General features: G+C 47.4%; 17 protein-coding genes and 2 long non-coding RNA genes across 46 annotated transcripts in view; 8 read left to right on the top strand and 11 right to left on the bottom strand.

Moving 5' to 3' along the window:
- dact1 (dishevelled-binding antagonist of beta-catenin 1) overlaps positions 1-4,933 on the top strand; it is a 15,804-nt gene extending 10,871 nt beyond the window's left edge. For both annotated transcript variants that reach the window (XM_084914721.1, XM_084914720.1), the window contains exon 4: positions 544-4,933. In XM_084914721.1, coding sequence (XP_084770847.1) covers positions 544-2,552 — 2,009 coding nt within the window. In that variant the 3' untranslated portion in view covers positions 2,553-4,933. The remainder of the gene's footprint in view (positions 1-543) is intronic.
- A 21,783-nt stretch (positions 4,934-26,716) lies between these two features.
- LOC146365307 (uncharacterized) lies at positions 26,717-28,393 on the bottom strand. Its single transcript, XR_014798518.1, has 2 exons — positions 28,074-28,393; positions 26,717-27,418 (listed from the first exon to the last, which is right to left on the bottom strand). It is a non-coding gene; the product is annotated as an uncharacterized LOC146365307 (long non-coding RNA).
- Positions 28,394-30,155: 1,762 nt separating this feature from the next.
- Positions 30,156-38,862, top strand: lgals3b (lectin, galactoside binding soluble 3b). Of its 2 annotated transcripts, none has more exons than XM_084915406.1 (7): positions 30,156-30,180; positions 35,324-35,345; positions 36,892-37,018; positions 37,443-37,621; positions 37,697-37,785; positions 38,314-38,482; positions 38,568-38,862. In XM_084915406.1, the coding sequence occupies exons 2-7, from the start codon at positions 35,340-35,342 to the stop codon at positions 38,724-38,726; spliced, it is 729 nt and encodes a 242-aa protein (XP_084771532.1). In that variant the 5' UTR covers positions 30,156-30,180; positions 35,324-35,339; the 3' UTR covers positions 38,727-38,862. The 2 variants fall into 2 exon arrangements, with proteins under 2 accessions (XP_084771532.1, XP_084771531.1); XM_084915405.1 differs by lacking the exon at positions 30,156-30,180 and adding an exon at positions 33,937-34,032.
- A 5,153-nt stretch (positions 38,863-44,015) lies between these two features.
- On the top strand, positions 44,016-51,492 carry fbxo34 (F-box protein 34). Its single transcript, XM_084915397.1, has 2 exons — positions 44,016-44,126; positions 47,900-51,492. The coding sequence occupies exon 2, from the start codon at positions 47,907-47,909 to the stop codon at positions 49,803-49,805; it is 1,899 nt and encodes a 632-aa protein (XP_084771523.1). The 5' UTR covers positions 44,016-44,126; positions 47,900-47,906; the 3' UTR covers positions 49,806-51,492.
- Positions 44,126-55,659, bottom strand: jmjd7 (jumonji domain containing 7). Of its 2 annotated transcripts, none has more exons than XM_084915404.1 (9): positions 55,556-55,659; positions 54,634-54,787; positions 54,307-54,445; positions 54,110-54,227; positions 53,313-53,369; positions 53,090-53,185; positions 52,936-53,012; positions 52,385-52,544; positions 44,126-45,189 (listed from the first exon to the last, which is right to left on the bottom strand). In XM_084915404.1, the coding sequence occupies exons 1-9, from the start codon at positions 55,602-55,604 to the stop codon at positions 45,119-45,121; spliced, it is 921 nt and encodes a 306-aa protein (XP_084771530.1). In that variant the 5' UTR covers positions 55,605-55,659; the 3' UTR covers positions 44,126-45,118. The 2 variants fall into 2 exon arrangements, with proteins under 2 accessions (XP_084771530.1, XP_084771529.1); XM_084915403.1 differs by lacking the exon at positions 44,126-45,189 and adding an exon at positions 51,870-52,255.
- Positions 55,660-56,171: 512 nt separating this feature from the next.
- Positions 56,172-64,541, top strand: tbpl2 (TATA box binding protein like 2). 3 transcript variants are annotated; one of them, XM_084915401.1, is made up of 8 exons: positions 59,933-60,373; positions 61,937-62,135; positions 62,218-62,434; positions 62,953-63,040; positions 63,116-63,207; positions 63,296-63,463; positions 63,544-63,638; positions 64,218-64,541. In XM_084915401.1, exons 1-8 carry the CDS (start codon positions 60,326-60,328, stop codon positions 64,292-64,294), a joined length of 984 nt encoding a protein of 327 aa, XP_084771527.1. In that variant the 5' UTR covers positions 59,933-60,325; the 3' UTR covers positions 64,295-64,541. The 3 variants fall into 3 exon arrangements, with proteins under 3 accessions (XP_084771528.1, XP_084771526.1, XP_084771527.1); XM_084915402.1 differs by lacking the exons at positions 59,933-60,373; positions 63,544-63,638 and adding an exon at positions 56,172-56,259; XM_084915400.1 differs by lacking the exon at positions 63,544-63,638 and having other exon boundaries at positions 59,932-60,373.
- Positions 64,542-68,741: 4,200 nt separating this feature from the next.
- Positions 68,742-76,414, top strand: atg14 (autophagy related 14). The gene is made up of 11 exons (XM_084915399.1): positions 68,742-69,158; positions 72,474-72,536; positions 72,703-72,745; positions 72,994-73,075; positions 73,149-73,386; positions 73,487-73,713; positions 74,333-74,450; positions 74,552-74,642; positions 74,771-74,856; positions 74,943-75,117; positions 75,357-76,414. The coding sequence occupies exons 1-11, from the start codon at positions 68,908-68,910 to the stop codon at positions 75,477-75,479; spliced, it is 1,497 nt and encodes a 498-aa protein (XP_084771525.1). The 5' UTR covers positions 68,742-68,907; the 3' UTR covers positions 75,480-76,414.
- A 1,604-nt stretch (positions 76,415-78,018) lies between these two features.
- LOC146365301 (uncharacterized) lies at positions 78,019-93,071 on the top strand. 8 transcript variants are annotated; one of them, XM_084915390.1, is made up of 19 exons: positions 78,019-79,239; positions 82,467-82,550; positions 82,633-82,716; positions 83,059-83,121; positions 83,342-83,440; positions 87,874-87,957; positions 88,267-88,341; positions 88,414-88,497; positions 88,575-88,649; positions 90,378-90,440; positions 91,000-91,083; positions 91,161-91,235; positions 91,304-91,366; positions 91,488-91,550; positions 91,776-91,859; positions 91,940-92,002; positions 92,070-92,117; positions 92,193-92,321; positions 92,470-93,071. In XM_084915390.1, the coding sequence occupies exons 1-19, from the start codon at positions 78,909-78,911 to the stop codon at positions 92,748-92,750; spliced, it is 1,932 nt and encodes a 643-aa protein (XP_084771516.1). In that variant the 5' UTR covers positions 78,019-78,908; the 3' UTR covers positions 92,751-93,071. The 8 variants fall into 8 exon arrangements, with proteins under 8 accessions (XP_084771516.1, XP_084771521.1, XP_084771520.1 ...); XM_084915395.1 differs by lacking the exon at positions 87,874-87,957; XM_084915394.1 differs by lacking the exon at positions 88,414-88,497 and having other exon boundaries at positions 78,020-79,239.
- A 42-nt stretch (positions 93,072-93,113) lies between these two features.
- On the bottom strand, positions 93,114-131,564 carry mapkbp1 (mitogen-activated protein kinase binding protein 1). Of its 5 annotated transcripts, none has more exons than XM_084915376.1 (32): positions 131,151-131,563; positions 129,140-129,231; positions 119,110-119,172; positions 118,968-119,025; positions 118,709-118,879; positions 118,485-118,622; positions 118,224-118,406; positions 118,107-118,124; positions 117,462-117,622; positions 116,990-117,188; positions 115,506-115,652; positions 115,227-115,432; positions 115,055-115,146; positions 106,863-106,988; positions 106,694-106,764; positions 106,334-106,455; positions 104,639-104,714; positions 104,454-104,565; positions 104,242-104,305; positions 100,524-100,652; positions 100,183-100,301; positions 100,060-100,091; positions 98,830-98,979; positions 98,638-98,748; positions 98,391-98,521; positions 98,184-98,311; positions 97,914-98,090; positions 97,716-97,797; positions 97,083-97,486; positions 94,093-94,800; positions 93,804-93,889; positions 93,114-93,725 (listed from the first exon to the last, which is right to left on the bottom strand). In XM_084915376.1, the coding sequence occupies exons 1-32, from the start codon at positions 131,262-131,264 to the stop codon at positions 93,495-93,497; spliced, it is 4,701 nt and encodes a 1,566-aa protein (XP_084771502.1). In that variant the 5' UTR covers positions 131,265-131,563; the 3' UTR covers positions 93,114-93,494. The 5 variants fall into 5 exon arrangements, with proteins under 5 accessions (XP_084771502.1, XP_084771503.1, XP_084771506.1 ...); XM_084915377.1 differs by having other exon boundaries at positions 98,830-98,976; XM_084915380.1 differs by having other exon boundaries at positions 98,391-98,494; positions 131,151-131,560.
- Positions 131,565-133,318: 1,754 nt separating this feature from the next.
- Positions 133,319-135,679, bottom strand: LOC146365299 (uncharacterized). Its single transcript, XM_084915514.1, has 3 exons — positions 135,358-135,679; positions 134,738-134,763; positions 133,319-134,633 (listed from the first exon to the last, which is right to left on the bottom strand). The coding sequence occupies exons 1-3, from the start codon at positions 135,677-135,679 to the stop codon at positions 133,887-133,889; spliced, it is 1,095 nt and encodes a 364-aa protein (XP_084771640.1). The 3' UTR covers positions 133,319-133,886.
- Positions 135,680-136,613: 934 nt separating this feature from the next.
- On the bottom strand, positions 136,614-166,402 carry mgaa (MAX dimerization protein MGA a). 3 transcript variants are annotated; one of them, XM_084915373.1, is made up of 26 exons: positions 166,278-166,402; positions 154,986-156,076; positions 151,341-153,051; positions 151,001-151,256; positions 150,796-150,912; positions 150,540-150,662; positions 149,696-150,426; positions 147,708-147,978; positions 147,501-147,628; positions 147,341-147,409; positions 147,142-147,253; positions 146,746-147,065; positions 146,135-146,437; positions 144,911-145,244; positions 144,524-144,811; positions 143,786-144,444; positions 143,572-143,694; positions 143,384-143,495; positions 142,539-142,645; positions 142,021-142,109; positions 141,700-141,802; positions 141,405-141,516; positions 140,928-141,287; positions 139,056-139,205; positions 138,867-138,974; positions 136,614-138,306 (listed from the first exon to the last, which is right to left on the bottom strand). In XM_084915373.1, the coding sequence occupies exons 2-26, from the start codon at positions 156,014-156,016 to the stop codon at positions 137,651-137,653; spliced, it is 8,373 nt and encodes a 2,790-aa protein (XP_084771499.1). In that variant the 5' UTR covers positions 156,017-156,076; positions 166,278-166,402; the 3' UTR covers positions 136,614-137,650. The 3 variants fall into 3 exon arrangements, with proteins under 3 accessions (XP_084771499.1, XP_084771501.1, XP_084771500.1); XM_084915375.1 differs by having other exon boundaries at positions 147,341-147,406; XM_084915374.1 differs by having other exon boundaries at positions 151,341-153,048.
- A 4,631-nt stretch (positions 166,403-171,033) lies between these two features.
- Positions 171,034-184,391, bottom strand: tyro3 (TYRO3 protein tyrosine kinase). 6 transcript variants are annotated; one of them, XM_084915382.1, is made up of 19 exons: positions 184,138-184,391; positions 182,621-182,807; positions 181,080-181,180; positions 180,832-181,002; positions 178,174-178,260; positions 177,967-178,082; positions 177,706-177,895; positions 177,100-177,242; positions 176,882-177,020; positions 176,666-176,789; positions 176,364-176,464; positions 176,161-176,256; positions 175,636-175,716; positions 175,449-175,541; positions 175,248-175,369; positions 175,061-175,170; positions 174,636-174,795; positions 172,567-172,703; positions 171,034-172,432 (listed from the first exon to the last, which is right to left on the bottom strand). In XM_084915382.1, the coding sequence occupies exons 1-19, from the start codon at positions 184,199-184,201 to the stop codon at positions 172,003-172,005; spliced, it is 2,652 nt and encodes an 883-aa protein (XP_084771508.1). In that variant the 5' UTR covers positions 184,202-184,391; the 3' UTR covers positions 171,034-172,002. The 6 variants fall into 6 exon arrangements, with proteins under 6 accessions (XP_084771508.1, XP_084771509.1, XP_084771510.1 ...); XM_084915383.1 differs by having other exon boundaries at positions 182,621-182,804; XM_084915384.1 differs by having other exon boundaries at positions 176,370-176,464; positions 184,138-184,390.
- Positions 184,392-189,221: 4,830 nt separating this feature from the next.
- sec23a (Sec23 homolog A, coat complex II component) lies at positions 189,222-201,354 on the bottom strand. 3 transcript variants are annotated; one of them, XM_084914171.1, is made up of 20 exons: positions 201,235-201,354; positions 199,637-199,906; positions 199,489-199,546; positions 199,325-199,411; positions 199,012-199,248; positions 198,844-198,920; positions 198,612-198,756; positions 198,362-198,520; positions 198,107-198,222; positions 197,864-197,987; positions 197,690-197,770; positions 195,785-195,874; positions 191,610-191,716; positions 191,376-191,529; positions 191,221-191,298; positions 190,974-191,135; positions 190,736-190,822; positions 190,209-190,364; positions 189,941-190,006; positions 189,222-189,855 (listed from the first exon to the last, which is right to left on the bottom strand). In XM_084914171.1, the coding sequence occupies exons 2-20, from the start codon at positions 199,855-199,857 to the stop codon at positions 189,766-189,768; spliced, it is 2,295 nt and encodes a 764-aa protein (XP_084770297.1). In that variant the 5' UTR covers positions 199,858-199,906; positions 201,235-201,354; the 3' UTR covers positions 189,222-189,765. The 3 variants fall into 3 exon arrangements, with proteins under 3 accessions (XP_084770297.1, XP_084770298.1, XP_084770296.1); XM_084914172.1 differs by having other exon boundaries at positions 199,637-199,892; positions 201,235-201,305; XM_084914170.1 differs by having other exon boundaries at positions 199,637-201,292.
- LOC146365296 (histamine H2 receptor) lies at positions 192,776-195,740 on the top strand. The gene is made up of 3 exons (XM_084914177.1): positions 192,776-193,472; positions 194,572-194,725; positions 194,850-195,740. Exons 1-3 carry the CDS (start codon positions 192,776-192,778, stop codon positions 195,028-195,030), a joined length of 1,032 nt encoding a protein of 343 aa, XP_084770303.1. The 3' UTR covers positions 195,031-195,740.
- A 518-nt stretch (positions 201,355-201,872) lies between the features above and the next one.
- On the bottom strand, positions 201,873-207,085 carry srp54 (signal recognition particle 54). The gene is made up of 17 exons (XM_084914173.1): positions 206,958-207,085; positions 205,299-205,388; positions 204,971-205,068; positions 204,810-204,901; positions 204,639-204,723; positions 204,440-204,544; positions 204,282-204,348; positions 204,139-204,196; positions 203,875-204,025; positions 203,605-203,753; positions 203,424-203,524; positions 203,164-203,250; positions 203,013-203,086; positions 202,808-202,916; positions 202,556-202,726; positions 202,329-202,424; positions 201,873-202,202 (listed from the first exon to the last, which is right to left on the bottom strand). The coding sequence occupies exons 3-17, from the start codon at positions 205,046-205,048 to the stop codon at positions 202,111-202,113; spliced, it is 1,515 nt and encodes a 504-aa protein (XP_084770299.1). The 5' UTR covers positions 205,049-205,068; positions 205,299-205,388; positions 206,958-207,085; the 3' UTR covers positions 201,873-202,110.
- Positions 207,086-207,708: 623 nt separating this feature from the next.
- Positions 207,709-210,902, bottom strand: haus2 (HAUS augmin like complex subunit 2). 2 transcript variants are annotated; one of them, XM_084914176.1, is made up of 7 exons: positions 210,730-210,902; positions 210,358-210,444; positions 210,078-210,176; positions 208,853-208,922; positions 208,603-208,735; positions 208,378-208,533; positions 207,709-207,889 (listed from the first exon to the last, which is right to left on the bottom strand). In XM_084914176.1, exons 2-6 carry the CDS (start codon positions 210,442-210,444, stop codon positions 208,386-208,388), a joined length of 537 nt encoding a protein of 178 aa, XP_084770302.1. In that variant the 5' UTR covers positions 210,730-210,902; the 3' UTR covers positions 207,709-207,889; positions 208,378-208,385. The 2 variants fall into 2 exon arrangements, with proteins under 2 accessions (XP_084770302.1, XP_084770301.1); XM_084914175.1 differs by having other exon boundaries at positions 208,425-208,533.
- Positions 210,903-211,053: 151 nt separating this feature from the next.
- On the top strand, positions 211,054-216,755 carry lrrc57 (leucine rich repeat containing 57). The gene is made up of 6 exons (XM_084914174.1): positions 211,054-211,206; positions 213,604-213,864; positions 215,112-215,247; positions 215,499-215,767; positions 216,052-216,237; positions 216,324-216,755. Exons 2-6 carry the CDS (start codon positions 213,781-213,783, stop codon positions 216,363-216,365), a joined length of 717 nt encoding a protein of 238 aa, XP_084770300.1. The 5' UTR covers positions 211,054-211,206; positions 213,604-213,780; the 3' UTR covers positions 216,366-216,755.
- LOC146365291 (uncharacterized) lies at positions 216,596-217,612 on the bottom strand. The gene is made up of 2 exons (XR_014798553.1): positions 217,291-217,612; positions 216,596-217,193 (listed from the first exon to the last, which is right to left on the bottom strand). It is a non-coding gene; the product is annotated as an uncharacterized LOC146365291 (long non-coding RNA).
- A 5,373-nt stretch (positions 217,613-222,985) lies between these two features.
- On the bottom strand, positions 222,986-225,690 carry clec14a (C-type lectin domain containing 14A). 2 transcript variants are annotated; one of them, XM_084915037.1, is made up of 2 exons: positions 225,248-225,690; positions 222,986-224,584 (listed from the first exon to the last, which is right to left on the bottom strand). In XM_084915037.1, the coding sequence occupies exon 2, from the start codon at positions 224,548-224,550 to the stop codon at positions 223,543-223,545; it is 1,008 nt and encodes a 335-aa protein (XP_084771163.1). In that variant the 5' UTR covers positions 224,551-224,584; positions 225,248-225,690; the 3' UTR covers positions 222,986-223,542. The 2 variants fall into 2 exon arrangements, with proteins under 2 accessions (XP_084771163.1, XP_084771164.1); XM_084915038.1 differs by lacking the exon at positions 225,248-225,690 and adding an exon at positions 225,009-225,241.
- Positions 225,691-230,000: the final 4,310 nt, after the last annotated feature.

The following is a 230,000-nucleotide window of genomic DNA, read 5'->3' as shown; positions in this document are numbered from 1 at the left end:
TTCTTCCTGTGGGAGCTCAGAGCTGCTGTGAAGCCGATCGAGCCGCCGGTCGTGTTTGTGTCTGATGTGCGAGCGTGGGTGTTCTCGTTGGCCACGCGAGGTCGGCGGAGCTTTGGCTTTGTTCCCAGACTTCAGCTGCTGAATAAACGGCGTTCTCGGCCGTGAGCCGGCCCACACAGTTACACTGTGTTCAGTCTGATTTCCACTGCAGGGAGAGCAGTGGGTGTGGAGGGTTAGCGTTTCACAGCACACTGTCTCCGCTGAAAGAATGTTCCACTTATTAATGTCCGAGCTTCCACAGCGACCCAAACAGAGTCGTTACCGCAGTCAGCCGAGCATTTCGTCAGAGCAGCGCTGCCTGGAAACGGCCCGCTCTCCCTGAACCTACTGTCAGCTGTTAGCAAACACAGCGGCGTTAAAATAAGCTCACGGTGTTTACGTTTGAAGCTGTGAGGGGAGGCCACGCGCTCGCCATCACACGCGCTCGCCATGTAAACGAACACCCCCGACTGCTCGCTAATGTCGCCTTCTTTCTGTCTGCAGATGAGCTGGCCAGCTGTTTGGAGTGTGACGTCCTGGTTGGAGGGCTTTGTGATGAGTCATCGTCCTCTGGTATGGTCCGCCGCTCGCTCTCAGCTCCAAACCCGCCTACTGTGGATGCAGCCTCGTCCTTTCTTTCCACTGAGCCTCAGTCTAAATACCACTGTGACCTGGTGGCCCGAAACGGCAACGATGTTTATCGCTACCCGAGTCCTCTGCACGCTGTGGTGGTCCAAAGCCCCGCCTTTCTGCAGATGTTGGGTTTTGGAGGTCCCGGCCGAGATGAGGCAGACACCTCAGCTCTTCCCCCCTCTGTTTCAGCCCCCCATGTATCTCAGAGCTCCTCCTGGCCGGCCTCCTCCTCACAGACTCCTTCCCATAAGCGACTGGACAGCTACATCTACAGTCTGCTCCAGAGGAAGGCCCAGCCAATCAGGACCAGCAAACCCAGGACCAGCATCAGCACCGACCCCTCAAAGAGCATCCTCAGGCAGGCTAGTCTGTGTGTGAGGCAGGTGTCCGGCCCTGGCTCTGGTTTTGGGACTCTGAGTGGATCCGAATTTAAAGCCTCGTGGACGGCTAGAGGAACATCGGCAGAGGGAGCTGGGACCTCGTCTCCACAGAGGCAGTGGTCTGTGGACGGGAAACTGGAGGAGCAGGAGACCCAGAGCGTACTGAAGGATGGCGGCTTTGAGGCGATGCACGATGGCTTCAGGAGGGGCAGCGGCGAGTCCGGCTCTCCTCTTCGGTACGACGTACAGAGCAGCTGCTCTGCCAACAACCACGACAGCAGCACCAACAGTCTGAGAAAGAAGAGCAAAGCAGATCTTCCTCACGCCACGCTGTCTGCCAAAACTCTCCCTAAAAACTTCAGGGACCTGGGCAGTCTCAAAGCTAACCCCGCCCCCAAAGAGGTCAAACCGCCATGTTGCCCCCCGGACCAGGAGATGTTCCTGAAATCTGCTCCAGTCATGAAAACACAGTCGAGTACTCCCAGGAATAGTCCAGGAACAGGAAGGTCAGCACTGGAGCTCACCAGTGTGGGGTCCTCCTCCCAGAGTCAGGACGAAGCAGCCGGCGAAGGAGGAAGCTGTCACACGGTTACCAACAGGTATGTCCCCGCCCACCAGCACAGACTCCGCAAGGGCGGCTTCAAGAATGTGAAGGTGAGGAGCTCATCGATGAAGACGAGTCGTGTCTCTGAGCACAGCGAGCCTCCGCCAGAGAGAAGACAGGACAAACTCCGCCACAGGTCCCGCCTCCTGGAAGATGGAGGCTCCGCCCACGTTAAAGTTTCCAAGAGATTTTCTTCCTCAAGAATAAAGCGCCTACCTGCATCCATCCCAGAAGGCCGAGTGCTGGACAGACAGCCCCCATCGGCACTACACGGCGCACGACCGAGCATATCCAAGCACCATCACCATGGAAACCATCACTGCTGCAGTGGTAACCACCACCATCACCACGGACGCGACCAGGTCGTGGTCGTGGCCAAACCAAAGTACAAAAGGAACGATTACCGGCGGTTACGAGCCATGATGGCGGTCCCGTACGACGAGGCGTTTAGACGTGCTCAGCGGCGTCAGAGAAAGGAGTTGCTGAACAGCAGCGTGTACCCGCCCGCCGGAGCGCGGCTGACCAGCCCGTACTCACACACAGCAGGAAGTGACTCCGAGTACTCAGCTGAGTGCGCCTCACTCTTTCACTCCACCATCGTGGACACCAGCGAAGACGAGAGGTCGAACTACACCACAAACTGCTTTGGAGACAGCGAGTCCAGCGAGGAGGAGTGCGTGGAGGAGAGCACCAACACCAGCGATACTGAGGAGAGTGGTGGGGGAGGCATGGGCAGGGGGCGGGGCCAGCTGGGGGGAGCTGGGGTCAGGGCGACGGGGCAGGAAATGATGTCAGCTCAGGCAAAGGCTTTTGTTAAGATTAAGGCATCTCACAACCTGAAGAAGAAGATCCTGCGATTCAGGTCGGGCTCGCTGAAGCTCATGACCACCGTGTAACCTCCCAGACTGGACCGTAGCCACACCTGCCTTACCCACGTGCCTCAGGTGGGCCTGACCCAAACCCAGTTTACCCAGCCCTGACCCGACTCTTTCCAACACTAACCCGGTGGACAGACGCAGGGCGGCGGCACAGTTTGGTTCACCTGGTTTATCTGTTGATCCCCTACAAATAAACCGTTCTGATTGGATCTTTTGTAATTAAAGTACATTTTAGGCAAACACAGTCGAGCTCAGCTCGGTGACCCAGTAAATGTGTTTCTTCCCCTGCTTGTGGTCTTCACTGTTATTTTTAAATGCGACAAACCAGGCCACCTGATTGGAAACCACATCAGCTGCTTACTGGTCCCACTCTTCAGAAATCTAGGGAAGCAACCTGAAGGTCAACACTGGGTGATTCACCTGGACTCTGGGTACAATAGTTCAGGACATCAAAGAAATCAACATCTGTTAAAGTAGGAAATGTATAAACAAGCATAATTTTCTTAAACTTAAAAAAGCATCTTTGAATTTCATCCTTTCACTGTTCTTACAATCCAAAAATCTAAAAACGCTTTGATTGTAAAAGTTTTCTATTTCCAACTTCCCTCAAACGCAGCATGAGATGCTTTGTTTCTGTAATGACGTGAAGGTGTGGTTTGGGTCCAGCCAATCACTTTCCTGTCCTTTCTCTGGTCCAACACGTGACTCGGCTGAACCCGGAACCGCGCTGCTTCAAACGCGTTGAAGGCCGCCTTCGCCACCACCGTCTGGGTCTGGCTTCCCCGATTTGTTCCTTGGTCTGTGCTGAGCAGTGGAGCTGAGTCGTGATAGATTCACTGACAACAGCGTCACTCACTGATTAAACCAGAAATAATTTAGAGCAAATGTGTGGAAACATCCGGTGGCGGCGGTTCGGTCGGACGACATATTTGTCAGAAGCAACCTGGACTCGAGCCTAGTGTCCTCTGATCTGTTCTAGAAGTGGACCTTTAGTCTGGTTCCTCAGAGTTTCTCCAACGTTCCACCAAAAGTCCAAAAACTTGAAGGGACTGATTGTCCAGGGTCTGTCCGGGCAGTCAGAGTTCCTCCGGTTTGTTATGTGTGTCAGGACAAAATAATGAGGAACATAGTGACATTTTTGGGGTTCTCCGACTTCGAGGCATGGACTGTCAGCAGGCTCCTCTTGTAGCTTCACGCTGGGCCTTTTTGCCTTTTTAAAAAAATTGATTGTAACGCAGGAAATTAGTCTAGAACTTTCTGCCGTCAGACTTCTGGACTTTTTGGCTCTTTGAGCTTCATTTGGACCCTGGTTCCCGCAGTGGTTCCAGCCATGGTTCCCGCTGTGGTTCCTGCGGTGGTTCCAGCCGTGGTTCCCGCGGTGGTTCCAGCCGTGGTTCCCGCCGTGGTTCCCGTCGTGGTTCTTCGTCACTGCGGCTCTGTTGGACTCCTTTAAAACCTGGTGTGAGGTTTGAGGAGGTTCTCGCCACAGTAACCTTTTTATTTCCTGCACTTTGAGATGAGCTGTCAGCGGACGGGGCGGCAGCGTAACGCTGGTGTTCTGTTGTTTGTATGTAGCCTTGGTTTGTATTTATTATCACGTGACCTTTGCTGTTGCGCAGCACGCCAAATGCCTGTAAATGCTTCTCTCTTTTTCAGGTCCTGAGATGTTTTTGATGAAATCTATTTAAAGCCTAATATATTTGCTTGGTGCATTGAGAAAAGCCGACACGGTACTGACAGGTTCTGATCTGGGTTTTTATGACTTTATACTCGAGTCTAACTTTTTAACACGAATGTTTCTACTGCATCTGTTTTTTATACTAACAGTTACACAGCAGCGTGTTTACCGAGCTCAGCTGGAAGCAGGAAGTGTTTAAGGATGTAGACACAGAAATGGAAACTCTGTGGTTTTCTCCCGTTTTTATCCTGTAATCAAACTCTGACACGAGTATCAGTGCGTGAGGTCTGTGAACGTCAGTTGGTTGAATGTCAGTTTTCAGCTCTGCTTGCGGACGTGTTTGTGCTAAACGTGTCCTGCAGTGTTTCACGCGATCGCCTCCGTCGTCTCATCTGATTCTGCGATGACAGAACGAAGAGGATTCAAATAAGATATTCGAGAGGTTTCAGTTTCCAGTCCTCTCTTCTCATTGGTCGGGGCCACAGTTTACACGTTCAGGATATAAATAGCTCCTCAGCTTTTAAAAGCCATATAAAGCTCATTAAAGCTGCCATGTGCTGTTCTGCCTTTGTGTTGAGCTATTTGTTTTTTCCTGCACCACCTCCACTCTGTAAATGTTCACATATGCAGCTGGAGACGACTGTTACTGATGTGTGTATAAAACCTGTGTATGCCAACAATGGTGCTTTACCTTCTATGCTTCATTAAATGTGGACTTTCAGCCCGTGTCCTGACTCGGTGTTGCCTCTGACCCGTGAGGGCTTTGTCCCAGCTGTAAGCTCCTGTTTGCTGCTCAGCCTGATCACAAGTGTTTTAAGCTGCGTCACACTTCTGACCTTTGCATTGAACCTTTTTATCGGCACATTTTTCACCGTTCGGTCTGCGGATCGCTGAGCCGGACAGACAACACAGCTTTCTACATCTAGCAACAAATCACAACAACAGTCGCTCTGATGTGCTTTATGAGGCAAAGATGACACAATCAGATGACTCAGGTCCAGATGAGCTAAATCAGGGGCGTCAAACTCAATCGCACAGGGGGCCAAAACTGAAGGCACACTTTAGGTCGCGGGCCAAACAAGATAAACATTTACTGAACACTAAAACAATGTTTTTTAAACATAAATGTGAATAAAAACAGACAGGAATATTATTCCAGATTAAATAAACTTAAAAAAAATAAACTTTTAAATATTTTGCTCTTCATAAAAAGAAATCCTGTCAAAATTATCCAAGTTAGAAATATGAACATGCTGCCAAAACCCCAGAAAAAGTAAATGACAGCAAACACAAGGTTGGAGCCGCATGTAGACGGAGCTGGGCGTTGCTGCAGGAGTGGAGCTAATAAACTGTGCGGGACATTCAGTGTCGTACTTTCCCTGAGTGCATCATTACACTGCAGCTCCATCTGAATCTGCACAGGTGCAGCTCAGCAAAGTGCGCTGACTTGGTTCAACGTTACTTGGCAACAGGGAAAGTGAGGCAGGTTGCACTGGTGCATTTGTGACAGCTTCACTTGAAACGCCTTCACCACATCATACATGTCCATGAACTGACAGGTTTCCTTGCTGAGCTCAAAAACTCTGTTGAGAATTTTTATCCCAACTCAGCCAGCGGACCTCTGTATGAAGGAATGTCGGCAAACTGAACCTATTTCCCACATAAAAGACTGAAATTGACGGTGATTTAAACCTTTAGCTCAGATAAAATGTACGGTTTGCGTCACGGTGATCATTACATGCTCCATTTTTAGGACTTTACCACACAGCCTTTCCTGGTGTGTGATGCAGTGATACGCTGTTAACAGTTCTCCTGCATCTTTACTCGCATCCTGCTGACTAGTCCGCTTTTTTCACCGCACAGCACCGGCGCTCCATCTGTTGTAAGTCCAACAAGTTTGTCCCAGGGCAGTTTCATGTCGGTTACACTTTGACATGCGTTTTAAAAAATGTCTTTTCCTGTCGTTGTCCCGTGCATCGATTTAATGTCCAATATTTCCTCTCCACGGATGAAGCTGGTCAGCTGTGCAATGTCCATCATGTCTGTACTTTCATCCACAGCAAGAGAGTATGCAATAAAGTTTTTGCTTCTTTCACACAACTGTGTTCTTAAATCAATGGCCATCCCACAAACCCGACCAGCAATCGTATTTCTGCTCAGGCTCACATTTGCCTAAATCTGCGTTTTGTCTGGACACAAGACGTCGCACAGCTTCATCCTGCAGCTCTTCAGAGCGGTACCGGGCTGATTTGGCTCCTCTGCTACGATAAAACTTGCTTTCACAGCAGCTTCACTTTGTGATTTTGCTCTGGTGACAAACGTCTGCTGAAATGTCAGATTCTTCTTTAGCTCTTCTACTTACTGTAGTTTCTGCGTTTAGGTTTTTCAGCTTATCCTGACGTTTTGTCTCGTAGTGCCATCTTAAACTAAATTGCTTCATTACAGCCACATTAGCTCCACTAATAAGTCACACGGGTTTACCAGCATGTCTGTAAACATATATTCAGCCTCCCACTGGCGCTGAAAGGCTCTGCTTTCAGAGTCAACTTGTCTCTCCACCATTGTGAGCGGCGAGCTTCGCAATAACAGAAGTTTGACTTGATTGACGCGGGAATGTTCCCAGTTAGCCTAGCCAAGGAGGCTGCAGCGCTGCATTATGGGATCTGTAGTTTGTATATTATTAGCGCCTCATATCGCCGGGCCATGCATAACAATAATAATAACTCTGTATAAAATGATCTCGCGGGCCGGACATAAATGTAGGCCGGGCCAGATGTGGCCCGCGGGCCTTGACTTTGACACGTGAGCTAAAGTAAGAAAAGGTTTGACCAAAAGCTTTTTTGGAAACTCTTGTGATCTCCAGACGTCCTGGAGAGGACGGCAGCGTCTCTGCTTCACGATCACTAAAAACGAACGCGTCTTCAGATATTTAGTCTGTTCAGCACAGAAAGTGTGACGGTAAATGACCTCCGTGCTTCACGTGACGGAGCGTGTGATCCAGCAGCTCTGGACCTCTGGTCAACGAGCTGACGCCGATGCAGCATACGTCGTGGATAACGTCCGGCCTCACAGGCAGGATGCAGCTGTCAGTGTTGGTGGGATATTTTCATCGTTACACTGATGACACTCTGCTTTATGTGTCTGTGCGGCTGACGGCGGCACTGCCAACAGAAGCTGCCTTCAAGGTGGAAACTTGTGAACGGCTAAAAAATAAAGCAGCAAAGCAGCAAACCAGCTGTGATGCTGAACACTGCAGATCTCTAACATGTCTGACTCGGGTCAGAGCCTCAGTTTAATGTGAGTAATGCAATGTTCACACTGTGTGCGATGAAGACTATTCGTGGCCTGCTTTGTTATCGTCCCAGGATGTGCATACGTGGCTTGGTGGGTAATCCTAGTCCTGCTCAGCTAATTGGTGAGCGTGCCGTTTACACAGTGACAAGTTTGTGGCTTCGTGTGCCGGCTAACGTTAAGAAAGTCGGTCGCTGTATTCCCCGACGGGTTGCTGGTGCGGTCGCCTGACGTCAGCATGGAAGACGCTGACGAGTGAAACTGAGAATCGAGACGTGGAAATTTTGCCTTTTGAAACATGTTGGTTGCAGACTTCACCCGGAGACAACCGGCAACCTGTTGCCAACCGGTCGGGGAATGCTGGTATTTTTGTGTCATTTCCTTCCTCAAACTGATCTCTGACCTGTTTCTTTGTAAACGCTGACGTTTTGTTTCTGCAGAATCTCCGGCTGCAGTTGGAGATTCCTCGCAGACACCTGTGAAGCATCAGGTGGACATGAAGACAGCGTCATTGTCCGGGTTTGTTTCATCGCCTTTGATTCTTATGATGCATCCTTGTCTGAACCGTATTTGAAGGCTGTGCAGGATTTCCTCGCTCTCAGGATGCCTCATCAGTCGGTTAAAGAGAAAGCTGCCGTGCCTCTGCCTGACTGTTCCTCACCATGGAGGCTGTAACCGGCTCCGTGTTTTCAGAGCGATGACTAATGGCTGTAATTAGTGCAACCACAAATCTTCGTGCTGTTTTCAGAGAGAGTTCAGAGCGAGTTCAGCTCGTCACATCACACACGCCGGCTCTCCGCCGCATGAATCGGTTATGTAAGCGAGAGCTGAGTGCGTGGATTTAAGAGAAAGTTGAAGAATTTAATCTGCGGCTCTGATCTGATTCTTCTGATGTCGACTCCGGCGCTGTCGTCTGATCTGAGCTTCATTATTCAAACAAACCTTTGTTCTGCTCTCTCTCTCACACACACACACACACACACACACACACACACACACACAGAGTTTCATTTAGATTCAGCTTTATTTACACAGCCGGGTACGAAAGCAGCTCAAAACAAAGAGAGCAAAGCACTCTGGGTAAGTCTGCGTGAGCGTGCACCACATGGTGACAGTGGGAAGAAAGAACTCCATCTTAACAGGAAGAGATCCATGGACTGGACCCGCTGATTTGTGTTTTTGTCATCGCCGTCCTGGTGGTTCGAAACGTGACATGTTGAGTGAGTCGTCGGCATGCTCACTGAGCGTTCGACACAGCGAGGAACCAGAATCCACCGAGGTCTTGTCCTCAGACCTTCAGACACCAGAACAGGTGTGAGTCAATGTTTCAGTTTGGTTTCTTCACGCTCTGCTCTCTGATCCAGGATCAGATGGAGCTCCACACAAACAGGTCTGTGTGTGTGCGTGTGTGTGTGTGCGTGTGTGTGTACACATATGGTTGTCCAGATGGTCTCACAGAGTCTGCATGCTTCAGCTGATTTCCTCTCTGTGACGACGTCGTGTTGCAAACGTCCGTCTGTCTCTCCTCGTGGCGTCATCAGTCTGCAGACTTCCTGCTGGTCCCTCCTCTGAACGTAAAGAGGAGGCGGAGTTTTGTGTGTGTTCTCCTGAGACTCATTTCCATGCAACCGCTGTCCTCAGCGCTTAGTCTATGTGCACACTGAGGCTCTGTTTGACTCTGACGGGATCATCATCCTGCTGCTGCAGACTCTGCACGGGCACACAGCCAGAGACGGAGTCCAGCGGCACTGACTGACTGTGAAAGACTGAGGCCTGTGGGCTTCCAGGTGAGACACAGGAAGGTGAAGCATTTGTATACATTTCATTTAAAAGGTCTAAAAAGCCTGAAGTTGAACGTGTCCGCACATCTCCTGCATGTGTGTGCTGACCTCTGGTTTTGTGTGCAGAGCTGAGTCAGATGCCAGGAAAAATGAAGACGAATGTCCAGACACGTCTGCATTTTCAGGGCAGCGTGCACGTGTTCACACACTGCACGCTGACGGGGCGGGTCGACCTCATTACTGTTATTCTTACCGTGTGTGTGTGTGTGTGTGTGTGTGAGGTCATTACTCATGGCTTTTATCTGATCATTACTGTAATGGGAGTCGACTGCTGAAGACTCAGCTGATAAGAACTGCATTAACGTGCACGCACAGCGAGCACGCTCACACAGTCCAGCTGCAGATTCACGTTAAAGCTGCTTCACGTCATTAAATTAAATCATTAACAAATTAACTATTTAATCACCAGAACCTGCAGTTCCTCTAATGTCCACCGGGGGTTCCGGCGGTCCTCATGGCTCCCATGTTAAAATAAACATGTTTACAGCCTGATACACAAACTGCAGATGGCGTCACGGCGTCACGGGCCCACGATGGTTTTAGAACTCACATTAAGGCTTGAAGTTTGAGTTTTTAGGGGCGTGGCCTCATTGAATGACGGCCGGACGGGGACGTAGGCGGCTGTAGTTCATGTTACATAAAACTGTATACACAAGTCAAATCTACAAAAACACAACTAATCATGTTTAAACTGCAGGAAACAGCTGTGAGAAGGTAAAATGAAACGTTCGGGCGTCTTTTCAAAGGTGCAGCAGAAGCGCTCGCTCTTCCCCTCTGATGCTTTCGCAGGTGAGCAGATTTCGTCTCTTTTGTGTGAAATTACTCGAGCTAATCTGTCCACGTTCCCTCTGGACTCTGGAGAATTTCCCGGGGGAACAATCAGGAAGCACTGATGCTGAAAACAGTGTCCCCAGGATGAACCTATCACGGATCAGTCTGCACCGCAGCTTCACTGACAGCATGAAGAAGACGCTACGCTTTCCAGAGGAGCCTGAATGCACCAGCTCACTTTTTCCCCCTGTTTTTCCATCTGAGCCGCAGGTTTGGCTGCAAGACGACACACACAGACACACAGACACGCACACAGACACACAGACACGCACACACAAACACACACACACACACAGGATCAGGCTGTCGGCTCAGAGGGAACAGAGAAATAAATCATTGCAGTGTTGCTCACAGGAAACACTGAAAATCCTTGAGAGTGCCCTTAAACACACACACGCACGCAGAGAGAGAAACACACACAGAAACACACCCCCTCACAACCATTTGCTCGCCTCCCTCAACACCATCAGATACAGCAAATCCCTGCTGCCCTTCACAGCAGCTGTGTGCGTGTGTGTGTGTGTGTGTCTGTGTGCGTGTGTGTGCGTGTCTGTGTGTGTGTGTGTGTCTGTGTGCGTGTGTGTGTGTGTGCGTGTCTGTGTGTCTGTGTGCGTGTGTGTGTGTGAGTGTGTGTGTCTGTGTGTGTGTGTGTGTGTGTGTGTGAGTGAGTGAGAGAGGATTTATTTGAGTTGGATACCTTGTGGGGGGCATTTAGTTTGGGCCTGATGTTTTCCGGTGCTTGTGGGCTGAGATGGAGTCAGATTCCAGACGATGACATCACACACTTTATATTTCAGGAGCATGTGTCTGATAGAGAGACGCATCCTCAAAGAGTTCAGAGGTGCAGCCTGAGCAGCGAAGGTTGAACCTTCAGACATGCGCTGCAGGTCACATCAGACATTTACCTTCAAAATAAGAGCCCAGAGGCTTTACCCCCACGGCTGCCGAGTGGAGACGGCCACGTTCAAGTTCATGACCTGTGAGTGGGGCCTGCATCCACATCAGGCCGTCCACAGGAACCACAACATCTGAGCAGGAAGGAATCCAGGGCAGAGACCTGAGGCTCGTACAGACGGATCACAGGTATCCGGGTTGGTTAATACGAGCTTGACAAAGTACACAGAGACAAATCAGACCGTGGACTCACAGGAAGTCCTATTGGATGATTGTGACTCGTACACAGCAGCACAGCTTCATGTGTTTCAAAAGTACAGAATAAGAAAGAAATCAAAGTACAAGTACAACAAAACTGCAGTAAAATACTCACTTGTGTCATGCACAAGTGAGTGGATGAATAACAGCACTGTCCTGCAGAGTGTGTGTGTGTGTGTGTGTGTGTGTGTGTGTGTGTGTGTGTGAGAGAGAGAGTCATGCTGGTATTTTAAGTTCTGCTTTGTTTTCATTCAAATTCAGAGTAAAGGTGAAGCTGATTTGACTGAACGCACACGCAGAGCAGCAGGTCTGGCCCCGCCCCCTCAGACTGTGACACGCTCCTCTGACTGCAGGCACACTGCTCATGCTCAGTGCCTCAGGGTCCTTGGAGCCAGGCCTGCCGTTCTATGCAGATGACACACAGGCGTACTTATCATTTCCTCTGATGATGTAAATCTGTTCATATTTAAATCACTTCGACATGATGTGAGTTATGATGATCACATCGGTGATGTTGCCAGAACTGCTTTCTATCACTTCAAAATGTCCGAGGTTACAAATTCTAACGTCACACTGCCTCTGACACAGCTCAGATTACTGTAACGCTGCAGGACTCTCAGCCGGTCGACCTCACAGGTGCATGACATGTGACCACAGTCGTGTGACCACAGTCGTGTGACCACAGTCGTGTGACCACAGTACTGTGACCACAGTCGTGTGACCACAGTCGTGTGACCACACTACCCCGGTGTTGAAGAGTTACCTTTAAATCCTTCTGTTAGTTCAGAAAGCTGTGAGTGGTTCAGCACATCTCACCTCTCAGGCCATCAGCTGCAGTTCTTTGAACTGTTCTGGGGTCAGATCTCAGTGCTCTGTTCTTTGGGACACGCTGGCTGCTGACCTGAGATCAGTTACAGCTGTGCATACGTTCCAGAGGCAGATACAGACCGAGAGAGATAACAAGAAAAAACAAGCTGCACCATGTCTTACGAAGCTGTAACTGAGCAGTCGTGTGAATGTAAATGTCTGATATCACCGAGCAACAGCCTGAGGGAAGAAACTGTCTCCTGTGAGGTAGCGTACAGCAAGGTAACATACGCAGCAAGGAAGGTGTGACAGAGTGGGTGAGAAGAGCATTTGTCCATATTCTCAGTTAACATTCTTGTTTTGATTGAACCATATTTCACATGTCGTCTGCAACAGGCAAACATCTACGATCCCGGGTTTGTTTATGTTTTCCACTTTTACAGATTATATAATATAACATCTTGGTTTAAATCAATTCCTACAAGTTTGTTAAGTTAACATGTTCTTTATTTCAACTGTTAATTTGAATTGTTTAAACTTACCTTAGATCAAAAGATCAAGATGGCGCGGCCACGTCCAGACGCCTTCCTGACCGCTCCGCTCCGACTATCCACTTTTCTTGTTTTTTACTTATTTTTTGCTCTGGTTTACATCCCAAAATCCTCTAGTCTTATAGTATACGACAGCGGATCACTTGTAAACATCGGTGACAAGGTTGCACATCTAATCTTGGACACTTTTAAACCCGACCCTTCCTGGCCGCCAGAGATTCTACGTGGCGCGGAGAACAACAAAGGACGGGCCGCTCATCCAAGGCACAGAACAAAGAAGCGCCGGGGGAACCGTGCTGGCATTAGGAACAGACTGAGACAGCAGGCGCATCGCGCACCACTGCCCAGTATCCTACTGGCCAACGTACAATCCATGGAGAACAAGCTCGATGACCTAAGAGCAAGGGTCACCTTCCAACGTGACATGAGGGACTGCAACATTCTGTGCTTCACGGAGACATGGCTGACCCCCACCGTGCCGGACCGTGCCGTAACTCCGTCGGATTCATTCTTTGTGCTCCGCGCGGACAGAACGGCAGAGTCGAACAAAACCAAAGGTTGAGGAGTGTGTTTCATGGTAAACAGAAAGTGGTGTGATGCCAGGAGCATTTCTACTCTCTCCAGCGGCTGCTCGCCACATCTGGAGTTCCTGAGCATTAAGTGCCGCCCTTTCTATCTGCCCCGTGAATTCACCTCGGTCATCGCCACGGTGGTCTACATCCCACCCCAAGCGGACACAGGTATGGCTTTGTCCGAATTACATGATGTGCTGAGCTCGCTTCAAAACAAGGACCCGGGCGCAGCCCTCATTGTAGCAGGAGACTTTAATAAAGCGAACCTCAGACAAGTCATGCCAAACTTTTACCAGCATGTCTCGTGTCCAACGAGAGGGGATCGAATTTTGGATCACTGCTACACGCCATACAAGCAGGACTACAAAGCTGTCTCACACCCGGCTTTTGGAAAGTCTGACCACAATGCCATCTTCCTCATTCCCCAGTATAAACAAAACATACGGAGGAAAGACGTAACCACGAGGGAGGTAAAACAGTGGACTGCCCAATCAGAAGCTACGCTACAGGACGCACTCAATGACGTCGACTGGCACATGTTCAGAGCATGCGCAGTCGACATCAACGAGTTTACGGAAGTAGCAGTATGCTTCGTCAATATGCTAGCGGAGGAGATTATCCCCACTGCGAGGGTCACCACATTCCCAAACCAGAAACCGTGGATGCACAGATCGATCCGCACTGCAGTAAACGCCAGGACCGCCTCCTACAACACGGGTCTCGCCACTGGCGATATGAGCACCTACAAAGCGGCCTCATACGACGTGCGGCGCGCGGTGAGAGATGCCAAACGCCGGTACCGGGAGCGTGTGGAGTCCCGCTTCCACCAGGGCGACACACGGAGTATGTGGCACGGACTATGCACCATTACGGACTACAAAGCCAGGGACACTGCGCCGATCAACGCCGACTCTGCATTCACCAACGAGCTGAATCAGTTCTACGCCCGTTTCGAGGTTAGCCAGGCGGCTAATGCTATCTACCGCCTGAATACCGAGGACAGTGACGTCATCAGCGAGAGACCGGTGACCAGCATCGCGGAGCATGACGTCCGAGCGGCATTGAGGAGAGTGAACACAAGGAAAGCGGCGGGGCCAGACGGCATCACCGGCCGTCTGCTGCACTGCTGTGCTGACCAGCTAGCAGGTGTGTTCACTTACATCTTCAACGAGTCCCTGGCGAAGTCTGTGGTCCCCACATGCTTCAAAAGATCCACCATCATCCCTGTGCCCAAGAACAGCAAACCCTCATCCCTGAACGATTACCGGCCAGTTGCACTGACCTCGGTAGTAATGAAGGTGTTTGAGAGGCTGCTGAAGAACATCATCTCCTCCTCCATCCCAGACACCACAGATCCGCTGCAGTTCGCCTACCGATCCAACAGATCCACAGAGGATGCCATCGCCCACGTCCTGCACACCACCCTCAGCCACGTGGACAAGAAACAGGGTAACTATGTGCGAATGCTGTTTGTTGATTACAGTTCAGTGTTTAACACAATAGTGCCCTGCAGACTGTTCACAAAGCTCAGGGATCTGGGACTTAACAGCCGTCTATGTGCATGGGTGTTGGACTTCCTCACTGGCAGAACTCAGGTGGTGAGGGTGGGTAGATGCGTCTCTAACAGCATCACCATCAACACAGGAGCACCTCAGGGATGTGTCCTCTCGCCACTGCTCTACTCCCTCTACACTTCAGACTGTGTGGCCACCCATGGCTCCAACACCATTGTGAAGTTTGCTGACGACACAGTGGTGTTGGGTGCCATCTCCAACAACGATGAGGCGGCCTACATGGATGAAGTGAAGAATCTGGCATCATGGTGCCAGGACAACCACCTCCAGCTGAACGTCGGCAAGACCAAGGAGCTGGTGGTGGACTTCAGAAGGGGTCAGCACAGAGACTACAAGCCCATTATCATCAATGGAGCTCCAGTGGAGAGGGTGCAGTCCTTCAAATATCTTGGTGTCCACATCTCCTCAGACCTGACATGGGCTGCCCACATTCAGGTCCAGCCCAAAAAGGCTAGGCAGCGCCTGTATCACCTACGACAACTGAGGAAGTTCAGGGTCTCTCCAAAGATCCTCAGGATTTTCTATACAGGCGCTGTGGAGAGCATCCTCACACAGAACATGACATCGTGGTTTGGGAACAGCTGTGTGAAGGACCAAAAAGCTCTCCAGAGAGTGATTCGTACAGCAGAACGCTGCTGCAGGATCGCTCTCCCCCCGCTTCAGGACACCTACACCAGGAGATGCCGGACTAGAGCAGCGCAGATACTGAAGGACCCGTCCCATCCTGGCAACAAACTGTTCCAACTTCTGCAATCTGGTAGAAGGTTCCGCATCATCCGGGCAAGGACAGAGAGACTCAAGAGGAGCTTCTATCCCCAAGCCATCCGGGCCCTAAACACACACACACCCGCCCTCTCACATCATCTATAATTGACTGAGACAGGACTCTCTTCCAGACACTCTAAACCAAGGCACAATGTACATTCCAAATTCCTTTAATTTTAAATATGTTTATATTGTCTATTCTGTAAAATAGTCAGATGTCTATTCATATTAATGTACAGAATTCACCTGCTTGCTGCTACTACTGCACATTCACCCAATGTATATACTATTTATATATATATATAATGTTCTTCCTCTACCCTCCCCCCCCATATTTGCACATGTCGAGGAGCGTGTCAGGCTACATTTCACTGTGTGTTATACTTGTATAACTATGCATGTGACAAATAAAGAACCTTGAACCTTGAACCCTTACCTACCTGTCTTCCAGAAACAAAAGGAGGAAATGTAGTTTTACTTCCTGCTTTATAGCTTCTGGGTTCATCTGAGGTCACAGGAAGAGACCAAGTGCAGAAGAGGAAGAACTCTTATAATTTAATCAAGTTGATTTTAGAGGGTTTATGGAGAAATAGATTTATTGAATATGTATTGATTACACCACAGAGTTCATGTTGCCAGTAAAGAGGAGTAGCAGAGGTTTGAATATAATCATGTTCATCTTACCTACTGAGTGAAATAGTCCAGAGGAGAAAGTGTTTGGTTAAGTGGACGATTTAAGCAGAAGAACTCAGGTGTTTGAGGAGAAAGGTTCAGGTCAGTGTAGCTGTGTGCAGTTTGACCTTAATTTCCGTTGATTTAAGTTCAGTTATGTTTATTTGACTGAGTTAATTATAGAGTTGAGTTTCTTATTTGTTTCTTTGTAAATATTGTTTGGGTCACAAAATGGTGAATAAATCACTGGCTACACTGGACAGCATCAGTCTCCTGCACTTCTTTGACCGCTTAAGTCAAGTCCTACCACAGAAGGTGATAAGTGGCCAGCATCAGCATACTAGTCAAGTTTCTCTTTATTTCTCCATTCGACCATAAAACAACCAACCTGGTCCCACTTGCTTTGTACAGGACTCGACACACCTGAGCCTCGTTAGGCTCTACCATTGACACAAACAGGTCAAACAAAACAAAGAACAGGAATAAGATTATGCATGAAACTCATTTACTCTGCTAAATGGTTTGAAAAGTAAAACACTGCATGCAATACAACTCAAAAGGCTAATTTAAAGAAAGTAAACAATACTATACAAAATGAAAAACCCTTCATTTGGTTGCACCCAATGAGGCAATCCGTGACCTCATGACCCTATATTAACAGGAAGTACTGGGGCAGCCCCGCCCACACACCTGTTTAAATATAGGACCTGAATAAATGGATGAACATGGTGAGTATAACCAAAGCAACGTGAAGAAACATCATTTAGGAGACTTTTGCCTGTGAACAGAATAAAATTGAAATGACCTGATGGTTTGTAGTGTTTGCTTTAAAAACATGCATGGATGTAACGACTGCTGCCACAGACAAACCCGGGATAGTGTGTTAACCAACGTTACACCAGCAACGTCTAAATCAAAGCATTACGGTCATCTGTAAAATAACAAGCAATAAATTATCAATATGGTCAAAGGACAAGTGGTCAATGACTTCATGCCGCTTTGTCATTCTTCGCAAACGGCGCTCTGTAGCGCCTCCTGAAGGCAGCGGTTTGAACAGCTTATGTTCTGGTTTTTTTGCATGGATCCGACTGAACTACTCTGTACCTCTGCCCTAAATGCAGGGTGAAAGGTCAAATGTCGCATTAATCTGACCTCAGATCTGCTGACATCACAGGAAGTCTGCTGACTGGCCTCTGGCTGCTTTGCAGCCGCTCAGGCTCGAATCATCAATAAATGAAATCAGCTGCTTCACAGCCACGGGGTCAAAGGTCACAGAGGGGTGAGCAGCAGCACTACAGTGTCCTTTGGGATTATTGATTAACTATTAATAAGTGATCACGCCCAAACGACCTGATGACAGTTAATGAGTCACTTTACATTGCGAGAATGGCGACATCAGAGTTTCACTTGTTTATCTTTAGATTTGATTGTGTTTGTTTCTCAAATAAAAGCACAACATTTCAAAATAAAATGATATTTAAATTTTAAAAGCACACAAACGCTTTTACACTGAAAAGTAAAACTTAAAAATAGCATGAAGCAACAGCATACTTTCAAAATAAAGTAATTTTTGGTAATAATAATAGCCCTGCCATAATAATAACTTTATTTATAAAAAGCACTTTCAAATAAAGTGCTGTAAGGTTATTTGAAACTAAAAAGATAAATAAAAGCGATACATAGCAATACAAGTAAAAAAATACTATACAAGTTAAAAACAGTAAGAATTTAAAATCTAAAAGCCACAGAATTAAGACCTGTAGGATAGGGTGAACAAATGTGTCTTCAGCTTAAAAACCTCCAGAGCAGAGCAGCCTGCCGAATACCTTGAGGGAGGTTGTTCCACAGAAACGGGGCACGAAAAATAAAAGCTCTCCAACTGTCTTTTTTCTGTCCCTAGGAACCTTTAGAAGGCCAGAATCCTGAGATCAGAGAGCACGGGGTGGAACATAAAGGTGTAAAATGTCAGAGACGTATGAAGGTGCCGATCCGTTTAAAGCCTTGTAGGTGAGCAGCAGGACCTTAAAATCTGCTCGACCCTGATAAGGTAGCCAATGAAGAGAGTTCAGAACAGGGTAATGTGCTCAAATTTCCCAGTTCTTGTTAAAATGCGAGCAGCTGCATTTTGCACCATCTGTAGACCTCTGAAACTTTTCTTTGGTAGCCCAGAAAGAAGAGCATTGGAATAATCAATGCGGGAAGATACAAATGCATGGACAATGACCATCAACTCTGTCTTATCAGTATTTAGAAATTATCCGATAACCAGCCCTTAATTGCAGATACACAAGATTCTAGTTTAGAGACTTCAGCACAATTTCCAATGGTTAGAGGAACATAAAGCTGCAGGCCATCAGCGTAACAATGAAAGGTTACATTAAAAGAACGTAAAAGAACACCAAGAGGCAGCAGGTACATAGAAAACAGCAATGGTCCAAGTACGGAGCCCTGAGGGACCCCATTCCTCACTGCACAGGTCTCAGAGAGATCATTTTTAAATCTAACAGTCTGAGATCTCCCAGACAGGTAAGATCTCAGACATGATAAAACATTTCCTGTAATTCCAATAAAATGTTCAAGCCTATCCAATAAAATGCAGTGATGCACAGTGTCAAACGCAGCACTTAGATCCAGCAGTGATAAAACTGAAGTGCGATCGTTGTCTGCATTTACCAGCAGATCATTTACCACTTTGACTAAAGCTGTTTCTGTGGAGTGATTTGGTCTAAAAGCAGACTGAAATGGTTCAAACAGATTGTTAGTTGACAGATGCTCAGTGAGCTGCTTAAAAACCACTTTTTCAAAGACCTTAAACAAAAAAGACAGATGAGATGGGTCTGTAGTTTGCAACCATGTCAACATCCAGTCCAGGCTTTTTTTAAGATTGACACTACCGCAGCTGATTTAAAACTTTCAGGGAAGACTCCCGTTGTCAACAAAGTATTTAAGAGAAACAGAATGTAGGGTCCTAATACTGACCACAGTTCCTTTAAATGATTTATTTAATAATAATAATCACTAAATAAATAAATGGTTCAAAACTTTTTCCAAAATAAAACATTTTCTTCATGATTTCTGTATTTAATGGGCTGTAGTGAGGCTTTAAAGCTCATCATCACAGACCTGGACTCGAGTTTCCTCCCGTTTCCATGGAAACCACCTGCACAGCAGGGATGAGTGACAGTCCAGCCGAGAGGTGAGAGAGGCACTTTGATGCTCCGCCCATCACAGTGGAGTAACAACTGTGTGTGTGTGTGTGTGTGTGTGTGTGTGTGTGTGTGTGTGTGTGTGTGTGTGTGAGACAGAAAGAATGAACTCACGCACTGATGGAGGAAAGAGGAGAAAATGAAGAATCGAGGTTAATTATCTGATTGGCTGACAGGCAGCAGAGAGAGCCAATAGGAACGTTTTTAATCTGCAGCAGGCAACACAAAGAAACAGGAAGAGAAAGAAGAAAACTGATCCCAGATCAGCCTGACGGCTCAGACTTGGAGGACACTTCCTCTGCCCCTGTTTCACAAACCAGGTCATCTATTCTGGATGCTGCGAGTGTTTAAGGAGGCACGACAGAAGAGGAATTCCACCTTAAGTTTTCATAATGACCTGCAGCTGCAGAGCTTCAATAAAATCTTTATTATACGGCATCAAATCACAACAACAGTTGCATAAAGGCACTTAACATCATAAGGTGGACCCTACGAGTGACAGTGGGAAGCAAAAACCCTTTTAACAAGAAGAACCAGGCTCTCTCTCTTTGTAGTCCCTGTCAGTACAGTGCGTGTGTGTGTGTAACGACCTCGGCTGATAACACACCTTTAACATGCTGACGAGCCTGTCGGTTCATTGCGTCGTTAATCGGCGCCAGGTTGGAGGGATGCTGCAGAGCTTCAGACCCGCTGCTGTCGTGGCAACAGCACCGGGCTTCCCTCCAACTTGGCGTGCAGGGTTCCTGATGAAAAGAGGCCAATTTCACCCAAAGACCATCAACACCAACCTGTAGCAAACACCACAGAGTCTGTTTCCAGTGCCTAAACCAGCAGGGAAAGTAGTTCCAGCCGTCTGGAACCTCGCGCTCCTGCTGATGAACCTCACACGGTGATTTATTCACAGCTCAGAGGGCCGCTCAGCTGGGCTCACATGTATATCTCTCCTCTTCTTTAGGGAGTCCCAGAGGAGGACTGTCAGAGGTCAGAGGTCACTGAGGGTCAATGAGTCCGGCTCAGACATGATGTCTTCATCCACAGTGAGTAGGAGGATGATGATGATGATGAAGAGCATAGTGTGTGGGCGGAGCAGGAAGGATGTCTGCCAGGCGTGCTCCCAGGTGGTGCTTTGGTCTCATGCATATTAATGAGATACAGGTTATGTGGGCGGAGCCTGGGCCTCGGGAGGCTTCGGCTCAGATCTGCCTCGCTGATGCGTCAGCGTGAGATATCGAGAGTCCGAATCAGGGAGGATCTAAGCTCAGAGAGTCTCAGCTGACCCCCCCAGCCTCGTTACACAACCAGAGGAGACGCTTTAACCCTCCCACCAAGGAGGTGAACCAATCCCTGCGGGAGGAATCGGCCAATCACATGTTAACCTTCACACCAAGCAGAACAGATGAGGATGGACAGAGGAAGCAGGTCGGCTACAAACTTATCAATACAACAGATAATAAATGAGGCTGGAGTCACACAGGAAGTCATGTGACGGACCTGGACTGGGCGATCTACTGATTCTGAGCAGGTCATTTAATGTTCATTTGATTTCAGTAAAAACCCCGAAATTCAAACTAAGTCAGAGTTAAAGAAGATTAAAAATGCAGAGCACGCCTCGGAGTCAGCACGCCTCGGAGTCAGCACGCCCTTTAATGAAGAGAGCCCGAGACGTCACGCTCTGATTGGCTGGAGGACAGCAGGTCACCCTGAGACGTGTGCTCAGTCTTTACACCTGATCAGGTGGCTGTGTGCACCTGACCTGTGAGTGACATCACTTTAAATGAACCCAGTGATGACTGTAATAATAAAGGGCGTCGCTCACAGCTGATGGTGGCGTCGCTCAGGTGGCAGCAGCAGGTCCAGGTGAGCTCTGGTGTTTATTGGGACTCTGGTCCTCTCCCCATCCTCACCGAGCTGCAGTGACGCCTCTGTGATTTACACGCTGCCAGCTCCAAACCTTCAAAATAAGAGGAGGAGCAGTCCGCCCACTGTGATCAGGGAAGCCTTTAACCCTCAGCTTCAACTCAACCTGCCAGGTGTGGAAGGAGAACTTCTTTGACGGTGTGCTCACACCTCCTGTGCCTCGGGGCAGGTGGGTGTGGGCTGTGCTGGCTCAAGCAGCAGTTTCAGTCCTGGGTGGAGACGTCGCTGGTTGCTGGATGATCTTCACTGCTCAGATGAAGTTCCTGCTCTGTTCCATTAGCTTCATTACATCTCCCCTGATTTACCCCCCCGTCACTGCATCGACACCTCAGTGAGATTTACACACAAACATGATGAGGTCAGCTGTTGTAGCTCAGAGGGTCTATATGATGTGGCAGAGGGGGAGGAGCCACAAGGAGACGGTGGCCCCGGGCTCCATCCGATGTGATTTAATGGCCCTGCAGAGACGAGCCCGTGGAGCAGGTTTATCCTCATGTCCCACACACACACACACACACACACACACACACACACACACACACACACACACACGCACACAGATAATATCCCCATAATGCAGATCATTAAAATTTAATATGAAGGCTTGAGGATAAAGATGAAGTGATGAAGACTCAGGCTTCTCCCCCCACTGAGACGCGTGAGCAGGTTTTATATTTTTAACTAAACGAGTTTAATAAAACGAAAACTCAATGAACAGAAGAATTAATATTCAAGAGATTTAAAGCCCAATAACTCTGAGTCACTGTGTGTGTGTGTGTGTGTGTGTGTGTGTGTGTGTGTGTGTGTGTGTGTGCTCAGTCCCTGCAGGGATAATTAAATGTGTATGAGGGTCTGTAGTGTTAAATAAATGCGGATTAAAACACACACACACACACAAAGTCTGACCACAGAGCGTTTAATTAAACCTGTTTCCACCTGAGGGGTCGACGTGGCGTGCTTATTATTCAGACAGGAAGTCTACTCCTCCTCAGTTCCTTCTGTCATTAAAAATGACAAATAAAAGGCTCCAACAGCACAAACACAGTCCAGAGGTCCAGTTCAGGTGAAGCTAGCAGACAGCTAGCAGCTAGAGCCACCTGTGTAACCATGCACCTGTGAGACCACGCCCCTAATAATGCAAACTGTGTTCATGTTAAAGTGTTAATGTGAGGTATGAAAATGTTACAAAGGTAAAATGATTTATAAAGACCAGAACAGATGGTGTGTCAGCAGTAGGGATGGGTACCGGTATCGGTTCTGACATAAACGGTAGTAACCAGACCGAAAAGCAGCGCACATTTCAGTGCTTTATTTCGGTGCTTTTTTTCCTGAGCTGTGATACACTTTGGATTCTAGCCAATCATTTTACCTTTCCAAGGATAGTAGGCGGGTCCAGGTACGTACGTTCTTTTAGAGCAGAGCTACAGATTAAAAATGCCCAGGGCAAAGCGGTCAAAAGTCTGGCTGTACTTCACAGCAAAAGATGCAAACTCAGCAGCCTGCAACAAGTGCTTTAAGGTGATACTGTGATACTGTCAAAGGAGGTAACACCTCGAATCCGATGAAACACCTGGCAACGCATAGCGTTTTTTTAAAAGCCGAGAAATGCACCGTATTTGATAGCTTGCTGCGAGACCTCACACCGGGCACATCTACTGCGGGTGTGGTGCCTGTTATCGGACCCGGAGTTAGCAACATCCCCCAAAAACCCGAAGAGGAGAGTCCTGGCCCCTAGCCCTGCCAGCGTAGCAGAAATGATGAGGATGATGATGACAGCAGCAGCCGTTCTTCTCTGCGTGAGTAGCTTAACGTTGTTTGTGTGTAATTTACGTTGAGTAGGCTAATCACGTTATTACATTAATCATAGCTACATGCGGCTGTCTTCTTCTTCTTCATACTCCCTTCACCCTGGCCAAAAAAGCTAAAATGACCAAAGAAAAAGTGGAAAACAGCTAAACATGAGAGGTTTTTGGACAAAGTTTGTGTTCTTCATTCTTTAAGCACCGGTTCGAGCACCGTCTAAACACCAGCAACGTTTCAAAAGTACCGGTTTGGTACAGGTATCGGATAAAACCTAAACGATACCCATCCCTAGTCAGCAGTGGCGGTCCTAGCCTGTTTGGCTTTGACAGACAGGATTGTACATTAACACAGAACTTTTGTCGGAACCACACTGAATTTCACAAGAGAAACACACACACAGATATGAAGAGAGAGAGTAAACCTACCAAACAGCCATCATAATTCATCATACAATAAGAACAGGTCAAATCAACAACTGACAATGACTAATTAATATTAAAATCTGTAACATAATGTATTGTTTGGAGTTTAGTCTGTTACTGTTACTATTTTTACCATTTCTTTTTGGAGCAACTGTAACCCACATAATTTCCTTAGGGATTAATAAAGTATTCTGATTCTGATTGTTCCAGGATGACCTGCCATTATCCAATCACACATCTGCTTACCTGCATCTTTTGTTTCTCCTCCTCTTCTTTTCTCTTTTTTCTAATCTGAGCACCTGATGGCTTTGAACCCAGGATTCAAATCATGAACACATGATGGGCTTGGATTTACAACATTATGAATGAAATGTGCTCTATTTGGAAGCAGCCGCCCCCCCCCCCTCCCCTTTCCACGGCTTGTGTGTGAGACTTTAAATCATCAAAATATAAATTTTAAATTGTTATTGATCACTTTACCCCGAGTCCCAAAGTGCATATTTATTTTCTTACTCTTCTTATATTTATTGTTTGTTTACTTGCACTGCTGTAACTGGAGCCTCGTCGTCTCGTCTCTATATACTGGACTGTATGTAGCGGAGATGACAATAAAGTTTACTTTGACTTCAGCAGCGAGCATGCGCACTGAGGAAAAACATCGGTGCAAATTATAAGTCTGTATCATGATGTCTGGTGTTTTCGTGTTTGTTGGTTTGTTTTTATTTTGTTTTATTTTGCGAGTTGGTTATTAGACGCTGCTCCAGCCACCAGAGACTCCCCCGCTGCCCCGCCCTCTCCTCCCTGTGCCGCAAGCAGCAGGCGCACCTCGCAAACGGAGGGCGCCCTTACTCCCAGCAAATGGGCGATAGAAAACCGATCGATGCCTATGACATTCCCAGTATGCGCTGGCTGACGTCGTGCAGCATGAGTACAAGCATTTTTTTTTTTTTTTTTTGCCGATGCCCGTGATGCCGCCCCCCACCACGATGCTAGTGGTTTTAGATACAGGCGACACGCCTGTATCTAAAACCACTACTGTGTGTCAGGCTGTAAACATGTTTATATGGGACGGTCTCACTGCTGCCTCTGCTGGACGGGAGAGGAACTGCAGCTTTGGCTCCAGAGTAGGGCTGGGTATCGTCACTGATTTCTAGAATCGATTCGATTTGAATCTGGGAAATTTTGCCTCAGTCAGAAATATTATAATTCTGATCATGCATCAGTACATTTCCATATTTTTATATCTATAAAAACTAGGCAGACACAGTCACGGTTCTGGGCCATTTTGACCCAGCATTTTGAGTTTCTTAGGTTTTCGTTTATTTTTGCATTATGGATTGTTTTCTGATCCTCTTGTGCTTTGTTGATTATTATTAGAATTCTATGTTTCTGTTTATTCGTGTTTAGGGATTAGTTCTTAGGGCTTGTGTCTCATGTTTAGTGTAGGTTCAGTTCTGTGTCTAGTCTGCGTCTTTGTGTGGTGGTTTCTTGTTTCCTGTTTTATTGTGAAAGTCTGTGTCTCATGTGAGTGTATTCAGTTTTGCCTCCCTTGTCTCGTCAATTACTTCCAGCTGTGTCCCCCACATGTGTGTACTCTCCCCGCGTTCCTCTGTGTGTATTTAAGTCGTGTCTTCTTATGTTGTAGTTGCTGGTCTGTCTGTGAGTCTACTGCGTGTTTTCCCTGCTATCAACCATCATCTACGTTCCTTCATGTTCAGGTTTGCAGTTTTGTAGTTTAGTTTTTCCCCCAGTATAGTTTAGCTTTTGTTCCGTTCTGTCATTGTTCACCCCGTGATGTATATTTTCAATAAACCACCTTCACATATCAGCAAGTGTCTGCATTTGGATCATCCTTTATTTTTCCCCACACGGCTCATCCCGCTCGCCATGACACTGTTGAAATTTTGTGAGGTTTAACCTGAGATTCTGGCAAAATAAAATTATATTTAAAAATCGATTCAGGATTTTAATTAATTGATTTTACGTTATCCAAGCTAGATTTCAATCGATAAATCGATATAACCCAGCCCTGCTCCCCAGTGAGGCTGAATTGAGGCGTCCTTTCACAGACGTGCAACCCTCTGAAGCCCGTTCATGTGCTGCTCAGTAACAGTTTGTCTACTCGCTCCGACGTACTTTCATATGAGCAGTGTTGGTCAAGTTGCTTGAAAAAAGTAATTAGTACGGTGGCCCTGAGAGGCCAAATGGACTGCAACTTCAGAAAACACTTGCAAAAAGAAAAATGCTGCAAAAAGAAAAACGCTGCAAAAGCACACAAAGCACAACGGAAATAGGAAAAAAGACAACGGAAATGTTTCTGGCGAGACAATAACCGGACGGACCAGTTGCACGAACCAAAACATGTATGTATGGCTGTATCCCAATTCAGGGACTGTTTCCCAATTCAGGGTCTGCAGCGTTAAAGTACGCAGCCTTAACGGTCCTCAAGGGCCGCACTCAAAGACCGCTGAAGCCGGAAGTGTGAGGCTTGTAGGCTTGTGAGATGGGACGGTCTAGCCTCCGTTGCGCTGCCCAGGTTGCCTAGCAACCATGATACTAACAGCTGGAAACGTTTCATACAGCTTTGTTTGACAGAAATGAAGGAGAACATATTTTGTACATTTGTTTCTACATGAGCTCTGTGTGATTTGATAAGTATCTGAGGCTGAGACCACAGGACTGTAAAACATGATTTTTGGGCTTCATTTCTGTACTGAACAGTCATTTAAGATTAGCTAGTAAATAACAATTAGCTAATGTTGTTCATGAGACTAAAGTCATCTCACTTTGGTAATGTAAATATAATATGGCCAATATTATATTAATCATTATTAGTTATTACAGCAGTGAACATGAACTCTGTGCCAAACACTGAGCTTCAGTAAAGATTCAAGTTGCATTTATTTATATTTCCTATCACCTTAAAGCTTCACTTAAAGACAAGTATCTGTGACAGTGTATATATAGATGTATTATATATAAGAGACAAATATTGTTCTTTTAATATGTTGGCATTACTAAATTTGCCTCAATATGTGTGGAAAAAGCAAATGTACGAGCTGTGATAACTGTTTCTGATAAAATGAAGAGTAGACTGATATATTAAATATTCCTTTATTGGGTGAGAAAATCAGACCATGTCATAACTGCTTTAAGTCATACAGAATAGATATCAGAGCCTTAAACAGGCTGACTTCTGTTAAATGGGTCAAACTGGGCAGAAAACATCCAAACGCATAACATCCTTATAGAATATGATGTAACGCTATAGATCAACTTACCTCAGAATATATAAAGCATATAAACAATTACAGCAATATGATGCAACAAACACAGCAGTGCTACTAATCCAAAATACGCAAAGCTTCATAGAACTGAAACAAACATTTATTTTTAGCTCCATTCTGCTGCTGATACATACTTTAGGTTTCTGAATATTAAACTTGTTGCTGCCTTTCATAGTGTGTAACTTGAAGGCCCTGAGTACTTTCTCCCACACTGAAAACACTGGAATGATAAAATTATTTGAACATTACCTAATAAGACTGATTCAGGACAGACAATTAGTGATTCTAAACTTTTCTAGCAGTCCTTCACAAACAGGGAACAGTCTGTCTATTCTCTCCATCTGTCAGCTGCTGCTGGCTCTTCCTCCTCCTCTTCCTCACACACTGCTGAGTTTGTCCTGGTGGATCATCAGGGATGCAAAGCCTCACAGATGATGTGCAGCAGTGGGTCCCTCAGTCTGTCCTCACTCTGGACACTTGCAGTTGTCACACATGGAAATCAAATGTATGATAAGCTGCAGGATTCAAACACAAGTGTAACTTATAAATAAATGTTCATACTTTTATTACACAATCAGAGAGAAAGAAACAGAGAGAGAGAGTGAAGGACAGACAGACAGGTGACAGTCTCAGGTGTATACACTGCTACAAACAGGAGGATTTAGTGTTTGTGTTATTACGAGTGCTAAACAAGAAGAGTTCCCAGATGGTACAGTGGACACATGTGTGACTCCTGTGATTAAAGCATCTTTCTTTCAGCTTAACGAGTGAACCGTCAGCTCGTTCAAACACACGTTAAAGTCCGTTTGGCTCGACACCACCGAACAGAGGCAGCAATATAACATAGCTAACATTAACAGTGCAGTGAATCCTGCTTGTGCCGTGATATTCAGGACTGCAAACCGAGCAGCATCACTGACTTTCAGCTTGTTGTGTTTGTGGATATATGACTGACTTTAATTATCCACAAAATCATCAGATTCTCTGTAAGATTAAGGTCGACTATCTAACGGCGTATAAAGTAAAGGCTTTAAAACAAAGTAAATGCTGAAAGTACAAACATCGCTAATGTCACATAACTTTGCCGGCATGTGGCCAACAGTAATGTTTTAATGTTCCTCATTATTAAACATTTGCACATAAATAAGTGACATAATATTCAGAACTTACTTTTGAAAGTTTACTCTTTGGCCGCTCCACTTCTTTGAAGTGTCTCCCAGTCCCAGTGCACTTGTTAGCATGTTTTGGTTCGTGCAACTGGTCCGTCCGGTTATTGTCTCCCCAGAAACATTTCCGTTGTCTTTTTTCCTATTTCCGTTGTGCTTTGTGTGCTTTTGCAGCGTTTTTCTTTTTGCAGCGTTTTTCTTTTTGCAGCGTTTTTCTTTTTGCAGCGTTTTTCTTTTTGCAAGTGTTTTTCTTTTTGCAGCATTTTTCTTTTTGCAGCATTTTTCTTTTTGCAAGTGTTTTCTGAAGTTGCAGTCCATTTGGCCTCTCAGGGCCACCGTAAAATTAGTTACTAATTAGTGATTACTTATTTTCAAATGTAATTAGTTACTTCATTACTTAGTTACTTTTTAAAACTTGATACACAACCTGAATACGTAATAACGTCATAGATCTTTCAGCCCAGTTCTATTTTTCTGCATAATCCATCATATAAAATGTAATCAAATGAAAAAGTCTTTTTAAAATTGTTTTAATCGATTTAATCTTTTAACTTTATGCTTCAAGCACAAATTAAATTATTTCAACTGTCTTTGACGGGAGGAAATGTTTAACATTTAAACCGATGTTCTGCATATTCCAGCGTATAAAATAAAATCACGTTTTGTGTTTGCACTCTTTCAAATAGATGCAAGTAAAACACAGCAGAAAATGAATAAAATCAAAGACTCAGCAGCTCTTAAATCTACTGTGAGCTGTTGAGCAGGAGTGGGGCGGGTGGAGGTTTGCCCACAGCGGTCATGTCAGTGGGAGGATCCGGGGGTTTCTCTGCGAATGTCACGTTCCCGTGGCAGCGTGCTCACTGCTCGCTCAGATTTGAAGTTTCATTTATCGCTGTAGAAGTTTTCTTCCCACGCAGAGGGAACAGTAGACGCTCATGTTTCTGTCACTTTTCACAGAATCCAACTCAAAGTAATGTGATTACTTCCACCCTTTAAACGCTACATGATCGTACTCTCTCCATCACGCCATATGATCCATTGTTGATCTGCACACGTCTGTTACCACGGACGCCGCACGCTCGTACGTCACTCATGAGACACTCTGACAAACAAAATCACGGTTTAGTAACGCAGTAACGCTGCATGCTTATGGGAAAGTAACAGTAATCTAATTACTTTTTTGCAATAGTAATCCTTTAGTTTACTGGTTACTTGAAAAAAGTAATCGGATTACAGTAACGTGTTACTTACCATCTCTGCACATGACCAATAGAAACGAGGCGCTGAGTTCAAACACACGGCGTGTGTCCCAGTTTGGTGAACTGGTTTACATGCATGTATGGGGACCTCCAACAGCTGTCCGGACCTCGGGGGAAAACAGTGTTTGCTGTTTATGAGTGAGCGATACTTATTAAACATCACAAAGTGTCGTAGAGGACATAACGTCAGAGAGACACAGAGCGCAGCGGCCTGATGTGAACAGACTTTTACGCGTCAGCGGGAAATCACGTCATAACCGAAAGACCGGAAACGCAGATTATTCTGTGTTCAGCAGCTGATATGTTTGATGTCAACTTGGAAAATAAATGATTGGAAAACTTTTTTCTGCTTTATCGTGAATAATTTCTGTGTTTTTGTTCTTCAGTCTGGTTTCCTCGCAGTAAAGACTGAGACCAACGTAACGACTGTGATGAAGATCTCATCCTCCTCTGAGCGCTGACGGCTTTAGACCAGATCAGATCTGCGTTCAGCTCTTTGGGCCTGCGGTATTTAACACATCCACCCCCTCCAGCAGGGCGGGGGCAGGATCCCCGTTTACGCCACATGATTCTTTACAGTGATGTTTCCTTGCACGGCTGATTTTGATGCTGTTGTTTTTCAGGCCCTGTGAGGTCGCGCTGACCCATCATCAGTACATCTCACTGTTCTTTCATTCCAAGGTGAACAACTGTCGGACGTTCACGCGTGAGACACCGACGAGGAACTCATTAACAGACACTTCCTGCTAATTACCGGATAAGCTGCAGGCCTGGGCCCGGGGCCTCGCTGTGAGGAGGTTTATCTGCGGCTCCTCGCTGCAGGTTTCTGCGTGTCTGAGCCACAAACCGCAGGTGTGTGTGCAGGTACACCTCCGCTCTCTCCACACTGACCCGTCCGTTACCAAGTGCAGCGTTTCACACCACGGCGGGTTTCTTCAGGTCTTTTCATGAACTTTCAGAAATTGTAATGATTTAATAAAAACAGAGTTTTGGCTTAAAGGTAATTTTACGTTTCTGACTGAGCCCAGATTAATGACGTAACTCTGCGTAAGGATGAACAAGCTTTCCATCATTGGCTGCTAGCTGTTAGCGTTAGCGACGGCTAACTTTATATTGATAAGAAAATGAGAAACAGGAATAAGAGGACTCGCTCAGGGTCAGTCCTTCATCGCTGATGTTTGACAGCTAACACTTAGTTTGCAGACGACGTAATAATAAACAATAATAAACTTTATTGTCATGGCAACCTCGATATTCTTTAAGGATGAAATACAAAAATAATCAAACTACGGTGGGAGGGGCTTAAATACCGTTTATTATGTGAGTGCGATGATAAGACGAGCATCATCATCATAAACAGTCTGTAACCTAAATCATCTCACTCACACACACACACACACACACACACACAGTGTTTGTCTATTTGGGTCTCTGCTCTCCTGCTGAACTGGTTTTGTGTTGGGGTCAGCAGCTCAGATGGGATTATCCCAGTCTGCAGGCAGTACACACACACACACACGTTTCACTACTTTTACTTTAAGAAAACGGAACCGCAAATGCAAACATGACCTCACCGTCAGGCTGAGCTGATTTCTGGATATTCCCGTCATAGTCGTGTGTTTATTGTGTTTCGTGTCCCTCTGTGAGTGGTTCCAGTTATAGTTCTGTGTTGCTATGAACTGTTCTTGTCTTTAATGAAAGTTTTTCCACTTGATGTGTCACGTGTTCAGTTTATGTTGCTCTCATAACCAGTGAGATGATTTAACATCACTGAAGCTCTTTAAAGAAAACCAGAGGGAGGAAGTAGGTGTTAAAGGGTGAAGTCTGATGGAAATCAGCTGCTTTAACCTTGAAAATAAACCAGAGCTTCAGCTTTTGGTTTTATTATGAAAAACCAGGACAGGAAATGTGGTGTTATGACTCTGCAGATCCACAGCTCCCCCTGCTGTCGTTCAGCTGCTGTGACAAAGCCTGCTGCTTCATCTCTCTCTCTCACTCTCTCACACACACACACACACACACACACACACACACACACACACACACAGTGAATAAATCCATTTGAACTTGTCACAGATGTGTTCTCATTCTGTGTATCTTGAACTCTAACATCATCGTTAAATATCATTAACTAAAAAAACAACCTTTTATATTGTAAAGACCCAACAATAATACTGAGAAACCCCAACAATCACATGACCCCCTATGAGCAAGCACTTTGGCGACAGTGGGAAGGAAAAACTCCCTTTTAACAGGAAGAAACCTCCGGCAGAACCAGGCTCAGGGAGGGGCGGGGCCATCTGCTGTGATTGGTTGGGGTGAGAGAAGGAAGACAGGATAAAGACATGCTGTGGAAGAGAGACAGAGATTAATAACAGGTATGATTCAGTGCAGAGAGGTCTGTTAACACACAGTGAGTGAAGAAGAAACACTCAGTGCATCATGGGAATCCCCCGGCAGCCTACGTCTATTGCAGCATAACTAAGGGAGGATTCAGGGTCACCTGGTCCAGCCCTAACTATATGCTTTGTGTATGTAGATTAGGGATCATTAAAAGATTTATGAGACCAAAATAATCCATCAGTCCGACATGAACAATAGGAGAAGGATGTGAAGGACGGTCAGTGAGACAAAGATCGGGGACCAGGTTCACTCGACTTTCTTTTTCCCTGCTCGTGTCCGACCTCCTGCAGTGACTCTGTGTGCCACCAGAGGGCCCTGCCCCACAGTGGGAGAGCCCCACAGGTGGTTAGTGTGGTGGAGATGGGTGCATGTGGGCATGTGGCGCACGCTGTGACTCAGACGGCGCAGCAGTAATGGTCGGCAGTAAGCAGGTCACTTCCTGCTGATACTGCTCCACCAGGAAGTGGACACAAGGACGCAGATTCTGTGCTGTGTGTGCACTGACAACTATTTAATGGTTCGTTTTGAACACACCCCTGGTTTAAAAAAAAAAGTGCACTTTGCGGTTCAAATGTGGCGGGGGCGTCCCTGCAGGTGTTCAACGACGTGTTTGTGGTGCTGCTGGAGGATTACCTGAGTGCTTCAGACATGCAGTCACTCCACCACACCTGCTCTGTGCTCGGTGTCAGGTATGTGTAGGTGTGGTGAGACCCATGTCTCTTTAACATTACAATAAGAAAGGAGACGTGTTTGAGGCGAGGATGAAGAAGATCAACAGAAGGACGGCTTTGATCCTCACTGCTTCCACAGGAGTGTGAGGTGCGGCCAGGTGCATTTACTGACTGATCATCAGTGTGAGCGCCTCGATGAAAGCTGACGTCTTTCCAGTTTGCAGGTCTGGAGCATTCGGCCGTGTTAAACCAATGACGCAGTCTTCCAAAGAGTGGGCGTCCTGGAAAATTCACCCCAAGGTCAGAACCCTGAGCTCCATCTCACTCTCTACTGTTGTGACCTTTGACCCTGTACAGTCAGAAACAGGTGGAAGCAGTACGGCCAGTTTGTAAAGCACCAGGACAAAGAGCCTCCTGTGCTCTGTCAGACGAGACCAAGGAGCAGATATTCTTCATGCACAGCAGCACGTTTGGAGGAAATGTGCAGTTTCTCCTGTCTGTTGTTTATTCCTGCACACCTGGTACAGAGCACCCATAATTACTTTGTACAATAACAATAAAGGGCTGCTCTATTCTGACCAAACACACTGACAGCAGCTGTGAGCACGGTGGAGGAGGGACGATGAACTCCAAACTGTCCCAGAGTCAGTGTGAGGACGTCTGTCCCACAGATAAAGCTGGAACCAAACTGGGTCATCAGCAGGACAAAGATCCAACAGAACGGCTGAAAAAGGAAAGAATGGAGCTGCTGCAGAGCTCAGAGAGCTGTGCATGAACGAGTGCTGCAGACCTCAACGACCAAAGCTCGTCCAGACGCAGACCGATCACTGCTGCTGAGTCACAGAGTGACCAGCTCGTCATCCCACCGGCGCTGTGCCGTCAAACCGAGTGTTTCTTTCACACGTGAAGCACATCTGTCGTCCTCTGTGGGTCGTACCCTCCACAGCAGGGTCAACACCCGTTTACTTCAATCCCACTTAAACTTAAATCACTAATTACAACAAAAAAGTAATCTGAGTATTCCAACAGCCCGCTGTAATCTGTATCATGTTCGACTCTCTGGTCCACCAAGTGGAAAAAAACAAACAGCCATGTCACGAGGCGGGCGGGAACTTCCAGGAATCAGGGTTGGGAAGCTCACCTGATCCTGGGAAAGAGCAAAGGAATGTTATTACCGCCACATGGAATGTTTCTGTGTGTGCAGTAACCATGTGACACGCTGCAGTTTCTTCTTATTTGTTTCTGCTTTTATCCTTTTGTAACATCTCTAACGTCCCCTTTGTGCTGCTGTAACCAGTGAATATTGTCTAAAACAATCGTGTTCTGTGTAGTGAGGGTGTGGTCTGATTGGCTCTTCAGGTTTCCTGGTAACATAAAAACAGACCAATCAAACCTGCAAAGACCATCATCAATAACTATGTGCTAAATCCGTCTGTCAGCAAACAACAGCAGGGTTCAAAATAAAAACACACCCAGCTGTGTGTGTGTGCGTGTGTGTGTGCGGTGTGCGCGCGCGTGTGTGTGTGCGGTGTGGGTGTGGTCTGCATGCAGGAGCAGGGCGAGGCTCAGGACTTAAAGCGCGTCTCCTGTTTCAGAGTCTGTGTGATCGGCAGCGCTCAGGTGAACTCAGGTAGGTCTCCTTCCCGTCCTCGTGCTCTCTGCCTGCAGGTTGGACTCGGTTCGGCGTCTCTTCCTCTGATGCTTGAATCAAAGCACGCAGACAAACAGGAAGCTGCCGAGACCCCCGATTCGGTTCGTTGTTCAGAAGAAGGGGAAGTTGCTGAACTGTGAGGTTTCGTGTCTGTTACTCAGGGAGCTTTGACTGTGAGTGCTTTCATTCAAACTTTATTTACACCGAGCAGCGCACAGAGGAACAGACGCCTGTTTGACTCGAGCTCAGGAGCAGCGGAGAGGTCTGCTGACAGCCGTGTGATCCTGGGCGGCGTCTGCTCCTGCTGCAGGCGCCATGTTTGTTTGTTTAGCATGAGAACGTTGCTCCACCCCCCAGCAGCAGGAAACCACAGGAACATCTGGAAAACATTCAGAGGGCACTTCTGCACAGTCTGATTTTGCAGTTTCACACCTCGCTGACAGAGTCCTGCAGGGATCTGCGTCTCCTGCTGGAATCGAACCAGCAACCTTTTGATACCAAGTGACAGCATAGACTAATACATCGATACCAACACACAGAAAGCATTTAACTTCCAGATGACTTCAGAGAACGTAAACTGGGTGATGTGGTTCTGTTCCCAGTTTGAGACCAGGAGGAGACAAGATCATGTGACATGCTGCTCTGCTAGCTGTGGCGCCCCCTTGTGACTAACGCAGCAGCTGCTTTTCACTGATTTCTGATCATGTCGTATTTCTTTTGCCTCTCCGATTGCGCTGATGGCCGAGGTTTCTACGACAGTCACCGGGGAAACAGACCCACCAGTGTTGGCTGGCTCATAAACGGATGTTTACTGCATGCGGCTGGTCTGTTTCTCAGCTCACTGAGCTCAGCGGCCAGTTTACCGGCTCACGCTGCCCTCTGCAGGGAGCATTCAGAAGCACACTCTGAGGTCAGCTGGCTATGTTTAAACAAGTTTAAATTTGAAGGTTTGTTAGTTTGTCTGTTTCTGGGATCCATGTAAACGACACGAACACGGTTCAAAGGTCGAGTTCAGGGACTCCAAACGAGCTGCAGCTGAGCCTTAAAGGGCCAAATCCCCAAAAACCAAAACCTGAGTGTAGCGCCTGCTGTGAGCGCGAGCAGAGAGGAGAGGATGGTGATGAGGGCGGCGTTTTTTGCAGTTTGTGTATCACTTTCAGCTTTTTGTCATGTTGTTTGCGCTCCGTGTCAGGACTCGCACCACCACACCCTCAGACCTCATTTTCTTCTTCTTCTGGTTTTAATGCTTCTTCCTGTCTGTGTGTTTCAGGTTGCAGAAGAGCAGAATGGACGTGAGTCACTTTCTTCTCTTTCATCTTCCCTCACAAACTTTCACCTGGATGTTTCCTGATGTGCAGCTTTCAGCTTTTATCGATGCTTCGGTTATTCTGATGTGACATTAGGTGGAACGTGCAGCACGGTCCTGTTAATGTGGTCACGAGGCAGCAGCTGATTATCTAAACGAAAAACTCAAACTTGTGTGTGTGTGTCCGTGCGTGTTCCTGTCTAGCTATCTTTGTGAGGACCGATACCTGCATACTACTATACTTGTGAGAACCAACAGGCACTTGTGACACATACAACCCGGTCCTCACATGTTTGAAGCCTTTTTGAGGCTCAAAATGTGGTTTTAGTGTCAGGGTTACAATTAGGTTATGGTACGGGTCAGGGTCAGGCATTCATCTTTAATGGTTAGGGTGGGGGCTCGGGAAAGCATTATGTCAATGAAGGTCCTCACTAAGATAGCTGAACGGGGTTGTGTGTGTGTGAGTCTGTGTGTGTGTGTGTGTGTGTGTGTGTGTGTGTGTGTGTGAGTCTGTGTGTGTGTGTGAGAACAGGGCGTTATTATTCCTTCTTTAGAGCCAGTTCATACAGAACATTCCAGAAGAGTCTGTCACTGAACACACCCTCAGTGTGAACCGTGGTGCGTTCAGTTGCACTCAGTACTTCAGACGGCCACTTCGGGCCTGAAGGTCAGACAGCGTCTCTGAAACGTGTCCCTCTGGCGTCGCGGGCGCTGCTGCGGTGAGGTGAAGCTGGACCACTGACGTGGGGTCGTAGCAAAGCTTTGGCAGCGTCTCAGCTTGTGTTTCAGACACGTTGTCTCTGTGGCGGACTGAAGAACAGTCACTGTTTCATATGTTTTACAAACTTTTATTGTGAAGTGTTGACTCTTCCTGTTCATAACCTCTGCAGCCCTCGGTGGAATTCATCCTCGACTTCTTCTCCCAGTGATCCCAGAGCAGTTTGACAAAGTCCAGCATTTTCCAGCACAGGCTTCTTCCTGTTAAAATGCAGTTTTTCCTTCCCGGTGTCACCTAGCACCTGCTCATAGTGTGGTTGTTGAAGTTACTTCCTACTGTTTTCGGGTCTTTACTGTTTAAAGCACCGGGAGGAGACTGTTGGCAGAGGCAGACTCTGTGGTCAGTCGATCGGCTCAGACCTGTGAGGCAGGATTTGGCTCAGAAGCTGCAGAAGTGATGAAGAAGAAGGCTGAAGAGTGCAAATCCTGACTCTGTGGACATTTAGACTAAAAGTTTTTGAAACTGAAATGATTTCCCTCTCACAGAAACAGGTGAAACAATAACGGCATGAAATGAAAAACACCCCATTAATAACACTTTCGTGACCTCAGTCCTTGTCTGACGGTGCACTGCTATGAATTATGGGATGGAACGACCTCCTTTCCTCTCATAGAGGATGCTCCAACGTCCCCTCTGCTAAAGGAGGCAATGAAGGAAGCACCTTAGCCCTGCGTGTTTCAGAGACTGTGCTCAGTCAGAAACCGTCCCGAGGACAAAACGAGCTCAGGGTTTCTTTGCTTCTGGGTGTCTGCAGCTCTCAGACGCTCTTGATGGTGGCACCACCCAGTCAGCAGGAGGAGGAGGTCTCTGGCCCGGTGGTGGAAACAACCAAGCAGGAGGAGGTCTCTGGCCCGGACAGCCCAATGCACCCGCGTGGCCAGGTAAGAGGTTTGAAAATCTTCTGACGGTGAGTTTCACACCTTTCACTCTGCACATGGTTGAAATGACAATGAAGCCACCTGACTTGACTTGATCAACCCAAGCACAAGCCCAACCCTCCGCTGTAGAGAAATGAGACTTTTACTGACCTCTGACAGTCACGTCTCTGAAGGGACTTCAGTCTTCACGAGGCCTCATTAATAAAGCAGCCTCTTTACATCCACCAGGTCACCTTCTACCTGTCTAAGGTTAGGGTGGGGTGTCACCTGTCAAACAGTCTCCTACAGTTATTTTGCCATTGCCGTTCGCAGCTTCCATCTGGGTTTATGTGTGGACGTTAGCCTGTGGTGCCCAGGTGGATGTTGGCAGGTTAAATAAACAGGTGAATGTTTGTGGAAATGACTTTTGCCTCCACTGAAACCTCAGGTCAGCCCAACCAGCCCACCTGGCCCGGAGGTTCCACTGGTCCAGCCTGGCCTGGAGGTCAGCCTGCTAACCCTACCTGGCCCCAAGGCCCCAGCCAGCCCAGCGGACCTTGGGGTCCAGGTCCAGGCCCTTCACCTGGACCTGGACCCACTCCTCCTGTTGCACCCCAGCAGAATCTGGTGAGCCAAACAGAGACGGAAACAGAGGACAGGCAGAAGGACAGATGTAGTAAACAGCTGTTTTCTTCTTGACAGACGGTTCCCTTCAATCTGCCTCTGCCTCAAGGAGTATACGACAAGCTGCTGATCACCATCGCTGGAACTATCAAACCCAACGCTGACAAGTCAGTATGAATGCTGTGATGTCACATAGTGACGAGAGAGCAGAGGTCAGACTAAAGAAGCGAGCGGGCGGGTGTAGAGCAGAGTAAACAGGAAGCGCAGAGCGATAAACTGGCAGTGGTTAAATCCAGTCATTACTGAGTAACAGTAATGAAAGCGGGGCAGTAGGAGAAGACAGTGAGCTGTTATCCGTAGTAACGCACTCATGTCACCTCATTGGACAAACTTTAGGTGTAATCACACAAAACCTTCATGTTTGCTGTGAACACATGATTACAAAACAACGAGAGATGCGAGGACAGCTGGTGTCTCATTCACCTGAAGAAGGATGAGCGAGGTCAGGCATCAGCTGCACTTTCATTTGTTTGCATTCGTTCGCTTGTTTCAGTGAAGCAAAATCAGACTTGAGTCGCTTAACGCCACATTAACATCGGCCAAAAAGAGAAACGATTGATCCAGATAATCAGATCCTGATGGAGGAGAAGCTCTAACAGAGTCAGTAATTCACTGAGGTCTCTGTGATTCATCAGGATCACGGTGGACCTGGCCACAGCTCGTGACATCGCCTTCCACTTCAACCCTCGCTTCAACGAGGGAGGCAAGAAGGCGATTATCAGAAACAGCTGCATCGGTGAAAAGTGGGGCAAAGAGGAGAGGGAGCTGCAGCACTTCCCGTTTGTGCCGGGGCAGAATTTTGAGGTCAGACAGCTTCAAAAAAATCCTCAGTTTGATTTCTGTGAGGCGGAGATGACGCCAACGACAGTCTGTCATGTTTCTCTTCCAGATCAAGATCCTGTGCACCAACACGGAGTTAAAGGTGGCCGTCAACAACTCTCACATGCTGGACTTCAAGCATCGTATCACCAACCTGAGAGACATCAAGAGACTCAGCATCTACTACGACCTCACGCTGTCCAGGGTCAACTTGGAGATGTTGCCCTGAGACAGGCTGCTGACCCAGCAGAGATCAGTCAGGAGGAAATTATCAGTGAATGTTTGAAGGTGATCATCAGTAGATGCTTTGATTCTTCCACATGTTTCTGTTCAGGTGTCTAATGAATAAAGACTTCATATTCTGGGTTTTATGCTTATTTCTGTGTGCTTGAAAATGATGAGCCTAGTTGAACCACGACAAACTCTTCAAACAGGAGTTTTAAAACAGCTGGGGTCATCTGCAGAGGAGTGAGTGAGCGTTACCAGAGACCGTCTTATGGCCTCTGACAGCAGAGATGTCAGTGCAGCATTTAATGCAGCTTCAAACAGAGGCTACAACTCAGCGTTGGTGTTACAGGAAAAGCACTGGAGTGGCTGAATCTTCCAGTTTATAGGGACGAGGATCAGGGCCACTGAAAAAAAAAGCGTGGACGTATTTTTTTAAAATCAGAATTCTGAGAAAAAAGTCTGAGTTCTGACACTTTTTTGTTTCCTCCTCTTGCTTAAGTTTGTTCACGTAAACAAGGAATGTTTTTTACACATAACAGCTATTCACGAAGCTCCACGGGGTTATGTTCTGGGAACAACACTTTTAGAAAACACTGCATATTTTTCATTGCTGTGCAGATGATACCCAGTTTTATTTATCACATGACAGAAACGCTCAGCCTGCAGTTCCTCTAATGTCCAGCAGGGGCTCCAGCGGTGAGTCGTCCCTACAGATTCCCATGTTAAAATAAACATGTTTACAGCCTAATGTAAGAAACTGGTCCAGAGAAGTTTCCCCTTCATAACAACTACAGAGAGGAAGAATGGCATCGTGGCTTCAGAGCCTGGCAGCTTAGTGACAAGCAAAGGTTTTGGATTCACATTTAAATAAATTCATTTTCCTTCCATCCATTTACTTCAGCTTATCCAATTCAGGGGGCCTGGAGCCCATCCTCGACCCCATAAGGTGAGAAGCGGGGTTCGCCATGGGTATTCACATTCACACCTACCAGCAGTGTGGAACTGACTGTTGGGGGTAGCCGGAGAGAAGCCGTGCAGACACGTGGGAAAACATGCAAACTCCAAAGAAAGAAATCTATGACGGACTGTCAGAGCTACATTCAGGAACAAATGTGTCCCTAGTTCTCCTACATACACTCGAAAAAAATAGAATTACTTTAAAGTTAGCGTGTCAGCACAGCCAGTAGCTCTGAGGAAGAGTTTACCTGAGTCATTTACAGAGGTGGCAAGAGTACAGACTCTCTTTACTTCTAATACATAAAGATTTTTTTAATGTTTTTATGGATGATGCACTGATTGGAGACCGCTTTTAATAATAATAACGGATTGCATTTATATAGCGCTTTTCAGGGCCCTCAAAGCCAAAAAGTAGGCGGTAGGTGAAGTGTCTTGCCCAAGGACACAACGAGTGAGACTGTCCGAGTCGGGGCTCGAACAACCTTCCGGTTACAAGACGAACTGCCAACTCTTTGAGCCACGATCGCTCTCGTACCTGCAGCAATGACAATAAAGACATTCTGATTCTGATCAAAAATACTCCAGTAAAAGTACTGAAGCAACTTTTTCACTGAAGTAAAAGTGAAAAAGTACTGCTCTGAAGTATACTCAGCGTAGGAAAGTAACAAGTAGGTCCTTGAAGGACAATTCTACAGTTACAAAGGAAACTGAACCTCGTGCTGTATGAAACAACATTAGTACATGAAAATACAAATATTAATCCAATGTAATTCTGTGTGAACTCAGTTTGAATCTGTTATGTAGGAAACCCGCACTGACAGAGAATTAAAAAATAACAAGTTTCTGTTGTCAAGATTACACAGTGTGACTTCCCTCCACACCTAAACAGACTGTGCACAGTCACAGTGGACTGTGGATTCAGTGGGTGGGGAACCCGAAGATCAGTGTAATGATTCCGTGTGGGGAAAACAATCAAACTAACGATCATTTCTACTGAGAGCTGCAGAGGATTGTGTTGGTGTGCAGGCTGTGATCAGCTGACCTGCTGCCTCTGTGGATGTACACCTTTAGTCTTTCGGGTGAACTCCGTGGCTTTTCAGTCTCAACACGTAAAGTGTAAAGCACGGTCCGTTCTTGTGAGGTGCTTAGCACAGACCTGGAACCCTGCTCGGATTCAAACCCGGGACCTTCTTGCCTTCGTGCCGTTGAGCCATCATCGTCCATACTGATGAAGCGTGTCGGCCCTCTGGGTGTCGCTAAAACCGAACCTACATGTTGTTGATGCTCAGGACTGCTACGTCATGACGCACAGCCGCAGGTTGACGTGCGCGTGCTCGATCGGGAGCTTTACTATGTAGTTAGGTGAGGAGCGCGCACCTCCGTGCTGTGTTTAAGCGTTAAACAGTTTAAAAGTGGGTCCACGCACCGGCGAAGCGAAGGCACCGACAGCAGCTGGGCTACGGACAGTCAGGACACCCCGGACCGGAGGACTGCATCGTCTGTGGTCGCTGCCAGCGGAGCTCCCCAGTGGACGGGCTCAGCTTCCTCCTTCAGGTCAGTGCGACCCGCGGCCTCTTCTCTCCGAGAGTCCGCGGCTCGGGGTCGCTGCTGGGTGTCGGTGTGGGGTGGAAACGATCCGATCTCCACCCGCAGCGTCTCCTCAAACTTCCTCCGTGCCCTCTGGAGTGCGACGTGCCGCTACGTCCTCCTCTGCTCCCCGCTAGTTAGCTGCAGACGCTAGCTAGTTAGCCAGGTGTTTAATGAGAGCGAGCGGCTGCAGCTAGTAGCATGCTAACTAGCGCTGCGGCAGCGAAGTTTGTTTTCGTGTAGCTCGGTTGTTTGTTTGTAAACAGCGCGCGGGACACTTTGTTTACCGAGTGTTGCTGCGGGTGTGGCGGAGCTCCAAGCCGCTCCCAGCTGGGTTACCGATTAATGTTCGCCGTTAGCAGGGCGGAGGCCCAGGAGGGTGGGAAGTTTACAGGCTGTTAGCTGCTAGCTGTTAGCCTCGGAGTGCAGACTCAGCAGCTGGCGGTCGGTTTGGCCCGGGTCTGTCCCGGTCTGATCTGAGACTGAGCTCCCACAGGGTCTAATGCCCTCATGATGATTATAAAATCACTTTAGAAACACACATTTCTCTAAACTCTGTCACACCCTGAGATGAGTCAGAGCCCACAAACACTCTGTGTGTGTGTGGACGTTATCAGCTGGTGTCTCTGTCTTCAGCCCGTGGAGATCACAGCATGTGAGTGAACACAGTTTTTGTGATACTCGCTCCTCTTCAGGATCCTCGGGGTCTTCACAGGACTTTGAGCCTCTGCTGGAGAAGCCATCAGGACCTTGTTCCTCAGCAGCTCCCTCCTCTGCTTGTGTTATACCTGACCACTCATATAACCTGTTAATGTGGTGCTTTCTTGGCTGTAAATGGACTTTAGTCTCAGGGGTGTCCTGGTTAAATAAATAGAAGAATCAGTGGCCTGAAACACAGACCTCTGTGATTCGTACAGAATGTTTTAGGCTCCTGATCAGTGACTCAGCACTAAAGATACTAATGATTAATCACTGATCTAAAGAAGCTTTTAATTTGAAGGCTCAGGACAGATCTGCAGTGTGACACAATTTATTTGGATTCTAATCAACTTTTTGTAGAGATGTCATACAGATTATTATCATGAATGTTACAAATGTAAATGAGGTCACGTGCCTGAGCGCTCCTGCTCACCCTGAAGGGAACAGGCGTCGGACGGGCTGGGACACAGTTAGGACGCCACTCGGTGGACGGCAGCATGTCTTAGAGATGAAACCATAGGCAGATGTTGGTGTTTGTTTATCTTTACCTTCGCCGGTGTCAGATCAGACCTGACGGCCTCAGGCTGCTGGATCAGTGTTCCATCAGGGGAAGGTGGAATATAAAAAAACTTCAGTATCATCGTAAAATCCCCAAACAATCAATAATCTCCTGTTAACACAGTAAATAATGAGGCCTGCAGTGCTCCAGCATAAGCTCGCTGTCTGTTCTTTAATCAGAGTCAGCATCTGGCTCATTAACAAAGCTTTGAAATGATCCCTGTTTAGACTGCCTCGGCTCGTGTATTGATCCTGATCAGGATCCATGTCTCTGATTGGTTCACGTCAAACAAAAGAGAAGGAAGCTGCAGATCCAGCAGCAGGAGGTGGTTTCAGGAGAGGGAGGAGGGAAATGCCTCCACTCCACCCCAACCCCCGCTCGGGCTCCTCGGTGTGTGTGTGGTTAATCAATCAGCTGATCGGTAATCATTTCTTATCATAATCTTTGACGCTTGAAGGAACAGAGTCAAGAAAGAAAAAGAACAAAGTGTACTTTATTGATCCCCGTGGGGAAGTTCCTCTCTGCATTTAGCCCATTCACTCAGTGAAGCAGTGGGCAGCCATTGGGCGCCCGGGGAGCAGTGTGTAGAGACGGTACCTCGCTCAGGGGTGCCTCAGGGTAGCTGTTCAGGGGAATCGAACCCCCGACCTTCCGATCATGGGCCCACCACTCTACCTACTGAGCTATCCCTGCTGTCCTTTTTTTACGTGTTGAGCAGAAAAGGGTGAAAACGTGAGGCTACAGGACACCTGCAGTCCTGTCACACCTGTGCAGGTGAGCAGGTCCATGTCATTCAGGTTTCTCCTGAACTCTTCCTGTTGTGGGAGCAGGAAGCACCTGCAGATCGTCTCAGCTGGGAGACGTGGTGGGAATTAATCAGCTGTGAAGCTGTGAGGAGAAATGGCTGGTCACTAAACTGTCAGCTTTTATTTTGAAATATTTACAGTTTCCTGCTTCAACAGCACAAACACACACCAGTGCGCACTCTTGTGTTTGTGCGCCTGTGTGTGTGCTGAACACACTGTGACCGGCTCCTTATATAGACAGAGAGGACAGAGCTGGCAGCTGATTGGCTGTCAGGTATCATGAGCTGGTGTCTCACTATAGACGCAAGCTGCAGGTTTGTCTGATGTACGGCGAGCTTTACTGGAGGCTGTGAGCTCGCTGCCGCTCCGCGTGTCGTAAACTGACTTCTGGCCCTGCTGGTTCACTCCCAGTCCTCCCAGTCTGAGTCTGCATGTCTGGTCCAGCTGTTGTAGAACATGTTTTCATTTCATTTTGAAGATATTGAAGTTTATGAAACTGCTTACGGTGTGAGGATTATACACCTGGGCCGTGGCCTCAGGTGTGTGTGTGTGAGTCACTGATGTGTTGGTGTGTGCTTGTTTTTTCCTGCAGGGTGTGTGTGTGCGGTCACATCCTGACTCCTTTGGAGACCTTGGCGCAGGAGAAACAGCGCCTGGTTTAGCTTCCTGTGTGGGAGGAGTCAAGGCGAACGTCTGAGAAATGTGAAGCTGAAGGATCAGCGGAGCTGTCACTCAAACCAGTACCACGCCCCCCCCCAGCACCTCCACCGGCCAATCAGCACACAGAGTGGAGGTAAACACAGTTAGCATTGTGTGAAAGTGACGCAGAGAAACACATGAATACAACTCCCAAGATGCTGTGCTACAGATCAGAGCTCCGGGTTCTGATTCTGGATCAGTTTGTTCACATCACCACCTCGGCAGCCATCTTGAAACACCACTGGGCGGCTGTTTTGAATCTAAAGAGCTGACCGGGACATGAATACCTCAGAAACGCTGCTGATGACACAGCTGTGCCTCATCCCTCGCTGCATGTGTGTGACCTCTGACCTCCGTGTGCTCCCAGCGTGTTTTATACCTGGCTCTGATTGGCCGCCCTGCTACGGTTTGTGTAATCCTAATTGTTCTCAGGCGCAGTGCCGACGGCCTGGAAACCAAACTCCTCTCGCTCAGAAACCTTAGCTCGTCTCGCTGTGGATCCGCGTCTGATTGGATGAGAGCCGACTTCACTGCTACTGTGTTCAAACGGGCTTTTTGTTTCTGAGCACGGTTGTGTAACTGTGACGTGTTCGTACAAACACACCTTTTTCACGGGTTACATCATCACTGAGGTCATCCTGCAAACCCAGAGCTCTGAGTGCGTCCTGCCTCTGTAAGCGTCACGAGGTTGTATAAGCTCTGTGCACGCGGGACACTTCACACGGAGCTGTCTGCACGGCCCGGCTGTATTTGCAGGGTTTATCCAAGCCAACTTTATTTATAATGGGCTTTAAAACAGCTTTTATCTGCTGGGAAAGCTGTTCTCATGGCGATGCTGCTGCAGTATTAAAATCCTGCTTTAAATTTATGAATGCGGGCGTTGTCTCGTCACCTGTGCGGGTTCAGTTCAGAGATGAGTCCAGCTGAGGGGTTCAGACATGTCCTACTGGGAGGACGCGCTGGACACATAACGTCTCTCAGCTGGCCTGGGAATACCTCGGTGTTCCCTCAGATGAGCCGGAGGAAGACTGTTCTCCCAGAAAGAACCTGACATGGCCGTCGGGGAGCAGGAAGGTCATTCTTCACTCACAGCTGTAAACGTGATGGCGCTCCTTTAATCTGTCTGGTCTCACCAAGGTTATTATCGTTAACGAAAACTAGAAGTGAAAAAACATTTTCGTTAACGGAAATAAAAACAAAAAAAGGAAAACGAACTAAAATTAACTGAATTTATAGCAAAAATGTGTTTAGTTTTCATTGATGTGTGCGTGTCATACAAGAGTCAAGGGTGAAAATGAAGTTTAGTTTCCAGATTTATTTCTTGCTGTGTCTCATTATGCCAGCAGGTGGCAGTACGTTAGTCGAGTCGTCTGTGTCGCTGCTCCGTCCTCGCGCAGAATCATGTCAGGAAAAGTCGGGAGAAAGCGCCAGAGTCCAATTTGGGATTACTTTGAATATGACTGTGTTTTGGATAAAGCAAGTGTCTTGTAGTGGAAAGAGACAAATTATGAGGGACATTTCTCAAGGGAAAAAATCCCACAAACCTTAAAGTGCACTTGAAAAGCTCACACAAGAAGGCTAAGCTAGCTTACCTTGAGAAGGTAAGGGAGCACACTCAACCCTCATCCCCAGAAACAGAAGCTAACCCCAGGCAAGGCAGCGTGATGCATCCCGAGACAACAGGACGGGGATATCTACATAACTGTGTGAGTCAATTGCCTTCAAAAAGTTTATCAATTCACTTGAACCAAAATTACGAACACCCGGTGCTGCAAAAGTTAATAGTCTCATTGGGGCCAAGATATACATTTTATAGTTGCCTGGTATCAATGGTTGTTCATCTGCCTTTATTTATTTATTTATTTATTTATTTATTTATTTATTTAAAGGACCCATAGGTGGGAATGTGAGTTGTCTGTCTCTGCGTGTTAGCCCTGCGACAGACAGGCGACCTGTGCAGGGTGCAGGGTATGGTAGCTGGAATAGCAACATACCCAAGGATGAGCAGAAGAGCATGACTGATATGATGAAACTGGGATTTTGTTACACTTAATTATTGCAAACAAAACTAAAACTATAACTGAAACTAATCACAACTAAACTGAAACTAAGGATTTTCAAAAAAATAAAAACTAAACTAAACTAGCAAACAATTGGTAAAAACTAATTAAAACTGATATAAAATTGAAAATCTGAAGTCAAAACTAAATAAAAATAAAAACTAATGAAAATTGCAAAACTATTAAAACCCTGCATCTCACCCTGAACAGCTGAGACGCAGGCTGACAGGGAGCTCTGCCGGTCATGTGACTGTTGGTCAGGTGACATGGCTTCACTGAAAACTAGTAATGATCAGCGCCGGGTGAGATTGACTTTATTTATCCCAAATGTTCAATAAACACAAAAAATGAAATGAACGGAATAAAATCACTGAAAAAGAAAAAATCCTCATTAAATTAACTTCCTAAGACCCGAACTCTTCCACGGCAGCATTTTTAATTTCTCTTTGATATTTGGGCTCATTGGGACCTGATGAATGTAAAAACAAAGAATTACAAGATTTTTTTTACCTGATTTTTGTTTCTAAGAAAAATGAGAGCCACATATGAGGATATTCGTTTAAAAATTTGATAGAAGAGTAGCAGTATAATGTCCTCGTAAGTGGATCTCAGGCCCTTGTAGAGCAAAATTGAGTATTTTAGTCTAATTAACCCAAAATGTGATGTCCACATATGTGGACGCAGGTCCTAGGAGGTTAAATAAAGTCCCTGTGAAGTAAAATGACTCATTAAACACATTCAGACAAAATTAGAGTCAAAGTTTCTCACTCTGTCTGTGTGTGTGCGCACACAGATTGTTTTATCCTCTCCAATCAATAACCGATCATTAACATAATCAGTGTCCTGAACACGTCGCTCACATGCGAGTCCATGCGACTGATAGCTGAGAGCATGAAGCTGTCGAGGTTTCCTCCACATCTGTGCGGGCGTGTCTGCGGGCTCGGGCCCAGCCGAGCGCTGAGGTAATGCTGCTGCACCGAGCCTTCGTCATGATGTCATCCACCACCCAAAACGTTAAAAACACGTGTTTCTGCACATGCTCGGTACATGTGGTCAAGAAACATGAGGAGGGCAGGTGAAGAAGTGAAGAACAAACGAATCCAAATGATCCGGTTTAAACCTGCAGTTCCTGTGACGCCCACAGTGAGGCAGTGTGCACATCAAAGGGAGCTGAACATGTTGGTTTTTGGTCTCTGCAGCTGACTCCCCCCCCCCCCCCCCCCCCCCCCCCCTCCATATCAGCTGCCCCAGCTGCCCCCCCACCACCAAACATAACGCAGCAAGCTTTTCTTATTCGCTTGAAGGAGGAGAGTTACAGCAGCCCCCGGTGGGCGTGAGAGGAGCTGCAGTCTGTCAGGGCGCTGACCATAAACGCACTTATGAGTTTGTTCATTACTGAGGCGAAAAGGTGCCGCCTTCACCTGAGTAACAGGAAGTCCATGGGCCTCCTCCACGTCCCAGTTTTACGAGCAGAGGCAAAGTGTTCCAGTAAAACCAGTGTGGCCCTCCCTCTGACTAATAAGGCGTTCTTCATGAGGAGGAGAGGAAGCCTGACCTCAGATCAGCTCTGACGTGATCTCGTGTTGAAATGTTTACACCACGATCGGGTGATGAAATATCTCAGAATCACCTCGGAGAGAGTCTGACCTGCTCTGATCTGAGACACACCCACAGGAAACACCTCTAACTGACTTTTATTTTGAAAATCTGAATGCCAAACATGTCGATAATTTCCTGGGGTCTTTTATTTTGATAAGTCAATATCTCGGTTGGGTTTTAATCATATGACCTCTCTGTCTCCCCACAGGACCATCATGCACCTGAAGTCTTACCCGAAGCTCGTTCGTTCAGAGCTGCGTCTCGATGCGTCCGGCGTTCAGACGGGGACGCAGCGGAGCAGTCTGTTCGTGAGCCAGCAGGGGGGGCTGCTCAGGACGTACACTGGTGACCATGGCAGCAGCAGCCGCTTCCCATTCAGTGTAATCTCCACCAACACGCTGCGATGCCCAGCAAACGCCATCACAAGCAGCATGACGTCGCTCTGCCTCAAGACGCAGTCCGGCACCACCCTGCAGCACCTTCCACTGCTGCCGCCAGGCTGTGAGAACAACACGCCCAAACTGTTCCAGACTGCCGCTGAGGATGCCGACACACCGCTGGATGTCTGGACCGTCATCAAACCCGGACACGTCCGTGAGAAGATCGCCATCTTTGTTTCAGAGAGGGGACGAGAAGATAGCGCCGGAGGTGGTGAGTGTGCTGCGAACAGCAGGGACAGGGCGCCGGCACCATGCACCAACTACAGCGTTGGGGCGGGGTTGTCACGAGCTGTGAAGGCAAAGGGCAGCTGGGATGAAAACTGTACCGCCAAACGGCGCCGCCGGTCCGGAAATACCCAAAACCTTCAGCAAGACCAGAGAGCTTGTGACCTCAGACCTGCTCCGCAGTGCCCGGACTCCAGTCAGCAGTGTGGTGGCGAACTGGGGACAGCAGAGGAGGCGGACCCGAAAGTGTCAGTGGTGGACATGGTGGCGTTTCTGGAGCAGAGAGCGAGTGAGCAGCAGCTGGACTCCAAACCTGTGCTCGCTCTCCAGAGGAGCTGCACCACCATCATGCTCTCCAGAGCCCCGCCCACCAAGCTCAGGGACGGCTCGGAGCACAGGGGGGAGGAGCCAGAAAGCGTCCGAGTGTCAGATATGGTGGCAAGACTAGAGTCTGAGTGTCTTAGGCGGCGGGCAGAGGGCAACCTGTCACGTAGCAACAGCCTGCGGAGGACAGCGGGGCGTGTGCTGCTCGCCGCTGCCACAGGTCACAGCTCCACCCCCAGCCAGCCTGCGTCACCATCACCTGCAGCTCAGTGTCTGAGCAGGGAACCAGTCGGCTGTCTTCCGGCCTCAGCTTTGACCACGCCCCTTTCAGGTGAGCTGGTCAAGTCGGAGGAGGCTGCAGGTGTGGAGAGGGAGCGCACTGTAACAGAGACTCACCTTAAGGCCCCGCCCTCTGAGTCTGAGGAGGAGGAGCCTGTGCCTGGCTTATTGTTTTTGTCTCCAACACCTGAGAAATGCGAAGACTCCACCCCCTCCCCCACACACTCCCCCATGCCATGCCACAGAGCCACCTATGTGCTTCAACCTTTTAAGCCCTCCCCCTGCAGTACTGACAGCCAATCAGAGAAGACTAGGAGGAGAGGAACTGAGGATGCTGGCATAGTTGGCAACCCTGCCTCGGCGCCTCTGGTGTGGCGTGCGTCGGTGTCACAGGACTTCCTTGAGAAGCGTCAGCGGCTGCAGCAGCTGCTGGAGCCGCAGCCGTACCTGACGGCGCTGCCGCACCACCTGCTCGTCAAGATCTTCCTACTGCTGCCGACGCAGAGCCTTGCCGCGCTCAAGTGCGCCTGCAGTTACTTCAAGTTCATCATCGAGAACTACGGCGTGCGGCCCGCTGACTCGCTGTGGGTGTCAGACCCCCGTTACCGTGACGACCCCTGCAAGCAGTGCAAGAAGCGTTACAGGCGCGGCGATGTGTCGCTGTGCCGCTGGCACCACAAGCCGTACTGCCAGGCGCTGCCGTACGGCCCAGGGTACTGGATGTGTTGCCATGGCGCCCGCAGGGACACGCCCGGCTGCAATGTGGGTCTCCATGACAACCGCTGGGTCCCGGCGTTCCACAGCATTAATGTGCCCATCTACCGCAGGAGTAACCATGACGACTGATTGTGAGTGTGTGACGGGCAGAGGCTGTTTGTGCTCTTTGTGTGTGATGTCAGCAGCGTCCAATCAGAACACTTTCACGCAGGATACCACGCCCACAAATCAAAAAGCCATGGAACTTTAAGCTGGATGATGTTTAGGTTAAAGATCTGGGCGAGAGGGCGGGGCGAGAGGGCGTGGCTTGAGTCTGACAAACAGCTGCTGCAGCCATGATGCAATGGCAGGCCGGTGCTCCGGCAGACGCAGTGACTGATTCTGATTATTGATTGCTGATCGATTAGATGTTTGAGCGTCTCCCTGCGTCTGACGGAGCGCTGGCCTCGCGGCGCCCCCTGCTGCTCACCCCTCCCCCCACAGCCTCCATGCTCTGATCTGCAGATCGATATCGCTCACTGATCAGTGATCAGGTTTGGAGGAGGAGTCTCAGCCAGGACTCTTCCTCACTGGCTGGTTCCTGATCATCGTATTGATGAGGCTGAGTTATCGATAATATTTATTCAAATTCAGCCTTTATTCATTTAGTTTTACAAACAGGAGCCGTATCTTCAAAATAATGCTGCGAGCCGTCTGACTTCCACTGTGATGTCACGTCCTTAATTAGAGCTAATTTGCATCTCAGAGGGATTGATTGGTCAAAAGGCCTGAAATCCTGAACTTTATTGATCACGATCACCGACAGAAAAAAAACTTCCTAACCGTGGGTTTCCTTCAACTTTTAATTTGAAAACAGAAGTTAAGTAAACTGCTTCATGTTTTTGCAGAGATGTATGACCCGATAATTAGATCTTTTTTTTTTTTTTTTACACAGGAAGGGGTGGGTCTAACTGGTTAGCAACAGCTGAACTTTCAAAATAAGGGCACACAGAGTTGTCTGATAGCAGCATCAAAGCGATGAAAAGTAAAAATATGACTCAGCAGCTGTCCGTCTGAGCAGCGTCTGGTGGGACCAGAGCAGGTGGTCATCACGCGTCTCGCCCCCTTGTCCCGTTTCCTGTCGTCAGAAACTTATAAATATATATTTCTTAAAACAGATGAAACTTTATTAGTCGGACGTCTGTAACCATGACGGAAATCCACCTGACACCTCCACGTCTGCACCAATCAGGATGGCTAAACTTTCCCTCCACCTCCCTCCCTCAGGGGCGGAGCCTAAAACAGCTGCATGGTCAATGTTCCCTCTGAGGTCATGCGCCAGTTTTTAAAGAAACTTTGTTTTATCACAGTAGAAGAAGTTTATTGATCATCATTATGTCTGATTGATTGGCCCAGCTGATCAATCAGCTGTTCAGGAATAATTGTGGGCGGGTCCTTGTTTTGACTTGTTTAAAATAAAATTTGGCTTCCTGAACTTTCTGCAGGTTTATCTGACCCTGTTATCCTCTTACTGATCGATCAGCTGATTGGCTTATTGATTAAGCTTCATCTTTTTGATTCTGAGATGCAGAGGTTCCTGATGATCACCTGACTGATGGAGGCTGAGAGATGGGTGAGTGGGTGGAGCTTCAGGGGTCGACGACCTCTCTGTGCACCTTGTTTGTTTACATTTGAGTGTTTGTTTCCTGTGCGATCAGCTGATTGATAATCATTGATGAATCGAGGCCTTGAGCGTGGAGTCGGTGATTGAGAGTTTTAGAGTGTGTCGTTTGTCTGCTCCGTTTTTCTGTGCTTTAATAAAGAGCTTTTTTCATTGTTTCCTGTCTGTGTCGGTCCTTCCTCCCAATGCACGCACGGCGGCAAAAGCACCATCAGCCCCCAGGGGCGCAGCGGGACAGGAAGTAGGTGGCAGATGGAGATGTAGAAACAAAGTACCTCCTACAGGAAGAACAAGGTTGTTTCTGTTTCAGGACATTAAAGTTTCTTTATTTGTTTTCTATTTTATTCTTTTTATCGCCATTTAGTTTTCAGGGGGAGGGGAATTTATTTTTGCCTTTGCTGTCGGGGCCGCGGTTTCTACAACGCTGCCAATTCGTGTGTCACTAGCGGGAATGAGCTCGTTAACTTCTCGACCTTCGCAGGCAGCGGCCGTTCAGGGAAAGAAACTGTCAGTAATTCAAACGTTAAACTCACAAAGAGAAAGTTTGACTTTTATTTTTATTGATCCGCAGCTCGTTCAAAGGCACTAACAGGAAGTGGAATCAATCCACTCCAGGTGAACGTTATTGATGAAGTTTTCAGTGACAGAACAATAAAGTTTATTGTTCTCAAAGTGAATAAAGAATCGTGGGAAACCATGGCTGGGCTGCTGATGACGACTCCAACGATGAAGGAGAGGAGCTTTAGTCAAATGTATTTTCTGACCAACTTTGACCTACAAACACCACAGAAACAAAACTTCACTGGCCATGTGGCACTGTCGCTGTGATGTCACGTGGACCTTGTGACCTCACACAGAGCCTCCAGCAGTTGAAAGTAGTTGTATTTGATGTCGTAGTCCATGTCATACCAGAAGTTCACTGCAGACAAAACGGGAGCGGACGCGTTTAGTGTGAACGCCTCAGTGAGATTATCTGATCGATTATCTGCTCGTGTCTGTCCATTATTGATCAAAGTAAAGTTAAACACAGCGTGGTACGTTCAGGTACCTGCGATGCAGCCGTGTGACTGCTGTACGTGGTGGAACCACAGCGACGGCAAGTACAGCATCTCTCCGGCCTTCACGCTGCAGTGGAGCGGCCGCGCCCGCCGGTACTGCGGGTACCGCTCCAGGTCAGGGTTCAGTGGGTCCAGAGGGATCCACGGGACCTGGGAGGGGGAGTCATGGAGGTGTGTGTGGTTTGAAATGAGGTGATGAGACTTCGGCTGCGTCCACACTAGCCCGGATAGATTTGAAAACGTGGTTTTCGTCTGAAAACGCTCCGCGTCCACACTTTCAGTCGTTTTCACAGGGTTGTGAAAACACTTACGTTCCAGTCCTGCACAAAACTGAGTGAGAATTAAAGGAGCTGAAGAAAAGCTATGCAGCATGTACAAACTGATTTTAGAAAGTCTGCGTTGTGTCCAACTACGACGGGACAGCTCCGTCGTGTTTTCAAAACGCTGCGTCTCGGTGTGGCCAAAACTGAGAGAAAACGTTGCGTTTTCAAACGAAGACGCATTAGTGTGGACGTAGCCTTACAAGAAAACCTGAACGCACCATCTCTGAGTCACTCTGATCGATGACCTCGAACTCGCCGTCAGCTCTCTGATGGTAAACGGCTGGTTGGAACAAACCTGCGGAGATAGTTACCATGGTTACTACAGGTGGATGGTTATTGCTGTAGAGAAGACTTGGTGGTTGCCATGGTTACCATAGGGGATGAAAGGGCGGTCTGTGGGCGGCATCAAGACAAAGTGTTTCTCTCCAGAGACGACGCAGTAAAGATTCTCGTAGTGATCTTTGTGCACTGAAACACAGGAACACGCATCAGCATCACCACGCCGCAACACGTGTGTGTGTGTGTGTGTGTGTGTGTGTGTGTGTGTGTGTGTGTGTGTGTGTGTGTGTGTGTGAGATCAAGGCGTGGGTCTCACTGGAGGTGATGGCGTTCGCCTCTCCGAGCCAAAAGTTCACAGCGTCCGGCAACTTTCCTGAAAGGAGAAAACAGTAGGGTAACAGTCAGATCAGCTGGTGGTCAAACTGGGGTGGGTCCCCCTCTGGGTCACACAGTTACTGCGGCAGGGACGACAGGAGGAGAAACATGGAGGGCAGTGTGTTATTCAAAAGCGGGGAGGGGGGTCCTTCCCTACCATGATGATTTATTTTCCTCTGTAATAAAAACAGCAGCTGCTGGATCTGCTCTGCTGAGCTTTTTGATTTAGTAATTGATTTTAATTTCATTCAATAATTATTGTTATATCATAATAATTCGATTTCTTAGTGAAGGTTACAAATGATCTTCTTATGGCCTCTGACAGTGAACTCATCTCTGTGCTTGTCCTGCTAGACCTCAGTGCAGCGTTCGATACTGTATTAGAGCGTATTGCAGTATTAGAGCGATTAGAACATGCTGTAGGTATTACAGGTACTGTGCTGCAGTGGTTTGTATCATATCTATCTAATAGACTCCAGTTTGTACATGTAAATGGAGAGTCCTCTTCACACACTGAGATTAATTATGGAGTTCGGCTGGACCTGTTTTCTCCCCAAAGGTGGAGATGGAGAGACCAGTTGACAGGAAACGCACTGAAACTGCTTCCTGTGAAGATCACCGTCATCACGCTCACAGACTGGATTGTGATGCTCTCGACTTCCTGTGATGTTTGTGGATTCTGCAAATCTGTGAGAGACACTCTGATTGGTCAACATCGCGGACAGACTAACAGCTCACCGAGTGCCGTGCTCATCCAGGCAATGTGTGGCTGTACGTCAGCAGTGAGCTCGGGCAGCTCCTGCAGCAGGTTGGAGCACTGCTTCTGGACATAAAAGACTCCGCCCCCTTTGTCCACCTGCACATTCAATCAAGACAACTTTATTAGTAAGGTGGCATTCATGCAGGGCCATTCAGACAGCAGCGTGCAGTCTCACCTTCCCCTCGATGATGTCAAGAACAGAGGAGAAGCTCATCTGTCTCTCTTCAGGCATCACGAATCGATCTCCATTTACCGCGTCGGCGTAGCCATTTGGAGTCACTGCCACGCTTATGACCTTTGACCCCACCTTCTCCCTGCAGAGAAGAAAACGATCATGTGACATCTACACCTGACGAGGACAGCTGAGCGCCTTGGAGCCTGAAAATGATGATGCACGAGCGCCACAGGATATCTCTCTCTTATCTGGATGAACTAATCCTGACTTCATTTATTAGGAGCTGACCTGTTACCATAGTGACAGGGGTGGGCGGAGCTTGCTTACCTCAGATAGTCAGGGCTCCACTTGGACAGGGCTGGCCAGTGGCTGAAGGCGTTGCGGATGATGCAGGGCTTGTTTGGAGCGATCCAGTCACGGTGGAACTGCAGCGGCTCAGGTGGCCCGTCCAGGTAGGGCACCGATTGGTTCAGGTACAGATCTGAAAAGTAATCAGTGATCAGCAATGCTGATTGATAAGCAAACACCTGAGATACATGGGTGGGTGGGGCACTGATGTCAGCATCGGTCATTCATATTATAATCACGTGAGCTTATTTCCTGTTTGCTCGGTAAAACTACATGATCACACCTCTAATGACAGTCTGGAGAACTCTAAAGCCCCGCCCACACTCCACGTGGTTGGTCACGATATTCCAGGTTCACAAGCCGACACAGACCAGTAAGGACAGCAAGGGTCACCACGGTGACATTTAAGCTGAAACCATGGAAACGAATGAAAAACACATCTTACCCACCCACTCAGCAAAGTCTGCCCTGCAAAAGGAGGCCCCACCCCCTCAGTCCAAAGTCACTGCCCTCCATTTTTAATCATCCAGACCTCATTCGCTGACCTCTGACCTCTGCACAGCCTCTCAGCAGTGGAAGGATCTGCATGTTGTCAGGTGTGTTTAAGAGACCAACGGCATCACGTGACAGGAAGCAGACGGCCAGGTTAGTTATTAATCTGCTGATGGGTGGGTCTGGATAGACAGTGTGTAGTTTTATGACCCCTCCCCTCACAGCAGGGTAGGTGTGTCACATGTGTAATTCAACCAAACAGGTAAACATCAAACATTCAGCCCGATGACGAGCATGCGCCGTGAGCCGCTCTGAGTCGGATCTACTTTCTGTGGCAAAAGAAATAGTCCCAGAGCCGAAGCTGTCACCTATCTGTGATCAATGCTCGGATCGGTGCTGTGAGCCTCACCGTGAGCCTCCTGTGAACACTCGGCCAGTCGATTCCTCACTGCTTCCATCCTGCAGCTGACTGATTAAAACATCAGTCGATCGATGATCAACTCCTCCCCTCAGCAGCGACAATAACTGTCTCTATCGATACGTTTATCATCAATACTGCTGATCGCTTATTTCCAAGCAGCGTGCTGCCATGCTGATTTGTTTACTTCCGGTGAGCATGCGCAGAGATTGAGGGTTCCTGCGCTGTTTGACGTGAGAGCAGGATTCCCCCTGCTGGCGGGAGGAGGGACTGCAGCAGCACATAAGCAGTTATTGATCCAGAGCGCCGATAAATCCGCTGATCGTGATCCAGATAATAATCAGGCATAAAATATTCAGTCCCAGCTGCTGCTCCGTGGCTCAGGCTGAGGCTCGCTGCCTGAGACACTTTATTGTCAGGTGGGAGCAGTAGCGGTTTCTGTTAGGGGCCACATGGGCATTTGCCCAGGGCGGCATCACGGGCATCGGCCAAAAAAAACTGCTCGTACTGATGCTGCCCCGACGTCATGCCAGCGAATTTTGGGAATGGCACCGATCGGTGTTCTTACGGCCATTTGCTGGGAGTAAGGGCGCCCTCCGTTTGCGAGGAGCGCCCGCTGCAGGGAGGAGAGGGCGAGGCGGTGGGGGGTTCTCTGGGTGGCTGGAGCAGCGCCTAATAACCAACTCGCAAAATAAGTAAGTACAATTTTATTTATATAGCACCTTTCAAGATAAAAATCAACCAAAAGCAAGTTTAAAAAAATGAGTTTTTAGCTGTTTTTTAAAAGCGACCACTGAGTCCACAGATCTCAAGCTCAAAGGGAGATAGTTCCACAGTCTGGGGGCCACAGTTACAAAAGTCGCCTTTTGTTTTCAGCCTCCTGTGTTGGACAACCAGCAAGCCCTGGTCACATGACCTCAGGGACCTGCTGGGAATGTATGGATGTAAAAGTTCACTGATATGTGTTGGTGCTTGTCCATGCAGAGCCCTGAAAGTCAAGATCAAAACCTTAAAGTGGATTCTGAATTTAACGGGGAGCCAGTGCAGCTGGATCAGCAGGGGTGTGACATGGGAGGACTTGGAGGACGTGATCAGAAGCTTTGCAGCAGCGTTCTGAACGACTTACAGATGCTCTAAAGGGGCTTTACATAAACAAGTAAACAAAGAATTACAATAATCCAGACGAGATGAAACAAATGCATGAATGACAACTTCCAATTCGGAGCGCGATACAATAGGACTCAGCAATGTTTCTCAAGTGATAAAAACAGGAGCGAACCAGAGATTTAACATGAGCGTCCAAAGTCAGAGCTGAGTCAATACTAACACCAAGGTTCCTGATAGAAGGTTTAGCAAATGTAGCAAGTGGACCCAAGTTTTCCATAACACTAGGTACAAAATTTTTAGGAGCACAAACAAGGACTTCAGTCTTCTCCTCATTTAGTTGAAGAAAGTTTCCAGCCATCCATAATGGAGTCTATGCAAAATCTGTAGCTTGGAAACATCTTGGTGCTTAAAGGAGATATATAACCAGTGTTGAGTAAGTTACTTTAAATTAGTAACTTAGTTACATTACTAGTTTCTTCTATCAAAAGTAACTCGGTTACTTCAAGTTACTCGTTACTTTCAAGTAACTAGTTACTAGGGAAAGTAACTTTGGTTTTACTCAGAATTCTCTTGTTAATGTGTTGCCTCCGTAACTGGATACCCAGCCAGACTGCCAGTCTTCTAGCTTGCTTACATGTTAGCACTATCCTGCCACAACTGCACTGTGCCACCTACCAACAGAAAGGAAAAGATAATGTGCATATTTCCACAAGAGAAATCCCACGCCTGGACCGTCGTTGACCGCCGCCATGATTCTAGCCTACGTCACAGCGTCATGTGCGCTTTTTACATCCAACACAAAAACTGCAGTCGTGGTGCTTTGATTGTACTCAGAACTCGGAAATTCTGCCTTCTGAATAGGAAGATGTAGGCAACACCAGACTGCAGATGAGCTGCATACAGAGCTGGACTGGGACAAAAAATAGTCCCGGGCGTTTTGACTAGAGACCGGCTGCCATTGTAGGAAAAATCATAAAGCCTTTGAATGAAAACAAACGCTGTTGTGACAGTGATGTACACTGTTCTGATGGTATATATGTATCAATCTATCAATCGTTTGTTGTAAGATTCAGATAATTATTTGTGAAAAGCTAGACATTTTAAATGAGAATAAGAAAGAAAAGTATATCTTTGTGCCCCCCTCTCCCTGTTAATGCCCTACCTGCCCCCTGGCAACACTTTGCTAGACCCGCCCCTGCACAGTTACCAGCTGTCAGCTACATAGAAAAGGATCCTGGTGTTATTTGTCTCTCAGAAACAGTTCATAACTTCCCTTCAACTCATTCATGTCACCTAAAAGGTAAACCTGTTTCTCCATCACCTGTTCAGCTCTGATGATTCAGTAAGGACATCTCCTGGTTTCATCTTCATGTTTCCGTCTCACCACATATCCAAACCGACATCATGACCAGCAGCTTTACAGCTGTGGCTCCAGCAAACATCAGCTGATACTAGAAATTAATATTAAATAAATTCTAACAACAGCTGATCAAGCTTAAACGTGCTGCTGTTGTTTACCGCGACATCCGCTGGTTTCCTCTTTCTGGCGCAAGAAAAGCCGATCAGCTGATCATTGATCAGTTTCATGATTGAAGTAGAAACAGGAGAGGGAGGGGAGAGAATGAGAGAAGAAGAGGCAGCTGTGCAGCAAAGACACAGAATAACTCCAGCTTTGTGTCTTTTTCATTGTAGCTGAAGTCCGGGACAAACTGTTCCTTTTCAGCTCAACACGAAACACGTAATATTTTCTCTGAATACGAGATGATTCTGTTTTTTACGGGACGGTTGGAAACTCTACTGACTAACCTTATGAATAAAATAAAGTTCAACATCAGTAACATCATAGCACCCACCCAGCTGTATAGACACTCCGTCATGCTAGCTAGCACACAGTACGAGTTATTGTGACTGTAAAAAGTCAGCACAACGAAAATAAACTCCACCTAAACTTGGTTTATATCTGACCCAGATAGACTGCAGGTCATAACTTCTTACCTGAAGTTTAGTTCACCTGACACTCGGACCGGCGGCTGCCTCGAGTCTCTCCTCCTCCTGCCTCCGCTTTCCCTCCTCCACCTGCTGGCCTCCACCACTTGCTAATGTTACTGAATCTATGGAAGCTCCGCGATGCCACCGCACGAAGTAACGAATAACGAGCCTATCTAAATCCCAGTAACGAGTAACGCGTTCCTGGTTTTGGCATAATAACTAGTTACCATGCTTGTTACCACAATAATAACGTAGTTATTACTTAATAACGCATTAGTCTCAACACTGTATATAACTGAATATCATCTGCATAGCAGTGATATGAAATGTCCTTAAAAGTCCTCAATAAGTGCTGAAGAGGAAGTAAATACAGCAAGAACAATAAAGGCCCCAAAACTGAACCTTGTGGCACACCATAGGCAAGAAAAGTAGAAGAGGAACTGTAGAGGCAGCCACAGAAAAGGATCGTTCATGCAAATAGGATTCAAACCAGTCCAAATATAAAACAAAATAAAAACAAACCAACAAACATGAAAACACCAGACATCATGATGCAGACTTATAATTTGCACCGATGTTTATTTGAAATTCGCCCTCGGTGCACCTGCTCGCTGCTGAAGTCAAAGTAAACTTTATTGTCATCTCCGCTACAGACAGTCCAGTATATAGAGAGACGACGAGGCTCCAGTTACAGCAGTGCAAGTAAACAAACAATAAATATAAGAAGAGTAAGAAAATAAATATACACTTTGGGACTCGGGGTAAAGGGATGAATAACAATTTAAAATTTATAATTTACAGTTTGATGATTTAAAGTCTCACACACAATGATGGGTGTTCATACTGGAGTGCAAAATTAAACCAATGTAAGATGGACAAGAAAAGTTCAAAGCCATCAGGTGCTCAGTTTAGAAAAAAGAGAAAAGAAGAGGAGGAGAAACGAGCAAAGATGCAGGGAAGCAGATGTGTGATTGGATAATGGCAGGTCATCCTGAACCAATCAGAATCAGAATACTTTATTAACCCCTAAGGAAATTATGTGTTACAGTTGCTCCAAAAAGAAATGGTAAAAATAGTAACAGTAACAGACTAAACTCCAAACAATACATTATGTTACAGATTTTACACATTTAAGCAATAGCAGAGATCACTCAATTATAAATATCAAGGACTAACAGAGGGGATTATAAATGAATATCAAGAAATTTGAGGGTTTCGGGGGGGTGGGGGGGGGGGCTAGGACTGCCACTGGGTGGGAGCATGTGCACGACCCCCAGCAGAGTAGTGAAACACCATGTGATCTTCTTTAAAACTTTATTCAAAAATGAAGTGAAATATGCATCACTGTCGGGGGCGTCTTCTCTTTTTTTCTGCTTCATCAGAAAAATCAGTGGAGAAGCAGAAAAGTGAGAGGAAACAAAGGAAGTTTGTGTGTGAGGCTCCACCCCCCACAGGTGAAAATTAACGTGATAATTTAAAATGTAAAGTATGACAGACAGGAGCAGCCTGTGAGTGCTGTTATCCTGGGAGCTGAGCCTGTTTGAGTCTGAGCAGCAAACAGGAAGCTGTCAGCCGCTGAGTGCCTGATTGGACGCACCTGTGCTGAGATCAGGTCTGGATCAGGCTGTCAATGGTTACCTGGATCAGGTCAAATGCTGTGGCATCATGGACGAGTCGGCTTTGGAGCGTTACTTTGAAGACTCCATTGCAAATGTGAGTGTGAGAAAGAGGTGATGTCAGCAGGTGTGGGTGAGTCTGGACTCTCTCTGGTCTTCAGTCCTCCCCCTGAGCCTCTAAAAAAGTTTGTTCTGCTCATTAAAACAGAAAATGTGCAGTGAAAGCCAGAGTAGTCCGATCTTCAGCGTACATCTGTAAAAACGAAAGCCATGAAACATGAAGTAAACCAGCAGTCGAGTGTAGATTTGGTACTGAAGGCCAGCTCTGGGTCCTCTGAGCTTCTGTACTGAATGACTGTTTCCCGTCTGTGCTCGTTCGGCTCACATCTCAGATCTGTGAAAAGTGTGAATGTGTGTTCAAACTCCTGCAGACAGTCCTGAACTGAGAGGAAGAACGTCACCTTTAAGTGCAAACCCATTCAAACTGAACAGGAGCTGCACAACTATCAAAAAACTAGTGCGAGTCATCTGAGAACAAATCAGTAAATGTAATCATTAGGGATGGGTATCGTTTAGGTTTTATCCGATACCGGTGCCAAACTGGTACTTTTGAAACGGTGCCGGTGCTTAAACGGTGCTTAAAGAATGGAGAACACAAAATTGGTCCAAAAACCTCTCATGTTCAGCTGTTTTTGTGTAAAAAGATAACAATGTTAGCCTTTTCTGCAGCTATAGGGCATATATGGTATCGCTCTTGGCTGGAAGCAGTGCTTAAACAATGGAAAAAAACCTCTTTGTCCAAAAACCTCTCATGTTTAGCTGTTTTCCACTTTTTCTTTGGTCATTTTAGCCTTTTTGGCCAGGGTGAAGGGAGTATCTGCCATCAAACAAGAAGACAGCCTCATGTAACTATGATGATGTTTGCTAGTTCACCTTACATGCATTAATGTAATAACGTGGTTAGCCTACTCAACGTAAATTACACACGAACAACATTAAGCTACTCACGCAGAGAAGAACGGCTGCTGCTGCCATCATCATCCTCATCATTTCTGCTACACTGGCAGGGCTACGGCCACACCCGCAGTAGATGTGCACGGTGTGAGGTCTCGCAGCAAGCTATCAAATACGGTGCATTTCTCGGCTTTAAAAAAAAAACCGCTATGCGTTGCCAGGTGTTTCATCGGATTTGAGGTGTTACCTCCTTTGCACAGTATCACAGTATCACCTTAAAGCACTTGTTGCAGGCTGCTGAGTTTGCATCTTTTGCTGTGAAGTACAGCCAGACTTTGACCGCTTCGCCTTGGGCATTTTTAATCTGTAGCTCTGCTCTAAAAGAACGTACGTACCTGGACCCGCCTACTATCCTCGGAAACGTAAAATTATTGGCTAGAATCTAAAGTGTATCACAGCTCAGGAAAAGAAAGCACCAAAATAAAGCACCGAAATGTGCGCTGCTTTTCGGTCTGGTTACTACCGTTTATGTCAGAACCGGTGCCATCATGGCACCGGATACCGGTACCCATCCCTAGTAATCATTAATGAAACTGGTGGTAATTAAATAAGAGATGAACCTGGAGAAAATGACAGATGGTACAGGTGGCATTACTCAAACACAAATGTATAATCAAACTCTTATTCAGGCTTCTTTCTCCTGTAGGACTCTGGCTTTATGCTGGGGGAGGGGCTTGGTCTTCAAAGCCCTGCCCTCATTTCACAGGACCCCTCCCAATTGGCACAGGACCCCGCCTACCCATCAGAGAAGTCTGGAGTGAGCGGTGAGGCCGGTGACGAGCTTGACCTCAGTTTCCTTCCCGATGAGCTTAGCACACAGGAGGAACCGAGCCATGACGTATCAGGTATGACATCAGCAGACAGTGGGCGTGTATGACCTAGCAGCCAGTGACATTAGCGTCTCACCTGCACGCCATGTTATTCCAGGAGAGGAAGGCGGGTCTGCAGCTCTGGACGTGTCTCAGGACAGCGGTGTTGGTGTGGACCACAACTCCCAGGAATCCACAACCACCGAGGGCACACAGGAGGTGTCCGCATCAGGAGCGGGGACCAGGGCCTCCCCCTTCTATCCCATGACCCCCATGACCCCTATGACCCCCGTGACCCCTGTGACAGAGAGGTCAGGAATCATCCCGCAGTTACAGTAAGTCACTGCTGAACAACACGTTCTTCATCTGGTGTTCTCATACAGTATTAAAACTCCCCATAATCCCAGCACCTCGGAAGGCTTCCAGGAGACAGCCAATCAGAACTGAGGGTGACCTGCAGACGTGCGCTGTGTTTTTCTTTCCAGTGACGCGGTCAAAAAAGCAGAATTTGAAAACCAGTTGTGCAATAATACAATCTGGATCAGACGGGTGTGGCTGTGATGTCACTAATCCACACCTGGATTAATTAATGACAACTGGAAGAGAAAAACAGTCATTGAGGTTAAAGCTCATGACAGTAAAGTCCTGAGTACAGCAGGAAGTGAAGAAATAACTGCTGTGACTGAGCACCGAGGCGTCGCCCACAGGTGAAACGCCGCCCCCTGGTGGTGATGATAACAAAAAGTGCCTTTAAACTCATCTTGCTCGCAGGCGTCCAAACTGTCGTGTGAGTGGCGGGTTTCAGACACGGGGCACAGGTTAACCTTCACTTCCTGCTTTGCTTCCTGTGCAGGAACATCGTCTCCACGGTGAATCTGGGCTGTCCGCTGGATCTGAAGTTCATCGCCCTGCAAGCCAGAAACGCCGAGTACAACCCAAAGGTACTGACATCGCTGAAAATTCTGATCTGAATCCCACGCCATCCAGCGGGGTTCATCGCTCTCGTGTCATTTCAGCGCTTCGCTGCGGTCATCATGAGGATCCGCGAGCCACGAACAACAGCTCTGATCTTCAGCTCTGGGAAGATGGTGTGCACAGGAGCCAAGAGGTCAGTCCATCACGCAGATGGTTCAGGTGTGAGCAGCATGCTGTGTTAAAGCGTAATCTCCCTCACGTCTGTGTCTGAGCACGTGCAGTGAGGAGCAGTCGCGCCTGGCGGCCCGGAAATACGCCCGGGTGGTGCAGAAACTCGGTTTCCCCGCCCGCTTCCTGGAGTTCAAGATCCAGAACATGGTGGCCAGCTGTGACGTGTGCTTCCCCATCAGACTGGAAGGACTGGTTCTGACCCACCAGCAGTTCAGCAGGTAAGAAGCGCACCTGATCCCTGTGGTGTTTAACCTTGATTTAAAGCGCTCCTCAGACCGGCGCTGCGTTCCCTCCACAGTTACGAGCCGGAGCTGTTTCCGGGACTTATCTACCGGATGGTGAAGCCTCGAATCGTCCTGCTCATCTTTGTGTCGGGGAAGGTGGTTCTGACGGGTAATCGCCTCCACACGTCCGAGTTCATCAGCACAGACACAAACTGAAGCTTCAACACGGGGACTGATCTGTCACCAGATTACAGACAAAACTCTTCTTCGTATGAAATCATTATCAAGTCTGTCGTTCAACACAGGTCTGCAAACAGGCCTTTCATTTAGAAAATGACTGCAGTCACATGATCTTAAAGGGCACCAGCTCACCTTCACGGGCGAGGTGCGTGGCCACAAAGTAGCGGCCGGGGTTCAAGTCCGACCTGTGCTCTGTGTTCACTGTCTCTATCCAAAACGATCCTATTTAAAGAAAATGATATGATCTTGAAAATATCTTTGAACTACAAAGTAAACTGGAAAATCTGTCGTGTCTTTAATTTGTTGCTAAATCCAAAATGTGGATCTGATCTTAAGAAACGACTTCCTGCAAAAAAAACTGTAGAAACATGACTAAATGATGATGTAACACCGGCTGCTTTCTATCCATGCTGTATTTTATTTTGAAAATGTCTCAGAAATGTGACTCTTATAATCATGAAATGGGACCGAATGACACCGTGCTAATCACCGAGCTGTTGCCTTCCAGGAGCCAAAGAGCGAGCCGAGATCTACGAAGCGTTCGAGAACATTTATCCGATCCTGAAGGGCTTCAGGAAGCAGTGAGAGCGGCACTTCCTGTTCCTGTGTACATATCTGATTCGATATTTGGGCTGAATATGTTTTACTTTGAGTCGCACTGCAGAGTTATGGGATGGGATTTGTTTTAGAGTCTGTGCTCAAGAGTTCACCATCCTGAGAATCTGTTTTCTAAGAGAGTCATGTGACGTCAGTGTTTTCATACACACATTTCCACAGAGTGAATAAATGTGGAGACATCAGCTGTTGAAAATAAAGGTTTCTGTGTACGTTGTACGGCCTTTAAAACCATCTTTACTGAGCGGTTGAAGCTGGAGCGCAGGAACAGTTTGGAAGAAGGTGTCGCTCAAAACCCCAAATTTAATACTGAGCTTTTCACACCTGAGCTTCGGTAATTGTGGGAAACACACCAGATACAAACCTCCAACAAAAAGACAGTCTCATCTGGATTACATTATTCCAACAAACTGCTCTTCATAGCCTTTCAGACGGCTTTCAAACTTTTATTCTGAAAAACATTACAGCGGTTTTATTCTGAATGGCAGGCCTTCACCTGACTGATCAGACATTCAGAGACGGCCTTTCTTTTTGTGAACTGGGCTCAGGTTTGAGTCTTTGACGATCCTGGACAAACACGCAGCAGCAACAAACCCTCAGTCTCACGCTGACAGTTCATTGGCCCACCTGTAGCTGTGAGGACGGCGTGCACTGCTGTGGTATCGTTTCATCTGTCTGTCATCTGTAAACTAAACCCCACAGATGAATAACTTTGTAGGTCACATGATGTGGCTGAACTAAAACCTGATTGGATCGTAACCTGCACTGTAGACTTGAGGCACGAGTTACCTCGGCCAGGAGCTCATCAGCTCACGCAACCTTTCCCCGTCAGCCTGGAAACGATCGGAGATGATGGTTCGCTTCTGTCCTTCCACGTTTCACTCGTGATTTTGTTTGCTCGATGAACACCAATAATTGGATCCTTCTAATTTCCCACAGTCACAGCACATGTCGCCCCACCGGTTTTTTTTAAGACATCTGAGAGTGCTCCTCTCTGAGATCCTCACCTGTTCACTGAAGCTGACTTTTTTGTGAGTTAATTGTTGTTATGATGAAACTGAGTTTGGGAGCTTTTCGGCTGTTCCCAGTTACGATAAGAAAAACTTTATTAGTCCCACACGCGGGAAATTTTTTTGTCACAGCAAAAAGTGGACAGTGCAAAGTTATATAGCAAAAATTAGAGAACATTGGAATACAATAAGAACTAGAAAAATTTGCATTTCCTGCGAAAATGCAGTGTGGATGCTTTAAAGCTGAAGCTGTCTGCAAAAACTAGCTGAAAAGGCTGAAAAGTTGCAGAAATTGTAAAAACTTTGCAGAAGCAAAGGAACTTTGCTAAAATGGAATAACTCAGCAGAACTGCAATATCTTAGAGGAAACATAATACTTGGCAGAAATGCAATAGCATAGCAGAACTTAGCAGAAATATTGTAACTTACCAGAAACATGATAACTTCTCAAAAATACAAGAATTTAGGAGAAATAGTATAAGATAACAGAAAGAATATATTTAGCCAAAAATACTTAAACATTACAGAAACACTATGATTTAGAAAAATAGTACAACAGAGCAGAAATACTGTGATTTACCAGAGACACTGTGATGAACTATGAATATTATAATTTTAAATTAATACTATGTTTTAGCACAAATACTCTGGTTTAGCACAAATAGTATAACATAGCAGAAATACAATTATATAGCAGAAATGCTATATTTAGAAAGAAAAATATAATATAGTAGAAATACTTTGATTTAGCTTAAATACTACAATATAGCATAATAACAATGATTTAGAAGAAATACTATGATTGAGCAGAATAGCAATAACTGAAGTAGAAATATTGGAAAAGTAAAATGGCAAGATGAAAAAAAAAACAACATGGTTAAGTTCCCTCAAAACTAATTGTTGTTCACCTGTGAAAAAAAAATAAAGAAATAAAAATAAATTAAAAAACAAGAAGGAACAGCCAACAGATACACATAAAATCAAATATGTATACACAAATGCACAGAGAGAGAGACACACAGAGGGTCTATGCCAGTCAACCAGTCTGAATATATTATATGTTTTTCCAACAATGAGATGCTGCCCTAAAGTGGGTCTCTCTCTCTCTCTCTCTCTCTGTTACACACACACACACACACACACACACACACACACACACACACAGGGTGAGAGAAGTAAGTTTCTAGCTCAGTCAAGCAGCTTGGAAGCTGCTGAATTTGAATCCACCAATCAGAGAGCCTGTGCACTTTTTCCCACCAAAACAGGTGCAGGCAGCACAGAGAGAGACAGGATTTTTGCAGTCTATTTCTTATAGTGACGACTCCCCTCAAACAAATGACCATAATTTCCTAACCGTAGGGGCTAGAACGGTCATTCTTACACCGTTTTGTTCAGAAGAGATGGGGGAATCTTCCAGTGTTGACAATTTATCATTAAAATATGAATTATTAAAGATATTTGACTTCTAATGCACCATAACTGAGTAGAGGCGAAGCAAAAACTGCCTTGACCTGCCCTCAAACAACGCTTTGTAACTCTAAATCTATTTGGAGTATCGATATCATTCTTTCACCGTAAGAGACAGCAGGCTTTGGTGAACAGTTATGGAAATTTTCAGGTCTCTGTGGAAATCCATCAAAAAGATATGACAAGAGAAAAAAGTGGTTCATTTCCAGAGTTTGAAATCTGAAGAAATCTGAGCGAAGGACGAATTTCCTACCCTCAAACAAGTCTAACTCATTTCAGAACGGTAATAGATGAGAAAATAATTCTTGAATTGTGAGTGTCAGGAGTGTCTGAAGATATACTGGGACAAGCCTTATGTCTTAACTTCACTTCGTTAAGGAGATATGACGATTCGAATATGCCTCTCATTACAGAAATCAAGCGGTGATTTTGAACAAGCTCTCCATTGACTTTCTATGGAGAGTTTTGCGACTTTGTGTTGGTCTGAGGAGATTTGCCAAAATTCTATAAATCCCACAACAATGATAGTGACATTTTCGGAAAGCCAGCAAAAATACCTACGTTTTGATGTATAATTTGTGGAAGTTGAGTGAAAATTGAGCAAGTAGCAAGAAGTTGTTGGGACATGAAGAGAAGACTGCAAAACCTTCAGTGGCACACTGGAAGCCAAGTGCATAGCAACCATAACAACGCATGTATTTTGTGAAAAATCACAATTTTGCAACTGAAAACTTTAAGAGGCATAAAAGTAAAACGGTAAAAGATTTGAAAAAGCTGATTTATACCTGAATAGCCCAATAATTTGAGAACATTTTAAAGTTTGAATGGTTGTTCTACGTGAAAATGTGAGGAAGTAGTTAAGTTTCAAAAACAAGCAAATTTTAGCAGAATTGCAGAAGTTTCCCATTCATTTCAATGGGACAAATTAAGCTTAATATTTTAAAAAGTATAATAGTGAAAAATACCAAAAGACATAGCACACATTAGCAGAAATAGCAGAATAGTTTAAAATTTGAACGGTGAAAATCGGCTGAAAATTGTGGAAGTAGTTAAGTGCCAAAAAGTGTACGGAAGTCCCAAGAGGAACTCAATAGTGTGGATGCTTAAAGCATCCACACAATAATATACTGTACACAACTGTACAGAATAGAATAAAATATACAATAGGATAAAAATAAATAAATTCAAATGCTTTATACAACTGAGTAAAAATGCAATTTTGTCAGAAAAGCAGAAAAGAGTATTGCACTTAGTGTTAATGCACATGTGTGGATGTGTTTGATCAGTTGGAGTCTTTGTTGTGGAGTCTGACAGCAGTGGGGAGGAAAGACCTGCGTAATCTCTCCGTCCCACACCGTGGGTGCTGCAGCCACTGAAGGAGCTGCTCAGTGCTGTCAGAGTCTCCTGCATGGGCTGGGAGATGTTGTCCAACAGGGATGACAGCTTAGCCGCCGTTCTCCTGTCACTCACCACCTCCACTGGGTCCAGAGGGCATCCTAGCACAGAGCTGGCCCTGATCAGCCTGTTCAGTCTCTTCCTGTCCCAGGCAGAGATGCTGCCGCCCCAGCAGACCACACCGTAAAAGATGGCTGAGTCATAGAAATTGTTAAACCTATTAATCCCTGCAATAATGACCTAGTAATGACCCAATGGGAGGCTCGTGTTTAAATCTCCGTGGGGGCTGCAGAGTTCATGAAAACTTCACAGAATAAATGGACTGATTCTTATGCAGCACTCGGTGCTTTCTACAATATCCACACTCCGATGGAGCATCAGAGAGTGACCCGGGGTTCGTATCCTGTATAAGGATACTTGGCATGCAGACTGGGGAAGCCAGGAATCGAACCACCAACCCTCCGATCACCTGATGAGTCGTTCACGTTGAGCTCTGTGAACAGAATTACTTTTAACAACCTCCCATGTTTTTATGGTGACGTATGCCTGAACCCGCCCACCCGTGACGCCATCAGATAAACAAACCCGTCACGCTGTGAGAGGAAAGAGGAAGTGGCGGTCTGTCCTCGGGTTACAGCTGTGCGTTGGCTCTAAACTATGAGACGTTAGCGGCAGGCCGACCTTCGCGGAGCCGCAGACAGCGCAGCTAGCATGGCGTCCTCCGCCGGCCCGGCCCGGCCCGCTCCAGCCTCTGCGGCCCGGCCGTCACTGCGCCCTCCACTGCCGGCCTCGGCCCACTCCGCGCAGGGCTGCGTTATGCTGGAGTCCGTGGACGACGCGGAGGGGCTGTACGTGGCCGTGGAGCGCTGCCCTCTGTGCAGCACCTCCCGCCGCAGGCTTACCTGCGCTCGCTGCGTGCAGGCCGGAGACTTTGTGTACTTCGACGGCAGGAACACAGAGAGGTAAACACCGGCGCCGAATTCCACCGACGCACGCTCAAAGTTTCCCGTTCCTACGTTCCTCTGCGGACACGCAGCACCGGGGAGCTGCTCAGTTTCGCCTGAGGATAACCGGAGCTGTCGGTGCCGTTCGGCGTCGTTGTGAGCACCGACTGCGTCTTAAAAACGCTTTTCACGGCTTTCTTTGTGTCTGACTGCTCTGTTGGTGGGGACATTAGCCGAAGCATGGAGCCCAAATAACACTGCTGTGGTGAAACAGGTGTTTCAGCTAAACCGAAGCGCGATTATTATTAAAATCAGAAACTCTTCTTTATTTTCTCAAACGTCAGAAGTTACGGTGTAATGACCGGAGGTGTGACACGCTAATACTCCAGAGTCGCACCGTCTCGTCTTTAAAAAGGTGTAAACTAACCTGAAAACGGCGCTTAGCATTAGCAATTAACAGTGGTTAGCTAAGTAACTTTCAGGTAGCCTGTTAGCTCAGCTCGGTTAGCCTTTGTATCACCATCTGTTACTGTTAGCTCAGCTAGATTAGCCTCGGTTAGCCTTTTTAAGCTTTATTTGGCCGGTTAGCTCAGTTTTGTAAGTCTGCTAGGTCTCAGGTTATCGTGTGTTGACCTGCTCTGGTATTGTTAGCCTGGTGGCTAGCTGCTGTGTTACAGAGTGCAGGGCTCGCAAAATTTCAAAATCCCTGGTAGCCCTTCGGGCAGGGACTCTTCAGTTTTTGGTAGCCCAAAATAAATTTAAGTAGCCCGAATAAAAAGAGAGCGATTTTTTGATTGATGTTTTGTTTCCTGTTTTGTTTCCGTTACAATATTATACTTTAATGTATAATATTGTAACGGAAACAAAACATTAATCAAAAAATTGTTGAAACACAAATTACAACATTGTATAAAAATTACAATCATCAACTCAAATACTTGGTTCTAATTGAACAGAAATTTCTATGAACTTGTAAGAACTGTGTAGGACATGAATCAGTCTGTGTCAGATCCTGAATTTGAAATTTCCACTGAAGTCACGGGTAAGAGGCAAGTGGAACCAAGATCGAGGCCATTTGCTTTGTGAAGTTTGCAAAGACTGCTAAATTGTGCCTGTGGTAGTTCACTCTTTGCAACATAGTACGCTGTTCTAAACTGATTTTCAGGTTTATTTTTAGTATGTTATTTGCAATTGGTGTTTGTTCTGGGAAAGATATTGCAGACTGAGCAATAATGCATTTCTTGCATTTCTCCTGGGTTCTAATGGGGGCTTTCTTAAAATGACTGGTCCCAGTAACAAAGGCGCTTGTCGACTCAGAAATCGAGGGAAAACCAACAACACACCCGGCAGAACATTATGTTATTTACACGGGTGCACATAAGTGGTCCGCAGGTGCGCATTCGCTGTCAAAATAAAAGACGCGCACCAGATAAGAAGTTGCAACGCGCGTTTGCGTCCATATAAAAGGCAGTGTTTTTGTCCGCTAGAGTGGGATTTTCACGGCACATTCTGCACCACATCTCTGTGTGTTCATTATTTGTTTGAAGCCAGCTCACCTCTTGCAACCACTTTTCCGAGAATACGTGCTTCTTTTGTGGTTCGGACTCCTTCTGACATTTCTTTGGAGGTGGAGGAAAACCAAAGTAATTGCTTGAAGGAGCTTCTTCGACATCTTTAAGAGTTCTAAACAAATGTCTGTCCTCCTCCAGAAAATCTTATGTACGCAAACACGCGTTGCAACTTCTTATCTTGTGCGCGTTTTTTATTTTGACAGCGAATTGACAATAAACTGGACTGGGCTAAAAACACCACAGCACTTTACAGAAAGGGCCAGAGTCGTCTCTATTTTTTGAGGCGACTGAGGTCCTTCAACATCTGCCAGAAAATGCTCAGGATTTTCTACGAGTCTGTTGTGGCCAGTGCGATCCTCTATGCTGTTGCATGCTGGGGGAGCAGGCTGAGGGTCGCAGATGCCAACAGACTCGATAAACTGATCCGTAAGGCCAGTAATGTTGTGGGGATGGAGCTGGACTCCCTCAAGGTGGTGTCGGAGAGGCGGATGCTGTCCAAGATAAAGACAATGTTGGATAACACCTTCCACCCACTCCATGACATGCTGGTCAGTCACAGGAGCACGCTCAGTGAGAGACTGAGATTACCCATAACGCACCACTGAACGACACAGGAAATCATTCCTGCCTGTGGCTCCCTGTACAACTCCTCCACCCAACACACTGTTTACTGCTACAGCTACACATGTGTCTTTTTCAGCTATTTATTCATAAGTGACTTTATGTGCATATATATATATATATATATATATATATATATATATATATATATATATATATATATATATATATTAGTGCTATTCTAAGTTAGCGTGTTGTCTGTCTTGTTAATGTTTGTTTATAATGGAGCACTGTAACAAAAAATAATTTCCCCCAGGGATCAATAAAGTATTCTGATTCTGAATGCGCACCTGCGGACCACTTATGTGCAGCCCTGGTTATTTAGCTTGTCATATTGCAGCCACAGAAATTCTTTTGTCCATGAAACCATAAAGCTGCACTTTCTTTTTGCCTTATAGTCTGATTTGTCATAACTTTTCCGTTTTGTGGTAAGCTTTTCTTTGGCTGTCACTTCTTCACCCTGACCTGTCTTATTTGGCTCAGCAGAACTAAAATATATATCCTGCTGCTTTTACACACGCACTCAAATAACGCTCAGCGATTCTCTGCGCGATCAACCTCTCACATGTTTAAGCTGCGGGAGATTTCACTTGTCATGTTTGCATAGTAAGCTAACGATTGATACGACGATGTCAGAGGAATTGGTGCGCAAATTATCGTCACTCACCAATCAGTGCTGTCGCTCTCTATACACAGTTCACGCGATTGCAAAGTGAAAGCAAAAAACAAGCGCAAATTCAAACGCGATTTCAATATGTCACATATTGACAGTGGCTCACCGATGCCAATGACATAATTACCCAGCTACATTTCCGAAAGAATGCAAAAGCATTGACATATATTTTTCCTTCCTACGATAGGCCGACGGGCAGGGCAGAGATAGATTTTGGTAGCCCGACTGGAAAAATCTTTTTTGCGAGCCCTGGAGTGAGGTCATATGCTCCGGTTAGACGTTTCCCAGGCTGGAGTCAGTGAGATGACCTCAGGCCCCCCCGCTCTTTGTTACTGCAGCTGTTGCAGAGGTGTGCTGGGTTCAATCAGACTGTCGGATTCTGCTGGCTTCTGGTTCTGAAACTGTAAAATCCTCTCAGGTGTGAGGCTTTATCTACTGCAGGTGAACTCGTCTGCTGTTTGTCTGCAGGTACACTGAGAAGCTTGAGAGGCTGAAGAAGCTGAAGGGGGAGAAGGAGCAGCTGCAGCAGAGGTAAAACCTGCTGCTCACAGGTACAGGTGATGTCACAAACGGCTGTGGACTGAGGGAGGGCGAGTGAAGCTGTTTGAGGCAGCACCTGTGCAGGTGTTGCAGATGTTTGTGTGTTTTTGTTAACAGCAGCTGTGGAAATAACCTGTGACATCTTCTGTCCTCACAGCGTTGTGCAGGCCATGAACAGGAAGCTGCTGGCTGACGAGATGGTGAGTTCACAGCTGCACAGGTGTGCGTTCAGGCACGTGGCTGCCTCCTTATCGCTCCTCTGCTCTGTAATGTTACCTTCAGTGAGCTCACCTGCAGTTTTTAATGCGCTGTAGCTCCTCCCATCCTCTCCGAGAGCACGTCAGGTGCATCTGTGCGGCACCTCTGACCTCCAAACATTCAGATTAAAGTTCAAATCTGATTAAAAGCCAGTTCGGAAGAAATTGATGTATCTGTGTGTCGTCCTCAGAAATGGAAGATCATGTCGTGTAAGATGAAGGTGGAGCAGCTAAAGGAGGCGGTTGCCTGGGGTAACGAGGAGGCGAGGCACGGTGAGTGTCAGCAGGTTTAAAACTGACACGGTTCGTGAGCTGTCGCGTGACCCGTTTCCCCCTCCTGCCGCAGATAACGAGCGCCTCTCCAGGTGTCAGGAGGACGTCCAGCGGCTGCAGCGCCGGGCCGTTCGCCACGGTGAGAAACGCGACAAGATTGAGCGCCACAACCGGCGCCTCGGTGAGCTGATGGAGAAACGCAGTCGAGACCTGCAGAGCCGACTGAGCCAGCTCGCCGCACTGCGGCGGGAGCACATCCGCGACCTCACCACCCACATCTTCCCCATGCAGGAGGAGAAACTGGGCAGCAGGTAGGGGGTGGAGCCTTCTAAGTTTCAGGAACACCTCTGATGGGACTGATGGAGCAAACGTGTTGTCATCCCGCTCTCTGCCCCTACGTGTATCCATTAGAGACCCCGCGGACGTCCTGGCCGAGTGCGACCCGCTGACCTTGAGCACGGTGAGCGAGCTGGCCGAGGCCCGGAGGACCACCTACCTGTCGGGACGCTGGATCTGGGACGACCAGAACGGAGAGACAAGCATCAGCATCACGGGGCCCCCTGTGGCCCTGCCCAGCAACGGAGACTGCTCCGCTTACTACAGCTGGGTGGAGGAGAAGAGCACCAATCAGGGCCCAGGTGAAGAGTGAGGAGGCGGAGCTTTAGTGGTCTTACTGATAACTGATCTCATTTTTTCCCTGAGTTCAGATTTCTTCTCAGAAGTTTGTTCTTGTATTTATCTGAAGTTGTTGTTGTTGTTGTTGTTATTATTATTATGATGGATTGCATTTATATAGCACTTTTCGAGACCCTCAAAGCGCTTTACAATTCCACTATTCATTCACTCTCACATTCACACACTGGTGGAGGCAAGCTACAGTTGTAGCCACAGCTGCCCTGGAGCAGACTGACAGAAGCGAGGCTGCCATATCGCGCCATCGGCCCTTCTGGCCCACACCAGCAGGCGGTAGGTGAAGTGTCTTGCCCAAGGACACAACGACCGAGACTGTCCGAACCGGCAACCTTCCGATTACAAGACAAACTCCCAACTCTTGAGCCACGATCGCCCAATAATAATAATAATAATGATGGTTATTATAACTCGTCTGTTTTTATTTTATTTTAAAATTATTTTAAAATACTTCATTTACATTTAATTTTTTTAATAATGAGTATTTTTATGTGGGTGCTCAGAAAACTTTCGTTTGAAAAGGTTTCAGGTGACCCTGTCCTGACCTTTGACCTCCTTTTGCCGCAGAGCTGGACCACATTAACCCGGCTCACACCATCAGCGCCGCCCTCTGCTACACCACGCAGCTCGTCACCATCCTGTCCCACATGCTGGACGTCAACCTGCCCAAGAAGCTCTGCAACAGGTGGGAACGTTTGAAAAGTGGCGCCACTCAGCGGTAGGTCGATTTCGCCGATGTCGCGGCGTCCATCTTTAATCTTCGCTCTGTGCTGTTTGTTTTCTCAGCGAGTTCTGCGGAGACAATCTGAGCCGCTACCGCTTCACCCGAGCTCTGAGCAAGCTCAACACCAACGTGCTCCACCTGTGCTTCTCTCAGGTGAGACTCGCACGCTGTTTGTTTGTCCATCTTCTGTGTCGAGGGGACTCTGAGACGCAGCAGGACTGATTCTGATTCATTGATCCGTCTCTGTGTTCCCGCCTCTCACCCCGTTTCTCTGTGTTCAGCACGTTGACAGCGAGAAGCTCCACCTCCATCACACCCTGAGGAACATCGTGTTTCTGGTTGCCCCTGACAACGACAGCCTGGGCAGGTGAGGGGGTGAAGTGTTTGATTTCAGGAAAACGTGGGTGCGATCTGCTGATTGAGGGTGACGCAGTGTTTACCCGTGTGCTTCAGGACGGGTCCGTTCGAGGTGTGCGCCGACCTGGAGGAGTCCATGGAGTTCGTGGAGCCGGAGGCGGAGGGGCCGGCGGAGGAGAGCGGAGACGAAGCGGTGACGGACGACGAGACAGACCTGGGGACGGACTGGGAGACGGTGCCCAGCCCGCGGTTCTGTGATATCCCCTCACAGGTAAACACACCTGAGCACGTTTGTGCCGAGCTGCTCGATCATTTAGATCCGTAACCGTTATTATCGATCGGTTGTTAACTCGGCGTGAAGGACGACTCGCGCTTAGAGCAGCAGCGGGCGGGGGCGCCTGAGGGGAGGAGTCACTGTGACCTCCATAGCTCAGACATCAGTGCAGAGGAGTTACGGGGCTCCGCCTCGTGACCTCTAACCTCTCCTCTTCCTCCTCTGTCCTCCTGCAGTCCATGGATCTTTCCCAGAGTGCCCTGCAGGTCTCGCAGCCCGCCGCCAACACCGGAGGGATGATCTCGTCTGCCGCCGCCTCCGTCAGCTCCTGGCTCAGAACCTACACCGGCCAGCGCTGACCCTGCGGAATCCCAGGGCTTGTTTGGATCTCAGGGGTCAGAGGTCACCATCATCGCTTCAGACTCTGCAAATAGAAACGTGCTGTTTGAGGAGCTGAGAGGTCCTGCTGACGCGTCACTGCTGATTTGATTGGTTTAACTTTTTTTCTCCTACTGTGAGGTCGTATCGCGGAGCCGCTCAGTCTCTGATTGGACGAGGTTGTTACAGTCTGGAGGGGCGGAGCTCTTTTGCAATAAAATCTCTGCAGTAAGCTCCACGCACAGGCGTGGCTCAGTCTCCAGCGTGTCGGCGTCACGGTGACCTGACGTGTCCTTTGTGACCTTTAAGGTCGTGATGAGAAACTGGAAGCGCTCGCGTTCAGCAGACTGCAGGATGCCACGAGGTCAATATGCGCTCTGATTGGAGGATTGTGCTCCGGCGCCGAGGCCGCTCCAAGCCTGACTCATTTTTATGAAAACACTATTTTCAGGTTTTCTTGTACATTTTCAGCCTCATTCAAAAAAAAAAGTTTCTTCCTGTGGGCGGAGCGTGCATCATTGTCTCTTCTGATTGGCTCCAGTTTAGAAAATCGAGCTGCCATCACAGAGCAGCTGGAATCAAACCTTCGGCCGACGCCGACCTTTGACCTGCTGCTCCTTTCTGACTGGACAGAGAACAGCTGTCTGTGATTGAATCCTGAAAAGCAGTTGCTCTGTAACGTACACCCTGATTGGGCGAGGAGGTAACACTGCTATCGTCTCGCTGCTTGAAGGTGTGGGTGAGCTCGCTCTGATCGATGGGAGTCAGCTGACCGAGCCGCCTCGCGCTTTTTCGCTGAGCTGGTGACTCTGAAGTGGGATTGATGATGATGGCGGTTTATGGACGAACATGTTTTATTTGAAGTGTTTCAGTTTGTGTGACGTTTGAAATAAAATCCTGTTTTCTGCTTTTTGAATCTGAAGTTGAGTTTTTAATAGAGTGTGCGTGCGTTGACCTTTAACCTCATGGGCCACAGGAGGTGCTGACATCCACATGCTGTACAGGCAGCTTCACCTGTGCCTGCAGGTGGATTGAAGCACAGGTGAGTGTACACCTGTAATAGCCGTGTGTGTGAGGACTCACAGCATCTCCACAGTAACCGCACGATTCACGCCACGGCGTGCTGTGTTGATAGATTTAAAGACTTCACCCGCTGATGCTGGCGGGACGTCAGTGTCTGCTGTTTGTGCTCTGCAGGTGTGAACACCTGAGCTCAGGCTGTCTGATTGGACAGCTCCAGCTGATGGGTCTGTTTATTAGGCTGTCATAGCAAGCACAAGGTGAGTGCGGACAGGTGATGATTTCACACGACTGAGCAGTTCCGGTGATGTCACACGGATCCCCGGCTGCATAGTGTTCGTGGCACAGGTCGGACCAGGCGAGCAGCACGGTTGGTGGAAAAACAAAATTGGTCCAACAAAGCTTATTACAGTCAAAGTTAATGAAAATGTTTCGGGATGTGTGCAGAAACAATAAAGATCAGTTTATATTCGGTCCTGAGGATTATCAGAGGGCCAGTCAGCATCGTCTCCACCAGCATGCACAGCGTGTTCCCGTAACATGAGACGAGTCCTGCTGTGTTGCAGCTGGGATGTGTCCCTCCCTCTGGGTCTGCCCTGTGCCCCGCTCATGTTCCAGGGTGGTGCCGTTCATTCATCCAACAGGCATTCGTCACATCTGCAGGTTTACTTCACTGCATGCTGCTCACGCCCACCTGCAGGATCGTGAAGCCTCCTACCTGTACAGAGTGACTGTAATGAGTGCAACCATCCGTTACCACGGTCCTCCTGACCCACCTGGGCTTCCTTCAGGTGTGCTTGTAGTGAAGGTTTACATGTGTTCGTTTTCTTTCGTTGTGAGTGTACTAAACAGTTCTTATTTTATTTCTAGCCAGTATCAGATGAATCTGACCCCAGATCTGCTTTCTGTGTCCCTGAGAGCACCATGCAGCCTTCAGTCTCAGCAGGTGTAAGTACAAACTAAGCTGTTATCTGTTCACCTAAACCTTATTTAAACTACACTTCAACTGACCCCTGCTCTCTCCTCTGATTGCCTCTCTCTCATTCTCTTTTTGATGGCGAGCTCTTTTGTCTGTATTCAGTTACACTCTTACTGATGTGGATGAATCCCTGAGCAGCGACAGATCAGGTTTTAACATGATTCCTGTCAGCTGCGCTTTATTTTGCAAATCACACAACATGCATACACCTGAGCTGAGCTGCGATTTTGAGTTGTAGAAGCCACCGTCGTTCGGACGCTAGGTTAAAGTTATTCTGGTTACCCGCCCTCGGGTTAATGTTATTCTGGTTACCCGCCCTCAGGTTAAACGTTATTCCGGTTACCAGCCCTCGGGTTCAACGTTATTCCGCTTACCTGCCCTCGGGTTCAACGTTATTCCGCTTACCCGCCCTCGGGTTAAACGTTACTCCGGTTACCTGCCCTCGGGTTAAACGTTACTCCGGTTACCTGCCCTCGGGTTAAACGTTACTCCGGTTACCCGGCCTCGGGTTAAACGTTATTCTGCTTACCCGCCCTCGGGTTCAACGTTATTCCGGTTACCCGCCCTCGGGTTAATGTTATTCCGCTTACCAGCCCTCGGGTTAATGTTATTCCGCTTACCCGCCCTCGGGTTAATGTTATTCCGCTTACCCGCCCTCGGGTTAATGTTATTCCGCTTACCAGCCCTCAGGTTCAACTTTATTCCGGTTACCCGCCCTCGGGTTAATGTTATTCCGCTTACCCACCCTCAGGTTAAACGTTATTCCGGTTAAAGCCCTCCGGTTCAACTTTATTCCGCTTACCCGCCCTCAGGTTCAACGTTATTCCGGTTACCAGCCCTCAGGTTCAACTTTATTCCGGTTACCTGGCCTCGGGTTAAATGTTATTCCGCTTACCCGCCCTCAGGTTCAACATTACTCCGGTTACCCGCCCTGGTACCGTCGCGTTATTACGGCTCAGTGAGCAGTTATTGCAGCTGTCAGCTGTTTTCTGACTCGCAGGAGGACGTGAGAGCGTAGCTGTTGAAACAGTGCTCGGATTCATAAAGGCTGAAGGTGAACCACAGTTCTTTCTTTCACACTTGGAATTCTTTGCATGATTATCTGGGTTGGAGCATGTGGGAAGCCGTGACTGAGAAAGGTCTGAAAAGCCTTTTTATTCTGAGACCAATGATTACTGGATGCCGAGTGAGTGCAAGCAGCCTTTCTTCTTTGGGTAAGCTGCTTATGGAGTGCAGGGTTCAGGAGGAAGCGGGTGAAGCTGCTCTGCTTTCGCTCTTGTTATTCTTGTTAATAACACCCACTTTTACAAACTGCAGTTTTGTGTTTTCTGCTTGTTTGTCTTGAATCGTGTTTGTGGGGAGACTCCACCCCCTCGCCCTTGTGCTGAAGGATTTCTGCAGGTGGAGGACAATGGCGAGAAGGTCTGCTGCTCTGTTTCTGCTGTTCTGCTGCTCTGTCAGTCGGGGCCAGTCGGAGGCTTCTGTCCCCCCGCCGGCGGTCATCTCCCAGGCCCTCCCCATCCTCTGGGATGAACTGCGAGGGCTGAAGGAGCTGGTGCTGAGCCTGAAGGCGGAGGAGGTGGGCCGGCGTCAGATCCTGAGGAGGGTGGAGAGCTGGCTGAGGGATGGAGAGGTGCAGGCTGAGCAGCAGAGACGGAGCCTGGAGGGACTGAAGGAGGAAGCGCTCCGACAGGCGGAGGAGCTGAGGGGGAGGGTGGAGGAGCTGGAGGAGCAGAGCAAAGGTGAGGCCTCCTCCGTCACATCAAGTGTCATAGCTGCTCCTCAGACTGAGAGGTGGTGTAGTGAGTTTAGCTGGTGTAGCACAGGTGAGTCCTGCTGTCCTCAGGTACGCAAAAAATATCAAACTGTTTTGAGCCTAAACAGAAACAGACGGAACCTGTTCGTGTATTAATCACTAGAGGCTGTCGCATAACAAGAGGCAGAAGAGGCAAAGCTGGAGCTGTAGGTTGAGAGCTTCGTGTTAGAGCGGGGGGTCGAAGTTAATAAAGCTTACGAAGTATTTTTAAGAACATTTAACACGTTACTTGATAAAAACTGTCCAGTAATTGAAATCAACTATGCAGGAAGACCACGGAGGACTAAAGGACTACAAAATACCAGCAAAACAAAGAATCCCCTATATCGAGCATTCATAAAAAAGACAACCATGGAAACTGAAAGGAAGTATAAAACTTACAGAAATAAATGAACTAATATAATGAGATCCTGTAAAAGAGTATTTGATAAAAAGGTTGGAACACAATGAAGATAACACAAGAGATATCTGGAACGCATTAAACAGTGTAATCAAAGATGGATCAGGGAATAACGATGGGTACTTTATAGAGGGACAAGAAGTATTAATAACATGGAAGAGATAGTAAATGGCTTTAATGAATTCTTCGTAAACATGGGGCCAAAACTGGCAGAAGAAATAAAGGTTGATGGGACACTGGTGAAAATACTGAAAGCAATAGAAGCTCAATGTTTTTAAGAGCAGTGGAAGAGAAAGAGATTCATGACATAGAGAACAAAACCAGTACAGACTGGAATGATATTGATATGGTAACAGTAAAGATTGATGGTGTTGTGAAACCATTAAAATATATATTCAACTTGTCGTTTCAAACAGCAGTTTTGCTAAAGTTATTCCCATTTACAAAACCGGTGAAAGGCATCACTTTACAAACTATAGACCAGTGTCAATACTCTCCCAGTGCTCTAAGATACTGGAAAAACTCTTCATAAAAAGATTTGACAGTTTTGTGGAAAAACATGAATTACTGACAGATAGTGAGTATGGGTTCAGATCAACAGGTCAACAGCTTTGGCACTGATAGATTTAATGGAAGAGATAACAGAATGTGTGGATAATAAGAGGTACGCACTCGTTTTCTTACATCTAAAGAAGGTGTTTGATGCTGTTAATCATGAAATTCTAATAAAGAAAATGGAAATGTACGGGTTTAGGGGAGTGGTTTTGGACTGGGTAAAAAGCTATGTAGGGAATAGGCAACAATATGTACAAATAAATGAATATAAATCTAATTTGATGGATATAGCTTGTGGAGTACCTCATGGTTCAGTACTGGGTCCAAAAATGTTTATTATGTACTTAAATGATATCTGCAGAGTATCGCAGATTTTAAAGGTTGTAATATTTGCAGATGACACAAATATACTGTGTTCAGGTGTGGAGTTGCCACAGGTTTTGGAGATGATCACACAGGAATTAACGATATTAAAGAAGTGGGTTGATATAAATAAATTATCATTGAATCTCGATAAAACCAGATTTATGTTGTTTGGAAACCAAAAGAAAAACATCAAAGTAGAAATATGTGTTGACAATGTATATTTAGAAAGAGTAAATGAAATAAAATGTTTTGGGGTGATCATTGACCACGAGCTGGAAGCCACACAGCACTGATGTTCGGGGGAAACTGAAACGGGGCCGTCACGGGGAAAGCAAAGCACATGTTGGATCAGAAAGCCCTGCACATGTAATACTCTGCTTTACTACTGCTGTATATGAGCTACTGTGTCGAGGTCTGGGGAAACATACAAAAGTAACACACAAACAATAACTATAATACAGAAAAGGGCCATTAGATTAATAAATAATGTGGGGTACAGGGACCATACAAATGCACTCTTTGTCAAAATGCAAGCTTTTAAATTCCAAGACTTGGTGAAGCTTAAAACAGCACAAATAATACATAACGTAAGAAATAAATTGCTTCCAAAAGAAATCTGTAAATGGTTCATAGAAAGAGACGGTGGGTATAACTTAAGAGGGAAGTGGGATTTAAAAATACAAAGTGCTAGAACAACAAACAATGTCTATCTCAATTGCAGGAGTTAAATTATGGAACAGACTAACTGAAGAAATAAAAGAAAGTAAAAACATAAAACAGTTTAAAGTAAAATATAAAAACCTAATTTTAAATGAGTACAAGAATGAAGAAAACGGGGTTAACCCAGGACTGTGATGTTGCTGGTAATGGTGTTGTGGTTCTTTTTGGTTTTTTGTTTGTTTGTTTGTTTGTTTGTTTGATTTTTCCATAACTTGTGAATCTGCAAATTTACACATTCTGTCTTTTTCATATGAAAGAAACTGTACTGTGGTGGGGCTTGATTATTTCTTGTTTTAATTTCTGTATGTTTGGTTTGTTTTGCTTTACTTTTGTTTCATATGTTGTTTGTTTAATTTAAGACTAAAAGAAAATTAAATGAATGACAGGTAAAACTTGAGGGGGTGGGGACAAATAAGTAAATACTTCTGCTCCTTTTCAAACAAATAATGGAATGATATTTTGTAATGATTGTGAAAGCATGTTTGAAATGTTTGAAATAAAAATGAACTGACCTGAACTCCGGGCCTCGAGGGCCGGTGTCCTGCAGGTTTTAGATCTCACCCTGGGTCAACACACCTGAATCACATGATTAGTTCATTCCCAGGCCTCTGGAGAACTTCAGGACATGATGAGGAGGTCATTTAAAAATTTGAATTGGACACATCTAAACCTGCAGGATGCCGGCCCTCGAGGCCTGGAGTTGGACACCTGTGCGTTAGAGGGACTGAAGCCTGCATGCAAAAGCTCTGCAGGATAAACAGGTTAGTTTGTACTGCGATGGTTTAAAGTAAAGAACAGTGTGTGACTGGTGCACAGTCTAATACAAAGATAGCATGAACAGCAGACTGTCAGTGTAGAGGATGGACAACTCACAAAACATCTGCTCACATCTGGTTAAATCCAGGTGTGTACATCTGCTGGAGCTCTCAGCATTTCCAACAGTATCTGTACTTCTACTTAAGTACAGAACGTGAGTACTTATGCCATCTCGTCTGGGTCTGGTCAGAGTCCCGTTCTGGATCCAGGACCGAACCTGACCCGGGTTCGGTCCTGGATCAGGTTCTTCGGCCACTGAGTCCGAGGTGGTTCTGATGTCCTGTGTCGTCCCTCAGCTCGAGCCGCCGACGTGTCGACACTTCAGTCCAGGCTGAACAGCAGCGAGCGCTCGACGGACGACCTGAAGAAGAAGAACTCGGGTGAGTCCCGGACCCTCGTCGTCACCTGAGCAGCGGCTCGCAGGTTTGTGGACCTTACACTGGGTTACTGCTGTGTCTGCAGCTCTGGCGGCGGAGCTGCCGTTCCTGCAGACGAGACTGAGGGCGAGCGAGAGCACCGTGGAGCAGCTGAGGAGGAAGAACGCAGGTCATCATCATCATCATCAAGCACTCACTGTTTGGTGACTTAGTTCTAATTTCATAGATTTACCAACTTTTCTTTGAAGCAGGAAGTCCCACTGACGGTATTTAAAGATGGACAGAAAGGGTGTACATCTTTTATATACAGTCTGTGGCTGTGAGCCAGACTTATGAAGAAAAACAGGAAGTTGTGTTTCTGACTGGTGACGCTGTGTGCCCACTGGGGGGCACTGCTCACACTGACATTCAGTTGTACTTCCTCAGAAAAATTTCAGACTAAAAGTGTCCACCATTTTATTTTGTCGAGCAGTTGTATGTAAACTTCCTGTGTGTGTTTGCTTGTTTTCAGTGTTGGCGGCCAGACTGTGTAACGCAGAGAGTCTGATGGAGGAGCTGAGGCGGCAGATCTCAGGTCAGATTCGCTTCCTGTCCTGCTGACTCGAGTGTCGGCTTGAACGTAAAAAATCACCTTTAAAAAGCTCCCGTCTGAGATTTTTAAAGGTGATTTTTATAATTGATGCTGAATGTTTAAACCATCACCACCTGGGGGGCGCTGTTGTTGTTTTCCGACTAAAATTTCATTTTGTCCCCGCCCACCTGAGCCTTTAATGTTGCATGTCGACACTTTGCAGAGTTTCCGGCCTCCAACGCCTCGTCTCTGACGCCTGACATGTTGGAGCTGGAGGCTCGACTGGGCGCCCGTCTGGAGCAGCTGAGCGCTGACGCTGAAGGTGAGTCCGCTGATTGATCAGCTGTTCATGTGCCGAGTGACGCTGCCGGGTGGGCGTGTTGTTTGTTGCAGCTCTGCGGGGTGGACTGAAGTCGCTGCAGCAGCTCAGCTCCTCACCAGGTGCAGCATCCGTTCGTCCTGCAGGGCATGATTTCGGATCAGAGTTCAGAGAGATTTCATTTTCATTTCATTCAACTTTATTGATCCCGGAGGAAACCGGGTTAAGGTGTCGGCGTTCTAGCGCCATCTTACCCTTCAGACCGTACATTACACAAACATCACATGGAGAAGACCGGTCGGAGAGGAAGAATGATGGAAATACACAATATGAGGAAAGACGAGGAGAAAAACGAACTCAGACTGAGCTCCTGAAGGGAGAACAGGAAAAGCTCCTCAATTGTTGTTCCAGTTTCAGCCTCGGAGCTTCCAGCTGGTGGATGAAGCTCGTGATTGTTTGGGTTTAGGGCGAACAACTGCGTGTCCATCACTGGTCCCAATTCAGTGTTAGTCACACAGCGCAGAATCACAACAACGGTCGCCTCACTTTTGATTCCCACTGAGCAAGAATTTGCAGGCTAGTTTAGGACACATTATTTCACAGTGAACCTCTCTGTCAAACTTTGCTGCCACACCGCCCCCTCGGCCTGTGCTTCGAGGTTTCTGGTAGTTAGAATGACTCGGGGGTGTTGATTCATTTAAACTAACATAATCATCCTGCTGCAACCAGGTTTCTGTGAGGCAGAGTAAATCGATTTGTTCATCAATTATTAAGTCATGTACTAACAGAGACTTGGAGGAGAGAGACCTAATATTTAATAATCCACATTTCACTGTTTTACTCTTTGGTTCAGATGTGGATACTGTATTGTTCTTTCTTTGTGATTTTTTTATGTTTAAGTTGTTTGTTGCTGGTTTTTAGTTTGTTTTTTGTCTGTTTGGGAGCTGACACAGTCTCTATGGAGATGGGTTTTTGGCGGGTAGCAGGAGGAGAGAAGCTGCAGAGAGGTGTGTAAGACTGCAGCTCTGCTTCCTGGTCCCAACTCTGGATAGTCATATTTTGGGGGGGGTTGGTGTTGTCCTTGGGTCATTTTTGTCCTCTAAAGAAATCTTTTGCTATCAAAAATGTGTTGTTGTTTTTTTATTAATTTAATGGTCTGAAAATAACAGAAGTTATTCATTACTATACTATGCATGATTGGACTTAAGTTTTAAGTAATTTGATTTGTTTATGGGGTTTTTATTGGATTTTATAACACCTGTGGTCCTCGTGGACAAAAATGACCCCAAAGTACAAAGTGTTGCAAAGGACCGTATTTTCACAACATACTGCTTTCAACATCTTTGATCTTGGATCACTGATGTGTGGGGTCAAGCACTGGTCATAACAACCACAACAACAACAGGCAGCACAATGAGGAGGCAGGTGCTCTATATTCAATGAAATTTTATTTATACAGCGCCGAATCACAACAACAGTCGCATCAAGGTGTTTCGTATTGTAAGGTAGACCCTACAATAATACATACACAGAAAGTAGCTCACAAGCCTCCATTGCGCTGGAGATTTGCATACTTTGATGAGCATACTGTTTTTTACCATGTTGTGCAAAGCAATGACCAGTAGAACAAAGCACATATTGTCCTCTAGTATAATGAGGAGGGAGAATCAATGTTCAGGAAGATCCAGGGTTAGAAGATATAGAAAATATTGTCAATATTTAGAGCACATGCTACCCTTTCTCTGAAAAAGCACATCACCCACCCACAGAAGTGGAAGAAGACTATGAAGTGAAGAAAAGTGATGAAGAATCTGAACTATGTTCAAGTAGGTTCTCAGGCATCCAGCACATGGTAGTCTGAGGAGCTTGGAAAGAAAGTGACTGGGCTTCTTGAAGTTTCTTGAATTTTCAGAATGTGAAACTGAAACAGAAGATGTGTCAGAGGACTGCACATCATCCATTTCAATGATGATGAAGACAAAGAATCAAGCAGGAAAGAGTCAGCTGAGACAGAGGAATATTTGCAGTAATGTGAGGAAACACTGATCTGGTCTTCTATCCTTCCCAATGACAGACGATGCCTGACTCTCTCATGTGCCACAGAGAAAGACGATCTACCACAGTCCAAGCACATACGCCAGGTCCCATACTCCTTCAGTGGCTTTGCTACTCGAGCACTGAAAGCATTATACACAGTGTATTCTGCTTTTATTCTGCTTTTTAACGTTCACATGCCAATAGATGCATCAGAGACCAAGTTGGGGTTCAGTAACTTTCCCAAGGACACCTTGGTAAGAACTTCAGACTAGATCACACAGAGACTGAACCAACAACCATCCAATTAGCAGATGACCTGCTCTGCAGCCAACTCAATGACAAACAAGGAGGGACAACGAGAGAAGAAGAAAAATGGATCGAATGCAGCTGTAGGCATATGTGGGTGTGTTGATTCTTACTGCTGTGCATCCAGTAGAGTCGCTATGGCCAGTTTATGACATCCTGAGTCTGGTAGAGAAGTTTTAAAGGTGACACAAGATTAATCATAGAAGCACAAAAAGGATATAATTTCTTGATAAAGACACAATAGATGATCATTGTTCATGACACAAACGTGCTCCCATTTGAGATGTATGGAACAAGTGGGTGTTTCTCCTGCTGTGATGTAAGATCCTGGTACTGATGTGACTGTATGAGCACCAAGTCCCCTTCAGAGGACTCTGTCCCCTCCAACAGAACATCCAAGTAAACCAGGGAACTATGAGATAAAAACATGGGCAGCATGTGATGCAGGTCCAGCTGTACATGGAACATGCTAGTGCACGATGGCAAACCGTCTGTCCTGCAGTCAGGACACGCGAGTTGTCCCTAACATTGCAGAAGGTTTCCTGTAACAACTTGTTTACTGTATATGCCCCTTGGCCTGCAACTGCAGAAAGAAAGCTGTCCATGATGGGACCAGTGCAGAGGAATGAACCTGAGCTTCCTCCTGCACTTGGGTCAAATATGGACACGCCTTTGTCCTCATGAAAGTTTGCCTTCACTCAGACCCATGCCCTGGTGTTCCTACCATGCCAAAATATAGAAAACTGTCAGGTAATGAGTTGGAATAAAGTTGAATAAAACCTTGAAACACAGAGATGGATGATATTTTATACTTGTTGCTTTATAAACAGTCAAAGCAAACGGGGTCATTTTTGAGCCCAGAGGACAACAGATGTGATTATTTGCTGCCAGTAAAAAACTTGAAGTAGTTTAAAAACAGCTTTCTAAATTAACTTTGACATAAACCGTCTGTGATCATCTGTTAAAGCAACCGACTCTGGTTGTGAAACAATAATCACAATAACTGATGATTTCATTTATTTTTTACCCAAAAACAAAGAAAAAATTCATTTTTGAGGTTTTTATCAGACTTAAATTTGAAATGGAATAAAAAAATGTGTCAAAATGTTTGAATTAAGTTTTAATTAAAAGTGGGGGAAAATCCACTTATATTAATTAAGTATCAATCAAACCAGATGGGGACATTTTTGACCCCTGAGGACCACAGGTGTGTGGAAATCGGGAGGACATTATGAGGGTGAATAAATGTGTCCAAAGTGGGATGGAGCAGCTCTCATAATCCTATCAATTCTAGCTCTCCCGTTGCAGAGTCGTGAGCTTCTCCATGATTTTATCCAGACTGCGTTCAGTTAACACAATGTGTGTGCTCGTGGGATTTTGAGCAGCTGTAACGGGTTTTCATTATTCGTCGATACGCCAGGGCCGAGCAGCTCCAATCAGCAGGAAGCCCGTTATCACAGCACCGAATAGGTCGATGTCTTCAATGTCCTCCTCTGAGAGTGTTGGCAGGCACACGATGCGCCGGTGTCGTGCCAATCCGGCAGCGCACGTTCCTGCAGGAGGATCGGGCTCCCCGCGCCCAGGTTTCTCATCGAGAGGGTGTCAGTAGTGTTTAGAGACCAGCTGATCAAATCCATAATTCCGTGTTATTCTTAGAACGGCGGAGAGTCTCCGAGACGAGATGAGACGAAGATAAGGGAGAGGAGACCGGGGAAGATGCGACCGCCTCCGCCAAGAGCCAGGAGAGGAGATTAGAAAAACAAAATTAAGTTAATTCTCACCGTCGTGTGCATGAAACCGAGACGGAAGTACGCCGTGAGATTTATAGTCTGATGCAGCGAGACGCACAGAGAAACGAACGCCACGTGTTTATGTTACTGCGAGGAAGAAAACACGTTCACGGTGAGCGTCCCTGCGAGTGCTCGCCGGGCCAGTTTCCTTCACACACTTCTTCCTGCGTTGTCCCGGGAACAGACGCGTCCCACGGTGTACGTTTTCTATCAAACATGAACGTGTCCGTAGATTACTGTTGAAGCCGTTCGTCACCAAACACGTTTCACCGACCGTCCATCGTTTCTGTTCTCACATTTCAGTGGAGTCGGCGGACGTTTCGGCGCTCGGCCGCAGGCTGAGTGACGCTGAACGCCGCTTGGGTGAGCTGCACACACAAACCTCAGGTGAGTCGGTCCACAGGTGTGAGTTACCTGCAGCAGGTGCAGCTGACCTCAGAGCTCACCTTTCCAGATGTTCACCAACCTGTTTGTTTCATCGGTGTTGGCTGGATCCAGATGTTGTGTCCAATGATCAGATCTGTCTGCTGTAACACGATAACCTGCGTCCGTGTCGACTGGAGAGCGTGTCCCTCGGACAGCTGCTGAAGACGTGTGAAGGACACGCGCTCCAGTCCTGTGTTCATAAACGAGCTCTGATCCAGTAAAGCAGGCGAAGAGTTTCTGCATAACTGGGATCGTCTTCTCTCCTCTCAGCTGTCGCAGCCTCGTGGGAAGAAAACCTGTCGGCTGTGAAGAGTCAGGTGCAGCAGCTGGAGCTGACCGGCACAGGTAAGTCAGGTGATCTGAGGGTGCAACATGTGACAGCATGCAGCTGCTCTCAGTTTCCTGTGCTGTTTCCAGCTCAGACCGACTCAGTGAAGCAGCTGCAGCTTAAACTAAACTCCACAGAGCATCAGATCCACGAGCTGCAGACTGAAACATCAGGTAAATGAATGAAATCTCCGGTGAAATGAGGCGTATGTGTGTGAGGGCCCTTTGTTTGTCTACTGTTCACGTTTCAGATCAAAGCTCCAAACTGACGAAGCTGCAGACAAACGTGAACGCGAGCGCGAGCCTGCAGGGCGACCTGAACACAGGTACAGCTGTCAGAGAGCACGCAGTGAGAATCACTCTGAGCACGCTCACAGCTGCTGTTTCTGTTTAGAGATGTTCACCAGGCTGAGAGACAAACAGCTGGAACAGCTACTGTCTGAGCACACAGGTAACACACTCTGACTTTGACTTCATCCTGAACCGAGCTGGTTCTCAGAGGAACTCTTCATGGCTCCGTCACACTACAGTAAAAACATTTGGTGCTGCCCACGTCGCATTTCACTAAGTGGCTGTAAACTGGTCAGCCTGAGGTCGAGTGCTCAGCCTCGGTGCGAGCACTTTGCCTCACAAGGTGACTGCACAGGGCGGAGCCAACAACCGTGGTTTGACTGGGACTGACACGGTCATCATCACACTGGTGAAGGTTATTTCCAGTTCATCTCAGTCTGTGCGGAATATTGCAACTCTTAGCGCTTCTTGATGCACCAAGATGGCAGCTGACTGCGAGTGGTCGCATATTTGAAGCACTTCAAAGGAAACGAGATCCCAAGTTCACTGCACATGGCCGCAGTACTGCAAACACCGTTTCCTGCCTGGTCTGGTGATATCGTCTTATTCATATTCATCCAACATCTGCCTTTGTGTACTGACGAAAACTCACATTTAGATTTAGCTGTTCGAACTTCACTGTAGGATTTGTGTTTGCATAGATAAAGCGCGCGCGCGTGTGTGCGTGTGCCTGCGTGTGTGTGTGTGTGTGTGCGTGCGCGCGTCAGCATGATCTGGTGAAAGCTGCTTGGCCTGACCATGTTTCACTCTATTACCTGCTGGGGTGCAGAAGGACGAAGCATCCTCCTGGAACAGTAAAGTCTGCCCAGAAACAGCCCGGCTGGGCGCTGTAACTGAAAAGATACAGAGAGTTTGTGCGATGTTATTAAAGGGACGCTGCAACGCTCAGAAGAGTTTTCTCCAAGCACGACATCCCAGTGTACTTCAGACACACACTCGGACACACACTGGTTCAACACAAACTCAGCAACGTAGCTGTGCGGAGCTCAGACCTACACTGGAGCCACCAAACAGCCACAACACAGAAGAGCCACCTCCACGGGACAAGACTCAGCTGTCCATCTGCATCTAAAGGTCAAAGGTCACTCTTTCGAGGATGCCAATGTTCACATGTTGGACAGAGAGGACAGACTGTTTGAAAGAGGAGTGAAAGAAGCATCTATGTCCACTGTGAACAACCGTCTTTGAATGGAGGGTGGGGCTTACGACACCATCTGTCTGCCATCTATAATCCAGTCTGAGATCCTTCCCAGACGCCTTAACGCCCACTCACACCCTGACCTCAGGAAATCACATGATAGGGTGGGGCCAGGTCTCACCCGGGCTGATTGTGACCCACACCTGTTTTCACACCTTGGTTTGTGTGATTAGGTAGAGGATCAATAGTTGGTCCACGACCCTCTCGGGGACTCTCCACCATTTGACCCTAGGACTGAAGAAGCTTTTTGGATGAAACGTCTTCAATCAACTTAAAGAAGTCCAGACGCTTCTGCTTCAGAGCTGCTTCGATCACACTGATCAACAACGATTTTGAACAAGTTGCTATTTTGATCAGTTTAAAGTTTAATGGGATACTTTAGTCATGTGTGCCCACATCTGACTGTAAACCTTCATACAGCCAGAGCAGAGAGAAACATTCAGTGATGTAAGGATCTAACAAGGTTCCCTGAAGAACCATCAACCGTGTTTACTTTACTTTCCAGAGATTATGAACCAACTGAGAGATGGTGAGAAACGGCTGGAACAGCTGAAGGCTGAGCACACAGGTAACACACGAAGCTTTCAGACGGTCATGTTGTACAAATGCTCATGCGATACATGAACGTTACATCCACACAAACAGAGTGAATTGTTGCAAATTTATGTAGCAAACACTGAATTTTGGAGCTGAAACTGAAGAAAATTTTAATGTTTCCCTGGAAACTTCATCAGCTTCAGTAATGAATAAATATTTATTTTGAAAATCCTCTGATTTACCGTCGGTGTAAACAGTGAGTTTGGACGCTGACAGAATGATGAGATAAAACAAACTGCTCCTCCCAGTGCTTTGATTGGTCGACACTGACAAAAATGATTGTGTGGTGTTGACGATTCAGACTGAGATGAAAACTGAGCATGTTCATCACTCTGTGGACACGTACGTGCTGATGATTGTTGCAGCATCTGTCTCCGTTTCAGTTTAACAACATTCAGGCCAGACACACTCGGGATCATCTCCCAGGACAGAGATCGGAGTGTCGTCTGCGTCTAAACAGAGACTAACCTGTCATTCACACTCGATGTGTCGCTGTGAGACCTGTAATGTGTTTCCTGTGCTGTTTCCAGCTCAGACCGACTCAGTGAAGCAGCTGCAGCTTAAACTAAACTCCACAGAGCATCAGATCCACGAGCTGCAGACTGAAACATCAGGTAAATGAATGAAATCTCCGGTGAAATGAGGCGTATGTGTGTGAGGGCCCTTTGTTTGTCTACTGTTCACGTTTCAGATCAAAGCTCCAAACTGACGAAGCTGCAGACAAACGTGAACGCGAGCGCGAGCCTGCAGGGCGACCTGAACACAGGTACAGCTGTCAGAGAGCACGCAGTGAGAATCGCTCTGAGCACGCTCACAGCTGCTGTTTCTGTTTAGAGATGTTCACCAGGCTGAGACGTGGAGACAAACAGCTGGAACAGCTACTGTCTGAGCACACAGGTAACACACGAAGGTTAACGTCACACCTTTGTACCAACTGTAGACATTTTAAAGCAAAGTGGAAACTGAGAACCTGTTTAGAAATTCTGTGTGAACGATGACAAAGTGGTTTGTTGTGCAGCCGTGGAGGTCAGATTGAGATCCTCTGAGACACAGCTGGAACATCTGGAGACTCGTTCTGCAGGTACCGTCATCAGCTCCTACCTGAGGTTTCAAGAGTCGCTCATTAAAGCTCTGTCAGACATGAAGTGACACTGAGGTGACGCGTAGCACGCTTCACACCACTGTTTATTGTTGTTGTTGCTTAGCTTGCAGAGCAGATGTTTACAGCTGAGACCTTTGTGAAGACGCAGATGAAGGTCAGGGTCTCGTTTGTTCTGCAGGTCATTAAAATAAAAACTGTTTTCAGGCCGTGACATCGAGCTGTCGGCCACGAAGCTCAGACTGAACGTCACCGAGCGGCAGGTGGACGAGCTGACGACACAAAACACAGGTGACCTCTGTTACGTCGCTGGACTGTTGGGAGGTCTGATGGCGTTTATCCGAGTTCACCGTGTGACGCTCTGTTTTCAGTGCGAGCCGCTGAGCTGGAGTCTGTTTCGGACCAACTGACGGCGGCACAGAGACGCGCTGATGGTAACGAACGACCTCGATGCTTTCTGCGTCCGATTAACTTGAATCACATCTGACTCTTCTCTCTCAGAGCTGCAGGTCAGGCTGAACCAGCTGAGCGCCTCGTCCGAGGAAGCAGGTCAGCCACGCCTGCGGCACTTTAAACGTCCTCACCAGCCAGCTGTGGGTTAAACATCACATCTGTCTCTTCCAGGTGAGCTCAGGGTGGCGTTTTCAGCCGGTCTGACCGATTCGGGGTCAGTGGGACCGTTTGATGAAGAAACAACTCTGATCTTCTCCAAAATCATCACCAACGTCGGCGAAGCCTACAACCAGACAGCAGGTAGAGCGTGCCGCCCACAGGACGCTGAAATATTCAGCTCCACGCAACAAATGTTTGACTGCAGAATTATATTAATATTGTCAAAGGTGGAGGGGGTGGAGCTCCTCTCTGAGGTGCTCGTCTGATTAACACCTGTGCTGGTCCTCAGGTGTTTTCACGGCTCCTGTCAGCGGACTGTACGTCTTCAGCTTCACGGCAGCAGATTACCTGAAAGGCTACATGGGCCTGTACCTGTACAAGAACAACCAGCCGATCGTCTTCAGCCTCGACCTGAACGACCACGGCGGCTACGCCTCCACGAGCAACGCCGTGTGTCTGCAGCTAGAGGAGGGCGACCGGGTGCACCTCGGCCTGCCGGCCAGCTACCGCCTCTATGACGACTCGCGAAACTTCAGCGTGTTCTCCGGCTTCCTGCTGTTCCACCTGTGATGGCGACGTCCTGGGATGCACCCAGATTATCCAACCTTTGTACGGCAGAGCGAACAGGAAGTGGGATGAAAGAGGCCACGCCCTTAATAACGCAAACTTTACTCTTTAATATAACGTAAAGCGGAGGAAATGATGCTGTAAACAGGTTTAACGAGTCTCACTGCTGCCTCGCTGGTCGGCTGAGGAACTGCAGCTGCTTCTGCTCCAGTGATCATTTCATGCAAAAGTCTCAGGAGGAGCGTGACTTTAGCCCCGCCCCTGTGAATGTAGCAGTCAGTGAAATAGCGTTCTCGTCGATCGATCAATAAAGTTTTAACAGACCTGCTGATTCTTGTTTGTTCTGCAGTAAAGTCGGAGATCACAGCGAGTCTGAAACTTTTATTAAACGTGACAAAAAAACATGAAAACGTTTCAAACTACAAATTTATCCCCACAAACACCCGAAGACATCAAAATGCACGACCGCGGTAAAAGCAGGGCTTCAAAACGTGCCGGTCGGCGTGAGGCGAGGGGGCGGAGTCAGTAGTGTAACAGCTCATCATCACAATAAATACAAAGTCGTAGCATCAGATCACAAAGTGTGGTATTGCTCAGTCTAACGGCGATCAATAATCCGATCGCTCCTTCAGACTGACGGCCGCTGGGAAGTTCGAGGGACGACAAACGTCTTTGATAAAAACGAAGAAGATCATTGCATCAGTTTAAAAACAAAATGGCTTCAGATCCTTCCGGAGGGGGCGGGGCTCAGGTGCTGCTGTTGATCCTCCTGTGAACCGCCTGCAGGAGTAGCAGTGAGTACTCCTCCAGAAGCGCCGCCGTCTTCACCTCCCCCACACCTCCCAGCCCCCCCTCCGCTGCCAGCATGCCGAGCGGCAGGGCGTCGAGCTCCGCCTTCATCGCCTGGAAGGCCTCTGATAGGACGCGGGACATCTGGTGCTGGTCGGGGGCGGACTCATCTGAGGAGGAGCCACTCACCTTGAAGAAGAGGAGGAGAGGTGAATACTGCTGTGACCATCAAACATAGACGTAAGGTGGGCGGAGTCTGTTACTCACTCTCCTGTACAGGTGCGTCGCTTTCTTAAAGCAGCTCTGCAGCTCACTGGTCAGAGCCCTGCAGCTCTCCACACTGATTGGCTCGTCTGCATAAAGAGAGAAAGCAGCAGGTGAGGTCACTCAGCGTCGTTTTTATTTATTTAAAAACAGACTGTAAACAATGATGCGATGAAAGCAGAGACGACAGAAACGTCTCACCCGTCACACAGGAGAGGAAGGGTGAGGAGGAGGAGGAGCCAAAGAGATGACAGGATGAAGGGATGAAGAGGAGGAGGGTTAGAGTCCAAACCTGCGTCATCCATCTGCCCGGCGCCGCCGTCTGTAGGAGCATGAGGCCCCGCTTCTTGTCGTGCGGGAGTCAGGGGGGAGACGGATACCGGAGGAGGCTGCGAGGAGGATGCCGTTGAGAAAGGGGGAAGGGAGGGTTTGTCAGGGAGCGGCCTGCTGCTACTGGAGACGCGAGCCTGGAGACAGCGGGTGGGTGGGGGCATCTGGTTACCATGGTTCCCCAGAAACGAGGAGCAAGACGAAGAGACGACAACTGGGACCACAGCTGCGTGAGGGGGCGTGGCCAGAGTAACAGAGGGAACCACGGCGACAACAGGAGGTGGAGTCTCTTTGATTTGAGATGAAGGAGTTGGTGATGTCACTGCCAGGTCGTCAGTGGGTTCGGGGACGTTAAGGCCATCTCCCATGGAGACAGAGCGGGACATCTTAGCCATGGAGCTGGCGGTGGGGCTCATGTAGGAGCGCGGCCCCGATGCAGTCAGGGAGGATGACGAAGACTTCCTCGGGGTGGTGGCGGCCAGAGCGGCAGCAGTTTCCTGTGATGGGGACCTCGGAGAGGCAGGGCTTGGTCTCTGAAGGGGAGGTGCCGTAGATGGGGGGCGTCTGGGGGTGCTGGGAAGGGTGACGGGACGCTCAGGGGGAAGGAGCAGCTGAGGGGGCACCTCCTCTCTGAAGGGACGAGAGATCATCTGGGAGATGGCGGAGTCACCTGATGATGAGAGAGACAAAACATGTAAACTGAGAGTAACACTGAGACCGTTTCCCCCGTGGCCCTCCGTGTTTTTAATCTCCAGTGTGTGAACTGACTCTAACGAATAGTCGAGACCTTCTCTGATTGGTTCAACAGTCGGAGTAGCTAACGAGTTGGAGTGACAACACAGAAACTGACATCACACAGCAAGCTAACGTTAGCTAACACTAGCCATAAGCCAGCCGGTTTAGAGTAAAAGATCCCGCAGACTGAAATGTTGCTGATATACAAATATTTCAAAACTTGACTCAGAGGAAATAGTGTGAAACAAGCTGTGAGCCATCTTTGCAGTAACATCTTATCCTGAGAGCACAAGATCAAAGCTGATCTGCTGACTTAACTGGACACTTTCAAATTCATCAGGTAACGTCATGAACTGCCACCAAATTTATGCAGTGTGTTAAATTCTTGCCAGCTAACGTGAGCTGCTTGTTAACGCATAAATCAGGGGCGTCAAACTCAATCGCACAGGGGGCCAAAACTCAAGGCACACTTCAGGTCGCGGGCCAAAGAAGAAACATTTATTGAACACTAAAACAATGTTTTTTAAACACAAATGTGAATAAAAACAGACAGGAATATTATTCCAGATTAAATAATCTTAAAAAAACCTTTAACTTTAAATATCCTGTCAAAATTATCCAAGTTAGAAATATGAACATGCTGCCAAAAACCCAGAAAAAATAAATGAAAGAAAACACAAGGTTGGAGCCGCATGTAGACGGAGCTGGGCGTTGCTGCAGGAGTGGAGCTGTTTGTCATCCCCTATGTAGCCGGTGTATCAGAGAAACTCAGGAGAGTTTTCTCCAAGCATCCTGGTGCATTTCAGATCCAGCAACACGCTCAGACAGAAACTGGTTCACCCGACAGACAAAACTCCAAAACACAGACTTAACAATGTGGTGTTTGCTGTACAGTGCAGCGAGGAATGCCCAGACCTCTACATTGGAGAGACCAAACAGCCACTTCACAAGCGCATGGCACAACACAGAAGAGCCACCTCCACAGGACAAGACTCAGCAGTCCATCTGCATCTAAAGGTCAAAGGTCACTCTTTGAGGATGCCAATGTTCACATTTTGGACAGAGAGGACAGATGGTTTGAAAGAGGAGTGAAAGAAGCATCTAAGTCCACTGTGAGCGACCATCTTTGAACAGAGGCGGGGGTTTACGACACCAACTGTCTGCCATCTATAATCCAGTTTTGAGTTCCCTCCCCAGACACCTGAACGCCCACTCCCATCCTGGGCCATCTGACCTCAGGAAATCACATGATAAGGTGGGGCCAGATTTCACAATGAGCTCACCCGAAACTCTGGCTGATTGGGACCCACACCCAGTTTCACACCTGTGATTAGGTAGAGGATCATCAGGGGGTCCTTTTGTCCCTCTGTGGGGGGAAACTCCCACAGGGTTTAAATCTGGGACTCGCCACCATTTGACCTTAGAACTGAAGAAGCTTCTCTGATGAGAGGTGAAATGTCTTCAAGTAACTTAAAGAAGTCCAGACGCTTTTCTTTGCAAGCTCCTTAGACTACGATGACCTGGATGACTGAGAACCTTCACAGACAGCTTATCCTGACGTTTTGTCTCGTAGTGCCGTCTTGAATTAAATTCCTTCATTACAGCCACATTAGCTCCACTAATAAGACACACGGCTTTACCAGCATGTCTGTAAACATATATTCAGCCTCCCACTGGCGCTGAAAGGCTCTGCTTTCAGAGTCAACTTTTCTCTCCACCATTGTGAGCGGCGAGCTTCAATAACAGAAGTTTGACTTGATTGACGGAATGTTCCCAGTTAGCCTAGCCAAGGAGGCTGCAGCGCTGCATTATGGGATCTGTAGTTTGTATATTATTAGCGCCTCATATCGCCGGGCCATGCATAACAATAATAATAACTCTGTATAAAATGATCTCGCGGACATAAATGTACGCCGGGCCAGATGTGGCCCGCGGGCCTTGACTTTGACACATGTGGCATAAATGAAGCTAACAGAGCCACAGTGCTAACTTATATCAAACAGCGTTGGTTTTACTGGCTCAAATCAAAGACGTAACATTTAATTTCTACAGTCACAGCCAACGTGGGTGTGGTTAGCCTGCTAGCTTTAATTTAGCTTCTTTATGTCCAGGTGAGCGCTCATACTCAGGTGTACAGTGTATGCAGCTGCTTGGGGGTCCACAGTCTCTCTTGGTTCTTGTGCTGATTACCTGTTTGTGTGGTGAGCTGAGTGTTACCTGTGTCAGTCAGCAGGCTGTGGACTGACTGAGCCTTTCGAAGTCCACCAGAGTTCAGATGGGAGGCGGCAGCCCGGGCTGTCGCTCCCTGGTTCCTCCTGCACTCCACTGCAGTTTGGGCCTTCTTCTTGAGCAGGGAGAGTCGGTGGACCTGCTGGGTCGAGGGGGTCTCCTCCTCTAGGATGCGGAGCTGGTTTGAACCATGAGGAGGCTGGGCTTGGTCCTGAAATGAGGTGGCCTGAGCCTGGTTCTGTTTTTGGGTTTGGTCCTGGGTCCACGGCACCTTCCCATCCTGCCTCTGGCTCTCTTCCATCAGAGGTCGGACCTCGGAGACCAGCGGACGAGTCTTTGGCTCCCCCGCGCCAGCCCCCGAGGTCCGAGATGGGAGAGGAAGCACGGTCCGGCTGAGAGAGAGAGAGAAAAGAAAAGGTCTGAGTGATCCACCACACGTGTGCGTGGAGACCCCACAGCGTCAGTGTTCAGGCCACACTGTGTCTACAACAAAGATTCTCCTGTCCCACAGCTGAGCTGCACGTCTGCATTCAGGAAGCTGTTATCGTTTTTTCAATAAAGTTTGGTTTGAATGGACCTGTGTGTGTCTAATTATTGATCTGTGTGTGACGGTGATCCTACCTTGTGGCTGTGCTTTGGGTGAGGAACCTGGACGAGATGCTCAGACTCTCACTGGAGCTGTGAGACGCTCTGCTCGGACTTCCTGTCAACACACAGGTCAAATGTTCAGGTGTAGGCGAGTCTGCTGTGATTCAAATCCTGTCGCTTAGGACTGGGAGGAAAAATGCTGAACTCAGTTGCTAAGCTCTGCCGCCGTACCTGAGGCAGAAAGGTCAGCGAGCGTCACAAAGTGCTCCTTCAGGAACGCCTCCTGGTCGGGAGTCTGGGGTACGGGTTTCCTGCACTCCCCGCCACCTGCTCCTCTGTCTTCCTCGTCCTCCACCTCCAGCTCAGAGGAGTTTCCGTCCATGCTGAGAAGCTCTGTGGGCTCCGAGTCTGATGGGCAGAAGAAGAAGAGGGTTGGGCTGATAAAGACAGGTGAGAGGAAGCAGCAGCGAGGCGGCTCACAGACAGGTGAGTGCATCTCACCGTATCCTGCAGGTCTGCTGGGACTCGACAGTCTGGAGCTGAATCCCAGCGAGCAGCCGCTGTCGGGACTCGGTTTGTCCGGCCGTGCACCTTCAGCAGCAGGACACGCCTCCTTCACCTGGAACTCACTGACAGCAGGGGGAGGGGCTTATTTGCTGGTAAAAGTTAACGTCATCTGTGAATTCTCAGGACAGGAAGCAATCCTACCTGCCTGCCAGGCTCACTCTGTCCTCCCATTGGTCCGGATACAGCACTGGGTTCTCTCTGTCTGCGCTCTGATTGGACAGGAGGATAAACTCTGGTCTGTGTACCTGTACGTACAGGATGACATCACATATCTGAGCAAGGTTCAGCTCACAGTGTCCTCCCTCGCTGTGCCCCTCCCTCGCTGCGCCCCTCCCAGGTCACAGTGAGAGACACCCCTGTCTCTCACTGTGACCTGACATACACAAACCTGCAGGCTGATGGTGCTCCCAAGCTCCTGATTGGTCCTGTGAAGCTCCTCCGCACCTTGACCCTTCCTCATCTTGCTGCAGTGGGAGTGGCTAACATCAAGTGGGCGTGTCTTCACAGAATAAACAGGACCATTAATGCTAGTTAATCACTTGCGGGTGTTCTTTTGAATAGTGTCTCTGAGTGTCCTGACCTCCGCCTGCTCCTCCTGCTTGTTGGGGCAGAATGAGTCCAGCAGTCTCAGGTCCAACATTGACTTCACCATCAGAACCCCGTCAGCGTCGCACATCCTCCTGGACCAGCGCCGGCGAGGGAGTCGCGCCCCAGATAAGCCCCCATCCTGCTGAGTCACAAACAGAAGCCCTTCAAATATCTGCTTGGTTACATCATCAGATCATTTTTTAAATATTAGTTCAGTTCTCAAACCCAGCAGCTGTCTGTTGTACATTTGAGCGTTCGTTCTAACGTCACACCTGTTGTTACATACGTACTATGTTTATTAGAGGAGCTTAAGCTTGTTTCTGTCATAGAACTTATTAGACATAAATATGTAAACGCAAATTTTGCCGATGAGCTTAAGATACTTTTTTTAAAAGTATCTTTTTATCTGAAGTCGGATTTAACGAGGTGGAGCTTTGGGCCTAATGAACAGGATAGAATCAATAACAATCTACCACGCCTGCTTTATCTTTTCCAAACTCTCCCCACTGAAATCCCGAAACAACAATTCGTGGAATGGGACAAGATAGTTTCCTGCTATTTATGGTTGGGGAAAAAACCCAGTACAGTACACTACAATTACCAAAGGACAGGGGCGGTCCATATTTACCATTTCTGAAGGACTGTTATTATTCTGCCCGGCTACGGCCATGAGTTTGTTTATGTGATTCTTTGTTTAAATCTCGGTGGAAAGACACAGAAGAACGAGCTACTAATGGCCCTCCAATCCAAGCCATCGTAGCAGATGGTAAACTAAAGTCGCGTTTGAAACATCCTGATGATCCCTGGATAAAATCAACTTTTAAGATCTGGAAGGAGGTGTGCCGAGAGAACAAGCTTAACAAGGCAGAATTGATGCTAAGATGGTTTGCTTTTGGTACAGGGTTCCCGCCCAACCAGGGTGACATCATCATAATAATAAATTAGAAATACAACTGGGAACTATTACTTACATCTTACTACAGTTTTGAGAAATTGAAATTCTGTTGGCTATTTGTATGTTGTAAAGTTCCTTCTGTAAATTCTTTGTACAAGATCACCAATAAAAACTACAAATATATAAAAAAAAACAACAACTCTCTCTCACGAGGACGGACTCGCTAGAGCGCCCCCTTCAGGCAAAAACCATTTAATGAGCTGTTTCATCCCAACAATGAAACAGAATGAAATAATCAGTTAAAGGTCAAAGGTCACATGCACCAACCTTCCTGCTGCTGTACACCTCAACAGACGCCTCTGAGGGGAAGAAACAAGAAACGTTGTCAGTGCAAGTTAAAGGTCACCTGACCTCTGACGAATCCATCGAGTCATTCAGTTTCTAACACACCTGTTTCCTGTTGCACATTTCCTGCTGTGTCCGAGTATGGACAGCCAAGCTCCTCCCCCTCCTCCTCCTCCTTGTCACTGTCAGACAACATGGTGACCACAGGAGTCGTTGACGCCTCCCTGCCGCACAAACACTTAAGTTCAAGTCAGCACGCAGAGCCGCGACCATGTGACCTCACACCAGGATTCAGGACAGAGGTCACAGAGGTCAAGCTCACTGCAGGTCATTTTATTTTAAATCAGGCTGACTGTGGGTCAGTTTTTTTGTTTTCATGGATGCGTTTGATCGCAGAGTTTGGTTTGTTTTCTTCAGGTGAGTCTGAACATCATCATCACGTTTACCTGAGCATCACGGCTCTCTGCTGAGGTGCACTCTGGGAACTGGGATTGCTGCAGGGGGGTCTAAGGTCAGCGAGACGCTGCCTCATCCTGATGGTGAGCTCTGGACTCAGACGCCACACGAAGATACAGCTACACACACACACACACACACACACACACACACACACACACACACACACACACACACACACACACACACATGTGTATTTATATCCTTGTGGGGACACCTCATTGACATAATGCTTTCCCTAGCCGCTTACCCTGACCCTGACCCTAAACATAACCATAACCTAATTGTGACCTTTTTTCAACCATTTTTGTTCTGTTAATGGAATGAAACTTCCCACAGGTGTGTATTTTTTTCAGATTTTTTTAATTTTCAACATCAGCTCCTTAATAATGTCAATAATATTCACTATACACCAAATTGTTCCTCTTGACTCAATCGTGGCCATTTTTGTCCAATTGAAACCCATTATAACCACCTTTTTTGATTCCTTGTTATTGGCAGTACTATATCATGTGATTTAGGTCAAATTGCTTTCATTCTGAACTCAACACATGAAAATTGCAGTTTTTAATGTTTTTTACCAAATTACATCATTTACCCATTTTTGGCCAATCAAGCGATTTCGTGTAATATTCAGAGTTTCTAGTAGCAGCCTTTGATGGCTTACCACACTCCAATGGACCAGAATAATGAAACAATTTTGACATAGGTTTGATCTTAAGGATCTAATAGTTTGTGTTTGTGCATGACATTGCAGCACAAACATGTATTTGCAAGATAGACTGGAATAAATAATGATGCATCAAACATTACATAGCTTTACATTACATTGAGCTTTGAGGTTCCCAGTCAAACTTAGCTTTGAGGCACATCTTAAAAGCACTTTTACTCTTGTATTTTTCATAAAAAGAGACCATACCCAAAATATTAACTCTAGAAACAAAAAGAAAAAAAAAACCCCAATCACAGGACATTTTGCAGAGTTCAAACCTGCAGCAAACAAACAACAACAAACACTGTTTGTAAACGTGTCCTGGAGTTTATGCAGGTGCAGAAAGAGCTACTGCTGTAAGTAAGCCTAACAGCTTCCAGATCATTTATTCTGGCAATATGGCAAGAAGGTCATTACTGCTTCAAGCACTGTCTGTATGATCTGGTCAGAGAGCAAGGACAGCAAGCAGTCCTCTGCCCTTGAAGAAAAGACATCTGCCCAAGATGAAGAAACTTCCTCTCCAGAAGATGAGGGGTCAATCTCCAAAGAAGCTGACTGCATCACCACTGATGAAGAGTACTAGCCAGTGCCTGAATCCTCTTCTTTGGGGGAGGATTGGGGTTGGGGGCATGGAGGTGGAGGCCGAGCATCTGATGGAAAAGAACATAGGAACATTTTCTGAGACCGAGGAGCCGGTGACTGAGTGGATCCCTCGTGAAAGGAAAACCATGTGGGTCCCACCACTGAAGAGAGACTGCTCTACAATCCAGTACCCACTGGTATCAAACCAGGGCTCACCCTGTATGCAGTTTCCTGCATTAGCAGCCTGAGATCTACTTTTGACTTTTTTATAAGAAAGAGATCTTTTAGCTGCTGTGCACCCTTACAAAGCTGCACAGGAGGCGAAGGTGTGAGGATTGGAGGATTATAGATGAAGTGGAGATGTGAGCCTAAACCAGAATAAAGCAATACATAGCATGTTGGATGACAACACTGGAAGTTCTCAGGAAGTAAAAAAGGCATGGGGTTCAGACTCCAACTGACGGAGGAGCTCCGAGGACAACGTCTTTCCTTCGGGCACCTTGGCAGAGGAACTCCTCAGATGAAAACTGGCACAGGGGAAACAACCCAGAGTTGCAACAGAGGAAGATTTTGTTGTCTGTCTTTGGCTTCACCAAAACTACGACGGTGATATCCCACATGCCAAAGCAACGGAGGAATGTGCTTCATTTGACAGCAACACACAGGGAACCAGCAGTCAGTGATGGGGAATAAAGGATGCCTGAAAGCAAGAAGCAATCCTGGACTACAATAGGCACAAATATTGCTTGGATAACTTAAGAGGGTGTTGGCACCTCGAGTTGTAGAAGGAAAACTAACTGATGGCTGATGGCTCTTTTCTCCAATCTCCTGGATGTCTTGGGAAACGATGTCTTTGTCCCGCCGGAAACAACTTCACTGAAGTGGGGGAGTCCTCTACAACCTACAAATGAAGAGTGATCCTGGGAGAGCTGGGACACATGCTGGTGACCTCAACAACTGCAAGACACCCTTGTCCCTGGTTCTCAGCCACTTCTGCCATTGATCTCAAGATACAGTAGTCTGACCCAGAGTGTGACCCGCACCCCACCAACGAAATGAGAAGAAGGTGCAAAAGGCGCACCTCCAGGATTGGAACAGCAGCCCCTTGCACCAGGTGTAGAAAGTGTGCCTACAAAAACCACTCTAATGTGGTTAGCACATCCTGCTGCTAATGAGGATGCACACAGAAGCACACACTGGAATATAAAGTTCAATCATTTTATTGGTCATTTCAGTGGTTATTTGGTCATTAAACTGCCTTTCTGGCCACTAACACACCATGTGTGATTTTCTTTTTGGCCATTCAACCCCCCCCCAAAAAAAGTAAAAATAAATCATTGTTACTGTTACTGACCTGCAATGATGATAAAAAAAAATATTAGGTTTCATCATTCATATGCTAAAAATGTGAACTTTATTACTATTTTTACTATAATAATACATAACCTGACTGGTATTCAAAGGGTATAATATCTGAATTTGAATTATATTTTGGTTTTAAAAAATCAAGTCAATGAAAGTAGAAAAATGTTTTAATATATATTAATTTTATAGCATTTTGTAAACGTAAACAGGGGGTGGACATTTTTGGCCACGAACAAGCTGAGAGGGAGTTTTTTTGTTTTTCTGTCACTGCACAAAAAAACAAAGATGCATAAAACTCATTGATACTTTTAATTATTGCTACGCATCTAACCTCCACCATGGTTAGAAAATAAATCAGTTTGCATGTATTATTTAGAAAAAAAGGGGGATTTTATGCTTTTATCCTTATTTAATTCATTACAATTATGTGATTTAACTGGCATTTAAAGGGTTAAAATTCTGAATTTGAATAAAATTTAGATTATCATGAACAGCACTGATGCTAATCTAAAAATTCAAGTCAAAAAAAGTGGAATTTTTTCTTAATATATATGAATTTTATAGCATTTTGTAAACGTAAACAAGGGGTGGCCATTTTTGGCCATGAACAAGCTGAGAGGGAGTTTTTATGTTTTTGCTCTCCCTGCACAAAAATAACAATGCATTATAATCAATGTTGATGTGAATCAATTACACACCCCAGACTCTACTATTAATAACGCAAGAAATTTCAGTAGCAATGCAATTATATAAAATTGTGAGATTTGAGGTTGTCTTCCAGCTAGTGCAGTGGACAAACAAACTGGTGTTTAAAGGGTTAAAAAGTAATAACTATTTTATATTTATGACAAGAACTGAAGTTACTTAAAAGCTTTATGCAGAAAAAATGGCAAAAAAACATAAAAATAATAAAAATTACAGACCTAATCTGTTGGTGGCCACTTTTGGCCACGAACAAGCTGAAAGGGTCGTGATTTTGAACAAACCCAGAGGGTTAATAAAGGTGTGGAGGGTTGTGGGTCGGTGCGGGGGGTTCAGGTGAGGCGTACCTGTCTCCTGACACGGTGATCAGGTGTCTGCAGTCATTGCTGAACTTTAACCCCGTTATGATCTCTGGAACAGGAAGAAAAAGGGCCCGATTTGAAATAACTTTACTGGAATCACAGCCGTGTGTAAAAGCTGTGGTTTTAAATAAAGCTTTGAAAGAACTGACTCTGCTGTCAGCGGTCATTAATCGTGTCTGTAACTGACGGCGACTGACCCGAGTGTCCGAACATGGTGGCCACGCACTCTCCTGAGTACAGGTCGAAGATGCCAATGTTCTTGTCTGAGCAGGAGGTGGCGATGAAGAGCCCCGAAGGGTCTATCTGCACCTGAGGACGCAGGAGGTTATTGTATGTCCCTGTTCCCATGGAAACATCATCATGGTACCCACACCTTTCTGACCTTAATGAGCGTCCCGTCTTCGCCCTGAGAGCCTTTGTAGAGCTTCTTCTGTTTCCCGTTACTGATGTTAAAGATCCTGCAGGGTGAGACACAGCACGCCGCCATCATCATCATCGTCAGCAGTATTTACAGACAAACTAAAAAAATTGATCCACAGACAGGAAGTGAGGGGATGAAGCGACCGGAGACCAGCTGCCACAGACCTCACCAGAAAAATAAAACTACTTCCTGGATGTAATGACACTTACAGCCATAAGGTGGCAGCAACGCACCTTAAAGCAGGAAGGAAGCTGCCGGAAGTTTGCATGGCAGTGAATGGGAGCGCCAGTAAAGGTTTAAATCCAAACAAACATGTGATACACCCGTGTGTATTTGTACACGTTCATGTGTTTACATCCACAACGTGCAGGTAGGTTCAGAAAACCAGCTCGAAGCTGAGAAACGCTTCCGTTTGGAGCTGCAGAAGGTTGAACAAGTCAACTCTGAACTAATCCCATCAAAACCATTCACAGGAACAGGAAACACCAGTGCTGCTTACTGGCCAATCACATTGATAAAGCTGTAACCAGCAGGGGGCAGCATGACTCGTCGGATCGTCCCCACTGATAGATAATCAATACATGAAGCCTTTCCCCCAAAAGTGGGGCTTTTAATGTGAAAGTCATTTGGTTTCTGCTTCTCTGGGTTTGCTGCTTTTAATGTGAAATACTTTGGAAGGTGCTGTAAACATACAGAAGGAAGAGAGAACCCAGAGAGGAGGAGGAGGTTAATCCTGCTACTCCCACTGGCTGCTGGGTAATCTGACTGATCTGAGCTAAAGGTGGATTAAAGGCTGTATCCCAATTCAGGGTCTGCAGCCTTAAAGGCCGCATTTTAAGGCCGATTACGTCACAGCGACGCGACGAAGGGTGTCCCAATTCGAAGGCTGCTCGAAATGCGGCCCTCAAATGCGTCCTTCATTTCCCTGAATTTTAAGGACGTGGCGGTGTAGACTTCGTGGCCCAACATATCCCAGAATGCATAGCGCGGCGGTGGGTGTGGATAATTTTGCCGAAAAAAAATGGCGGATGTGGGGCGGCCGACGAGTAAACTTTAAGTAAGTACTGAATATTATGTCACTTATTTATGTGCAAATGTTTAATAACAAAGAACATGAAAACATTACTGTTGGCCACATGTTGGCAAAGTTATGTGACATTAGTGACATTTGTACTAACTTGGTTTTAAAGCCTTTACTTTAAAATATACGCTGTTCAATAGCTGACCTTAATCTTACAGAGAATTAGCAAAGCTCATGTAGAAACAAACAAACAAATGAACAGAAGATATCTCTACTTTTCTGTCAAACAAAGCTGTATGACACGTTTCCAGCTGTTAGTATCATGGTTGCTAGGCAACCTGGGCAGCGCAACGGAGGCTAGACCGTCCCATTTCACAAGCCTCGCACTTCCGGCCTTAGCGGTCTTTAAGTACGCGGCCCTTGAGGATCGTTGAGGCTGCGTACTTTAAGGCTGCAGTACCTGAATTGGGATACAGCCAAAGTCCAGGCTCATCCAGCGTCTCATTGGCTGATTGCTAGTCACTTTTCAGTTCCAGCTTTGAAACGGCTTCTGCTGATCACTGACTGGACGCCTGCAGGCAGACTGCATCATGGGAGTTGTAGTTGGTCAGAACCTTTCATCGGTCGGACGTTACCTGATGCTGCGGTCCTGACAGCCCACCGCTGCGTACGTCCCAGTCGGCTCGACATCCATGTCGTACAGCGTCGTCTTCCTGACGGCGTGATGCGTCCGCGTGAACTCCAATCCCTCCCCTGTCTGAGGAGGAGCAGAGAGAAGAGGAAGCACCACATGACCACGAAGTACCAGAAGGAGTTTTTTTACATCACTTCACCTGGAAACACGTGAACGAAAACTGCATTCAACTGTGCGAGAACTGACCTCGGATCAGTGACGGAGCCACGAGCGCGACACTCAGCAGTACTATTACTCCGCTACAGGTACTATTAATATGTTCAGAAGTACTAATGTGTACTCACACGGGCCTCGGTCTCACCTGCTGAGCCGTGCGAAAGTAGACGCTCTTATCGGCGCCGCAGCTGATCATCCTCACCTTCCCCTCATTGGCTGACAGACAGGAAGAAGAACGTCACAGGTTAGACGCTAGCAGCAAACTTACAGCAGCAAGGGGTAGAGGGTAAAAGAGGTCAAAGGTCAGATAGTACCAGCAAATCTGACGGCAGTGATGGAGGACGAGTGCTCATCCAGAGTCTGAACCAGGCTGTAATCTCTGCCCACATCCAGGACGTGGATCAGACGGTCCCGGCCGGCCGTGGCTAATAACTGGAGACCTAAGAGAGACGCGTAAACATGGTTGGACAAACGTTCTCTTTAAACGCCCTGAAGTGTCACAACGGTGAACGGTCTGATCGGCGTAACGCCTACAAGACAAAGCTGAGGGAAACGCTGGCCCTTCATCGCTAACCTGCGCTTCTCCTTGTCTGACATCACATCACACGAGCCAATAGGAAGTCTGAGTGAACATTTCCACGCTGATATTTATCTCGGTGTTAAAAGGACCTGCTGTAATCAGCTGACTCAAAGCACAAAAGAGCCCCGCCCCCTCCCCCAATGCCTCTCTGCAGTCAAAAATAGAGTCCCCACAAACCGCAAAGGCGGGTGCACGCACACACACACACACACACGCACACAGCTGTGGCTTCATCTGTGTGACTCCAATAATCCAATGAACCTCTGGAGGAGGATGAAAACATGTCTGAAGGCCAGCACGGCGCTGCTATGGCGTTATTTTTGTGCCACTATTCTGAGTGCACGTAAAAAAAGTTTGCAGGTGCAAGTGTTGCATTTTGAGGAGAAATTTATTTTGAGTGAAGAAAAGAATTTGAGTGAACAAAATTCATTGCTGCGTGCAAAAAATGTATTTCAGTGTTTGCTGTTATCCACACACACACACACACACACAGCAGATATTAGAAGTTTACACAGAAACGTTCTCGCATGAAAATATCTTAAAAGTTTATTTTGTGACCCAGACAGAGTAATATTTCAAACTCCGCCCCTCTGTGTTCCTCTGCCGCTGCCTCGTTTGAGTTTTGGACGAAATGGATTCTGGGATATTGCATTTCGTCCTTTCGAGCTGATTGGAGACCAGAACAGCCAATCAGATTTTTTTGCATCCAAGTCTGTGATTGACTGGTTTTGTGGCACAAATATAACGGTGTAGAGAAAGAGTTGAGCGCGCACGGGCAGAAATGTTGAGAGCGCGAGCGACACATTGTGAGCGAGCGCAAATGCAAAAACTGAGCGAGAGGGGCTGCTGTTGTGTGTGTGTGTGTGTGTGTGTGTGTGTGTGTGTGTGTGTGTGTGTGTGTGTGGATAATAGCAAACACTGAAATACATTTTTTGCACGCAGGAATGAATTTTGTTCACTCAAATTCAGCTTTTCTTCGCTCAAAATAAATTTCTCCTCAAAATGCAACACTTGCACCTGCAAACTTTTTTTTACATGTGCTCAGAATAGTGGCACAAAAATAACGCATATGCTGCGGCCCAGCCACCACTGCACCGCGTTAGCGTCTGCTTTTAGCCGCTCGCGATGGTAAAGTCAGTTATAACGAGCACCGTGTGGGTGTAAATCATGGAAGCACACGGCTGACTTTAACTACATTAGCTTATGTCAGCAGCTCTTCTCACAGATAAAACTCTCCCACTCTCTTTATAACTTTAGAGCGTCCTTTCACACAAAACAGAAAATGGTGTAAAACCAAAGACACAGCAAAATGACCTCACTTTTACACGTCCTGAAAATAAGGGCCAATTTACAGAAACACAAGTACTTTTATTTTGAAAATCTGAGGTCAGTCTTGCTAGTTGGATGTTGCAGTTCCCTTTCAGTCGATTCACTCGGTACAACACATAAGTATGGGATATCACGCCCTCGCGTGTCCTGGCTGAAGAAACCTTTAATCACGCCTTTAAGGCAGATGACGTGTGATGACACGCGCACGGCCCCGCCTGCACATATAGCCGCTGTCATCACAGTCATCCCTCAGTTCTTACGCTCTTCACCTCGCTGAGAACACCTCTGCTGAGTTGGGCTAGCTAGCTGCTGCTAGTTAGCTCCGTTGTCTGCCGACTTGAACTTAGCTTAACTGCCCCTGTTGGTGTTAGCTTCCACCACGCAGTTGGTGTGTAGGCTGCCCGCGGAGCGCTAATTTCAAGTTTTCCCGTGCAGCGTTTTGCTTTGTGTTTTGGAATGGACTCCAAACCGAAGCGAGCAAAGCAGAAATCTTCTGTTCGCCCCTGTCCTCAGGGATGCGGTTTCTCTTTGCACGACAGCGACCAGCACGATGCCTGCCCTGTCTGCCTGGGGATCGTCCATGCTAGGAGAGCGTTGACGGAGCCCGAAGCCTGTGCGTTTTGTCGCCAGCTCCGGCGCTCGACCCTGGAAAGACGGGTGACGTTTGTGGAAAAAGTGCTGGGACGCTTGGCTGTCGCACGGCATGACCCTCTCCTTTCCGAGTCTGGAGCCCCGGCTTCATCCGAGTCCGAAGACGAGGATTTTCCGGTCGATGTCCCCGCAATTAGCTGGGCTGACCACATGGAATATGTTGACGGGTTAGCCGATGACGAGCCGGAACCAAGCAGGAGCGCTGACGGGCTTCAGCCTGGGTTGAAGCCCGCCAGCGCTCCCCAGGACGACGATGACGTGCTGGACATCGGCCTGGACATCCATGGTTTGTCGGAGGATGAGCAGGAGAGCTCATTGTCGGCCCAATGTACCGCCGCTGCTGCGCCGGTCGGCCACGATGACACCTCTCTTTTCTCCCTGTTTCGCCGTGCTGCTGAGAAGCTGCAGGTGGACTGGCCCTCTCCTCCGCCAGCTCAGAAGCCGTCGCGGTTCGCGGGGTTTTTCCTCCCACCGGAGCCCGCAACGGCCAAAAGCTGCCCTCCCATGTTCCCAGACTTTCTCTGCGAGCTAACAGCATCATGGGACAAACCTCTGTCTACCCGCGTCACGGTGCCCGGCTATGGACAGTACATGGAATTGGACGGCGCCGAGGGGGCTGGCTTAGCTAACCCACCCCCTATGGAGCCGTCTCTGGCTGCTTATCTGGCCCCGTCCCATAACCATGGTGTCGGCGGCCCCGCAACTCTGCCGTCCAAGCACTGCAGATTCTCTGCTTCGCAGCTGGAGAAGATTTATAGAGCTCAGGCCGGCACTGCTCGTGTCATGAGCTCCACCATGCTCCAGACGTACCAGGCAATGTGCCTGGCGGAGCTCGGATCGCTGGTTCCTGATGACAGCCCGCTGGCACCTCTTCTTAACGAGGTCAGAGTCGCCACAGATTACATCCTCCATGCGTCTCGCTGTGCAGCACTCTCCCTGGGCAGAGGGATGGCTTCGACAGTAGTGGCGCAGAGGCACCTGTGGCTGACCCTCTCTGATGTCCCGGATAGGGACAGAGCTGTATATCTGGACGCACCAGTGTCTGCGGCTGGGTTATTCGGACATTCACTTGAAGCCATTCAGGCTAGATTCGATCTGAGGAAGAAGCAGACGGAAGCTCTGCGTGACATCATCCCCAGACGTCAGCCCAAGCCCAAGCCCGCAGCTAGCTCTCACAGGCTCGCCGCTCCTCTGCCGACTGGCAAGAGACCGGCGCCCACTGCTGAAGTGGGTGTGCCGCCAGCGAGAGCACATCCTCCGGCCCGAGCTCCACGCCAGTCGGCCTGGGGCAAAGGCCCACCCTCGGGCCCCCGGCGGGACCCGACGCCCAGGAGGAAGAAGCCTCAGCCCTCCTAGCTGTGGTTTCGAGTGGAGAGGGGGTCCAGCAGCAGGGAGACGCTGTTTTTACCCCTCTGTTGCCGCACAAGAGGTGCCGCTTAAGTTCTGTTCAGGTTGTCAGCCCCAGAAGGCGCTGCACTTTCCTAACACTGTCTCCCAAGCACAAAACCCCTGCACACAAAATGCCTCAGGTAACTCCCTGTTCAGGTGTGTTAAATGTTCAGGTGACCACATCGAGTGTTCCTGCTGTTTTTCATTGTTGTGCCCCAGAAAAGGTGCCTCCAACAAAATGTATAAATGTACATGTTTCCATGTTACAATCAATAAAGAGTGTTGTTTATTCTCAAACAATCACAAATGCTCAGCCTGCAGGCAGAATGAGCCAGGTCAGGCAGGTGATGCAGTCCGCTGCAGACACACTGGGGGGCGACAACGCCCCGCCGACGGTGCTGCAGGTCAGCCGGCTGGCTGCTCACTTCCCTCAGTGGCGCGCTTGCGCCCCCTCTCCGTGGGTGCTGCGAACCGTTGCCATGGGTTACCGGTTGCAGTTCCGGGTCAAGCCGCCCCGTTTCCAAAGAGTCGTAAACACGACTGTCAACACCGAGGCAGCCATGATACTCAGAGAGGAAATAAAGGCGCTATTGCAGAAAAGGGCAATACGAGTGGTCCCCGCTTCGGAGACAGACAAAGGTTGGTACAGCCGTTATTTTGTTGTTCCGAAAAAAGGGGGAGGGCTTCGTCCCATCCTCGACCTGCGAGTCTTGAACACGTACCTACGAACGTACAGGTTCAAGATGCTAACACTCAGACAGCTCTTGAATGCGGTCGGCCCGGGAGATTGGTTTGCAACAATCGATCTAACAGATGCTTATTTTCATGTGGTTATACACCTGAAACACAGGCAATTTCTGAGGTTTGCATTCGAGGGCGTAGCCTACGAATACCTAGTGCTGCCGTTCGGGCTGTCGCTCGCTCCTCGCACCTTTACGAAATGTGCCGAGGCAGCGCTAGCGCCCCTCAGAGAGAGAGGAATCCGCATCTTAGCCTACCTAGACGACTGGGCTCTCGTAGCTTGCTCCAGAGAGCAGGCGGAGACACAGCTGTCGCTGGTTCTGTCACACATTCAGACACTGGGGTTCTCTGTGAACTTTCAAAAGAGCTCGCTAATCCCGAGTCAGCAGATTACTTTTCTCGGTTTGGAAATATGCTCGCTTTCCAGCCGCGCACGTTTGTCGGAGCACAGAGTGGCCGCGTTTCATCGCTGCCTTGCTCAGTTTCAGCTGGGACGCAGACTGCGTTTCCAGACGATATTAAGCTTGTTGGGCATGATGGCATCTATGATCGCCGTAGTGCCACTTGGACTGTTAAAAATGAGAGCGTTTCAACGCTGGACTCTCTCTCACCGTTTGTGTGCATCGCTTCACCTCCGGAGGAGGCTGACGGTAACCGCGTCTTGCATGCTAGCTCTCCGTCCTTGGAGGGAGCCCGGGCTGCTGCATCAGGGCTCTCGGATTGGGAGGGTGTTGTTTTGCAAGGTGGCGTCCACAGATGCTTCCCTAAGAGGGTGGGGAGCGCTGTGCGAGGGTGCATCAGTGAGAGGGATCTGGTCCGCAGCCCAGCGCCAGCTGCACATCAACCACTTAGAGCTGTTAGCAGTGTTCTTAGCTCTAAAGCATTTTCGTCCAGTCCTGGAGGGCCAGCATGTCTTAGTCAGGACGGACAATTCAACAGTGGTGTCTTACATAAACAGGCAGGGAGGAACACGCTCTCTTCCCCTGTTGAACCTGTCTCGCTCTCTGCTGTTATGGTGCAGTGTTCATTTTCTGTCTCTAAGAGCCACCCATGTCCCGGGCCACCTGAACCTGGGGCCGGACCTTCTCTCCAGGGGGGGTCCTCTGGTGAGAGAATGGAGGTTACACCCTTTAATAGTGGCTCAGATTTGGGACCTATTTGGCAAGGCGCAAATAGATCTTTTTGCTTCCAGGGTAAATACTCACTGCCCCCTGTTCTTCTCCATAATCGACCACGATGCACCCTTGGGCTTGGACGCACTAGCGCACCAATGGCCAGACGTGCTCCTGTATGCATTTCCCCCAGTGGAAATGATATCTCCAGTTCTAGAGAGAGTGCGTCGGCATTCCCTCTCTCTGATTCTAGTGGCCCCTTGGTGGCCCACAAGGTCGTGGTATGCAGAGATAATCAGCCTGCTAGCAGCGAGTCCTTGGCAGCTTCCTCTCCGCAGGGATCTCCTCTCTCAGGCGGGAGGAGAAGTGTTTCATCCGCGCCCAGATCTGTGGCGCCTTCATGCTTACCTGCTGAGAGGTTAAACTTGATTGCTAAGGGTTTGCCACCTAGTGTGATAGCGACAATTCAGAGCGCTAGGGCCTCATCTACTAGAGGCTTGTACGCTTACAAATGGCGAGCCTTCGAGCAATGGTGCCAGGACCGCCACACTCTCCCATTTCAGTGCTCTATTGTGTTTTGACATTCCTGCAGGAGCTGCTGGATAAGGGCCTTTCATTTTCGACAATTAAGGTTTATTTGGCAGCTATATCTGCTTGTCATATTGGCTTTGACGGGGTGACACTAGGTGCGCATCCCCTCGCCATACGTTTTCTGAAAGGAGTTCGCCGGCTGAGGCCCGTGCTTAAGTCCAGTGTCCCTGCTTGGGACTTGTCTTTGGTGCTGGAGGCCCTTTGTAGCCCCCCATTTGAACCAATTGAGTCTGTGGATATGAAATTTCTTTCATATAAGACTGCATTACTTCTCGCTTTGGCTTCTGCAAAGCGAGTGGGTGACCTTCATGCGCTCTCTGTGCATCCCTCCTGCACACAGTTCTCTTCTGATGGCCACAAGGTCGTATTGCGTCCAAATGCTGCCTATTTTCCCAAGATCATGCCTGCATCTTCTAGCTCAATGGAGTTTGAGTTGCTGAGTTTTTGCTCCCCTCCTTTTGCATCTGAGGAGCAGAGGAGGATGCATTCTCTTTGTCCAGTGCGTGTGCTACGCACCTACATTGAGCGCACTCAGAATGTGCGTTTATGTGACCAGCTGTTTGTCTGCTTCGCTAATCCAAATAGAGGTAGAGCTCTGTCGAAACAGAGGCTGTCCCACTGGATTATAGAAGCTATCTCACTGGCATACGGCACCAGTGGTCTTGCTTTGCCCCACGGGGTGAGAGCTCATTCCACCAGGGGGATGGCAACCTCATGGGCTCTTTTTAAAGGGGTGCCTGTAGCTGATATTTGTGCGGCAGCTAGTTGGGCATCACCGCACACTTTTGTGCGGTTTTATCGGTTGGACGTTACAACCCCTTCGGTGGCTCATGCTGTCCTTTCTGCTGGGTCTACCACTCACTAAGGATGTGGTGGTCCGATTCCGGTTCGGTGGCTGCTCTGTGGGGCGTGTATATATGTCCCATACTTATGTGTTGTACCGAGTGAATCGACTGAAAGGGAACGAATAGTTATGTCTATAACTTCTGTTCCCTGAAGGAGAGGAACGAGGTACAACACAAGGTGGCCCCACTGAGCAGTTTGGCTCGGTGAAGAGCGGCTATCAAACTGAGGGATGACTGTGATGACAGCGGCTATATGTGCAGGCGGGGCCGTGCGCGTGTCATCACACGTCATCTGCCTTAAAGGCGTGATTAAAGGTTTCTTCAGCCAGGACACGCGAGGGCGTGATATCCCATACTTATGTGTTGTACCTCGTTCCTCTCCTTCAGGGAACAGAAGTTATAGACATAACTATTCGGTTTATGTGGTGGAACACAGGAAATTCTCTCTGCGGGGACACCAACGGTCCAGAATGACTGAAAACCACAGACGGAGCCGGCTGTAAGTCAGAAAGGAACGCTCACAACCACAGAAACACATAATTACACACATACCAATTTAACAAGCTCCAGTGACATCACTTCCTGTAGAGAGATGTCGACTCAGCAAAAAGGACGAGCTTTTTGTTTTCCAAGAGGAAGAGAAACAAAGGACCTCGAGTCAGAGGACAACTAATCTGTAAGACTGACCTCTGACCTTCAAAATCAAGTCAAACCAGCAGGGGGAGGGGCAGGGATAATGTCAGGTATCGTAAACGTCTACGTTTCCTCCCTTTAAGGCAGGGGTGTCCATCTCCATCTCCAGGCCTCGAGTGCCGGTGTCCTGCAGACACGTCCCTGATTCACCACAGCTGATTTAAATGGCTGAATGACCTCGTGTCCAGAGGCTGGACTCAGGTGTGTTGACCCAGGGTGAGATCTAAAACCTGCAGGACACCGGCCCTCGAGGCCTGGAGTTGGAACCCCTTCTTTAAGGGGTCCTTTCAGTAATCGTTGTCTGTACATTCAAGGCTTCATTAGCATGAGGAGAACATTTTTCACAATAAAGCTATGAATAAAACCCATTTCAAAATAAGAGCGGTGATGGAATATTTTAGTTTTCTATCAGGGAATAAAAACGGATGTTGGGTTTATAGCACAGCGTTAGTTTCACAGAGTGAAAATATCTTTAAAGTATTTATATCTTTTCTTTAGGATATATTTAAACTGTCTTTGAGGAACTGTTTCAGCGCTGCGTTGTGTTCCCGCACTGGTCTGGGATGGTTTCTCACCTGTGTCCGGTTTGGAGAACTCGAGGCAGAGGATGTCGGAGTCGTGAGCCTGAACGTTCAGAATTTCCTCCATGCCGTCTAGGTCGTGGATCCTAAAACACACCGACGTCACACCAACGTCACACCAACGCACACGCACCATTTCCGTGGCGACCTGCCCACCTCCACTCACCTGAGGATCCCTGTGCGATCTCCAGAGGCCAGGTGATGTCCATCGGGGCTGACTCTCAGGGTCCTAATGCCCGCCCTGCTCTGGTCCACCTGCTGCCCCTCCATCACCGATGACCCCGCCTTCTCTGTACCCGCAGCAATGCTGACGCTCTCCGTGTCCAGGAGGCCAGTTACGTTGTCGTCCACGTACACGACCTTCTGCAGGTCCTGCGGGGACAGAGGCCATAGCTCAGTGTAGCACAGGTGTAGGTGTACGATGTGCAGGTGTGTGCTGTCCTACGTTGCTCAGGATGTTCCTGTGGAGGGCGCTGTGCCCGTCAATGCTCCACAGTCGGATGGTGTTATCTGAGGAGCAGGACAGGAAGGAGCCGCGGGGAAGGCACGTTTTACCACCTCCTCCTTTTTCTCCTCCACCCTCGGGGTACACCTGCACAACAGTTACAGGTGAGACACAGGTTAGCAGACTTTGTACGCACAGTAATCCAGAGTTTGGATTACTGTCCAAACTCTGGGTCCTGCTGTTGGGTGGAGGCGGCACAGCTGGAGGCAGAGTAATCCTCGCCTGGTGGATGATTTACTCACAGAGCTCAGAGTGTGGTTGGAGAGTAAAATTTTACCGAGGTTAGAGCTCACACCTGTGCAGCACACCTGTACCCGTTTCCCCTCAGACGCTGAGCTTCACGACACACGTCTATAAACTTTAACCTGTCGGGAGGGCGTGACCGAGGCCAGGCTGCGCTCTGTTTGTGACGTAGCACACTCGTTAGCTTTGTTTGGCATTATGAGCACGTCCGACACAAAACTACACAACGAGTAGCCGAGTCTGAGCTGCTGACGGTCTGAGAACCATCATCATCATCATCATCAACTTTATTTATAAAGCACTTTAAAACAACCACAGCTGACACAAAGTGCTGTACATTGGAACTGTAAAATAAAATTACATGAGATATAAATAAAAAACAAATAAAAGAAGAGTGAAATCATTAATTAAATAACTACTTCAATTAAAAGAGAAACTAAGTCTCACTGAGGTTAAAAGCCAAGGAATAAAAGTGGGTTTTAAGACGTGATTTAAAAGTGGACAGTGAAGGGGCCTCTCTAACGTGCACGGGCAAATTATTCCATAATTTTGGAGCCACAATAGAGAAGGCCCTGTCCCCTCTGAGCTTCCTCCTGGATCTCGGTACCTCCAGGAGCAGCTGGTCAGCTGACCTGAAAGACCGACAGGGTATGTGGGGATGAAGAAGCTCAGAGAGGTAAGGTGGGGCAAGACTGCAGGCATTTAAAAACAAACATAAGAATTTTAAAATTAACTCTAAAAGACACAGGCAGCCAGTGCAGAGAGGCTAGCACGGGGGTTATATGCTCTCTTTTTCGAGTTCCTGTTAGGAGTCGTGCAGCCGCATTTTGAACCGGCTGCAGACGTGAGAGTAATGACTGACTGACCCCCACATAAAGTGAGTTACAGTAGTCCAGGCGGGAAGAAATAAAAGCATGGATCACTGTTTCAAGGTGCTGCCTCGAAAGAAAAGATTTTACTCTTGCCAGTCGCCTTAAATGATAAAAACTGGACTTCACCACTGCTCTGATTTGGTTGTCCAATTTAAAATCACTGTCCAACTTAAAACCAAGGTCAGTAACAACAGATTTAACCACACAAAATATCCTCACAAACACAGACATCGATGACACACTGTTACGCCCCCACGGTTTCAATGTATGAGCAAGGCCCCATAACATCAGTAAAACCAGCATACTGACCTCCAGGCTCCACACACAGGATGAGTGATAGAGGGCGGAGTAAAGTTTTCCCGCCTTGCGGGGGTCACGGAGATCGCGGATGTCCCAAACATAAACGCTGTGGTCGTTGTAGACACATGACAGCCAGCGATTGGCGGGGTCGTAGGTCACTGCCACGGTGTCCGGGTAACGAGACTCCGGCCTGCAGGAGAACAGCTGACTGACGAGGACAAAGAGGAAGAACAATGAGAGCTGCGGTTTCCATGGAAACTGTTTCCACGATCAGCTGAGCTCTAAGTAAAAACCAGGTTTCCTGTTCTGTGTTTACACAAAGATGTGCAGACTGGCGACATGTGACCTCTGACACGTGTTTGTCAGCTAAACATGGCGACGGCGTTCTCAGTGACGACTACTACGGGCTAACGTGCACTATAGTGGGGCTACATACCGACTACAGTAAGCTGTAGTAAAATAAGGTACAGGTGTGTGTTACCTGGCTTCCACCATACTGGCGACATCAACGCCAAGACAGTGTGGGCGGGGCAGGGTGCACAGGAAGTGCAGGTTGGCGGGGCTGAAGGCTCGAACCGTCCCATCGGAGCAGCCACAGAAGATGAAGTCATCAGTGACGCACAGACAGGTGGCCTGAGACGTCTGAGGACACACGGACAGGTAAGTACACGCACCTCCACCTGAGCTGTGACAGAATGCAGTAATACTGCAGTACTAATGCTAAAGTGCTGATACTACTGCAGTGCAGGACGGTGCTGCGATGGAGAGGGTGACGTGCCAGAGTGGGCGTGGTGATGTTACAGCCATGAGGTAGTTAAACGTGGACCTGGTTTGAAATTGACCAATGAGGGTGAGATGAAGGGAGTGGGTGTGTCTGATCTTTGTCACCAGAAACGTTTTTTTGCTGTAAAAATCGCTCCTCGCCGTTCAGCCGCCACGGCGCCGTGTCAGAGAGGATCGATAGCAAATGAACATTGTGACTAATAATGATGTCACACAGTCAGCTGCTGTGGTGGGAGGAGCTGTGGTGAAGGGCAGAGTTTGAAATGAAACAACGTAAACACGTTTGGTGGCGGCGTGTGTGTGGGATGTATTCGCGGCGGGCTGAGGTGGGATGAGGACTTACGGCGACAGAGTCGACCCTCTGCACAGGAAGCAGAGGAGGAAGCAGAGCGTTAGAGCAGAAACAGTGACATCACGCGACCACTGTGTAGACGCCTGCTATCAGGCCGCACGCACTCACCCTTAACTCCACCCACTTGTCGAGGAGCCGCCGGTCGTTGAACTCGCACAGCAGGCCGGAGGAGGTGATGCAGAAGGTGGAGGCGGCTTGTCTGCCCCGCCCACACGCCACATCACTGAAGAAGTTATTCCTCAGCTCGCCGAGCAGTCCCGAGCGCCCGAGCAAGGGCACGGTGGCGTTCACCTGCAGACACAGAAACCATCAGTAACCGCACAGGAAGTCCCAGCCGATCAATCTTTAGGTGGGCGGTCACGCGGGAACCTTGCAGGTCTTGGCGTGGTCCAGGTACCAGAACTTGACGTGTCGGTTTCCAGCGGTAACGAAGTAGGAGCTGTCATCCGAGAAGGAGACGGCGGTCACTTTGCTGGACACCTTATTGGACGCCACGACTACGTTTTTCTGAAACGGACAGACAGCAGCAGGTGAGCACGAAGACCTTTTCTCAGGTGGCATCTCTCAGGTGCACTCGGCCACGCCTCCGTCACCTTCCAGTTCCATACGTTGACCACCATGTCGTGCTGGTAGCCCACGCTGACAATGTACTTCCCATTTGGAGAGAACGCCACGCACGCAATGCCATATTTATGTTCCTGCAGCTCGCACACCTGAATGCACTCTGATACCTCCCAGACCCGGACCGCCGGCATGTGACCACTCTGAGGAAGACAAGAAGGAAAAAAAATAAGCATCATCTCTCACCTGAGGCACCAGGTGAACACCTGAGCGCTGTCGTGGCATGCTCACCTCTCCTGTGACCACATACTTCCCGTCCGGCGAAAATGCCAGCGTCGTGATTGCCTTCCTGTAACAGGAAACGGTCTTTATTCCATGTTTTCCTTACAGAAGCAGACAAGAAGTGTGATCTGATTGGCTGCTGGAGTCTTACCTGGAGCTGTTGAAGATGTGATGCTGTTTGTTCTTCCGTGGATTCAGCAGCACGACCACACACCTGCAATCACACGGCCAGATAACATGATCAAAACACTCATTCACAGGAAGTAGGGCTGCCACAAACGATTATTTTGATAGTCGACTAGTCACCGATTAATTTTGCGATTAGTCGACTAATCAGATCATCATCCATTGGACGTAAAACTACAGCTTATTGCACCAGCAGCATCTGCTCTTATATAACTATCATTAACTTACAGCTTTAAGTGTTTAAGGTGCTAACTAAAAATAAAGACAAGATGATAGTTTATTAAATTTTAATGAAATTTGCAGATTGTTTAGGTGAAGTTTAATAAACTCAGCCGTCTGCTCCTTGATATCTAACATATAACGGGACACCGGAGTAAATTCTGGAGCATCTCACACTTCTGATAATCAGCTGTCTGCCTGACGTTTATTCAGCTGTGTAAAAACTATAACTTTGATCTTAGCCAAACCGATTTACTCAGGAACAAATAAAATACTAAAAAAAAGCCAAACAAAGACGGAGGTGGGTTTGAAGCCGGGAGCCCGGTGTTCTCACGGCTCTAGTGAGCCTTGCCCCGGCTAGCTATCGAGCTAGTGGGTAACAGACGTCTCTGAAAACGTCGGAGCGCTTTTGAAAATATGTGGTGTCTTGATAAACTGAGCAGATATTTGAGGTTTACACAGCTACATTCTCGCCTGAAAATATGTTAAACGTTTATTTTGTGACCCAGAAAGAATAATAAGAGTAATATTAAAACTAACTAGCTGCCGCCATTGTTGGAAACTGAGCAGGGCTGCGCTATGAATTCTGGGACAGAGTTACTTCTTCTTCTTCGGGGTTTAACGGCAGCTGGCATCCTTGTACATACAGTGCTGCCATCTTCTGTTTCAGTCCGTTATTACACTCTTAAATCCTACTACTTATTCCTGCGTCTTTTGTGATCTTACAAAGCTTCAAACGATGCGTTGACTATTAAATTAGTCGTCGACGATTTTGATAGTCGACGTAATCGTGACTAGTCGACTAATCGTGGCAGCCCTAACAGGAAGGCAGAGAAAGTTGTCTGGTTTCCAAAATAAAAGACTTGGGACGGTTTTCCTTCAATAGGATGGAGGAAAATGTCCATCCTATCCGGTTGTTAAGTGGTGACGTGACGAATCCTACTTCCGGGCCTAAAGTAGTCTGCGTTTAATATGGCTTTTGTGTTGTTAACATGTTTAATGTTTTGTATTTTCTTCTATTTAATCTCAAAAAGCTCCTAAAAAAGTCAGTGATCACTGTTGACCTCCCTCGGCTTTTATTACCGCTAATCATTTATTTAAGCTCAGCTTTTAAAACCTTAGGATGTAACTACAGCCCAGCCCATGCAGCAATATATGAATGACTAACCTCGTATTGTGGATGGATTATCTCAGTTGTTCTACAGCATCCTGCCATGCGATTACATTTGTTCCTGACCACCGAGAACACTCACGTTAACTTTTATTGAGTGGAAAAAAAGTTAGCGTGTTTATATTATGCTAACATAGCTGTGTCGCTAGCGATCACGTAGCACATCATTATATACCAGCTAGCCAAACTTCAGTAACCCTACAAACGTCACTGCTGTTTAGTTTTCTGTCTTTATTTATGTTGGAAGTGATAACAGAGCTGTACGTTTTAATTTGTTTCCAAAACCCCGCAGTCAGGACATGCTATATTGTATTTAGATAGAAGCTAGCGAGCTAACTTCCTGCTAACTTCTAACTCCGTTAAAATGTCATAAATTCTGTTTTCATGGATGCCTGGATGTTAAACTCAATTGTTACACCTGGTAGAGCAGAACGCTGATCATTTTATTACAGATGAAAGACTTTAGACAGTTTTTCAACTCTCAGTAATACCATAGTGATCGTTTGATATATGGACCTGCAGCGGAGTTTAGGCCCAGACACGGCTAGTGACGTCAGACTTAATGACCGGATTGCCCGAGGATGGGGCAATAGGATGGACTATTGAAACCAGCCCACTGAAGGGACAATGTCATTATGCAAATGTCCTGTTTATAAGATTGGGGAAACCTGCAGTCAGCTGAGACTGAAGAAGTCACCTGGATGAGTGACGAAACGTTTCTCCCACTGAAAACATCCAGATGAACAGAATCAACTTTTGGAGATGGAGGAAAATCTCACCGTTTCAAAATAAAAGCTTTCAGTTAGCTATTGGCTGTTACCAACATGCCTTAAATATGTGAATTTTGCAAAACAAAAGGTCAGACTTAATTTTATAAAATAAACAGGATGCTCAGCAATGCCAGGTTTTCAAAGTAAAAACCTCCCAAGTTTCCCCACTTCAAGCGTTAGCAGGAAGCTGCAGACAGAGTCAGGCATGAGCAACAATCCCACCTTGATTCTGTTTCTACAGCAAAATTCACCAAGAAGAAGGAGCAGAGCATTCTGGGAGATTAAGGCTGTATCCCAATTCAGGGTCTGCAGCCTTAGAGGCTGCATTTTAAGGCCGATTACGTCACAGTGGCGCGCCGAAGGCTGTCCCGATTCAAAGGCTGCTCGAAATGCGGCCCTCAAATGCGTCCTTCATTTCCCTGAATTTTAAGGCTGTGGCAGTGTAGACTTCGTGGTCCCATATATCCCACAATTCATAGCGCGGCAGTCGGTGTGGATAATTCTGCCGCAAAATACGGCAGAAGCGGAGCGGCCGAAGAGTAAACTGTGAAAAGTAAGTACTGAATATTATGTCACTTATTTATGTGCAAATGTTTAATAATGAGGAACATTAAAACATTACTGTTGGCCACATGTCGGCAAAGTTATGTGACATTAGTGATGTTTGTACTTTCAGCTTTTACTTGCTTTTAAAGCCTTTAAAATATAATAATACAATAGTCGACTTTAATTTTACAGAGAATGTGATGATTTTATGGATAATTAAAGTCAGTCATATATCCACAAACACAACAAGCTGAAAGTCAGTGATGCTGCTCTGTTTGCAGTCCTGAATATCACGGCACAAGCAGGATTCACTGCACTGTTAATGTTAGCTGTGTTATATTGCTGCCTCTGTTCGGTGGTGTCGAGCCAAACGGACTTTAACGTGTGTTTGAACGAGCTGACGGTTCACTCGTTAAGCTGAAAGAAAGATGCTTTAATCACAGGAGTCACACATGTGTCCACTGCACCATCTGGGAACTCTTCTTGTTTAGCACTCGTAATAACACAAACACTAAATCCTCCTTCTCTTGTGCTGTTGTGTAGCAGTGTATACACCTGAGACTGTCACCTGTCTGTTTGTCCTGCACTCTCTCTCTGTTTCTTTCTCTCTGATTGTGGAATAAAAGTATGAACATGTATTTATAAGTTACACTTGTGTTTGAATCCTGCAGCTTATCACACATTTGATTTCCATGTGTGACGACTGCAAGTGTCCAGAGTGAGGACAGACTGAGGGATCCACTGCTGCACATCATCTGTGAGGCTTTGCACCCCTGATGATCCACCAGGACAAACTCAGCAGTGTGTGAGGAAGAGGAGGAGGAAGAGCCAGCAGCAGCTGACAGATGGAGAGAATAGACAGACTGTTCCCTGTTTGTGAAGGACTGCTAGAAAAGTTTAGAATCACTAATTGTCTGTCCTGAATCAGTCTTATTAGGTAATGTTCAAATAATGTTATCATCCCAGTGTTTTCAGTGTGGGAGAAAGTACTCAGGGCCTTCAAGTTACACACTATGAAAGGCAGCAACAAGTTTAATGTTCAGAAACCTAAAGTATGTATCATATTCTATAAGGATGTTATGTGTTTGTAGACTTTCTGCCCAGTTTGACCCATTTAGCAGAAGTCAGTCTGTTTAAGGCTCTGATATCTATTCTGTATGACTTGGTCTGATTTTCTCACCCAATAAAGGAATATTTCATATATCAGTCTACTCTTCATTCTATCAGACACAGTTATCACAGCTCGTACATTTTGCTTTTTACACATATATGTAAGCATTGAGCCAAATTTAGTAATGCCAACATACTGAAAGAACAACATTTGTCTCTTATATATAATACATCTATATATACACTGTCAAAGATACTTGAGTGTCTTTGAGTGAAGATTTAAGGTGATAGGAAATATAAATGACTTCAACTTGAATCTTTACTGAAGCTCAGTATTTGACACAGAGTTCACTCACATGTGCTGTACCAGTGAACCTGCACATGTGATGTGACAATAGAAGTGATTTGATTTGAGAGTTCAAACTCACTGCTGTAATAACTAATAATGATTAGTATAATAACTATAATATTGGCCATATTATATTTACACTGACTTTAGTCTCATGAACAACATGAACTATTTGTTATTTACTAGCTAATCTTATATGACTGTTCAGTACAGAAATGAAGCCCAACAATCATGTTTTACAGTCCTGTGGTCTCAGCCTCAGATAGTTATTAAATCACACAAAGCTCGTGTAGAAACAAACAAACGAACAAAATATGTTCTCCTTCATTTCTGTCAACCACACGTTTCCAGCTATCATGGTTGCTAGGCAACCTGGGCAGCCTCAGCGGTCTTTGAGTACGCGGTTCTTGAGGACCGTTGAGGCTGCAGACCCTGAATTGGGAAACAGCCAATGATCCTGAGGAGACTACTACAACCTGTGAACAGGTAGCCATGGAAACCACACCTGCTGTAAACAGGTTTGTTTCCTGTCAGCTGATGAACAGAGATGGTCAGCGTGCTGCAGTAAGTGGGCGGTGCCAGTCCTGAGACACCTGTGCAGGTGTTTCCTCCCTGTGACTATCTCAGACCATTGTTTATGTCAACCCCCCCGCCGTGGTTCTCTTTATGTTCATGTTAAATAAATGAGACTCAGTGCCCCCCCCCCCCGCACCTGTGGTTACTCAGAAGCATCCACACACTTTGCCGTGCACGGTTACCTGCAACAGCAGGTTTGATTCTCCTCCCCTCACTCACGCCCGCTCTGTCAGCCGTCTGAGCTTCTGTCTGCGTTCACTGAAAACACTTTTGTCTGTGCGGTTTGTGTTCAGGGCACACCTGTGTGAAGAGCTCACATGTGAAAAGCTCTTCTTCTGATTGGATGGTACCTGTGTGGGAGCGGTTGCCCACAGCTCGCACACAGGACGGTGTCAGCGTGGCTTCAGAGAAGGTTTAAAGATGGCGGTCAGACCTGCTGACTCACACTCACACACACACTCTGTAAATGAAACTCGTGGATGTGGGTCACACACCTGCAGTCACACTGCAGAGCACTCAATTCTCCCACAGGACATGAAGGCAGCGTGGACCTGCCTGACCTCCCCTGTAAAACAGAGCAGCTCTAATGTGCGTCTGTTTGGTGACTGTGTGCGTCCGAGCTCAACCTTCATCCAGCAGATCCACAGAGACCCCATCAGGACCTCATGCTTCCAAACACGTCACCCGTGTTTATAAAAAGCTCCATGTTCACCTAAACTTGACCCTGAAGAGGTCACCAGGGTGCAGCGGATGTCAGCGGCAGGTAGAGTCACTGTGGAACCCACAGAGAGCCAATGAGCACGTGCAGACGGCTGCTCTGAAACAGACCTGAGATCAACGAGTGAGCTGTAACACAGAGCCAGGAGAGCTCACACACACACAGCTAGATGACTCACACACACACTCACACAGGGATTATACATGTGTCTGTCTGTGTGTGAGTCTGTGTGTGTGTGTGTGTGAGATCAGCTGTGAAGCCTGCGGCAGATTAAAGGAGCAGCCACGAACAACTACCCGCTGACGCCTTATTGGTCGGATCAGTTCATCAAAGCAAAACAGCTTTGTTGCTGAGGCGGATCCGGACCTGCCAGTGTGTGTGTGTGTGTGTGTGTGTGTGTGTGTGTGTGTGTGTGTGTGCAGATAAACATGTCGTGCTGCTGACTGTTCGTCTGGAAGCCGCTGAATCAGCAGCCAGTTACAGTCTTCCTCACACACACACACACACACAAAGTCGACTGCGCCTCCTTCACAGATAGAGGAGGACATAAAGCCAGTTAAACCGCAGTGAAGCTGCTGCAGTTCTCAGTGTGGCCTGATGGTGGCAGCGCTTGATGCGGCAGAGACCGTTTATTTAGTTTATCGTCATGGAAACATGTAGGAGGTTCACGGGAGATGCTAATGGACATTTTTTAGCCTTCGTGTACTCGTTAGCTGTGTAGCTGTGTAGCTGTTAGCCGCGGCAGCGTGGCCACGCCCACACACAGCAGCAAGCAACTGGGTTTAATCAGTAGACGTACGTGGGCGAGCAACAGCTTCGTAGGGATGTGTGCGTCTAATCGACTAGACGAGCAGGTGTTGCTGTTGTCATTTGATCTTGTGGTTTACATTTTCATCCAATGACAGTAAATAGTTGCATTTTAATGTTACGCAGCCACCTGCCACCAGATGGCGCAGCGATGGTGAGAAACGCCATAAATCCGTTAATCTGGCCTCATTTTTTTATGTTCTAAATTCTTATTTCTTGTTTTTATTTTGCTGCTGGAACAAATGAACTTCCCTAAGCAGAGACAATAATATTTCTATTTTATTTCTATCTTACTCAGCAGTTGTTTCTTTTAAGGGCGAGAGAGTGCCATCACAGAAACAGGCTTCTAAAAGGGGTGGATGGTTCTCCCTCAGCGACAGCTGGGCGGGGCCCCGAGTAGAGGTGCTGCTCCATCACACCAAAAGGAGCCAAAGGAAGTGGCCTCATCGGTGAGGTGTTCCAGCCAGGTGTGTCCATGGAGGAGGCCGCAGCGTGGACCTGGGACACGCTGGAGTATCGGCTGGCTCGAGAACAGCTGGACGTTTCCTTGGATGGAGGGAGGTTCATAACGCACGGCACAGTTCAGTCGCAGTTTCAGTTGGTTAGCGATATTTTAATAACACGTGAGCATCGTTTGTATAACGTGTTGTCCTCTCCATCTGTTTGGAGCATATCGTGTGACGTGATGTGAGGTACCGCACAGCGTGATTGGTTATTGGAGAGCATGGTTAACGGTTTCAGACATCTTTGTTTACCTTTTGTTCACTCCAAACGATTGTAACGCAGTCCACTGCAGTAAGGCAGTACATTCTGCAGTAAGGCAGTACATTATGCAGTAACGCAGTACAAGCTGCAGTAACGCAGTACATTCTGCAGTAACGCAGTAATTTCTGCAGTAACACAGTACAAGCTGCAGTAACGCAGTACATTCTGTAGTAACACAGTACAAGCTGCAGTAACGCAGTACATTCTGTAGTAACACAGTACAAGCTGCAGTAACGCAGTACATTCTGCAGTAATGCAGTAATTTCTGCAGTAACACAGTACATTCTGCAGTAACGCAGTACATTCTGCAGTAACGCAGTAATTTCTGCAGTAACGCAGTACATTCTGCAGTAACGCAGTAATTTCTGCAGTAACGCAGTAATTTCTGCAGTAACACAGTACAAGCTGCAGTAACGCAGTACATTCTGCAGTAACGCAGTACTGTGGATGCAGAGAATCAGACTGCGTGTTCTTCTTCTGTAGTGCCGCCGGCCTTCATGCACTCCCTCACATTAACCCATATTCACGCCGCCGCTGCACTGACCCACTTCCTGTCACTGTGTTTAAACGGCTTTTCGTCAGCCGTGACCTGAAAGCGCAGCTCCACACAAACGGACCAATCAGCAGCCCCTCCTCCCGTGCCTGCGGCTGATTGCACAGCATAAAATCCTGGAAACTGGACGCCTTCCCAGGCCCCCCTGGTGACATTCCCATCATTCCTCTGGACTCCGACTCACAGAGCACCGTGACCTCTGACCTGTGATTGTTCTCATAAAGGAAGTTTTTCTGGGTTCTTTTGTGACTAAAATGCGTCTCTGTTCTGTTTCACACTTTTCCTGACGGCGTCGCCGCTGCTCAGCTCCACCCACTTGTACAGGCTCATCGCCGTCCGCCGAGGCCTTCTGATCGTGGTTTCAGACATACGTCTAAATCCTAAAATGAGTTAGTGTGCATGTCATCGGCTAAGTCACAGATTGAGATGAGACTTCCCACTATCCAATCACACGCTGAGACTGTTGTTTCTGGGATAGGCTCCACCCCCCGAGAAGGATCTGGATGAACACGTTAACCTTACTGCAGTTTACTGAGTGCAGATAAACATGTGAGCTCGTTTCAGTGTGAACGCTGTGTCTGCTTCTAAGATCTGCCATCTATAACAACAAGCAATAATGATGATGATGATGATAAAAGTGTTTTCAGAGCTCTCCGCTCACACTGACCGCCTCCTTTAGTCTGTTCGTGTCTCAGCAGCTGTTAAACGTGTGTTAATGACCTCACTGCGCTAGTGGATCGTTTCACCTGAGGATCGTCTGGATCATCTCAAACTGACTGTTTCTTCTGTGTGTCTGCTCACGCCGTGGTAACGACTCAAGAGCCTAGCTGATGCTGCAGCATCAGGCCTCTTCCTGTTATTACACACTTCCTGTGCAGTGGATCTTCCTCGGGGCGCAGGTTAAGCATGCCCACCCCAAGAATTTGGCTATCGGGAAAATGTTGGAGTCGAGGATGCTATCCTCCACCTGTTTCACCTCGATAAGAAAGCAGCACAGTCAGGATCCTCCTCCTGGACCCTGCAGGGTGACCCGGACTGGCAGCTGCCTCACACAGAGACCAGGACATCCAGTCTGGGCGGAAGGACTGCTGCACCGCAGGGCAGTACATCCAAACAGGAGTCCGGGCTGGAGAAGCTGGACTCATGCTGCTGAACATCATGGACGATGTCAGCCACCCTCTGCACGCTGTCAGATATTTACGTTCTAGAATTGATGCTCTTATTGAAATATCAGCATTTTAGTAATTTGGGGTGAATTTGTATTTAATTGTTAACAGGAACACAGCAGAAAGTAACTTATTTATTGTGAAAAATACTTCTTCCACCTGTCACAGTGATATGCAACATAAGGCTGCATAGATGTGCCACGGCTCACCTGAGCTGACTCACCCATTTGATAATATGTGATCGTAAGCAGCCGAGGTGGTTTGTGGCACATGTGGCAGGAAAAGTAAATCATGACACAGAACATGAAGAGTTTATGACAGGTGCTGCTGGGGCGGAGTCCTGTGGAGTTGCAGGCAGGTGGCGTGCAGCACTGTGGATGAATTTTGGAAAATGATTCCGGTCTAGGCTTCAGTGTTTGCGCCTGTGTTTAAATGACGGGAATTCCTGCATCCTTAATCTTCGTGAATAAATATGTTTATGAAATAAAATCGTGCTACAAAAATGAGCTGAAGGAGTTTAGCTTGGAGTGATATGTGTCCCTGAGATTTAGACTCAGCCACTGTAGGCTTCCTGAGTAAGACAGACAGATAATAACATCCATCTTCTTCCGTTTATCCAGGGCCAGGAGGCGGAGGCAGCACCATCCGTCACTCGTAAACGTGACTCCTGCACCTGGAGCAGGAGCAACGGAAACGACGTGCATCTGCGTTTCTCAGCTGTCGTGTTATTTTCAGTCACATTTGTTTTTTGATGGCTGACTGAATATTTTCAAATGTAGATTTTTACATCATGTTTGATAAACGTTCATAAATATGCAATAAGAATAAGCAGTGTGATGCTTGTATTTATTATGAAGGAGTCATTTGAAACACACCAGTAACACCAGCTGGAGGAACAGCCTAACAGCCTGATCAGGCTGGCTCCTCCTCCTCCTCCTTTGTACCCCGAGACAGCCAACTGTACAACTCGGAGAGACGTGGAGGAGAGGCAGGAGGGGTGGAGGATGGACGACATCAACCCGGTAAAAAAACACACGTGAACCGTTTTCCTGAGGGGACCTCTCCGAGGGCTTAAAGCGCTATTCTATTCTTTTCTATTGTATATGACCTCATCTTCGTCAGATCAGCTATCGCCATGACTACCATCATCATATCATTTCATCATCATCAGCTGTGACAGAAAAAAACCCAAATTTGGCATAACTAAAGTCACCGTTTTCCCATCAGCCCTCAGTGCTCTCTCACCCTGCTGGATACGCCACCAGTCCACTCCGGGGGTCACAGGCCAGCGCTCGGTTCCCCGGTGCTGTGATTCCCAGAACCTTCTCCAAGGTCACCTGAAGGGCAAAGGCCAGAACGTGACAGGTTAACTCCTGCGAATGTGTTCGTGTTGATCTTTCTTTCACAGGAGTGACAGCGCCGCGAGCGGCAGGCCCCACCTGCTGATTTAAACACTACAGCTCACATGATGCTTTGAGACACACACAAAGCTGTTTCTGTTCACAACAAAAGCAGCACTGCTCTGCAGAGAGCCTTCAGTGATCAGATTATTGATCAGATCACTGATCACTGACAGACTGAAATCAGGCAGGTCAGAGGTCAGAGAGGAGCGCCAGCGTCAACGCACAGAGACAGAGTCCCTCTCTCTCACACACACACACATTTACTTCTGCCTCCATGCTGCCAGAAAATGTCCTGCTGCTCAGTGTGACTGCTGAGCGGCCAGATGCTAAACTAACAGCACAGAGAGACTGTGTGTGTGTGTGTGTGTGTGTGTGTGTGTGTGTGTGTGTGTGTGTGTGTGTGTGTCCTCCTCACATGACTCCCCTCCCCCTGCACCAAACTCTATTCATGATTTCACAGTTTTTGGCCCTCTCAGCTCAGCACGAACGCTTTCCTCCAAACCGTCCAATCAGATTAAAGGAAACCACAAGGATGAATCATCAGGCGAGTCTGCAGGACGCCGCTCGCCGGGCAAGTAGCAAGTGATTTTCTTTGCCTCTGAATGGCGATTCAGGAGAAACTACTCGGGAACAGTGAGGCGCTGCGTCAGTCGTCTGAGACGTGACGAGCTTGCCGACAGGAAAGGCTCGCATCCGAGTGGCTCAAAGGTGCCAGGGTCTTTCGGTTTGAGCTCATATTGTTTTAATGTGTAATTTCAGTTTATCTACAACTGCTCCTCATTCCTGCCTGTGCTCAGAAACTTTTAGTCTTCCATTAAACGCCATCGATGTGCGTGCATCCATCCAGTAAACTTTACTGCTAACACTAATAAGCCTCTGAAAGGGCCGCTGAGCTCAGCCTGGACACCACTGCATTAACACGACATGATTCTAATGTGAAGCCCCAAACTGGGCTGCAATGTCCCCATAACAAAGATCGTCTCCAAGGAGCACAAACAGCCTCACTGCTGAGTCTCTGCTCTCCATTTCAATGGGGACAAACAGCAAAGTCCCCACAATGCAGATGTGTGAACAAGAATGCGTTCCCACAACATGACCAGAACAGGTGGGGTGTGTCCCGGTAAATCAGCAGGCACACAAAGGAATGTGGGAAGTGAAGCTGCTAACAGATGAAGGGGCCCCCGCAGGCAATAGACCAGCTGGACGGGACAGACAGGTTCTCACTATGCGAGTGTCCGTGTCAGTCGAGTCCAGGACCTCCTCTGAGACGAGACGTGCGGAGGTTATCCAGGTTCAAAGACCAGCTGAGATCTGCAAACTGAGACTGGTTTTACTGGCTTTAAAATACAGCAGCGCACAAGTCTACAGCACACATCTTGTGATTCAGGATGGTTTGGTGCACAAAAATGCTTTCAGACAGCAAGGACCATATTTACAAAGGAGCAGGAGGAGGAGGAGGCACTTTAAACCAAAGACGGCTCCATACAGTGAGAACAAAGTGAGGACATCTGCAGAAACCGAGAGCCTGTTTAGCACAGTGTTTGGCATCTGAGAACAAAATGAGGACCAGTCAAAGGTCTTTATGAGGACCATGAGAGGAAAGGTCATCAGGGAGGGTCCTTATTTTCCATACAGACCAGTTCAGGTGTGTGTTTTGCACCGATAACAGCAATGATGAGAAAATAAAAATGTTGAATTTTAAACAATCAATTTTAAATATTCAATAAAAACAGACGACAGTAAATGTCAGTTAGAATAAGCTCTAGTTATCAGTTAGAAACAATTTAAACAATAAAACCACCAGACTCCAGCAGAAACACAATAGGTTCCGTGTGTGTGTCAGTCGCGCGCACCTTGTCGCTGAGCTCGCGCCTGTGCCGCGCGCTGGTGCCGCTCCGCCGCAGTTTGATGGACGGGGAGCGCAGCAGGCTCCTGATGCGGCTGCGGATCGTTCCGTCCGCGGCCATCGCGCCGTTAGCCGCCGGCTAGCTGCGGCTCTCAGCGGCTGCTCTGCGCCGCCATGCCTTCAGAGCCGGGCCGGACCGGGTGTTCCGTGAGCACGGTCCTGGTTCGGTTCTGCGCTGGTCTGGGCCACCGTTCCGCATCGTAGTCCTCCGCCGCAGCGAGGAAACGGGACGACCGGGACCGGACTGAGCCGAGCGGCGATCCGTTAGTGTCAACGCCGCACGCGACACCCGCACTTCCGGTCAAACCTTTCAAAACAAACCTCGTTCTCTCACATAATGGACTACTAGCACAATCACTTCCGCGTTCTATGTAGTCCTGCCCCAGTGCTTCCGGTGTGGTTAAACCATGGCTACGTTCTACACTCGCTGCCTACAAGAGCTCCCAAAATTGAACATCATTGATGTTCATCGGATTTGCAGAGTGACGACTACCCCCGCCAGCAAATTAGATAAAGGATTCAAGTTATATGCTGCATCATATGTATGCAACTACGAAGGTAAGAAAAAGTAAATTAACGACAAAGAAACGCTAGCTAGCGTCAAATGCAAACACTACGTTACTCCGCTATGTCCTTCATTTGATGTCAATTCTCTATATTACATGTTTTATTAAACGGTATTTTATGTCGTCCGAAACTATAGTTGAGGTTTTCTTAACTAATGTCACTTTTGTTGTTAGACACTGTTATAATAGCGTTAGGTAGTTGGCTAACTAAGGAGGTAGTTAACTACCTAATGCTACTCTTGCTAAGTGTAAAATATATATGTTTAAGACGTGCTGACATGAGTAATACAGAAATAATGCTAATGGTACTTCAGTGTCCAATAAAGACAGGTTGTCAGGGGAGGTCTGTGTGAGAGCCCTGTGCTACAGGTCAATGAGGAAGAGTGAGGCACCACACAGACTAAGTGTAGGCAGGAAGCTGTGTAAAGTTGTTAATCCCCGTTCAGTGGGGTTCAGTTCATTTAAGCATTAGTTAAGTTCATTCCTAAAGGCCCATCAACTTGAATGTTTTCCTTGTCTCCCTGCTTTATCACTCCTAATTTGACTAGTCAGATAGTTAAATCAACGTGTGTTTGGGTGATCAGAAACATTTGACACCAAGTTAATACTGCAAATATACACAATCAGAGTTATTACAGTTATCAAGGATGGTTAAGTTGTTTTATTAGGGAGAGAAAGAAACACTGCAGGGTAAGCCTGTAGGGGTCAGTAACCATAACACTGAACTATGTTCCTGTTCGGCTCTTCCATGAAGATGTTACATTTTTAAATTTTTGTTCTTTCTTCTTAGGTTAAGCTTCTGGATTCATTGCTGGTGATACTGACACATAGTCAGTGCTCCTGTGTGGCAGGCGCTGTTATGTGCAATCACACAGTGGCACTGCTCTTCCAAACAGCACACTACTCACAACTCACCCTGTGCATAGCTGCACGGAATCTGAACAGCAATGGCACAAGCCACGGACAGTGGTAATTTAAATGAGGTTAAAGTTTTTGAATTAGTCCATGTTTACATATGAACAACAACACCATCCATAGTAAATGTGTCTTCTGTTAGGGTGTGAAGCCAGGACCCATCAACTCCATGATCTTCACTAAGCCGGTACCAAATAGGATGGCCCAGACTGGAGTACGGTAATTAGATTTGTAAAATTTGGTTTCATGTGTTACAAATGTATGTTGCTATTTGTTCATACATACATGTGTCAGAATAGGTATTAATTTACATACAACATTACACTTTCTGAAGACGGCTAACTCAGTCATGTACATATACATCCCAGTCTCTAACTTATGCACCACTGTTTTACACCTTTTAGTTTAGTTGTTGTTCAACTGCTCATCAGTGGGATGCAGTGGTGTGACTTTGTTGTGTGGGCACAAGAGGACTACCTAGTGCAAAGAATGTACATGGATACAGATGTGCACAATGCAATCAGAGAAAAGGCAGACTATTTCTTTTTTTACATATATATGCCAAGATACCTGTGTTTGAAAAAAATGAACAGTGAAAACATAGCAAAAAGAAAAACAGATCCTTCAGGCTGGCTGGAACAAAATAACTGATGTTTTATTTGCAATGTATTTCATGAATTATTTTGTTGTTACATGTTACTTTTATGTGAAATCAATAAACTGTTATTTAGGCAATGGCATCAATTTCATTTTTTAAAAACACACATTAAAACATTGAATTTGTGTAGAACTTATTTACATAGTATTTAAAACTCCATGCCTAGCATACTGATATGCATTTAGACAATAACACAACTGAATGAAGAAAATGACAAATGGTATTTTTGGTGTTACAAAAGCACAATGTCACTTATGATTTTAAAACAATTTAGTGATTTACTTTATAATTTTGATAAACAATTTTGTTGAATCTGAATAGTAATATAGTAGTATAATTAAACAGTATTATTAACATTCAACATTTGCAATGAATTTGAATTATCAATAACTGAAACTCAACTATCAGCACTCAAGTACCAGTTCTGTAATCAAGTATTGTCAGCTGAGAAGGAAGAAATGCAACTGTAGTGGCCTCAGCTGCAGGTCATTTTCCATAAGTTACTTGTACTGGCACTGGTGTCTTGGGAAAAATCCATCTTGTCTCACTTAACCCATTTTTTAACTAATGCTGTGTTCTGGTAATTTGACAGCATACATGCTACTGCAAACAGTTGGTTGATATTGTAAACATGTGACATGGTAATGATGCTATCAAAAAGTTTGTTCTGTTTTATCCTCCTAATGACTCGCTCCACATGCACCCTGAGTCTGGCTATGGCCTGCGTCTCCTTAACCCGGTATGCTGGCTTCTGCTTAGATAGAAAAGGTGGGCAGTACACTTTGCATTTACAACAATCGGTGATTAGGAAGCCCTTATCTACCATCACTGCCATGTCTTCAGTCAACTTCTCAGCAATGCCTGATTGTTTGAATAGTTCCTTGTCACTAACCGAACCAGCATACAGATTAGAGATGAATGTCACTGGACCATGTGGAGCTATGCCAACCAGGGCTTTCATCGTACAGTGGGATTTGTACGAAGAGTACATTTCACTTTGGAGAAGTGGTGAGGATGGTGTCTGACACCTCAGCTCTGTACAGTCAAGGATCATCTGGGTGTCTGAGAAATCTTTGAATTCCTCAGGGAGGTAAGCTTGCACTTCTTCACATGTAAGCCAAATGCATTGAGACCCCAGTGCAGTGGCAAGAAAATTTGTCCATGTTGCAATAATGCGGCTCACTGTGGACTGGTGTATGTTAAATCGGTGTGCCAGGTCCCTCTCCTTCAAACCAACTGACAGGAAAACCAGGAAAAGAAAAAACTCGTCAATTGGCTGTAGCAGCTGCCTCTGGAAGGTGAAAACAAAAGGGAAAATGTTACTCCTTAAGCTATGAACTAGTAAAATTATGCTTTTCTTGGCTAAATGTTTTGTAATGGTTATGCATACCATACTGTACCATGGGGTAAACAATGAGGTGCTGTAGTACACAGGTGTATGTATGTAAAGGATACTGAGTCTAGCATACATACACCTGTGTATGTATGCTATTGTACATTATGTAATGTTATTGTACATAAATACAATAACATTACACCTCTAGTTCTAACTACCAACAAACCCATAACCTACCGTTGATGTTCATGCAGGTGTCAACACTTCTTCGTTCTGATTGGCAGCTGACTTGGCTCTTGAAACCCGGATCATTTTATAGATGCAAGGCTCAATCAAAAACCAAAATGCCATCAAATGATCATAGCTTGGAAATCTATTCACGAGAGAGACATACATCGTGTCAATCATTAATTAACATCCAACATTGGCATAAAAATAATGTAAACTGTGACAAATATGCTAATGGTATGCTGGATAAAATAGTCTGATTAAGAGTCTATTTGGTGTTGTATTTTACCTGTAGCATTAGGATATCGTTTAAATACTAAAGCATCTACATGAAACATACAATCAGCAGAGAAAAAGTAAATATCTATTTTGTTTTCATTAAGACTGGAAACACTTGAAATTTAACCTTGGTATATTTTAAACAGTTAGCTTGAATAGAACTTAGGTGTACCTGGTATAGTGTCGGAGCCAGCAAAACGCTGTAACCCAAATTCTCGCTGGACACGTAACTCCTGTATTTCCTTTCTCAGAGTCTCCACGTCTGTGGACAGGTCTTCTGCAGCTGATGCAGATATGTCCAATGCAGACGGCTCAGGGACTGAGCAGTAGTCATGATCTCTTGTAAGACTGTGCTCTTCTTGATCGTCAGGAGGAACTAGTTCAGGGCGTCGCTCCGTTCTCTCCCAAACACTACGCCGCGGTGGTTCAACTTTATAGCCATTCCACTCAAAAAAGTGTTGGTACAGCACCTTTAATAAGCCGCCTTCGACCATCGAGGGTTGTTGGCTCTATGAGTTGATCACTGGCAAAGTGTCTGCAGCAGACCCTGGTGTGAGAGGTAATCGTGAAATGATCCTGGCATATGTTTACCAGCCATTGTCTTCTCAAGTCGGAATGGGTCGGAAAGCCATGAAAACTTAGTATGCCGTTAAATTTGGCTGAAGCCGAACAAAGTGGGACACAGCAATGTTCGGAGTATTTCTTGTCCTGTTTTTGAAAATGTTCTGTTTTAAATACTTTCCTTTTTATACTCATTCTGAAGCGACATTAGCATAGCTACCGACAGATAAACACACATACCGGAAACGCCCAAGCGGTAGTATTTGGAAACGGAAATACGTCACATGCCCTAGTGCAAGTAGTCCATTTAGACGCTACAGTCCAATCACAGCTGTTATCATTAGCTCATTTAGCTTGGACATTACTTCAGATTTAACACAGCAATGCCTCAAAATCAAGATTTACTGATCACTTACTTTTATTGACATGAAACAAGATTTTTCTTTCGAAAGTTGTTTTTTTCTTTAGATGCGATGCTTTTACTTTGACAGTCATCTTCCGGTGTCGCGTGTCAGAAGTCGGATGACGCGTCTTCACTGTTAGCGCAGAGCATAAGCGCCTCTCAGCGGCACCGGACACTAACCGCAGCTTCTTTTTTTTTCTATATTAGCCATAACTTACCTGTAATGACGCCATAAAAATCGATGGTGAGCCAAAATAAATCAAACACTTTAAATCAGAAACTCAAAACAACTGTCATCTGGATAGAAACTTTTTTTTTTACTGAATATTTATTTTTCCTCGTTTGCTGGATGATGTGTTCAGGTACTCTGAATCAGACAACTCAGCTTTAACTAGAAAGTTTCAGGTGAGAAACTCATCAAACACACCTGGGAACCTTTTGTTGAATAAAAGTAGGATGCAGACTCAAATATTTAACTTTTATTGGTACCTGTTTTCCTTCCAGCTGTTAGGACAGCTGAGGTAAACATGTAGAAAAAGTCATTAAGAAAAAGAAAAGGTAAGTCCCCTGTGATGACTGCGTTTTTCCTGCAAAACATGAAGAAACTGAAACATTCCACCATGGTGAGACACGGAGTTCCTTTAAATAAAAAAATAAAAGCAGGAAACAATAGCTGGACCTTCAGAATAAAGTTGGAGGCGAGTAGCCCGAATGCGCTCTCTTTGTGACGTGGACGCCACTCTCAGACATGAACTTGCAACCTGTGAAGGTGTCTCTCGGCTCACCTGGCACTGATACAAACAGGAAGACATTTGAACGCAACATCAGAACATTCTGTGGGGACAGCGCTTCTTCCTCAGCACGCCATCAAGTTTCTCTGAATGCAGCCACTGAAAACAGGATGCTACAGTAACTCTTTCAAAGACAGATGTGACAGGTTCAACAGACATTTTTAAAAACTGAAATCCCCACTATCTTGGCTGCGTGGAAGAGGGGCGGGTCTGACCATGAAACCGCTCACTCACTGGATAATACAGCGACTGACGAGTCATTAGCCAATGAGCAATCAACAAAACACCACAGCTGATCCTCCATTTTGAAAGACATGATTGAGATACATGAACTCAGCATGAAGCGTGTACAGAAGTCAGAGGTCAGAGCAGCGTCGTGCTGCAGACTTCTATAGGACAGAACTGCAGTGTTGTCCCCTGGTAGCTGTCAGGTAGAACGCAGGTTTAAGGCACTTCCATATTTTTCAGAAGCAGCGTCTGCGTTTTTCCGGTCAGCGCGTCGGAAAACCAGGACACCGTCGCCCTGTTCCAAACCAATCAATACCTGAATACTGATCCTTAGTAATCCATAAACGATAACTGATTGTTACCATGGAAGCGCCACAATCAGTCTACGCTTTTCTTTTCTTTCCTCCAAATGTGCCGACTCCCATCAGGACCCAACCAGGAAGGTGCAGCTGCTGTGACATCATTATTTCTGCGGTGTGATGTCAGCTGGGGGCGTTTCCTCTTAATCCCAGAGGAACCAGCCTCGGCATCGGCCTCCAGGCCACGCCCCTGTGCCCTTGCCCCTCTTCTCCCCCTGCCACTGTGCCCTCTCTTTCCCTGTTGCCTGGGCTTGCCACTTTGGCTCCGCCCACCTTCATCTGCAGCAGAGGGGGCGGGGCCAGCACACCTCCTTTAGGACTGCCTGGAGTGGTCAACATCGTTTCTGTATTGAGGTTAGGCCCAACCCCATCTGTGTCAGAGTCTGAGTCCAGCTGCAGCATCCAGGGGCTGTGGGTGTGTCCCTCCTCGTCAGCTCCATCCACCGCTGCAGCGTCCTGGTTCTTTTCCACCTGCTGATTAAGGAAGACAAACTCATCGAGGAGCGACGGCAGGCTCTTGTTCTCGCCCGCGCTCTCAGGCTCCGCCTCTCTCTCCTCTGTTTGGCTGTCAGAGCCGCAATACGACCGGGATGCAGGTCTGACCTCACCGAGGGGTGGAGTGTGGTCCTGGTGTATGATTCGATCTGAGGACTCAGATGATGCATCGCAGACCTCTAGAGGAGGAGCCGGAAGACCAGGGAGCAGCTGATGGGTTGGAGGCGGAGCCTGCTGTTGTGTGTTGGTCTGAATGAGTTTCAGCACCCCGCTGAGGCTGGAGCCTGGAAGAGTAAACAGATGATCAGCTGATCGGCCAATCAACCAATCATATGCCGTCACAATAACAACGTTTTTGTATTTCTCGGAGGGTTTTTTGGTTTAATTTGTCCATCTGACAGATGCTAATGAGTCCGACCCGGAAGGAGGAGGAGCTTACCAATGCTGTGTGAATGTGGGTGGAGCTTAGAGAGAGAGAGAAAAAAGTGTGAGCTAGGCGCAGAGCGAAAGGGCAGCGGTTCACGGTAAGCTGTCCTGCTTCCTGTTACGAGATATTCGGAGCGAAGCGTTGCGGTCTGTACGCGGCGTCACGGCAAGATCCGAGCTATTGGACAGGTCGCCGCTATCGTCCTCTTAGCGCCGCTGCTGAGTGATTCAAGGTGAATTTTTCACACTCGTGTTTAAAACCTGCGTGACTGAACTTCTCTTCACGCCGTCTTTCACAGATACGAACAGGCGGCGCCAGCACAACCCCTCATTAGACGCACCTGCTGTATAGATGATATCCGAGAATGTTTGTTTGGCCTCGAGGACAAATAAAACCGAGGCGGAGAGTGTTGGTTACCTGTCAGGTTGGTGACGGCGAGGGGCCTGGCCGGTGGGCAGAGCAGTGGGGTGAGATGGATCTGCTGACTGGTCAGAGTGGGAATGTTTAGGGTGACTGAGGCCAAGCCTACAGACAAAACAGAAACATCTGAGTTTCTAAATAAAAGCACAGCCAACCAGAGAGCGTTCAGGCTCCACGTGTCAGTACCTGGAGACGGCGCCGGCTGCAGCACCATTGAACCCGCTCTCACGGCATTCAGGGTCAGGACTGGTTGCCTGGGTAACGGTGCCCCGACCACAGAGAGAAGATCAGCTGGAACGAGACTCTGAAAGGACGACGGGTCACCTGGAGGATTACCTGGGCGAACAGGTGAAACAGGAAGTTTAATCTGAAAACTTAAAAAACAAACTAATTAGTTTTGATCTGCAACGATCTGTCGAGTCTTTGCTTCAATTCTTCGTTTACTGCACGGTGACCTCATCACCCGGGTCACTCACACAGACTCTCCACTGGGGGCGTTCCTCTTGTCTGCTCCTGCACAGCCGGCGTGCAGCACCCATAATTTTGTTGTACATGTACAACGACAATAAAGGCCTATTCTATTCTATTATATTGAATAGATCAGCCGACAGCAGCCGCCCTGTTTACATGGAGTCAGCACCCCCGGATGAGACTCACCTTTTCTTAATGCAGCCGTTCACACCGAACGCATAACGCAGGACGAATTTATGGTACCGTATTTACCGCACTATAAGGCGCAGGTAAAAGCCTTGAATCTTCACAAAAATCGACAGTATGAATTTTGGTTTGTGCTTACTGACCTCGAACCGATTTTATGGCTACACGATGCTCAAAAATCTGTCAAAAAAATAAATAAAAATGTAGTGCCACTTCTCGGAGCATTACGGTTACCGTTGCCAGGAGCCTCGCAGAGTAATACGTACTGTGCTTCAACTCAACATTACTGTGTTGTGTGTGTACGACGACTTCAAAATGGCACCCGCGAAGAGACACGCTTATGAAGCGGATTTTAAACTCCGAGCAATCAGAGTAGAAAATGGAAATAGAGCAGCTGCGAGACGATTCGGCATTAATGAGTCGATGGTGCGCAAGTGGAGGAAGCAAGAAGATGACCTAAAACAAGTAAAGAGGAGTTTCTGAGGGAACACGGCGCGATGGCCGCAGTTAGAGGACAAAACTGAACAGTGGGTTATTGGACAGAGAACAAATGGTAAATGGTCTGTATTTGTGTAGCACTTTACTTGGTCCCTAAGGACCCCAAAGCGCTTTACAGTCACACTCACAGCAGGTAGAAGTGTCTCTACAGTCTCTACACACTCAAGGCAACAGCGGTTTGTCTTAATGCGCCTTATAGTGCGGAAAATACGAACCCAGCTCGATTTTTCTGATGTTTCAGATAAACAGATCCGACCAATCACATCACTGCATTTGGCAGCGTGCTCATAGCTCAAATCGCACACTTGTCCTGAATATGCAATGAAATCATAAAATAGCGTTTTACGTCAGACACGCAGCTGAGCGCTGATGTCGTCCCAGCTCAAACTGCCCGCCTGACATCCTGACACGTGCATGAGCGCGGCCGGACAATAAACCGTTCTCCTGACAACGGACAAACCCACAAACTGTTTCTTACTCGTCGCTTCGTGTCAGCAGCTCGTTGTTTTCCAGTCGGTGTGTTGAGGACGAACGCTCAGCGTTTATGTAGGCTACGCTTCAGATCCGTAAAATCTCACGTTGTTTTTTAACGCACCACGTTCAGCGTTTAAACGTGAAACAAGATGAAAACACTGTTTACTAAATTACGTTACTATTTAAAAATATAAAAATAGAAGCTTTTTCCACAAACCAATCACAATGACAGGAGCGACATCAGGTCGGACACAGAAGCCTGCCTCCTGTTACCTGACCTTTGACTGTATCTTACATTATTAATTTTTCACTTAAGAAAACATTTCCTTTAAAAACTTAAACCTGAGTATTTCACAAACACAATCACAGACATTTGCATTACTCAGTGGAATAATCATTTCATTAGGAGCTCGCAGGTCTTGGTCTCACCTTCTGCGGCCTTTGTGATCACAGATGGAGGCGGAGCCTGAGTCTTACTGCGAGACAGGATGTTCGGAATAGTCCTTGAACGCTTCGTGTCCACAGGTGCATTGTGGGCCGATGACACTTGGACAGGTGTAGGAGTGGGTGGGGCAGAAACAGAAGTAGGAGGGGCATCTGTGGACTTCTGTTGGGCTGCTGTTGTCGCGATAATGTTGTCGACCTCGTCACCTGCTCCACACGCATCGCTGCCTGCAGGTGGAGGAGCAGAAGTCCCGCCCCCTGCTGTGACCTGATTGGGTACTTGCCGCCTCTCCTGCTCGGATGAAAACTGCTGCAGCTTCCTCAGGATCCTCCGCTCGCTCTTACCTGCAGCCAAACACACCAACGGGTTAGAGCTCCGCCTCCAGAGGAGCAGGCAGGTCTCCTGTGGGTTTCGAGGCCTTCTCTGAGTTTTCAGCTTCACACGATGAACCTACGCCTCACCTGTTCTGCTGCAGATGTCCCTGACGTGTCCGTCCCTCTGCTGCGTCAGACTCGTCCTCAGACTCTCCAGGTCCTCCATCTCCGACTGCAGCGCCTCGATCTCGTGTCGAGCCTCGAACACAGAAAAGCACAGAAAACGTCAGGCTCGTCTTCATCAGCGGGGCGTCGACAGCCCCTCCCCTCTGCGTTTAAATCGCAGTGATCAGCGAGAAACTGAAGGAAACCCGGGAGGTTCCTGATCAGAGGAGGAGGAGCTAAGAGCGCCTCTGATGATTTACAGGTGTTTCCTGGTTACCTGCTCCAGCAGTAGCTCCTGAGGAGAGTCTGAGCTGCTCGTGGCCGATCTGAGAGCTGCGAGGAGGGCAGAGCCGGCGCGAGGAGCTGTCACCTCCTTCAGCCTGAAAACATGAAGAGACACTTTAAACACGGGCTCTGCCCACTAACCTACAGTTCCTTTGACCTCCACCAGGTGAGCAGTTACAACTTCCACCACCGTGGGGCAGCGTCCTCACAGTGGTTGTTGTTTCATATTTGGTTTTAGCCCCGCCCCCCTTTTCTCTGCTGTAGTTCTTTTTGGAGTCAGGTGACCCCCGGAGAGCCGAGGGAAGGTTCTTACTCTGAGCTCCTCCTCTTCCTCGCCAGCCAACTGTTCGCTGCCACCGTCTCCATGGCAACGCCCCAACCTTCATCATCTTCTTGCTCCACCTGGCACAAACACAGACGCCTTGGGTGAGGCACGGCCGGACGGGCTTCAAGGTCAACCGATCAATAATCAAAGCTCTTTGTAACCACAGTCTGACAGTTAATCCCACCTGACGCTTGTTTTTGAAATCTTCATTCGTTTCCTCATCTTCATTTTAAATCTCATCAAACTCTTTGAACTTCATTCTGAACTTTTCTTTACCTGATCAGGGTCACATTTAATCCCAGGGTTTTTAATCCTAGTCTCACTTCCTGCTACTTCTTGCTTTTTCATATAAATTAAGTTCGCTTCTCTCAGTCTCGTCTCCGTTTTCCCATAAATTATTCCCTGTAAAGCTGTGCTTTTATTTTGAAACAATAAACACTTAGGGAGCTTCCTGTGGTCAGGAATGAGGAGTGAGTTAAAGATGAATTTCCATGATGGTTTCTTACATCGCTGTCCGTGACAACCACTCGTTCTTCATCTGATGAGATAACTGTCGGCTCATCCAAAACTTCTGGCGCCGCCGCCATCACTGCTGCTGTTGGTTTGATCGGATCTAAATAAGAAGCAGACACACGAGTCAGAGACGCGTCCTCAAACAGGAAGTCATCGCATGCCTGTCTCGCAGTTTCTCAGTAGAGTTTAAAAAACACGCGCTGGAGGCGACGTCCGCCTGCTCGCTGTCAGAAACGCTCCGGGACGATCAGAGAACCGAACGACTACTCGCCAGAGTACAGAGCAGCTTTACGGTTCACCAAGCCACAGATTCATCGCCGCCATCATCATCGTCGGCATCATCACAGCATCGTTGTGTCAGCTTCCTGACTGTGTCAGAGGCGTCCTGTAGCGCCGCCCTGAGGACCCGTCTGACACCTGAATACATAAACACTTTGATAACACACGATGCTAAATCTGTCACGTGGTCGTGTTAACCGCAGTTTTATTGATCATGTGTGGATTTTACAGGTGAGAGCGCGCACACTGTCAGCATCACATCCTTCGTCAGTCATTAGGCGACGCCCCCAGCAATTTCCAAGTCCAGCGGCTGTCAGCTGACCTCTGGCGCACATTGCTGATGGGGCGTACTAAACTATTCATTCATTATTGGGACGCAGCGGTTGATTAATCTTCACATGATTGGCTGTAGAGCACGTCCTGGTCACGCCCCCTAAGCTCTATAATTCCTGCGTGAACATGACATCGCTCTGTCTCGTGTCCTGCTCGGTGCTGACGTTCCCAATAACCAGGCCACTGTCAGGGTCACATGACCCACCTGAGTCTTTCTGCCTCTCACCTGCTGACGGCGCAACGCTCCACAGGTACTCATCCCGCCTCCTCCTCAGCCTCCTCTTCTTCCTCTTCAGCTGTGACTCCTTCCTCCTCAGCTCCTGGATCACCTCCACCGCCTGCAAGCAGACAGCACCACTCGTTACCCTCCAACCCACCTATCCACCGACCAATCAGGAGCGTTCATTTACTGACCGTCTTCAGCGTCGAGACCTTTGACGTCTTCTCCCCCGACTGTCCCACCGTCCTCCTCAGACGCTCCAACAGCTCACGCAGCCGCACCCGACGCAGCCGCTCCAACGCCGTGTGGAGGAGGCGCTGCAGCACACACACACACACAGACACATCTGTGAGCAGGAAGCGTGTGAGTTCTTCTTCATGTGTGTGTATTTCCTTTTCGCCTTCCTACCGTGTTGTTGGCGAGCGGCGCCCTCTCGTCGTCGCTCTCTGACTCTCTGAAGTCTGACGAGTTTTCCGTCTCGCTGCTTGACGTCACCTCTACCGACTGTGTCTCCATGGTAACATGTGGCTTCTCATCCACGCAGATGATGTCCAGCTCCACCGGGTCCTGAGCCGCCTCAGGTTCAGGACCTGGCGGTGGCGCGGGCATGACCTTCGACCCTAACGAAAGCGGGGATGTGGGATTGCCCTCTGAGGGTATCTGGATGGTGGGCGAGATTTGAGGTGGTGTACATTTGAAGATCAGCCCCCCTGCTCCCGCGGCGACCACAGATGCCGTTGCGGCTTCGACACCCTTCTCGGCGCCATGAGGCACGGGGGCTTTGAGCGACAGGAGCTTCACTGGGGTCATGGGGGGGTTGGAGGGGTGTGTCTGCAGCAGGGTGAAGGAGCCCGGCACCGTTAGCACCTTGGTCGGGGTCTTGGGCGGGGCTTTGGCACAAGTGACGATGATGGGGTCCAGGCTGGAGTCGGCAGGGAGGATCTTAAAGGTACAGGTGCCCTTCTGAGACAAGAAGCCAGAGCTCAGGGACGGCGAGGAGGGCAGAGGCGGAGCCTGGGGTCTGACTGTGTGGGCCGCAGGGGAGAGGAGCGAGGAGGAGGAAGGACCTGCAGGGACAGAATCACAATCAAGATTTTAGTTTAACCTCAGATACGCCCCGCCCATCCCCAAGGTCTGCAGACTCACCTGTCTGTGCAGGCGAAGTGGGCGTGACCGCCCTCAGCTGGCTGACGGGGACCAGCTTGACCAGTTTGCCGTCGGGTCGGCGGTAAAACTGGACGCCAGAAACCATCTGGACCGGCTTCAGGAGCATCCTCTGAGACCCGGGGGCGGGGCCCGGAGGACGAGGGGCCACGACAGGAACCGTCCCAGGAGAAGGCGGGACCTTAATCAGCACTACCTGAGGGGCTTTAGGGGTCGCTGTGCCTGGAGATGGATTAACAGGTGGCGCTGGCGAGCTGCTGGGCAGAGACTCTGAGCACAGACGGATTCATCAATACTTTTATTGATCGATCAGGCAGAATCAGAGATTATTTATCGATCAAAGGCAGACTACCACACGGAAACGCTCACCTGTGATGGAGGTCAGGAGGGTGAGCGGTGGGACCGCTCTGGGTGGGGTCACAGAAGAGGAAGCAGTGGTGGTGACAGTGGGAGAGGCTGTAGTGGCCGCTGCGCTTGTGGTGGTCGCAGCGAGGTCAGAGACCACAGAGGAAGCTGAGGAGACGGCAAGAGGCGTCGGCCCCGACCACCGAGCAGAGGTGGAGGAGGGGGGTCGCAGAGATGGCTGCTGCTGACGGGATGAGCTCACCCGTCCCGTCAGGTAGGCCGCCAGCCGGTTGGCCGGGTGGAGCGCCCCCATCCTCCCCAGCTGGATCTTAGCCAGAGGGTATAGCTTCCCGTTCACCTGCAGGACGACACGGAGGGAGAGTCAGGTGAGTGGCAAGCGGCAGGTTAATCGTGATGCTGGTGACGTTCTGCCCAGTTCACAGGTCAGCAAACACAGATAGAAATTAAGGGTGACATCGTGACGAGCGTGTGAAGAAGCTCAGCTCATTCTTTTTTTTCCCGCCTGTCCCGTTTGGTTCTTTTGTCATCAGAATTTTTGTCTAAGGGCGAATAAAGATGCCCAACGGATCTACGTTACCAGATGGACCATCCCAGCTTTGCCGTAATGGTCTATTTGATTCACCTTTTATTGTTTATTTTATTTATTTTCACTTGCTAAATATGGGACAGACTTGACTGGGGAAAAGAAAGAAAAACAGCGGGGCAGCGGGATGGGGATAAAGGGCAAAAAACAAAAACAAACAAACAGACAAAAATCCATCTATCAATCACCTGGATCACCTGTTGAGAAAGAAAAAAGAGAAAACAAGCAGAAGAAAACGAGAGCAATACAATAAACAACATCACGATGATATATGTGAATATAACAGTAAATACTAAATATTAAACATTATTGTGCAGCACGTAAGATCGACAGCACACAGTGTGCTTTGAGGTAGGAGCCAAAAAGGGTGTAGTTTGTGTGTGTGAGCACCCGTGTGTACACCTGTGAGCATGGACGCGCTTGTTTTTAAAAGGTTCCTTCATGTAATGATCTGTTAGAGGGTGTGGGGGGGCCACAGCCCTGTCCTCCAGGGCATGAAGCAGGTATGGAGGAGATCAAAACTCCAGACATCCAGAGGCCCCCAGGACACAAGAGACCAAGGAAGACCAACAGAGGGGCAGCCGCGCCACCATCTCAGAAAGAGCTGAGGACAGCCCCAGACGAGGGGCTCAGCTCATTCTTACCTGGATTGGCTGGTCCGTTCCTCCCGGCACTTTCCTATTGGCTGAGAGGAAGCCGGCGGGCGAGATTCCCGTCAGGAAAGGCAGAGCCATGTTGACCTTCGCCTCTGACGTCACTTCCTGTCCACTGCTCTCTGTCCAATCGTCCACCTGTTGATCCGTGAAGCCATCCTCCTCTGTGATGTCACCTTCCTCCACCTCCCTCTGCCAGTCCTCCACAGGCTCCGCCTCCTGCATTCTGTGCTCCTTCTTCATGTTACGTTCCTTCAGAGGCTCCACCTTCCTGCCCACCCGTGCTGCATCCACCTGAAAGACATGAGGTGTAATCAACCATCACACGTCAGGCGAGTTTATCACTGTGACACACACGTAACCATGGTTACAGGCGTTGCGGTCATTTTCTGGATGACAGGAAATGGTGACCACATAAACTAAAGCTCATTTGTTTCACAGGTGAACGCAGCTGTGATTGGTGGAAACAGCCCAGCAGCTAACCAATCAGCTGGCAGGACTGTTTCTGAAACTCAGACTCAATCAATCAGATCCATTTCTACCAGCTTTATGACTAATCAATGAAAATGCACCATTACAGAGGAGGCTGCGACGGCACCCACCTGTCTGCGCGGCGCTGTCGATTTCCTCGGCTTCAGCGCGGATCTGGATATCTTGACGTGGTACTGGATGCAGCGCTCGGCGCCGCTGCCTTCCACAGACTGGCCGGTGGGATGGATGAGGAAGTTCTTGATCCAGAATGGGCGGTCTAGCCGGTTCTGAGCCATCGCCTCGCACAGCTCCATCAGCACGAGGGTCCGGTCGGCCTCGCTCTTCCACTTAAAGTCGGCCCTGATGAAGAGACGCTTTGACGGCTTCGGGGTCGGCTCAGCAGGAGGACTCGGAGGAGGCTCGGAGGGAGTCGGAGCCTGAGGGGCTTCACCTGCAGAGGAAACCTCCATGAAAGGACAGAAAACACGGCAGCAGGGGCTGATGGGAGAGCAGCAGCATGAACGCACCTGCAGGAGGCTTAGAGGTCTTCTTCAGCTTTTTCACCTTGTGGGGCTTCGGCCGATCAGGTCGGACGGTGCCTTTGGTTGCCTCCCGGTGGACAGACGGTGTCGGTTTCACCTGGCAATGAATCAGGTAATGGCACAAATCACAGCAGAACAAACATTTACAGTAGGAGCCTCGTTCCCTCAGGAACTGCCGGCTTACCTTCTGTTTCCGGATCTTTCTGGAGTATCCTCGGACTCTGGCGCAGCTGCGGTGATCTTCTCGGACCTTCTGGAAACAAAGAAATGAGCAGTTTATGCAGCGGATAAATGTGCGGAACGGCCTTTAAAGTGCTGCGGTCCATGTTTAAACAGGTCCTTACCGCAGGGCGGGTCTGTGGAGCTGCCTCAGGCATGCGCACCGGCTCTGGATCCGAGCGCCCGGGATCCCTCCTCCACAGAGTCCGGACCCGCTCGGCAGGCTGGGAGACGCTGTCCGCCTCCTTCAGAACTGCGACATGACCACGGGGTTATTATTTTTATTTATCTATGCTTCTCTGACGCTTAAACCGTGAACCGCAGAGACTCACCGTAAGCCATCTTCATCCTCCTCTTCTTCTTGCTGCTCCCGTGGTGTGAGGACGGGCTGGAGTCGGACCCGTCCAGGTTCTTGAGGAGGACCACCTTCTGTTTGAGGCAGCTGCAGCCGAACATGCATGCTGGCCGGCCGCAGTGGCTGATCCTGGAGTCGCGGGAAAGGCCGAGGCAGACGCAGCCCAGCCGGCAGAACTCATTCAGACACGGCGGCGCTCGTCTGCGGCTCAGCTGGATTGGCGCCGTCGGGTTCTCGCTCACGAAACCCTGAAGAAAAACATCAGACCTGTTTATTCTAAACGTGTGTGAAAATCTGCCCACTTCCTCATGATCGTTTCGCATTCGTCTTTTTCTTGCTTGTGTTGCACTGATTTCCTGTCACATGACATCTGTGCTTCCTGTTGATAGCAGCGTCACACAGTCAACACGTCTACTTTAGTTTTTGACCTTTAAATAAACGCAGATAACCCAGAGTTTGTTTTAGGCTCGGCACGAGAGCGCCGCACCACTGCTCACCACAGCATCGAATCATCCAAGTTACGGTTTATTAAAATAATCAAATTACAGCATTTACATTTGACTACTTTTAATTAACTGCTTTAGCCCACTGACAATGAGAATGTAAAACAAAAATGTAGTCACTGACATGTGTAGCATGTCAACACTATTGGAAGTAAAAATAACTTGAACTCCAATTTTGAAAACACAACTTTTTTTTTAATAAAGCTCTGACTTGTATTATGAGTCTGTGGTCTGGGAGAGAGTCTGTAACCCTGTCTGCAAAATACAGGATATAATGACCAATGTTGGGCAATTAATTATATAGTTACTTCTTCAAAAAAGTAACTGAGTTTTGCAAACAACAAAGTTTTTTGCAGCTGTTTACCTAAAAATGCAGCCAAGGTGTTTTTTTAAATAAACATCTCAAACTATTTACAGAACAGCTGTTCTGCATCAAATCTGATGCCACACAAATTATTTGTGCCGCTCCAAAAAATAATTCTGTCCACTATGAGATGAAGGAGAACAACAGCCTGATACCTGCAGGCCTGACAGCAGCAGATGTATCACTGCTGTAACACCTGTAACATTCAGCAGTCGCCTCATTGTTCTGACACACACAACAAAACTATTGACTACACTACACACTAAGTACACACTAAGTACACACTAACTTTAGACCCCAAACACGCTAAACATCGCAAATCTCTCACATCTCAAACACGCCGTCACTCCTAAAACTTCCCCCTCCCTAAACTACTAAGTGCCATGTTGACATATCATTTTTTGATTGGCCGACATGGTACATTTTTGCACCAATAGGAAACGGGAGGGTAGGAGGAGTTTGGGTTTTGTTTTTGCTCACAGGCGGAGAGTGTTTTCCAGCGTTTTCCTTATAAAACGCCGTTTTTACCGTTTCTTCCAGCAGTAAATATAAACAACGACAGTATTCAGGAAGAAAACCAAACATTGCAGATATTTTATCATAACTCTGGTTTTACGTGGCCGATCAACACAATTTAAAAACTGGTATATACGAATGTGAATCGCATCATTGGCTGGACTTTGGGATAAGGTGGCATCGTTCTGATCCCATACGGGAGCAGACAGTCACTGACTAACACTGAAGAACAGAATTGTTAACGTATTAATTTTAATTTCAATTCAGGTGAGATTTTTTTCCTGTGCGCAGAGACCTGCCAGCTTAGAGGGAATATTGGTTGTAACCTTGTAATAGTGTCTAATTATCTTTAACAGTCTGTGATTATTAACAGTGTGTGGTTGTTATTACTGGTCTGTAATAAACACCTGTTAGTTTGCCCTTCACATCATTTAAACTCACACAGCACAAAGTTTCTGCAGTATTTTCCAAAGACAACATTAAAATTATCCTTTATTTATCACAAAAACAAACAGCTGTTTTACACTGAGCTGCACTTTCACCCCCGCCCTCTAGGAGATGCTGCAGCCAATGAATGCTCACCGTCTGAGTGAAGAGGGACGTGAGGGCGATGGCGGCCCTCTCCGTAGTGATGCTGGTCCGGCGCAGGCCTTCCCACGCGGCACCGTCTTCCAGGACCTTCTGTTTTTGCAGAGCACGGGTCATCGGCTGGCGCCGACTCCTGCTGCCGTCCTCGCTCTGCCCGCCCCCCAGCTCAGAGTCCGACTCCAGCGGGGCCAGGTCCCTGGACATAACTGATGGGGGCACTGTGGCCCTAGAGGGACTGAGGGTCTGAGATGAGGTCCTGGGTTTGAGCCTCCTCCGCCTCTTGATGGGGTTTGAATCTGGGCGTGATGGAGGCGCTGAGGGGGCGTGGCCCGCGGGCTGCTGGGGTTCCAGTTGACTGAGTTCAGGACCCAGAGCAGCTGCAGGTTCTGGTCTGAGTTTGCTCTGTTTACAACCTTTCTGCTTCCTCTCACCCCTCCGGCCTGGTTTAGGCTCTTTGAAGCGGGGCCTCTTGGAGGGGGGAATGAACCCAGATATGAGGTCAGAGGAGGCGGGGTCGGCGGTCTGCTTCTTCAGGACGTGGTCCAGGGTCCGGACGTAGCTGGTGCTCCTGGTGGGCAGCTCGTACACCAGTGGCTCCACCGGCGGCTGGGAGAAGCTGGCGGCACGCTCGTCGATCAGCTTCCCCTCGCTCTCCAGATACTCGTCCAGCATGTCGCTGCAGAACGCCGACAGGTTCTTCTTCTGCGGCTCTGAACTCGAACCAGCTGCAGGATTCAACACAAACCAGTCAGACCAGCACATGGCCCAGCGCGGCCGGAGCCGAGCTGAAATACAACAAAACTATAACCAGCTGTGAGCGCATGGCGTAGAAAAGCACCTTCAGGTCTGCAGGCTGAAGGTGTGGGCGGAGTCTCAGACAACGTGAACTTCGCTCTCCAACCTTTAATCTGAGTGACGTCTGTGGTTTTTCCTGTTCGGGACACAAATGCAGCAGAAACACCTGAAACAGAAGAGAACACAGGCAGAGCTGTTACCTGTAAACGGACTCGCAGGTGTTCTGCTCAGGCTGGGTGTTCAGGCACAGGTGAGTCCAGGTGAGTCAGGACACTTTGCTTGTTTGTGCTCATGCTCACCTTGAGACGTTGACAGCGGCTCCATGCTGGTGCCTGGCAGGGGGAAGGGCAGGCAGACTCCCAGGTACTGTAGGTCAATGGCCAGAGACGGGTCCAGCAGGTTCATCTTCAGACCGACTTTCACAGAGAAGAACAAAAAGAGCAGTCAGAGACAGAACAGAGAGCTTCTACCTGCTGCCTGCAAACAGGAACCAGGTGATCGTACCTTCCTGCAGCACAGGGTGGATGACCTGCCTGTGCTTCATGAGCTTCAAGTCTCTCAGCAGAATCTTCTGGAAGGAAGCGATCATCTCTGCCAGACCCTCCGCTTTGGGTTTGGATGGGTTTAAGTCGGAGCTTTGTTCATCGCTTATGTCCAACCGGTCACCGCCCTCAGGTGAGTCTGCAGTTCTTTGACCGTCAGGTGTGGGCCGTGGAGCCGGCCTGTCGGAGGAGTCGGCCAGGTGGAGCTTAAGAGCCTCCTGAAACAGGGGCTGTGTGTTAACCCTTAGTATGCATGCTGTATTATGGTGGTTTATGATCAGTTATCTATCCAACAACGTTACCTTTGAAGTGAAAGAGATGAATAACTGCTCCTCCACTTCCTCCAGGTTCGGCTGCATGCTCCTGTAGGCGGAGTCGTCCACCTCCTGCTCCACCTCGCTCTTGCCAAGCCTTCGCTGCCGAACCTCCTTCTTCTTTCGCTTGCAGGGTTTTCTGGCTGGGAGCGGATGGACCTGCTGAGAAGGTTCATGTGTTTCTGTCACAGGTAAGCAGGGAACAGCCGCCGCCTCAGTGTTCGAAAACTCCACCCCCATCCCGAGGTCGACGTCAGTGGACAAAAACTGCACGAGGTCAGCGAGTGAAGGCGTGGGAGAGAGTCCGTCGGCGTCTATTGACGAGAAGGTTGGCGACAGAGGCAGTTGAAGGGCGAGTGGGGATAGCTCTGCGGGGAAGGGCAGCGACTGTTCGCTCTCTGGGAAAGATGCCGGAGGATCAGGAGCAGGCATGGAGGTGTTTGGACTCTGTGGTTCAGGGTCCTCAGGTAAAGTCTGCGGAGGAGGCTGAAATGTTGTGAATGATGTGTCTACGAAGGACTCGGGTGGAGGTAACACTGTATGCCATTTAAACACAGACGGGTCTTCGGTGTCCTGCGAGTCTTCAGGAGGTCCTGCTGCATCATGTGCTTCAGAGGCCGCCGAGTCGAGCTCTAAAGCGATCGAGGCCGGCAGGTGAGGTAAAGGTTCTGGAGAACTCGCAGGAGACATCGGCTCATAGCCGAAGGACGAACACTCTGGGTCAGGAAGCGAAGACCTCAGGGTGGGGGAGTCTAAAGGTGGTGTCGATGATTCAGGTGGTGTTTGTGGTGAGTTCGGGGAACATAACACTGTGTGGAGGGGCGGGGGGGCAGTAGGAGGCAGTGAAGAGGTAGTAAGAGACGCCCCGAGGGTGCAGAATGGCTGGTTTAAGCCGGGTAACACTTGGGTACTGTCAGGGCCTCTCGGCTCTGGGCCCGGGCTTTCGGAAACGCGAGCCGAGCGGTCGTCAGTTCTTGGACCCAGCAGATGTGCAGCAGCAGCTGGACCGGGCTGCTGAGGAGACACTGTTTGTCCAGAGACATTAAAAACCATGTCAGCTAGAGGATCTGTACATCCGGAGGTCGTGAGGTCGGGCTTCAGGCTGCCGAGATCCTTGGAGGGATATGCTGCACCGGCGGTACCTTCCCAAAGCGGATGTGCAAAAGAAGCAGCAGAACTGGCCAATACGGACAGGCGCTCAGGAGGAGCTGCCGGGGCCAGAGAGTCCGGTTTGTTCTTTGTCTTTTTAGAGTGCTGCCTCAGAAAGAGAGCGAGCGCCGGCAGAGGCAGCCGAGCCGGCCGCTTGTGCTGCTTTGTGGCCGTCTCTGTTGTAGCGTCTGGGTTAGGTCGGTGCTCCAAGTCCTCAGAGGAGTTCTGGGATACTTCTGGAGCAGCACGACCACAACCAGGACCACCCCTCCCAACACCATCGTTACAGTTTAGTGAATTCAGCGACTGCCCGTCGTCCTTAATGGTCCCTCTTATTTCACATTTCCTTGGAGGTGCTTTAACAGATGTACTGTCTTTAAGGGCTTCTCGTCCTTTAGCTTTTACACTCGAGTTCTTAGTGTTGGTTTGCTCTGCTCTGAGAGAGGCGCTGTGATTGATGCCGAGCTGCTCCAGGTTGCATCTCTGCAGTGAAACGTGAGCTTCACGAATCAGCTCCGAGAACAACTTCTGAGCTGGACGTGAGACGCTGCTGAGGCAAAGCAAACGAAAACATTGGATTAGTGACATCGGTGTTATTTATGAGGTCAATCAAAACCTGCAGCATTAAACTTGTTGAGAGGACTGTTTACAATCAAGCTTCATACATGGAGCTAAAATTAGCCCGTTTCCTCCTGTGCAAAGGGGTTTGGGATCTCTGGTTTTCTGTGATGTTGTATTTGTCAAACTTTAAAAAAAAAAAAAAAAAAATCAAGTAAAGGCTTCGGAGCACTGTTTCTTCTTTTTTTAAGCATTTAAAAATCCCTTAACAATCTTATTTTCATGGTTTTATTCACTTTTACTCATGCAGAACGGTTCTCCAGGGAATAGAAGAACCGCAAACTGACCCACCACCTCAGCCTTTATGATTCTCCTGCAGTGTAACGATGTCACAAACATCTCCTCCAACTTCAGTTTTGAATGCACCAAACAACCACCATCATGGAGGCTGTGACACGTCTGATTTGCCGTTAACCGCTGTGTTAGCTGATTGGCTGATGGTGAAGAGGAGAACTCGACATCAAGTGGACAGAACCTGCCAGGTAGTCTCTGAGTTCCTTGGCTGGAACACGGACAAAGGTGTGGTTAGCACCTGGTTGCAGACCTAGATCTACAACCAGGTCTGCAGGTCACACAGCAACTCAAGTTTCCAGATAAATGTTCAGTCATTTATCCAGGGGAAGAATTCCAGGGAGAGCTCGGTTCTACACGTCCTAACAATCATTGCATTGAGTTTTTCCTTTCCAGTCACCTTTCTCACTCACTGTGTGTTAACAGACCTCTCTGCATTGAATCATATCTGTTATTAATCGCTGTCTCTCTTCCACAGCATGTCTTTTATCCTGTCTTCTTTCTCTCACACCAACCAATCACAGCAGATGGCCCCGCCCCTCCCTGAGCCTGGTTCTGTCGGAGGTTTCTTCCTGTTTAAAGGGAGTTTTTCCTTCCCACTGTCGCCAAAGTGCTGCTCATAGGGGGTCATATGATTGTTGGGTTTTTCTCTGTATGTATTATTATAGGTTCTACTGTACAATATAAAGCACCTTGAGGCGGCTGCTGTTGTGATTTGGTGCTGTATAAATAAAATTGAATTGAATTAACAGATATTCAGTCATGTGTGACTGCTTCTATGATACCCACAGACTGCCAGGAGCAAAACAAACCAAAAACCATCCCATAATTCAGCAGCGTGAGATGGAAAAACGCTAAAGTACTGGGTGCGAACACCTGCTGGGCTTCACGAACCAGAGCTGAACATTTACAGCAAGTAACTGGGACCATCACAGACTGCTTTGTGCTGTCGTTATGGAACAGAAGAAAATAAGTGTGTTCAAGGTAAGACACTAAAGATCAGGAAACGGCGTGTAACGCTTTCCTGAATATTCTGATGGACAATCAGAACAAGACGCCCTTGGTCCAGTGGGGAACCAAAGTGCCCCTAAACTGCTCCCATTGAAGAACTTTTACTTTCTAGTTTCTCTGGCCCTTTTAGTTCTAAACATGTGTAACTACAGCATCTCTCCACCAATTTAAAATCTCTGCAAACAGTTTTTCAGTTTTCAGCAGGAATCAAAGGTGGAGATCCATCAAACATTTATTCATGTCACCATCGATTCGTAGCTTGTGCATGAAACTAAAGCTTGATGTGTAGCTCACACAGGTGGCTGAGGTGGACAGCAGCAGTTGGGCTGGTGGTGGGTTTCTCAGAGGTAATCCACTCTCTTCAGATGGTACCTAACAGACCCACCCCAGCTGCTGTGGCACACAGAGATATTTCTCTGGAGGTGCTCGTCAGTGGAAGAACGGTTACGACACACCGACGGTTAACATGAGTCTTAACACAGGAAGTCCGCTGGCTGACTGGAAACACGTCTTTCTTACACACCTGATACTCAGTACAGAGAAACTGAAGAATCAAAGTCTTACCCCAAAATCTGCCCGGGGGCCATGGCAGCAGGCGGATCTCTGTTTGTAGTGGAACTGTCTTTGAGGTCTCCGGGCACTGAAGGTTTGGACTCCACTGCTTTGGAGGCTCGAGGTTTGTGGTTTGCCAGCAAAGACCTCAGGCTCTCCTTCACAGGAAACTGCTCAGCAAATCCTCCTTGTTTATGGAACGGATCCCCAGAGTTCGCTTTTAGTTTTCCTCCCCATGATCCAGACCCGTCCTCCTTCAGTCCCTTAGTGAACGGGTTGTAGTCGACCTTCAGCTGAACAAACCGAGCGTTCTGATAGGCTGTGACCGCCATGAATTCAGTCTGGGGGAATGAGAAAGTAATGACACCGGGATCACTCAGTTTTATGTCTTTAGCAGCTTTGTCTGTCTGGACCACGTGCAGTCGCGGTAGGTAGCGGTGCATCGGATGCAGAATAGTGTTCCCGTCTCGGTCTGAGATGTTGTTCGTGAGCTTCATCCTGTAAAAGGACACCGGACTCTGCATCCAGTGTTGGCCCGTCGCCGGGGACTCTAGATGAGCAAAAGGCTGACTCTTTGCATGCCGTGTTCCTTTACCAGCAGCTTGCCAGTTCTTGCCGGTCCATCTGTAGTGACTGTTGTCTAACGGCTGGACGTCCATCATCAGAGTGTACCTCCTGGATGGCTGCAGGCCGGAGATGCGGAAGCGGCAGTAGGGGAACATCCTGCTGCCTTGTTCGGTCAGAATCATCTCTGTTCCACATCTGAAGAACACGTTCCACATGCTATGGTTCTCCAGGGTCACTGTGATGCCCCCGCAGGTGTTCTCCGGTGGCAGAGTGTCCGACTGAGGCTTTACGCTGGCGGGATGTTTCTGCTCAGTGCCCCTCCTGACGGCCTGCTCCACCCCGCCTTCGCTCGCCTTCCCGGGTTTCGGGGTGACGCACCATGACAAAGGGGGGCTGTTGGCAGCGGTTGCTGTTGCAGGGGTGGTCGCCCTTTCCTGATGGAACACCATGTTTTTCTGCTTCTTCTTAGAAGCCATGAACAGGTCCAACGAGGATCCTGGAGTTTATTCATCTGCACGACAGGTCAGGACAGCATCCTGAAAACAAGAAGCACAGAGTCAATAACAGCTGCACAAGATGCTCAAACAGAGTCCGGTGATGTGTTAAAACATCATCCGACAGTTTCGTTAATGCCTGAATTCTCCACACAGAACCACAGGATGCACCAGGATCACAAAGCTGAGCTGTGAGGACCGTGAGCCCTGGAGAGGATATCAAAGACACCCTCACACAGACTTTAGCTCCTGAGGACCCGGCCTTCGCGGTCTACGTGGGCCGTGTCCTCAGAAGGTCGGGTAGGGCGGAAGTAAACGGCTGTGAAATGGGACAGTCTAGGCTTCAGATTTGCGTCACCGCTGTCTCGGTGGAGTTTAATAAACTCGGCCATCTGCTCCTTGCTGTCTAAAATATAACAGGACGCTGGAGTAAACTCGACCATCTCACACTTCTGTTTAATCAGTTTTCTGTTTGACGTTTATTCAGCTGTGTGAAAACTAGAGATGGCACGATACCACTTTTTAATGTCCGATACCGATATCATAAATTTTGGTATCTGCCGATACCGATATGAATCCGATATAGTGTTTTTTAATCAATAAAACTGTGTTTTTTAATATCTTGCTGCATTTTGTATAAGTTCATACTCAAGTTTAAATAAACAACAACACTAAAGTTATTCTGTTATACCTGTATGTAAAAAGTACAACAAAATATTTCATAGTTCAGCAACACTGATCAATCTAATAACCTTAAACCTACTCCAACCTCCCTATTCTGGTATTTTAAAGAGTACTTAGCAGAAATATTAAGCAACCTAACCAATAGGATTGCAAACTCCCAGCAAAAAAAAAAAAGGAACCACCCCCCACCCTCATGATGCTTAATCGACGTAATCAACTTTAATTTGATGCAGTGTGGAAAAAAAAATGCACAGAAATCAATTATTTTTCAAGAATAATTAAATAGATTCAACATCTTTCTTCAACAGAACTGCACAGATGGTTTCCACAGGAAAAAGTACTATAGCTTACTAGGGTATATTAGACTTAACAGTTACTATATACAGTAATGGACTTCTATACATTTTACATCAGATTAAAACTTTGGGTGTAAGATTCAGATAATTATTTATTAAAAGCTCGACATTTTAAATGAGAATAAGAAAGAAAAGTATGTCTTTGTGCCCCCTTTTCCCTGTTCATGCCCTATCGGCCCCCCTGGCTAAACTTTGCTAGATCCGCCCCTGCACAGTTACCAGCCGTCAGCTGCGTAGAAAAAGATCCTGGTGTAGAAAGTAATATTAAATAAATTCTAACAACAGCTTATCAAGCTTAAACGTGCTGCTGTTGTTCAGCCGCTGGTTTCCTCTTTCTGGTGCAAAGAGAGACGGAGTCGCGACAGAAAAGCCGATCAGCTGATCATTGATCAGTTTCATGATTGAAGTAGCAGCAGGAGAGGGAGAGAGAGGCAGTCGCTCCATATATCGGTTAAGCTTAACGTTGGAATGCTTTACCAACATTCAGAGATAAACTTACACACTTGCTTTACTTCTCTCTGGGATTACTTCAGAGATGAAATGCTGGTTTGGTAGTGAGGCTACAAATACATGTGAGCACACTGCTCCGACACGCTACGGTTATGAGCCGAGTTACGGCGTGTTGCAAGTTTTGTGAGGTGCTTTTCTGATATTTAATGGATCGGATTACATTTTTTATTTCTCTCCGATATCCGATCCAGTAATTTACGTCAGTATCGGACCGATACCGATACGTAATATCGGATCGGTCCATCTCTAGTGAAAACTAGAACTTAATCTCAGCCAAACCGATTTACTGAGGAACAAATAAAACACTGAAAAAAACCAAACAATAACATTTTTAAGTTATCAGAGTGACTTATATACAGTGTTGGGTAAGTTACTTTTGAAAGACTATGTTACGTCGTTACTTTCAAAGTAACTAGTTACTAAATAACTTTGGTTTTACTCAGAATTCTACGGTGGCTCTGAGAGGCCAAACGGACTGCAACTTCAGAAAACACTTGCAAAAAGAAAAATGCTGCAAAAAGAAAAACGCTGCAAAAGCACACACAACACAATGGAAATGTTTCTGGGGAGACAATAACCGGACGGACCAGTTGCACGAACCAAAACATGTATGTATGGCTGTATCCCAATTCAGGGTCTGCAGCCTTAAAGTACGCAGCCTTAACAGTCCTCAAGGGCCGCGTACTCAAAGACCGCTGAGGCCGGAAGTGCGAGGCTTGTAGGCTTGTGAAATGGGACGGTCTAGCCTCCGTTGCGCTGCCCAGGTTGCCTAGCAACCATGATACTAACAGCTGGAAACGTTTCATACAGCTTTGTGTGACAGAAATGAAGGAGAACAAAATGTTTTGTTGTTCGTTCATTTTTTTATGACATCACTTTGATCAGTTGAGTATCTGAGGCTGAGACCACAGGACTGTAAAACATGATTGTTGGGCTTCATTTCTGTGCTGAACAGTCATTTCAAGATTAACTAATTGTTATTTACTAGCTAATGTTGTTCATGAGACTAAAGTCATCTCACTTTGGTAATGTAAATATAATGTGGCCAATATTATAGTTATTGTCAGATTATTATGATATATTACAGCAGTGAGCCTGAACTCTGTGTCAAACACTGAGCTTCAGTAAAGATTCAAGTTGCAGTTATTTATATTTCCTATCACCTTAAATCTTCACTCAAAGACAAGTATCTATAGATGTATCATACATAAGAGACAAATATTGTTCTTTTTATATGTTGGCATTATTACATTTGGCTCAATGCTTACATATATGTGTAAAAAGCAAATGTACGAGCTGTGATAACTGTGTCTGATAGAATGAAGAGTAGACTGATACAGGGAGTGCAGAATTATTAGGCAAGTTGTATTTTTGAGGAATAATTTTATTATTGAACAACAACCATGTTCTCAATGAACCCACAAAACTCATTAATAGCAAAGCTGAATGTTTTTGGAAGTAGTTTTTAGTTTTAGCTATTTTAGGGGGATATCTGTGTGTGCAGGTGACTATTACTGTGCATAATTATTAGGCAACTTAACAAAAAACAAATATATACCCATTTCAATAATTTATTTTTACCAGTGAAACCAATATAACATCTCCACATTCACAAATATACATTTCTGACATTCAAAAACAAAACAAAAACAAATCAGCGACCAATATAGCCACCTTTCTTTGCAAGGACACTCAAAAGCCTGCCATCCATGGATTCTGTCAGTGTTTTGATCTGTTCACCATCAACATTGCGTGCAGCAGCAACCACAGCCTCCCAGACACTGTTCAGAGAGGTGTACTGTTTTCCCTCCTTGTAAATCTCACATTTGATGATGGACCACAGGTCCTCAATGGGGTTCAGATCAGGTGAACAAGGTGGCCATGTCATTAGTTTTTCTTCTGTGGAGTACTTGGACGCGTGTGATGGAGCATTGTCCTGCATGAAAATCATGTTTTCCTTGAAGGATGCAGACTTCTTCCTGTACCACTGCTTGAAGAAGGTGTCTTCCAGAAACTGGCAGTAGGACTGGGAGTTGAGCTTGACTCCATCCTCAACCCGAAAAGGCCCCACAAGCTCATCTTTGATGATACCAGCCCAAACCAGTACTCCACCTCCACCTTGCTGGCGTCTGAGTCGGACTGGAGCTCTCTGCCCTTTACCAATTCAGCCACGGGCCCATCCATCTGGCCCATCAAGACTCACTCTCATTTCATCAGTCCATAAAACCTTAGAAAAATCAGTCTTGAGATATTTCTTGGCCCAGTCTTGACGTTTCAGCTTGTGTGTCTTGTTCAGTGGTGGTCGTCTTTCAGCCTTTCTTACCTTGGCCATGTCTCTGAGTATTGCACACCTTGTGCTTTTGGGCACTCCAGTGATGTTGCAGCTCTGAAATATGGCCAAACTGGTGGCAAGTGGCATCTTGGCAGCTGCACGCTTGACTTTTCTCAGTTCATGGGCAGTTATTTTGCGCCTTGGTTTTTCCACACGCTTCTTGCGACCCTGTTGACTATTTTGAATGAAACGCTTGATTGTTCGATGATCACGCTTCAGAAGCTTTGCAATTTTGAGACTGCTGCATCCCTCTGCAAGATATCTCACTATTTTTGACTTTTCTGAGCCCGTCAAGTCCTTCTTTTGACCCATTTTGCCAAAGGAAAGGACGTTGCCTAATAATTATGCACACCTGATATAGGGTGTTGATGTCATTAGACCACACCCCTTCTCATTACAGAGATGCACATCACCTAATATGCTTAATTGGTAGTAGGCTTTCGAGCCTATACAGCTTGGAGTAAGACAACATGCATGAAGAGGATGAAGTGGACAAAATGCTCATTTGCCTAATAATTCTGCACTCCCTGTATATGAAATATTCCTTTATTGGGTGAGAAAATCAGACCATGTCATAACTGCTTTAAGTCATACAGAATAGATATCAGAGCCTTAAACAGGCTGACTTCTGCTAAATGGGTCAAACTGGGCAGAAAGTCTACAAACACATAACATCCTTATAAAATATGATGTAACACTATAGATCAACTTAGCTCAGAATATATAAAGCATATAAACAATTACAGCAACATGATGCAACAAACACAGCAGTGCTACTGATCCAAAATACTCAAAGCTTCATAGAACTGAAACAAACATTTATTTTTAGGTCCATTCTGCTGCTGATACATACTTTAGGTTTCTGAACATTAAACTTGTTGCTGCCTTTCATAGTGTGTAACTTGAAGGCCCTGAGTACTTTCTCCCACACTGAAAACACTGGGATGATAACATTATTTGAACATTACCTAATAAGACTGATTCAGGACAGACAGTTATGTTAAACTTTCCTAGCAGTCCTTCACAAACAGGGAACAGTCTGTCTATTCTCTCCATCTGTCAGCTGCTGCTGGCTCTTCCTCCTCCTCTTCCTCACACACTGCTGAGTTTGTCCTGGTGGATCATCAGGGGTGCAAAGCCTCACAGATGATGTGCAGCAGTGGGTCCCTCAGTCTGTCCTCACTCTGGACACTTGCAGTCGTCACACATGGAAATCAAATGTGTGATAAGCTGCAGGATTCAAACACAAGTGTAACTTATAAATACATGTTCATACTTTTATTCCACAATCAGAGAGAAAGAAACAGAGAGAGTGCAGGACAAACAGACAGGTGACAGTCTCAGGTGTATACACTGCTACACAACAGCACAAGAGAAGGAGGATTTAGTGTTTGTGTTATTACGAGTGCTAAACAAGAAGAGTTCCCAGATGGTGCAGTGGACACATGTGTGACTCCTGTGATTAAAGCATCTTTCTTTCAGCTTAACAAGTGAACCGTCAGCTCGTTCAAACACACGTTAAAGTCCGTTTGGCTCGACACCACTGAACAGAGGCAGCAATATAACATAGCTAACATTAACAGTGCAGAGAATCCTGCTTGTGCCGTGATATTCAGGACTGCAAACCGAGCAGCATCACTGACTTTCAGCTTGTTGTGTTTGTGGATATATGACTGACTTTAATTATCCACAAAATCATCACATTCTCTGTAAGATTAAGGTCGACTATTGTATTATTATATTTTAAAGGCTTTAAAACAAAGTAAAAGCTGAAAGTACAAACATCACTAATGTCACATAACTTTGCCGACATGTGGCCAACAGCAATGTTTTAATGTTCCTCATTATTAAACATTTGCACATAAATAAGTGACATAATATTCAGAACTTACTTTTGAAAGTTTACTCTTCGGCCGCTCCGCTTCCACTTCTTTGAAGTGTCTCCCAGTCCCAGTGCACTTGTTAGCATGTTTTGGTTCGTGCAACTGGTCCATCCGGTTATTGTCTCCCCAGAAACATTTCCGTTGTGTTGTGTGTGCTTTTGCAGCGTTTTTCTTTTTGCAGCGTTTTTCTTTTTGCAAGTGTTTTCTGAAGTTGCAGTCTGTTTGGCCTCTCAGGGCCACCGTAGAATTCTCTTATTAATGTGTTGCTTCCAGCAAGGATGCCAGTGTTCTAGCTTGCTTACATGTTAGCACTATCCTGCCACACTGCACTGTGCCACCTAATGGCAGTGTGAGTGCAAGTTAATGATGAAATTAATGAAACTAAATTAGAAATTAACGATGTTTGTTTCATGTGTCACTTTTTTTCCCTGTCTGTTTTAATCTATTTCTATTGTTTCAACCCTCTACAAATGCAAACACATCATTTTGGGGTTGATGCAGCAGTGTTATAAATCTAATCATTGTATGTAGTATCACTAGGAAGAAGCAGTGGATCACAAAACAAACAACTGTGGGCTTTTTACGTCTAACAAGGAAACTGCAGTCGTGGTGCTTTCAATTGCACTTGGAAATTCTGCCTTCCGTGTAGGAAGATGTAGGTAACTCCAGACTGCAGATGAGCTGCATATGTGTTTAGTAGTAATTTGTTTTTGTAGAGGGTTAGCAAAACAACCATGTTTGAGGGTGTCGCCCTGGCGCTAACCAAAACGTTATTTAGTCGAGTGTGACATCATTCCCACGTCCGTGTTCCAATTTCCGAGGTCAGTCGAACGCAACACAAGAAGTAACGAATAACGACCCTATCTAAATCCCAGTAACAATAAATGCTTTACTGATTTTGGCATAATAACTAGTTACCGTGCTCATTACCACAATAATGTAGTTACTGTAACGCGTTACTTAATAACGCGTTAGTCCCTACACTGCTTATATATCATGTTTAACCTGAGTAGCGAAAGACCGCGGGAGTCTGAAAACGATGTGCGGGGAGTTCACTGTTCTCGACGGCTCTACCGAGCCTCGACCTCTCGGCTAGCTACCGAGCTGGTGGGTAATAGACGTCTGCTTATTCCTGCGTCTCCTGGGATCTTACAAAGCTTCAAACGAGGTGTCGACAATTTTGATAGTCGATGTAATCGTGACAAGTTGACTAATCGTGGCAGCCCTAATTCAGACCGTTAAGTTTAATACTGGTTACTGACCAGTTACTTAACAGAGCAGGCACCAATGAAAATATCAGAAAAGCACCATCATCTGTGTGCATGTGTATTGCCAGTTTGCTGATAGGGGAATCATTTCTCTGTTATTTTCATTCTTTCCTCTGCTGCACAGATTAAACAGGCCTTTATTTCTTCTTGTAAATCAGCAAACACTGACCTCAGTAACACGATCACCACTAAATCTTTAGATGCAAACATGGTTTTCTTATCCATCTTATGCTTCATATACACCAGAGTCTGTTAAAGCTTTTGGGTGGAGGCAGGCCCTTGCAGCAGAGACCTCTGTAAGCTTAGCTAGCGAACACACGGGGAGAGAGCGGCAGCGACCAGACATCACGGGAAAGACGTTTTTTAAGTTCAATAACTAGATGATTTTTAACTGATGAACAACAGAAACTAAACAAAATCACAGATTCTGCTATAAAAACACAACGAGAAGGCTCGCTGAACTTTTTCATGTGATGGCAGACAGCGGTGAGAGCTGAAGCTGTCATCAGACGCCTGAGGCTTTCATCGGTGTCTGTCAGTGTGACCTCAGCAGGTGAGGAGCTTTAAAGTAACACGCTTTGGGATTGTGATGGAGGACAGGAAGGGGGTTAGGAGCTTTCAATGTTCTTGTATCCACATAGCTGTGTGCAGAGACACAATCGACATGTTTTCTCTAAAATACTGAAATTATTAAATAAAAACATTGTATTTACTGATCTGAGCATACATGTTACACACTTCTAAGGACGAAACTTCCTGCTCTCCTGCAGCTAAACTCACAGTTAAAACGATCCCCATTCACCTCACAGCAGAGCTTCATTCCATCTCCAGGCTGAGACCAGCTGTTTCTGTCTCTTTAACAGCCCCTTCCCTAAATGCCCGCTTTCATCCGATTGGCCGAGCTAATGGAAGCCTCCTGAGCGGCAGCAACAGTTTTTCCACCCGTCAGTGTGGAGGTTCATCAGCAAACTGAGAACTAAGTTGTATAGACCTTCTCCAATGAATCTCACAGCAGCATAACACTCGTTAGCATGATGCTCATTTGCTGCTGCATGGTGGACATTATGGTGAATCAATAGCTGTGCATAAACACACATTCATTTAAAAAGTGCGCATTTCAGTTTGGGTTCCACGCTGAATCAGGAACGTGACACAAAATCATGTCCCGTCATCACAAAGGACACGCCAAGCAGCCAGAGTGGGCTGAGCTTCAACCTCACAAAAAATACTCTGGACTATGGCTGGGCTATATCATACCGTTCACGGTAATACGGTGTAATTTTGGGCAACGATAGGAAAATGAAATATCGCGATAGAATATGGGTAAAACGCGCATGAGCAGTGCCTTTGTTTACATACGCACATGGCGGCGACGCAGAATGAGAAGAGCGAAAGCGGATCGTTGAATGAAACAGATGAACCAGAACGGGTTTGTTAAAATGCTGCAACTTCACTGCTGTGGAACTGGTTTAGCTTTCGTCCGTCAGATACACAACAAAGCACTATTTTTGGTAGAGCATGCTAGCGGGCCGTTGTTATTACCGTCTTGTTTGGAAAATACGGCACACTTAAAATCAATCCTTTGACTTTTCTGAAAATCGACAGTGCCCCTTATAATCCCGTGTGCCTTATGTAAATTCTGGTTGTGTTTACTGACCTCGAAATGATTTTATGTACACGGCGCTCGAAAATCTGTCAAATGTTTCAGTACGACTTTGCTGAGCTACGAAGCCGCACCGCTGTACCGCGGAGTGATACGTACTGTGCTTCAACATAATATTACCGTATTGTGTGTGTATAACCTCTTTTTAAGTTTTGTGGATATTATACATGGTTATGCTGAGGATATGTCGGCCAGTTTCCACTGGAAATGCCTTTTGGTGAAACTGTCAGGGAGGAATTTGCATTTGCACTGTTACATTTTTATATAACTTTAATGCACATAAAAAAGAGCTGCTTGTTTAAGTGAAAATACATTGATGGGGTTTTTTGCACTAATAAAGTTGTGGAGTTGTAAAGCATTTTGTCTAGTGTCAATTATATCGTCAGTTATATCGTTATCGCAAATTTTCAAATGTATATCGTGATAACTATTTTTGGTCATATCGCCCTGCTCTACTCGGGACGGACATTTACTGAAACATCTTGTGTTATCACTGCTGAAACTGGCATCCTGATTGCAATCACGTTAGCCTGAAAGTGCTAGCTGATAACGCCTACCGCCACGTCACATCCAAATACAGTCAGGTATGGTCACAGGGTGTGTGATGTCATGCTGCAGGATGGTTACCTGACACAGGTGTAACCTGCTGACAACCTACTAAATTGAATGTCATTGTGCTAACCACATAAGATGTATAACAGTCATAATGAGTGAATAACGAATTCTGGTGAGCTAGCCAGTGCTAGCACTCGCAGTCATGTGTGGTCAAAAATGTCAGACTGCAGGCTTCGTAACAGGTAACTATGTGCTATCTTGAGTCTCATATACTTTAGCACTCATGTAGTGTTCACGCTAACTGGGCAGGTTAGCTGCTATCTGCTAACATGTTAGCATTGCAGTTATTATGCCACGTGAAGAAAACAGAAGTCTTGACAGGATTGCATACTAAGGTGTGCTTTCTGCAGGTGTTACAATGAAGTCCAAGTAGTCAGTTTTTAACAAGTAACGCAGACTCTCACAGGAAGCTCTAAAACACAGCCACATCAAGCCCTAGGTAGCAGCAGGAGGTCTGAGGGACACTGAAGTCGTCTCTGGGCGCTGGAGCTGCTGACTTTAGTTTAACTCACCCGTGAACGTGGCAGAGCTGAGGTCAGAGCATCTCAGAAACATTCAGGGCGCAGACACTGTGCAGCCTGCTAGCTCTGTGCTACTTTCCCGCCCTAACCCCAAACTAAAAACTACAAACTGAGGCCCTCGGCCCTGTTCCGCCCCTAACCATGACCCAGCTGCCCTCACCTGGTCTCCTGGATATAAACACATCCACAGGAGCCGCGTGCTAACCTGCCCTTTAAACTGCACGTGCTCACAGACACCTGAGGTTCCGGTGAAGCAGCGCGCGGACGCGGAGGCTCGGTGTCGGTTCCGCTGGGCTCGGTGTGCTCCGTGCCGCCCTCAGAGAGCAGCTAGCCGCAGGCCTCACCGAGCTCACCGTGGCTGCCGTCATCCCGAAGCTCGGCCACGCGCTCCGGTACCGACGCAATCGTTACCTTGTGTCCGCCCCCGCGCGCCGGGCGCTTCCGAGGGGCTCCGTGAATCCGTTGTCCGGGTTCGGTGGTCGGCCTGGCCGCGGAGGGTCTTTAATGGTGGGAGGCAAACAACAGCGCACGCGGCGTCCTCCGCAGTCACGTCACCTCCGCCAGTACTGCGCAGCCTCCGCCGCCATCTTGGAGCCGCAACCTGGCTGTGACGGCAGGAATCCCCGTGAACGGCGGCCGTCGGAGACCCGTGAGCGACCGCGGGACTCGAACGTGCCTGCCGAGAACACGAAGATGGCTCCGGTGAGGCCCCGCGGCGCGGCTTGGTCCCAGGCGGCCAGCACGCCGCCTCCCGGGGCTCCGTGCCGTCGGTTCGACCCGGACTCCGGCCGCCGGCTTGGGGCGAGCTGACTCTGTTTAGTCACACTCCGAAGCGGAACCGAGCCACAGCACGGGAACCACAGCTGCCGCCACACTGCTCACGTGACCACAGCTGGATCATTCAGCCCGCACTGATACTGCGCGTTCCTGTGTCTGTGTGCGCGCTTTATTTTGTGCGTACGGGGTTCACCAGGTGCCCCGTTAGCTCCCGGCTAACACTAAGTTAGCCAGGTGTGGCTGCCGCCCACCCGGCACGTTATAGATGCACTCATTTATAACACTCACAGGTAAGTCACGTGACACAGCTCGTGAATAAGTAATCTATTACAATAAAACATGTAGTGCAGGTAACAGTGTGTCCAGTGTTTAATAGGAGTCCTCTGATTACTTTGTGTCTCTGTTTTAAGCACAAGTGTGCGCCTCTGACCTCAGTGTCACCTGCATACCTGCCCCCGGGCTTCTGCAGTTTAACATAACGTTGTTATGAAGAATGGAAGTACAGGTGTGGTGATCAGGTGTGCGTGAGCGCTCTGCAGGGTCGGACTTGCAGCCTGGAGGAGGAGGAGGGTGAAGCTTCATGGACATAGTGAAGGACTCAGAGGGCTGTGGTTAACTGTAAAGGGTGGAGGTTTTTATAAGGTGTAGATGCAGAGGGCTTCACATGCTGAGCCTGATGAAGATAACAGGAAATTCAGAATTTTTGGATGCACGCGTTCAGCAGCAGGTTTCCTGGTTCGATCCCAGAGCTTTCATCCACTTATCGGGATGAAGGAGGGATCATTTCAGTCTGGAGCAGCAGCGAGCTGTGAGTCTGAGGATTATTTTAGTGTTGCCGAGTCGCATGTGTGTTCAGTGACGGTGCGCGCTTTGAGATAGGAGTACAAGTGCAGCGATCTGATTGGTCAGATCTGTTTATTCACAGCCAAAAAATCCAAATGTTGAGCTTCATCAAAATTTTGCGTCCTGTGAAATCTCGCGGTCTGTGTGGGCGCGTTAAGAACAGGTAAAAAGAAAAACACTCATGTGTATAGAATTTTATTCTCAGGTTTCTGCAGCATCTATGTGTGATGGCGCAGGTACGAGTACAGGTGTGCTCTGAAACTCTGGAGACCTTTGAGCACAAAATATCTGGAAACCACAGCCGCGAAGACAGACTGTAAAACACCTGGATAAACAATCACCATGGAGTGTGACAGGTAGCTGGAACCAGAACCTCCACAATGTTAGTGTTTGTCCTGGGGAAATGCAGCTGTCAGGTAAACTCAGCTCACACTTTCTACCTGGAGTTCAAACATTGGCCGGTAAACACCTGACACCTCGTTTAAACATCTCTCAGCCTGATTGGAGGAAACCGTGAGGTCAGGACAGCGCTGAAGTCTTCACGGGAACAGCAGTGAGGTTTCTCCAGAGTCTGCTCCCTGACGCTCCCCACGACAAGCCACTCTGGGCGTCGGCCTTTGGTCACATGTTGGCGTTTTAAAGAAGAAGAAACTCTGCGTGTACCTGAGGAAAACTGAGATTTAACCTTGTCGATGGTGCGCACAGCTATCTGCTACTTTTTTTTGCTGCGTTATTATTTCTTCCTTGGCCAACATTTCTGCACAGGTAGGGTTGTATGGCCTAGAGCAGGTCTTTTAGTATTTTTGATCTTCTAGTTTAGCCAAACTTCACCTGCAGCTCAAACGTCCCTGGTGGCAAGTGAGGCTTCAGCTTCTGTAGCAGTGATCAATAAGAGTCATTGACAGGTGATCAGGTCCACGTGGAAACATGCAGAGGGTCAGTCTGAGAACAAGCGTGTATGAAAGTGTGAAATATCCAGCTTCTGTCCCAGCGCTGAACGCCTCCCAAAACCTCCATCCTGATCCTCTCCACAGGTCTGTGCGGCCTCCTCCTGTGCAGCCTCCTCCACACACCCTCTGTTTCTGTGTGAAGTCTGAAGAACCACAGCGAACTGGGATTAACGCTGTAATCAGCTGATCATCGTGGAGTTTCCGATGTCAACCAAACTGACTAATCGCAGCGCTGTGATGTCATCAGTACACCAGATCCTCATATTTAAGAAACCATGAAGGTTCATCTCTTGCTGTGATGTCACAGCTGTCATCACAGCGACCTGATTGGTCAGTTTATGGTTTGTGTCGTTGTGTCTTCAGGTCTGTCGGCGTGCTCAGCTGCTCCTTCAGAGTTAAGCCGCTCTTGTTTGCATCACAACCGACGCAAACAATGAACAAACCAGCAGTGAAACGTCCAATCACAGCACAGAACCACGACCCGTCTCAGAGACCGCACATTTGACTTGGGATCGCTGTCTTAACCAATGGGCGGGGCCTCAGTGCCGCACTTGATGCTGAAGCTCAGTGTGAAGGTCTTCACGTTTTCCCGTTTATTCACACGGTTCGTTTCTCACCGACCTGCAGGAACGTTCTGCTTCCATCAGAGCGCCGCCTGGAGACCAGGCGCAGGTGGAGCAGTGTGGTGTTCTCTAAATGTCATATTAAACAAAAGCAACACGGTCCTCCAATCAGCTAATAGGAAGCAGCTCCACCCTGATGATATCATAACTCATGTTCAGAGCCGTTACATCACAGTTATCAGGAAGCAGAGCGGCGCCACATGGCGAGGCTGCCCTGCAGGTTTAGTGTTCACAATCACAGTGACACACTCACATACACACACCTGCTGAATGACATCACAAATCTGTCCAATATGAGGTTATTTTAAATATTTGTAAGCCTAAAACCTGACAACAGTAAAAGGTTTTACTACATCACAAACACTGAACATGTATGATGAGGCGTCCTCTACCGTGTCACACGTCAGATTACCGTTTATGATCACATCCATAATCAATAACCTGAGCCGTCGCCTCTACGCCCTTCAGCTTCCTGTCACATGACATGTCAGCAGAGGAAATGTCAGGCGCTGCAGCAGAGCGCCCCCTGCTGGAGTGAATAAACGCCGGGGACCAAGTCTCTGTCCTTCAGACCACAGACTGTAAATGAACGATGGAGCTGTACTGTGAGGTCAGCGGTTACCATCTTAACCGCTTCCTGTCCTCTGGAAAAACTTCAGCGAGCTCACAGATCAGCTTGCTTCTGTCCAATCAGACTTCAGAGTCAGCCCCGGATTAAACAGGGCGCAGGTGTAAGCAGCTTCAGTGTTACCTTTACATCCATCCTTTATGTACAGTCTGATTTTGGCCAGCAGAGCCGCAGTCAGGGAGGGGCAGAGACTAGGGCTGTTCGATGTAACGATATATATCAGATGACGATATAAAAACGTCTGTCGTTTCATTTTACGCTATCGTTTGTTTCGTGGTGTCACAAAATAAACTGTTTACGGCAATATTTTTTAATTGTTCTGATGGTCACTGTAGTGGCTATATTAATTTATTAAAGTTCTCTCTTTCTCTTATATTTAATATAACCACACTATGAACGGACAAGCGCCTGTTTTTATGCGTTGTCGTTAGCAACAATGACGGTAACAGCATCGCGTGTCCGCTTGTTTATGTTCCACATAAACCTTTCACAATAAAGCTCAAGATCCTGTTGAGACTTTTCAAAATAAACTGAATCACGTGAAAGAGCAGATTATTTACGGATGAGAAGTAAACAAGACGCCAGGTGCTAAAAAATAAACCTCAACTTAAGGTTTATTTTTTAAACCTTAAACGTTAGAACAGGCTTTTCCCCGCAGCACGCCGTGTAATAAATACAAAGAAAACGGCGGCCGTTACGACTTATGTCTAAGAATGTATTGTTTCATGCATTGGTTGAAACACTCGACTCCAGCTACAGGACGCGCAGCTGGAAACACTTCACGCAAGACGAGCTGCCCGAGATTCACAGAATTTATTTTTTGTGATTTATATCGTTATCGGACGATAGAATTGTTATATCGGGATATGAGATTTTGGTCATATCGCACAGCCCTAGCAGAGACCACAGACTCAGGTTAAGGCCTCACCGGCTCACTGACACAGCTCGAGGTGTTACGGCTGAATACGAGTCTGTTTAGAGGTGTGAAATGACTGTCAGCTGTTATTGATGGGCATGCAAGAATCATGTGGAAGAAACAAACCCGCCCTGTGGTGTGACATCACTTCCTGTCTCTTTTACCTCATTTTTTTGTTTTACATTTTAAATACCTGACTTGATCTTTACCCCGTATTTTAGTACATTTATTCCTTAGTAAAGATTTTATTTTGATCCATGTTTTATTTGAAGAGCTGCAAAGCTGTCGATAAATATTTGTCTGATTATTTTTGAATTTGAAAACGGGCAGTAAACGATGAAACTGAAATGATTTCACAGAGCTGGACGCTGATTTTTACCGATCACGGCTGTTTTTAATCTGACCTAAGATCAGAAGACAAAGCGCAAAAAACAGGAAACACTTTATTTAATTATCACTTTCTTACAGACCTGAAGTCAGTGAGACATCACACACAGAGGTAAGAGTGTCGTCATAGCAACACAAGACACTGCAGACACGAACGCAAACCAGGATCAATAAATCAGTTAAGAGGGTCCGTCATCTGTCGCCATTAAAACTTCAAGTTAATTCAGTAATAACAAAACACAGCTTCACTGTTACAGCAACAGCCACCACCGGGGGCAGCAGAGAGACACTGACAGAGGGTGGGACACGCCGTGAAGAAGAAACCATAGAAGCCACATGTAGGCCACAGAGGCCTCACAGGAAACGTCCAGCAGCTTTCACACATCCCATAATTTCTCAACACATCATAAACTAAAATCAAAGCGCTTCAGAAAAATGCTTTGTGAGAGGAGCTTCAGCAGGAAGGTCAAACCTGAAATGTTTCCCTGGTTCAGTGCAGGTTCAGTGCAGGGTTGTCCAACTGGAGGCTCCCGGCCCAGGAAAGGGTCACAGGTGTGTTCAGGAAACCCCCAGTCTTTCAAAATAAAAGCACAGCTCCAGACCTAAATGGTAATGTCCTCTAAAACACAAGCTGCAAAGAAAATATCCAGGCTGATTAATCGATTAGTTAACAGGAAGTGATTAATCATCGAACAAAGAAGCGGCTGCTGATCAATCAATAAAACGTGAATTATTGATTTATTGACCTGAAAATAAAACGTTTATTAATGAAATGAATGTGAGGCGTTTCGGCGCCCCCTTCTGTTTCCTCTTGGTGACTAACAGCACCTCCCTCCGTCACCGATTCACCTGCTGATCGACTCCTTAATGGATCCTTTGACTCTTTGTTCTGAAACGTAGTGGGAGGAGTGGTCGTGATTGTCCCTCAGTGCGTCTCCACCCACCCGCTGCTCCGTGCCTTAAAGTGAGTCTGATCAGCTGACGGAGGAGCGCTGAGATTGGCCAGTCTGTGTCACACGTTGATGACGACGTCGTCGTCGTCATCTTCGTCCCTCGCCTCCTCCTGTAACGTGTCTGTGGACCACCTCCCCCCCGCCTCCTCCTCGGAGACTCCACAGGGGCCGGTGATGTACCTGTAGTCGCCACCGATGGCAAACGCCGCCCCAGACCCAATCAGCCAGTCTTTCTCCTCGTGCTCCACCTGCCGCTGCCATGGGACGCCCCAGTTTGAAGCCGCCGCCGCCGCCTCCTCAGGCCCCGGGGCCCGGGCTCCCCCCCCATGCTCGCCATCATCGCCCTCCACGTTGACGTAGAATAACGGCTCCTTCTGAGGGGAGGCGGGCAACAGGCTGACCCACAGCGCCTCCAGCTGGCCGACCAGCTGCTGGAAGCTGGGCCGACATTTAGGGACGGGACTCCAGCAGCTGTGCATGATCTCATATCTGACAACCACAGAAGAAGAAAGAGGTTAAAGAGTGCACACAGCTGACGTGATCAGCTTTATTTTGAAAGGGGTTTCGTTCTCTGTGTTGTTGTTTCTTCAGTATGTCGTTTGTGTCGTTGTGTACACACTCACATGTCGTCTCTGCAGTCGGCCGGCTTCTTCAGACGTTCTCCTTTGATCAGGAACTCGTAGATCTCCGAGTTTTCCACGCCAGGATACGGAGTCTGACCGCGAGTCATGATCTCCCACATCGTCACGCCAAACGCCCACTGACACACACACACACAGAAGGTCATCATTCGCTGAGTGCACACACAAACCTGAAACTTTTAAAGTCATTATTTTACTCCTAACATGTTCCTTTAGTTTGTTTCCATGACAATCTAATCATGTGACAAAGAGCTGGTCTGCTGACGTAAGGTAGTGTTTATGTCACAGCTTCACTCCTGATCAGCAGATGGCAGTAACGAGCACTACAGCTGTGATGAGGTGACAGCAGAGACCACCTGCACAGGTGTGTTTAAACTAGAGATGGCACGATACCACTTTTTTATGTCCAATATGAATCCGATATAGTGTGTTTTAATCAATAAAACTGTTTTTTAATATCTTGCTGCATTTTGTATAAGTTTATACTCAAGTTAAAAAAAACAACAACACTAAAGCTATTCTGTTACACCTGTATGTAAAAAATACACTGCACCCAAAATATTTCATAGTTCAGCAACACTGATCAATCTAATAAACTTAAACCTGCTCCATCCTCCCTATTCTGGTATTTTAAAGAGTACTTAGCAGAAATATTAAGCAACCTAACTAATAGGATTGCAAACTCCCAGTAAAAAAAAAAAAAAATAGGGAACCACCCCCCACCTCATGACGCTTAATCGACGTAATCAACTTTAATTTGATGCAGTGTGGAAAAAAAAAAAATGCACAGAAATCAATTATTTTTCAAGAATAATTAAATAGATTCAACATCTTTCTTCAACAGAACTGCACAGATGGTTTCCACAGGAAAAAGTACTATAGCTTACTAGGGTATATTAGACTTAACAGTTACTATATACAGTAATGGACTTCTATATATTTTACATCAGATTAAAACTTTGGGTGTAAGACTCAGATAATTATTTATTAAAAGCTCGACATTTTAAATGAGAATAAGAAAGAAAAGTATGTCTTTGTGCCCCCTTTTCCCTGTTCATGCCCTATCGGCCCCCCTGGCTAAACTTTGCTAGATCCGCCCCTGCACAGTTACCAGCGGTCAGCTACGTAGAAAAAGATCCTGGTGTAGAAAGTAATATTAAATAAATTCTAACAACAGCTTATCAAGCTTAAACGTGCTGCTGTTGTTCAGCCGCTGGTTTCCTCGTTCTGGTGCAAAGTGAGACAAAAACAAAGAAGAGAGACGGAGTCGCGACAGAAAAGCCGATCAGCTGATCATCGATCAGTTTCACGATTGAAGTAGCAGCAGGAGAGAGAGAGAGAGGCAGTCGCTCCATATATCGGTTGTTAAGCTTAACGTGGGAATGCTTTACCAACATTCAGAGATAAACTTACACACTTGCTTTACTTCTCTCTGGGATCACTTCAGAGATGAAATGCTGGTTTGGTAGTGAGGCTACAAATACATGTGAGCACACTGCTCCGACACGCTACGGTTATGAGCCGAGTTATGCCGTGTTGCAAGTTTTGTGAGGTGCTTTTTTGATATTTAATGGATCGGATTACATTTTTTATTTCTCTCCGATATCCGATCCAGTAATTTACGTCAGTATCGGACCGATACCGATACGTAATATCGGATCGGTCCATCTCTAGTTTAAACCCGTCTCAGCGTTAAGCTGCTGCGGGTTCACTGATGGCACAAACTCAGCAGCGCCTCCTCTCAGGTCATATCGTCTTTACAGAGAACAAAGCGTCCCTGCGTGCTCGCATCAGCACTCGCCTTCTGCTTGATCAGCAAACTTACAATAAGTGCTGAGACACGTCAGCTCATGGATCTGTCAGGATGGATTTTTATGAATCACAGTGTGTAGAGCTGCCCTCAGGCATCGTTTTCAGGCTGTCTGAACGTGACTATCAGCAGAAACTAAAAAAGAAAAGAGCCTGAAATATCCTCTGGTCTGAATCAGGATCTGTAATCTGGCACAGCTACGTCACAAACGTCTGTGTGTCCCAGGTGTGTGCGTGCGTACCACATCGCTCTGTGTGGTGTACATGTTGTCAGCCAGACTCTCCAGAGCGATCCACTTGACGGGCAGTTTGGAGACGGAGCCCTGACGGTAATAATCGCCACTGTAGATCTTCTTAGAGAGGCCGAAGTCTGCCACACACACAGTCATGTCCTCGTTCAGCCTGAAACACACACACAGAGCTCGCTAAGGCCGGCACAGCGCCCCCTACACTCATTTTTATCCTTCATCTTTAAAGTTTCACTTCCATGTACACGCGCTGAATGTGACACACACATGACAGAGCAACAGCAGACTCTGAGTGTTTGGCTGATAACCTGGAGTGGAAGATTGCTGCCACTCCTCCTCATTTAAACTCACAACAACAACGACTATCTGAAGGGAATCAGATCATTGATCGACTGGTTGGCTGCGATTGGCGGACTGACATGCAGTTTCTGGCGGCGAGGTCTCTGTGGATGATGTTCTTGCTGCTCAGATACTCCATCCCCTGAGAGATGTCCAACATGAACCGGACCAGAGTGTGCAGAGACAGGTCCTAATGCAGAGGCACATTGGTTATTGATCAAAGCATAGCGCGGTTATTGATCAGCTATCGATCAGGGCGTGTCTTACAAACGGCTCGTCTCCCAGCCTGGACAGCAGCAGGAAGGTGTGCAGGTCTCCGTGCTTCATGAACGGCAGAACCACCATCGGGATCGGCAGCCGCTGGCCGGGACGCCGGTGGAGGCTCACTCCTATTGGACAGATCGGCACATTAATCACGCTGCCTGACCTTTGACCTCCGGTTAACCACTGTGTGGTGGGCGGGGTTACCGATGAGCTGGATGACGTTGGGATGGTGGAAGTCCTTCATGTAGGCCGCCTCCTTCAGACACTGCTCGATTTCACCTGACGAGGTGATGTCAGCTGGAGGAGGTCACGTGATCTGGTTATTCAACACATCGGCTGCTTAAAGAAGAAGAAGAAGAAGAAGAAGAAGAAGAAGAAGAGTACAACTCACATTTCAGTACCTTGACCGCCACCTTCTGGACAGACGAGTCCTCAGTCTTCAGGAAGGCCTCACGCACTGAGCCGAACTCACCTGCACAGGTAAACACACCGTGATTTTCTGTTTGCATTTGTTATTTTATTACACTTTTATTTATGTTTTAACATATTCTACAAATTATTTTCTGACACGTTCAATGAATATTGATATTTTTAAACATTTTGTGTGTGTGCTTGTGACCTCCTGACTCTTGGAGTTTCCTCACACTCAGCACTCTGTTGTATTTTGTACACACACACACAGAGCTGAGGTTATACAGGTGTTTCTGTCGTGTTCCCACCACCTGACTGTCACCCATCTATATAAAAGGTCAGGTGACATCAGCGCGAATCATGTGATTTAGTTTCATTTAAAAAAAAAAAAAACAACCCACATTAATTCATAAATTAGTGTTTGTCGCTCTGATTACAAGAGAAAGTGAGGAGTTTGCTGACAGTTCCTGTTTACACGTGTCGTTTGTTGTCGTCATAGCGATACCTTTTCCCAGCATGTGTCCGAGCGTCAGCAGCCGCTCAGAAATCAAAACGTCCTTCAGTTTATTCTTCAGCTCGTCGTTGATGCAGAGACCGTCCACTGGGGGGAGACACAGAGGCACCGAGGTCTGACACACATTCCCGTGTTCATCGTCTGTCACTTGACTCAACATCGTGTCTATCAACAAACACACTGAGCGTGCTCACACTCACAGGTGGACTCCTGCAGGTCCGTCACGTTCCTGTTGAAGGACCGCGCTGCTGTGAAGGACACTGAGGTCTCTGCACCCGGAGACTTGAAGGCCGAGCTGGAAGCACGAAAACACATGAGAAACACATGTGCTCATTGGTTCACACGTGGAAACGTACAGAAACATCTTTAAAAGTTCACAAGTTGCGTCTGTTTGGGACTACTTTCAGCTGTGGATAAATAAACTGCTGCAGCGTGTCTGTGGACGCAGGAAGGCGTGCTGCTGTAAGGTCAGTGGTGTGCGTGAACACGTTCATACCCAAACTGCATCTCCTTCCCGCGGCGCTGAGCGACGACAGCCAGCAGCAGCCCGACGATGGTGGCGACCAGGAGGCCGAGCAGCAGACCGACCCACATGTGGCTCCGCGGGACCCGGACCTGCGCTGAGAGAGCAGCAGCCAGGCAACAATCAATCCATCAATGTCCTTCAAACACCCCGCGGTGACATCAGAGCTGATGTCATGTCTGAGAGTACCTGAAGGGGGCAGCAGCAGCACCGGGGAGCTCCACGGCCCACAGCCCACCGCCGTGCAGGCCGCCACCTGGAAGGACGCGTTAAAGAAACGACCACCTCCAGAGAGGTGGGCGGAGTTCTCCTTAAAGAGGAGCGGCTCCTGCAGGCAGAGACAATGACATCATCACCGTCACCTTCTACCTCCAATCACACTGGAGAGACAGGTACGACTGTCTCACCTGAGCCTCTCCTCCCACAGTCCACTGCACCTTGTAGGCCAACAGTCGACCCTGCAGCTCGTCCACCTGAAGCTCCGCCCACTTCAGAGACAGCTGCTGCTCCGAGAGGTCAAATGTCAGGTTCCTGGGGGCCGCGGAGGGCACTGAGGCGGGACACACAGACTCACAGTCACAGGCACATAAAAGCACATACGAGCCAACAAAAACTCGGACCGCACATCAACTGATTCCTCTGATTCTATTGGTTTCTACTCTTCTCCTGCTGTGTTTTTCTGGGTGTTTGTCTCTGTTCTCAGCTGCTCAGGCCTGCAGCTGAATGTGGGTCACTGTGGCTCAAAGGGCCCAGTGTGAGCTCCGCCTGCAGGAGGCGCCGCTGACCCTGCTGCAGGCCTCACACTGGATTTAGGACACAAACAAAAGCTGATTGTACGCCGAGGACTGGAATCTGCACACACACACACGCACACACACACACACACACACACACACACACACACACACACACACGGCTTTAGCTCGTGTTTACTGACTAAACTGTGAGGTAGTAAAACACCAGCTGGTCACATGACACGGTCACATGTTTGCTGCAGGTAACGGTCAGCGCACCTGTCTTACCTGCTTCAGGTGTGTGAAAGTGCAGCCAGGGTGAGAAGGGCGACGCCCCCACCTCGTTCACACAGGAGACCCTGGTGCTGTAGTTGGCGTGACTCCTCAGACCAGTCAGAGTGTGGAGGTGAGGAGGAACCTGGACCTCCCGCTGTGGGAGGTCCCACCTGCGGGCGGAGCGCCTCGACACCTGGTTCAGAGGGGGGGGTGAGGACCTTTTTGAGGCCTACAGGTGAGGTATGAGGGTAAGGTGTGCATTACCTGGACGATGCAGGTGGACAGCTCAGAGTGACCAGTGAATCCCGGTTTCCATGACAACGTTACGTTGTTATCCACCATCCCAACGATCTGCAAGGTGACCGGAGCCTCCGGCAGCACTGAGACACAAAGGCACACTGTTTACAAGCCACGCCCACACATAGCCATGCAATCACAGCTCAACGTACACCTGTATGGGTGTGGCCTCACCTTTGATGTGAGCGGTTCCAGTTCTGGACACGGAGACGCCCCTGGCATTCTTCGCTTCACAGTAAAACTTGATGCTGCTGTTCACACCTGCACACACACACACACACACACATTAATCACACACACAGAGGAGCTCCAGGTGCATTATGGGTGATGTAGTTTAACACCGATGACACAAGAAACTGTGTGTGCGCGTGTGTAAAGCTTCCATTTACACTGAAGCTGAGAACACTGGGCGTGAGCTGACAGCAGGAGAGCAGCACATCCAGAAGGCCTTGAGTAAATGTGGTTATCCAGGACAGAAGGACAACTGCTGCCTGCCTGAAAACCCTCAGTGATCCCGTACGTGCCAGCTGAGACACTTTTTCTCTAAACACCGCGTCTCTGTGGATTTTAAACCCTAAACACTGGTCCACCCCGAGGATCGGGTCCCCCGACACAGAGTAACATAGTGTACGCTGTTAAGTGCAGCATACACTATGTCCTGTGAATGGGACTCATGGACACTGATCAGTGATAAATCAGTTTGCATATCAGTGATCATAAACTGACCTCCCAGCCCAGTGGTTCCCAAACTTTTTTCGCTGGGCCCCCCCTTTGTTTTACAGAAAAATGTTCGCGCCCCCCCTGGCTCGCACGCATTTTTTTAAAACTCATTTTTTGCGTTTCCGTGTGGACGAGGAACACAGAGTTCATCACGCAACGTCAAAGGTATGTGCTTTTTTCACGTCAGCTGTGCGCCACGTTATTGTTTACATGAGAGGAATTGCAGAATGGCAGATAAACAGTATTTTGTCTCTATCTGCAGGTTTTACAGGCTAACATACACACAGTTACTGTCCCTCCATTTACAAAGGCAGAGGCGTCACGGTGTGATTATTTTACATGTAGTTGTTTTTTCCTGTGTAATAATATTCAACATTGCTGTCAATACATTTTTCCAAAAATGCCTCTCTGTGCAAAATGGGTTTAAAAACAAACAGCTGTGGGATCCTGTTTGTCCGTGATTTGAACCGAGGGAACAAATCGTGGCAGGATCAGCCTGATGTTATTTGTATCCAGCTGTAACTTTATTGTATAAAGAGCTAACATCTCTAAAATGTCAGGAGTAGTTAGTTATTACAACAAGTGTTTGTGAACTAAAAATCAAGAATGTGGGATCATGTTTGTCCGTGATTTGAACAGCCCAGCGCTGCTCCCGACGAAGGAAAGACCAAACCTGCAGGGAGACCTACCTCGGCACTTGTGCAGGTGAAGCCAAAGGGAAGATTTGCTTCACCATATTTTCTAGTCTTTGTCTTAGAATAAAGTTGGTTTGGAAACATATTCAGCGATGCTTCATCTCCTGCTTTGCGTTTGTGTGGGCGCCCCGTGCTAGCAGTGTCCAAGCGTTGTGTTGTGTTTTTTTTCCTTTTCATGCCGCGCCCCCCCCTGCAATGGCTCTGCGGCCCCCTAGGGGGCGGGCCCCACACTTTGGGAAGGTCTGTCCCAGCCTATCGTGAGTCAGTGGCGCGAGTATCAGGCTACGTCCACCCTAACACATTTTCGTTTGAAAACGCATCATTTTCTCTCCGTTTTGGCCTCCTGTCCACACTGAGACGGCGTTTTGGCTCAAGGACAACGCAGCATTTTGAAAACGGTGCTTTCGTGTCACGGTGTGGAAAAGTGAGACTTTTTGAAAACAATGACACATGTTAGTCATGTGATGCAGTCATGTGACCAATTAAAGTAAGATTATACAGCAGCTGTTCTGACAGCCCTGTTAAAGATGAACATCAGTCTGCACGTGCTCCAGAGAGCTGTTCTTCACATTCTTTAATTCTCACTCGCTTTTGCAACTTTGTACTTTTGTGTTACTCGCAACAACGACTCCACCTCATTGTGAGTCCATTTAACAAACTCGCTGCTTTTCCTCGACATTTTGCCGCGACGCTTCAAAGAGCCGGAAAGTAAATAAGCGGCAGACAAAAATGAGGCAGGTCGAGTCTTCTTGCGTTTCACGCATGCGCAGCACTGGAACGTAGGCGTTTTCGACCGTTTCAATGTGGACGCACAACTCTGTGAAAACGACTGATAGTGTGGATGCGGAGCGCTTTCAGACAAAAACGCCATTTTCAAATTTATCCGGGCCAGTGTGGACGTAGCCTGAGTCACTGCACATGTGCTGCTTATAAACTGAAGAGGTCAGCTGATGACGTTTCTCCCACTGCAAACCCCCCCCACAAACCACACACTCTGAATATCAGAGATATTTTAGGTATGAATCAGCTGAGGCTGTGTGGGAGAACTTTAATCTGGAGAAACGCGGCGTGATCTGGCTCCAGTTAAACCGACCTGTGGATTAAATCCAGCTCATGTGTGTGTGTGTGTGTGTGTGCGTGTGTGTGCGTGCGTGTCTGTGTGTCTGCGTGTGTGTGCATGCGTGTCTGTGTGTGTGTGTGTCTGCGTGTGTGTGTGTGTGTGCCGTTAACTGCTGAATAATGGGGTCATAAAGCTGTGTTTGATTTGTGTCTGACTCATTTATCAAACAGGTGTGTGTGTTTTATCATTTCAGTAATAACGTTTTCTGAATTTAAATGGCACACTGTAGCTCCAACCCAGCTGGTTGATACTTGAGGACCTTTCCCATGATGCACCTGGATGTCATTTTTCTCTGACCTGGGACGTGAAGGATGGAAGGTGAGGGTCTGGGCTCCCCCTCCTGGACTCCTTCCAGCCACCACAGCACCTCCACGGGCTCGGGGGGGCCGATGGCGGCACAGGTCAGGTTGAAGGGTGTGCCGGCGAACATCGCCACATCCCGAGGCTCCTGGGTGAAGTGAGGAACTCCTGCAGGAAGAAGAGGAGGTGAACCTGGAGCATGATGGGAAATGTGAGGAGGAGGCGACCATGCTCAGGGTCCTCACCTTCCACTGTAATCCAGGCTCGCTCAGAGGAGAAGGTCAGGCCGTGGAACTCCACCTCACACCAGTACTGACCCGCATCCTGCTGCTGGACCGACTTCACACTGAAACAGACCACAACATCAGACCCAATAACAGTCACAGCACCGGCCCAGCACAGAGCAAGGTTCATGAGAGCTTTGGATCCACGAGCTGAGGGCTCTGCTTCAAACATCTGCACCTCACGTAGCAGGAAGGGACCAAATTTGGACCAGAGGGTGGAGTGGTTGGTGTTACTGTGACGATAAGCAAATCAGGCCCATTGAGTCTTTGCCACAGCGCTATCATCAGGCCAGGTGCTGAATTTCAGCAGCATGCCCACTTTTTCCTCTTTGGGCGTCCTGTCAGATCACGGAGGAGGAAGCGCTCAGTCTGGAGTCCGAACACCTGCAGCCTGGAATCAAACCCAGGATCGCCTCCGCCAGATGTCAGTGGGCTTTTCATTTCGCCTTTTAAAGGAGCGACACAGATGGAGGAGGTGGTGTTGGAAGGAGATCGAGTTCAAAGCAAACAGCAGCTCTGTGTTTACTGCAGGACGTCTGTTTAACCATCAAACAGCACAAACGGCGAGCTGCGGGCAGACTGCATGGAGTTTTTTACCACTTTAACATTCTCGCCACAACATCACACCTAAGAGTTTAAAACGGTTCCAGGACGGAAACATTACATCGTAAAATGACTCAACTCCAGCTTGTTTCTAACATAAACACACATTAAAGAAGATGGAGGAAGTGAACTTTCTGCCTCTGCAGACATTCAAACTGTTTAGGTCCATGACGGCTGACTCTATCCAGGAACAGGACATGTTCTGGATTCCACAGCTGGAACTTTGTCCTGCAAAACTGCTGGGCTGTACCCATCACCTGCGCGAACTACAGATTTACCTGAAGACAGGAAACATAAATCAGAGTGTATAAACTGACGTTTGGTTGCTAGATGTCAGCTGTTGGAGCACAAACAGGTGAAAAAGTAGATTATTTCACCTTTGTCACGTTCACTGACACTCCTGTGCTCACCGCCTCGCTGCTCGCCTCTTCCTATTTTACTCCGACTCAGCTTCAGGTGTCATGGATGTGAACGCGTCACATGTGAAAGCCTGAACATAAACCACTGAATCACCTGCGTAGAGCTTCACCTGTGCACAAGGACCACCTGAAGGAGGTCCAGAGGCATCAGGACTAAAGAGAACCCAGTACAGAACCCTGTGGAACTCCAGCTGCTTTCTTACAGTGGATTTAGCCTAAAAACTTTAATATTGTGTTTCTTCCCTTTTAGAAGGGAGACTGTGATGCTTCACACTGAATGAATAACCTCCGGCTGAGTCAGCAGGAAGCAGCCGCGGAGTGAGCGCCGCTGGCTGATAATTACAGGAAGAGACAAACGTGGTTTGACAGTACGATGACATCACAGCACTCTGGCAGCCCCGCCCCCCAGTCTGAAAAGCACTTTCAGGAAATCAAACGAAACGTTAGGAGAAAAACATTGATCGACTGAGTGTTCTGCACCTGTGTGACGTCTCCCAGTGCTGCTCTCCCAGTGTGAGGAACACCTGATCTGTGCTGTACAGCTTCTCGCCGTCCTTCATCCAGGTGATCTCCGGCTCGGTCACGCCTTCTACTGCACAGCCCAGCCGCACCTCGTTCCCCTGAGACACCGTCTGATTGGACGGATGCTTTGTGAACACCACACCTGCTGGAGTAGGAGGAGTCGGCTTGATCCATTCACCCAAGCTCTTCAGTCTGAATCGTTTCTTTTGTCATACTGAAAGTTTAACACATTTTCATCACCAGATCTGTGTGTGTGTGTTTTCCACGCAGCAGTGTTTCATCTCAAACTTAACACACTTCTCTGAACTTTCTGGAACAGCCTCATCATCACTGACGTCCTCCATAAGAACTTCATTCAGAAGCTGCCTGAGAATCTATTATTTTATCTTCCTTCAGTCTCTCCCCGATCACTGATCAATAATCTGAACATTTAAAGGGTTCATAAAAATACAGGAGCTCAAACAGTTCAGCTGCTTTTATTTTGAAAGTCTGACTGAAACCCAATCAAACATCAGATCCAATCAGAGAGCAGCCAGGTGAAAGCCTTTCTATGCGCTGATGACATCACAAGGCAGCAGTCATCACTTCCTGGAAGGATGATGTAATGGTGCACTGGGGAAGCATCAGTAAAAATACCAATAACCAATACTAATCAATGCTCCGCCCCTGTGAGCAGACTAACTCTGTGGTTCAGTCTGACACACAAACAGGTGAGGCGCTACAGGTGTTCATGTGATCCTGAAACTTCAGGATTTAGACGTGATATCAATAAAAGAGTTTAGATTCTTTTTTACTTGAAACCTGAGGACATGAACTCAGAGCTGTGCTGAGAAGTCTGATGATTTAACCTGAGGAACTCTGGTTATGCTGCAGTGTGTGCGCGCGCATGTTTAGAGGTGAGTTGCAACACACCCGCAGTGACGTGGGTCCTGAATAAAATGACTGGCAGCTTCACATCATGACTCGGGGACCATAAAAGCTTCCTGAAGCCCACGGCTTCAGTATCAGCCCGGAAAGCTGCACTTTGCCCCCTGACCTCTGTTTACGAGTCCCCACACCAAACTCCATTTAAGAACTGCCCGATATAAGTGTCTGCGAGCTGCTCCACGTGCTGTAAATGACTTCATGGCATGACCTCTTTAGTTTATCACGAGCCTGAAGGTAAATCGCCGAGAACGCAACAAACCAGAAAGAACTCGGTTAAATGTGAAGTTGTCACGGGTTCGGGTCAGAGCAGGGGTCTGTACGTGAGAAAACAAGCGAACCAGCTTCAGATAAACGCTGCTTGGTGTGACTCGCGTTGGCCGATTTACTGAGAGGCTCCATCACCTCGGAGCGTCAGGTGAGCCTGACCCTGTGAGTGTCTGACAGGCGGTAAAATCTTTAAATCTGACAATTTTCGGGCGGAGTTCGGCGGATGTAAAGCGGTCGCATTAGCTCCTGTGCTAACTGTCCACGACCCCCGGGACACTCACCGCTCCCACAGCTCCCCGCGGGGCTCCGCAGGGATAAGACGACGATCCACAGCAGCAGCTTCATCTCCGCATCCTCTTCTTCCTCCGGCTCGGTCTGTCCGTCACGGGAGCCTCACTGCCCAGCGGACCAAGAGGAGGAGTGACTGATGAAGATCATGAAAACAAAGGAGAATAGCTCGAGACTCCGGGAAAACTTCTCCTCCGTTTGTTTTCCCACAAACTCCGACCCGCCAATTTACCCAGCGCGAGGCCGCGCGGGCCGGATGCGCCTTCACAATAAAAGCTACACGCTAAACTAAAATTTCATATCATTAAATAGCAGGGTTATTATAGTTAAATAAAAGTAAATATGAAAATAAAAACACATTCTAATTAACTAAAATAAATAATCAGTTTCATTAAATAGCAGTGTTATTATGGTTAAATAAAACTGAACTAAAATTAAAAGTGACTGAAAACTGAGTTATGAACAAAAATCAAAACGGAATAAAAACTAATTAGGCACTACAATAACTCTGTTAAACACACATTTATTTGCATTATTCTTACAGATGTTATTTAAAAACACCAGAATTACTTTTTCTTCAATTTGGTTCATATTTTCTGCTTTTAATCTATAAATAAATTTTGTTTTACTTTGTTTCAGCCCATTTCATGTTTTCTTATATTTCTTTTAACATTTTTATTATGACACATTTTCCATTTGTTTCGTTGTTGTTTTCTTTATTTCTTTTCTAGTAAATATTTATGGGCGTCACTATATTTAATCATATCAGTGGGATTCAAACCGGAAGTGCAGCTGACTTTCAGTTGTTTCACAGATGATACCGGTGGTGTGCGTGTGCGTGTGTGTGTGTGTGTGTGTGTGTGTTTTTACTGCGCATGACCGCCACCTGCTGGTGTGACATCAGAGTTCAGGTAGTTTCCGCCTGATGCGGAGTACTCGGATACTTTGGAATAACGGCTTTAATCAATGATCAGTGTGTTTCAGTCGATTGATTTTGACAGTTCATTGCAATATTTTTGTTTCAGGTTTTTTTTTTACCGTTTTGTTTGACATCATAGTTGCTAAATTATTTAAATTTCCTTTGGAAAAGTTTTCATGTCACTTTTAATTTTTACTAATTTTATTTCCATTTAGTTTCATTAGTTTTACTTTTTCATCCAAATGTTATTCTCCTGTTAAAAAAAAATAGTGACTTCAGTTTCACATTCATTTAATTTAATTTCATTACTCATGTACAGTGTTGGAACAGAACACATCACAGTAATCACATTACTGTTTTCAGTAATGTGATTACTGCATGGATGCAGTAATCACATTACAGTTACAGGCTCTTCCGTTATCTGTACGTACTCAGCTGGTTTTGGGTGGTGTGCAGGGGGAGGGCGATAGTGGAGCAGCTGTAGAGGAGTGCAGACGTGAAGAGATGGACACGGTAGCACCAAAGTAATATATTGACTTACTTTTCTTTAATGCAGTTGCTCCCTGGGGGGAGTAACGAGTCTGGATAAGCAGTTGTCCTCAGTGGAGGGTGAGAAGTGTTGCTGGGATGACTGTTACTGATTTACTGAGGCTCCCTGTTAAATCCTGAGTTTAAAATCCTGCTCCTCATATACAAGCTCAGATGATACAGGTGTGTAACGGAGGCCAGGGGTTCCATCACACACCTGTATTTGTATTCATTTCAGTGATTGATATTTTAAAAACTAAATAAAAAAAGAAACACACATTTGTGGTTAGTGATTCTTTATTAGGTCATTAGCTGGTATCTATGGCTACGTTCACACTGCAGGCGAAAGCGCATCCAATCCGACTTTTGTGACCCTCTGCGACCCATATCCGATCATGGTCTGACAGTGTGAACGGCACAAATCCGATATTTTCAAATCCGATCTGGGTCACTTTCGTATGTGGTGCTTAATCCGATACATATCTGATGTTTTAGAAAGCTGCTGTTTGATGGTCATGTCGCATTAAATCCGTCTTTTACGTCACTGACACAAGACAGACGCCGATTATCAGCTCCAGAGAAGACATCGTGAACGCTTCCTGGCCATCCAGTGTAGATGTCAGTGAAACTGTTGGGAAGACAACGTTGGAGAAACGTGAACATTTTCTTTGTACTGTATAATCTGCAGATTCTGACAGAAATCTGCAACTATCCTTTGAACAGCAATAAAGATCATTATTAGGACGTATGTAGATAACAAAATAACTTTATAACTTAAAGCAAAATTTGGGAAACGTAAAGTCTGAAACAAGTCTTTATATTAAGGGCTATCAGTCAAACAATATTGTCTGGTCTGGGTCTACACAGAGCGTGTTGTGTGTGACGTCTTGTTTTGCGCATGCGGCCGCTTTGAGCGTTCACACTAGAGCACGTTTGCTGTCACATTGTATTTGTAGTGTGAACGAGCAAACAAAAAAAATCGGATTTGATCCAAAAATCGGAATTGAGCATTAAGACCTGCAGAGTGAACGTAGCCTAGGTGAATACACAGAGTGAGTGGCCATCCTACTTGTGTCAGGAAGAAGAACCTGAGTGGTTCATGTTCTATCATTGGTCTGTAACCAAAATTCTTTGTGTTTTAAGAGCAGTGTGTTAACAGTACTCGCCTCCCTGGTGTTCTCCTTTGCAGCCAATCACCTGCTCGTGAGCTCCTGGAGCGAACCAAAGTGCGAGTTAGGGGAGAGTTTTACTTTAAATAGTGTGGTTGACGTCTATGTGTTATTGAATTAGTTATAGGACAAATATAAATATGTGTTTCATGTGTTGTATTGTGGTTTAATGTTTGTGGACGTTTCTGTTTTCATCTGGTTTGCGAACCCCAGACTTGGTCTGTTCCAGGTGCTCACCTCCGTCAGGTGGAGTGTGAAAGGAAGCCTGCTGGGTTCTGCTGTGTGTAAACTCGGCTCTCTTTAATAAAGTCTTCCAGTCGATGGATAAATGCAGTGTTGGGCAAGTTACTTAAATAATTAATTATAGTTACTAGTTACTTCTTCAAAAAAGTAACTGAGTTACAAGATTCTAAAAGTAATTAATTACTTGAAAAGTAACTATTGTGTTACTTAAAATAAACGTTTAACCCTCTGAGGTCCAGGGTATAATTGGCCATTTTAACCACTTTGATGTTTCCTCCACATTTCACCTTTAAAAACTGTTTATTTGCCGTGTTTGGTCTCATCCTTTTCAGCACAACCTCACGTGTCTGAATTTACAGTCATGTTTTCATTCTGACTACAGTATTAACAACATTGATCTAGAATCAGACAAAAAACATAAAATCTGAGAGTTCGTTGAATCATATTTCATAACTTTAAATGCAAATATTTGTCAGTTTTAAAATCATACACACAAGTTTTGCAAACAAAGTTATTTGCAGCCATTTACCTTTTACCCTTTTTTTTTTAACCACTTGAAACTGTTTACAGAACAATCAGCTGTTCTGCATTTAATAAGATGCCAGACAAATTATTTGTGCCACTCCAAAGGAGAACATCACAGCCTGATACCTGCAGGTCTGACAGCAGCAGGTGTGTCACTCCTGTTTCTACCTGGAGACAGCAGTCGCCTCATTGTTCTGACACACAACACAAAACTATCCACAACACTACACACTAACTACACAAGACAACACATTAACTACACACTCCAAACACGCTAAACGTCAAACGCATTCCCATCACTGGATAAATGTGATTCCAGTCTCATGCCGTTTCGTTTGGACTGACACGTGGATTGTGTGTCTACTCACTGCGCATGACCGCCACCTGCTGGTGTGATTCAGAGTTCAGGTAGTTTCCTCCTCTGCCTCCTGATGAAGAGTACTCGGATACTTTGGAATAAAAACGGTAGTAAACAATTATCAAAGTTTAAGTTTCATTTTCACAAATAAAAACTTTTTATTTAGATTTTATTTTAAACATTTGTTCATCTTTCTGCTGATCTGAAGTCAGATTCAGTTATGAAACACAGCAGCAGACCTCTGTGTATGTGTGTGTGTCCCATGTTTAGGTGGGAGGACCACAAATTTACTATACTTACCTCTCCCCTCCTTTCAAGAAGGATGCTGCTGTGTCTCCTCTCCTGAGTTAAGGAAGCTCAGACCCAGACAGTGGCTGTGTCCCAATTCCAAGGCTGCATCCTCCGGAGGCCGCATTTGAAGGCCGATAACAATGACAACATGACAAAGGCTGTGGACTCCTCCGAATGCAGCCGACAAATGCATCCTCCTTTTTCCAGAATTTGAAGGATGGGTCGGGTGTGTCCTTCGTGGCCCACCATATCCCAGAATTCATAGTGCGGCCCAGCCAATTTTTTTTCACACAGCTGAATAAACATCAAACAGAAAACTGATTAAACAGAAGTGTGAGATGCCTGAGAGTTTACTCCAGTGTCCTGTTATATTTTAGATAGCAAGGAGCAGACGGCTGAGTTTATTAAACTCCACTGGTGGCTCAAATCTGAAGGCTAGACTGTCCCATCTCACAGCCTCTTACTTCCAGCCTTCTCGGTCTTTGGAGGACCCGGCCCACGTAGACTGTGAAGGCCGGGTCCTCAGGAGGACGCAGCCCCTGAATTGAGACAGTGCTGAGCTCCGCTCCACTCCACCTGCAGCGTTTTAGCAGAGGTGTCTGTTTCTGTGGGTGTGGCACATGTTGAGGACCACAGCTTGGCTTATTGTTTTTACCTGCGTGAGTGGGAATGCTCAGATGGTAAGGCAGGTCACTCAGGTTAATTCAGGGTAAAAGTCGGACTCTGTTCGACTGACAGCAGAAGCTCCTCGAGGGTCTGTTAGGTTTCTTTCCCTTTTCACACTTTAAAGGAAAAGTGTGACCCTAAAGTGGATTTTTAAGTCTGGGGTGGTGCTATTTGCTGGGATGACTGATGGTGTCTGAGCAGAGGTGGAGGCGACCGCAGTCCTGTGATCATCTTGTCTACAGCCGATTACAGTTACAAACAGACCGTCTGCAGGGTGTCAGACAGTGCTTTATAAAACACTGGGCTCAGTCACACTTGCATAGGTGCTGCGTCTCTGATGACATCAGAGCTTCACGTTTCAGAAAAAGACAAACTCTGTAAAATTCTGCAGATTTTATTAGAAAGACGAGAACAGTGGCGAGGTGAACCTCTGCGCTCGTTCTCGGTTAGTGTTCAAACACAAGCAGACAGCTTCGCGCGCTCAGTGACATCACATGCTTTCTAAAAAAACAAAACACCTCACTTCCTGTTTCCTGTTCCTAAATTAAAAAAAAAAAAAAAAAATCACATGTTAAAATTTTAAAATCAATTTAAAACCTTTTAGCCAAATGGGGGAAAAAACTCCCGCCGGCCACCACTTCCTGCTGTTGTTTCACAATAAAAGCGTCACAGACTAAAACTACACGGTGGCTTTTATTGTGAAAGCTATCACTGCCGCTGTCTGAGAGGATCAACCAATCAAATGCAATTTAATTTTTTTTAAAAAGGCCAATTAACAATAGCATCTCTACACTGTGAGGTTACAACTCTAAACCTGCTGCTGATTGGTTGATGGTGTTTGTGAACTGTTGCCATGGAAACACAGGCAGCAAGAAAACAAATAAAAAGCAAACAGTTGAGGACAGGTGAGCCGATGGCACACTCAGGCGGCGCTGGAGACAGCGAGCTTCTTCAGGTGGTCCATGAACACCTGCAGGCTGACGTCGTCTGTCAGGATCGGAGCACCGGACTCCTGCGGTGGGGGGGGCGGACTTGTGTAAACACAGCGTCTGATTGGTCCACATTTAAAGGTTAAAGATTACAGGTTAAAGTCTTACCTGCCCCCAGGTGTACATGTTGTTGTGGGTCTGGGAGGGGTTCACTTTGGAGAGCAGGAAGCGAGCCTGAAAACAGCAAAAGAAGAAAACCTTTCACCTGCTGATCATGTCTACAGGTGTGTGTAGGTGTGGGCACAGGTGCAAAAAGGAGAGTTTGCACCGGGATGTTGATGATGTCACATTGCCGCTGTGCTGATGTCACACCTCGTGATCTGAGGTGATGTAAATAAAGCTGATGTGTTTCTCAGGTGTCTGCCTGCGCCCTCACCTGGCTGCCGCCGTGCTCCGTGTCGATGTATCTCGGCATGGGGAAGCGCGTGTGCAACAGCTCCTGGCCGTCGTCCACCGGAGCCTGAAGCAGGTGTTTGAAGTTCTCGTACTCGGGCATGTCCTGATAGCCGGCCTTCCTCCACTGAGCCACAGTCTAACAGAGAGACGCAGTGAGACACACCTGTACACCTGCACGGGTCAGCTCATTATCATGGTTCTTTAAAGATTTGTGTGTTTTGAGCTCATGTGAGGTGAATCGTTGAGTTAACGAGAGGATATGAACGAGCTCAGCAGGTAAAACTGCAAACAGCTGATTGAAGCACGTTCAGGTTTGAGAGTTGGACTGAAATCAGGTGGGAACTCAGCTCAGCGTCACACCTGTGATGGAAACAGCTGGATCACGTTTAAAGAAACCATCTGAATGATAATTGTGGCTCTATCCTAATTAAATTACTGGACCCTGATTGGCTTAGACAGCTGTGATGTCACAAGGTGCTGGGGTGTGATTGGTGGTGTCGGGTGTACCTCTCCGTGGTAGATGAGGATCTGGAAGAACGTGTCCATCAGAAGGATTCGGTCGGGCAGGATGCTGCTGCTGTCCAACAGGACGGGCTAGAAACACACACACAATCTGATCAGTTAATCGATCAGTGATCAATAACTCACAGTTTGTTTCCCAATGAGAGCTTCAGATTCTGAAACATGAAACACCTGCACATCCAGCTGCTTACTCTGCACTGTGTGCACACAGGTGTACAGGTACCTCAGGCGGGCCGTTGAAGGAGTAGGCGTAGAGCACCGGCTGGATCATGATGAGCGCCTGTGTCAGGTCCTGCCGATTGAAGTGGTGTCGGTAATACGAGCTCTCGTCAGGACTGTTGTTGAACACCTGCAGGAATGGCGAACGCCGCAGGTGGAACATGAACTGAAACACACAAACACACGTCAGCCCTGCGTCCTGGTGCGTGTCACAGATGTGTCTGCGCAGAGCATTACGGGAGTCAGGTCACCTGGGGATACAGGGAGAAGGTCTCGGAGAACCGGAAGGAGTTCGGGTCGTCTTTGTGGTAATCGCCAAACTTCTGACACTGAACACAAACACAGGTATCAATTGCTTCCTGTTCGGATCAATCGTGGCGCTCACTCTGCAGGTGTGTTCTCCTACCAGTCTGATCAGCTGTCTGTCTAACCACCTGAGCACGTCCGGCCCCTCCTCCGTCTCTGCCCGGTACACTGCCAACCTCGCCATGAGGATGGCCGCCGCCTCCTGGTCAAAGGACGCCGCGATGCTTTGAATCTGCGTCTGAGCATCGGCCCAGCTGAGGGGAAGAGAGGGGGCGGGATTAATTCAGGTGTGTGTGTGTGTGTAGTGATGGGGTGGAGGCAGGTGTGTTCGTACTTCCTGGCGGTGGTGGTGACCCGGATGCGTCGCTGGCCTGACGAGTGCTGGTACTGCGTGACGAACTGGATCGCCCCGCGGCCGCCCTGAGGGATCGGCGCGTTGTGCTGCAGGAAGTGACCGCAAACAGGCAAGTTAGAGGTCAGAGGTCAGGTTAATCAGGTATCAACATCATAGAACGTTAACCCTGCCTCCAGCATTTATCCCGCCCCTGAGACCTCGCTGTCAGGGTCACGACCCCTTGGACTGTTTATTTCCGTAGCACCTGCTCAGGTGTGTTTCTGCGTTTGAGGCTCGTTTTCTGCCTCCAGACGTGACTCAGATGTCACTTTCTTTAACAAAGCTGAGCTGTGATTGGCTACTTCACACCCAACCCTGGCCTGAGCTCCTCAGCGGTCTGAGGTTCAGCAGGTGGTGAGGGTGATTACACACCTGTACACCTGTTATTACCTGAGTCAAGCTGCGTGACTGACACACACACACACACACACACACACACACACACACACACACAGGCAGGATATTGGATGTTCATCTTGTTTACTTTACAGCCAGCAGGTAAATGTGTGTGTGTGAGTGTGTGTGTGTGTGTGCGCTCATCATCCTCACAGCAGGTGTCAAACAGGTGCGCCATGGCAACACACCCCCAGGAGAACAGGACACGCCCCCTGCGGTCCACCCTCCCCCGCTCAGACTGAGCCGATCAGACTCGTTGGACTGCGATCAGATTCACACACACCGACTGATCAACTCCAGCCAACATCAGTGTGACCTTTAACCTCTGAAGACCACAGACCGCGCTGATAATCAATCGATGAAGGTGACGGCATGGTTCTTCCTCCCGATTGGTCCGGTCAGCTGCAGGTTCAGGTGGACTCTTCTTCTGGTCTTGGCTCTTGTTTTTGATTGGTGGAAACGTCCTTGAAAGGCTCTCTCTGCGTTTTCAACTGCAGCTCAGATGTGACTCACAGAGCCTCAGGTAATCCCAGCAGTCTCCGTGGTGACGGCGGGCTCTCAGCTGCTGCGACAGCCTGCTGAAGCTGCTTGTCCTCTGCTCCTCGTTTCAGAAGAAACCAACAGCTGATCGATCAGCTGATCAGAGAGCCTGCAGGTGATTGGATCACTTCGGCGCGGTGCACATTCCTGTCCTGCGAGTCCATGTGAAGATGGCGGACGTTTTGAGCACGCTGTACGCCGCTCTCATGCTGCTGACGAGCGTGGCATCCACCTGTGGGAACCTCCTCCTCCTGCTGGTGCTCCTGCTGAACAAGGAGCTGCGGTCCGACACGCTGGGCCTCACCCTGAGCTTTAGCCTTAGCGACCTCGCTCTCGGACTCTCCGCCATCCCCTTCAGTGCGTACAACAGCCTCTCCCAGCCTGTCAGACACTCCAGTGAGGCCGACGTCTGTCAGGGCGGCGGCTTCATCTTCCTCCTGCTGCAGACCGCCTCCCTGCACTCGCTCGCCTGGGCCACCATCTACAAGTTCACGGAGATCTGCTTTGCACTCAGCTTCCACAGCATCTGGACGGCGGGGCGGAGCCGGGCGGTGCTGATCGCAGTCTGGCTGTTCTGCCTGGCCAACGCCACCATGCCACTGCTGGGTTTCGGCAGCTACGCCTACAGCGAGTCACGGTTCCTCTGCTGCCCGAGCTTCACCCCGGAGAACAGGTACTTTGTGCTGCTGTGGATGGGGGCGGGCATCGTAGCGCCGATCCTCACCATGTGCTCGCTGTACGGATACATCGTGTACGTGGCCAGGAAGCAGGCCAGGAGGGGAACCTTCATGTGCAACGAGCTGCACTGTTTCTACGTTCCTGCCAACAACTACCTGAGGAGCTCCATCGTCATGGTCACCACCTCAGGTGAGCTTAAGCTGTTCCTTGACGTTGCAGGGACACAGGTTACACCTCCACTTCACCGACTCGCGTTCTTTGTGAAAACTTTGTCCTCTGAGTTTTACTCCAAGTTTCCCCCACACAGAGGTCCGACGACTAGTTTCCAACCTCTGTAACTAGCCCACAAACATCTCCGCAACTCCTCAAATCAGCTAAAAACTTACAGCTGTGTGAAAGTAATGCTCAGGCTAGTAAACAAACTTCAGTAACACAGATGTTTGAACTAATCTCCAACTCCTGTTAAACGCTCAAAATCTCCAGCTAGTCTAAAAATCTCTGCAGTCTCTTAAACTTCAGTAAGTAGTCTGAAACTTCTAGACTAGATTCTTTAATTGGTGCAACAGTCCCAGTAATTACCAGTGATTTCATATGGAGTTCCAGTATTTCTCCACTGGGACTGAACATCCTGCCTAACGGGAAACAGTATCGGATTTCTGCTGATTAAGTCTGATGCATGAAATTATTTTGTTCCTTCGACAGAAAACATTTCCCCGTTCGTAAAGCCGAGCAGATCCATGTGAAAATGTCCTCATAATCTCAAACCAAACAGCAGGACCATGTGACCACGGGACCGCAGCCGTTTACCCTCTAAAATAAAACCTCGGCGTCACAGCGGCCGTCTTTGAGGATCAGCGTCCATGTTTATCTTTGTGACTCACTGCCATTGCTCTCATTATAGGGACAAACACTGAGGTCATAAACACAGACAGGGTCAAAGGTCACCACAGCCAGCTGCAGACGGTCTGAGTGACCGATAAACCAGGTTAATGTTTTCGCCATAAGGTCAAAGCGCTGCGAGTAAATGGCTACTGGCTCTAACACAGCACTCATCCACTCTACACGCCACGTCCACCTGTTCATACAACCAGAGAGTGTCTCCAGCCTGGAGCAGCCAGGGATCGAACCGCCCACCTTCAGATTGGTAGACAGATCTGCAACTTCACGGCCGTTCTCTAGTCCCTACGCCTCTTTAACTAGTCCACAGATAACTGGTCTCCAAACACCAGCTCACTCACAGAGGGGCTGCTGATGAAGTCATGTGACTCTGTTTCCTGTCTCCTGGCAGTGTGTTTGCTGGTCTGCTGGCTGCCCTACATCTCTGTGTGTCTGTACGAGACGCTGAGCGGTCAGCAGAGTCCGTCCGTGACCGCCGCCCTCTCCTCCTGGCTGGTTCTGACCAGCGCCGCGCTCAACCCGTGGATCACCTGCATGACGCAGACGTGAGTCAGACTTTCTTTATCGAAGGCTCCGATCAGTTTTGAAGCAGTAATGAAATGTCACTATGACGTGCTCATGATGTCATAGTGAACAGGAACGTTCCTGTCTGTCTCTCTGTGACTCCAGCAGGTACAGGGCGGCGGTGTGCCGAAGTTTCCGCAGGTTCATTCCTTGTGCCGGGATGTTCCTGGAGTCCCACTCCCAGAGCTCCGCCCTCCATCTACCTGCGACCGATCGCCCCAGCACAACAACAAGTACGACCGCAACACAGCCTCCATCTTCTCCCAAAACACTAACAAGACCATGACCGTCCCATCACCATCACTGGACCTGTGCACTCTGGGAAATGTAGGCCATACTTCTCATCTTCTTCTTCAGCGTGGACGAGTTCTGACGTGACGTTGTGTTCGAAGACCGCACACTGATGTTCAGCTGATGATCTCCCGCAGTCTCACAACACGAAACATTTCCTGATCCACTCAGAGTCACAAACAGTCTGAGCTCTTTCAGCTCCATTTCAGCAGAGGTGTGTTTATGCTGACGTGACCACATCAGCACAGAGTAGACGGAGGACGACGGTTAAACTGTTCCATGGGCTCAGTTACACTGAGCGTTTAAACTCTGAGCTGGACGTCGTGCTGCACGTGAACAGAGCTGAGAAACAGCCGGAGACTCTGGGAGTGACGAGCAGCTCGTGCAGCCCAGCAGGATCAAGGATGATGGACAAACTCGGCGGAGCCTGGAAGTCAGCATCTCCGCCCTGATGTGTGCACTTCAAATTCAAACTCATTTCCTGCTTATTATGACTGAGCATCCTCTTAGAAAGACTGTGTCAGTTTAGCTGCTTTAGTTTTTTGCTGTTCTCATTTTGAAAGCTGTCCCGATAAACAGCAAAAATAAAATGATATTACTTTTAAAATAATTAGAGCGAATAAATAAAAACTAAAAAAATAAACTACACTGCAGATCACTGAACTTTCTTTTAATTGGTGGATATCATTAATTCAGTAGCTTCATGGTGACGGTGACAGAATCAAAGGTCAGAGGTCAGGTGTTTATACCTGGTTGACGACCTCAAAGTAAAGCGCCAGCGTGGTACTCGGATCCAGTCCGCAGACCTTCCACTGACAGGTTCCTCCCGTGCCGATCTCCTGGAACACAAACAGTCACAGTCTAAGCAATTCTGCCCCTGCAGGCCGGACACAGGAATTACACCCACCTGAGGATTCACCTGTACCTGACAAAAACACACAATCAGCACTTATATGAGCAGTAAGATTCTGAGGCAGCGGTGTTAGTGTACTTCCTGTCTCTGCCTGCAGGGGACAGTGCTAGTGTACTACCTCTCTCTGCCTGCACGGGGCAGTGTTAGCGTACTTCCTGTCTCTGCCTGCACGGGGCAGTGTTAGCGTACTTCCTGTCTCTGCCTGCAGGGGGCAGTGTTAGCGTACTTCCTGTCTCTGCCTGCAGGGGGCAGTGTTAGCGTACTTCCTGTCTCTGCCTGCAGGGGGCAGTGTTAGTGTACTTCCTGTCTCTGCCTGCAGGGGGCAGTGTTAGTGTACTTCCTGTCTCTGCCTGCACGGGGCAGTGTTAGTGTACTTCTTGTCTCTGCCTACACGGGGCAGTGTTAGTGTACTTTATGGTCGTGTCCAAATTCATGGGCTGCATCCTCCTGAGGACCCGGCCTTCGCGGTCTACATGACGGTTCCTCAGAAGGTCAGGTAGGCCGGAAGTAAACGGCTGTGAAATTGGACGGTCTAGCCTTCAGATTAGCATCACCGCTGTCTCGGTGGAGTTTAATAAACTCAGCCGTCTGCTCCTTGCTATCTCTCTGCATTGAATCGTACTTGTTATTAATCTCTGTCTCTCTTCCACAGCATGTCTTTATCCTGTCTTCCTTCTCTCACCCCAACCGGTCACAGCAGATGGCCCCGCCCCTCCCTGAGCCTGGTTCTGCCGGTTTCTTCCTGTTAAAAGGGAGTTTTTCCTTCCCACTGTCGCCAAAGTGCTTGCTCATAGGGGGTCATATGATTGTTGGGTTTTCTTCCTGTATCTATTATTGTACGATCTACTGTACAATATAAAGTGCCTTGAGGCGACTGCTGTTGTGATTTGGTGCTATATAAATAAAATTGAATTGATTTGAACTAAAATATAACAGGACACTGGTGTAAATTCCCGACCATCTCACACTTCTGTTTAATCAGTTTTCTGTTTGATGTTTATTCAGCTGTGTGAAAACCAAGGAGGAACCCACCCGGGGGATTAATTAAAAGTTTTATTTTATCTAAACTAATCTAATAACTTTAATTTCAGCCAAACCGATTTACTCACGGACAAATAAAACTGAAAAAAGCCAAACAATAACATTTTTAGGTTGTCTAAGTGACTTATATATTACGTTTAACCCGAGTAGCAAAAGACCGCAGTGATCTGAAAATGATGTGTTGTGCCGTTCTTGGCGGCTCTAGTGACCCTCGAGCTCCCAGCTCGCTATCGAGCTGGTGGGTAACAGACGTCTCCGAAAACGTCGGAGCACTTTTGCAAATATGTGATGTCTTGATAAACCGAGCAGATATTTGATGTTTACACAGCTACTTTCTCGCCTGAAAATATGTTAAAAGTTTATTTTGTGACCCAGAAAGATTAGTAAGAGTAATATTAAAAACTTAGTAGCGGCCGCCATTGTTGAAAACTGGAGTTTGGCTGGGCCACGCGATGAATTCTGGGATATGGTGGGCCACGAAGGACACACCCGACCCATCCTTCAAATTCGGGGAAAAGGTGGACGCATTTGTTGGCTGCATTCGGAGGAGTCTACGAATTTGGACAGCCTTCGGCGCGTCACTGTGACGTAATAGGTCTACAAATGCGGCCTCAGGAGGATGCAGCCCATGAATTTGGACACCCCCTTTGTCTCTGCCTGCAGGGGGCATCGTTAGTGGCGCTGTCTTATCTTCACGTACATTCTCGGAGACGCAGGGTCCTTTAGCGTTCAGAGACACGCAGGGGCCAATGGCACCGGACACTTTGATCTCTCTGGACGTCTGCATGGGAAAAACACAGCAGGGGTCATTAACCTGTGATAGAGATGTGCTGGGGGCGGCGCCTCCCTGTTCTTCTGTGCTTTTCCTTCATACCTTGATCTCCAGCGTGGCGGCGAAGGCCATCTTAAAGGATCCCTGGACATCTTTGGTGAAAACCCTCTGGAAGGTCTGCTTGAACAGAGACGTGTTGAAGGAGTCGGCCATCACCATGTAACCGCTGCGACACAGAGACACACGTCATGCACGAATACGACCACAGAGGGCGCTACACAGCCCACCAGCCTTTGACAGGGTTCAGGAGTGAGTGTGTGAGTGTGTGTGTGTGTGTGTGTGTACCCGGTGTAGTTGGTGCAGCACTTCATCTCCAGCAGGCCGGTCTGATCTAGGGCACAGGCGTAGATGTCGATGATGTGACCGTTGCTGGACGCTCGATTGGCCAGAGACTCGTAGTGCTGTGAGGCAGCGATCAGAACAACGAGAACAAACAAAGGTCACAACAACCATTAAAAGTCTTAAAGAACGATAAAGTAATGATGAAAATAATCAGGTAAAAAAAACGGGTCACATGGTCTGTAAATGGCGTGCACTCACTTTGGTGGCCTTCTTCATGAACTTGGCGTTGTCCTTCTCGATGTCGTGCCAGGACCTGATCGGCGTCTTCAGCTCGTCTCCCACCACCATGCCGGGCCCCTGCGTCGCCGGGCCGCCTATGAAGGTCATGATGCGTGCGCCAGTATTGGGAAAGGTGCACTGTGGGTAAAAGAACACAAACAAAACCGATGATCAAAGTCTTTGAGACATCCACGCCATGTTCTGTCTGCCTAAAGCCCCGCCCCCTCACCTCCAGAAGCCCCACGGCGATGGACATGGCGACACCCAGTGAGCGCAGCGGTCTCTTGCCCTGCGTCACAGGCCAGGGGTCGCGCTGCAGCTCCCCCAGCAGGTCGGTGAGGTTCATGTCAATCTTCTGCACCGGCTGCAGAAACCTGCAGGAAAATTCACAGTGAGGAATGCCGCTGCTGTGACAGCACCTTTACTTAAACCACACCCACTCAGGCTCACAGGAGGCTCACCTGTTGAATGACTGCTGTGGCACCACCTGAGGTCCTCGTCCCTGAGCGGCCGAAGGTTTGGTGAGACCCAGCATCTCCTACAGGAAGCACAGGTGTTGTTAACTCACCTGAGTTCTGACGCTCGGGAAGCCCCCAGCCCCACCCCAGAGGGACGTGCAGGTGACGTACCTGCAGCTGTTTGGCGTTCAGATCCTTGGTCCCCCTAAAGACGTAGCTCTTGGAGATACCCTCGCAGCCGAGCTCGTGCACCTGAACCATGCGTCCGAAGGTGATGAGTCCGACGAGCGCGGTGGGCGGGAGCAGAGACAGCGACATCTGCAGAGACTCCTTCAGCGCCTGCAGGTCCTCGTCCTCCATGCAGGTGTCCACCACATACAGGAACACCAGCGGCATCTGAGGGCCCCTCTGGGGACAAAGAGCACAGCGGCTCACACACCTGACGGCACGGTCGTTACCTGTCTCACCTGTCCTCAGGACTCACCTGAACCACATACTCGATGGTGGAGAACAGAGGCAGCAGTTCGGCAGGCTGGTTCACCTCAGAGATCCCGGCGTAGGACGGAGGAAACTGAGACAGAGACAAGGTCAGACTCCACCTGTGACACCCGGAACACCTGACAGGTAGGCGGGGCTTGCGGCACTCACCTGGTTCCTCTGGTAGCAGAAGTTACAGGCCCACAGCTTGGCTCTGTAGTCCACCTGGCTGAAAGTTACAGACACACAGACAGATGAGTGCGGGGCACACAGGTAAAGGGTGGGCGGACAGGTGAGTGTTGGCGGCTGTGATGCATACCAGAGTGGGTTGAGTACAGCGCGGCAGGTGGCGCGACTACAGAGAACCGGCTCGTACTGGATCGGGGGCAGGTCAGTCCTCTCCTTCAGCGGAGTGAACAGAGCCGCCACCGGCACCACCATCCGGGTCGCCTCCAGCCGGCTCGACGGCCACACGTTCCAGCTGAAACGGACGCCGTCGCGCTCCTCATTCTGAGCGATGTACTCTGGAAAGGTCGCCATGGAACCACCAGGAAGTGGGAGGGGGGGGGGTCACACTGTTGGTTATAAGCTGATGAGAGGAGAAGAGGGTGGGAATAAGCCCCGCCCACTTTCTTCTAAAGTTACGTTGGTTCGGATTGAAGTGATGTTTTCATGCAAACACCTGCGTCGCCGTTTCAAAGGTGAGGCTTTATCTCTCACCAGAATGACACACCTGTGAGAGGCGATGTCATCCTGGTGTTTATCTCAAACAGGTGTCCGTGTTTATATGCAACCAGGTAGCAATTTTACCTGTCGTGCCCCCAACCCACATTCTCACTGGTTCTACTTTCTAGACATAAACACAGGTGAGTCTCAAAGGTAAGAACAATCACACCCAAAGACAGGCACAGCTCCAGGTGAGCAGTTACTAAAAGAGAAAAACAGCAGGCAGCGACTGAACCTGCGAGATGGATTTTTATGGTGACGTTGAAATGATTTTATGTTCTTTGAACACGTGGCAGAAAAACGAGTCACTGCTAAACCTTCATAAAGCACAAACAACAACAACAATAACAATAATAAGAACGAACCAACAGAAAGAATTAAAATCAGAAAAAAAGTTTCTCCCTAGTCTGGTTGATGCTGACACAAACAGGCTGATATGGGGTCAAAGGTCTCTGAGACTTCACTCTTAAACTGAAAAAGCTCCAGAAAGCCTTCATTTCTTGTAAAAACTGCAGAAAATTCACACTGAGCTACCAGCCCCGAGTCCTAATGCTCACAATGGAGTCCAGCTCAGGCCGAACTTCGCAGGAAACTCCGAGAAATGAACCCCCAGCTGCTGCTCCAGCAGAGAGAAACGAGCCGAACACAAAATCCTACAAAAACCGAACAGAGTCTGGTGGGCGGGCTGCGGGTCCCTGTGGTCCTGCTGGATGCTCTGGCCTCACTAACGTCACACCTGAGTCTGAGGCTTCATCCCAGAATCATCATCATCATCATCAAGACAGTGCCACTCTTAAACACGTGACCTCACCGGCACCCACCGACTCTGCGCGACCTTTGCAGGATTTAAAATCCAGCAGGTCAGAGATGCTGCGCCTGCGACACTTAAAAAAAACTGACGTGAGCAGCTACCTGTGGGGCACCTGCAGGTGTGTGACAGCAGGAGCCGTGTGGCACAGGTAGCTGCTGGCGTCGGCACACCTGGAGCCGAACCCGAGGACTCAAACACCAAGTCAGCCCCGTTTTCTCAACATCACACAGCAGCTAACTCAAGCTAACGGCTAACTGCGAGACTGACGTCACACGGGTGACAGTTACGGGACGCGCGCACAGGTGGCTCGACAGAGGCCAGCTGAGGTTGGAGCTCTGCCAGGCCCAGGTGAGTCCGTGCTCCAGGTAAACGAGACTCACCGCCGCTGAAGCTGCCGCCGCTCTCCACTGACAACACAGCAAAACAATATGGCGGCCGCCACGTCAAGACCCAGAGAGGAAAAACGTAGGCAGAGGGCTCACTCCGACAGAAATCCCGGAACCAGACCCGAGAGGGGCGGCGCAATGAAGCTCCAGCCCGGAGGACTCATCAGTTTCATCTCACTGTGACAACCTTTAACCTGAAACTTACCTGAAACCTGAGAAACTCTGACCCACAGCCCGGGAGGAGCCGCTCTAACCTCTCAGGGTTTGCACTCTTCACACCCAAACTAATCAAACCAGATGCCACTCTTCTGTTTATTACCCGTTATTTATTACCTGTTATTACCTGAATTATTCTGATACCGTTTTCAGTCACGTCTCTGTTCAGTCTTCATATTTTTATTAATCATCATTAAACAGGCTGAAGAACAGCCCACACACTTCCTGTTCTCACTGAATTAAAAGTTCCTGGAATAAACTCAAACTTCTACCTCACATTTTATTTTCTACTGAAAACTTTTACAACTCACTTTATTTATTTTACAGCTTTACTCAAAGCAAACAGTACGATTTTATTCTGAAAATCCCAGACTTCACTACCTGTGTGAAAAAAACAAACAAAAACACAGCAGGTGTAAAATGGTGTAAATACAAACGTTTATTAAACGCCAAAAATACATCACTAATCTTCATCATCATCATCATCATCAGCTCGTCCAATCAGGACACTCCATTTTCATCCTACACATTTAAATTAATGAAACATCCTCTCCCCCTCTCTTTGAAAGCAGCAGAGAACAGGTAACTCTAAGCCCCACCCCTCCGACTGTCTGGAGGCGGAGCCTGTAGCTAAGGCAGCAGATTGGTTGGTGGTCACATATTGTTGAATCCCATCATGCCTTTCATGTTGCCCGCGGCGCCCTGCTGAAACTGACGCATCATCGACTGGAGACCCGCCATCCCGCCTGCGTGCGCGCACGCACGCACACACACACACACACACACACACACACACACACACACACAGATGTTACTCTCCAGGACGCGTGCAGGCAAGCAAACCTGTGTTTGGGTCTGGGTTCTGGTCTTACCCATGTGGTGCAGGACTCTGGGGTCCATCATTTTGGCCATCTGCTGGTTCAGTTTGGCCATCTGAGACGGGTTCACGTTCTTGGACATGTCTCCTCCTGAAACACAGCGAGCACGCCACAAACACGTCAGTGGCAGGACGCTGTACACCTGCAGACCCGCTCAGTTCCCTTTGACCTCTCACATGTTCCTGAAAACCTTCTCAGACCCCCCCAGCAGGTGTCGGTACCTTTGAAGAGTCCTTTGATGCCTCCCATCTTCTTGACCATCTGGGCAAACTTGGTGTACTGGGTGAGGAGTTCCTGGACGTCTCTGGTGGCGACCCCTGACCCCCGGGCCACCCTCTGGATCCTGTTGGGCTGCTTGCTAAAGAGCTTCGCTCCATCTTTGCTGTCCAGCTCTGCAGAACCCAAGAGAGTGGAGAGACATCGGGTCATCCATCAGGACCAGCTGTGCGTGTGTGTGTGTGCGCGTGTGTTACCCTGGTCGTTCATGCTGTCCATGATGGTCATCAGTTTCTTCAGTCGAGCCATCGACTCCTGCTCGTTGCCTTTACTCATGAAGTCTGTCCCGAAGCCTGGAATCATACCCTGAACGCATCACACACACGCACACACGCACACACAGTCATCAAGCCGTCTCTCAGCCTCAGGTGAGTTTCAGGTGAGTTTCAGGTGAGTGTGTACCATGATCTGTCCAAAGGGGCCCATCTTCATGATGTTCTGGAACTGCTCGTACATGTCTCTGAGGGTGAACTGGCCTGCGGGTCAGAGGTCAAAGGTTAAGATCAGTGAGGTTACCCAGAGTGCAGTGTGGGTGGCGTGCTCGCCGTCTCACCGTGTTTCAGCTTGTCGATCAGCTCCTCGTTGTCATCCAGCTTCAGCTCATTCACTCGGTCGATCAGGCCCTCGATGTCACCCATTCCTGACAGGAAGAGGAGTCGACAGGTTTCCATGGAAACGGCTCAGTTCAAATATCCAGAATCAGTCAGATTAAAAAAAAAAAAGTTGGTGGACTAACTGTAATCAGTTAGTCCACCAATGACAGCCGCTCAGTGTGCGTCCGTGCATATGCCCCTCCCCCCGGCGCGTGCTTACCGAGCAGCTTGCTGATGAACGGCTGCGTCTTAAATGGCTCGAAGTCGTCGATGTGCTCGCCCGTTCCGATGAAGATGATGGGACTGCGTGTGGCCGCCACACTGCCAGGAAACAGCAGAGGAAGAAGGTAAACCGTAACAGTCGTATGACAGCATCATGCAGCACAGGACGCTAGGCTTACGCGCTCAGAGCTCCTCCTCCTTTGGCATGCCCGTCCAGTTTGGTGACGATGACCGACGCCACGTCCACTTTGTCTTTGAAGGCTTTGGCCTGGGACTCGCAGGCCTGCCCGATCGAGGCGTCCATCACGTACACGATGTTGTCGGGTTGCTACGGAAACAGGACCAGGGACACACCTGAGTCCAGAACAGGCAGGCACCTTCACACACAAACACTTCCTGTTGCTCTAGTTAGCGGGACTGCACCTCAGGTGGTGCGTTCAGGGACTCACCACAGCGTTGGAGACCTGCAGCATCTCCTCGAACAGCGAGTCCTCCTGTTTGTGTCGTCCGCTTGTGTCCACGATGATGATCTCAAAGTTCTCTGCTTTGAACTTCTCCACGCCCTCTGAGGCGATCACCACTGGGTCCATCTCTGTGTAACTGAGGAGCACGGACAGTCAGGAGGTACGTGAATGCACCACACACAAGTTCAGCAGATCCCTGAACTCATCACCCAGAGGTAACACCAGGGACGCCACCTGTCTGAGACTTACCTGCCGTAGAAGGGGATCCTGGCTTTGGTGGCATTCTGTTTGAGCTGATCGAAGGCACCTGAGAGAGGAGAGGAGATGATGATGGCGGTCATGTGACTGACAGGAAGTGAGTCTAGGAAGTGAGTCTAGGAAGTGACGCTAACCTGCTCTGAAAGTGTCGGCGCAGATCAGGCAGGTCTTCCAGCCTTTCCTCTGGTAGTAATACGCCAGCTGCAGGAAACACACCAATCATAGTGAGAACACAGCAGGAGGCGGGGCCTGTGTAAGGGGGGGCGGTCTATGACAGGTGAGTGTGGGTCACCTTGGAGCAGGTCGTAGTTTTTCCGCTGCCCTGCAGACCGACAAACATGATGACATTGTTCTTGCCTTTAGTGGGGGTCCACGCCTTCACGCCGGGGTCCACCAGCTGGTCACATGACACACACACACTGCATGGTTAGACTCAACAACTTCCTGTTGGTGTTTAACCTGATCGAGCATTGGCAGCGAGACGATCTGACCTTGACGAGCTCCTTGAAGACGGCGTGCTGGATCATCCTCCTCTTGTTCAGACCCGATGCCATCTCCTCCAGGTCTATGGCAGACCTGCAGGGACAAAAAACAAGCAGAGTTCAGCACACCTGGACGGGACCGGGACACTCAGACGCCGGGATCAGGACGATCACACTCACTTGACGTTCTCTCTCAGCTGTTTGACCAGCTTGATGTTGACGTCGGCCTCCAGCAGAGCGGCGCACACCTCCTTCAGCATGGCGTTCAGCACCTGGAAACACACATGGTGAGTCACAGACCATGGCGGTGTCAGCTGGGCGCTCAGATTCGACCCACTCACCTCTTCATTGATGATGGTGGCGTTGCTGAGTGACCTCAGCGCCGAGGTGATCTTCCTCCCCAGGTCGGCGAGCACCATGATGGCGGTCCAAGTTAGACCTGAAAATAAAAAGTGTGGTCACGGTGTGCTTGTGTGCGGCACGCTGCCACTTCTTATCTCGGTTTACTTGCAGAGTAAAATCCTGAATTGTCATGACTACTGATTGATCGGTGACCATCAGTACCATTCATGGGGAGTAGGGATCGGCTGCTACATCCACATGAACAGAATCAACTTTTTGGGACTTCCTCAGCTGGATGATTGAGCATGCATCAAGTCACTTACTTACTGTGTTAATCAGAGTTTTGTGGAGGGCACCCCTCCTACTGAGCGTGCTCAGCAAGTCAGCTGACAGGTGGTGGTGGCAGCCTCACTCTTCCTGTCCAGAGGAGAGAAAATAAAAGTTGTTCAGATTTGAGAGATTTATCCTTGATGAAGACCATCCACTCTGAAATCTGAACCAGCGCCTGAGGCTCACTGTAAAAATCAGACACTGCAAAACTTCAGATCGTTTGTTCATATCGTTTCTGCTCGCTTCAGACTGGCTCTGAGTTCGGCCTTTGCGCCCGCTCACCCTGAACGAGCTGTGGATTTTGTTAAATGTATCTGAATGCATGAAATGATTTAAAGTGAATCCTCAGACTCCTGCAGCAGCTCTCAAAATGAAAATGATGCACATATTTAACAGAATAATGCTGTAAGTCACAGGTGTCAAACTCCAGTCCTCAGGGCCGCTGTCCCTGCTGCAACACGCCTGAATGACACAAGTAGGTCATTAGAAAGACCTGACAGGCGCTCATGAATGAACACGATGCAATTAAAGTACTTTTAGAAGTACATTTTTCCAAACACTACTTCACTTGAGTGGAGGTGGGGTTGCCACCTCAGCATGCAGCTCTATAGAGTCTTGTTACTAATGTTATTCAGGTGTGTTGCAGCAGGGACGCATGGAAAAGTTTCAGGACACCGGCCCTCGAGGCCTGCAGTTTGACACCCCTGCTCTAAGTGATAATTATGGTAACATATGGAAACTGCCAAACTCCCAGATTACAGATGCTGTTCATGCTGATGGTGAGAATGAGCCGTGAGGACAGTTGTGAAGAAACCTGCTGGAAGTTTTTAAAAACATCCTGGAAAGTTTTTGATATTTGAAGCTCACATTTCGCAGCACTCATAAACGTTCAAACTCTGGAGCACAAGATTTGCAGCTAAATCTGAGATGGTCGAGATGTCATCATCGTGGACGCTGCCCAGCCTGTCCAATGACTGTGGATAATCAATGCTTCTGTCGCATCGCTTCTAACAGCTGATGGAGGGCTTCATCATCTCAGCAACTCTGAGACTCCGGCACTAAGAGCGGAAAACAGCCCCCTGCATAGCTCTCTGGCTGTCCTCACACCTGGTTCAGTACACGGACGCACGATCTGTGATTTTGGGGTCGATCCTTTCTTTGCGTTCCGATATCTGAAAGGAGCTGCCTGGAGCCACCGATCAATCAGATATGAAGCTGAACAGATGGTCACGCTTGAGCCAGGAGGTGACAGATTAAAGGAAACCCCTCCATGGAGCTTCTCGGTGACCCGTTTGGCCCCTCACATCGGCTCTCTGGACTCAGGTGGAGGTCTGGATGACCCGAGCGGGACCCCGGGCCCTCACCGGTGCCTCTCACTCCTTCGGCCAGTCCGATCACACAGAACTGATCAGAACATCGATCAGCTCCTCATCACGTGATCGATAGTCCCGCGGATCGATCGCCTGTTTATCGAATAACACGTCAGCTGTTTACAGTTAGCACGGACCGAGCGGCTAGCATTAGCTCTGTTAGCTCGGTGCGCTCACGCGGAGCCCGTCAGCGGCTCACGCGGATAGAGACGTACTTCCGGCCGTGGCAGCGGGCCCGGCACGGAGAACCGAGCCTCGCGGGAGCGGAGAGAGGTGCGGGTCTTACCGTGTCCGTGAGTGTGCTCGTTAAACGGCAGCAGGACCAAGACTCCACCACAGGAGCGTTATCCAAAACACCGGAAACACCGCGTCATCCCACCAGCCCAACCGGAAGCACTCAGGCTTTATTTCAAAAAAACAACCACAACTTTATTCAGAACATCAGATGTTTCATTTCCCTTTAATGTGTTGTCTATTAGAAGTTCTTCCATAAAGGTTTAGTTTAAGATTGATTAAAATGAATGCAGCTGTAGTGGCGTCATCGCGTAACACCGAGCCACATGGACGTTAAAGGTTTAAATCAGCTGATCTGTGAGCAGCTCCCACGACGGACAGAAACCACACTTAAAAACGTGTACAGGAGGGGGCGGGGCTCCGTGGATAACCACCTGAGCCTGTTCCATGATCTCATCATTGCATCATGATTTCATCAGTGCAGCCCTCTGAACACACCTGTCTGCACCACAAATGCCTCACCTGTCCACTTTTACCTAAGCAGCATCAGTGCAGGCTCTTTGAGAAACTTCAGCCCCCTCACGTTTTTTTGTTATTTTTTGTTTGTTTGTTTTTTAGGTAGTAAGATCACCTGCCCACACCCAATGACCTCACACAGCTTAAACATGCATTTCAGTTACAACCAATCAGATCCTCCCACACCTTCCTGCATGCTCAGAGTTTCAGCTCTCATTTTGAAACCAAAGCAGAGGTCAATGGTTACCTTGTTTCTGTGTTGAATAACCAATCAGAAACTGCATATGGAAAATGTGAAAGATTTTATTGCAAACGTTTACTAGAATAAATTCAAAGTGCAACACATGATGAAGGTTAGGGGTCAGAGGTCACCAGGCTGCATCCATCAACTGACTTCCACTGAAGAATCTGACTGGACAAAGTCTCCATCTCTGAGGCCTGGATCAGCAGCTGGGCGAGCGAGGAGTCCTGAGAGAGAGAGGTAACAGTTGAGCTGGGATGAACTCTGCAGCCAATCGGAGGATGCTATTCAGTGTGTGAGAGACTGACAGGAAATGACCATGAACAGGGAGGTGGCCAAGGGCGGAGCCAAGAGACGAGCCCAGTTAACAATACTAATTTGTTTTTATCAATAAAGCTTGATGCTGCATCGCACAAAGAGTTTTTTCAGTCAAGCCCCGCCTCCCGTCTCTGACCCATTTCTGTACAATACCCCACACTGCTGATGTCAAACCCACCAGACTCCATTCATAAAACATCGGTTTTTAGCTCACAGAAAACAAACGTTTGCATTCGACTGTGATGATCCAAACTAATGAGTTCAGACCTCAGGGTGACACTAGCTCACCTGTTCTCTCAGATAAATTTCCTGTTTTTGTGAATGGAGTCTGGTACACACAGATTCTCTCAGGTGTATAAAATGAACGGTGGCACGCGGCTTTAGTTTGTCTGCGTACCGCGTGGCCTACTGCCATCCCCAAACCAGTGAGGTCGTGTGACTGACCAGCAGAGCGAGACGGTCTCTGGCTGCGGTCCTGCTGTCGGCAGCGCTTAGCTTCTCCTCCAGAGTCTCAATGAAGTCCATCATCAGCTTCAGGGACTCCACCACGAACCTGAAACACACCACAGACCCTTACAGAGTGCCACGGACCACTTTAATCACACTGAGCATCAGGCATTACCTGTGCAGGTGAGCGTGCACGGGCAGGTTGGTGCAAGCCAGCGGCTTCATGAGTCGCTGCCTCAGACTGTTCTGCTCTCTCAGCAGTTCCTGCATATGATCCCCGAGCATCTGCAGCATCTGGAACCTCCGAGCTGCAGGACACAAAAGCACCTGATCAGAGGGGGCGTGGCTCAGAATAAGGTCTGGAGTGAAGGTTGGTTTAAAAACATCGACCCCTCGAATGTGATGATGACGTCACCTGGACTCACCGAGGTGGAAGCTGTGGGCGACATCGGCGCTTTGCTCGTCGACCTGCAGCAGCTCCAGCCGCAGCCGCATCTGCACGAACAGGAAGCAAACAGGAAACAAACACCTTTACGTTAGCTGACACAGTCACATGACTTCTAGCCCCGGTGCAGTCACTGTCTTTTAACACAGCTCCTGCAGGTAAAGATGTTTCATTCACACAACAGCATGTCATTCACCTGACCGGACCCACAGCGTGCGCACACCTGTCACCGCCTGCAGTCGATGCGCTTAAGACGTCAGTGCTCAAATCCGAGTTTCTGCGATGGGAAGCGTTTGGTGAGACGTGTTCATAAACGACACACCGAGCACGCCAACGTACAAAACAGGAATCTATTAATAAAGCGATACTGCTGCTGTGGAGATGCTAGCATAGACCCGCTGTGACGCACAGGACTAGTTACAAGATACAAAACTAGCTACTGGTTTCATTAACCTGTGAATGAGTCTGAAAGCTGCAGAAATGTAGGATTAGTTACAAAGCCAAGAGGAGGGACTTACAGCGGGTTAGAGGACTAGTTAGTAATTAGTGTGGATGCTGATTAAGCATCCACGGTGTTGTTCTTCTACTTTTCATCTTCCATACGTTTTTCGCCGTCTATCTCCTTCACGCCGCTCAACTTAGAAAAACCATTCAACCACCATGTGTGCTTGTATTTTTCTCATCTTTAACATTTATATTTTTTTAATTATTCAACTTCATTTAACAAAAGTTTACAATCTATTTCAATGGGAGAATCTTCAAATTCTCATTCAACTTACTCCTCTTCCAACTCTTACTTTCACATACGTTGACCTAGAGCCACCACTCAAACTTTAAAATGAACCCAAGACATTGAATATTTCAGCTTGTATTTATCTTTTTAATATTTGTTATACTCTTTCTTCAGTCTGCCTTTAAAAACACGACGACTGTGCTCATTATCAGCAATAGGCCCACATCAGAGGCTGTCTCTCACGGTGACAGAGCGCAACAGACTGCAGTCGGCTTAGAGCGGATGATGTCATCGCTCAGGAATGACATCATTCACTCTGAGCTGCAGGCAGGAGAGCAAAACAACGTTTCTCCTGAGAAAATTAAAAAATCAGATCTGGCCGACATCCGGCTCAGGCATCGAAGCAGGCGGGGCTCTGCACTCTGACATAACGTCCCAGCACGCCATCCCCGAGACAGCTGCACGCACATACCTCATCCAGCTGCTTCTGCATTCTGATTTGGTCTTCAGCCTCCTGCAGATGAGAGGACAAGACGGGCCCTGTAGCATTGGAGGCGGAGTCTATTTCCTCCTGAGGACAGGTGAGACAGAAGCAGATTCAGATTTTACTCACACGCTTTAGTCTGGATCAGAACCGGATCACACAGGTCAACTCTCACTCAGATCTGAACCTGTTCTCAGACACCTCTGAACCGTGTAAAGCTGCTCTGACAGACCGCCTCAGCCTCCTAAACACTTGTTCGTGTCCTTACCTGAGACAGCGCTCCCACGGAGACACACTTAGAAAGCAGGCTGGCAGCTGGAGTCACGGAGAACGGAGACAAATCCCACTGATGCATCTGAAAGACAGGAACGTCACCTGAACCAGACCAGCCTCAGACTCTGATATTCACCTGGACCAGGTGTTCAAACCTGAAACTGGATCTATCCGAACCAGAACCCTGTTGGGTTCCAGCTCACAGCTCTGCGTGTGAAGGCAAGCGCCATCAAACTGAATCTCCACATTTTTAAACGGACTTTGAAGCAGCTTTAAAGGCTTTTTTTAACGGACACACCGGCACCGTTCAGCTGCCTCTGGCGGTCGGTTAAACACAGTCTAGTGTCGGTTTCCAGCTTTTTCTTACCGTTAAAACCGAAGAACCTCCGCTCTAAACCGACCAAACCGAACCTCACCGCTGCCCGCCCGACGGTTTGTTTTTGCTATTTCTCTTCTTCAGCGAAAACGTTTGGCGGCTGCTGACCGCAACAGCGACCCCTCAGGATCCAGAGAGAACTACAACACACAGTTACAGAAAACAACTAACGTCTCTTTCTGCCTAATCCTGGACCGAAATCTGACGTCACACCCTGCTGAGGTCACATGACAAGAAGAAAGTCGTTCAGGGTTTCGGTGACGTCTGTCACCAGGTGGCAGCGTTGCAGCCCTGAGCGGGATTTTCACTAGAGAAGAAGAAGAAGAAGCAGGAGCGCAGAGTCAGGGCGGATGCCGAGCTTCACTTTTCTACTGATCTTTATTTTTTGTCCTTTTATCGGATAAATTTAAGCACAGCACCTGGACACGCGACACTTGCACACTGGGGTCAAAGGGCGACATTGTGTCGGTATGTAAACAGAGCCGTTTCCGGTTATCTCAACTGTTAGCAGGGTGGCATCAATGTTTACAGTGTGTTTACAGTGAGGACAGACTGGGGCCGATTAGGCTGCTGACGGTGAGTGTGTCACCTCTCAGGTCTCAGGTGAACACGTGACTCACCTTTACCTCCTGTGACAGCTGAAGGGTGAGCGTTAGCCTGCTGCAGAGAGACAGGTGTGTGAGTGTGTGTGTGTGTGTGTGCATCAGGCTGCCCCGCTGCAAGAAATTGACCACCTTAAATACCTCTTAAAGTCCACCTTAAAGCTGAAGCCCCTCTCTGCCACAGCATTGATGTGGAACGCCTCAGTTTGGGGGATTTGGCGGCCCCTGTGGTGACCGTGGAGAACTGCAGGTGTGTTTAACACTACAGAGGAGGAGGGTTATGGGGCGCCGTTTGTAAAGTGAAACATGCTGAAATTAACGGCAACATTTTTCCACATTTAGCTCAAAACCTTACAAAAACATTTTTTTTCGAGTAATTTTTTACAACATTTAGTAAAATATTTGTAACTTTTCATCAAATGTTAAATATTAAATCTAAATATTATATTTAAATCTAAATGTTAAATCTAAATGTTAAATATTAAATCTAAATATTATATTTAAATCTAAATGTTAAATGTTAAATCTAAATATTATATTTAAATCTAAATGTTAAAAGTTAAATCTAAATGTTAAATGTTAAATCTAAATGCTAAATGTTAAATGTTAAATCTAAATGTTTAGGCTAATATGCAAATTTATTGTACGGATCAACGGAAATACCAAAATAAAAGCTTCCCGAAAACTTCCGGTGCAAAATTGTGTCTGCTCTCCCCCTCACTTCTCCCCGCCATGTGCTGCTTCACTTCTTGCCTATGAGCATGTCCAGCGATTTTGCTGGACATGTGCTGCAGCTGCTAAGAGTGCACTACTGCTGAACCTTTGGATGGCCGACAAAACGGATCTTCCGATGTTTTCAGCTAAATCGCCGGACGTGCTTTCTCATGGTCCGTGCTGGGTTATGGCTGAATTCCAGTGGAATGACGGTCCCGCCATAATAGACGTTCCAGCCATGTGTTCCAGCCCTAAACCTAATCTTATCCCTAACTATAACCTTATTCCTAACCTTTCCTTTACTAGCAGTTAAATGACGTAAAATAGTGTTTTCCAAAGCGATTTTTAGAAAATGAACGAACATGTGTAGATTGAGTCCAAACGGTTCTTATGTGCTCTCCTTTTTCCGATGCCGTCATTTAGGAACGTGTTGGGTACCCGAAAGCATAAAATGTTGACAATTTGTCACCTAGCGAAAATTATTACGCTTAGGGAGTGAGAACGTGTGTGACCACTACCGGCACACTTTTGCACCGGAGGTTTTCGGAAAGCTTTTATTTTGGTATTTCCGCTGATCCGTGCAATAAATTTGCATGTTAGCCTAAACATTTAGATTTAACATTAAACATTTAGCATTTAGATTTAACATTTAGATTTAAATATAATATTTAGATTTAACATTTAACATTTAGATTGAATATTTAACATTTAGATTTAACATTTAAAATTCTGTTTTAAATATGAAAAGTTACAAATATTTTACTAAATGTTGTAAAAAAATTACTCGAAAAAACATGTTTTTGTAAGGTTTTGAGCTAAATGTGGAAAAATGTTGCCGTTAATTTCAGCATGTTTCACTTTACAAACGGCGCCCCATAGAGGGTTTCCCACAGGTGCGTTTACTGAGTTCAGGCTTCAACACTAATGCATTTTACACATTACTGGGGTGTGCTGTAGAAAGCCAATGATAAGTCCGGGTTCTTCCCTCACACTCATTATTGACAAAGCTGGGTCAGGACCACTGATGGTCAAATTGCGATAAAGTGGCAAATTTAGAAGATTAATGTTGTAAATTTAGAGAAGCCTGCCTGTCAGAGTCAGTGTGGTGCTTGGTGAAGTGCAGTTATTAACGATGCTAATGGTTTGTATGTTAGTTAGCTGAGGATTATTAGCGTGAATGAGTTATTGCAGGCCTTCTCTGTTATAAAACACCTTTAATCCACAGGGAGTGTTTGATCTGCTCACCTGTGCATCAACATGGGAAAAAGTTTAAATCCTACGCCGCCCAGCACAGGTGGATATTGATACCGTTTCCCTCAGCTCAGGTCAGGACGGGTCGCTTAGAGAAAAGAATCAGGGTTTTCAAGCCAAACTCGGAGCCTTACGTTGGCACGATGCTGCGGGACGTGGAGACAAAGCACGTCTGTGAGCTCAGCAGCAGCCCATGCAGAGCTTTTCTCTGAATATTCACTTTGTTCTTCAGTCAGAGTGAAACATCTGCACGCCGCCTCTGTTCAAATCTCACTAATAAACACAAACATGTTCACAGGTCTGTGAGCGAGGACACCTGAGAGACTGTTCACCTGCAGGGATTCACTGTCTGATCTCATCAATACCTGCTGACGAGGAGGAGCGCTGATACGGCTGTCAGCTGATCCATCAGCCTGTCTGGAAGGACTTCGGGTGGCCCTGCAAGTGGAGGGCTGGTACCTGGCTGCGGGTGCAGATGGGGAACAGCGCGCTGAAGTCTCACCTAGAAACCTCCCAGAAGACGGGAGTGTTTCAGCTGACGGGGAAAGGTCTGCAGGAGGTGAGTTGACTCACACATGCACAGAAAGATTTAAACACCCGTTTGACGCGTCAGACGTTTCAGTCCGGGCAGCCTGTGATTGGACAGTTCTCCTTTCAGTTCAGAGCCTTTACTGTCATTGCATGAAACTGGAGTGGTATCACCGGGATGCAGAACAAACACACACAGACACGTGTTCACACATGTATAAAAACGAATAAATCAGCAGGTGATCGCCTTTTCTACACCTGCCCAGATGGTGTTTATCTGCGATTTGCTGAAGGGGTGGGAGCTGGGCCTGTAACTTTTTTGTGCAGTCCTTATGATGCGTTGGGGTCTATTTTTGTGCGTGTATGAGGAGCTTGTGATACAATATGACAGCAGGCCTTCTATGGCGGAGTGGTTGAAGGATTCGACTGTAACCTGTTTCTCCTCAGGAAGTGCGGGCCTGCTGAGCTTTCTTCACCGTGGTGGTGGTGTGGGCAGTCCAGGAGATGCTCCTGTGTGGGTTCCTGGGAGTCAGGAATCCTGGATCCTGTCCACATGGTCAGAAGAAGATGGCCTGCTGTGTTTTTCCCTTTGGTGGCACTTTCCACCTACTGTGAGACGTCAGGAACTGTCTTTAAGCAGTTGTTAAAATCACCAGCAATGATGATGGCCCGATCCGGATGTATCTGCATCTGTTGGTACTGTGCAGCTTAGAGCCATGCTGACCTTAGTAACAGGGGCTATGTGCACTATTGTAAAAGCTCTGCAGCCGACTTGACAGAGGATAAGTCCGGGCAACTGAAGCTGTCGAGGACTCGGCTGTTTGTGCACCAGTTGTTATGTGTGACGATGCAGAGTCCTCCGCTCGGTTCTTTCCTGACTCTTTATGTGGTCCTGATGATGGAGCGTCCAGTCCAGTAGCTGGATGGTAGCATCGGGAGCCGTGTTTCCGTTATGATCGATACACAGCAGTTTCAGACAAGTCTGTTGGTGGCCAGCTGCGGTTCGATTTCGTCCATCTTGTGGATCGCTATCTGGCACCTCCTCATTTGTTTTTGTCTAAATCACAAAGCAAAAAACACAAAATGACAAAAAAAAAAAAACCCACACAGAACTGGAGAGCTCGAAGCTGCAGCATGTAGGCGTACACTCACCACCATTAGAGTGTGACACCCCAGGGCCTGATCATAGCAAGCTTAACCTATACAAAACAGACAGCGTCCCGAGTCGCCTGTCCCGCTTGTCCTGAGTTGCCTGTCCTGGTCTCGGTCTGCTTTCAGTTTCCAGAGGAGCTGCAGAGGCTCACGGCCAACCTGAGGACGGTGGATCTGTCCGGGAACAAGATAGAGGTCCTTCCTGCCACCATCGGAAACTTCCCCCAGCTCAAGAGTCTGACGCTGAACTCTAACCGGCTCGGTGAGTGTTCGACCCGCAGCAGTCATACCTTTACACCTGTGTTTTAAAGCTAAGCAAAAAGCAACCACATTATTGTTTCAGCATTTGATTTGTTCTCTTTGGATGCTTTTTTTTAGTTTAATTTAGGGTTGGAATGATTTAAAAAATCCCCAGATTGTGTGTCTTTAGATCCGGTTTAGCTGCAGAACAAACCGGATCCACCCCGATGTTCAGACCTGTGAGACCCTGTTGTGTTGTGGTTCTGTTTTCAGCTGGGATTCCCTCTGAGATCGGGAAGCTGAAGAAGCTGGAGACCCTGAGTCTGAATGGAAACCGGATCCAGCAGCTGCCCCCCACTCTGGGCCAGCTCAAAGCCCTGCGGACCCTCAGCCTGGCCGGGAACCAGATTTCAGAGTTCCCCTCTGGACTCGGAACGTTGAGGCAGCTGGACTTGCTGGATCTGTCCCGAAACAAGATCCAGAACGTCCCTGCAGAGGTGTCCGAGCTGCAGGCCATTGAGATCAACCTCAACCAGAACCAGGTCTGTAAGTCCACCAAAGAACCAGAACCAGGAGGAAAGCCTGGAAGGGCTGACCCTGTGCTGTTAATTCACCCAGTATTAAAGATCAGTTTTACTTATAAAGCACCACAACAACAGTTCTCCAAAGGTGCTTAATCAATCAGTTATCAATAATTACTGATCGGTCACTCCATGACGTCTCCCACAGCTTTCTATCCCACAGACTTCCAAGGAGGTTCTGATAATCCCAGCCCGGGTCTGGTGTTGTTCCTCCGTACTAACCCGGTCCTCTGTTCTCGGTCCAGATCTCGGTGGTGTCAGCGGAGGTCTCCCGCTGTCCCCGTCTGAAGGTCCTCCGCCTGGAGGAGAACTGCCTGGAGCTCTCCTCCATCCCTCAGTCCATCCTGAACGAGTCCCAGGTGTCCCTGTTCTCGGTGGAAGGAAACCTGTTTGAGGTGAAGAAACTCCGGGACCTGGAGGGATACGATAAGGTCAGTGCTGCGGTCTGAGACCAGATCGAGTCCAAGGCTGCGAGTCCTCCTGCGGTCTCTGATGACACTCTGTTTTTCCTCCTCAGTACATGGAGCGTTTCACGGCCACAAAGAAGAAGTTTGCCTGAGGACCCTCGATGCAGAGTCTGGATCTGTGAGGTTCACCTGGAGGTGGGCTCGGCTGAAGCTCCGCCCCTCTTACCCCTGCACTTCCCACAGCTGCTGCTTCTGCTGCTGCTAGAAACCAGACTACAGCAGCCGGGACTCCTCACAGCGCCCCCCAGAAATCCGAACCTCCAGAGCAACGGTCACCATGGAGACAGGACAGGTTTCACGACACTGAAGAAGAGGACCGGTGCCATGTTTGACTGCATCAAACTTTATTGTTCACTCAGTCATGGACAGAGAAAACAGTGGAAATGTTTAGTTAACCTTGTAGAAACATGCTTTGTAAATTTTCAGCAGCCTGTTGATTGATTATTAATTATTAACAGCTATTAAAGACATCTGAAACAAAACGTGTGTGTGAAGAGTTAACAGCTGGAAGTTTCCAGATGTTTTCTTTGTCTGATTAGCCGTTTCCTCAGCTGTAATCAATATAAACTACTAATGAAGGACCTAATCAGATGATCAATAATAAACAGAATGACCCTTTCATGTTAACAGGCCCAGCCGATCTGACAGTAACGGAAAAGTCAGTAAAGTTTGATTTTTGAGGTGCGGTGCGCGGCAGGAAGTTCATCTTCAGTCTTCTTCTTCTGTCCATTTAAATGCTGAAGCCCAACACGCAGAAGGCTGTTAATCCCTCTGTGGTTTAAGCTCCGCCCTAATGACGGCTCAGCCTGCGGTGCCAGCTGTCAGACGAACGTCTCTCGTCCATCTTTAGGAAGCAGTCAGAAACTTCTCTTTTCCTGAGTGCTGATTGGTTCTCCTTCCCGCCAGACGCCCGGGTTCACCTGAGAAAATTATTTGGTAAAGAAACACCTTTTATTATTACTGATGGAGAATTTCACTTCCTTTTAATAAAAACTCAGTTAAAGGGTGACGTCCCACCAAGCATGCGAGCTCACGAAGCGCGAGCAATACGCCGGAAAGGGGATCCCAAATGGGTCGCTGCGCCGTTAAAGGGAACGGGCGTGTCCTGCAACAGAAACTGGTAGAAACATTGCTTGCAGACATCATTCCTCCACATCCTGCTGGGCTGAGATCCGTGACTGCGGGGGCCATCTGAGCTTTGACACATCAGAGGATGAGATGGGCAGGCAGGCTGTGTCCCAATCCAGCGACCGCTCGCTTCCTAGCACGCGCACTTCGCGGACTACGTACGGCGCGTACTACGAAGTGCGGAAGTGAGAGGCTTGTGAAATGGGTCTGGCCTGCGTCGCGCTGCTCAGGTTGCCTAGCAACCATGATACTAACAGCTGGAAACGTTTCATACAGCTTTGTGTGACAGAAATGAAGGAGAACAAAATGTTTTGTTGTTCGTTCATTTTTTATGACATCACTTTGATCAGTTGAGTATCTGAGGCTGAGACCACAGGTCTGTAAAACATGATTGTTGGGCTTCATTTCTGTGCTGAACAGTCATTTAAGATTAGTTAGTAAATAACAATTAGCTGATGTTGTTCATGAGACTAAAGTCATCTCACTTTGGTAAAGTAAATATAATATGGCCAATATTATAGTTATTGTCAGATTATTATGATATATTACAGCAGTGAGCCTGAACTCTGTGTCAAATACTGAGCTTCAGTAAAGATTCAAGTTGCAGTTATTCATATTTCCTTTCACCTTCCTTTCTTTGATTTCTCCAGTGCCTTTAACACCATTCTTCCCACAGTCCTGAAGGACAAGCTGGAGAACTCTGGAGTGGACCATCATTGCAGAGTCATCAGAGAACTTCTGCAGGAAGCACTGGGTGGAGTTGTGGGAGAAGTCTGCAGTGTAGATGGTGAAGAGAAACGGTGCCAGAACCGTTCCCTGTGGGGCCCGCGTGCTGCAGACGACCCTGTCCGACACACAGCCCTGAGTCCTCACATACTGTGGTCGGTCAGTGAGGTAGTCCAAACTCCAGGTAGTGAGGTGATGGTCCACTCCTGAGTTCTCCAGCTTGTCCTTCAGGACTGTGGGAAGAATGGTGTTAAAGGCACTGGAGAAATCAAAGAACATGATTCTCACAGTGCTCCCAGCGGTCTCCAGGTGAGAGAGAGAACGCTGCATGAGGTGAATGACAAGTTTAATGTTCAGAAACCTAAAGTATGTATCAGCAGCAGAATGGAGCTAAAAATTAAATGTTTGTTTCAGTTCTATGAAGCTTTGAGTATTTTGGATCAGTAGCACTGCTGTGTTTGCTGCATCATATTGCTGTAATTGTTTATATGCTTTATATATTCTGAGCTAAGTTGATCTATAGTGTTACATCATATTCTATAAGGATGTTATGTGTTTGTAGACTTTCTGCCCAGTTTGACCCATTTAGCAGAAGTCAGCCTGTTTAAGGCTCTGATATCTATTCTGTATGACTTAAAGCAGTTATGACATGGTCTGATTTTCTCACCCAATAAAGGAATATTTCATATATCAGTCTACTCTTCATTCTATCAGACACAGTTATCACAGCTCGTACATTTTGTTTTTACACATATATGTAAGCATTGAGCCAAATTTAGTAATGCCAACATACTGAAAGAACAACATTTGTCTCTTATATATGATACACCTATATATGCACTGTCACAGATACTTGTCTTTGAGCGAAGATTTAAGGTGAAAGGAAATATGAATAACTGCAACTTGAATCTTTACTGAAGCTCAGTATTTGACACAGAGTTCAGGCTCACTGCTGTAATATATCATAATAATCTGACAATAACTATAATATTGGCCATATTATATTTACTTTACCAAAGTGAGATGACTTTAGTCTCATGAACAACATCAGCTAATTGTTATTTACTAACTAATCTTAAATGACTGTTCAGCACAGAAATGAAGCCCAACAATCATGTTTTACAGACCTGTGGTCTCAGCCTCAGATACTCAACTGATCAAAGTGATGTCATAAAAAATGAACGAACAACAAAACATTTTGTTCTCCTTCATTTCTGTCACACAAAGCTGTATGAAACGTTTCCAGCTGTTAGTATCATGGTTGCTAGGCAACCTGAGCAGCGCGACGAAGGCCAGACCCATTTCACAAGCCTCTCACTTCCGCACTTCGTAGTACGCGCCGTACGTAGTACGCGTAGTGTGCGTACTTCAAGCGTGCGGTCGCTGGATTGGGACACAGCCTGTGTGAACCTCAGCCTCAGTTTCCTGTTCTTACAGGAGTGACACTGAGCTGCTGCTCTGCGATTGGCTGATTGCATGTTTGTGTTAGCAAGCAGCTATATGACTTTAACATTTATCAGCTGTTCACTTCATAGATCACCAGAAGCTTTTTTTAATGAGCCTCTTTGTTTGATAATGTGCTTTATTAGTGACGGTGGACTTTGTGGAAAACCACAGAGCTGTTGGTGGATTTCTGCAGACCCACCACACCCACACCGGGGAACATCCCGGGAACTGACACTGAGATGGTGGACTCTAATAAGTACCTGGGTGTTCACCTGAACAACAAACTGGACTGGAGTAAAACACTGATGCTCGTTACAGGAAGTGTTGAGTGGACTCTACCTGCTGAGGATACTGAGATCTTTGGACTGCAGTGGGCGCTCCTGAAGACCTTTTTTTTACCTTCGTGGTGTTGTCTGTTGGAACAGCAGCTCGTCTACAGCTGAGAGGAAGCGGTTGGATAAGAAGGCCGGCTCTGTCCTTGGATGCCCCGTCGACCCAGTGCAGGGGGTCGGGCAGTGTCTCCACCCCACGCCTGACGCTCACGCTGCAGGTCCTTCCTCTCAGTAGCTGTTAGACTTTATAACCATCAAACACAATAAGTTGTTTACATCCTGCTGGTATTTGCAGTTTTTCCATTTTCTGTAAGTAGTGTGTTATTGTTGCTTTTAAGCGCATTTTAAGCACATTTCTTTGGACCAGACTAAGCCATTCATAAGTATTCATTTTTTTCATGTTGTAAGTTTGCCCAGTTCGCTCTCGTTCTTTATTCGTTCCTTCTGTGTAAATGGACTTTTCTGCTCTCCCGGAACACTCGGAGCGCTTCACAACATGCCAATTTCCCCAATGAGGGACAATAAAGAATATTTCTACTCTATTTCTACACAAATAGATGGACATTTATTAAAGGTACAGGTCAAGCACAAGTTTATTTATACAACACATTTCCAAACAGTCCATGTTGCACAAAGTGCTTAAAAGTGTAAAATGCTACTAAAACAAAACAAAGAAAGTAAAACGATGATGTAGTAAAATATAGAAAAAAACAAGTAGATGAAATAAGTCAATAAAAACAACTAAAATAACAACCAAGGCTGTCAAAACCAAAATATTTAGGTTAAAGTGTGTTAAAAGGCAGAGCATAAGAATGTGTCTTTAGTAATGATTTAAACTGTTAGAGTGTTTGTGCAGATCTAATATTTAGAAGAAGATTATTCCAAAGTGTGGGACCTGCCACACAGAAGGCTCTGTCACCACGAGACTGAGGTTTGGTCCGTGGAATGGATAACATTCGTTTTGAACTGCACCTCATGGTTTTCTCTGGAGCATAAATAAACAGGAGCTCAGACGAGTGAGAGGCGGCTCGGCTGGTAAGTGCCTTAAAAACAAAAGTAAGAGTTTAAATTGGATCCTGTGAGGAACAGGGAGCCAGTGTAGAGAGGCTAAAACTGCAGTTACAGTTAGCAGCTGCATTTTGGACCAGCTGTAGACGACAGAGGGAGGCCTGGTCCAAACCAAAGAATTGCGGTAGTCCAGTCTGCACGTAATGAAGAGGCGAATAACATGTTCAAAGACATTGGCTGGAAGGTGTGGCTTAACCTTGGCCAGCTGTTTTCGATGAATAACGCTGGATTGGACTGCTGCGCTCACCTGCCTACACAGTTTGAAGGAACCATCAACGTGCACACCAAGGTTTCTAACATTTGTCTTACAGTAGCAGGATAATGGGCCCAGAGCACTGTCACTGTGATTATTAACGAAGTTACCAAAAATGACAACTTCTGTTTTGTTTTCATTTAATTTCAAAACATTTAAAGACATCCAGGCAGCGTAATAATAGCTGAAGTTGGTCTGTCCCTGCTTTTAAAGGCAGATAGATCTGCAAGTCATCTGCAAAACAGTGCAATGAAAGGTTGTAGCGTGAGAAAAGCACCTGTGATCTCTGATGAAGGGCTGGGGTTACCCGAAGCAGCAGCACCAACAGGACCGAGTCTTGGAATCAAACTACCAACCAAGATTACAACAAGACTGTGTGAGGTGCACAGGACTTCAGGTTCAAACTTCAGGCCTAACGCCGCTGTGCCGCACGCAGGTGTGCCTCAGTTTCACAGCAGCCAATCAGGAGCTGGTGGTAAAACAAAGCCCTCCAAAATAAAAGTTTCTAAACACTGGACCGGAGTTCAACTCACGCTCTCACATACTGTTACTATGACAACAGCAGTCCATTACTCATGGCCCCGGCCTCCACATCCTCTGGCTTCCTGACATTCTTCATACACTTCCTCCAGGAAACAGGAAGCATCTGAGTCACCATAACAACAATCAACCCCGAGTGTGTGTGTGTGTGTGTGTGTGTGTGTGTGTGTGTGTGTGTGTGCGCTGATCTAAATATCTGAAATAGAGTGGAACTGTTCGTCTCTGCTGACGAGCCGTTTCTGGGCTTGTGATGAGAAGCCGAGTAAAAAAACATTGACACAGACTTCCCATGATGCACTTGATTACTGAAAGGGACGACAGATGTGTTGATTGGTTGCACCGACTGAACTAAATGATCCGTTTGTCTTTTTAAACAGAAACAAACTGGGTTCAGGGCTGAAATCAGAGCTCCTGTTCACAGGCGTGATTAATCAGATCATCAGTCACATGACCTCCCCCTGGGTCAGGGGTGGGGGCAGTTTCCTGTCTGAACTTTGCTGTTCTTCAGGAAACAGGAAAAGCAGTTTGTAAACACAGAGTGGCTGCTTGCTGTCCTGCAGAAACCCTGGTACATGTGGCCAAAAGTATGTGGACAGCTCACTGTTTCCATCATTGCAGCAGCAATAGGTTGGTCTTCGGGTGTCCACAAACTTATGCCTATAATGATGCACAGGGATGCTTTCCTGTACCAGAAACAGCTAAACATCGTAATTATGATTCACTTTAGACCTTCTGTACTTCGCTGTTAACCTCTCTCCAGAGATCTGGAGTTATCCCAACAGATGTCCCAATAATTTGGGCCACATCCTGATTAAAAAGAGACAGCAAGTTTTTTGAAGACGTTTCATCTGAGAAGCTTCTTCAGTTCTGAGAGCAACTGGTGGACAGTCCCAGATTTAAGCCCTATGGGAGTGTCCCTGAGAGGGCCGTGGACTCTCCACCAGTTGCTCTTAGAACTGAAAAAGCTTCTCAGATGAAACGTCTTCAAAGACACTTAGAGAAATCTAAAAGAAAGATGCTTTTTTTCAGAGCTCCTTAGATTATGATGACCTGGATGACCGAGAACCTTCACAGACACTAAAATATGTGGACAGCTGTGATACTATAGGATAATAGAGGCTGGTGTCCACATACCTTTGGGACGTTTTGGGAAGTGGAAGACTGAAATTTTTGTTTTTGTAAAACATTTTAAAAAAACTTATTGATGAACATGTAAAAGTCCAGCATCATCAGGTAACAAAGTTTAATAAAGTTCTGTTTAATTCAAAGATTACTCAAAAACAGGAAATCAGCAGATTGAGCCAAACCATCAGTTTTTCAAAGTAAAGTTAACTTCCATGTCATTCAGCAGTGAGATTACCTTTTTCTTTAAACATTTATAGTGAAGTGAAATGAAGATTAAGTATATTCTGTCCTTAAATAAAGAAGAATATTTAAACAGGTGAATTTAAATGAGCAGTAAAATGAATTTAAAAGTATTTAAACAATTTGTTCTGCTACTAGGCAGAACGAGCGGATTTTATTGGGTCATTTAGATGAAACTGATCAGATGTTAACTCAGTTCTTAATTTATTGATCTTCTCTAAATTAACCAATAATGAATTCAAGAACATCTACCTGTGAACAGTTTGTGATAGAGGTCAGGAGTAAGTCCACAGACAGGTAAAAGCCTTCAAAATGTCCAATAATTGAAAAACAATCAACAATTTTGTAAACACAGCCAATCACAGCTCTGTTCCCTCATATCACTGGCTTCTCATTGGTCAATTAGGCTGTTTAGGCCAATGAGAAGGAATCTTTCCTGTTTTTGCTTTTCATCTCCATCTTCTCCGCCTTCTTTATGGCCCGTTTCTTTGACCGCCTGTTCAGGCAGCATTTCACCGTCACTGCGATGACCACCAGCAGAAAGACCAGCACCCCCGTGGCTATCAGCACAGGGAGCAGGATGGTCGACCACAACACAGAGTCTTCCTCTTTCTGTGTGGCATTGGCACACTCTATTTTGATGGCAGTGATGTTGGCCAGGGCTCCGTTCTCCAATCGCCACACGGTGGGTTCTCCTGAGCAGACCAGGTCAAAACTAATGGAGGACCAGCACTGCACCTGGATCTTCATGTTACCCGAGAGCATTTTGAGTGAGCGAGCCTCGGGGATAGAGGGGCGCTGGCATGAACGCAGCTCTGCGGAATGAGAGTCATTAATAAATCCAGGTTCACGCTTTGGTTTTGATGGTTTTATAGGTGTGTCCTCAGGTGGAGGTGGTTCTGATCCCAGCTTGATGGTGGTGTCCCCATCCTTCACTTTGCAGATAAAAGCGTTTTTGTCCTTATGGCAGTTTAAAGGAATCAGACCCCAGGTCACATTCGACCCATCAAACTGTCCCTTCAGCGCCGCACACCGGTCTGTGGTACAGGTATGTTCTGGGTCCTCCGCCCATTGGCTCACCTCTGACTCCTCGCTGTTGTTCTCTAACCACTTGAATCCCCTCAGTGGCTTGGACCTGTCTATACACTCTGAGCTGGTGATTCTCAGCCCGACCCAGAAGGTGAACTCGTTTTGAAACGGCTCTGATTTGAAGATGAGCTTGAGGATTTCATCCACTTCCTGTTGGGTGGCGATGGTGGTGAGGACACTGCTGCCGGGACACTTCTTAGCGGCATTGTTGAAGCTGAGTTTGTTGTGGTTCAGGGTGTATTGTGAAGACGGGGCAGAGGAAATATTTCTTAGCAGGAAGACAAAGATGCAAAGATGCAAAGTCCAACAGCTGCAGAGCTGAAACGCCATATCCTCTAGCTCCACCCCTCTGGTGATGGTGTCACTATGTCCAGAGATCAGAAAATCAGTTTGTTATTTGAAATTAACATAGTCATAGACAGGATTTGACCTACTCTAAAGCTAACCTAAGCTGAACTTAACCCAATCTAGACTCTGTCTAAACCTGACCTAAATACGACCTAAACTCAGTCTGATCCCAGCTTTCACTCGGGCTGAACCTCTAACTCCCGTGCGAATTGATCATTAACAGTGGCTCGTTTGCAGCTTTGCTCCTGGTGTGCGGAGATTCTTCCGAATGTTACAGCAGACGACGACTGAAGCAGCTTTTTGTTGACACACATTAAATCAGTGCTTCACAGTTTTTCTGTTTCTTAGCAGCTCCAATCAAACACTTATGCAAAACACTGCCCCCCCCACCGGTGAATATCTGAGTTACATTTGACCGAAGGGGTAACTACAAAAAGTACCTTTAAAGCAGTTTGTCCTGAGAGACGCTGAAAGACCTGAATCTGCAGAAAAACTCTTTTCACAGCTGATCCTGGCAGAGTAACTTTTGTCGTCTTTGTTAAATGTCCTGAGCAGATTTTTAAACAAATAAAAGTTCTCAGCTTCAGCATCGGATTTTCTTCTGTTTTTATTCTATTCAAACCAATAATCAATAATCACGTCTCAGTTTATTTGACACTTTCTAACTTGTCCTCCTCACCAGTCCAGTCAGTTTCTCCTCCTTCCTCCTCCCTCCTGCTCCTCTTTGCTCTGTTCTTTCCTCCTTTTTCTCGTTCTTTCCAGGTTCTCCTCTTCTTGTTTGTCACTCCTGCTTTCTGTCCTCCTTTATCTCTGGTTCTCCTTCAGTCACACTGCCAGCCTCACCCTCGACCACACAGTGCCTCCCCCTCCTCCAGGACAGGATGTGTGTTGTGTCTTGATACGGCGAGCTGGTTTCCTCCAGAGAAATTCTGCAGCCCAACTTCAGGTTTCAGATCAGAGCACAGATAAGGAACACAAGTGCTGTGGACGTCATCGCAACTCTTTTACTCAAAAGAAACGAAGACCATGGAAAGCAGAACGTACCGAGATCAATGCACAGCAGCGTGAGCGGTGGGAGGAAAAGTCAACACAAATAAAATTTTCATTTTTTTAAATGGACTCTGGTTCAAAGCCATTAAAGGCAGATCATGTTTAGAGTCATTCTCTGTCTTCAATGTAGGAACAGGTGAACATTCAGTGGAGGATGGAGAAAAAAGGTCCAGCTTTAAAATTTAAAACATGCGTTTATCTACCAACCTGAATGACTTTTATTTTGAAAATCCCACAAACACGAATCTTCAGCTTGTACAGACGCGCTCCTGCAACACATGCACACGTGTTATGATGCTGATGCTTAGCGATGCTGAGCTCCATTTGGTCTTAGACAAATAAGTAAATTCAGATTATGCAGTCAGGTGCAGACTGTGTCTATGAATCCTCTTCAGAGAGCTCTGCCACTCGTAGTGCTGTAATAAGCTTATTTTATATCATTAGTCAAGTCAAGTCAAGTTGGCTTTATTGTCACTTCAACCATATACAGTTAGTACACAGTGAAGCGAAACAACGTTCCTCCAGGACCAAGGTGCTACATGCAACATAAATTTACAACATAAATTAACAGAAAACACTAAACTAGCTAACTAAGAGGCCTAGTTAGCTGGCTAGCAGAGACAAGACAGACTGACCTAACATAAATTGCAACATAAATTAACAAAAACTAACTATCTAAGGAAGACTTTTTTTTTTTTTTTTTTGTGTTAACAGACAGCAGACAACAAAGTGCACGTGCAAATGTGCAAACAAGAGCAACAAAGTGACAGTGTGACAAAAAACCCCACAACGTAACATAATAATAAGGTTTTGTGATGATGAGTTGAGGTAGTGGAGGAACAGTAAACATTCCTTAGTTTAGCAGCAAAAATTAGGAAGTAAAGAAGTTAGTGCAAAAAGTCCAGTAATAATATTGTGCAAAAGAGCATTTACAGGTTGGTGTGTACGATAGTTTGGTGGTGTAGGTCAGTGTATTTGCGCTTGTGTTGATTAGTCAGTCCAGTCTCAATGTTTTGAGGTAGTTGAGTTAAGCTGAGTGATAATGTTTGTGTGTGTGTGTGTGTGTGTGTGTGTGTGTGTGTGTGTGTGTGTGTGTGTGTGTGTGTGTGTGTGTGTTTATCAGTCCAGTCCCTTTTTGCTGAGGAGACGGATGGCTTGTGGAAAAAAGCTGTTGCACAGTCTGGATGTGTGTGCCCGAATGCTTCGGTACCTTTTTCCAGATGGCAGGAGTGTGAAGAGTGTGTGAGAGGGGTGTGTCCGATCAGCCACAATGCTGGTGGCTTTGCGAATGCAGCGTGAGGTGTAGATGTCCTCAATAGAGGGGAGAGAGACCCCGATGATCTTCTCTGCTGTTCCCACTATCCGCTGTAGGGTCTTGCGGTCCGATATGGCACAGTTCCCAAACCAGACAGTGATGCAGCCGCTCAGGATGCTCTCGATACTTCCTCTATAGAAGGTGGTCAGGATCGGTGGTGGAAGCTGGGCCTTTCTCAGTCTTCTCAGAAAGAAAAGACGCTGTTGGGCTTTCTTTGGCAGGGCGAAAGCCCAACAGCGTCTCTAATGTGACCTCCGTCTCCTCCTCACAGCCAGGTTCATGAGGAGCAGCCCGAGGAGAAAAGGAGGCCAGATGTTTGGAGATGCTTCTCACAGGAAAGCTCCAACTGTAACTTCAGCAGGTCAGCGCTCAGAAACTACACAGAATGAAGCTCCACCAAAAACATCAAATTACTGATGTTTTTGGTGGAGCCTCAATGAGTGACCTGCTGGATGTGAAGGTGAAGACACCTGAGTCCAGTTTACTCAAAACAGCTGCACGTTTAAATACAGAGGAAATGACTCCTGGCGGTCTGGGAAGGAGACGTCCACCCACTCCTCATGCTGACTGAACCCACTGAGGCATCACGTCACACACCTGGATCAGGTGTCCGACTGTTTCCCACAGACCTGCGCACCTGTTCGAGGGTCCAGCGTCGGATCACCAGACTGAGTCTGAAGCAGATTCGCCTCTTTAGTGTGTCATCGACGCGCCGGCCTGAGAACCTGCGTGCACACACACACTGGACTGATGCCATCTAGTGGACAACAACAGTGTTGTTAAAGTGCTCTAAAAAAAATACTGCAATGGAAACAGAAATGAAGAAACGGTGAGGTCATGTGACTGTGCAGACAGATGTGATTGGGTGGAAAGTGCAGCTGTGCAATGCAAGCTTTGATGACTGCGCATTAATCATTCGATTTTCTGTGTATGTCTAAAATATCTAATAATCACATTAAAAATGATCGATCTGGATGGATTGCACAGTCACACCTGGGGGGCTGATGCATGCTCAGGTACACACTTCATCAGCGTTAACAGCACAGGAAAGTGGTCATGGCTGTATGGGCTCAAAATGTGGTCATAAATATTTTGTACTTGTAAAAAAGATTTGTATGTGTAAAAAAGATTTGTGTGTGCGTAAAAAAGATTTGTGTGTGGACTTAGAAAAAAAACCCCTGCAAGTTACAAGTACGAATTTTGACCCTATTTTTCTTCCTTTCATCTGATTGGTCAATGTCATGTCAATCACAAATGTAACAATCCAATCAGAGAACAGATGGGTTTGGCTGTTGGAGGGGCGCTTTTTTTGAACTGCAGGTCTTTGAAGGGAATAAATGCCCTTTTACATGCCAACCCAGCGTTTTCCTTCATCACCACGAAGGAAAACAGTCTGTGGTCGTCCGAGTTTGGTGATTTTTGTGTCACAGGTCTACGTGTTTAATATAGGGACTTCCACAGCCTTTTCAACAGCGCTGCGGACCGCGGGGTGGGGGCGGGCAGTGTTTTGGAAATGACAGTCTTCATTACAAAGCTTTCTTCGTTATGAATTAGCATACATGTTTTTATTGAACATTTGAAGAACCAGCAAAAAAAACAGAAACTCTTGTAGAGGACATAAAGTCAGAGATAGAAAAGACAAGAAGCAGGTGCATCTAGTACAGGTAGAGCTGCTGCAAAAACCCACAGAGCCCAGCAGCCAGCGTAACAAATTCTGGATCCTTTGCTTTTAGTTAGCAGTTAGCATTAGCAGCACATCCTGCGTCTGATGTGAAAGGACTTTTATGCTGCGCACTATGACTCACAGCAATGGTCCTGGGTCAGCCCTGACTTTGTGTTAAACTAATCCTAAAGTAATAATGGTATTTCTAACCACTGATATACCACAACTTTTTCCTTTCAACAGCTACTGAAAGTTAGGGGACCTAGCTGCTATCGGATATTTATATAGAGATCCTCCAGCTTCAAACTGTATCACCCTTCAAGGACCTGCAGTTCAAAAAAGCGCCCCTCCGACAGCCAAACCCATCTGTTCTCTGATTGGATTGTTACATTTGTGATTGACATGACATTGACCAATCAGATGAAAGGAAGAAAAATGGGGTCAAAATTCGTACTTGTAACTTGCAGGGTTTTTTTTTCTAAGTCCACACACAAATCTTTTTTACGCACACACAAATCTTTTTTACACATACAAATCTTGTTTACGCACACACAAATCTTTTTTACACATACAAATCTTTTTTACACACACACAAATCTTTTTTACATATACAAATCTTTTTTACGCACACACAAATTCTTTTTACACATACAAATCTTGTTTACGCACACACAAATCTTTTTTACACATACAAATCTTTTTTACGCACACACAAATCTTTTTTACGCACACACAAATCTTTTTTACACATACAAATCTTTTTTACAAGTACAAAATATTTATGACCACATTTTGAGCCCATATGGCTGCTTCCCCGCAGGTTTCACATGCACTGCTTCACACGGCCACCAGAGGGCTCCCTCAGCCTTCAAACAGGTGTTCAAACTGAACAGCAGGAACAGGAAGCAGCTGCTCAACAGGAAAAGAAGACAGCAGCGCTGCCGTCAAACATCTGTACATGACTTTTTTTCCATGCATAAATGAATAAATACACAATGCAGTCAGTTATTACCAGCACAGAGTCATTGTCGTGGTAACGCCCTTTTCCCCACCAACGCACCTGGAGTCAGTTCCATGCTTATGTCACTTCCTGTGACTCCCTGTGTGTCCAGGATGACCGCCTGTGCACATCTGCACGCTCACACGTGTGAAGTTCCTTTGTGCCTTTATTCTCCTGCGTGTGATTCTTCGTGCTCTGGCCTGACCTTGTGGTCTGCAAAGGGCGCCGCACAGACCAGCTGCGATCATAGGTCAAAGGTCACCTGAACAGAAACCTGACGGTACCTGCAGCGTGTCAGACTCCAGCTTCTGATTGGCTGTTTTGATTCTGCTCAGTCAGAGGAGCGCCAGGAAGATAATTCCACAACACTAAACCTGCTGACAGGAGAAAGAACACCTGTGTGA

Source organism: Perissodus microlepis, chromosome 19 (assembly GCF_051167445.1).
Source record: "Perissodus microlepis isolate ML-2025 ecotype Zambia chromosome 19, ASM5116744v1, whole genome shotgun sequence".
In the NCBI taxonomy this organism is placed as follows: domain Eukaryota; kingdom Metazoa; phylum Chordata; class Actinopteri; order Cichliformes; family Cichlidae; genus Perissodus; species Perissodus microlepis.
The sequence above is the reverse complement of the archived record's forward strand: the minus strand, read 5'-3'. Positions and strand labels throughout refer to the sequence as shown.

What these genes read in the sequence shown, in the direction of transcription:
- lgals3b (XM_084915406.1), top strand. An exon ending in CAATGCACCCGCGTGGCCAG is followed by an intron (nt 37,019 to 37,442) that starts GTAAGAGGTTTG and finishes CTGAAACCTCAG; the next exon opens with GTCAGCCCAACCAGCCCACC. An exon ending in TTGCACCCCAGCAGAATCTG is followed by an intron (nt 37,622 to 37,696) that starts GTGAGCCAAACA and finishes TCTTCTTGACAG; the next exon opens with ACGGTTCCCTTCAATCTGCC.
- fbxo34 (XM_084915397.1), top strand. Translation starts at nt 47,907, where the DNA reads ATGCACCTGAAGTCTTACCCGAAGCTCGTTCGTTCAGAGCTGCGTCTC.
- jmjd7 (XM_084915403.1), bottom strand. Translation starts at nt 55,604, where the DNA reads ATGGAAGCAGTGAGGAATCGACTGGCCGAGTGTTCACAGGAGGCTCAC. An exon ending in GTGTTCACAGGAGGCTCACG is followed by an intron (nt 54,788 to 55,555) that starts GTGAGGCTCACA and finishes ATTACTTTTCAG; the next exon opens with ATCTGTACCTGAACCAATCG. An exon ending in TTGACATCATCGAGGGGAAG is followed by an intron (nt 54,228 to 54,306) that starts GTGAGACTGCAC and finishes TTGAATGTGCAG; the next exon opens with GTGGACAAAGGGGGCGGAGT.
- tbpl2 (XM_084915400.1), top strand. Translation starts at nt 60,326, where the DNA reads ATGGACGAGTCGGCTTTGGAGCGTTACTTTGAAGACTCCATTGCAAAT. An exon ending in TTGAAGACTCCATTGCAAAT is followed by an intron (nt 60,374 to 61,936) that starts GTGAGTGTGAGA and finishes TTTCTCCTGTAG; the next exon opens with GACTCTGGCTTTATGCTGGG. An exon ending in GGAATCATCCCGCAGTTACA is followed by an intron (nt 62,435 to 62,952) that starts GTAAGTCACTGC and finishes CTTCCTGTGCAG; the next exon opens with GAACATCGTCTCCACGGTGA.
- atg14 (XM_084915399.1), top strand. Translation starts at nt 68,908, where the DNA reads ATGGCGTCCTCCGCCGGCCCGGCCCGGCCCGCTCCAGCCTCTGCGGCC. An exon ending in AAGGAGCAGCTGCAGCAGAG is followed by an intron (nt 72,537 to 72,702) that starts GTAAAACCTGCT and finishes CTGTCCTCACAG; the next exon opens with CGTTGTGCAGGCCATGAACA. An exon ending in AGCTGCTGGCTGACGAGATG is followed by an intron (nt 72,746 to 72,993) that starts GTGAGTTCACAG and finishes TGTCGTCCTCAG; the next exon opens with AAATGGAAGATCATGTCGTG.
- LOC146365301 (XM_084915389.1), top strand. Translation starts at nt 78,909, where the DNA reads ATGGCGAGAAGGTCTGCTGCTCTGTTTCTGCTGTTCTGCTGCTCTGTC. An exon ending in CGCCTCGTCCGAGGAAGCAG is followed by an intron (nt 92,118 to 92,192) that starts GTCAGCCACGCC and finishes TGTCTCTTCCAG; the next exon opens with GTGAGCTCAGGGTGGCGTTT. An exon ending in AGCCTACAACCAGACAGCAG is followed by an intron (nt 92,322 to 92,469) that starts GTAGAGCGTGCC and finishes GCTGGTCCTCAG; the next exon opens with GTGTTTTCACGGCTCCTGTC.
- mapkbp1 (XM_084915376.1), bottom strand. Translation starts at nt 131,264, where the DNA reads ATGGCCGCGGACGGAACGATCCGCAGCCGCATCAGGAGCCTGCTGCGC. An exon ending in GCCAGTATGGTGGAAGCCAG is followed by an intron (nt 117,189 to 117,461) that starts GTAACACACACC and finishes TGTCCTCGTCAG; the next exon opens with TCAGCTGTTCTCCTGCAGGC. An exon ending in AGAGTGAGCCTGGCAGGCAG is followed by an intron (nt 98,312 to 98,390) that starts GTAGGATTGCTT and finishes CCCTGCTGTCAG; the next exon opens with TGAGTTCCAGGTGAAGGAGG.
- LOC146365299 (XM_084915514.1), bottom strand. Translation starts at nt 135,679, where the DNA reads ATGGTCGAAGGCGGCTTATTAAAGGTGCTGTACCAACACTTTTTTGAG. An exon ending in TGGCTCCGACACTATACCAG is followed by an intron (nt 134,764 to 135,357) that starts GTACACCTAAGT and finishes TGTGTACTACAG; the next exon opens with CACCTCATTGTTTACCCCAT. An exon ending in ATTGTTTACCCCATGGTACA is followed by an intron (nt 134,634 to 134,737) that starts GTATGGTATGCA and finishes TTCACCTTCCAG; the next exon opens with AGGCAGCTGCTACAGCCAAT.
- mgaa (XM_084915373.1), bottom strand. Translation starts at nt 156,016, where the DNA reads ATGGCTTCTAAGAAGAAGCAGAAAAACATGGTGTTCCATCAGGAAAGG. An exon ending in AGGAGCTACTGCTGGAGCAG is followed by an intron (nt 141,517 to 141,699) that starts GTAACCAGGAAA and finishes TCTGTGTTCGAG; the next exon opens with GCTCGACACGAGATCGAGGC. An exon ending in GGACATCTGCAGCAGAACAG is followed by an intron (nt 141,288 to 141,404) that starts GTGAGGCGTAGG and finishes GTTTGGCTGCAG; the next exon opens with GTAAGAGCGAGCGGAGGATC.
- tyro3 (XM_084915382.1), bottom strand. Translation starts at nt 184,201, where the DNA reads ATGAAGCTGCTGCTGTGGATCGTCGTCTTATCCCTGCGGAGCCCCGCG. An exon ending in TGGAACCGCTCACATCAAAG is followed by an intron (nt 178,083 to 178,173) that starts GTGAGGCCACAC and finishes TTTGTGTCTCAG; the next exon opens with TGCTGCCGGAGGCTCCGGTC. An exon ending in CTCGCCGCCAGAAACTGCAT is followed by an intron (nt 174,796 to 175,060) that starts GTCAGTCCGCCA and finishes TGTGTGTTTCAG; the next exon opens with GCTGAACGAGGACATGACTG.
- LOC146365296 (XM_084914177.1), top strand. Translation starts at nt 192,776, where the DNA reads ATGGCGGACGTTTTGAGCACGCTGTACGCCGCTCTCATGCTGCTGACG. An exon ending in CGTCATGGTCACCACCTCAG is followed by an intron (nt 193,473 to 194,571) that starts GTGAGCTTAAGC and finishes GTCTCCTGGCAG; the next exon opens with TGTGTTTGCTGGTCTGCTGG. An exon ending in ATCACCTGCATGACGCAGAC is followed by an intron (nt 194,726 to 194,849) that starts GTGAGTCAGACT and finishes CTGTGACTCCAG; the next exon opens with CAGGTACAGGGCGGCGGTGT.
- sec23a (XM_084914171.1), bottom strand. Translation starts at nt 199,857, where the DNA reads ATGGCGACCTTTCCAGAGTACATCGCTCAGAATGAGGAGCGCGACGGC. An exon ending in CCATCGAGTATGTGGTTCAG is followed by an intron (nt 199,249 to 199,324) that starts GTGAGTCCTGAG and finishes CTTTGTCCCCAG; the next exon opens with AGGGGCCCTCAGATGCCGCT. An exon ending in TGCTGCACCAACTACACCGG is followed by an intron (nt 197,988 to 198,106) that starts GTACACACACAC and finishes TCTGTGTCGCAG; the next exon opens with CGGTTACATGGTGATGGCCG.
- srp54 (XM_084914173.1), bottom strand. Translation starts at nt 205,048, where the DNA reads ATGGTGCTCGCCGACCTGGGGAGGAAGATCACCTCGGCGCTGAGGTCA. An exon ending in TCTTCAAGGAGCTCGTCAAG is followed by an intron (nt 204,545 to 204,638) that starts GTCAGATCGTCT and finishes TCATGTGACCAG; the next exon opens with CTGGTGGACCCCGGCGTGAA. An exon ending in GTTCATCAGCAAGCTGCTCG is followed by an intron (nt 203,251 to 203,423) that starts GTAAGCACGCGC and finishes TCTTCCTGTCAG; the next exon opens with GAATGGGTGACATCGAGGGC.
- haus2 (XM_084914175.1), bottom strand. Translation starts at nt 210,444, where the DNA reads ATGCATCAGTGGGATTTGTCTCCGTTCTCCGTGACTCCAGCTGCCAGC. An exon ending in GTGCACGCTCACCTGCACAG is followed by an intron (nt 208,534 to 208,602) that starts GTAATGCCTGAT and finishes GGTGTGTTTCAG; the next exon opens with GTTCGTGGTGGAGTCCCTGA. An exon ending in GAGACCGTCTCGCTCTGCTG is followed by an intron (nt 207,890 to 208,424) that starts GTCAGTCACACG and finishes TCTCTCTCTCAG; the next exon opens with GACTCCTCGCTCGCCCAGCT.
- lrrc57 (XM_084914174.1), top strand. Translation starts at nt 213,781, where the DNA reads ATGGGGAACAGCGCGCTGAAGTCTCACCTAGAAACCTCCCAGAAGACG. An exon ending in CGGGGAAAGGTCTGCAGGAG is followed by an intron (nt 213,865 to 215,111) that starts GTGAGTTGACTC and finishes GTCTGCTTTCAG; the next exon opens with TTTCCAGAGGAGCTGCAGAG. An exon ending in ACCTGGAGGGATACGATAAG is followed by an intron (nt 216,238 to 216,323) that starts GTCAGTGCTGCG and finishes TTTCCTCCTCAG; the next exon opens with TACATGGAGCGTTTCACGGC.
- clec14a (XM_084915037.1), bottom strand. Translation starts at nt 224,550, where the DNA reads ATGGCGTTTCAGCTCTGCAGCTGTTGGACTTTGCATCTTTGCATCTTT.